Raw genomic sequence first — 288,358 nt, 5'->3', positions numbered from 1 at the left:
TGCTAGCTAGCTGGAGAAGAAGGATTGAGAGAAGCTGAGCCCTAGGGAGGGAAAGGTACAGTAGAGTACAGCTAGCTCCTGTAGTAGGTCCCTGGAGCAAGGGGCCCTGTAGTGCCAGGAAAGAAACAGAGCTGGCTGGGGATGGAAGGCTGCCAGAAGCTAGACCGGCAGAGACCTCTGGGGTCAAGAATTGAGTTAAGACTGTGTTCTGTTTGTTAACCTCTGTTATGAAAATAAACCTCCTTGACTGAGACTGGGCATGGCTATACATGCTTTGGAGCTGGGGAGAAGTGACAAACCTGGTGACATGTGGTACCAGAAGTGGTGTCCCAGCCCAACCCTAGAATAAGGGGAAAGATAGAGGAGGTAATCTGCCTGTTAGTGGGAGTTCAGCAGCAGCTATCTGCAGCCCTGGGCCATACTGATGTAGCTGATAGAAGATCAGCAGAAACAGCAGAAGTGGCAAAAAGTCCACTCCAAATGATAGGCGTGGATACAGAAACAGTTAAATCAAGCCATGCTTGGTAACACAGTTGGTGATTGGACTGGGGGCCAGTTGGTTTCGAGCCTGGCAGAGTTTGGACTGGAAGATGACCCTGAGGCTTTCCTCCACACATTTGAGAGGGTGGCCAAAGCAGCGGACTGGGAGGAGCCCATTTGGGTGGCCTACATAGCGCCATTCCTGTCAGGAGAGGCATAGGCGGCTTAATGGGCAGTAAGTGATGAGCATGTGAACTCCTATCCAGTGGTAAAGGCCACCATCCTGGACCGATTAGGGCTGGTTCCTGAGGCATATAGACTCAGATTCCGGGTAGAACCGTTTCCATGTGGGGCATGAACGCAGGTAGTGTCCCAGGAAATACAGGACTCCGTGACATGGTGGCTTTGCCCAGAGACCAGTTCAGTGGAGAAAGTCCTGGATCAAGTCAACTTGGAACAGTTCCTGAAGGTTCTGTCCAGGGGGTGCAGAGCTGGTAATGCACTTCCAGCTGGCATCAGTGAAGGAAGCTGTAATGCCAACTGAAGCCTTCTTTGAGGCCAAAGGAGATGAGCAGCTGTGGCAGTCTGGAAAAGGGAGGGACGCTTACCAAAGGGTGGTCCAGGTAAACGCTTAAAGGGGAAAGACCCCAGGTATCCAAAACTTGGAGGACACGCAGTACCTACAAGGGACCTGGAGAACCCCACAGTCTATGGAAATACTAGTGCGAGTGGCTCTTGGGGCCCCGTGATTTGCTTCACATGTGGCCAGTTTGAGCATATTAAAAGAATTGCCGGATTATGGAGTCTGTTAGGACAGTGGGACTAAGCAGTGGGAGTCCACTTCAAAAGTTCGGGGTGGGCTTCACCGTGGGTAGTAACAGTTAGGGTGGGAGGAACTGTAGTTGAGGGACTTGTAGACTTGGATTGTGCATGCACTCCATATCACCATGTCTTAGTGGGTCACAGCTGAGAATGCCACATTTGGGACAAACTGCTAAGAAATAGGGCAGTCTCATCCTAAACTGGTGGTTATTCTATGATTAGATTATACCAAGCCAGTAACAAAGTATACTTCTGCCTTACCACACTTGTTAGCAAGAAGTCAAAAATGCAGTTTCGTTAGGCATTCCAGCCCATGTCTCACCTCCCAGTGTTACCAAGTTTTCCTGTTACTTGGGGCACACTCATCTATCAGGGTTACTCTTCTGGGAGGTGGGGGGTTCAGTAATTCTATCAATGTACTGCTTGTGTCTCTTGTGTTCTCATATGGAGCTCTACTTCTCCCTGCTGCAAGTTCCCTCCCAGTGGAGCTATCCTGCAGAACCTAGGTTCCCCAGGGCTGGGTTCTTCCAATCCTAGAATCAGATGAACACACACACACACATTAACAGAGCACATCTAAGAGGACCAGGTTAATCAGCACTCCCAAGCTGACCCCTTACATGTCCCTGGACTCAGTAGGCTGGGTTGAGCAGCACTTCCAAGCTGTTACCCATATACGCCATGGGCACCCCATTGGAATAGAGTACAGGAAAGTCTCATCTTATGCGGGGGTTCTGTTCCGTGGTTAGCGCGTAAAGCGAAAACCGCGTATAGTCAAAATTACATTGAGTTGAATGGTGAGCAAAATCGCCCGCTCTACAGGTTCAGTATTAAAATTGTTATTTTTCTCTTTTTTTTTTTTTTTTTTTTTGCCAACCACGTAAAGCTGAAATCGCTCATGTTAAATGCGTGTAAGATGCGACAGACCTGTACTCCTAAGCAGGCTGGGTTATGCAGCACTTCCAAGTTGCCACCCTCATATGTCCCAGGTTCAGCATGTTCCCTATTCCTACTTTCACATTACAATTTTTCTGGTAGTTACCCACTTGATAAACAAACCCCACGGGATTTTTGGGCACTGTAGGGATCTTTAGCTTAGGTATGAGGAGCGGTGCTGCAGAGAGAACGGGGAAGCCAAAAACAAACAAAAAAAACCACCCACAAGGATGGGGGGAGAGAGAGAGAGAGAAAAACAACCAGCTTAACCACGAAAGTTATTTATTGCCAGATAATACCCGTAGAAGGGGAGCCAAACAAACAAAATAGTTATAATATTAAATCTAACTTAAATTTGATCACAAAAGTCAGGTTTAGAAAATGATAACTGATCACACAAGTCAGGATCAGAAGACTATGCCTAGAGAAAGAGAGAGAGAGAGAGTTAGGTTTTCACTACTCTGTGAAGCTTGAATCGATTGGGGTTCCCAGGTGGTGGTCATAGCTGAGGGTCTGGAGTGCTGGAGATAGGCAGAGCCCCCAGCACAATCAATCAGGAGAAGATGAAGTCCGAATGGAACTGATGCAGATTTTGGATCCAGGCATCAGAGCACATACTTGAGCGTGGGTAGGGGGTTTTGTAGGGAAAGAACAATGGTTCAAAAGAGAACACTAGATCTGTTTATGGGTAAACTGATGGCTCAAGGGAGTATACCAAAGTTATTTTGTTCGGGCTAGACAATAGGAACTGATCTATGGGCAGTGTTCCTTCGATGGAGCTCACAATGCAATTAGGCAGCTTCAGTATTTTGAATACCAATAAAGGATTTATTGCAAGAATTGGTCTGATAACTCCTGAGCTCAGTGTGTTCAGGCATGGGTTCATTAACATCTGGAGCAGAGATTTCCCATCATGCAGTACTTTCCTGCTTTTCTTGTCCTAGAGTTCAGTGTGGTTCTTGCCTTGGAATTTCTGTTCTCCATTCTATATGCTAATGGAGATGCTTCCCTGTCCCATCTTTGATGCAAATGAGGCTAGGGGAGTTTCCTTCATCCTGTCACCCTTGTCCAGAGGCATTTAGGTGTGTCTCCCAATGCCTTTTCTTTGCTTTTCATAAGTCTTTCTTCTGATCGCCGTTAGTTCAAACAGAGATTGTGGGGAGGAGAGGGAAGGTTTTTCGTGAGTCAGACAGGCTGGATACTGTGCCCTGGTTTTCCAAGAAGACAGAGCTGATAGGTAACACCAGACACTGGATTCTATGATTGTTGGTATTGAAAACCAATTCCATCAAACATAGGGTTCTACTAATGCCAAGTGATCAGCCGCCTAGCCTGGTCAATATATAACCCAGATCTTTCCCAATAATTGTGCTTATGCCAATCCTTTAGTGAATAAAACTAAACATTTAACAATAAAAGAAAGAATAAGAGAGTTAATAATAGTTGTTAGATCATATACATACCACGTTCCTATACCAGGTTTCTAGTAGTGATGGCATAGACTGCTAGCTTGTAAAGTCTCTCTGGTAACTTTCAGAAGATTGGAAGGTCCTCAGTCCATTGTTCAAAATGCTCCTTTTTGTTGTAAATCCACTGTCCAGAGAATCAGGGCAGAAAAGAGACAAAATGGAGATATCTCAGGGGTCTTTTATATCCATACATCCTTTGCCATGTGCCTGTAAATGTAGGTTTCAGAGTAGCAGCCGTGTTAGTCTGTATCCGCATATGCATCCGAAGAAGTGGACTGTAGTCCACAAAAGCGTATGCTCTAATAAATTTGTTAGTCTCTAAGGTGCCACAAGTACTCCTGTTCTTCTTCCTGTAAATGTACTGTCTCTGTGGAAAGTTACTGGCCTAAGATGGAGTACAGGGTCACAGGAGCATATCACATGTCCTTACATGCTTTGATGACTTACACGGGCAGCCATTACCCATATTTTTGATGAGCTGTCCACAGAAAGGCTTACTGGGCAGGATGAGTTTCTTTTATGGCCCAGAGTTAAGTGTCTTTAATGGAAAAAGAACAGGCGTACTTGTGGCACCTTAGAGACTAACAAATTTATTAGAGCATAAGCTTTCGTGGGCTACAGCCCACTTCTTCGGATGCATATAGAGTAGAACATATATTGAGGAGATATATATACACACATACAGAGAGCATGAACAGGTGGGAGTTGTCTTACCAACTCTGAGAAGCCAATTAAGTAAGAGAAAAAAACTTTTGAAGTGATAATCAAGATAGCCCAGTACAGACAGTTTGATAAGAAGTGTGAGAATACTTACAAGGGGAGATAGATTCAATGTTTGTAATGGCTCAGCCATCCCAGTCCTTATTCAATCCTGAGTTGATTGAATGAGTCCCTGATGGTATGGCTGATGTGATTAGGTCCTATGATTATGTTGTCAACCTAAAGCAAATACTCACCAGCAACCACACATCACTGAACAAAAACACTGACCCAGGAACCTATCCTTGTAACAAAGCCCGATGCCAACTCTGTCCACATCTCTATTCAAGTGACATCATCATAGGACCTAATCACATCAGCCATACCATCAGGGGCTTGTTCACCTGTACATCTACCAATGTGATATATGCCATCATGTGCCAGCAATGCCCCTCTGCCATGTACATTGGCCAAACCGGACAGTCTCTACGCAAAAGAATTAATGGACACAAATCTGACATCAGGAATCATAATACTCAAAAACCAGTGGAAGAACACTTTAACCTGTCTGGCCATTCAATGACAGACCTGCGGGTGGCTATCTTAAAACAGAAAAACTTCAAAAACAGATTCCAATGAGAGACTGCTGAGCTGGAATTGATATGCCAACTAGATACAATCAACTCAACAGTGGCAATATCAATTATATAAACGGACATACTTAATCATACAGCATCATACTCTGGTTCAGGAAGAGTAGGAAGGGTAAATAGCCTGGACCAGCACCTCCCAGTACATGTTTCCTGTTTCCATGGCAAGACCCATATCTACCTCACCGTAGAAGTTGAGCTGGAGGTTTGGGGTCAGAGAGCTTGACTAGGTGTCATAGTGGTGAAGGGTGTGCCTTCTCCCACAGTTCTGGCAAGAGACTTGATGGGTTTCTCAGCCCCTTGTACAACAGGGGCTAGAACAGCCCAGGCCCTGGAGAATCCATGATCCACTAGGAAAGGAAGCAAGGGGGCTAGGATCCAAGGTAATGATGGCAAAGGGATACCGAGAGGAAGAACACTATTTTCTCTGAGGCCTAAGGGATCTACTTAGGAAGTGCCAACAGGAGTTCAACAGGAGTTAAGCTATTCACAGGGAAAACCAGGAGCGATCTTGTCGGGTTAGAACAAGAGTTCTAACCTGGCCCAGGTTCAGGTGGGAGCCGAGAGGCAGAATAAGCAATGCTTGGCCCTACAGGAAGAATTGGCCCAAGGCCTGATGGAGAAAACTCAGCAGGGTACAGCAGGGACCCAGGCAGAGTTCCAAGAGCAGCAGGTTACTGTGGGAACCTAGCCTGAACTCTCCATTGAATAAGCTAGCATGGGGACTCAGACAGGACCATTCCAACAAGTAAAGGCCCAGATAAAGGGCCAGAGCTGGAAACAGGACTCCATTGCAGGGAAAGAGATAGTGTGGACCAGTTTTATGGCTCTGCTCCTAAGGGCCGATGAGCTTACAAAGTGATAAGAGTCAATGGAAAGCAAGTTGCAGGACCTCAAGTTCCAGAAGGAGCAACTGGCCACAAATCTTCAGTTCATGAAGGAAGAAAGAGAATATTTACTCTGAATGGTTCATGAACTTGAGACTGAAGTAGAAATTTTGCATGCAGAGGCAGAAAAGTCTAGGATGCAGCAACCCCGAAGCCCAGGAGATGGAGATGAGACTATGTAGAGATGATGTCCAGTGGACCTGAGTATGTGACCGTGGCCACATTGCATACAACTCAGGGTGACTGGGATCCAGAGTTTGCGCACAGGGGTGGGACGACCTGGCTATGTTCTCTAGGACTCCAAGAACACTCTGGGACTGGGAGGGGCTTGTGGGAAATGAGGGTTGAAATGTTGGTATTATGTTAAACAATTGAGGGGGATAATTTAATTGATTTAAGGAAAAATGTGAGCCCTGAAATGGTGTAATGACTGACATAGCAGAATGCAGAATGTTGGGGTGAAAGGGTTTTTTGCATTGAGAGGGGTGAAAGTAGCCCTGGGAGGCACCTCACAAGAAGGAAATATATATATATATATATTTCTCCTGGAAAAGAGAGAGGGAGGGAGTATGTAAAAGGGTAGCTGGTCTCTCTCTGTGGATAGTTTAAGCCCAGTGCTCCTGGACAAGAGCAGGCAGATCCAATCCAGCCAATTAAAGAGGGCTGGACTACACCTGGGTCTATAGAGGCAGCTGGAGAGGAAGGACTGAGACAGGCTGAGCCCTGGAGAGGGAATGCTACAGTAGAGTGGAGCACAGCTAGCTACTGTGGTGGGTCCCTGGAGCCTCAGAGAAGCCGCCCTGTGACTGCTGCTCCAGAAAGGGAGCAAAGCTAGCACTACAGGCCACATTTCTAAACTGATACAAAGGGAAACCGAGGCAAGTCTGTTACCAAATGCCTGGCCATGAGGGGGCGCATTAAAGTGTGGGAGGCCTGACAACAGTGTGGAAAAGCTAGTTTAGATCATGTTTACAGATTCCTATAATTTATTACTTACAGTTTTTTTCTTTGTCTCCACTCAGGATTTGCAAGTAGACGCATGGTACTAAGAGAACCTGATTTTATAGGTGGAGGGAGATGGATAACGGTACTGATAAAAATGGTAAAATTCTTAAAAACATGTCTAAAATAGTGGGGGACAGCTTACTATTTTTTCCCCCTTTTAAACTCTGCGGCACATATGTGACAGTGATGTATTAAAGTTTTAATTGGGATTAATTTCAGATGATGTGTATAATGTGGCCATCACAAACTCATGCCAATAAATCCTTTTTACATCTCCATATATTCTTTATTTAGCATGAAACACTTTTCTTAAATGAAGAGATGGTCAAGTTTTTAACATGATTTATGCAAACAGACATCTCAATAACTGTTGCAACATAGTGCAGTTCTCCGGCCTTGTTAGTTCTATTATAACTGCCAGACTGGTTCTTGCTTCCACTAAGGTAAATTATAAGCAGTGTATTTAAAAAGTTCCATCTCACAATAATAAAAACAGCATGTGTCCAAAGATCAGCCTTAATAGGAGGTGGCACTACAGCTACAGGGGAAAAAAATGATGCTTCTTTTCTCTCAAATGTGCCCCAGACCTTGTCATAAATGTTCATGAATTAATACATCTTGTATGTTACAAATGGTACCAGTGTACATTGGACATTCATTTTGATATTATGAATAGGATAGTTTCTGTTAGATCATGAAATACTACATTTTATTTCTCCTCATTCTAGATTTATTCAGTTGTGATGAATATCTTCATGTTGTTATTGCATGCATGCATGGGTATAGGGACAAAGCCTATACCGTGACTCCTGAGAGCATAGCACAGGAGGTACAGTTCAGGTGAAGGCAAGGTGATTTTAATCCACCTTTGCTGTGACTTGTGCTTCTTGGTAGGTAACCTGAGCCACTTCTTTAAGAACCTTCTGGTTGTATACCTAAATTTAGGACAGTGTCCTCACCTTTATCTATAGGGTGTGCTCAGAATTCCCTTAGCACTGAGTGCGATGGACATGTCCTTTCCCCCTGGTCCCATGACCTTATATCAGCTCTTTGCTGCTCCTGTGCTGGGAAAGTTGTCACTTGTTGAACTGTGGCTCCTTCACTGGTCCTATACACTACCAGAATGGCATATGGAGGCCCAGGAAGGGGCCAGAATTGCTATTTATGTTTCCTCATTTAGGTAGTACACAGGTCATTGCTCTTATAAAGACTCACTTGAATGAACAAAAGCTAAATTCTAAAGCAGAATTAAATTAAAAAAGAAGCCCACCTCACTTGAAATATCTAACTAGTTACATCATATGTGCATTTATTGAAAAATACCTTCCTTGCGTGTGTTATGAGCCATGAACCAAAGCCAAGTGGTTTTAACTGTCTAAGGTAAGCAGTTATTTTGTAATTGTTCACTGAAATGTGATATTGCAGTTATAAAATTGTATATTAAAATATTTAAATGAATACATTTGTGTTATGAAGTAGATTTACACTTTGGTTTAAAAATACAATGAATCTGGAATAAGTTTTGTTTGGTGCTGTTATTGAGCAGAGATAGACTTTCAATGTATCACAGCAAGACCTCTTTAACTTCAGTGTCAGTATAATACTTTGGATCAGTAACAAATGAAGCAGTTCAGAAATATCCTCCTGTGAAAATACTTTACAAATCCTTGTGCAGAGTTGTTACAAACAGTGACAGAGATATCCAAAACTAAACTAGCAAATACTAAAAATGTGTTACTATCATCAGATTTTTAGCAGGGCATGGGGTTGTGAGAAGGGGCAGCAAGTAACTAAAATGAGATACAAAAAATATTAGATTCAAGAAAATTTAAAAAAAAAACCCTAAAAGTTGATTATTTCAATGTTGGTACAAAGATTCCCCCCCCCCCCCCCCCCCCCGCACAAGATTGCCAGTGAAAACTGTCACTTCCTGGAATGACTCAACATTGCAAATGATCTGAATCCTAAATTTAGCATTTAAAATAAAAGTTTAAAAAGTAAATCATAACTACAAGGCAAACAGAACTATTTAAAGCTCTATGAACTATAGATAGACAAAATATTGTCAGTGACTGGCATGATACTGTTTAATAGGTTTGTTTAAAATTTCTGATTCTCTTGCTAGAGATCCTGTAGGGAACTGAATCTACTAAAATGGTAATCTCACTTCAGATGAATTACATTCTTGTCATGTTCTTGCTAGTTCTGCCTATACAGGCCTTCAACTCCTCTAATCATAGTTCTTTTTTGTACTGATGTACACATATCCACACACATACGCGTGTGTATCTTCCACTACATTGCCATACTTGAACAGACAGCCTCACATTTACACTTAGACTAACATATTATTAACATAAAGACATCTATCTAATGTAATGTATTGGACTTGCTTAACATAATCATATTTTCATGTACTTGAGTTGTCTAATAGTTGTGTGAACATGGGTAAAAATGAATAGCAAATTGGGTAAAACCTGGGAATTTTTTGGGTAAATATCAATTAAAAACTGAAAATGAAGGTCCCTTGCTTGTTTTCTACAAGCATTACCTGTCTTTAGACAAGGTGTAAGTAGGATCTTTAAACCTAGCAAAATTGAAACTCACTCCATACCTTACTAAATCCCTGTTTCGCTGGACCTAGACATTGTAGTGGAACAGCTTTCCCTGACCTTGACAAGATTGGGACATAGATGGGAGAAACTGTCCTCATGACAGTTTGTAGATGTACTCATGTAGGGCCAGGCAGATGAGCATTCTCAGTGAAGGGCCCATGACTTTAATGTACTTCTCAACTTGACTTGACAAAGCCAGAGTTTGTTGACTTTCAGAGCATGATGAAAGATTAATTTATTTTCCAAGGCTGGGATTTTATCTTCTAATTGGTTTCTTGTATAACTACGCAGAGATCTTCAATAACAGTGATACTTTTTTATCCCAACAGCAGCTCACTTGACATTTACAGGTCTGGCAACAGCATACTTTTCTTGCTGTTACCGGGTATAGCAATTTTACAATCAATGTGAATAGGTGCCCTTTGCAACTAAATTCAGATCTTCAGCGTTTCTTATAAAAATAATAAAAATGCTTTATAAGAGTGGAGCATTGTGCTGCACATCATCCAGTCAAAGAAAAATCTGAAATTGGTGCTGGGGCTAACATCACAAGTACGGGGCTGACACTTGGTAGGCTCTGTTCTGGGTAGGCTGCCCATGTGGGAAAGAAAAGGGGTCCAAATCCACAAAGTGATTTAGATGCTGCAACTTTAAAGTATCTAGCCACCCAGAGGAAGTCACAAGCCCGAGTTGGGAGCCTAGGCTCCCTATACAATGCATGGGAAGAGAGGGACCTAGAGCCACAAAAGGCAGCAAACTGAATGTGGAGCTGCCTGAGCTAGCCAATAGCAGATGTCCAGAGAAAGGTCCTAAACTCCACTTCTCTCAGGGAGTTTGACACCAAAGTCAAGGCAGGAGGGAGATGACTATTTCTGCTTGGGATAAACAGCCAGGAACCCTCTCCTGTAGTCAAATGCCTAATCTGTTTCTTGCAAGAAATGTGGTAGCCTACACCTAACTCCTGGGAGTTGAGCCTAGGAGGGAGAAGGAGGCCTCCCTTATATCCTTTAACACAGTTGTTAGGACAGTAACCTAGGAGGAGGGATACCGGGATTTAATTCTCCCTGCTGCCTGATGAATAGAAGGGATTATTACTATAGCTATCAGAGAGATAGCCGTGTTAGTCTGAATCTGTAAAAAGCAACAGAGGGTCCTGTGGCACCTTTAAGACTAAGAGAAGTATCGGAGCATAAGCTTTCGTGGGTGAATGCCCACTTCATCAGATGCAAGTAATGGAAATTTCCAGAGGCAGGTATAAATCAGTATGGAGATAACGAGGTTAGTTCAATCAGGGAGGGTGAGGTGGTCTGCTAGCAGTTGAGGTGTGAACATCAAGGGAGGAGAAACTGCTTCTGTAGTTGGATAGCCATTCACAGTCTTTGTTTTTAATCCTGATCTGATGGTGTCAAATTTGCAAATGAACTGGAGCTCAGCAGTTTCTCTTTGGAGTCTGGTCCTGAAGTTTTTTTGCTGTAAGATGGCTACCTTTATATGTGCTATTGTGTGGCCAGGGAGATTGAAGTGTTCTCCTACAGGTTTTTGTATATTGCCATTCCTGATATCTGACTTGTGTCCATTTATCCTCTTGCGTAGAGACTGTCCAGTTTGGCCAATGTACATAGCAGAGGGGCATTGCTGGCACATGATGGCATATATAACATTGGTGGACGTGCAGGTGAATGAGCCGGTGATGTTGTAGCTGATCTGGTTAGGTCCTGTGATGGTGTTGCTAGTGTAGATATGTGGGCAGAGTTGGCATTGAGGTTTGTTGCATGGGTTGGTTCCTGAGTTAGAGTTGTTATGGTGTGGTGCGTGGTTGCTGGTGAGAATATGCTTAAGGTTGGCGGGTTGTCTGTGGGTGAGGACTGGCCTGCCTCCCAAGGTCTGTGAAAGTGAGGGATCATTGTTCAGGATGGGTTGTAGGTCACTGATGATGCGTTGGAGAGGTTTAAGCTGAGGACTGTAGGTGATGGCCAGTGGAGTTCTGTTGGTTTCTTTTTTGGGCCTGTCTTGTAGCAGGAGGCTTCCGGGTACACGTCTGGCTCTGTTGATTTGTTTCTTTATTTCCTTGTGTGGGTATCGTAGTTTTGAGAATGCTTGGTGAAGATCTTGTAGGCGGAAGCATTCCATGTATAGGTCCAGACTGTCATTTCGACCCTCAGGAGGAGTCCATGTGGAGTTCTTCTTCCTGTGTTGTTGGTGGGAGGGTATCTGTGTATCAGTGCGCTGTTCAGTGTTATCTTGAAAGTATTCTTTGAGTCAGAGGACCCCCACGAACATGATACAGTTCTGTGGTGATCTAGAAGCCTACTTTCACTGCCTCCGACTTCCCCTTCTCTGCCTGTGCTACATTGATGACATCTTCATCATCTGGACCCCTGGGAAGGAGACCCTGGAAGAATTCCACCATGATTTCAACAGCTTCCACCCCACCATCAACCTCAGCCTGGACCAAACTACACAGGAGGTCCACTTCCTAGACACCACAGTACAAATAAACGATGGCCACGTTAACACCACCCTATACCGAAAACCCACCAACCGCTACGCCTACCTTCATGCCTCCAGCTTCCAGCCCGGACACACCACATGATTCATCGTCTACAGCCAAGCGCCGAGGTACAACGGCATCTGCTCCAACCCCTCAGACAGAGACCAACACCTACAACACCCACGAAAGCTTATGGTCCAATACTTCTCTTAGTCTTAAAGGTGCCACAGGACACTATAACTATGATCATCTAAAGACTATAGAGTCATTCGTATTCTATCTCTGGCCCAATCACTATTTAATTGGTTAAGTATTTCATACACAGTGGAACATCTTCAAAAGAAGTGTCAGCATCTCCCATAAGCCTGTGTTTAAGACACTCACTAAAAAGGTGGGAGATCCCTGTTCCAGATAGGGTTGGGCATTGAACTGGGATCTCCTACATTCTGGGTGCATGCCCTAACCACTGGGCTAAAGGGAAGCTGCTGCTTCCTCTTCTTGCCACTACCCAAGACTGTTTTACTCAGAGCGTGCCTACCAGATTGGTTGCCACAGGTCTGACAGGCAGGGCAATGCCTAATTTGAAGTTCCTCTTGGGGCTTAGGTGTAAGATAGGCACCAAACTTTGGTTCAGTCAAGACTGAGGCAGCTGTGCACATGCCCAGCTGCCAAAACATAGGGGACTTTTACCATGAAAATTTAGGTTATGAGAGACTCTTGGCACCAACAGGCTTATTTGGCAGCTGAATAGCTGTTTTGAGGATCTCAGTGATGCCTAAAGTGGCAATTAGGAACCTAAATTCTGTTGTTGATGTGGCTGAAGGAGCCCATGGTCGATTGAAGCTGAGTGGAAGCGTTGTTCTAGGTAGCAGACACTTTGAGGAAAATTAAAGTTTCTGGTCAACTGGGCAGAGAAAGAATCTATCCAAGCAAGATGGAGAATCTCTCAGAATCTGGGAGTCTGAAGTTGTGGAGAATCTTTATCCTATTTAAGGGTAAATCTGCCCCTGTGTACAACTAACTGTATCCATCAGTATTTCTTCTATGGAGCCCAATGAAAGCATGATGAAGACTTTAATTCTTTCATTTATACTTTTTCATGAGGTATAAAACAGCTCTTTCAGTAACATGGTGAAGCCAACCGACCATAGGATGCTTAGTGGGAGAGTTAATTTAAAAGAATTTCCAAGTGCTTTTCTTCATCAAATAAAGTATTCCCAACAACTCTGAATTGACTTCAATTGATGGGACTCTGGATTTTTTCCTGTTGGGCCATTTCTATTAGTTTTGTGCAAAATAGTGTTTCTTCTTCACAAACAGTTGTTTTGTCACTCCCTTTCCAGTGGATCTGAATTAATGGAATACATAGTTCCTCACATAGATTATACTTCTCTATGCTTTTTTCAAACCTCTACAAATAATTCTTCCCTTGTGGCATCCTCCCCAGCCCACCGAACATGGAATAAGGAGCAAAAAATGTCCATCTCACATCTTTCAAAGAGCACTTTTATAATAATTGCTAATCCTTAACCCTACAAGTATCATAATCTCCCTCATTTCATAATTTCCCTCATACCTACATGAGTTCTTGATTTAATTCTACAGCACAGGATTTATACAAGGTACCTAACTCATTCAACTGCTCCTGGGAATTTGTTATTCTGTGTTTGATTGCACTTGAAAAAAGCTGTTCAGGATGAGCATTACAGATAGCAGGTGTCGCAGTATGTGAGTCTTATTAATAAATCTGCATTGGATTGTTCATTCTTCAAACAGAGTTAAGGTAAACTCTCAAGACTATCAGGGCATATTATCTGAAAATCTCCCATCTGTCTTCTTAAACTTCATTAACGGAAATAACAACGAGGAATCCTTGTGGCACCTTAGAAACTAACAAATTTATTTGGGCATAAGCTTTCATGGGCTAGAACCCACTTCATCAGATGCATGGAGTGAAAAATACAGGAGCAAGTATAAATAGATGAAAGGATGGGGGTTGCTTTACCAAATGTGAGATCAGTCTAATGAGATAAATAAATTAACAGCAGGATACCAAGGGAGGAAAAATAACTGTTTTTGCTGATACAGACTAACATGGCTACCACTCTGAAACCTATTAACGGAAATGTATTCTGAATATCATCTTGTCTAGTCTACTTCTCCCCAGTATAACAGACTGCTCTGCCTCAAACCCCCCCACCAATACCAATTTTGCTTGGAATGCTTCTAAATATAGAAATCAAACTTGTGATCAAATCAAATAGCATAACACAGGATAATAGTGTAGACAGATTATTCACTATCGGTAACAAGCAGGCCAGAGGTCTGTGGCCCAGCCTAACCCTGCACTCTGGAGACCTATTACAAGTCATTGTGGGGAACCCCATCACAGCTGCATAGGTGCTTCTTGGCCCCCCAGCATTTCCCCAGGTTCATCATATGTCAGCGGTGGCAGAGAGAAGGTGCAATGCTTCTGGGGGAAGAATTGCATTCTCTGATGTCCCTATGGGAGGGTTATTCTTGTCCAGACCACAGAGCTTCTTGTTGAAGGCAGTTGAGTCCCTTAATGTACGAGCCTGAGTGTCCTCAATATCAATCAAGCCAATACAGAGTTCCCAAAGTGGCACGTGCTTTACTTCTGAATAATAGAAGATCATGATATGGACCAAGAAATATAGCTCCAAATTTATGTGTGGCGGGTGAAGCTTCCCCTGGGGTAGGCGAGCTCACTGTTCCCCTTCTTCCGCCCGCAGTCCTGCCCACACTCCATCCCCGCTCCACCCCAGTCCCGGCCCCCGCCTAAGGCCCCACTCCTGCTCAGTCCCCTCCCCGCTTGTCCCCCCCTGCTGCCACTCGCCGCATTCCTCCTCTCCTCTCCCCTTCCTCCCACTGCTTGCTGCTCCCCACGTCCCTCCTCTTCTCCACCCCTCCCTCACGAGGCCCCCAATGCCGAGCTACCTTGTAACAAAGCCCGATGCCAACTCTGTCCACATATCTATTCAAGTGACATCATCATAGGACCTAATCACATCAGCCATACAATCAGGGGCTTGTTCACCTGCACATCTACCAATGTGATATATGCCATCATGTGCCAGCAATGCCCCTCTGCCATGTACATTGGCCAAACCGGACAGTCTCTACGCAAAAGAATTAATGGACACAAATCTGACATCAGGAATCATAATACTCAAAAACCAGTGGGAGAACACTTTAACCTGTCTGGTCATTCAATGACATACCTGCGGGTGACTATATTACAACAGAAAAAACTTCAAAAACAGACTCCAGCGAGAGCCTGCTGAGCTGGAATTGATATGCAAACTAGACACAATCAACTCAGGATTGAATAAGGACTGGGAATGGCTGAGCCATTACAAACATTGAATCTATCTCCCCTTGTAAGTATTCTCACACTTCTTATCAAACTGTCTGTACTGGGCTATCTTGATTATCACTTCAAAAGTTTTTTTTTTTTTCCTCTTACTTAATTGACCTCTCAGAGTTGGTAAGACAACTCCCACCTGTTTATGCTCTCTGTATGTGTGTATATATATATCCTCAATATTTATTCCACTCTATATGCATCCGAAGAAGTGGGCTGTAGTCCATGAAAGCTTATGCTCTAATAAATTTGTTAGTCTCTAAGGTGCCACAAGTACTCCTGTTCTTTTTGCGGATACAGACTAACACGGCTGCTACTCTGAAACCTTTCCCCACAATGACTCTGTCTAGCCAAAACTGCGTTATTCCAGGAAACAATAAAACTATTGACCAATATGGGGAGGCTCATGAATTGAAGGGACAGAACTTTTCCTGAAGCTGGGCTTGCACTGTGGAACTCGTTCCGTTAAGAGATAAGATGACCACAGAAAACTAACAATGTTGAGAACTCTGTTCCAATCTCATTTCTTAAATTTAGCTTCCCTTCAATAATTCCTTCATGCAAACGTACACACACACACACACACATATACACCACTGACTCACATACACACACAAACATAAATCAAAACAAAAAGAAAACTAAACCTGGAAATTATAATCTAGCTATTTTACCTGTAGAATGGGAAGGAAGAAAGAGAAAGAAAGAGACCTCTTATATTTTTAAATACTTCGGAGGTGCTCAGATACTATGGCAATATGGGACAAATAAGTGCTTAGGCAGGCAGATTAGATGTAATGTCTATTTTGATTAAACTACCCTGTCTCCTTTATTCCATGTCTCATGCTCAACAGTGACAGATTTTTAGTATGATTCACTGAGAGTCAAACCTTTCTCTACCCACACACCTCACATGCATGCAGAAGGTCCAGTAGGCTGTGGAGCTTGCATGGTTCTACTGCACAAAATTCTATTGATACGCTCCTTCATGTAAATAAGTTCTATTGTGTAGTGATCCCTCTATCCCAGTGCATGGGGCATAGAGATAAGGCATGTAAGGGGGAAAGGGCAAGGACACGGTCTGCCCAACCTCAGCCTGTCCTTCTGACATTTCCCCATGGATGTTAGTCACCAGCTCAAGCTAAACATGTGTAACCCTTCTGCCCATCTAAGTTGGCAGCAACAAGGGCCGGGTTCTGTATCTTGGGGTTCCATTTCAATAACACAATGCAAAACCGGCTCGAGCCCCCACCCAGTGACCTGGGACAATTACATATCACCCCCTGGGTGCCGCTAAGAAGCAATACTTCCCCTCTCGCAAGCACGGAGTCTGAGGGTAGCAGAAAATGTTTAATAACATGAGGTAAACGAAATCAGCATTAAATTGGAAAAACACCACAAACAGGATTCATAACACAAACCATGAGCAAAAAACCCACCCCAGCAAATTGGGCTGTGTCCTTTCCCTTGGGTTCTTGAATCCAGCAACCCAAAAATCACCCAGAGTCCCCAAAGTCCAACACCCCCAAAGTCTCTTGGGTCCAGCAACCACCCAAAGTCCCAAAAATCCAACAAACCCCAAAGTCTCTGTCCCTAGTCAGTGCAGCCCCAGAGTAAAAGGGGGGGCACGCAGGGTGTTAAGGGGCACCTTACGTGATCTGAGGCCGGCCAGCCATCTTTCCATGGGGTTCCACCGCAGCCTTCACCATGAGCCAGTCCACTTCCAGCCGTCCCACGAACTGCTCCACTCTACAAGCTACTCCGCTCTGCTCACCGACCTGTGAGCTGCTCCAGCCATGCCCACAAACAGCTCCGCTCACTGTTCCTTGGGCCACTCCAACCAGCCCCGCAAGGCTCCGCGCCGCTGGCTGCTCCTCTAGTCGTCCCCACAAATTGCTCCGCCAGCTGCTTAGCAATATAGCTTCAGGCTCCCCCACTAGTTAACACAGCACTCAGTGATCTCAGCTCTTAATAACTTTAGCTCTTTTGTGATTTCAGCTCTTAGCTCATAGTAGGGGAGCCCCAGTGCTAGTGCACCATTGGCCCAAAGTGAATTCAGCTCAGCAGCCTGTAACTAGACTCCTAACGGAATCAAAGTTAGCTCTGAGGTAGTGCAATTGGTGTTTCAAACCCTCAGACAAGGCCCATGCCATCAGATACAAATACCTACCCCCATCCTCCCTCAATTCACTAGGTTTTGTAACCTATGCCCATTGTCAAGCAAGTGCTACTTAGGTAACAGTGAAGGACTCACTCAGTCCTTCTGTCATACAACAGTTCCACTGGCCTTGATTCACAGAATCAGGATAACAAAACTTTATTCTTCCTGCCCCAATAACAGAGAAAACTGGGGATCCCACACCAGCCAAAGTAACCACTTTGAGTTCCTGTTGTTTCATGCCAGGCGAGTGGGTGTGCCTATGCAAACAAGATCAGCCCCTGGAGTTCTTTTCCACCCTCACCATAATTCACCACCAGATGTCAGGGTAGAGCTCATCCTGACTCTGCTTACACATGGCTAACCCAGAGCTCCTAATCTTCCCTCACAATATCTCCTAGCTACTTCCTTTTTCTGATCACTGTTGACAACACCACAGTCCTGTATGTCACTCAGGCCTGCAACCTGAGTAACATCTTCCAATCAGATCTCTCTCAAGGTCCTCACAACCAGGCTATATCTTGCCAATTTGTTTCTGTGGCCTTTCTTGTGCATCCACACAGCTAACACTCTTGTTCAAGCTCTCGTCATCTCTCATCTTGATTACTGCTACATCTTTCTTTCTGGCCTTGACAAGTGCAGTCTTGCTATGCCCACATCACTCAGAATGCTGTTGCTAAAGTCATTTTCTTATCCTGTCATTTTGATCCTGACTGTGTCCCTCTACTGTGTCCCTTTTCTCTACTGCATCAAGCAGAAGCTGTCTGTATTCTCTTTGAAGGCCCTTCATAATCAATCCCAACCCTACCTAACATCTCTCATTCACTATCAGGCTGTTGATGATCACTCTGATTAGCCCATGATGCCAACTTGCACTGCTCATTTGTTAAACTATCAAACTCATTTATATTTTCTCACATGCTATCCCACATGGTTGAGAGGCAGGTGCTCCATGTAAACACCCACACAGCTACCTCATTATCCACCTTCAGTCCCTCCTCAAAACTCTACTTTCTGTGATGCCTACAAAGAGCCTGACAATGGTTAGTCTACTAAAGTGCAGAATCGACTGCCTTATCATGCTGACCATTATTGTCTCATTGTTTACTTGCACTTCCCCATCTGTCTATGTTGATCTTCCTCTTGTCTTAGACCACAAGCTCCTTGTGACAGGGTCTTTTTGTATGGCACCAACCATAATGGGGTCCTGGTCTATGCCGAGAGCCACTGGGCACTACATTAATACTACTAATAATAATATTAGTGGCTTTAGCTGCCAATCCCTTCCTCCTTCTATCAAGGGCTGTATGTAATCAAAAGCAGCTACATTATTGAGCCTTCAGTAGAGACAATAGAACAGCCCTATTGTCAATCCATGATGCTTTGGAGGAGGATCCCCATGGATTTCCCTGCATATACACTATTTACTCAGGGATGTGCTGCCGGTATTTGAACTAGAGGCTTTCATAAAAATTTTACTCCTTAGACTGTACATATGCTTACAGAGAAGATGGTGGGATCTATACATTTGTTTTCTCATTTAAACTAAAATGCTTTCTGATAACCGTAACCAAGGAAGATGGAAATATTATTGGAAAAGAAACTGTTATGAAATTGTTCTTTGCTGCAAATGTTTATATTTTGTTCCTGAAAAACTATACTTAGTATATTGATAGTATAGTCCAGTGCTCATCCTATGTAATTTGAAGTGTGGCATGTGGTAAAACTTTGTAGTAGTTCTGGAGGTATCTTCTTTTGTTATCTGACTGTTGTTGTTTTTGCAGATACCTTTAATTTGATACAATCTCATCTATTTCAATTATAAAGAATTTGCCCTTCAGAAGTATTTTTTTCTGAGCTGCAGGGATAAGCACTCTTGAGTTGGAATTGCAGTGCAGCATGGTTAGGAGGCATGACATGGCTAAGTTTTTGGCACTGGTATTTTTAGTAAAAGTCATGTCCTGTGAGCAATAAACAATAAATCATGGAAGTCTGAACCCTGCCATTCAGGGCTGGAGCTGGAGCTCCATCACCCCGGGCTAATAGCCCAAGCCCCGCCACCCAGGGCTGGAGCTCAGGCCCCCTCGCCTGCAGCTGAAGGTGAAGCCCCACTGCATGAGGCTGAAGTCTCAGAGGCCACAGAATCTGTGACCGACTGGTAGCCTTAAGCATGAGTACAAAATTGTGAGTGAAGAGGGCTTGAGTTCTATTTGTGGCTTTATTGCCATTCACTTTGTGGTCTCAGGTAATCATAGAATATCTGGGTTGGAAGGGACCTCAGGAGGTCATCTAGTCCAACCCGCTGCTCAAAGGAGGACCAATCCCCAGACAGATTTTTACCCCAGTTCCCTAAATGGCCCCCTCAAGGATTGAACTCACAACCCTGGGTTTAGCAGGCCAATGCTCAAACCACTGAGCTATCCCTCCCCCCAAGCTGCTTATGATTTCATGTCAGTTGCCCCATCTGTAAAATGGGGATAATAATACTTACCTGCATGCCTCAAAGGGTGTTTTAAGTATAAATTAGTTAGCTACTGTACAGTGCTTTGAATTTAAAACTGCTTAGTATTATGATTTAGCATCCAGAAAGGGATTGAGCTCCACCAGCAGAAAGGCAGTCATCCAACCTCCCGTTTAACTTGCTGGTTAAATTTTAATTAGAGGATCCAGGAAACTCCTAAGTATCCCCTCCAGCACATCTGCATGGAAGATTTGTGTTATTGCTGAATGGCTGGTTGGTGGAGGAGAATATGTGGTTTATCTGGTAAGCTTTATAAATATTTGTATTGTTCATGTGCCCACAGCATTAGATGAGAATATAAATAAATAAATAATCTTCACAAACAGCCCAAAGATATTTACATGATTAATCTTCCTCTCTAATTTCTTCAAATGAATTTGTGTTAGGATTTATTTATCATAATGTCTACAATTCTTTTTTTCACTCTATGGCATTAGGGTGTTGGGCGGTATATAAAGTGAATGTATTAGAATTTTCCAATTGAAGACCAAGATTCACTGTTATTTAAACCAGAAGTAAACATCATTTTAATCCTCTCAACCTCATTTTGTGCACACACTTCCTCATATTATTAAACTGCCACATAACTTAGTACCAGATCCTCGGCTGGTGTAAATTGGCATAGGTTAATTTCTGTTAAAGGGACTACACGGCACTTAAAGCGTGGGAGTCACAAGAGATTGTGGTCCAGACAAACAATAACTAAAAATCAAGCCAGATCACCAAGGGGTGCACTTTAAGCACTGTTTGCTCCCAGGTTATGATAGACTCCCCACTTTTTTCAGACCACTTTAAGCACTGGAACTACATTAATTTATACATAAGAGTCTTGGTACAGCAAAGAAACTCCACATGTGCTTAACTTTATGTACATGAGCAGTCACTGATTTCAACTGATGCAGGTTTCAAAGCTTTGCTGGACTGGGACCCATTGGAGGAAGGCTGTTGTCTGTTAGGGCCAGATTTTCAAAGGTATTTAGGGAACAAAAGATGTAGATAGGTAGCTAGTGGGAGTTACAGAAGTGCCTATGCACTCCTTAGCTGGCTTCTGCAAATCCCTTCCTTAGGCACCTAGGGTCAGGTCTACTCTACCCCACAGTTCAAACTAAGGGAGTGTGAATAGTGCTGTAACTTCCCCTTGTGGATGCTGTGTGCATGATCTTAAAGGCCCATGTATATGCAGTGTTCTAGCTGTGTTGGTCCCAGGATATTAGAGAGACAAATACAACCTCACAGTTTAATTTGTCAAACCTTTGGAACTCCAGGTGCCCAGAGGGGTGTTTGAAGTTATTCTTTAGATTTTTTCCCTAAAAAATAGCAGTGGAAATTTTTTGATTGCTTATCTTTTCCCCTCTCACCCCTCTTGGTAGAGTGTTTCAATATTAAATGGCATGGGGGTGTTCAGGAGCTGAATCTTGTGTAATTAAATGAATTATTCACATACTTTTCAACAATCCTGACTTAACCTGAATACTGGTTTCAGCTAAACATGTTGCAATAAGTTTTCACAGTGCTGTGCAAGGAGTTACTCTGTGAAATAGAACTTGTGTGTGAAATATCTCCATGACTCACTCTCTATACGTTGTATATAGAGATTTGCAATCTATATAAATAAGATGAAATACATAATGTAACAAACTAATGCAGAAGCCTCTGAATACCGTGGACTATGAAATATGTCTGGCCTACATGAGTAGGGAGGGGGGCATAAGGAGCTCTTTCCCTCCATCCCGGCATCTATGCAGCAGTCAGCCATGAATTGCTTGGCTATGCATGGATGTACAAGAGCCAGAGACAGCTAATGCAGATGGCAGCGCTTACTGGCAGAGAAGGAGGCGTGTTTGGGTGAGAGTGTGGCCATTGCTCCATTCCCACCCTATGCATTGGACAGTGCCAGCAAAGGATTACTTTGGCGAGTGATGTGGCAAACATTGCAGCATAGCATGCTTTCCTCTGGATCAATATCCAGGAGGCCTTATGCCAATTACAGGTACAACTCCTCCTGCTGCCAATGCTGTAGGTCTAGAGGAATTCCTATCACCATCTTAGCTTTTTGAAGGCAGTCATTTCCACAATTTTGCCCCAACATTCTTGAAAGCTTGCCTGGCCCTGCAGTTCTTATTGAATCTAGCCCTGTATTAGTTTCAAAAATTGTTCCAACCTGTCACAATTTTAAGTGTGTGAAAGTATGAGAAACCTTGGCTTTGAGAATGTGAATAATATTAGACACATTTAATCCATATTCATTGAGGAAAGCATTATTTTTCTGTTTATCAACATAATATAGTAGCTAAATTCAATTCACCTGGTATGATTAATTGATTTTGAAGTTTCAGGGTAATTTGCATTAAAAGTAGTATTGTGTGTACAATGAACATGATTCGCATTGGTTCCAATGATGTGTATAGTCCTCGGTTCATTATTATCACAGTTATTGAATCTATTATAGTTATTTGCACATTATTGCCATTATGCATGGAAACAATAATGCTGGATTAGCAAATGAAATGCACATTTGTTTTTTACATAATTCTTCATGTGGGCATCATCTTTTAAATATCTCTTATCAGTAGCTGTAAAGTCAGACAGATGGTAGAGCAGAGAACCTGCCAATCAGGAAACAGAACAAACAAAAAATGAAGAAATCCTCCAAGGATGCTGCATCAGTGCAAGGGCACTATTAATTAAACCTGAAGAATAACACAATGCTAAAATTGCTGGATGAAGAACATAAACAAGAGACCTAACTGATGAGTATGCTACAAGGTATTGTTCTAATTAGCATAATTTCCAGCATGAGACAAGTATTATTTTTATTGTAAATCTTTTTAGAGGGCACAAAATTCTGAATGAATGCACTTATTTTCCTATTTATGAGTTTAAAATAACGATCTATCATTATAATAGACATAGTAAACCTTGACATTTTGGGAAAAAATTGTTTTAAAGGTTAATTATATTAGTAAATATTTTACATGTGCTAATTTATTATGTTGTTAAACTAACACAGTCAAAGAAAAAGGAAAATGTCGCCATGACATCCTGTTGTTTCTAATAAATAACACACATTATACATGACCGTCTAATAGTAAATTTGACCCTGAGCCCATGAGAATGAAAACCTCCTATGAGATGTTGAGCACCCTCAGCTTGTATAATGGGCCTAGTACTGAAAGATGCTGAGCATTTCCATTCTCCTCTATGGGCCAATTTCTCCAGCTGAACTTTATCTCACATGAGGCTTTATGGACAGGGATGCCCACGATGCACCACCTCTCCTCTTCAAGAGGAAAGACCATGATGGTGCATTTGTTGTTTAGCTGACATGTTCTATAAGAAAAAATGTTTTTGAACAGCTTTACTCTACTATGTCACTTCTTATTTGTCTTTAATTCTAATCTTTTTAAATCTCTTCTCATGTAAAGTCTTCTCCACAATTCTAATTATTTTCATAATCTTTCTTTGTATTGTCTCTTTTTCTTCTATATCTTATTTGTGATGGGTATGATAAGTGTGGAAACAAAAGTGACCATTATTCAAGGTTGATGTAGGAATGATTTATAAAATGGTATTAGAATATTTTGAGCATTTCCCATTCTTAATACGGCCCAACAATCTGTGTGGGGTTTTTTTGTTTGTTTTTGTTTTGTTTTTGTGCTGTCAGTGTGCTGAGCAGACGTTTTCATTGAGCTATCCACAATGATCCCGACGTTGGTTCCCTGAGGAAAATTACACTCCATTAATTTGTATGCAGGGGAGGCTCTATGTTTTTTGCTGCCCCAAGCATGGCAGTCAGGCGGCCTTTGGCGGCATGCCTGCGGGCGGTCCGCGGTCACTCGGATTCGGCGGCATTTCTGTGGGTGATCTGACAGTCCTGCGGCTTCAGCATACCCGCCGCCGAATTCCCACCAAAACCGCGGGACCCGCAGACCTCCCGCAGGCAGATCACCGAAGGCGGCCTGACGGCCGCCCTCCCAGCAGCCAGCAGGACACCTCCTGTGGCTTACCGTCCCAGGCACGCGCTTGCTATGTTGGTGCCTGGAGCCACCCCTGTTTGTATGAGTAGTTCAATTGTTCCTTGCAAAGTGCATTTTCTTGTACTTGTCTACATAGAATCTCATCTGCTCTTTGATTGTCCAATTTCTTAGCTAAGTTTTTCACAATTCCTTTTTAGCTGTTGCTGAGCTAAATTGTTTTGTGATCTGCAAATTTTGCCCTTCTTTAAAATCATATCTAAACAATGGGAGATCATTGGCACATCCCACTATTAGCCTCTTTGGATGTTAAAAATTGGCCATTTTTTTATCTACCTCTTTCTTTTCCCTCTAAATCTTCTTCTAACCTGTTCATAATCCTTGATAGAGTTTTCCCCTCTTACCTCATGACTACTTACTTCTCTGTATATTTCTATGAACAGAACATTATCAATCACTTTTGGAAAGTTATAAACCTACCCAGTTACTTTATTCATTGTTTATGGACTTTTTAATTTCCTTCAAAAATGTTGGATGAATATCATTCAGTCCTGGTAACTTAATGCCGTTTAGATTCTCACTTTATTCCTTCAGTTCTTCTTTTGAAACTTCAATCTCTGACGTTTCATCTTAATTTTCTGCAGGAGTAACTCTGGATTAGATGGCCAAGGAGGGCATAGCACATCTCAATTGAAAGGGTACAAAGTCCCTTAAATTGTGGAAAAGCAGCATCACTTGCCCCATAACCTCAGCCGTGCTGAACACAATGTCTGAACAGCCTCAGGAACAACTTTTACATCATAATCAAAAAGGCTGACAAAGGAGGTGCTGTCGTCATCATGAATAAATTGGAATAGGAACAAGAGGCTGCTAGGCAGCTCTCTAACTCCACCTTCTATAGGCCATTATCCTCTGATCCCCCTGAGGATTACCAAAAGAAACTACACCATCTGCTCAAGAAACTCCCTGAAAAATCACAGGAACAGATCTATACAGACACATGACAAGAACCTCGACAAGGGATATTCTATTTGCTACCCAAGATCCATAAACCTGGAAATCCTGGACGCCCCATCATCTCAGGTATTGGCACCCTAATAGCAGGATTGTCTGGCGATGTAGACTCTCTCCTCAGGCCCTATGCTACCAGCACTCCCAGCTATCTTTGAGACACCACTGACTTCCTGAGGAAACTACAATCCATCAGTGATCTTCCAGAAAACACAATCCTGGCCACTATGGATGTAGAAGCCCTCTACACCAATATTCCACACAAAGAGGGACTATAAGCTATCAGGAACAGTATCCCTGATAATATCACAGCAAACCTGGTGGCTGAACTTTGTGACTTTTTCCTCACCCACAACTATTTCACATTTGGGGACAATATATACCTTCAAGTCAGTGGTACTGCTATGGGTACCTGCATGGCCCCAACATTATGCCAACTTTTTTATGGCTGACTTAGACCAACACTTCCTTAGCAATCATCCCTTAACGTCCCTACTCTACTTGTGCTACATTGATGACATCTTCATCATCTGGACCCATGGAAAAGAAACCCTTGAGGAATTCCACCATGATTTCATCAATTTCTATCCCACCATCAACCTCTGCCTAGACCAATCCACACAAGTGGTCCATTTCCTGGACACTACTGTGCTAATAAAGTGATGGTCACATAAACACCACCCTATACCGGAAACCTACTGACCGCTATACTTACCTACATGCCTCCAGCTTCCATTCAGAACACACCACACAATCCATTGTCTACAGCCAAGCTCTAAGATATAACCACATTTGCTCCAATCCCTCAGACAGAGACAAACATCTACAAGATCTCTATCAAGCATTCTTAAAACTACAATACCCACCTGATGAAGTGAAAAAACAGATTGACAGAGCCAGAAGAGTACCCAGAAGTCACCTACTACAGGACATGGCCAACAAAGAAAATAACAGAATGTCACTAGCCGTCACTTTCAGCCCCCACCTAAAACCTCTCCAGCGCATCATCAAAGATCTACAACCTATCCTGAAAGATGACCCCTCACTCTCACAGATCTTGGGAGACGGACCAATCCTCACTTACAGACAGCCCCCCAACCTGAAGCAAATACTCACCAGCAAAACACTAACAACAAAAACACTAACCCAGGAACCTATCCTTGCAACAAAGCCTGATGCTAACTCTGTCCACATATCTATTCAAGTGACATCATCATAGGACCTAATCACATCAGCCACACCATCAGGGGATGATTCACCTGCACATCTACCAATGCGATATATGCCATCATTTGCCAGCAATGCCCCTCTACCATGTACATTGGCCAAACTGGACAGTCTCTACGCAAAAGAATAAATGGACACAAATCTTACATCAGGAATCATAATATTCATCATCTAGGAGGACGCTTCAACCTCTCTGGTCACTCAGTAACAGACTGCCATCCATTTGAAAAGATGGCATTATTGTCAGATAGTTCTGTGTACAGCTGGTCAGAAACTGGAATTTCTGTTCTGACATTTCATATTATTTTTCATTCCAGATCAGAACAAAATACTAAAATTTTGAATTTTCCCATGAAATAAAATCTCTCCCCCCGAAAAAAATTTGATTTGGGACCATTGAAATGTTTCATTTTGATCATATGTAATCAGTTCCTTTTGATAAGGTAAAAATGTTTCTTTTTGACTATTTATTTATTTATTTCATTTTGATTTTCATAGTAAATTATAACATATCATATATTAAATATTATTTCAAATGGTATATTTTATCAAATATATGTTATAAATATAATAAAATAATCTATATATGCTGAAAAGTTGAAATAAAATGAACTGAAAGTTAAAACAGAACATTTAGCTTGTTGAAGTGACTTTTCAACAATCAAAATGAAATATTTTGACATTATAAAAATGAAGCAAGTAAGTCAAAACTATTTATTTTCCAATAGAAAATTTCATCAAAATTGACACATTCCTCTGAAACATTTTAATTTTGACCAGAAATGTGTTCTGTCAAAACATTTTTTTACCAGCTTTAGTTCTGTGCTTTCCTATTTGCGACAGCTCGCCTGGTGGTTCAGGGCGATTGCTCATCCGCCCTGAGGATTCTGTCATGTGGAATTCCACAAAGCTCTTTTTTGTCACCCCCCTTCCTGTACCACATGTGTGAGTGGTCACTGGCAGAGACAATGAGGAAATTTATACTGTGGTTTCTCCTTTTCATGTAACTAAACAGGTGTTTTTATGTTATTTTATTAATTAATTAATCTCCTGACTGAAATTGAGGTATTTGAAGATTAAGCCAGATTAGGTAATTAAGGGAAGAATCTTGAGGACGGGGCAGTGGTGCTTCTATCTCTATTACTGAGAGAGTTTACTCAGCTTTGTCCATGAGGTTTGCAGTTTGTGGGTACTCTCAGACCTCTGACTGCTTCTGGAAACCAAATGACCAAGAATCTCTATTTACATCCATTTCTGGTTAGGAGTTGAAATCCTTTCTTTCAAATCCAGCTCTCACTATAGGAATCATCAACTTTCTGATTTCTAGATAGGATTACTACAATGAAGTCTTCATGGAGCTATGTTTAGAGACCACTCAGAAGCTTTGGCTGGTGCAGAATATGGTTATAAGCAGAATACATTATAAGCAGAATCTTCAGGATGTGACATTTTACACTCATCCTTTTTGCTTCTGCGAGCAGTTAATTATGTTGACTTTGATCTGTAGGCCTTGGTTCTTGTGGCTAATGAAGAAGCATGTGCTGCCATGGCTCTGGAGATTGATTGGAGTGCTTGAGCTAGCAGGCTACAGATTTTACATTTCTGAGGGTTGGTGACCTGGCATTCTCAATAGAAGGTCATGAGCATTGGCCTGCTAAACCCAGGGTTGTGAGTTCAATCCTTGAGGGGGCCACTTAGGGATCTGGGGCAAAATCAGTACTTGGTCCTGCTAGTGAAGGCAGGGGGCTGGACTCAATGACCTTTTGAGGTCCCTTCCAGTTCTAGGAGATGGGATATCTCCATTATAAAAAAAACTCTGAAATTCACTTATCCCACTGATCTAACATAACCTGTGTCCATTCAGAGTTACAATGTGGTGAGCAGGCCATTTTTTTCTCTCTCAGGTATTGTGTAAAGGAGTCAGTGAGATGGAAGGGGAATTGTTTATTTGATTCTCTTGTTGGGAATATCACTTCCTTTTTTGATGTTTGGGAGCAAAAATTATGGACTAGATTAAGTCAGGGTCTGTTCTGACTTCTGCTGCCATACAATCTATGACAGAGCCATTGCAGTGGGAATTCTTCTGTGACAAGAAAATGTGGCAGTACAAGGCAGCTGTAACTTGCCCACTACTGGAATGCCTGTTGTCAGCCTACATAGTCCAAACAATGAGTAGCCCAGTAAGGAAAAAGTGTGGCAACAAAGGCCAAGGGATCTACTTATTCAGAGCTCAATCCAGCACTTATTGAAGTGAATGGCAATGCTCCCAATGACTTCAATGGTTAAGGTACAGGCCTTTATTGAATTGCTGGTGGAGGAGCTTTGCAGACCACAGTAGACATTAATCCTTTATCCTCCCACCCCACAGAAAACTTGAAGGAGAGCAACTGATGTGAATTCCCTTGGCACCCAGTGAACTAGGCTGGTGTGTAAAAGAAGGAAGATCCCTAAGATGTTTTACTTTAGAAGTCAAGTTGAGAAGATATGTTTTTAACTAGTTTTTTAAAAGTAAATATAAAATGGTAAAAGGGGCGTGATAGATTCTCCATTACTGACCATTTTGAAATCAATATTGGATGGGTTTTTCCCCCTAAAGAATGGTCTAGGAACTATTTTGGGTAAGTTCTAAGGCTTGTGGTATATAGGAGGTCAGCCTAGATGATCAGAATGGTTCCTTCTGGCCTTGGAATTTATGAAACAATAAAGGCTCCTGCCTAAGTTCCACGAACTAACCCATACAGTAAGTTCAGTGCTTTGGGATTGTTTTGCATGAAAGGTGATATAAAGAGGTACACTCCTGTTATAATATTGGATAAATAAATAATAACACTGACTATGAAAAAGCTTTACAAATAAATGTTCTGAAAAAGCCTGTGTTAGATATTATGAAAAAGAAGGAAGATACCTAAGATATTTTACTTTAGCAGTCAAGTTAAGTAGACATGTTTTTAATTAGTTTTTAAAAGTAAATATAAACTGGTAATACTGTACATTCTGCATAATTGGTGCATAAGAGGTTCAAGCTTCCCACCCCATGTTGACAGACATACCACTGGGATATTAAATTGATTATTAGAAGTGGAATTTGTTGCCCTGTGGAGATCTAGCCAAATAATAATTCAGTCAAATATAGCAATTTGTGCAAGGCAATAATGACAATAACAAAAGCTTTTTTGCAGGCAAGTAACCAGTGAGAACTAGCAGGACAGAGAAGAATATGTCTCTGCTTTTTGGCTCTTAAAAGAACCTTGCTACAGCAATTTGTACTACTTGCTAATTGCTGAAGAATAGTGTAAAGAAAACCTATCAAAATAAAATGACAGTAATATAGCTACTGTAGATGCTGCATAATAACTGTAAAAAAATACACTCCGCTTCACCCATCTTTAAATAGCAAGTGCTTGGGCCTACATAGGAGACCAAAATTATATGGGTGAAGTGTATAAATTGCAGCAATGTTATTTCTGCACAGATGGACTGGATACTACAGTCAGTAACAGAAGGCAAAATTGTAAGCTAGCACTGGGAGCCTATGTAAGTAGAACTTCTTTGTTTCCTCTGAATCCTTCTGGGCCAAGACTTGCACTTCTTATCCCTATGAATGAAGGAAAGTTAAGCTTCAAGAATCTGCAGAGCAGCTGAGATTAGTGTGGATCTCAGGGAATCTGCAAAAGATTGTAGCCAATTCCCTGTGTTTCTCCTGGCAGCAGCTGCCCTGGAGCCTTCTTTAGAATGAACTTCTACCCATAAAGGTGACCGTTTTAAAATGACACCTTCTCTTCTATGAGAGCTCAAAAGCTTGTCTCTTTCAGGGACAGAAGTTGATCCAAGAAAAGATATTACCTCACCTACTTTGTTTACCTGTGGTACCTCACCCGCCTTCTCATTCAACAAATTAGGCCCCTGAGTGTATTCAGAATATTTTCTGCAGGCTTTAATGACAAATGATAAGCGTTTACTGATTTCACATTTTTAACCTTGCAGAGTCAACACAGCTAAAAGTGAACTGGGTTCTATACTTTCCAGAGCATAATCTACATAATTTTGTTAAGTGCCAGTCATACATTTTAACAAAGGCAATGGGGGCTGCATAAGTAGCATTAAGGTGATTATCTGCAATGGTGTTGGTTGTACAGGCATGTGTGGGAATAATTTGTTCTGTAGAATCTTTATTACAAGTGATGATACTGTAGCCAAGAATAAAAGATATCAAGTATATTAGGATAAAGATGTGGAATATAAAGATTAATTAATGTTGAAACACAGGCCTACAGGCCTCAGGACTAAGATATTTAGCTTAGCAAAATTAGGTCTTTGGACCTCGGGTAAGTTGGCATAAGTAAGTTAATAATAAACCTGCTGAGCTTGTGTTTATGTTTGTGATATGCTGATGTTTTGAACATAACTGCTGAGTTGGATAATAATGTCTACTATAGATCAGGAGACAAAACAAGATGATGGTTGATAGCTGGGGTGAAATGTTAGAGACTTTGTTAAGGTAACTGCCTGTTACTATGGTGATAAGGTGACATAAATGTTAATGATTATAAGGGGAATTAATCAGTTAGCCTATGAAAAAAGGCACCCAAAAGGAGTGGGACATGGATATTCAAATAAGGAAAGGGGGTTAAAATTTCATAAATATGTATGAACCCCAGTTGGCATCAGCCTAACACATTATAAAGACTGTATCTCAGCCTGCATGCTGAGTGGAAGACCCTAAGATGATGTCTGGTGGTGATGATGACAGTGTGGTTGAGGATGAGGACTAACGCTTTGGGTTTTTCTACAAAGCATGAAATGAGTAATGCACATATTATGCATTCTATATTGGTCTCTCTTTCTCTCCTTTACCAGATTGCAGTGTGTGTATTGTTTGGTTGGTTAATAAAAATAATTATTATAGAAAGTAATTACTATAGAGACTATGTAGTCTATGTTCTGTACCGTGGGCTTCTCCTCTATTAATAACTTCTCTCCTGTAGTCTATCTTCGGGTCTGAACTCTCACAGACTAATGTAGGTGTAAACCCTCGCTTTGGGGTGGGTAATTGCTTAAAATAACCCATAACTATAGATAAGGCTACAGTCCACAAGAAAGAACAAATCCATCTGGAAGTCCAGATCTCAGTTTGCATTTACAGGACTGAGAGTTAGGGAAAACTTCTTTTTACTTTATAAGATAAACACATTTGATTTGAAAATCATTAAGAGACAATGAATAGGGAACTCAATGCCACTGAAGAGTAACTTCTCAGAGGAGAACCATGCTTTAAGGTTGAGCCCTATCAGTAAGCCCAGTGACTGCACAGGCTCCAATCAAAGAAAAAAAAGATTTGTTCATGTGACAATTTGTAAAGGAGCATGCAAGCCCTGTTCTACCCACTTCTGGACAAGGGTCAGTTTGCAGCATCTTTCTTGCCTTGTTTTCTACATGAGTTAGGGCTTCCACATAGGAATTGCACCAGTCTTATCTGTGCTTATGCCCAACCTGGGCTTCATTACTGGTACAATGTCACCTTCACTCCCACAAATAAGAAAATTCATCTAATTCCAAATCCCAGTGTCCAGAGACAGTAGCAGTCTCTCCCTTCTCCAGTTCACCCATTCCTGGGCTCCTCTCCAATGAGGCTGCTCAATGCTTTAACATTTCACCTTGCCAGGTAGTAATTCTCCAGGCTCTCCCTCTGGAGATAAACTTCTTCTCTAAGCATATTATAAGGCCACCTTTCCCCAGATGGTGCCTGCTCAGGGTTCTCTCCCTGGAGAACTTCTTTAGCCCAGGACTCCAGGTGCCTCTTACCAGGCTCACCCTCTTCCTTTTCTTCTCCCTGCTTCTTGTCCGGGACCTCTTTTATAAGGCCTAGGTGGTTTCCCTTATGCCCAGTTGGACAGCAGGTGTTCTGTCACAGGTGCATTGGACCCCACTACCCCTTAAAGTTGCTCCTGATACAATGCAATCAAAAGCAATAGTGACAGTAGGGACAGAACCTACTCTTTCAATACGCCCTTGTGATTTTTATGTTGACCTGTATTTTTTACATGAAAAAACTGTAGGCTGCTGCTCTCCTGATACTCCAGTTTTGTTGTCTATGGATTTGTGCTGTGCACATTCATGCTGACCAAACTACTACATCGAGTGCTATGCCCACTTTTCATTCCTCTGCTTTCCCTACGATCATTTGTCATCTAATTCACATTAACAGTGGTCATGAGGATTCAGTGTCTCATCACAGTTCCTCCAGAGTTTTGACAAGCTGCACAGTGGGAATTAAGCATTTCAGTTGTTTGGGAGAGGGTGCGGGTGGTCAGTGTTCTAATTCTGGTGTAACGCATACAGCAGTAACAAAACCATAATAATATTGAATCCCTTCTTTGAACTCCCGCATTGGATACTAAAGCACTGTAAAGTTGATACCTTTGCCAAAACTGTAAACCACTATTCTGAAAAGAAGTGAGAGATAAAAAAGTTTAGAGAGCTGAGACCGGCAGCTTGCGGTCTCAGGGGCATGAAGGGAGGAGAAAGAACATTGCTGATAAGTTGCAAATCCAAGCACATTTAGTTGCACATTTCAAAATGTGTCAAGTTCAAATGCACATCAACACACTTCATTAATCTCAAAGCTGCCACAGATTTTGAAAGTGCTACAGACTGAAATTTTTTTATGACTTTCCTCAAAGTTCATACGCCTAAAATTATTCCTTTTGACATCAATACAAGTAGGTTTTTTACTGTGAGGAGCTCACTTCTATTGTACAAAACTAGTTTTTTTAAGCAAGGCTTTTTGTAGTCAGTGGGAAAAGTATTGGATATAGCAGGAAATACATAGTAAAGTACACAGACACTATGTTTATTAAAATCGAAGGTACTGATCCAATCAAAGCTGCTTTTCTATAAGGGAAATCTGTTATCTTTGGTCACTTTTCCTATTTGCTATATGATGCTATCAGAGCTATGGAGAAGACTCTATCAGTCTACTAATGGCCATATATGAGAGAAACAGGGAGCACACAGAGGATAATTTAATTTTGCTTCATTGTATTACACCAGGGATTGGCAACCTTTGGCACGTGGCTTGACAGGGTAAGCCCCCTGGCAGGCCGGACCAGTTTGTTTACCTGCTGCGTCCGCAGGTTCGGCTGATCGCGGCTTCCACTGGCCACAGTTCGCTGCTCCAGGCCAATGAGGGCTGCGGGAAGCGGCGCGGGCCGAGGGATGATGCCATTGACTTCAGTGAGTCCAGGATTTCCTCTATACATTCAATTCTCATTGTATTGTAGGCCCTGATTCAGCAAGGCTGAGCAATTAATTATATGCTTAATTTTTAGAATGTGCTTAAGTCCTGTTAAAGTTAAGACCATAAGTGCTTTGCTGGACTTGGACCTAAATGTACCAAGTATGTCATTTGTGATGCTACAATCTAGCTGAGATCAGACACACATAATTATTTCAATTTTAAAACTGCTTAAGATTCAAATTATTATGCTTTGTTATGGCACCTTTCCATTAATACTTGTGACAATTTTTATTCCTATTCTGTTTAACTCTTACAAACATCTCATTTTCAAAAAAAAAAAAAAAAAAAAAAGACTTTTCTATGTTTGCCAAGAAAAGAGTTATTGAAATAAATACACATCCCAAAGACTGTGGGAGAAGGAGCTGTGAAAGGAAGTATCTGTGAAGTATCTATGATTGAAATATTGAGCAGATAATTAACAATATTTACACATCATTTCTTCAGATAAACTAATGATGTAAAATTTCTTCCAATATTTCTCAAGGTTCTCTTGTGAAGCTATACCGAGCCCTATTTGTGGTGTTTTACATACAATTTGATCTCTTTCAAAAAGTTACAGGCCTGAGTGTATTGCTCTGAAACTCCCTAATAAAAAATGTTTAAACCAATTCATCCTCATAAAACTTCCAGCATGATGAGATTTACCCATGTAACTCAAAAAAGAATTTGGCCTGATGTCTTAAATAAAGAGCTCAAGATAAGATATAATTGATTACCAAATTCAGCATTCCCACATCATTAATTCCTAATAATCAATGGACCTACTTCAGCCCTGGCAAATGGGTACCACTTCCAAGTCAGTAGATATTTTTTCCCACTTACATTACTTCACAGCTGAATTTGAGCCCCAAAGTTGGATGCCTATACAGTATATTCTGTAATTATGCCAAAACTTTTAAAATCTCCCTTTCCAGACCTTACACCTACCAAAGTCAGAAAGAGTCTTTCCATTGACTTCAGAAACTTTGAAACAAAACACGGAGATCCAGTATAACTTGCAGCAATTACAGCCTCAGAGAATTATTATAATCTAATTTCCCATAATTTTAAACATATTCTAAAGTTAAAAAGACTGAGATCTACAAAGAATTTTGAAAAAAAAGTCAGTTCAGATGAAAGAGACACAAGATAGGTATGGAAATATCTTTTATTGGACTAATTTCTGATGGTGGAAGGGACACGCTTTTGAGCTTCACAGAGCTCCGATTAAGTTAGTCTGATTATGTTAAGCTGAAAAGCTGGAAGGCATCTTTTGGCACACCTTTTATTGTGTACTATAGATGTACATATTTTCATTTTTTCACTACATCTTCTATGATCTGCTCTTCACCTGAAATTATTTATACATATTTGATAAGTTTTTATGTTTTGTTACCATGTCTTTTACATCATTAATGAGTGGGCAGGACTAGACTGGACAAGATTATCTACTGAAATACCTCAAAAATGATTAAATCTAATGTTGCCCTTGATTTACAAAACCACTGAAGATAAACTTAACTAGAAATCCCATAAATTCTTCAATGTCAAAAAATATATATTTGTTGTCCACTGACTTGTAAACAGATCTCCCTTGAGGTAAAAAATAAGGTCACATATCACACACTTATTTTTTTAGAAATGGATCCTACCTTTTGTTTAAAATGAAAGTAACTCCATAAGAGAAGTATGTGACTTACATTCTTTATGTCCTTTAGTACTGGCCAAGAATTTGACTTGTTTAAACAATATGTAAGTCATATGTGATCATGAAAAGTAAATTAATGGGATAGGAAAAGATAAATCCTTGACAATTAAATGCTATGACACATTCTTGATTCCATCTATAATTATATTGAATGTGAATTGTAGATAGAAGGCCTGTAGTTCTTTATTGTTTCATAGAGTTTAAGGCCAGAAGGGACCATTAGACCATTTAATCTGACCACCTGTCCATCACAGGCAATTAAATTCCACCCAGATACCCCTATGTTGAGCCCAATGACTTCAGTTACACCACAACATTTTAGTCTTCAGGAAACTAAACAGGTGTGTGCCACAGACAGAACAGGAGAGACCAAGGCATCACCAATGTCTGAGGCATCTGAGATGGGAAGGAATTGATTAAATGAGATATTCTCAGATTACCCTATCTGGCAATCCACACCCCATGCTTCAGAGGAAGATGAAAAACCTCTATGGTCCTTGCCAAAGTGACCAAGGGGGAAATTCCTTCCTTGACTCCAAATCTGGCCATCATTTAGCCCTGAGCATGTGAACAAAACAAACCAGCCAGACATCTAATACAGGATTTTCTGTTATATCTCAGAATGCTAGTCCACCATAACTGGTATCCTTTCTCTAGCTATGGCAGATCTATATGATGCTTCAGAGGAAGGTGAGAAAAACAAACAACAAAAACAGATTACAATTGTGCTTGGCCTGGGGAGGGGTGTGTGAAGAGGGTTGGGAGGGAATTTCTTCCTAACCCTGGCAAGTGAATGGCTGAAGCCTTTAAGCATGATATTAGATAACAGTCATTATGTTGTCAAGTATCAGAGGGGTAGCTGTGTTAGTCTGGATCTGTAAAAAGTGACAAAGAGTCCTGTGGCACCTTACAGACTAACAGAAGTATTGGAGCATAAACTTTCGTGGGTGAATACCCACTTCGTCAGACGCATGTGGTGGAAATTTACAGAGGCAGGTATAAATATTCAGGCAAGAATCAGGCTAGAGATAACGAGATTAGTTCAATCAGGGAGGATGAGGCCCTCTTCTAGCAGTTGAGGTGTGAACACCAAGGGAGGAGAAACTGCTTTTGTAGTTGACTAGCCATTCACAGTCTTTGTTTAATCCTGAGCTCATGGTGTCAAATTTGATAATGAACTGAAGTTCAGCAGCTTCTCTTTGGAGTCTGGTCCTGAAGTTTTTTTGCTGCAGGATGGCTATCTTTAAATCTGCTATTGTATGTCCAGGGAGGTTGAAGTGTTCTCCTACAGGTTTTTGTATATTGCCATTCCTAATATCAGACTTTTACTTTTACGTAGGGATTGTCCAGTTTGGCCGATGTACATAGCAGAGGGGCATTGCTGGCACATGAGGGCATATATTATTAATTATTATTATTATTATTATTATTGGTGGATGCGCAGGTGAATGAACCGGTGATGTTGTGTTTGATCTTGTTAGGTCCTGTGATGGTGTCACTGGTGTAAATATGTGGGCAAAGTTGGCATCAAGGTTTGTTGTATGGATTGGTTCCTGAGTTAGAGTGACTATGGTGTGGTGTGTGGTTGCTGGCCAGTGGAGTTCTGTTGGTTTCTTTCTTGGGCTTGTCTTGCAGCAGGAGGCTTCTGGGTACACCTCTGGTTCTGTTGATTTGTTTTCTTATTTCCTCATGTGGGTATCGTAGTTTTGAGAATGCTTGGTGAAGATCTTGTAGGTATTGGTCTCTGTCTGAGGGGTTGGAGCAAATGCGGATATACCTCAGTGCTTGGCTGTAGATGATGGATCGTGTGGTGTGTCTGGGATGGAAGCTGGAGGCATGAAGGTAGGCATAGCAGTCGGTGAGTTTTTGGTATAGGGTGGTGTTAACATGTCATTATGTTAAGAGCTATTGATCATACAATGGCCAAATGTTTCTTCTCCCAGATTTCTAATTATATTCTCCACTTGTTTCATTAAGAGAACATTTATTGATGTCAATGAGAAGTCTGCACACAAGACACCTGCTATTAATATCAGTGCAAATTGGAGAATTTTGTCCTGTATGTTGACAGCTCCATATCCAGTTTCTATCAACAAATCTTCACAAAGACCTCTTTGAATTAAGTATTATCATTCCTATGTCAAAATTGAGGAAGTTTCTTCTTAATACTATTATTTGAATAGAGCTGTAGGTGTGTATGGTGCTTATTTAACACCGACAGACCCTGGTCATTGATGGGTAGGATTGAACATGGTGCCTCTGGAACTTAGTGCATGAGCCTCTACCGCATGAGCTAAAAGCCAACTAGCTGTTAGCTAAGACTGTAGAGTAGACTCATAATCTCTCTCTCTTTCTCGCTCTCTAAATGGTCTCAGTGCCACTAGCTGGGACAGAACACCACCCCCAGAAGATGTAGGGGTTACACTTACAAATGTGAAAGAAGAAAAGCTCCTTGCCCTGAAGGGATTACATTCCTAAAGAGGCCAAAAACAAAGGACAGGAGTAAACCTCCTTGTCCTTCAGCCTTCTGTTGGCTGCAGGGATTATACTGGCTCTCAAAAACAAATTTTTAGTTATCAAAGTGCAACATCATATGCATATAAATATATTATAAGGAAGTTCTTCCCTTGCTATCAAACTAGCCAATCCCTACACATTTGGCACCAATGAGGTTCATTTTATTATCAATAAATACATTGCAACATGCTCTGTTTTCTTGTACCTATATCTGAAATCCACATTCAAATACATAGATATTGCCAGTTGTGCATATCAACTCTTTCCCCATTAAATATTGTGCAGAGAAGCTAAATGTTCTGCATGCAGTCAAGCAGAATGTTGGGTACAAGACCCAAAATAAATCCTCACCAGCTTTGTCTGGGACTTAAATGTGCATGTGAAATTAGATAGGATGGAGTTGTATACGCTTCTCATGGGGAGACACATGGGAATTTAAATGAAGTGAATCAACTTATTAGAAAAGAGTTCTCTCACATAAGATGTATCACCTGTTAAATTACGCATATTAATTTAAAATGGAATATATTTATTTTTAAAAGCATTGCCAAGGTAATCCGAAAAGCCTCCTTTTGAACTCATTGACACAAATAGACAGGGATCTTAAAACAATGTGTTTTTTTGCATTCTAATCAGTTAGCTGCTGCTGCTGCTAACTTGCCCTTGGTTATTTTGCAACTTTTGTATTATGGCTCTGATATTTTTTCTTTACATAATTAATCATTACTCTTCCCATAGCTTTAGGGATGCCTCTGCTTCCTCACTGGGCTCAGAACAATGTCAAATCCTTCTCAATTCACCCTCAAACCAGCACAATTTTATTTAAATGTAGATTGAAGAAAAACAAGAAGTTGATTCCGAAGCTGTCAAAAAAGCAGCTTTTTTTTTGGCTCAGTTCTAAAATGGATTCAGTCATTATGCATACTATAAATATAAAACTAGAACTAAGTAATAATAAAGACAGAATTAAATTGCAGGGTGCCATGTTTGGTTCCTTTTATAGCTGCATTCATATTGATTACATGTAATTTTTATAACAGACCTCCTTTAACTGTATAGGTGAAGATGGCAATTAGATGTCTGCATTTTTCTATTTTACTATACGCTATCCAGGCTAGAACAGGATGTTGTATAAAATCCTTCCGTTCTTTCCATTTTAACCTTCAGATTGAGTATTAAACATTTGTGAGTCATTCTTTTTTCTTAAATCACTTCAACACATTTAAAACTGCATGTGAACATATATCCGATATTGCTTATAACTTCACTTGATAATTTTGTTTATAAAACTTTACTTGGTAGTTTACAGTACACGTGGAAATCTGACCATCTGGAATGCTAGTTTAAAAAGCACTGTTTGGGAACTGTGTCTAACATATTTCATCATTGTCCCTAAACCAGGAAGCATCAGAGGCAAAAACATCCTTTTTCTAACTTCACTGGTTAGAAAATTGCATCCCTTCTCCTTGATGAGGATTTGGCTGCAGTGATTCACATTTATCTCATCCAGAATACATTACAGTTATCCACTATATTTGGGCCTGAAAGTGGAAGCATTGCAATTTGCACAGAATGTGGCTGCCACCTCCTCAATGAAAACAATGAGGAGTCCCCTGGCACCTTAAAGACTAACAGATTTATTTGGGCATAAGCTTTCGTGGGTAAAAAACCCACTTCTTCAGATGCATGAAGTGAAAATTACAGAGGCAGGCATTATTATACTGACACATGAAGAGAAGGGGGTTACATTACAAGTGGAGAACCAGTGTTGACAGGGCCAATTAAATCAGGGTGGATGTAGTCCATTCCTAATCATTGATGAGGAGGTGTCAATACCAGGAAAGGGAAAGTTGCTTTTGTAGTGAGCCAGCCACTCCCAGTCCCTATTCAAGCCCAAATTAATGGTGTTAAATTTGCAAATGAATTTTAGTTCTGCAGTTTCTCTTTGAAATTGCCAGTGGGAGCCGCGATCGGTTGAACCAGCCAACACGGCAGGTAAACAAACTGGCCCGGCCCGCCAGAGTGCTTACCCTGGCAAGCTGCATGCCAGAGGTTGCCGACCCCTGGATTAATCCCTTCTTGGTATTCCCATCAACCTGACCATCAATAGATATGGCACATTTAACTTGTTTTGAGGGACTCTCAGCCAAAATTCACTGTTTACTAGATTTTTACAATATATCTATCTATCTATCTATCTATCTATATAGGGTTTCCTCAGTTATATTTTTTCTGATAATGCTCTGGCATTTTATCAGCTAATCAGAAGAAATATCAGCACTTAACGGTCACAGGACCATATACTACTCCTTTTGAGGTCCATGGGTGTTTTGCTGTTGACTTCAATAGGACACTATTGGACCCAAAACACAGTTTCTGTTGAAGTTGAGTTTTCGTTGAGAGAATGTCTGTATTTTATGTCTTCGAAAATAAACTGTAACTTGTGTTTAGAGTTGGAAAATAGAAAAGACATTTTAAATAATTCATTCTGTATATGTACATACATGTGACCATTTAACAAAATGCGAAATTTACTCCAAGTGAAATGAGGGAATTCTTAAGGAAGAGAAAGCTGTGCATGCTGAGCTAGATTATGCTTTTTACACCTAGCTTTGAACAAGGGGTTGTGTGTAGCTGAATTGCACCAGTCGTAGTCTGACTAGTAATTTTGACTGAGCCACAGTTCCTTTATTGCTACCCCTTACTTTGTATGGGGAAGACATGTAGCAACACCGTTTACTTACCTGTTTGCCTGGCCAGCTACCCTTGTATGGGGAGATGTCAGCAAAGCAGTAAAGTGCCTGAAAACACTATGGCTTATTGCTAAAAGCAGCCAAGTCAGCAGGCTAAGCTTAACCAAGGATGGAGGGGAGGGGGTTTTAGGTGCCACAGAAAGGGCAGCTTGACCCCACATCCTTCCTGATAAGAATTGTGTTGAAGTTGCCGCGATGTGCATCTTAGAAGAGCAGGATGTTCCTTCAGGAATGTGTCTAACAGGGTCTCAAAGCTGAAAACTCTGGGAAAAACCCACACGTGGTTAATCAATAATCAAGGAAGCCTCTTGCTTGACCATTGGAACTGCTTGCTTAATAAGTTTTCTTTAAGGGACATGTCATTCTATAACACTGCTCTACAGCCAAAATACTTCTGAAATAAATGTAGTCAAACTTTACTAATTCTGGGTCACTGAGAATGAAAATGATGCTTAAAATTGTTGATTGGCTCTAGTTTTCAAGATATGCTATTGGGTCAGTATATATGACCCTTGACTTGGGAATGGCGGAGGATAAGTGAGTTATAAAGGGAAGGGATCTCAATTTAAACCAGAAATGACTAAAATACATCTTTGACTGGATCTATGAATAAATCTATGACTGGGTTTGGACAGTACTTGCTTTTTAGGCAAAACAATGAATGATGCAATCTGAAGCTGGTATTGCGTCATACATAATATGAATTGCATCATGTTGTTCCTAGAAGTCATGGATGATGCAATCATAACAAAGCTTACATCACTCTGCTGAACAAATTGTCCTATATCAGCTCTAGAAATCATACAGTGTCGTGCTCTCTTATTTGTCAGTGTTGGATTTTGCAAAGGGACACATTTCTGTTTAGCCAAAGTGAGCAGAGATACCTCATACTTGTGTGAACAGTGCAGATAACTTCTGCTATGTTTGCGGTGAAGTGACTTTTGCATCACAAAAGCGCAGTATAACCACTATGGTTAAAAAAGCCTATCACCTTTATTTTGGCTGCAAAATTGGAGATCAGGACAAGAGATGGGCCCCACACATATGCTGCAACACTTGTGCAACAAATCTTCACCAGTGGTTGAACAGGAAAAGGAAATCTATGCCTTTTGCAGTGCCAATGATTTGGAGAGAGCCAACAGATTATACCAGCAATTGTTACTTCTGCATGATGCCTCCAGTTGGGAAAGGTGTGTCAAAGAAGAAAAAGTGGACAGTGCATTATCCAAACATTCCATCAGCTATACGCCCAGTGCCCCACGGAGAAGGACTGCTGGTTTCTGATGCACCAGAATCATTCTCACTTGAGTCAGACGAGGAAGAGGAAGAGGATGAAACTTCTGGTCCTGAACCATCAATGTCACAGGACCCACATTTTCTCCCATCCTCCTCCTCCTCTGAACCACACCTCATAACTCAAGGTGAACTGAATGACCTTGTCAGGGATTTGGAACTACCCAAGAGTAAGGCAGAGCTGTTGGGCTCCAGACTACAGCAGTGGAATCTCCTGGCACGTAATGATAGGGTTTCCATGTTCCGTGACCCTCCAAAGGATCTTGTCCCATTCTTCTTCATGGAAGGTGATCTTGTAGCCTGCAACAACATCGATGGAGTGATGGCAGCCCTCAACATCGTTCACGATCCAGATGAGTGGAGACTGTTCATTGATTCATCGAAGACGAGTCTTAAAGCTGTTTTACTGCATAATCGCAATGTTTTGCCATCAATTCCAGTTGGTCATGCAGTCCGTATGAAGGAAACCTATGACAACATGAAACAACTTTTGAGGTGCATAAACTATGACCAACATCAGTGGCAGCTTTGTGGCCATTTGAATGTTGTTGCTCTCTTGCTTGGTCTGCAGACTGGATACACAAAGTACTGCTGTTTTCTTTGCGAATGTGATAGTCGTGCAAGAGATTCCCACTACATCAAGAAAGATTGGCCACTCCGACAGTCATTGGAGTCTGGGAGGAAACGTGTTCAGCATCCACCACTTGTTGAATCAAGGAAGATTTTGTTACCACCCTTACACATCAAGCTGGGTCTGATGAAGAACTTTGTCAAGGCCATTGACAAAACACAAGCAGCTTTCAAGTACCTCCGTGGAAAATTTCCAAGGTTAAGTGAAGCTAAGATAAAGGAAGGTGTCTTTGTTGGTCCTCAGATTCGTGAACTTCTTTGAGATGATGCATTTGACCAGGCACTGCGTGGCAAGGAAAAGATGGCATGGAAAGCCTTCCAGTTAGTGGCAATAAATTTTCTCAGAAACAACAAGGCAGACAACTACAGGTTGTTGGTGGAAAACCTCCTCAAGGCATACAAAAGCCTTGGTTGCAACATGTCACTAAAGATACATTTTTTGCACTCTCATCTAGATTTTTTTCCACCGAACTGCGGAGCAGTGAGTGACGAGCATGGCGAGCGATTTCACCAGGATATTGCAACAATGGAGAAACGCTATCAGGACAAATGGAGCCCATCAATGCTTGCAGACTATTGCTGGACAGTGACAAGAGATGGTCCATTTAATGAATACAAGAGACAAGCCAAGAAGCACCAAGTAGACACTGAATAGGACTAAACTATGTACATAATAGTTTTTTGCCTTTTGTTTCATAATAAATTTTATTTATATAACCCTTTTGCTGATTTTTAAAGTTTTACATAAACGGGACAGGTGAAATATTATCATGTAAAGCAACCATAAACACATGAAAAGACCTAGGTTTACAATTTATGATTAAAACTCTACTATCTACACTATATACATAGACATAAAATGTAAAATCTTAAATATCTTAGAAACAGTAGCCAGTTATTTTAATTGTCATAGTTGAATTCAGCACATGAAAATACATAATAAACAGCACATTTTATCTCTGAAGCAGACGACTTCTCAAAAATTGTAGACCAGCGTAATTAATGCATAAATAAGGGGGGAAAGTTTGAGGTAGAGTGACTCTCCCTCTGGATGCATCTTGTGATCCCCACCGGCAGATGGGCTGCCGCTGTGCCACTCAAGAGCTACACTCAGTAATTATCGATGGTTGGGGGTGTTTTACTCACCTGTTGCATACGCGTATAAGTGCTTGAGACTAAGTAAAGTTTAGCTTTAAGTGAAAGCACATTCGTGTTGTCCTGTTTGTGCCAGCCATCTATTGATCAGACGGCCGTGTCTCCCCTGATTTATTTCCTGACACCACCTCACATAGAGTAAAAATTCATAGAATATCATGGTTGGAAGGGACCTCAGGAGGTCATTTAGTCCAACCTCTTGCTCAAAGCTTTGGGTTGAAAGAACCCCGGGTAACACCCTGGCCAGCCAGTCGGGGAGGGGTGCAGACCCAAGGTTTCTCCTACTTAGTAGTTCACAGGGGGACTATTTGGACAGGTGCCTAGGATTTCCTCCTTATTTATTATTTGTATTGCAGTTGAACATCAGAGTCCCAGTCAAGGATCAGCATCTCAGTCTTCTAGGCACTGTACAAACACAGATTAATGACAATCTGTGCCTTAAGGAATTTATACTCTAAGTACAAGACAAGCAGCAGCAGATGAGTACAACCAACAGAGGACCAAAAGGTAGCAGTGAAACAACAATCATCAGCTTTCATGCCTGGTGTTTAGCAGCTGTTGAATTTATTGTTGGCATCCTGGCAGAGGAGACCTTTAAGGACAGACTGAAGAAGGACAGTGAGGTGGATCTGCAGATGTTTCCAAGGAGCAACTGTAATGCATGAAGAAAGCACAGATTCTTGTTTGAAAATGTAGCAAATGATCAATGAATGCTGGCAACATTGGCAGAAAGGAGTCAGAAGTCAACATCTCGATTATGTCTAAGAGAGACAAAGCGGGTTACGCTATGAAGTGCCATAAGAGTGAAGATCAGTAACTTATATTTGATGCACTGGAATATTTGATGCAATGGAATGAGCCAGTTCATGGTCAAAATGATGAGACAGCAAAATGATCTTTGTGTCCTTATAGGTAAAGTCACAATCTGAGAAAACATTGCTTGGTTGAGCCAGAGATTAAAGAGCTGGGGGTAAGGAATTACTCCCCATTGTCACAGCCTTCACTTAGTTGCAATCTAGCCCTCTGTACTCTGGAGGCTGTTTCAGAGCTTGTACAATATACCATATTTTTTAGTTTAGGACAGGGTTCTGTCTGAACCTGTGAGTTGATGCTGTTTTTAATTATGTTTTTTACTGTGTCCACCTTTTTAGATATACTTTTCTTTATCTATCCATACTGACCTTCATGCTGTAGATGTGAGAGTCCAATGCATATTTATACATGTAGATCTTCTGTCAGGTACCAACTGCAGAAACAAAGGCCAGGTTCAATCTGTCTAGGGATTCTTTTCTAAAATAAATAAAACTATGTCTTAGCCATGCACCAGAACTGTACTACTTCTGGTTCTGGGAAGTTAAAATTTCCATGGTCACTTTTGCAGGCCATTTCCCCCACCCACCTTGCAAGCAGTCCTTGGGAATATGGAACCACAAATATATTTATTTAGGAGAAAAGGAGAGGGGAGCAAATAAAAGAAAAACAATATACACAATACACACACAAACACATTAAAATAAACAAAGCCCAAATAGTATGTCAGGAGTTTGGCCAACTCCACAGTTCCACATATAAATTGTCTAACTCGTTGAGGTGCAGAACTCTTCATCACACAACAATCCCCATCTCCTTGCAGGTCCAGTTTGACTCCAATTAGAACAAGAAATGGTTGTCAGGGGGTTGCCTGTCTGCTCCAGTCCAAATAAATCTACACTACCTGCTCCGGTTCTGATGTGCTGCTACCTGGTCTAGTTCTGTGAAATTAGCTCCGCTGCTGCTGCTCAGGTTGATCCCTGCTGTGGAGTCAGCTCTGCACCACCTTGGCTGTAAAGGCACTCTGCAGTGAATTCTGCACTGCTGCCTACTGGGGCACAGTGGAGTCAGTTCTGTGCTGCTGGTGCTCAGATCAGACCTCAATGCAAATTCAGCTGTATGCCACCATCACCTGTCAAGTGGAGTCTCGCTCTTAATTAAGTTCTGTGCTTCTGCCACCTCTCCAGTCAGTCCCTGCTAAAGAAACAATTATATGCCACTGCCTACAGTTCAGTGTGGTACAGTCGAGTCCAGTCCCACAGAATCATTGCACCCACTCTTTAGAAACCTGAGGTGGGGAAATCCAAGGCAAAACAGGTCTTTGTACAGAGTCCCTGCTCTCTGGGACAGATCTCCTGGTCTCGAGGACAAACGTCCTTTGCCTTCTCTTTTGTGAGCTTGAATTCCATTCCAAAACTAAAGTCCACTCCAGTAAAATCAGGTACCTCTTATTCCAGGACATACTCTGCTCAATTCCTATGCCCTTTCATGAGTACAGAGTAGCAATCATAATGTGGACCAATTCCAAGTAATGCAACAAAACACAGTAAATGTAACTATAAGTATGCAAATTATAATTCATGTAAATGAGGCTGCCTACAGCTGACTTTTCTCCTTCTCTGTTACAGAAGGAGTGAGAGTCCCATCCCTCTAAGCCTTCAGCTCTGAGACTTCCCTATATGCGATTTGAGAAATGTTTCTCGGATTTCATTATTTTGGATTACCTGATCTATGAACAGATGCTGTTCTTGGTTTGTTTTTCAAATTGATAGATGGTAGGATTTCTCCTTCAGATGGATCCCTCCTGACTTCCTGCTGTAAGGTGCTGTGACCACATAAAGGGTCTGTAACGGGGTTGGGACTCACCACCGTGGCGCCTCCAACTGGTTGTTCCGAGAATTAGCTCAGTTCAGTGGAGCGTCCCCTCCTGGTGGTGTCCCGACCGTCGTCTCGTCCTCAGTTGGTGTGCCTGAGCCCACATCGCTCACCAACTCGCGGCATCCTCTTCAGGACCACTGCCCTCCGACAGTGCCCCTCTGTCTTTCCACACCCCCTTCCGGGGGGAGGGGAGGTCAATCAGCAGTCTCCTTGTCCAGCCACCGTAGTCAACCACACACCCCAAAGTCTAATCCCTCCCATCAGGGATCTGGCGTCGTCTGTACTGGCCGCTCCCTACGGCCAATGACTAGATGTACTGCATAGGGGTAGGAGGGGACCCAGGCCCAACCTCTACTCTGGGTCCCAACCCAGGGACCCTCTGGCGGCAGCCTCGCTGTCCTCCTACTCTCCCCTCATCTGTCCGCTTCCCTGGGCCGCTTCCCCTACAGCCCCTTGCACCCGCTAGGCCCTTCCACTCAGGGCCTGCAGCCTGGCAGGCCTTAGGCTAGAGCTCCCCTCTACTCCCTGAGCCTGGCCAGCACTGCATTGTCCGTGGTGCTAGTCTCCCAGCTTGGAGATAGACCTTCCCCTCTCAAAGGCCTGGGACAGACTGCCTGCTCTCTCCCTGTGCAATCTTTTATAGGGCTGAGCCTGGCCCTGATTGGCTGTCTCCAACCTGGGCCCTGATTGGCTCCCAGTAAGCCCTTCTCTGATTGGCTGTGCATCTGCGCAGGCCCACTGGCCTGCTGCAGCCCATAATCTCAGGGAGTGGGGCAGCTGCCCCACTACAGGGTCTTTAAATCTCTTAATTCCATCAATTATATTAATACTATATTGGGCTTATCTCTAAAATCTGAACATCCATTCCTGTCTACTGTATATTGCAGAAATGTTCCAAAATATTTTTAGTGGTTTTAATCCAATGGCCATAGTGAAGAGGACTGAGGAGGAGCAGCTCTGCAGAAGAAGCGGTTAGTCTCTCATTTGCCCTTTCCCTACCCCAGTAGTGTGACCTTAATTTTGAATTTCCTGGCATTTGTAGTTTTAAAAAATAAAAATGTATAATATTGTGGAAAGGCATATTCACCTTAATATTCCAGTCTGAGAATGATTTGGGCCTTCTAAACTTCAGAATAGCTCAGTGGACACTCTTGCACACATTATTGCCTTGAAAGGTGTGTACTGATTGATCATTCTGCCCTGTTTTTTCTGGTAGCTGCCATCGTCCAGTGAGATTCAAACAAATGTAAACTCTATGCTTCGTCCAGCTCCAGAGCTTCTTCACAAGCCAGCTCCCTTTACTGGGTTTGTTTGGGCTACAGATAAGGGGGTAGACAGGTGGAAAATGATGAAAGGGATGGGAAGCTGGAAATGGGTTGGTGATTACAACTGAATAAGAGAAACATTTTGAGCAAGAGCATCCCATTTTCCTGGTTGGCATTCCCTGTTTTGTTGCTCTATGGTTAGTCACACAGACCCTCCTGGGGTTCCTGAATTCTGTTGCTCAGCACAACCACCAGAATCACAGATTGTTTAGTAACTTCAAAGTCACAGATCTGATTATATTGATTGGGATTTGTAATATTCTGCGCAAAAGTGTGTTTTGGTTTATTTGTTTGTTTGTTTGTTTTAACACTTCTGGATACATAAAATTCCTGCTTGAACCAGACGTAGACATATTTTCTCTTTCATATTTATGAGCTTCTTGTAAAAATCGTAATTATGTGGATGCATTTTCTTAAGGTAAGACCTATCCATTCTTCATAGGGGGTTATTTAATCCCCTGCCATTAAGGAATCATGCTTGCTTTGTACAGTATGCCATAAAACCATCTTGTAAAACTTGAAGTTATTGTCATTTTTACTTTTTTCTGGCTTTGCTTCCAATCCAATTATAACATTCCCATGTTTATACCAAATATATTGTAGTGATTTTTTTAAGCTGCTTGATCTGTGAAATTTGAAATCTCCCTATTCACTCCCCTTTCTTCTCACCTCCATAACATAGGGATGTCAGCATCCCTAGAATCTGCTTCTTAAAAGGCCAGTCCCTCTTCTGTGTGGTGGAGGGAGCACTATTCATCCACACCATTGTAGATCAACTATTTCTCTTGAATTTCAAACTGTGTTACCCTCTCTAGGGACGTCCCCAATTGCTCCAACACTTTTCCTTTTTTCCAAAAAAGCCAAACCTTGAACTACATTTACTTCAACACTTCCCTGAGCATCCCTTCAGGAAAAATAAATTATGATCCCCTTCTGCCCCACCATCTGCTGTTAAAAGCCTATACATATGACCTTATAAATCTCCCTTGTCTCTACCAGCTAGTCTTTTGTGTCCATCTTTTGCACACACACCCTCCACCAAGGGGCATATTCCCACACTGTGAATCATTTATTTTAAAATCTATATGAATGCTGAATAATGCAATTCTCTAAATTTAAAATGAATAGACCGCAGACAGTAATATTAGCATTTCTTTTCTCCTTGTTTTCCAAGTTGTTCATTATTAGCTCAAAATCAGGTTCTCTGCCTTCACCAGAACTTTCTCATTTAAATCAATTAGTATACCTGAATGTGGCTCACTACTTCAATCAGTCTCAGTATTAAAAAATCATGATTCAATCCCGCCAAAATCGTGTGATTAAAAAAAAAACACTTTTTTTTTTTTTTTAAAGCCAGTGAATGGTGGGTTCTGTTTATTTGAGTTGTGGCTTATGAACTTCTAGGGTGCCCTCGGGTCACAATTAGAAGCTTTTCTGTGCAACCATGAAGGCTAGACATTTATTCTTTTTAATGAAAACTAAGATTCTCTACTGTGATATTCATGATAAAACCATGAATGTTGGTGACTTTGCTTCTAACACCAAGTTATTCTCCTTGGAGCTGGCTTGCATCTCAAATTTCATTGAGCTTATTTGAGACAATAATTTGTTATTAACTACCTTTGTGAGAGACACATCCCCTATCTTTCCTCATTGCACTTTGTTTGTGAGTGGGATGTTGGCCCACAGGGAGCTCCTCTTTGGTCTCTTCTGGTACTCTCTGACAGCTTGTAAAGAAGCTCTTAATATCAGAATTGCCTTTCTCTACAAGCATATGGGATTTGGAGATCTCTAGTTGGGGGTTCAAGGTCTCTTTGTTCTTTTAGTCATTTAAATTTTTCTCTTAGTTATTGAATAAAGAAAGAGAAGCTCTATTAAGGATTAACCATTTTGCTTGACATCAGCCATCCCACCCACTATTTGGGAGTCAGTGGATTACTACACCCATTAGAGAGGAAAATATGTTGGGGTGAGGGATGGCAGAAAGGGAGGGAGATGAAAAGATGGGGGGAAACATGCAAAGGTCCCTTACTTTTCTGGTACTTAGCAGTTCCACTGGTCAGTTCTTCAGTGAAGATGAAAAACAGGAAGCAGGCACTTATTTCTGCCTCTCCTGAGCTTCCAGCCAATAATAGTAATATTAGTGGAAGGCCTGATTCTGTAAGGTGCACAGTGCCCTCACCTGCCATTGACTTCAGTGAGAATTGAGGGTGTTCAGCACCTTACAGAAGGTCCTCTGCACCTTGTATATTCAGACCTTACATTAACAATATTCATATTTGCAGTTATACAGCAAATTTCTTTCTGGAATCATGCAGCATGTTACAAACATTAACTGTAATACTATGATTTAACTCTGACATTTACAAACAATAGTAAGTATAAGTTGGTGTCAATGGGAGCTGAGGTTGCTCAGCACTTTGTAGTACTTAGCCTTTAGGCATAAGTTTAAAATTGGTTAAGCTGTGTAATAGAGTCGAATTTCACTGAGTATATTAGCATGTACCTTCTATCTGAGCTTGTGCAGAGACCCGCTATAGGACGTGAATGCTAAAAGGCATTTCTCTAAATACTGGAATCTATTGTTCTGTGCAGTGGAATTACTCAGAGGACAAATTTAACCCATTGTATTCAGAGCAGCATGAATGTCAGACTCCAGAATATAATAATAGAATAGTATGGTTGCTATTACCTTACTATTCAAAGTGCTAGTTTGTTAGCTTCAACCTTCCTGTGATAGGGTCTTTTTTTTTATTCTTGTTTTATAAACAGTTCCTGCATAGTTCCTGTCAACAAATCATGTCAGTTCCTTAGAAATTTAAATGAAACATGCCTCCAGGTTCAGTTGCTAGCCTATGACTGTCTCCACCTACCTATCCCATTATGATGGCATAGCAGTAATTTTAAAAATGTGCCAGAATATGTTTCTTATACAGATGACATGCATTGTGGATCTATTTTGTGAGTAATGTTATTATCTCTATAGTAACAACAATCCAAAACTGTTGCTATGAGGATTGTTGCTGTGAGGTGCACAAAGGAATGAGTTCCTTAACCCTTGGAGAACTAACTGATTTACAGGTAAAAACACCTAGAAAGGACTAGTTTTAGAATTTTAAAAATAGTTATGTTGGGGAATTATTCCAGAAAATGGAAAAGATTTCCAGTAGCAAGGAGGAAGGTCAGAATAGTCTTGTATGGAATGAGTCAATCACAGAATCATAGAATAAAAATATTTCGCACAATTGTCACTGCAATTACATAACACAGTCACCCGGTTTTGTGAGATCCCTTTGTAACTCTTCTCAGCCAGCTTTGGACTTGAATATCGTAAATAATTTTGTATTATTGGCAAACTTGGTGACTTCACTACTCAATCCCTTTTCTAGATCATCAGTAAATATGTTGAACAGCGCTAGTGTCAGTATAGATCATTGGGGGCTCCACTGTTTACCATTTTCCATTGTGAAAACTGACCATTTATTCCTGCCCTTGGTTTCCTATCATTTAATCAGATCCATGAGAAGGTTTTCCCTGTTATTCCATGACTATTTAGTTTCCTTTAGCGTCTTGGGTGAGGGACTGTCACAAGGTACTCATTCCCCACCTCATTTTTTGATTGGCCTAATTTCTCTCCTGAGGGCGGGGACTGAGCATATTGTTGGAGCTTAATAATGTATTAATTAAATAGCAATAATCCAATATTCCTTAAACTCTTTGGTTAGCATTATCTCATTTATTGTTTCTTGCTGTCCTTATTTTTCTCCCTGTAAGCCTTAAATTACTGTATATTCTTGCTTGGCTGCCTCCTCCTTTTTGATTTCCAGTACAGATTTTTCTTTCCTTTTTTTAAAATCTCTAATCTTTGATCAGCACCTGGTGAAATGATAAGTCATGCCAGGCCGTTCATTAGTAGGCTACTGCTGCACTGTTGGCATGGTTGAAGGCACTCTACCACCCGAGGCATCAGCCAATAGCCTACTAATGTTTATCCTATTGTGACTCATTGCTATATCTAACACTGTGAATCAATACCTGGAAAGGCTGCATCACAACAAAGAACTATTTAAAATGTCTAAGGCTTCTTGAAAAGTAGTTAATACTTTCAGCTCACAGAGATTGTCTCCTGAAACAGGGCCCATTGAAGTAAATGGAAAGATTCCCATTACTTCAACAGGCCCACAGTGAGAGAAAAGATGGCAAAGTATGGTAGCTACTAAAGAAGCATTTTTCTAGGCCTGTTTGTATGTAAAATTAGAGATAAATACAACTTCTTAGACCTACTTCTTATAAGATCCATTCTAATTATTGGTTTTCTGCAGTGCATGAACCTTCAGAAAAGCCAGTTACTTAAAATAAAAAAAAAATAACTTACTCTAGTGGTTATTTTGTCTGTTGGTCTCACTCAGTGACCTAAAGCCAGCAAATTGTTGGTGCATGGTAGTCTTCGCCCCCAATTTTCTACCCTCAGTGTTCCTGGGGGGTGTACTGCTAGTGCTCTCCCTGTCTTATACTTATAAGAAGCACATGGGACCTTTATAGGGGAGAAGGCAGCACGCCACATTTATTTAGAATACAACAGTTAGCATATGCTTTTCAATCACACACACACACACAGAGTCCCACCAGTTGATGTTTATAGTTACCAGTCCAGAGTCTGGATCAATCTAGTGTCCAGCCAGATTGGTTGCAGAGGGGAGCAGGACTCTGTCGGTCATGATCCGATGCTCCTGGAGTGTGGCAAGATGAACCAAAAGTTCCATGGCAAAGCACCCTGTTCTTATAGTCTTTTTTTTCTCCGTTGAAGTCTATAGATTTTGCTGTGTCAGTTTATGAATGGTTACTCCTTAATTGGTGTTATCTTTTGATGTAAACATTCCAAAACACCTCCGAAAGGGTCATCCTATGCCAGATTTGATTTAATCAGTTGTTTTTAGGGGTGCCAGCGTCCACCTAAGGGTCGTCAATCTGCCCTTCCTCAATCATGGATGCGCGTTGATTGTTCTCTGGCATAAATAAGTCTTGATAAGTGTCTTCGCTCCTCCTTTCTTGACCATCTGGTTAACAATGGCCTTCACACCTTATCTTTTCCTGATGCATGCATTCCTCATTCACACAAACAGTCTTTTACACAGGGCCGGCTCTGGCTTTTTTGCCGCCCCAGGCAAAAAAGCCTCCTGCCGCCCCCCGCGGGGAGCATGGCAGGGGAGGGTGCCGAGCCCGGCCGCGGGCCCGCTTTCCCCGGCGGCCAGAGCGCCGGGGGGAGGGCAGTGAGCCCAGTCGTGGCCCCGCTCTCGGGCCGGAGCGCCGCGCCCCGCTGCCCCCCTCCAGGTGCCGCCCCACGCACATGTTTGGTGGGCTGGTGCCTGGAGCCGGCCCTGCTTTTACAGGGACCTTTGAGAATACAAATAGCAGTATTTTATATCGAGCAAAAAGACACTGTAAATTAAACCTTGCTAAGTTTTATAACCAAAACAATTCACAATATAGGATTCTGTTTCATACTATCTAAACCTTAAAACAAAGAACTAAAAAGGGCGCAATTTGTAATGCATACAGAATCCCATAATCCCAGAGGGTCATTCCTTTCTGCTATTCAAAAAGGGGGACTGGCAGGATGAAATCAAATCATACATTCTCATAGTACAGTTATAAAATCCTTGTCCTACACCTGCTGGGTGCTGACGTTTGAGACACGTTCTCCCTCAAATGTTTGTACTTGCACATTGCATAGGGGCTCTGTGTAAGCAGGATTTCTATGGGTCAGTTTGTGGGACAAGCCACATACAGTATCTTTCTCTCAACCCTCTTCCCCACTCCAATCTCTAGGCTACTTCGTCTTTGTGCATGATTCTCCAAAATCATAGAGGGTCTGGCAGGAACAGTTGGGTATGGTGGGAAAATAAAACATGCATGTGGACAAAGGATGTGTTGTTGTTTTTTTTGAGTGTTTTTTTTTAATTAATATTATCATAGCCTCCAGAAACTGTGGTCAGGATCTGGGCACCATGACACTAGGCATTTTACACATTGTAAACTCCTGGGGACAAAGATTGACTCTTACTATTTAATTTAAGACAAGATGCAACAAATTGGTGTAACAAACAATTAGAGGAATGGATAGTCTTGTGGCTAATGGCACTGGACTGGAACTGACAATATCTAGGCTGGGAGATGAGGAAGAGGCTACACTGTGAATGGTCTTAAAAGTAAAGGAAAGGGCCCAGATTTTTAAAACTATGGTGGTTAGTCAACTATCTTGCATAGGTCCTTTTAATAATCCCTCTAGAACTTATCTGCATGTTTAGGTACTTAAACATCTTTTAAAACATGGTCCAAAGAGCTTGTCTTTGATATAGGGGGGAGGGATAGCTCAGTGGTTTGAGCATTGGCCTGCTAAACCCAGAGTTATGATTTCAATCCTTGAGGGGGCCACTTAGGGATCTGGGGCAAAACCAGTACTTGGTCCTGCTAATGAAGGTGGGGGGCTGGACTCAATGACCTTTCAGGGTCCTTTCCAGTTCTATGAGATAGGTATAGCTCCATATATTATTCTTATATTGGGAATATAGTGCAGAGACTCTAAAGGGTGTTGGGATGTTCAGACAATTGAACAGGAAGATGACCAGAGATTGCTGCTGGACTATGTATCCAATTCTGGTGTCCACAATTCAAGATGGATGTTAAAAATTTGGAGAGGGTTCTGAGACAAGCCATAAGAAAGATTAAAGGATTAGAAAGCATGCCTTGTAGTGATAGACTCAAATAGATCGATCTATTTAGTTTAACAAAGAGAAGGTTAAGGGGTGTCTTGACTACAGTCTATAAGTATCTATATGGGTAACAAATATTTAATAATGGTCTCTGTAGCCAAGAATAAAATATATTAGGTATACTTACAATTTAGAGGTGGAATATAAGTATGAATTAGTGTTGCAACACCAGCCACAGGCCTGTGAGATATTCAGTTTAGCCACACAAGGCCTTAGTCCTAAAACAGGTTGGCATGATCAGTTGACCAAAAGATAACTCTGTATCAGTAAAGTGTAACATTACAGTAAAAGTGCTGATGTTCTGGAAACTATGCAACAATAGACTGCATATATGCTGCAATGTTCCAATTAATACTGCAAGATGCCCAACATTTTGGGGGATTCTGTAATTTCTCAAGTTGCTATGGTAATTCATTGGCATAGCTGTTAGTGAAAATAAGGGGAACTAAGGGAATAGCCAGTAAGAAATGAGGCACCGCTACCTTAATGGGATGTGATACGGGTTAATAAGGAAAAAGGGGTTGAAACCCTTATGCATATGTATGAAACTTAGTAGGTGTGAGCATAACTCAGGATAAAAAGATGTTGCCTGGCCTGTGTGCTGCGGTAAAAATGCATGGGAAGATGCCAGGATGACAACCAGGGGTGATGAGAATGATGATGGAGATGATGATGAGGAAGAAAATGACTGATGCTCTAGGGTTTCCCAACAGAAGACATGAGATATGAGTAATGCCAGTAATAGGGCTAAACATTTTGCACTCTCTCTTTTTTTATCTGCTATTGTATTTCAGTATTTGTGGGATTGTTTATCTGGTTAGTGGATTTGTTAATTAAAGGGACTTGTGATAAATTGCAATTATTTCTTGTGTGCTTCTAGGATCTCTTATTTTAATGATACTGGTAATAATATTCCTGATGCTGTATCCCTCAGGAGACAGAACTTTTATTGACCATTGTGGTCTAAGATATTAATCAATATTCAATATTATTTAATCAATGAAGAATCCATCAATATGGCTACTTCTCTTCAGTCTGACATAGAAAGATATAATATGATCCAATGGTTGAAAGTTGAAACTAGACAAATTCAGACTGGAAATAATTTTTTAATGGTGAGAGTAATTAGCTGTTGGAACTGTTTACCAAGAGTCATGGGGGATTCTGCATCACTGACAGTTTTTAAATTAAGATTGGATGTTTTTCTAAAAGTTATACACTAGGAATTATTTTGAGATAGTTCTGTCCTGTGCTATACCGGAGGTCAGAAGAGGATTACAGGATTTGGAGTCTATAAATCGATGAATCATCATTTTAAATAGATATCAGGAAGACCAGCGAAAGGAAGGTTGCTGTAGTCAAGACAAGATTTTGGACAGTATTAACTCAATTTAACGAAAATAAACCTATCTAAAGTATCTATTCTTCAGATGTAACTGTAGACACTATGATATGTCACCTGGAACAATGGACCTTCTAAAACTTCAGTTTTCCATTAGACTATTAATAAAATCCCTCTTTTATCACCATTCTAACTTTCAGTTTAGTTTTGTAACAACTCACTTACATTACATGAGTGATGCTTCTTATTGGACAATTTCACTATTAAATGCAGCTTCCTTATAAATGCAGGCAGGACTTCAGACCTGGTCCCACTGTGAAGACAAAGTGCTTTTATCCATATTTGCCATTCCCCAAAGCTTGTAGTCCCAAAGCTTGTAGTCTGATACTATCATTCTTTCAGGAAAGTTAGGCACTAGTAACAAGCATAATTCAATTACATATTGACAGAATTACTATGACATATTGAATATATTTTTTCACTGACAATAACCAGGCAATAAAACTATTGTAAACATCACTTACTAAGCATTTGCTACTTCCACTTTATCGGCAGTAATGCAATATAATGCATATGCCATGAGGGAAAATGCATTTCCACTGATGCTCCATGAGCCTTGTACATCCTTGTCAAAGTGCCAGTACTTCATAAGTAAGTTGCTGCAGTCCTCTGTTGCACAGAATTTGTTATTATTTTTATACTAGGATCCCAAAGTTCTAGCAGAATGCAGCAGTGAAATAGTTAAATTTCAATAAAGTAGTTAACAAGTTATGAGTCACAACTCCACTATATATTTTGACATTCAGTGTAAGTCACATCACCAATTCACCTTTAAAGGGCATGGAAAAACACACAGCCAAGAGAAGTTAGAGTGTCACAATGTATAAATGGTTGAGAGAGCAATAAAAGCTGTAGTTGAGCTGTTGGTTTTGTTAACCCCGGATTCCAGCTCCTAATCCCATTTTGACCCTGAAGCTGCTACTTACATCCTGTCTGCGTGCAACTCAGCACCTGACCCTGCGTTGCTGGCATCATGACCCAGTTTGACCCTGACTCTACTACTCATCTTCTGACCACAACTTGGTAACTGACCCATGCATACGGGCTGCCTGCAGCTCGGTCCTGACTCTGGCCCTGATACCAGGAACTGGAAGCATCCTCCTGGTTCAAATGCAGCTGCTTGGCATTTAATCTTTCATTGCACGCAGATGGCTCAAGTGTAAATACAGTTAACCCTGATGTGTATTAGCATGGCCAGCACTAAGAAGTCCTTCATAAAGCATGCTGCTAGCTGGCCAGAGGAACATAGCCAGATTCTGGTTAAGTTCTGGTGTGAGGCAAGCAAGATATTTGACTTCAGTAAGAACACAAGAAATGATCATGTGTACAAAGCTGTTGCTAAGTGGTTGGTGGCACTGGGGATCAACCAGACAGAACAATATAGGAAGTGAATCAAGCAGCTGAAGACTGGCTACCTCAAAGTCAAATATTCTAATGACACCTCTGGGAACACCCCATCTTCCTGGCTCTTTTATGAGGAATTCAACCAGGTACTGGGAACTGTCATGAGCACTGAGTCCACAGGGATGTATGACAATCTGCTGAGCAGAGATGGCACCCTTATACCCACTGCCCCGGGTGCAAGCACTGCTGAGGAGAGCAAGCTGCTAGATAAACAGCAAGAAGTAACCCTGGTTCTGAGGCTGGTAACCAAAGAGACTGTGCTGCTGGAATCTAGAGCACATCCTGGGTCTGTACTTGGAGGAGCTCTGGGGAGCAGCCTACTGCAGAATTGCATTCAGAGCAAGTGTCAGAGCCTGATAAGTTTTTGCCACCATGTTTGTTCTTATTAATATATGGATGGGAGGGATTCCTGGCTTATGACACTAAGGAGTTATTCATACAAGCTGTGATTTTGGTGTGCTTCACGTACCCTCCTATCTAATAAAGCACACCTTATAATGCCAACACTGTCCCAACTGCCTGTCAGCTAAGTCCCAAAACAACCTGGCTGTTATGAGTTCAAACAGTACTGAAGTGTGTATTTTGTCCATACCTGGCTTAAATGAGAGACCAAATTACAGCAGAAGGTGATTAACTGTTTGTGTTAGGAGTCCCCGTGGCTGGCAGTCGGGTCTGTGCATGGACTCAGGGGCACTTGTAACAAGGCTGTACTGAATCTCCATGCTAAATCAGCAACTTCTTAATTTGACCACAGACTTTTACCTATTGATGGCTGGTGATGAAAGCAAAGTTCTCACAGAGTAAGAACTCCAGACAGTTGCTTATATTCTGGGATAGGGCATATTTGTTAATGCTACCTCTATAACACATGAGCCCCTTCAGTTATGAGATGTTCTGATCAACTACTGGACACCAAAATATCTCCTTAGCATAAACAGATAGCTGCCCTCTGCTGTTCTGGAATAGAAGTTCATGCTTCTGTAATGCCGACAGACCCCGCATTGTATGACAATCTGGAGCTTAGTACGTGAGCCAAAAGCCAACTGGCTGTTAGATAAGGCTGTAGAGCAAACTCATTAATCTTTCTCTAAGTGGTCTCAGTGCCACTAGATGGGACAGAACACCACACCCAGAAGGCGTGTGGTTACATACCTTCCCTTGCTGAGGAAGCTTGTCCCAAGCTTCAGAGACTTCCCAGTTGTAACTCCGGACGTGCCCCCACTTGTAATGCCAACAGACCCCGGTCATCAGCGGGCAGGATCAAACCAGATACCTCTGGAGCTTAGTGCATGAGCCTCTACTGCATGAGCTAAAGCCAGTTGACTGTTAGCTAATGCTGTTGAGCAAACTCATTCATCTCTCTCTCTAAGTAGTCTCGGTGCCACAAGATGGGACAGAACACCACACCCTGGAGTTGTGTGGGTTACACTTCCACTCGGGGACCTCCAGAATATCAATTTTCTTCAGAAATTGCCCTGCCTGAAAGGACTGAAAAACATAGCTACTGACTAAACCCCTCCTAAGTTCTCTCGGCACCCTCCTACCCCCTGAAAAAATGATAGGGTGTAGAAATAATTTCAGTTGAATGTTGTATGTGTATCTTACCATGATGTGTGATGACTTTCAATGTTTCTCCAAAGGATATCTGACATTTGTGTGAATATAAGCTCCTTGATAAAGAAAACCCGCTTTGGACCTTAAATTAAATAACCCCTTTGATAAAGTGGAAAATGTAATTTTTTTTAATCACAGTCAGACAATAAAGTGCTATTTGAAGGCCCTTACACCTCCACAGGACAAACACATAGCACCAAGAGCCTATGGGAGAGGGCCCACTAATGTATAGAAGGAGAAAAAGAATCCGAGATGAGTTGATGGGGAAAATTCTTGATAAAGTAAATCAGCAGATAGAGTTTCAGAAGGAACAGGTTGAGTATCAGAAAAATAAGGATGCAAGAAGGGTGGAAAGAGAGCCTGGCTGCACAGCGCAAGAAGAGATTGGCAGAGAGATACATAGGCCATGACCACAGGTTAAGGGAAGATGACAGAGTACAGCAGGAGATGCTGAAGCACTTACTTGTGCTCATGGTTACAAGACTGCAGGCACCACCTGTTCCTGCTCCAGCCCCATGCCCTGAGTCCCCTTCATTCTATCATGTCCTGCAGACTATGCAGCCTTTGGATAGTGCAGGGACTAGCTGGACCACATCACGGGTAATGAACAAGCACGTGGAATGGGCAAATGTACCCTCTGCATTCATCTACTCCAGTCGAGCCAGGGTTTATGCCAGAAAGGCCTTGGAGAACAGAGGGACAGGTGACACCCAGAAATAGTTGGCCATGTCATTTGGCAACGTACAGCGTTCACTATTTTGGCACTGAGTTTGGTTATTGTGTTGTACATTTTGATGGCAACTGATCTGCCTTGCTGGGTCTTACATTGGTATCTAAATACATGTGTACAATAAAGTGTTGAATTTGCACACAAGGCTCCAATAGCAAGTTTCATATGTAATATTAGAAGTGGCACAGACTTTAATAAATGTCATCAAATGCTCATTTTCAATATATTTCCTAATAAAAATGTACAAACTGTCATCACAGTGTTCCATAAACCATGAGTTGAGGTACATGACCAGTATTTATAAAATGCATAACTTATCTCTGTACAGTTAAGGAAAGTGTTTACAAAAATTATTATACATAATACCAACACATTATAAAAAATCCCACAGATGTTCAACACCCATTCACATCTCAGCTTCAAATACCATTTCATGCATGAGGCTGTGCAAACCAACAAAAAATCCCTGATTTGTATTTTGTGAGTCGATCTAGTAGCAGTCATGACAGGTGCACTGTCTGACTGAGTGTACCAGTTCAGAAATCCAACGCGGTCTGGAGTCAACTCCTAGGAAGAGGTTCCCTTTTAACTCACAGACATCATGCAGGACACAGCAGGACACAATAATGCAAACCGTGTGGAGAACACTGGCATCCAAACATTTTTGAAGGCAACACCAACAGGATTTCATTATGCCAAATGCATATTCCACCACCATCAAATAGCTACTTAGTGTTTAGTTGAACCTTCCTTTGCCAGTTCCTCTGAAATGAGATTATGGTTTGATAGGATAACGAGCCTTGTGGATAAGGGTGAAGCTGTGGATGTGGTATACCTAAACTTTAGTAAGGCATTTGATACGGTCTCGCATGATATTCTTATCGATAAACTAGGCAAATACAATTTAGATGGGGCTACTATAAGGTGGGTGCATAACTGGCTGGATAACCATACTCAGAGAGTTGTTATTAATGGTTCCCAATCCTGCTGGAAAGGCATAACGAGTGGGGTACCGCAGGGGTCTGTTTTGGGACCGGCTCTGTTCAATATCTTCATCAACGACTTAGATATTGGCATAGAAAGTACGCTTATTAAGTTTGCGGATGATACCAAACTGGGAGGGATTGCAACTGCTTTGGAGGACAGGGTCATAATTCAAAATGATCTGGACAAATTGGAGAAATGGTCTGAGTTAAACAGGATGAAGTTTAACAAAGACAAATGCAAAGTGCTCCACTTAGGAAGAAAAAATCAGTTTCACACATACAGAATGGGAAGAGACTGTCTAGGAAGGAGTACAGCAGAAAGGGATCTAGGGGTTATAATGGACCACAAGCTATGTATGAGTCAACAGTGTGATGCTGTTGCAAAAAAAGCAAACATGATTCTGGGATGTATTAACAGGTGTGTTGTGAGCAAGACACGAGAAGTCATTCTTCCTCTCTACTCTGCTCTGGTTAGGCCTTAGCTGGAGTATTGTGTCCAGTTCTGGGCACCGCATTTTAAAAAAGATGTGGAGAAATTGGAAAGGGTCCAGAGAAGAGTAACAAGAATGATTAAAGGTCTTGAGAACATGACCTATGAAGGAAGGCTGAAAGAATTGGGTTTGTTTAGTTAGGAAAAGAGAAGACTGAGAGGGGACATGATAGCAGTTTTCAGGTATTTAAAAGGGTGTCATAAGGAGGAGGGAGAAAACTTGTTCACCTTAGCCTCTAAGGATAGAACAAGAAGCAATGGGTTTAAACTGCAGCATGGGAGGTCTAGGTTGGACATTAGGAAAAAGTTCCTAACTGTCAGGGTGGTTAAACACTGGAATAAATTGCCTAGGGAGGTTGTGGAATCTCCATCTCCGGAGAAATTTAAGAGTAGGTTAGATAAATGTCTATCATAGACTCATAGACTCATAGACTTTAAGGTCAGAAGGGACCATTATGATCATCTAGTCTGACCCCCTGCATGCTGCAGGCCATAAAACCGTCCCTACCCCTTCCCTGGACTCTGCTGTTGAAGTCCCCAATCCTGTTTTAGGTGACTTCAATCGGCAGAGACCCTCCTGCTAGAGATCCCTGCCCCATGCTGCGGAGGAAGGCGAAAAACCTCCAGAGGCTCGGCCAATCTGCCCTGGAGGAAAATTCCTTCCCGACCCCAAAAATGGCGATCAGTCAGACCCCGAGCATATAGGCAAGAGTCACCAGCCTGACCCCTGTCAGCCATTATACGATTTACCTACCATTGTTTGGTTTTCCTTGACTACTATGTTTTACCATTAAACCATTCCCTCCATAAATTTATCTAATAAATTTAGTCTATAGCACACTCCAAGCACTATCCCCGGAGAGGCTCTAGTAGTCCTATTACCCAGTGTGAGTATTGCCCAGACGGACTCTGTGTTATCTAATCCATCCACTATTATTTCTTTACAGCTTATTTCACTGTTGACATACAATGCCACCCCCCCACCTTTACCTTTGTTCCGGTCTTTCCTAAACAGCGTATACCCCTCCATACCTGTGTTCCAGTCGTGACCGTCATTCCACCACGTTTCTGTTATTCCTACGATATCCGGTTTCAGCTCTTGGACCAAGAGCTCCAATTCCTCCATTTTATTACCTAGGCTTCTCGCATTGGTGTATAAACACCCTAATGTATGTCGTTTAGCCTGTCTCCCATTAGTAGCACTATATGTTGCGGGCCTCCTTACGCCCGTCCCCCCTGTCCTTCCTATGTCCAATCTCGTCTCCCCGGCTATGTCTCCTCTCATTTTACTCACCTTTTCCATACTGGAATCTGGCGTGGAGATTAACTGTGCATCTCCCAACCTTCTCCCCAAACTTCCTAGTTTAAAGCTCTTTTGATAAGATGAGCCAGCCTCCCTCCCAGAAGTCTATTTCCTTCCCTACTCAGGTGAAGCCCATCCCGCGAGAACAGGTGTCTGTCCCCAAAAGCCTCCCAGTGGCCATACATCCCAAAGCCCTCCTTATAGCACCACTCCCTTAGCCAAGTATTTATTCTCACAATCCTATCAGCCCTTTGCTGCCCTTCCCTCGGAACGGGCAGAATCCCACTAAAGATAATCTGAGCCTCTATCTCCTTGAGCGTCTTCCCCAGCCTGGCATAATCTCCCTTGATTCTCTCTAACGAGAACCTAGCCGTGTCATTCGTTCCTACATGAAGGATTATCAAGGGGTTCTTACCTGCTCCTTTTAGGATCCTTTTCAACCGCAGGTCCACATCGCGTATCTTTGCGCCCGGGAGACAGCACACCCTTCTGTTCTCCGGGTCCGCCCTGGTCACAGGCCTGTCCAATCTCCTCAGTAATGAGTCTCCAATTACATACACCTGCCTTCGCCTGGCAACAGTGCCATCTAGTAATCTAGTCTCTAATCCCTCTAGTCCTGACCTGAGCCTGTTCCTATCTTCCCTAATGCTCCCCCTTATGCCTTCCTGAATCCTCCCGGGGCCCAGAATTGGTGCTGTCTCCATCAACTCCTCCCCTCTCTCTCTCGGACTAGCCGCTCTTCTCTTCTTCCTCACTCTCCCACCTTCAGCCGCCACCTGCTGCCCCTCCACCTCGCTATCCAAACACTCGAACCTATTCCTGAGTTCTATTCCCCCCTCACTGGCCCTTCTTTTCCTTGGCCTGCTTCTGACAGTCACATGGTTCCACCTCCCATGCTCTCCCCCTTCCATTCCCCTATCACCCTCCTCTGCCTCTACCTGCGCCGCAGGGCGTTCTCCTTCAGCCCTCCTTGCCTGTCCTCCATCAGCTGCTCAAACCCCCGCCTAAACTCCACCAGGGTATCTACCTGCATCTCTAACCCCTTAATCTTTTCCTCCAGTAACACTATCAGGCGACACTTCATACACACATACCTGTGTTCCGGCTCCCCTGCTAGGACCATATACATACCACAGCTTCCACATGCAGCCATCTGCATTCTGTCTGCTGCTGCTGCTTGGCTCATGCCTGCTGGGCTCCCTGCCCACGGCGCCTGTGGACTCAGAGCACACACCACGCCTTGCCCTCCTGCCTCCCCCCTTACCTCCCCCTGCAAACTCCCTCTCAAACTCCCCTGTTAGCCGCCCTGTTTGCTGCCTCCGGTGCCGCTGCCTGGCTGGGCGGCCGCTTTTATGGGCCCCCTAATCAGCCAAGCCCCGCCCCCTGCTCAGGCCTCGGCGTCCGTCCCAGCACCCAGCCCCTGCCGGCCCCTACAAACCAAAACAAACAAACACACAAGAACACCCAGGACAGATGCAAATACAGGTACCTTCTCCTCCAATGAGAACTCCCTCTCAAACTCCCCTGTTAGCCGCCCTGTTTGCTGCCTCCGGTGCCGCTGCTCGCAGCTGTGCCGCTGCCTGGCTGGGCGGCCGCTTTTATGGGCCCCCTAATCAGCCAAGCCCCGCCCCCTGCTCAGGCCTCGGCGTCCGTCCCAGCACCCAGCCCCTGCCGGCCCCTACAAACCAAAACAAACAAACACACAAGAACACCCAGGAACACCCAGGACAGATGCAAATACAGGTACCTTCTCCTCCAATGAGAACTCCCTCTCAAACTCCCCTGTTAGCCGCCCTGTTTGCTGCCTCCGGTGCCGCTGCTCGCAGCTGTGCCGCTGCCTGGCTGGGCGGCCGCTTTTATGGGCCCCCTAATCAGCCAAGCCCCGCCCCCTGCTCAGGCCTCGGCCTCCGTCCCAGCACCCAGCCCCTGCCGGCCCCTACAAACCAAAACAAACAAACACACAAGAACACCCAGGAACACCCAGGACAGATGCAAATACAGGTACCTTCTCCTCCAATGAGAACTCCCTCTCAAACTCCCCTGTTAGCCGCCCTGTTTGCTGCCTCCTGTGCCGCTGCCTGGCTGGGCGGCCGCTTTTATGGGCCCCCTAATCAGCCAAGCCCCGCCCCCTGCTCAGGCCTCGGCGTCCGTCCCAGCACCCAGCCCCTGCCGGCCCCTACAAACCAAAACAAACAAACACACAAGAACACCCAGGAACACCCAGGACAGATGCAAATACAGGTACCTTCTCCTCCAATGAGAACTCCCTCTCAAACTCCCCTGTTAGCCGCCCTGTTTGCTGCCTCCGGTGCCGCTGCTCGCAGCTGTGCCGCTGCCTGGCTGGGCGGCCGCTTTTATGGGCCCCCTAATCAGCCAAGCCCCGCCCCCTGCTCAGGCCTCGGCCTCCGTCCCAGCACCCAGCCCCTGCCGGCCCCTACAAACCAAAACAAACAAACACACAAGAACACCCAGGAACACCCAGGACAGATGCAAATACAGGTACCTTCTCCTCCAATGAGAACTCCCTCTCAAACTCCCCTGTTAGCCGCCCTGTTTGCTGCCTCCGGTGCCGCTGCTCGCAGCTGTGCCGCTGCCTGGCTGGGCGGCCGCTTTTATGGGCCCCCTAATCAGCCAAGCCCCGCCCCCTGCTCAGGCCTCGGCGTCCGTCCCAGCACCCAGCCCCTGCCGGCCCCTACAAACCAAAACAAACAAACACACAAGAACACCCAGGAACACCCAGGACAGATGCAAATACAGGTACCTTCTCCTCCAATGAGAACTCCCTCTCAAACTCCCCTGTTAGCCGCCCTGTTTGCTGCCTCCTGTGCCGCTGCTCGCAGCTGTGCCGCTGCCTGGCTGGGCGGCCGCTTTTATGGGCCCCCTAATCAGCCAAGCCCCGCCCCCTGCTCAGGCCTCGGCCTCCGTCCCAGCACCCAGCCCCTGCCGGCCCCTACAAACCAAAACAAAGAAACACACAAGAACACCCAGGAACACCCAGGACAGATGCAAATACAGGTACCTTCTCCTCCAATGAGAACTCCCTCTCAAACTCCCCTGTTAGCCGCCCTGTTTGCTGCCTCCGGTGCCGCTGCTCGCAGCTGTGCCGCTGCCTGGCTGGGCGGCCGCTTTTATGGGCCCCCTAATCAGCCAAGCCCCGCCCCCTGCTCAGGCCTCGGCCTCCGTCCCAGCACCCAGCCCCTGCCGGCCCCTACAAACCAAAACAAACAAACACACAAGAACACCCAGGAACACCCAGGACAGATGCAAATACAGGTACCTTCTCCTCCAATGAGAACTCCCTCTCAAACTCCCCTGTTAGCCGCCCTGTTTGCTGCCTCCGGTGCCGCTGCTCGCAGCTGTGCCGCTGCCTGGCTGGGCGGCCGCTTTTATGGGCCCCCTAATCAGCCAAGCCCCGCCCCCTGCTCAGGCCTCGGCCTCCGTCCCAGCACCCAGCCCCTGCCGGCCCCTACAAACCAAAACAAACAAACACACAAGAACACCCAGGAACACCCAGGACAGATGCAAATACAGGTACCTTCTCCTCCAATGAGAACTCCCTCTCAAACTCCCCTGTTAGCCGCCCTGTTTGCTGCCTCCGGTGCCGCTGCTCGCAGCTGTGCCGCTGCCTGGCTGGGCGGCCGCTTTTATGGGCCCCCTAATCAGCCAAGCCCCGCCCCCTGCTCAGGCCTCGGCCTCCGTCCCAGCACCCAGCCCCTGCCGGCCCCTACAAACCAAAACAAACAAACACACAAGAACACCCAGGAACACCCAGGACAGATGCAAATACAGGTACCTTCTCCTCCAATGAGAACTCCCTCTCAAACTCCCCTGTTAGCCGCCCTGTTTGCTGCCTCCGGTGCCGCTGCTCGCAGCTGTGCTGCTGCCTGGCTGGGCGGCCGCTTTTATGGGCCCCCTAATCAGCCAAGCCCCGCCCCCTGCTCAGGCCTCGGCCTCCGTCCCAGCACCCAGCCCCTGCCGGCCCCTACAAACCAAAACAAACAAACACACAAGAACACCCAGGAACACCCAGGACAGATGCAAATACAGGTACCTTCTCCTCCAATGAGAACTCCCTCTCAAACTCCCCTGTTAGCCGCCCTGTTTGCTGCCTCCTGTGCCGCTGCTCGCAGCTGTGCCGCTGCCTGGCTGGGCGGCCGCTTTTATGGGCCTCCTAATCAGCCAAGCCCCGCCCCCTGCTCAGGCCTCGGCGTCCGTCCCAGCACCCAGCCCCTGCCGGCCCCTACAAACCAAAACAAACAAACACACAAGAACACCCAGGAACACCCAGGACAGATGCAAATACAGGTACCTTCTCCTCCAATGAGAACTCCCTCTCAAACTCCCCTGTTAGCCGCCCTGTTTGCTGCCTCCGGTGCCGCTGCTCGCAGCTGTGCCGCTGCCTGGCTGGGCGGCCGCTTTTATGGGCCCCCTAATCAGCCAAGCCCCGCCCCCTGCTCAGGCCTCGGCCTCCGTCCCAGCACCCAGCCCCTGCCGGCCCCTACAAACCAAAACAAACAAACACACAAGAACACCCAGGAACACCCAGGACAGATGCAAATACAGGTACCTTCTCCTCCAATGAGAACTCCCTCTCAAACTCCCCTGTTAGCCGCCCTGTTTGCTGCCTCCGGTGCCGCTGCTCGCAGCTGTGCCGCTGCCTGGCTGGGCGGCCGCTTTTATGGGCCCCCTAATCAGCCAAGCCCCGCCCCCTGCTCAGGCCTCGGCCTCCGTCCCAGCACCCAGCCCCTGCCGGCCCCTACAAACCAAAACAAACAAACACACAAGAACACCCAGGAACACCCAGGACAGATGCAAATACAGGTACCTTCTCCTCCAATGAGAACTCCCTCTCAAACTCCCCTGTTAGCCGCCCTGTTTGCTGCCTCCGGTGCCGCTGCTCGCAGCTGTGCCGCTGCCTGGCTGGGCGGCCGCTTTTATGGGCCCCCTAATCAGCCAAGCCCCGCCCCCTGCTCAGGCCTCGGCCTCCGTCCCAGCACCCAGCCCCTGCCGGCCCCTACAAACCAAAACAAACAAACACACAAGAACACCCAGGAACACCCAGGACAGATGCAAATACAGGTACCTTCTCCTCCAATGAGAACTCCCTCTCAAACTCCCCTGTTAGCCGCCCTGTTTGCTGCCTCCGGTGCCGCTGCTCGCAGCTGTGCCGCTGCCTGGCTGGGCGGCCGCTTTTATGGGCCCCCTAATCAGCCAAGCCCCGCCCCCTGCTCAGGCCTCGGCCTCCGTCCCAGCACCCAGCCCCTGCCGGCCCCTACAAACCAAAACAAACAAACACACAAGAACACCCAGGAACACCCAGGACAGATGCAAATACAGGTACCTTCTCCTCCAATGAGAACTCCCTCTCAAACTCCCCTGTTAGCCGCCCTGTTTGCTGCCTCCGGTGCCGCTGCTCGCAGCTGTGCCGCTGCCTGGCTGGGCGGCCGCTTTTATGGGCCCCCTAATCAGCCAAGCCCCGCCCCCTGCTCAGGCCTCGGCCTCCGTCCCAGCACCCAGCCCCTGCCGGCCCCTACAAACCAAAACAAACAAACACACAAGAACACCCAGGAACACCCAGGACAGATGCAAATACAGGTACCTTCTCCTCCAATGAGAACTCCCTCTCAAACTCCCCTGTTAGCCGCCCTGTTTGCTGCCTCCGGTGCCGCTGCTCGCAGCTGTGCCGCTGCCTGGCTGGGCGGCCGCTTTTATGGGCCCCCTAATCAGCCAAGCCCCGCCCCCTGCTCAGGCCTCGGCCTCCGTCCCAGCACCCAGCCCCTGCCGGCCCCTACAAACCAAAACAAACAAACACACAAGAACACCCAGGAACACCCAGGACAGATGCAAATACAGGTACCTTCTCCTCCAATGAGAACTCCCTCTCAAACTCCCCTGTTAGCCGCCCTGTTTGCTGCCTCCGGTGCCGCTGCTCGCAGCTGTGCCGCTGCCTGGCTGGGCGGCCGCTTTTATGGGCCCCCTAATCAGCCAAGCCCCGCCCCCTGCTCAGGCCTCGGCGTCCGTCCCAGCACCCAGCCCCTGCCGGCCCCTACAAACCAAAACAAACAAACACACAAGAACACCCAGGAACACCCAGGACAGATGCAAATACAGGTACCTTCTCCTCCAATGAGAACTCCCTCTCAAACTCCCCTGTTAGCCGCCCTGTTTGCTGCCTCCGGTGCCGCTGCTCGCAGCTGTGCCGCTGCCTGGCTGGGCGGCCGCTTTTATGGGCCCCCTAATCAGCCAAGCCCCGCCCCCTGCTCAGGCCTCGGCCTCCGTCCCAGCACCCAGCCCCTGCCGGCCCCTACAAACCAAAACAAACAAACACACAAGAACACCCAGGAACACCCAGGACAGATGCAAATACAGGTACCTTCTCCTCCAATGAGAACTCCCTCTCAAACTCCCCTGTTAGCCGCCCTGTTTGCTGCCTCCGGTGCCGCTGCTCGCAGCTGTGCCGCTGCCTGGCTGGGCGGCCGCTTTTATGGGCCCCCTAATCAGCCAAGCCCCGCCCCCTGCTCAGGCCTCGGCGTCCGTCCCAGCACCCAGCCCCTGCCGGCCCCTACAAACCAAAACAAACAAACACACAAGAACACCCAGGAACACCCAGGACAGATGCAAATACAGGTACCTTCTCCTCCAATGAGAACTCCCTCTCAAACTCCCCTGTTAGCCGCCCTGTTTGCTGCCTCCGGTGCCGCTGCTCGCAGCTGTGCCGCTGCCTGGCTGGGCGGCCGCTTTTATGGGCCCCCTAATCAGCCAAGCCCCGCCCCCTGCTCAGGCCTCGGCGTCCGTCCCAGCACCCAGCCCCTGCCGGCCCCTACTAACCAAAACAAACAAACACACAAGAACACCCAGGAACACCCAGGACAGATGCAAATACAGGTACCTTCTCCTCCAATGAGAACTCCCTCTCAAACTCCCCTGTTAGCCGCCCTGTTTGCTGCCTCCGGTGCCGCTGCTCGCAGCTGTGCCGCTGCCTGGCTGGGCGGCCGCTTTTATGGGCCCCCTAATCAGCCAAGCCCCGCCCCCTGCTCAGGCCTCGGCCTCCGTCCCAGCACCCAGCCCCTGCCGGCCCCTACAAACCAAAACAAACAAACACACAAGAACACCCAGGAACACCCAGGACAGATGCAAATACAGGTACCTTCTCCTCCAATGAGAACTCCCTCTCAAACTCCCCTGTTAGCCGCCCTGTTTGCTGCCTCCGGTGCCGCTGCTCGCAGCTGTGCCGCTGCCTGGCTGGGCGGCCGCTTTTATGGGCCCCCTAATCAGCCAAGCCCCGCCCCCTGCTCAGGCCTCGGCGTCCGTCCCAGCACCCAGCCCCTGCCGGCCCCTACAAACCAAAACAAACAAACACACAAGAACACCCAGGAACACCCAGGACAGATGCAAATACAGGTACCTTCTCCTCCAATGAGAACTCCCTCTCAAACTCCCCTGTTAGCCGCCCTGTTTGCTGCCTCCGGTGCCGCTGCTCGCAGCTGTGCCGCTGCCTGGCTGGGCGGCCGCTTTTATGGGCCCCCTAATCAGCCAAGCCCCGCCCCCTGCTCAGGCCTCGGCGTCCGTCCCAGCACCCAGCCCCTGCCGGCCCCTACAAACCAAAACAAACAAACACACAAGAACACCCAGGAACACCCAGGACAGATGCAAATACAGGTACCTTCTCCTCCAATGAGAACTCCCTCTCAAACTCCCCTGTTAGCCGCCCTGTTAGCTGCGAGCAGCGGCACCGGAGGCAGCAGTGCCGCTGCCTGGCTGGGCGGCCGCTTTTATGGGCCCCCTAATCAGCCAAGCCCCGCCCCCTGCTCAGGCCTCGGCCTCCGTCCCAGCACCCAGCCCCTGCCGGCCCCTACAAACCAAAACAAACAAACACACAAGAACACCCAGGAACACCCAGGACAGATGCAAATACAGGTACCTTCTCCTCCAATGAGAACTCCCTCTCAAACTCCCCTGTTAGCCGCCCTGTTTGCTGCCTCCGGTGCCGCTGCTCGCAGCTGTGCCGCTGCCTGGCTGGGCGGCCGCTTTTATGGGCCCCCTAATCAGCCAAGCCCCGCCCCCTGCTCAGGCCTCGGCCTCCGTCCCAGCACCCAGCCCCTGCCGGCCCCTACAAACCAAAACAAACAAACACACAAGAACACCCAGGAACACCCAGGACAGATGCAAATACAGGTACCTTCTCCTCCAATGAGAACTCCCTCTCAAACTCCCCTGTTAGCCGCCCTGTTTGCTGCCTCCGGTGCCGCTGCTCGCAGCTGTGCCGCTGCCTGGCTGGGCGGCCGCTTTTATGGGCCCCCTAATCAGCCAAGCCCCGCCCCCTGCTCAGGCCTCGGTGTCCGTCCCAGCACCCAGCCCCTGCCGGCCCCTACAAACCAAAACAAACAAACACACAAGAACACCCAGGAACACCCAGGACAGATGCAAATACAGGTACCTTCTCCTCCAATGAGAACTCCCTCTCAAACTCCCCTGTTAGCCGCCCTGTTTGCTGCCTCCGGTGCCGCTGCTCGCAGCTGTGCCGCTGCCTGGCTGGGCGGCCGCTTTTATGGGCCCCCTAATCAGCCAAGCCCCGCCCCCTGCTCAGGCCTCGGCCTCCGTCCCAGCACCCAGCCCCTGCCGGCCCCTACAAACCAAAACAAACAAACACACAAGAACACCCAGGAACACCCAGGACAGATGCAAATACAGGTACCTTCTCCTCCAATGAGAACTCCCTCTCAAACTCCCCTGTTAGCCGCCCTGTTTGCTGCCTCCGGTGCCGCTGCTCGCAGCTGTGCCGCTGCCTGGCTGGGCGGCCGCTTTTATGGGCCCCCTAATCAGCCAAGCCCCGCCCCCTGCTCAGGCCTCGGCGTCCGTCCCAGCACCCAGCCCCTGCCGGCCCCTACAAACCAAAACAAACAAACACACAAGAACACCCAGGAACACCCAGGACAGATGCAAATACAGGTACCTTCTCCTCCAATGAGAACTCCCTCTCAAACTCCCCTGTTAGCCGCCCTGTTAGCTGCGAGCAGCGGCACCGGAGGCAGCAGTGCCGCTGCCTGGCTGGGCGGCCGCTTTTATGGGCCCCCTAATCAGCCAAGCCCCGCCCCCTGCTCAGGCCTCGGCGTCCGTCCCAGCACCCAGCCCCTGCCGGCCCCTACAAACCAAAACAAACAAACACACAAGAACACCCAGGAACACCCAGGACAGATGCAAATACAGGTACCTTCTCCTCCAATGAGAACTCCCTCTCAAACTCCCCTGTTAGCCGCCCTGTTTGCTGCCTCCGGTGCCGCTGCTCGCAGCTGTGCCGCTGCCTGGCTGGGCGGCCGCTTTTATGGGCCCCCTAATCAGCCAAGCCCCGCCCCCTGCTCAGGCCTCGGCGTCCGTCCCAGCACCCAGCCCCTGCCGGCCCCTACAAACCAAAACAAACAAACACACAAGAACACCCAGGAACACCCAGGACAGATGCAAATACAGGTACTTTCTCCTCCAATGAGAACTCCCTCTCAAACTCCCCTGTTAGCCGCCCTGTTTGCTGCCTCCGGTGCCGCTGCTCGCAGCTGTGCCGCTGCCTGGCTGGGCGGCCGCTTTTATGGGCCCCCTAATCAGCCAAGCCCCGCCCCCTGCTCAGGCCTCGGCCTCCGTCCCAGCACCCAGCCCCTGCCGGCCCCTACAAACCAAAACAAACAAACACACAAGAACACCCAGGAACACCCAGGACAGATGCAAATACAGGTACCTTCTCCTCCAATGAGAACTCCCTCTCAAACTCCCCTGTTAGCCGCCCTGTTTGCTGCCTCCGGTGCCGCTGCTCGCAGCTGTGCCGCTGCCTGGCTGGGCGGCCGCTTTTATGGGCCCCCTAATCAGCCAAGCCCCGCCCCCTGCTCAGGCCTCGGCCTCCGTCCCAGCACCCAGCCCCTGCCGGCCCCTACAAACCAAAACAAACAAACACACAAGAACACCCAGGAACACCCAGGACAGATGCAAATACAGGTACCTTCTCCTCCAATGAGAACTCCCTCTCAAACTCCCCTGTTAGCCGCCCTGTTTGCTGCCTCCGGTGCCGCTGCTCGCAGCTGTGCCGCTGCCTGGCTGGGCGGCCGCTTTTATGGGCCCCCTAATCAGCCAAGCCCCGCCCCCTGCTCAGGCCTCGGCGTCCGTCCCAGCACCCAGCCCCTGCCGGCCCCTACAAACCAAAACAAACAAACACACAAGAACACCCAGGAACACCCAGGACAGATGCAAATACAGGTACCTTCTCCTCCAATGAGAACTCCCTCTCAAACTCCCGTTAGCCGCCCTGTTTGCTGCCTCCGGTGCCGCTGCTCGCAGCTGTGCCGCTGCCTGGCTGGGCGGCCGCTTTTATGGGCCCCCTAATCAGCCAAGCCCCGCCCCCTGCTCAGGCCTCGGCGTCCGTCCCAGCACCCAGCCCCTGCCGGCCCCTACAAACCAAAACAAACAAACACACAAGAACACCCAGGAACACCCAGGACAGATGCAAATACAGGTACCTTCTCCTCCAATGAGAACTCCCTCTCAAACTCCCCTGTTAGCCGCCCTGTTTGCTGCCTCCGGTGCCGCTGCTCGCAGCTGTGCCGCTGCCTGGCTGGGCGGCCGCTTTTATGGGCCCCCTAATCAGCCAAGCCCCGCCCCCTGCTCAGGCCTCGGCGTCCGTCCCAGCACCCAGCCCCTGCCGGCCCCTACAAACCAAAACAAACAAACACACAAGAACACCCAGGAACACCCAGGACAGATGCAAATACAGGTACCTTCTCCTCCAATGAGAACTCCCTCTCAAACTCCCCTGTTAGCCGCCCTGTTTGCTGCCTCCGGTGCCGCTGCTCGCAGCTGTGCCGCTGCCTGGCTGGGCGGCCGCTTTTATGGGCCCCCTAATCAGCCAAGCCCCGCCCCCTGCTCAGGCCTCGGCCTCCGTCCCAGCACCCAGCCCCTGCCGGCCCCTACAAACCAAAACAAACAAACACACAAGAACACCCAGGAACACCCAGGACAGATGCAAATACAGGTACCTTCTCCTCCAATGAGAACTCCCTCTCAAACTCCCCTGTTAGCCGCCCTGTTTGCTGCCTCCGGTGCCGCTGCTCGCAGCTGTGCCGCTGCCTGGCTGGGCGGCCGCTTTTATGGGCCCCCTAATCAGCCAAGCCCCGCCCCCTGCTCAGGCCTCGGCGTCCGTCCCAGCACCCAGCCCCTGCCGGCCCCTACAAACCAAAACAAACAAACACACAAGAACACCCAGGAACACCCAGGACAGATGCAAATACAGGTACCTTCTCCTCCAATGAGAACTCCCTCTCAAACTCCCCTGTTAGCCGCCCTGTTTGCTGCCTCCGGTGCCGCTGCTCGCAGCTGTGCCGCTGCCTGGCTGGGCGGCCGCTTTTATGGGCCCCCTAATCAGCCAAGCCCCGCCCCCTGCTCAGGCCTCGGCGTCCGTCCCAGCACCCAGCCCCTGCCGGCCCCTACAAACCAAAACAAACAAACACACAAGAACACCCAGGAACACCCAGGACAGATGCAAATACAGGTACCTTCTCCTCCAATGAGAACTCCCTCTCAAACTCCCCTGTTAGCCGCCCTGTTTGCTGCCTCCGGTGCCGCTGCTCGCAGCTGTGCCGCTGCCTGGCTGGGCGGCCGCTTTTATGGGCCCCCTAATCAGCCAAGCCCCGCCCCCTGCTCAGGCCTCGGCGTCCGTCCCAGCACCCAGCCCCTGCCGGCCCCTACAAACCAAAACAAACAAACACACAAGAACACCCAGGAACACCCAGGACAGATGCAAATACAGGTACCTTCTCCTCCAATGAGAACTCCCTCTCAAACTCCCCTGTTAGCCGCCCTGTTTGCTGCCTCCGGTGCCGCTGCTCGCAGCTGTGCCGCTGCCTGGCTGGGCGGCCGCTTTTATGGGCCCCCTAATCAGCCAAGCCCCGCCCCCTGCTCAGGCCTCGGCCTCCGTCCCAGCACCCAGCCCCTGCCGGCCCCTACAAACCAAAACAAACAAACACACAAGAACACCCAGGAACACCCAGGACAGATGCAAATACAGGTACCTTCTCCTCCAATGAGAACTCCCTCTCAAACTCCCCTGTTAGCCGCCCTGTTTGCTGCCTCCGGTGCCGCTGCTCGCAGCTGTGCCGCTGCCTGGCTGGGCGGCCGCTTTTATGGGCCCCCTAATCAGCCAAGCCCCGCCCCCTGCTCAGGCCTCGGCGTCCGTCCCAGCACCCAGCCCCTGCCGGCCCCTACAAACCAAAACAAACAAACACACAAGAACACCCAGGAACACCCAGGACAGATGCAAATACAGGTACCTTCTCCTCCAATGAGAACTCCCTCTCAAACTCCCCTGTTAGCCGCCCTGTTTGCTGCCTCCGGTGCCGCTGCTCGCAGCTGTGCCGCTGCCTGGCTGGGCGGCCGCTTTTATGGGCCCCCTAATCAGCCAAGCCCCGCCCCCTGCTCAGGCCTCGGCGTCCGTCCCAGCACCCAGCCCCTGCCGGCCCCTACAAACCAAAACAAACAAACACACAAGAACACCCAGGAACACCCAGGACAGATGCAAATACAGGTACCTTCTCCTCCAATGAGAACTCCCTCTCAAACTCCCCTGTTAGCCGCCCTGTTTGCTGCCTCCGGTGCCGCTGCTCGCAGCTGTGCCGCTGCCTGGCTGGGCGGCCGCTTTTATGGGCCCCCTAATCAGCCAAGCCCCGCCCCCTGCTCAGGCCTCGGCGTCCGTCCCAGCACCCAGCCCCTGCCGGCCCCTACAAACCAAAACAAACAAACACACAAGAACACCCAGGAACACCCAGGACAGATGCAAATACAGGTACCTTCTCCTCCAATGAGAACTCCCTCTCAAACTCCCCTGTTAGCCGCCCTGTTTGCTGCCTCCGGTGCCGCTGCTCGCAGCTGTGCCGCTGCCTGGCTGGGCGGCCGCTTTTATGGGCCCCCTAATCAGCCAAGCCCCGCCCCCTGCTCAGGCCTCGGCGTCCGTCCCAGCACCCAGCCCCTGCCGGCCCCTACAAACCAAAACAAACAAACACACAAGAACACCCAGGAACACCCAGGACAGATGCAAATACAGGTACCTTCTCCTCCAATGAGAACTCCCTCTCAAACTCCCCTGTTAGCCGCCCTGTTTGCTGCCTCCGGTGCCGCTGCTCGCAGCTGTGCCGCTGCCTGGCTGGGCAGCCGCTTTTATGGGCCCCCTAATCAGCCAAGCCCCGCCCCCTGCTCAGGCCTCGGCCTCCGTCCCAGCACCCAGCCCCTGCCGGCCCCTACAAACCAAAACAAACAAACACACAAGAACACCCAGGAACACCCAGGACAGATGCAAATACAGGTACCTTCTCCTCCAATGAGAACTCCCTCTCAAACTCCCCTGTTAGCCGCCCTGTTTGCTGCCTCCGGTGCCGCTGCTCGCAGCTGTGCCGCTGCCTGGCTGGGCGGCCGCTTTTATGGGCCCCCTAATCAGCCAAGCCCCGCCCCCTGCTCAGGCCTCGGCCTCCGTCCCAGCACCCAGCCCCTGCCGGCCCCTACAAACCAAAACAAACAAACACACAAGAACACCCAGGAACACCCAGGACAGATGCAAATACAGGTACCTTCTCCTCCAATGAGAACTCCCTCTCAAACTCCCCTGTTAGCCGCCCTGTTTGCTGCCTCCGGTGCCGCTGCTCGCAGCTGTGCCGCTGCCTGGCTGGGCGGCCGCTTTTATGGGCCCCCTAATCAGCCAAGCCCCGCCCCCTGCTCAGGCCTCGGCGTCCGTCCCAGCACCCAGCCCCTGCCGGCCCCTACAAACCAAAACAAACAAACACACAAGAACACCCAGGAACACCCAGGACAGATGCAAATACAGGTACCTTCTCCTCCAATGAGAACTCCCTCTCAAACTCCCCTGTTAGCCGCCCTGTTTGCTGCCTCCGGTGCCGCTGCTCGCAGCTGTGCCGCTGCCTGGCTGGGCGGCCGCTTTTATGGGCCCCCTAATCAGCCAAGCCCCGCCCCCTGCTCAGGCCTCGGCGTCCGTCCCAGCACCCAGCCCCTGCCGGCCCCTACAAACCAAAACAAACAAACACACAAGAACACCCAGGACAGATGCAAATACAGGTACCTTCTCCTCCAATGAGAACTCCCTCTCAAACTCCCCTGTTAGCCGCCCTGTTTGCTGCCTCCGGTGCCGCTGCTCGCAGCTGTGCCGCTGCCTGGCTGGGCGGCCGCTTTTATGGGCCCCCTAATCAGCCAAGCCCCGCCCCCTGCTCAGGCCTCGGCGTCCGTCCCAGCACCCAGCCCCTGCCGGCCCCTACAAACCAAAACAAACACACAAGAACACCCAGGAACACCCAGGACAGATGCAAATACAGGTACCTTCTCCTCCAATGAGAACTCCCTCTCAAACTCCCCTGTTAGCCGCCCTGTTTGCTGCCTCCGGTGCCGCTGCTCGCAGCTGTGCCGCTGCCTGGCTGGGCGGCCGCTTTTATGGGCCCCCTAATCAGCCAAGCCCCGCCCCCTGCTCAGGCCTCGGCATCCGTCCCAGCACCCAGCCCCTGCCGGCCCCTACAAACCAAAACAAACAAACACACAAGAACACCCAGGAACACCCAGGACAGATGCAAATACAGGTACCTTCTCCTCCAATGAGAACTCCCTCTCAAACTCCCCTGTTAGCCGCCCTGTTTGCTGCCTCCGGTGCCGCTGCTCGCAGCTGTGCCGCTGCCTGGCTGGGCGGCCGCTTTTATGGGCCCCCTAATCAGCCAAGCCCCGCCCCCTGCTCAGGCCTCGGCGTCCGTCCCAGCACCCAGCCCCTGCCGGCCCCTACAAACCAAAACAAACAAACACACAAGAACACCCAGGAACACCCAGGACAGATGCAAATACAGGTACCTTCTCCTCCAATGAGAACTCCCTCTCAAACTCCCCTGTTAGCCGCCCTGTTTGCTGCCTCCGGTGCCGCTGCTCGCAGCTGTGCCGCTGCCTGGCTGGGCGGCCGCTTTTATGGGCCCCCTAATCAGCCAAGCCCCGCCCCCTGCTCAGGCCTCGGCGTCCGTCCCAGCACCCAGCCCCTGCCGGCCCCTACAAACCAAAACAAACAAACACAAGAACACCCAGGAACACCCAGGACAGATGCAAATACAGGTACCTTCTCCTCCAATGAGAACTCCCTCTCAAACTCCCCTGTTAGCCGCCCTGTTTGCTGCCTCCGGTGCCGCTGCTCGCAGCTGTGCCGCTGCCTGGCTGGGCGGCCGCTTTTATGGGCCCCCTAATCAGCCAAGCCCCGCCCCCTGCTCAGGCCTCGGCGTCCGTCCCAGCACCCAGCCCCTGCCGGCCCCTACAAACCAAAACAAACAAACACACAAGAACACCCAGGAACACCCAGGACAGATGCAAATACAGGTACCTTCTCCTCCAATGAGAACTCCCTCTCAAACTCCCCTGTTAGCCGCCCTGTTTGCTGCCTCCGGTGCCGCTGCTCGCAGCTGTGCCGCTGCCTGGCTGGGCGGCCGCTTTTATGGGCCCCCTAATCAGCCAAGCCCCACCCCCTGCTCAGGCCTCGGCGTCCGTCCCAGCACCCAGCCCCTGCCGGCCCCTACAAACCAAAACAAACAAACACACAAGAACACCCAGGAACACCCAGGACAGATGCAAATACAGGTACCTTCTCCTCCAATGAGAACTCCCTCTCAAACTCCCCTGTTAGCCGCCCTGTTTGCTGCCTCCGGTGCCGCTGCTCGCAGCTGTGCCGCTGCCTGGCTGGGCGGCCGCTTTTATGGGCCCCCTAATCAGCCAAGCCCCGCCCCCTGCTCAGGCCTCGGCGTCCGTCCCAGCACCCAGCCCCTGCCGGCCCCTACAAACCAAAACAAACAAACACACAAGAACACCCAGGAACACCCAGGACAGATGCAAATACAGGTACCTTCTCCTCCAATGAGAACTCCCTCTCAAACTCCCCTGTTAGCCGCCCTGTTTGCTGCCTCCGGTGCCGCTGCTCGCAGCTGTGCCGCTGCCTGGCTGGGCGGCCGCTTTTATGGGCCCCCTAATCAGCCAAGCCCCGCCCCCTGCTCAGGCCTCGGCGTCCGTCCCAGCACCCAGCCCCTGCCGGCCCCTACAAACCAAAACAAACAAACACACAAGAACACCCAGGAACACCCAGGACAGATGCAAATACAGGTACCTTCTCCTCCAATGAGAACTCCCTCTCAAACTCCCCTGTTAGCCGCCCTGTTTGCTGCCTCCGGTGCCGCTGCTCGCAGCTGTGCCGCTGCCTGGCTGGGCGGCCGCTTTTATGGGCCCCCTAATCAGCCAAGCCCCGCCCCCTGCTCAGGCCTCGGCCTCCGTCCCAGCACCCAGCCCCTGCCGGCCCCTACAAACCAAAACAAACAAACACACAAGAACACCCAGGAACACCCAGGACAGATGCAAATACAGGTACCTTCTCCTCCAATGAGAACTCCCTCTCAAACTCCCCTGTTAGCCGCCCTGTTTGCTGCCTCCGGTGCCGCTGCTCGCAGCTGTGCCGCTGCCTGGCTGGGCGGCCGCTTTTATGGGCCCCCTAATCAGCCAAGCCCCGCCCCCTGCTCAGGCCTCGGCGTCCGTCCCAGCACCCAGCCCCTGCCGGCCCCTACAAACCAAAACAAACAAACACACAAGAACACCCAGGAACACCCAGGACAGATGCAAATACAGGTACCTTCTCCTCCAATGAGAACTCCCTCTCAAACTCCCCTGTTAGCCGCCCTGTTTGCTGCCTCCGGTGCCGCTGCTCGCAGCTGTGCCGCTGCCTGGCTGGGCGGCCGCTTTTATGGGCCCCCTAATCAGCCAAGCCCCGCCCCCTGCTCAGGCCTCGGCGTCCGTCCCAGCACCCAGCCCCTGCCGGCCCCTACAAACCAAAACAAACAAACACACAAGAACACCCAGGAACACCCAGGACAGATGCAAATACAGGTACCTTCTCCTCCAATGAGAACTCCCTCTCAAACTCCCCTGTTAGCCGCCCTGTTTGCTGCCTCCGGTGCCGCTGCTCGCAGCTGTGCCGCTGCCTGGCTGGGCGGCCGCTTTTATGGGCCCCCTAATCAGCCAAGCCCCGCCCCCTGCTCAGGCCTCGGCGTCCGTCCCAGCACCCAGCCCCTGCCGGCCCCTACAAACCAAAACAAACAAACACACAAGAACACCCAGGAACACCCAGGACAGATGCAAATACAGGTACCTTCTCCTCCAATGAGAACTCCCTCTCAAACTCCCCTGTTAGCCGCCCTGTTTGCTGCCTCCGGTGCCGCTGCTCGCAGCTGTGCCGCTGCCTGGCTGGGCGGCCGCTTTTATGGGCCCCCTAATCAGCCAAGCCCCGCCCCCTGCTCAGGCCTCGGCGTCCGTCCCAGCACCCAGCCCCTGCCGGCCCCTACAAACCAAAACAAACAAACACACAAGAACACCCAGGAACACCCAGGACAGATGCAAATACAGGTACCTTCTCCTCCAATGAGAACTCCCTCTCAAACTCCCCTGTTAGCCGCCCTGTTTGCTGCCTCCGGTGCCGCTGCTCGCAGCTGTGCCGCTGCCTGGCTGGGCGGCCGCTTTTATGGGCCCCCTAATCAGCCAAGCCCCGCCCCCTGCTCAGGCCTCGGCCTCCGTCCCAGCACCCAGCCCCTGCCGGCCCCTACAAACCAAAACAAACAAACACACAAGAACACCCAGGAACACCCAGGACAGATGCAAATACAGGTACCTTCTCCTCCAATGAGAACTCCCTCTCAAACTCCCCTGTTAGCCGCCCTGTTTGCTGCCATCAGGGATGGTCTAGACAGTATTTGGTCCTGCCATGCGGGCAGGGGACTGGACTCGATGACCTCTCAAGGTCCCTTCCAGACCTAGAATCTATGGTCCCAAAACAGACCCCTGCGGAACCCCACTTGTTATACCTTTCTAGCAGGATTGGGAACCATTAATAACAACTCTCTGAGTATGGTTATCCAGCCAGTTATGCACCCACCTTATAGTAGGCCCATCTAAATTGTATTTGCCTAGTTTATTGATAAGAATATCATGTGAGACCATATCAAATGCCTTACTAAAATCTAGGTATACCACATCCACCACTTCTCCCTTATCCACAAGACTCATCCTATAAAAGTAAGCTATCAGATTGGTTTGACATGATTTGTTCATTAAAATCCATGCTGGCTATTCCCTATCACCTTACCACCTTCCAAGTGTTTGCAGATGATTTCCTTAATTACTTGCTCCATTTTCTTCCCTGGCACAGAAGTTAAACTAACTGGTCTGTAGTTTCTTGGGTTGTTTTTATTTCCATTTTTATAGATGGGCACTATATTTGCCCTTTTCCAGATAATAGCTAGAGGCTCAGATACCTCCTCTATTAGCTCCTTGAGTATTCTAGGATGCATTTCATCAGGCCCTGGTGACTTGCAGGCATCTAACTTTTCTAAGTGATTTTTAACTTGTTGTTTTTTTATTTTATCTTCTAAACCTACCCCCTTCCCATTAGCATTCACTATGTTAGGCATTCCTTCAGAGTTCTTGGTAAGACTGAAACAAAGAAGTCATTAAGCATCTCTGCCATTTCCAAGTTTCCTGTTACTGTTTCTCCCTCCTCACTGAGCAGTGGGCCTACCCTGTCCTTGGTCTTCCTCTTGCTTCTAATGTATTGATAAAAAGTCATCTTGTTTCCCTTTATTCCTGTAGCTAGTTTGAGCTCATTTTGTGCCTTTGCCTTTCTAATCTTGCCTCTGCATTCCTGTGTTGTTTGCCTATATTCATCCTTTGTAATTTGTCCTAGTTTCCATTTTTGTATAACTCCTTTTTATTTTTTAGATCATGCAAAATCTTGTGGTTAAGCCAAGGTGGTCTTTTGCCACATTTTCTATCTTCCCTACCCAGCGGAATAGCTTGCTTTTGGGCCCTTAATAGTGTCCCTTTGAAATACTGCCAACTATCCTCAGTTGTTTTTCCCCTCAGTCTTGATTCCCCTGGGACCTTACCTATCAGCTCTCTGAGCTTACCAAAATCCGCCTTCCTGAAATCCATTGTCTCTATTTTGCTGTACTCCTTTCTACCCTTCCTTAGAATTGTGAACTCTATGACTTCATGATCACTTTCACCCAAGCTGCCTTCCACTTTCAAATTCTCAACAAGTTCCTCCCTATTTTTTAAAATCAAATCTAGAACAGCTTCCCCCCAGTAGCTTTTTCAACCTTCTGAAATAAAAAGTTGTCTGCAATGCAGTCCAAGAACTTATTGGATAGTCTGTGCCCTGCTGTGTTATTTTCTCAACATATATCTGGATAGTTGAAGTCCCCCATCACCACCAAATCTTGGGCTTTGGATGATTTTGTTAGCTGTTTAACAACTCCTATGCAGATTGGAGCTTCTGGAGCAGGTCCCTTCCAGTCCTAGAATCTATGAATCTAGGGGAGAATCTGTGGCTGAGGCAACAGGCATGAGCAACAATATCTGGGAAACAAATGGCATGTCAGTACCCCCCACCTTCCAACATGTGTCTTCAGCAGGTCCAAAACTGCCACTGAAATGTCCACTAGCCTCTCGCAGATGCTCTGCCTGATTACAAATGCCAAAATAGGAATCAGTGTGAAATGGAAAAGTTCTTCCACTGTGTCAGGATCCACATTGAAGGGTTTGGCTGTTGGGAGTGTGTGGAGATAAAATGGCTTGCCTGGATGTACTGGTGGGCTAAAACCACTCAAAATACTTCCTGTCAACTCATGCGGGACATATAGACAAGTTATACCATAGACCACTGTGGACAAAGCCCTAGAGCAGCTACAACTGGTGAAGGCACTAGGAACACTGGGGTATGATAGCATGTTCCCACAGAAGCTGTAGTTCTGACTCAGGTCTGTGTAGCACAGTAGGGACACACCACCGCAGTTGTGAGGCCCAGGTTTCCAATCGCCACCCTGCACTTAAGTAGGGAGGAGTTTTACTGGCTGGCTGGGAGAAGAAGGCAATGCTTTCGGTCTTGGGGGAGGAGGGAAGACGTAAAGCTGCTGGAAAGAGCAGTCCGCATGGTAAATGATTCACCACATAGGAATGTTGTGTTTAAAAAGGTGAGTTGGGCCTGGACCCTCCCTTCTTTACTCAGAACAGGCTGGGCAGCAGAACAGAACAGGCTGGGGCTCTATGGCTTGCTGCAGGACCATGTGAAAGCAGCATGGCTCCAAGATAGCGTGGCTCCAGAAAAGCAGCAAATAGCATTGGAAATAGCATGGTTCCAGGGGCATGGAAAAAACAGCAAACAACATTGTAAACAGGATGGCTCCAGGGACACAGAGAAGGGTAAGCTCGGGAAAACAGGGGGGCTGTTACCCCCCACCCTGGCCCCAGAGACACAGAAGGGCAGGCACAGGCAAATTACACAGAAAGGGGACAGTGGAAAGAAGGGGAACTAGCGCCCCTTCCCCCAGGTACTTCCACCCCTGGGCAGGCTGGAAGCTGCAACCAGGGAGGGTGAATTTGCAAGCGAGGCTAATCAGCGGCTGAAACAATCAACATTTGCAAAGGAGGCTAGTCAGTCTCTAAAACAATCAACATGCTTTGCTAGGGGGAGGGAGGTAAGGTAAGTTAATTGTTTCATGTACCAGCAGCTTGCAGTGCAGGGCAGTCCCAATGGAGACCAAGGGCTGGAAGGAGACCCAAGGCAGACACTATTGCAGCAGGGGCAAAGGGGGGCTCACAAGCACAGGGCCTGCTAATGCCCAGGGTGGTGTGTTTAATAACCCAAGGCATAACTCAGGGCAACCTAATGGAATGAGGAAGGGAAATGACCGAAAGGTGGGCAGGCTGTGTGCATTAATGGGGTAGTCAGCGGAACTGTGCAGCAAATGGCCAGTGAAGTTGTTTCTGAGGTTTTCTCCACAGCACTACAGTGCTTCCAAAGGGCACAAGATCACCCATACCCAGGCTGTTCTCTTCCACCGAACACAAAGGATGACTGTAATGCTGATCCCTGGGGTGAGTGTGACCTGAACCAGAGAGGTTGGGGGCATGGGTGGCAGAGGTGGTATCTGGCCTTCCAGCCTGGCAAGGGGTGGCAGTTGCAGGGGCCACTTCCAGGTGCAGGATACTGAACAGCCCATGGGCATAGCCTTGTTGAAATATAATTGCCGGCAGTAGTAGTCTCGCAAACCAGGGGTTGCAAAAACAACCATCATCAGTAAATGCCCAGCAAATACTATTACATGCCCGGTGCCCCTCCTGAGCTTGTTGCATTGACCTACCTGAGCATTCAGCTGAACACCAGGGAAGGGCATATCTTGGCTCCCTCAGGATAAACTTCAGGAGCTATCAGGGTTGCTCCAGAGAGCACTGGGGGCTTAAAATAAAAAACACTCAGGCTACAAGAGCTGCAATCTATTCTGGGGCACTGGAACTTTGCTTGCAGGGTTGTTGCCCCATTTTGTGCCCGGCGGGCAGCGGCAACAGCCAGCATAGCTGGGCCACACCATTACATACCAGGCACTAGACATATGGAGGAACACTTGAGGGTTTGAAAATTTTCTCAGTCAACTTAATGGGGTATCATTGTGGAGGAAGCAATGGTTATTACAAAGGGGAGTTAAAAAAATCCACTCAGATGCGGCAGGGGATGCAGGTTTTGGGGTGTTTTATCAAGGCAAATGGTGTGCACAAAATGACCCACCACCTGGATGCAAAACGGGGTTGTGCGTGACATGACCTCCTTGGAATTTTTTCCTCATTTTAGTTGCGGTTTTCATTTGGGGATCGGAGCTGGCTGATATAAGGGTGCGCTTCTGGCAGATCACACACGGTTATGAAGTTGATAAGGGCATTTGTTCTGCAATGCTTAATCTTCAAAATCTGTTTTTTCTTCCAAGCACGTGCCGGGCATGGATAATGGCATGGCAGACACCTTGTCTTGTTTCCAGTTCCACAGATTTTGTGAGCTTGTGTAACAATGCTGGCTTTGGTGAGACACAACTGTGAATGCCAATTGAGGACAAATTGCTTAAAGCAGGGCAGTTGCAGCCCAAGGCTGAGGTTTTTCCACCTCTAAGGCAAACCAAACCAGCCAAACAGAGAAGACTTCAGTTTTACCCCCACTGGCTAGCCACAAGTCATACAAGCAATTCCCTTAGACACTCCAGTTTCCCAGTATCATCACCAGTGCCACTCATTATGGGGGTGAATGGTTATGAAAACCAATACCCCAGTAAAAGATAAAAAGGTTCTCTCGATCCCAAAGGACCAAGCCCCAGACCCAGGTCAATATACAAGTTAGATCTTACCCACAAATCACACTGTTGTCAATTCTTTAGAATCTAAAATCTAAAGGTTATTCATAAAAGGAAAAAAGATATAGATGAGAGCTAGAATTGGTTAAATGGAATCAATTGCATACAGTAATGGCAAGGTTCTTGGTTCAGGCTGGTAGCAGTGATGGAAGAAATTGCAGGTTCAAATCAAGTCTCTGGAGTAGATCCCACATCTGGGATTGGTCATTCATTCCTTTGTTTAGAGCTCCTTTGTTCAGTTTGTAGCAAAGTCCCGCCAGAGGTAAGAAGCAGGATTGAAGACCAGACCAGACCAAAGGAGCTACAGCAGCCATTTATAGTCTCTTGTCATGTGGCCTCTCTTTGTTCCAAAGATAAGTATTCGGGCACATGGCAAGAAAAAAACCTTAGAGTTCTTTCCATAAGCATGTCCCAGCATACCTTGCTGAGTCACAAGGTGTATCTGCCTTCTTTCAATGAGTCAGTTGTATAGCTGATGGTCCTTAATGGGCCATCAAGCAAGCTAGGCAGAGCTGACACCAACTTGTCTGGGGTGTCACCCAGAAGTATAGCATAAGTTTGAAATATAGACAGTACAGAGCCAATATTCATAATTTCAACTACAAAAACGATACACATATACAGATATCATAATCATAACCAGAAAACCATAACCTTCCGATAGACACCTCACACTACAACATTTTTACAATATTTGCTGCAAATATATAACAGTGGTTGAAACAGTGATCTATATAGTTACAGATTATGTCAACAATGTCACAGCTTGCAACAGGGGCTAGCGGTGAACCCCAGCACATGCCATGGGCTATCAGAAATCTCAGAATGTGATCTGATCAGCGGAATGGAGATTTTTGGCTCCAGCTTACAAGTTGTTTATTTCATTTTCTTTTAAGGAGTCTTGTCAATTCAAGGATCCAGAGAAGGGGTCACCTATGCGGTCCTCCGTGGAGGGTGGTTGTTGCAGTACCGGGTCAAGGACAATGCAGCTGCTGGTGCCCCTCAACGATCACACATGGGACAATGGGTCCTTTATCCCCAGTAGGGCTGCAAGGCAAAAGGGCATTTGGAGATGTCTGGGAACACAGCTAGGTGTGGGGGGGAGGCAGCCAAGCTAATGCCTGGTGCCTCCTTGTGGCAGGTGTTCAGTGCAGGTACTCCATAAATTAAGGCACAAAAGAACGAAACAATGGTTTGGAAAAGGAATTAAGAAGAGGTGCTTGGTAACTGAGCAAGCTGGGGGTATTTGGGGACTCCTATGACTGGTACAGCAGGGAGCCAACCTCCCCATCATTATAGTCCACCTTAACCCCCTCCTACGAGGGGGCGTAGTCGGTAAGGTCCTGACAAGGGAATTGCTGGAGGGACTTGGTCCCGGCAAGAAAATTGCTGGAGGGACCTGGACGAAGAGGGGGAGAGGGCGGGAGAAGCCGGTGAAAGCTCCCTCTCCCTCCCCTCACCCTCCAGAGCTGGCTGGAAGTGGTAAGGTCCTGGCAAGGGAATTGCTGGATGGACCTGGATAAATGGGGGGGGGAGGGGGAAAGAGCTGTGGAAGCCCACCTCCCCGGAATTGGTAAGGTCCTGGCAGTGAATCTGCTGGAGGGACATAAATTTTGCACCTGCACTGCACACTTTTTATCCGCCGGGTTAGTCCCAGACATCTGTCAATAATAAAGTTGTGCCCTGATTAAACCCATATCTAATGTCTCCTGTCATTCTTTCAGCATAGCCAGACAATACAGTCTGGATGCCGAAGCATGGGCTTGGAAATACTTAGTCTGCAGGTGTGGGTCACTTAGACCCAGACTTACCAACCTAACACCTAACAAGTACCTAACTCCTGTTACTATCAGGTAGTTAGTAATCCATTTCATGACTGCCTGGTCCAGCTCATCACACCATTTATGTGGGAATCAAAGGCCAGGGAGAACTACAGCTTCTGTCTGTATCCAGAAACCTATATGAATAGCCATTTTATATTCTTTTCAGCCACATCTTTTCTACAAGGGACACTACTAGAGTAGCCAACTGACATTTTTCAACTTTCTGCCAGATTGTATCAAGATATTATAAAGAGTTAAATCTTCATTTGTTAGGGGAATGGCTCTGACAGTGTAGAATGAAACTGACAATTATGAAAAAGACATCAATTTACCATAACTTTTGCCTGATTCAGTTTTTTATTTAAGTTTAAAGTGTTTGCATTTCCAAACAAAATTGCTGCATAAGCCCTTTTTATATAATTTTATGAAGTTGCCTACTTCAACCATTTATTAGTAATTTTATTGTTAGTGACCAAAATATAATGGTCCATTGCTACATCATAAGGTAGAGTAAGTTTTTATTTTATTACTTGGTCATATTAATTAATTTATTAAATATTAATGATCAAAAAGCAATTCAAGTGATGCTGTATAGACAGCCACAGCACTGCTAACATGTTATTACCCCATTTATCAACTGCTATGCATAAGATGTACCAAGTAATATAACTGGTAGATGAGGTATGTTCACACCATACGTTGTTAATCCAGTTAATGGAATAACAAATACATAACTGGGTCTATTAAATGAGAGACTTAACAATATACATTTATGCTCATATATTTCATCTCCTACAGACAGGATGATTACACTATTTTTTTGACATCAGATAGCAAACAGAACATAAATAAAAAGCTTTTTAAGCTTAGAACTGTTCCTGCTTTTCTGCTTACTATAGAGTGTGTTGATCTGACAAAAGCTCTAAATTGAAATATATATGCTTGTTTTTAGAGAAATATTATTTAAGGTAATATACAAAGTAATTAAATATTCACCATAATTCATAATAGTTTGTTTATTGATTTGTACAGATTCCCTTTTGAATTCTTTTTTGCCTGTCATTTGTCACCATTTATTGCAGTGTATCAATATAAACTGTCATCTTCCTGCTGTTCCACTGAAGTAAATGTAATAAAATGTCAATCTTCTGAGCTGGTACTTTACTTGAATGTCAATTTTAGATGCTGAAATCTGTTTTTGTAACTTCATTGTGTCATGGTTATTGAGCTAAACCTCAGAGACCAAACACAAACTCCTGTGTTGTTTTCATGTTGTATCCTTTTCTTTACAATTCCCAATATCCTGTCCTTTCTTTTTTTATCAGTATTGTCTCTGTTTAGTTTTGAAACTGGTGTGTTGGATTTGCAATGCTATGATTTATAAATGAACACTGTTGTTAAACAAATATGCTAATTATTTTATTTGTTCCTTTAATAATTTAACCAAAGACTATCAACTAGGCTATGATGTGCAGAATTTGAAGTTTAAGATTTCAGATTTAATTTTGCTTTGAAAGCTGCTTTAAAACTAGAATTAATTTAGACAAATGTTAACTGTGCAAAGGGAATATCAAAATTCATGCTGGAAATAGTTTAATGGTAAATTCCTTGTCTTAAATAGTAAAGCTAATTAGAACTGCTTATTGCATTTTTTAGTAAAACATTACAAGTGTCTTGCATGTATTTTCAATGTGACATGTTTATTAATAATGTATCTGGTCTGTGCAATGTAATAAGCCTATTTATCAGCTATGTGCATGTATGCGTACAAAGCTGCATTACAGACAATAGTCCTGATTCAGCACTACATTACTTCAGGTTTACTTTGGTGTAACTCCATCAGTTTCATTGAAATAATTCTAATGTAAAACTGAAGTGATGCAGGAGGGAATCAGACCAATTAACATTCCATTTAGTGGTAGGTGAATTAATCCATTTTGTGAGGGTTTATGGAAGAAAAGCAGGCAGCAGTCTTCCCATTTATAAATGTCATGGGAAAAGCAGCTAGATTCAATCTATTCTATTTATAATTCTATAGTGTCTATAATTCCAGCAGGAATATCACTTGCAGTGCATGGCCTTCTGTTTACAGTATTCTTTTATGAGACTGGGAATCAATATAATAATATTTTCCTGGTAGAGTTATATTCATTAAATAGTTTGTGAACTATAAATTTTGTTAAAATATGATATTGACAGGCATGAGATGGAGATAAAGTCAGAGTTACACTACAAATGTTTTACTACTGTTATTATTTCTAAAGGAATATTCAGGATAGTTCAGTGTATCTAAACAATTTAAAACTTTTATGCACAGAATTATTTTCCTGCTCAGTAACCTTCTGGGAGACTTAGCATTTTGTTTAGTCACTGTGAACATCTCCATAAGCAATATTGGCAAAAAAGTTACAATTACATTCCACTTTACTTTATTAACTGTATGTACTATTTTATCACTGATGTTATGTGGACAAATAATTAGATGACAGATGGAGGGATGGGGAAAAAGAAAGATTATTGATATACCACAACATCCAGCTGAAGAGCTAGTTTTTCAATAAACTTTTTAATTAAGCTGGTTTTAATATATGTTTTAATATCATTCCCCTGCCAGGACAGTTGGTGCCAAGTGCCCTGATTTCTTCATACTGATTGGTTTCCACTTGACAACATTATGTGAGAGTGTGTTGGCATCTTGAGTACATGCCCCAGTACACCCAGCACTTCCTTCTAATTTTGGTGGAAACCAGCTGCTGGGTGGGGATTTCTTGAATCTTTTCCATGGTGACAAAGTTTTGCCAACCAATGCCCAGAATCTTTCATAGGCACTTCTTTTTGAAGGTATCTAGTTTTCTGTCTAGTATTTTAGTAGATCACAGAATTGGAAGGGATGACCTCAGGAGATCATCTAGTCCAACCCCCTGCACAAAGCAGGACCAATCCCCAGACAGATTTTTGCCCCAGATCCCTAAATGGCCCACCTCAAGGATTGAACTCACAACCCTGCATTTAGTAGGCCAATGAACAAACCACTGAGCTATCCCTCTCCCTCTCCCCCTCCTACTGATGTATGTTAGCACAGAGATTACATTTCAATGGAAAATTTCAAGTTTCTTCTGGTGCTGTATATCTTTGATTTCCATGCATTGTTTAGTAAATGCTGTGCATGTCTTTCCTATCCTTGATGTCACTTCCTTCTTGAGGACTTTGTTGGCTAATATAGTGCTGCCCAGGTAGATGAACTGTTCTACTTTCTTGATATTTTTGCCTTCTAATGTGATGTTACTGTTTGATGTCTGGATTTCAAATATGTTTGTTTTAATGTAACTGATTGTGAGCCCTTCTTGGCCTGCTGTTTTTACCAATTTATTAGATTTAGATAGATAGATACTGGCTCTCAATGATCACTTTAAGGTCACTTTGTGCCACTTAAGCAGTGCAAAGTGGCCTTGGCATACCATAGAATCTGGCCCATTGATTCCAGTCCCTGTAGGCCTCTCAGTCTTCCTTCTTCATCTACCATTGAGCCTAGGAGAACTTTGGTCCTATTCCTGTTTTTGCCTAGTGACCTGACTGCCATATATAGGAATAGGGCTGAAGTCACAGACTTTTCTTCTGTAGAGAGGTTGAGGTTAGACAGATACACATGGCAGGTACTGGAGAGCCATAATAATATTTAACACTTCTGTTCACAGATCTCAAATCATTTTTCAAAGGTGATAAAACATTATTGTCCCCTTTTTACAGATGGAAAACTGAGGCACAGAGAGTGATAAGCTAAGGCTTCACAGTGTGTTAATGGCAGAACAGAAGTATGGCGCAACAAAGCAGCCACATACAGACCAAGCTTTACCTTTATCCTAAGAATTTAGCCTAATCCTGTGTTAAATCTTACAAGTTCAGGAAGATAATTTTTCACCAGTATTTCTGAATAGGAAATCAGTGAAAGTGAATAGCCATGATCTGTGCCTGGAATCTGTTCTCCTTTTCTCCTGAATAACCCTGCTTGAATATATTCAACACTTTAATTATATATTTTTTCCAGACAAAGTCATTTTGATGTCATGAAGATAAGGTAAAATATAAATACATGTTTCTTTATTTTAATCTGGGTTTCCCGAAGTTGCAGTCATGGTATGAGTATGTCTCTTGTCAGGGAAAACATTTTAAAAAGTGTTTTTTTTTTTTGAATTCCTAATTGGAGTAAGTGCATTGATTGACAGAAGCAAACAGAGGTGAAATGAAGGAGATGCCTTATGATGGAGAGCATGTTTGGAAACTGGGATTTAATCTGCATTAATAAACATGGAATTATGCATTGACCATGGAATTTATTTGACTTTTTTCAATGGCTAAATTGGACAGAGTCTTTCTTCACTATTTAGATGTATGCAGTCTGCTTGTGTTATTTTATCAGTATTTAAGAAATAAGGAAAAGATAAGCAGTTCTAGGGCAGTCTCAGTAAAATAAAGAACCTGCAAAATCCAGGCAAGCTAATAGAAATCCTCAAAACTGGACTTTGAGGGAGATGTTTTTAAATGAATCTCTCTCTAAAACAATACTGTTAAATATTGGAGCCCAATTTGAAAATAATTGCACATGGCATGAATATACTTTTGTGCATAAATAATGTATTGCAATTGCAAAGAAAACAATCAGAGGATATTCCTTATAGAAAATTCTGCTAAAATGTAATGGAGAATATCATTTATATCGACATATTAAACCAATATATTAAATTCCATAAGAGGGATATGATAAACTTTTAAATGTCATAAATTAGTTTAAAATTTCTACAAAAAATATATCGTTCTGTATTTAGATTCTATATATTTTTAGAATAACTTTGGTCAAATCACATTGGTATAATCCTTATGAAATTCTTCATTTTGTAATTGTCCCTATCCATAATCCTTTTTTCATTGTTAGATTTAAGGCAACATTTTAGTCAGTCCTGTGGAGGTAAGTAAAGTGCAGGTGATAGCCCCCTCTTTGAGGGGAAAGGGATGCTCGGACTAATACGTTCCCCCCTGACACTGGCCAGCAGAGCTTGCCAACTGCAAAGGGGAATGGACACTGCATTGTCTTCGATGTTGGCAGAGTAGCTGTGCTCCTTGGAGCTCCACCAAACATTGTGCCTGCTGGAATCACAATCCTTCCTATGGAAGATTCCAGTGTGAGTCTGGGTACATCTACACTGAAAAAAAAAAAAGGCAGCAAGTCTCAGAGCTAGAGTCAAGTGACTCGGGCTCATGCTACAGGCCTAAAAATAATAGTGTAGATAATCCCATTTGGGCTGGAGCCTGGATCTGAGACCCAGCAAATGAGGAGGGTTTCAGAGCCTGAGGTCATAGAATCATAGAACCATAGCACAAGGGTCATCAAGTCTAACCTCCTGCCAGTAGGCAAGATTTGTTGTGTCTAAACCATCCAAGACAAATGACTATCCAACCTTATTTTGAAAACCTCCATAATGTCCCTAAGCAGTTTGTTCCATTGCCTATTGTTCTTACAGTTAGGAAGTTTCTCCAGAGATTTAATCTAAAATGTGCTATGCTGTAGTTTGAACCCATTGCCTCTTGTCCTGCCCTCTTTGGCAAGAGAGAACAACTTTTCTCCATCTTTTTTATGGTAGCCTGTAAAGTATTGGAAGACCACTATCATGTCCCCCCTTAATCTCCTCTTTTCCAAACTAAGCATACCCAGTTCCTTCAGCCTTTGCTCATATAACTCGCATTTCATCCTTTTGATCATCGTTGTCACTCACCTCTGGATTCTTCTCAATTTCTCGAAATCCTTTCTATACATTGGTGACCAAAATTGGATACACTACTCCAACTGAGGCCTAACCAGCGCTGAGTAGAGCAGTTCTATCATCTCCCAGGACTTGCATGCTTTGTCTGTTAATGCAACCCAAAATAACAGTGTCCGGCCTGAGCACAATGTGTCAATCCTGCACCTTGGCAGGGGATTAGACTAAATGATCCTTGCAGTACCTTCTAACCCTATGGTTCTATGATTCTATGTCTACTCTGCTATTTTTAGCTTCATGGTGTAAACCCGAGTCAGTTAACCTGAGCTCTGAGACTTGCTGCCCTGATTTTGTTTTTTTGGGTTTTTTTGCAGTGTAGATGTCCTGTATGACACAGTAGAGTCCTGTATATTTTAGAAATACTGCAAAATCAGCACAAAAGCAGAGTTCACATCCCAAACATGGATTTTAAAGAGCATTAATTCAATCAAAACAGAAATAATAGATGAAATATTTTGGGGGAAATGCCAGTTTTCAGCTGTTAGCTGGTGTCAGGGTGCAGCTGCTCTTTATGGGGCAATAAGGCCAGTCTGCCCATGAGTGCCTTATGAAGGCCCCAGTTGGAGGTAATTGACTGTCCCAAGTGGCTGATTAGTAAACAAGCCCCTTCCCCTAATAAAGGTTGCCCAAGCTCAGTTAGAGTAACTCCAAAGTGAGACAGGAGGCTCCCACAGAGGGGAGCTCCCAAAAGAAGCCTGAGCAAGAGGGCTGAGCAGGGAGCCTAGAAGTGAGTTCCCTGGGGAACCTACCAGGACAGGAAACCAGTAAGAGGAGCTCCTGGAGAGGGGAGTTACCTAGACAGAGTGCTTTACCACTTATACTGCAGACACTGGTCAGAAGCCTGGCATGGCAGGATCACCCCACTGTCCCTGGAGAATAGTTGCAGTGGACATACCTCCCTGGACTGTTTACTCACATGATTATTCCCATTGATGTCACAAATTAAGGATCTCACATGTTAACTACATCGGTTTACTCACATGATTAAGGATTGTGTATATTAGTAAGGGCTGTATGATCATATACTTAGCAAATACAGAAAATTAAATCATTTTACATAGAAATCAGATCTTATACTACTGTGTAGGAGGCTGCTGATCACTGACACCTGCTAAGTGACAGTTTCCAACTGCACACTTTTCATTCTTTGACTGTTCATTAATCTCTTATGAGGGGAGGATGTGAGCCTGTGCCACTAAATATTATTTATACTTTGCACTAATCTTAAAACCCAATTGTGATGTAACTGGAATCATATTGCCATATGTATCTTGCCAAGATAGCGACTGAACACGCAGGCTTAACCTCTTACCTCTAGCTCCAACTATTATGGATTTTTTTCCCCAGCAGAAGTCATGTGCATCTTTACTGTCTTCTTTTATTACAATTCGTGCTAAAGTAAGTTTAAATTGTATTATTTTGCATGTAACCAAACATAGCACCTCTTCCTCCAAGGATCTCCAGTTGTTTGTAGAAGTTAATTAATTTAGTGGTTTAATGCTCCTCTGAAGTTTTCTCTCATTTACATATGGGGAAATTGAGGCACAGAGAAACTAAGTGACTTGAGCAATGTCAAACAGGAAGTCTGTGGCATTAGAACATATGCCTTTTGATTCCCAATCTTATGCTTTCTCTGTGCATGTAGGCTAATTTTCTATATAGTGGGTGCACTTTAAAAGTTCCTTCTAGTTTTAAAGATAGGAAAAGTTTCAGAGATATTCCCTATACTTGACAACCCAATGAGAAAGTCAAACTTGCAAAGTAAAAATACTTCACCTTTTTTTTCCCCCTGTAGGTTTCTCCTGCCCTCTTTCACCTCTTGTTATGTATTTTGTTTGTTATCCAGTAAGATCTGTCTATGCAATCAATCCTGGAAATGGCTGCTTACATTTTTCTAAGATTTTTCAATGGTTACAATATTGGCTGTTGACTTTCTGCAGCTCTGACCTCCTGGTTTGCATTCCTTCATATGGAAAGTAGTGAGAGGCTTTTGTGTCACACTCTACGGTGCTACAGAAAAAAGTTAGCACTGCACTTTTCTTGATAAGAAAAACACATAGCGGGGTTATGAAGCTATTTCATCTAGAAAAGAGTCAACACTAATTATATTTACTCTGAGCCTGCTGGTGGCTGTGGGTTGGGAGCAGTAGAGATGGGCCTAAATCAAGCCATAGATTTCAAGTCCCACATTTTAGAAAAGTCTACATCCAGATTTGAATTTAACAGACTATCTACCATATATAATGGTAGTTTTGAGTGACCATATTTATATCAGCATTATCATGCATTGGCAGGAGTTAACATTTTCAATTACTTTTCTTTCTAGTGGAAACTGTAGCTTCTAGTAAGCGCATCCAAGCAATCTCCCACAAGTCAGAAGGGAAAAAATCAAGTCTGATGTATTTCAGCTCTAGCAAACCTTTGCTTAAAATTATTCCCAATGAGAGGCTCAGCCGTAAAGTGTATAACACCATCAGTCCTAATAAAAAAAAAAAAATTGTAGAATACAGGGGGAGGGGGAACCAGAGAAAGATCATGGGTTTAATATTTAATAAAGTCTTCTTCCTTTGCGCAGGGGGACTATTATCCACATCATAACAATGCTGTGGAATCAGCAGCATGAGTGCTGTTCCTGCCCTGAATACACAAACTCCTGCCTATTAAAACCATACCATACTAAAGAGAGAAGCCAACCGCAGGTTTTATTTTTTAAAAAGAATTTCAAATGTATTTGATTTTTTTGGACATTACAATATGAAAAGGGACATATTCTGGTCTCACTGAAGTCAATGGAATTTTTGCCATTGATTTCAAAAGGAGTGGAAAGGAGGGGACACATCAGGCCCAAAGATTTTCAATGCTTGAAATAAATATGCTTGAGTTAAAAAAATGGTTTCATGCTAGCATTATAATGCTAGAAATAAATAAAACAGATTTACCAGCTGTATGGTGCCTACTCTGCCCATAAGGGTCTGTCTGATTCAAAGCCCACTGCAGTCAGTGGGAATCTTTCCATTGACTCCAATGGACTTTGGATCGGGCTGATGGATAGCAGCAAAATATCTGCAATGAAAAGATAATCATCTGCACTCATCCAGTTGGCACACTGTACAGAGGCTGGCTCTGGATTCAACTGTAATCCAACAGGAGCTCGCTCAGCAGACCTCATCTCTATTGGCTTCCAAAGATTTACATTATGCTTTTCTGTTTACAAAATAAATGCTAGTTGCTAAGGATAACAATATGCATGCATCTTGTGACTCACTGGGGACCCTCCCTTTGTGTCTGGTTCCTTGAAATTCATTTCATTCACTGTAGTTTGCAACATGTATAACTGAGATCTTCTCCCTCCCCAGTCTACATTACAAAGTGGATGAATGTTTCAGGGCCACACTCTGATCTCAGGTGCTCCAGTGTAAATCAGTTTGAAATTGGTGAAGTTAATTTGGTTTTACATTGGGGTGATTGAGATCTAATCTGACTCAATCTATCTACTCATTATAACTTTGATAGTTTTTCCAGACACATAAATACCGCACACTAAATTTCTGACGGGATGCTGGATAATCAAGAAATATATAAACTATTAGTTAGACTGTAAGTCCGATGAGCACAGAAGCATCTTTTTGTTTTGTATATACAGTATCTAGCCAGTAGGGCCCTGTAATGGGGTTTACAAATCCCATATTGAGCATAGGCAGAAGGCAGAGTCTTTCCCACTTTCGGGTAATGATCTGACCACACCCCAGCACAGCTGCCAGAGCTGTGAGGCATGCACCCACAGCTGGGACCAATAAAGAAACCAAGCACAGCTATAGAAGGAGAACAGAGAGATAAGATGGCAGAAAGACCTGAGACAGTGGAGGAGTGACAGCCCCACACCAGGTTATCTCTAAGACATTAACAGGGAGACAGAAAGATTGGAGTTTAAGGGCTGATTGACTCATTTTAGGTTAAGATGATAGACTGAGCTAATTTGAGGTGAATAGAAGGAGACCAGTTAGGAGAAAGCTGGGACCTCTAGAGAGAATGCCCCAAGATCAATTGACAGGCCCTGAGCCTTGATTGTGGCCTCTAGATGTTACCACAATATTAATAATTCTTGGATAATTTCCCCCATGCATTTTTATATATGCTCCACTGTAAGTTTGCTTGCGTCCCTATGATGCCGATTGGAGCACTTTGATACCAGTGTCTGTTTGTCTCAGACATGTGCTTCTCTCTGTCTCCCTCCCACCTCATGCTCTGCCATGAGGCTAAGCAGCATGCATGGGCAAACCCACCTCAGTTCCTTCTCAACTACTCCTGGCTAGAGATGGAGCTATTGGCTATCTGTTCATTGGATTGTTGATTCTGTTGTTTGAACTTAACTAGTTACTAATTTTTCTTTATTTTTAAGTTTAGAGTTTTCTTTGATTTTTTTTTTAAAGAAACCAAAAACTTTATATACTTTTTCACTTTATCTGGGGATTACTTCTGTGCAGGGTATGCTCAGTTCACCGGGATTTAAGAGGTGCCTCTCCTGTAAAGAGTCCATCTCTGTAACTGATGGACATTCCTATTGTGGCTGTTGCCTCAGGGAAAACCACATTCCCCAGAAGTGTGTGTTTTGTCAGCAGCTGAAGCTGCGATCTCAAAAGGACAGAAAGCTCAGGCTAAAACTCCTTCTAATGGAGGCAGCTCTCCAACCTCCTTCAGATCCACATCAAGATTCACGCAGAAGGTGGGAATCTTCCCCACAGCCCTCTACATACAAAGGCAGTGAATCTAAAGCCACGAGACCTGTGTGTCCCCAGAGTGAGTTATAAACCATCCAGAAAAGATCCCTGGCACATTCAGTATCATTGGAACTGATGGCACTGAAACGCAGTACCTAGAGCTCACCCAATACTATCCCAATGAGACACACTGATGTACATTAAAATATGATGGGCAGAGGCACTGAAGCCACAGTATCAACTGGGATAGATAAGGACAGAGACCATGTTTTGGGGAAGGCTCCCTCAGTACAGGCAACAGCTTCAGGACCATCAACGGTATGCCAAACAATGTCAGAGTGTTTAGCCTGGCCTACATCACCGACCCCATCAATACTGTTGTCTCGGCACTGGCAGCCACCATCAGTACCGACCTCCATGTCACCATGAGAGTTCAGATACTCAAAAGACCTCAGAGTATCTGATGTACCTGAGTGTCCCCTACTCGGTACTGAGGCTCTGGTACTGAATTTACCTTGAACTCGAGAGTCTCCACCAGCACTATGCCATGCACTTCCATTCTCCAGTGGAGTCAGGTAGGGATGAAGGTTGTCTCCCATCGCTCCTTCCATGCACCTAACAGTGTCCATTACCAATCTGGGCCTCCACAGGCATACTGTCTGCTGGGTCCTCAACCACACTCATATCGACAATCATTGTGCCAGCCATCAGGACCCTTCCCACCATCCCAATGGCCTTACTGGGACATGAGGGAAGTGTATAGACATCACACCTCCCAAACAGCTAGCATGGCTCACCATAAATCAACAAGGTGCCCTCCATTAGCCTCTGCCTTCAGAGCCTGTGTTCCTCCTGAAAAGGTGAGGGAGAAACAGGAAGCTGACTGTGATGAAGAGGTCACACCACTCTTCCACACAACCAACTTTTGTCCTCCTCACCACATGAAGCAATGATGCCCCATCCGCTGTCTCTTGCAGATGAATTTAAACTCTTTCAGAACCTAGCTAAGGGGGTGCCAGACACTCTGTAATTACCTCTAAATGATGTAAAAGAATCACACCATAAGCTGATAGACATTTTGCACTGCTCTTCTTTATCTACAGTAGCCCTCCCCATCAATGTGGCTCTCTTAGATCCAGCCAAGCTTATACGGCAGACCCCTGCATTGGTCACAACAACCTGTAAGTGAGACAATAAGTAATGTTTTCACCCCTCAGCTCATAGAGCCTACTTCTCATCCAAGGACACAGAATTTCTTTTCTTCCGTTCACCCTCTAATACAATCTTTGTGGATACAGTGAACTCCAGAGATCGTCAACACCAGGCGAAGTCAACCCCATGATATAGGGATTGGAAATGCCTTGACCTTTTTTGAAAGAAAGGCTTATTCTTCTGTTACACTCCAATTCTATATCATGAATTACCAATCGCTAACAGCAAAATATGACTATTTGAATTACAAACTCAATTTGTTTATTGATCAGCTTCTGGAATCACATAGAGATCAGTTTAGGGCCATTATTAGGGAGGGACAACTGGTGGCCAAGATGGCACTTCGATCAGCTCTTGATGCAGCTGATACTGCTGAACTATCCATCTCCACAACAATTGTGGAGCAATGAGCCTCTTGGATACATTTATCTGGCTTCCCCAAAGACGTACTGACAACTGTGGAGAACCTTCCCTTTGAAGGAACCAAATTGTTCACAGAAAAGACGGATAGATCCCTCCACACACTCAAAGACTCCATGGCTACTTTTCAGTTATTGGGGTTTTACACCTGGACAGAAGAAAAAATACAGCCCCCACTTAAAACACGAACAACACATTATCAAACTCAATGCTTTTATGAGCCACAAAGGAAAAAGTCCAGATTATCAAAGAGCAAACCAATTGGGACCACAGCCTTCCTCTTTCCAAGCATCCACTTCAAAACATCAATTTTGACAGATTGGTTGGGGTGCCAACAGACCACTCCCTCCAATGCCACCTGACGCTAATCAACCCTTTGCATCCCTTTAGATACCCCCTTGCTCTGTTCCACAGCACCTGGGAACAGATATATCTGACAAATGGGTGCTAGAAAACATCTACAATGAGTATTGCATTCATTTCACCTCCATCCCTGCCCCAACATCCTCCCAGTCCCTCTTCAGGGACCCTTCTCACAATAGTCTATTGTGACAAGAGATAGATCACATCTTCTATGTTGGATCCATAGAACCAGAACCTCAACAAGTACGAGGCAAAGATTTTTACTCTTGTTACTTCCTAATACCCAAGAAAAAGGGGGTTGGAGACCCATACTGGACCTCAGAGCATTCAACGGGTTTTTCAAGGCTCAAAAATTCAAGATGGTCACTTTGGCAGTGATTATTCCAGCTTTGGAACATGGAGACTAGTTTTTGGCCCTCGACCTTCAGGATGCTTATTTACATATTTCAATCTTAGCATCCCACAGATGATTCCACAGATTTACCCTAGGACAGACCCACTACCAGTGCAGATTATCCCCCTTTGGGCTATCATTGGCTCTCAGAGTATTCTCCAAGGTTCTCACTGTAGTGGTGGCTTATCTTAATTCCCAGGGGATTAGGATCTACCCCTCTCTAGACAAATACCTCCTTAGGGCTTATTACTTTGATGAAGCTCTAGGAGTTACCCACATGACTATGGACTTATTCAGAAGCCTGGGCCTACAAATCAACGTCCAAAAATCAAAATTAATCCATGCACATAAATTAGAGTTCATAGTGCTGATCTTGACTCTCTCCGAGCAAGAGCACTCCTCCTACACCACAGATTCCTCAATCTGTCCACACTAATAGAGACAGTGTAAACCAGCCCTCAGATATAAGTCACACACTGCCTTCAACAGCTGGGGCACAAAGCTGCATTCACATTTGTGATAGCTCATATCAAATTTCACATGAAGTCTCCAGTCATGGTCCGGCACAATTTACAGGCCAAATAGAGACAGCTTAGACCTGAGGTTCTCAAACTGTGGGTCAGGACCCTGAAGTGGTTTGTGACCCCATTTTAATGGAATCACTAGGGCTGGCATTAGACTTGCTGGGGCCTGGGGCTGAAAGTGAAGCCCAAGGCCCACCACCTAGAGCCAAAGCCCAAGTCCCACTGTTCAGGGCCAAAGCCAAAGCCAGAGGGCTTCAGCCTGGGTGGCAGGGCTTAGGTTACAGGCTCCACATCTGGGGCTGAAGCCCTTGGACTTTGGCTTCCCCACCCCAGGGCAGTGGGGCTTGAGCTTTGGCTTTCCCCTCCTGCCCGAGCCGGTGGGATCAAGCTTTGGTTCCCCCCTCCTGGGGTCGTGTAGTAATTTTTATTATCAAAAGTGGGTTGCTGTGCAATGAAGGTTGAGAACCCTTGGCCTAGACAAACCTCTATCACTACCCACCAAGTTCAATCAATCCTTGAACTGGTGGAAGGACCCAGCAAACATCTTCTCAGGGATCCCATTCGCGCAGCCTCCTTTGTCACTACTCCTCACCACCGACGCACCAAGCATAGGATGGGGAACAGATTTCAATAACCTTATGATACAAGGCAAGTGGTCACCCACAGAGGCATGTCTTCATATCAACCTCCAAACTCAAAGCTGTCAGGAACGTGTGTTCTCACTTCCTTTTGCTCATCAGACATACATACCCCAGGGTCATGACAGACAAGATAACATACATGTACTACATAAGTCATCAGGGGGCACCAGATCATCCTCCTTTTGTGCAGAAGCACTAAAACAATGGAACTGGTATATTTCCCACAACATATCAGTGGCCTACCTACCAGGAGTGCAGAACATGACAGCAGTCAGTTCCAGCCACAAGTTTCCATACAGTCACGGATGGGAGATAAACTCAGCAGTATTTCACGATATATTCTGACAGTGGAGGACACCGACAATAGACTTGTTCACTACTTTCCTAAACCACAAATGCCCACGCTACTGCTCCAGGGCAGGCCTCAGACAGCACTCATTAGGGGATGCTCTCCTTCTCTCGTGGGACAAGGGCCTTCTTCCCATTTCCTCTATTGCTGAAAGTCCTGTTAAAAATAAAAGTGAGAGAGCAAACATTATACTGATTGCTCCCACCTGGCTGAGACAGACATGACACCCTTACCTGTCACAGTTGGCGACATATCTGCTGATCCCTTTTCATCCCATTCCTAACCTCCTCTCGCAAAATGAAGGACTCTCCACCTCAACCAGAGGATACTCTGACTCATGTCTTAGCTCCTTCGTGGTTCCATCACACAGAAAGATCTTGCTCTCAGGAAGTGTTACTACACAGTAGGAAATCGGCTTCCCATCATACTTACCTGCAAAAGTAGACCAGGTTTCAGGTTTGGTGTAATTCCAAGCAAATTTCCCCAACAGCTGCTAATTTCCCAAAAGTATAAACTGACTCTCAAAAAAATCAGGACTATCTCTTAGTTCACTCAAAGTTCACCTAGCAGCCATAGCAGCTTTCCATAAAAAAAACAGGGATACTCAGCACTCTTGCACCCAATTACAAAGTGATTCCTTAAGGGTACAGTAAACCATTTCCCCCAACCCAGATACCCCACCCCATCATGGGACCGAATATAGTACTAAAGAGCCTGACTAGGCCTTCCTTTGAAGCCAGGGCTCACATGCCTGTCTGTGAAGACAACATTCCTGGTGGCAATCACTTTAGTGAGGAGAAAAGGGAAATAGTGGTACTTATGGCAAACACCCTTTATACAATGTTCTTTCAAGACAAGGTTACTCTCAGAATGCACACGAAGTTCATCCCCAATGTAACTTCACTTTTTCACATAAACACCAACTGATTTACCTACCGACCTTTTGCCGTAAGCCTCACTTGAAAACTGGGAGGCTATACCGCATACACTAGATGTTAGGAAACAACCTGGCCTTTTACCTGGACAGGACAAAGGCCTTTAGGAAATCTCCTAAGCTTCTCCTTTCCATTACAGAAAGATCTAAAGGTGCAGTGATATCAGCTCAGAGACTCTCCAAATGGGTCTTGAACTGTATCAAAGACTGTTATGAGGTTCACAACATAGTACCTCCATCCAGAATCTCAGAAATTTGCAGCAACCTGGATGTTTACGCAAACCTTCACAGAACACAATGTGAATACCGGGGACTCTGCTTCCAAAGCGATCTTTGTCTCCGCAGTATTCTCATCCATAACAGACTTGACTCCCATTAGGGATACTGGTCAGGAGTCACCTACTTTGGAGCACCCATAGGGACAACTACTTTAAGAAGAAGAGGAAGTTACTCACCTTGTGCAGTAACAATAGTTCTTCAACATGTATGTCCCTATTGGTGCTTCATGACCCACCTCCTCCCCTTTACTTCAGAATTCTTGTCAAAGACTGCAGTAAAGAAGGAACTGAGGGGAGTTCACACCATGTGTTCTGGTTAGCCTTGTGGCAGAGCATGAGAGGGGGGACAGCTCATGGGCGGGCGTAACAGACTCTGCTACCAAAGTTCTCCAATTGACAGCACAGGGATGCAAGCACACCTACAGTGGAGCACCCAGAGAGACACACATCTTGAAAAACCATCATTACTGCACAAGATGAATAACTTCCTCTTCCCCATACTGGTAGAAATATATACAGGCAAACATGCATGGTTTTAGATTTATTCTAATTCTATTAATTTACAAAGAAAAATTGAATCTCACCAACCTCTGAAATTAAATTAATTTATGCTTAGGCCTTGATCCTGCAGATCCTACTTTGGTACCCAGCAAGAAGCACAAGGTTATTGTGCTCCAGTGTTATGTCTGTGTTGAGGCCTAATACCGACACAAGAAAAGTTATGTGCCATACACAGCAGTTTCAAGTTCCTTGCATTCCAGCATTCTTCTCTAGGGCAGAAATCGAATGATTCTGAGGAGACATAGGCTTGAGAATGATCCTGATAATACTAATAAGATGCTTAGCTGTGTGTGTGTTTTCCTTTGATGACTTTCTCCTGTTACTGACCAGGTGACTAAGCAGCCTCATCACAGCATTCACATTAATGCAGAATCACATTTCCCTGGACTCACATCTTGCTCATCACTTTTTAGTTTACCTTTATACTAATGTAAGCAGAGTCAGGATGAGCTCTACCCTGACATCTGGTGGTGAATTGTGGCGAGTTGTGCAAAAGAACTTCAGGGGCTGATCTTGTTTGTATAGGCACACCCACCCCGCCTAGCATGAGCCCAGCAACCCAAATGGTCACTTTGGCTGCTGTGGGATCCCCAGTTTCTCTGGTATTGGGGCAGGAAGAATAAAGTGTTGTTACCCTGATTATGTGAATCAAGGACAGTGGAACTGTTTCATGACAGAGGGACTCGCCATCAACTAAGTAGCACTTGCTAGACAAGGGACATGTGTTCCAAAACCCAGGGAATTGAGAGAGGCTGGGGACAGGTATTTGTACCTGGGGGTGTGGCCCAGAAACACCAATTGTACTATCTCCTGTCTCCACTATGGAATATCAGAGCTATTTTTGATTCTATTAGGAGTCTAGTTATAGGCTGCTGATCCGAATTCACTACTACAAGCTGAAATCACTAAAAAATGAAAATTACTAAGAGCTGAAATCACTGAGTGCTGTGTTAACTAGTGGTGGGGGGCTGAAGATATATTGCTGAGCAGCTGGTGGAGCAGAGCAGTTCATGGGAAGGCTGATGGAGTGGAGTGGCTGGCAGAGTGGAGCAGTTCTTGGGATGGCCGGAGCAGCTCACGGGACAGCTGGTGAAGCAGAGTGACTGGTGGAGAGGCTAGCGGTGAAGGCTGCAGCAGAACCCCATGGAGAAAAGGGCAGTCAGCCTCGGACCACATAAGTTGCCCCTTAACAACTCCATGCCCCCCCTCCCATTTCCACCCAGGCTGGGAAGTAAAACTCTGCAGATAAGCTTTTGAACTCTGGGGCTGCACTGACCAGGGACAGAGACTTTTGGGTTGTTGGACTTTTGGGACTTTGGGTGATTCTTGGGTTGCTGAACTCAAGAACCAAAGGGAATGGACATGGCCCAATTTTCTGGGGTGGGCCTTTGCTCATGGTTTGGTCTATGAATCCTAGTTGTGGTGTTTTCCCAATTTAATGCTTAAGTCGTTTACTTCAAGTTATTAAAGCTTTTCTGCTACACCGAGAATCTGTGCTTGCAAGAAGGGAAGTATTGCCTCTTTGAGGCACCCAGGAGTGTGTGTAAGATTCTCCCAGGTGACTGGGTGGGGGCTTGAGCTGGTTTTGCATTGCATTGTTGGAAGGGGACCCTATGTACTGAACCCGGCTCTTGCTACTATCAACTCGGCCTGGCAGAAGGGTTACACTAGGAATACCCCATACTGTACATGAGTTAGCCATGAATACCAATATTCCATGGATGGGCAATATGTAAGATGTTACTTGATCCTGTATAGCAATAATTGAGCTGCACAGACATTTACATTCTTAAAAGAATGTGTCCGTATAACAAGAGAGGTGCATTGATTACAGAGTATTTATCAGCAAGGAATCCAAATATATACAGCTATATACCAGCATATGGCTGGGACTTGGCCAAATGTGAAACCCATGGATGAGCATGGATTTCAGATATTTGCAGAAGAAAGCCTCATATTTAGCCCAACAAGGTTTCTGTGAGCCTTCATCTCATTGCAGCTAGTATTCTCATTTACACTGTGCATAGCAGGTATAAAATTCCAGCAAAATCTGAATAATGGTGTTTTACCCCCGCATTGTAAATGATTAACAGGTGCAAGGCAATGGAGACTCAACCCCTGTAAATGTGTAAAAATCTTAGCCCATGGGGCTGATTACTTATGCTATCCTCACCCCTGTGGCATGGGAGGTGTGTCAGAACTGTGAGTGGAAGAGGTGGTTCAGCTAGAGGGTTATTGGATCATGGGTAGCATAATGGTTTGTAAGGGGCACATGTAACTTAGAATCTCCCACTGGCTGCTCTAAGCTGTGCCAGGGATCTGATTGGCCTGAGGGTAGCGTTGGGAGCTAAGGAGCATAAAAGTAACAGAAAGCTACCTTTGCTCACTCCTTATGTTCTGCATTGAGTGCAGTTCTGATGAACCCAAAATCAGCACTGTGGAGTTTGCATTTATTTACTCATGTTACACAGTGGTAAATGTGTTCACAAGGTGCAAAGCATGAAATAACATATAAACACTTCATCAAATTAGTGGCCCTTTTAGTAAATGGAAGGACAAAACATTTAATTTCATAACAAACTGTAGAAAAAAAGAGATGGATCACTAAAAATAGAGTGAGGAGAGAGGTCTTTTGGAGTCTGTGACTCTGACCTCCTTGGGGTGGAAAAACAAGCAGATAGGTGGCAGTTTTTATTAAGAAGAATGAAATGATCCATGAGTAAGAGAAAGAACAGGCATCCTGCCCATTGAAAGTGAGCCTAGTGGAAACTTGGTTTCTAGCTTCATAAAGGAATGCGCCTACATGGCGGGCTGGGATCACCGAGAGTGAGACTAATGCTATATCTACCCTGCAATTGGGAGTCGTGACTGCAGCATGTATAGTCATACCCAAGCTAGCTTTGATTTGGGTAGATCAAAACCAGAGGCAGCAGTGAACTATAGAAGTGATGCTGAAACAGCGTGAACTATCCCTGCCCTTCCAGGACCCTGAGTACATATGTCACATTTTGGGATGCAGGCCAGACCAGTGAGGCATTGTGTCAGTGCCTGCCCTGTAGCCTTGAGGACCTCAAAATGCTCTGCTGCTGTAGGTCCTTTGAATGGATGCTTCCATCCAGCATAGAAGCATGCCCTGGGTGTCTATGTGTTAAGCATCTTTGATTCCAGCAGACTGGCATGTTACACCACTGCCACACTCTGGCCTTCACCAGCCTTGGTTATACCTGATCCCAATATCCCTCTGAATTTTCCCAAAACCTTGTGCTCTGCAATATTCAGCCCTCTCCTGGACCATTCAGGGAGATATTAAGGTTGGTTTGTTCCTTTAAAGATCCAATACCCAGAGGTTTGCCACATTAACTGGAGTTAATATTTGCATTGAATCAACACAGCATTGGGTTGGTTTAGATTAAAAAGTAAAACAAGTTCATTAACAAAAGGAGATAGGCTTTTAAGTCAATCCAAGTATAAAGGATAGAGTTAGAAATGTTTACAAGCAAATAAAAATGAAAAACTCTTTCTAGAAGCTAAGACCTAACAAAACAAGCTACAGCCTTTGCTCAAGGTAGTTTCCTTCCCAATCTTCCTTCCAGCAAGATGGTGACCACCCCATTCGTCAGGATCGCTCACAAAGCCCAAAGTGCTTGGTTCCTTTGTCTTCTTAGGTGAAACATAACTTGGAGTTCTCTGTCCCTCTCTTCTATAGGCCAGTGAACATTTGAAATGTATTCTTCTGATGTATCCTCTTCTCCCTCCCCCCAAGGAAAGTTCATACAAGCTGAGAGAAAGGCAACATGGAGTATGGGGGTGAAGAAATTTCCATGCTGGTTTCTTCCCTGCACTCGTATTTACTAAAATGCAAAATGATCTGTTTCCTGCAATCTTTTCCCCTTGCTGAGTGTTTGTCTCCTCCCCTTGTTGGCTTGATGGTCCTGTTTACTTTCTATGTATATTGCATTCCAATTGTCTCTTAATGTACCTTGAAAATATCTTCTAGGTGAGAAAACCACATTCCTTTGTCCAGGGAGGGGTAACTTTAGCTCTGCCTGGCAGACACACTTCGATAACATGATTTCCAATGTTTGTAATTTGGAATTTGTCCTCATACATATATCACACTACACTATTAATGATCCGTATGTTATGAGATTTCTATTGTTATCTTACACGACACCTTCTAGATCAGGGGTGGGCAAACTACAGCCCGTGGGCCGGATCCGGCCCACCAGCCATTTTAAGCTGGCCCTTGAGCTCCCGCTGGGGAACAGGGTCCGGAGCTTGCCCTGCTCTGGCACTCCAGCTGGGGTGCAGGGTTGGGGGCCACTACACGTGGCTCACGGAAACAGCCGCATAGCCCCCTTCCAGCTCCTAAGTGCTCCAATGGCCCCCTCCGGCATTCCAGTGGGAGCTGCAGGGCTGGTGCTTGTGGATGGGACAGCATGCAGGCTGCGTTGCTGCCTAGGAGCTGGGAGAAGAGACATGCCACTGCTTCTGGGAGCCACTTGAGGTAAGCTCCACCTGGAGCCTGCACCCCTGGAGCCTCTCCTCACGCCCCAGCCCCCTGCCCCAGCCCTGATCCCCCTCCCAGCCTCTGAACCCCTCAATCCCCACCCTCCTGCACCCCAAATCCCTCATCCCCAGGGCCCTCACCCCCAGCCAGAGCCCTCACCCCCCATGCAACCCACTCCCCCACCCTAGCCCGGAGCCCCCTCCCGCACTCTGAACTCCTCATTTCTGGCCCCATCCCAGAGCCCACACCTCCAACCAGAGCCCTCACCCTCTCCTGCACCCCAACCCCAATTTTGTGAGCATTCATGGCCCGCCATACAATTTCTATTCCCAGATGTGGCTCTCGGGCCAAAAAGTTTGCCCACCCCTGTTCTAGATGCAGTGATGACAATGATTTGGGGTACACTCAACTGGTCGAGCGAGCTGAAACTTACTACCAGGTTTCAGTGAACAAATTGCCCTCTTGCACTGGGATGCTGTTAGGGTCACAACATACTTGAGCAGCTGCTGCCTGTGCTGACACTGCTTCAGTACTATTGTTATTTATCTAGTAAATCAAAGCTGTGTTGGCTATGTCTACATGTGCTGTAATCACAACTCTCAATTGCAGTGTAGGCATACCCTTAGCTTTACCAAGTGACATCTTTAGCTGGTGTTTAAATCAGTGTAGCACACAAGCAACCAATTTACACCAGTCTGTTCCAATGCCTTTCACCAGGAAAGAGAGCAGACCCTGCTGTCCAGAGAATCAATCCTGCTGTCCTTTGCATGTTTCAGCTGGGAGCAGACCTGTTCAGATGGTACAAGGAAGCATTATCATGCAGGATGTGATGGGAAAGTAAAACCTCACATTAACTTGCTGTGAGTAGGCCAAACTGAAAATGGCATGAGAAAAAGAAGTGGGAAAGTTTTGTTTAAAAAAAAACAGGCAGACCAACTGTCTTACAACATCAAACTGCTCTTTCTTGATTATATCTTTATGATATAGATCGGGGTTCTCAAACTTTTTTTGATGCCCCCTCCCTTTGAAAATATTTCATGCTGTGATGACACACCCCACCAAAATAGTGATAGCAAATTATTGTACATACTCATAGGAGCATACTCACGGTATTGCCACCCTTATTTCTGTGCTGTTGCTGGCAGAGGCGCTGCCTTCACAGATGGGTGTCTGGAGGGCAGTGGTTGCTGTACCCTTCTCTTCCTCTCCAGTTGCTCCTTTCTCCAGCAATATTTTTGTGATCTTGTGATCCCCCCTACAATAGACTTCTGACCCCCCATTGGGTCGGGGCCCCCAGTTTAAGAAACACTGATATAGATTTTTCCACCTTTGATTGAACATGAGAACTTTAAGCTGTTTCTTGACTCCTTACCGCCTGAGACAACAAAATGTGTAGTGACCACTTTTGTCTCATTACCAGCCAAAATAATCCATGAAGAACATAAGAACATAAGAATGGGTCATACTGGGTCAGACCAAAGGTCCATCAAGCCCATTATTTTGCCTTCCGACAGTGGCCAATGCCAGGTGTCCAGAGGGAATGAACAGAACAGGTAATCATCAAGTGATCCATGCCCTGTCGCCCATTTCCAGCTTCTGGCAAAAAGAGGCTTGGGACACCATCCCTGTCCATCCTGGCTAGTAGCCATTCGTGCACCTATCCTTTGTGAATTTATCTAGCTTTTTTTTTTTTTTAAATCTGTATAAGTCTTGGCCTTCACAACATTCTCTAGCAAGGAGTTCCACAGGTGCATTGTGTGAAGAAATACTTCCTTTTGTTTGTTTTAAACCTGCTGCCTATTAATTTCATTTGGTGACCCCCTAGTTCTTGTGTTATGAAAAGGAGTAAATAACACTTCCTTATTTACTTTCTCCACACCAGACATGATTTTATAGACTTTTATCATCTACCCCCGTTATTGTCTCTTTTCCAAGCTGAAAAGTCCCAATCTTATTAATCTCTCCTCCTACGGAAGCTATTCCAGACCCCTGATCATTGTTGTTGCCCTTTTCTGAATTTTTTCCAAGTCTAATATATCTTTTTTTAGATGGAGTGACCAGATCTGCATGCAGTATTCAAGATGTGGGCATACCATGGATTTATCTAGAGGCAATATGATATTTTCATCTTATTATCTATCCCTTTCTTAAAAAGAACAGGAGTACTTGTGGCACCTTAGAGACTAACAAATTTCTTAAAGATTCCCAACATTCTGTTAGCTTTTTTGACTGTCACTGCACATTGAGTGGATATTTTCAGAGAACTATCCACAATGACTCCAAGATCTCCCTCTTGAGTGGTAACAGCTAATTTAGACCCCATCATTTTATATGTTTTCCAATGTGCATTACTTTGCATTTATCAGCATTGAATTTAAGCAGTCATTTACTTGCCCAGTCACCCAGTTTTGAAAGATCCTTTTGTAGCATTTTGCGGTCTGCTTTGGACTTAATTATCTTGAGTATTTTTGTATCATCTGTAAATTTTGCCATCTCACTGTTTACCTGTTTTTCCAGATCATTTATGAATATGAAGAACTGCACTGGTCCCAGCACAGCTCCTAGGACAAGGGTCAGCAACCTCTGGCATGCGGCTCACCAAGGTAAGCACCCTGGCAGTCCGGGCCAGTTTGTTTACCTGCCACGTCAGCCGGTTTGGCCGATCGCAGCTCCCACTAGCCATGGTTCGCTGTCCCAGGCCAATGGGGGCTGCAGGAAGCGGCGCGGGCCGAGGGATGTGCTGGCTGCAGCTTCCCGCAGCCCCCATTGGCCTGGAGCGGCGAACCATGGCCAGTGGGACCTGCGATCGGCCAAACCTGCTGAAGCGGCAGGTAAACAAACTGGCCCGGCCCACCAGGGTGCTTACCCTGGCGAGCCGCATGCCAGAGGTTGCCGACCCCTGTCCTAGAGGGACTCTGATATTTACCTCACTTCATTGTGAAAATTGGTAAGGGAAGTAGATACAGAAAAGGAAGCAAAATAAGTAAGACTGAAGTACAGAAGAAGCTATAACTACACAAGTTGCAAATTGCCCAGAAAAGCTGAATACTGGGCACTGAGAAAGTCTCTGTTAACTAAGAAGCCCTTGAGCTGAGTGCATCTCAGTTTCAGTGAACTGCAGATGGGTGTGGCCCAACCTTTGTCTGAGCTGAAGCTGACTGGACTGCCTTCCTCCGCAGCATGGGGCAGGGGTCGCTTGCTGGAGGATTCTCTGTAACTTGAAGTCTTTAAATCATGATCTGGGGACTTCAACAGCTGAGTAAAGGGAAAGTGGGTGGGTCAGCTTTTGAGGCCTGCATCATGCGGGAGGTCAGACTAGATGATCATAATGGTCCCTTCTGACCTTAAAGTCTATGAGTCTAACTTAGCAAGACAGAAGTGGAGTGGTGCCTGTTCTGGCAGGATGGGGTTCTCTGTGGTATCCCAGCTCATCGAGTGACAATCTCAAGGGAAGACAAATGGAAATTGATGTGCGATTTGCCTGGGAAAAGGCTGCCCTGGAAAAAGAAAAGGCTGCCCACCAACAAACCCTGGACATAAAAGACAAAGCAATTAAGACCCAGAAGCATGAACTGACTGTAATGGAGTGGAAGAGGTGCACAGAGACATGTATCCTGGAGCTGGAAGTTGGGGTCCTGGTGACTGTTGCGGTGGGAACAACCCCAAGAACTATGTAGCTTGAAGCAAGCCCAACCTGAGTGAAAGGGGGAGGGATTTTGCTGGCCAGTGAAAGGTCTGTCATAGCTGATAGCTGTGAGCCTACAGCTGGATCTGGGTCTTTTCCCCTTTTTGGGGACACAGGAGTGTCTGCCCCAGAGGGGAGCCCCAAAACGAATTTTAGGTATACTGCCTCCACCATTGTCAGTGTCCAAGTCTCTGGCAGTAAGTTCAGAAGGAGGGTATGGCATTGCACTCTATAAGATTTTATGAAAATATGCTAATGAGTTTAAATATAATGTAACTGGAATATGCTTCATGCAAAAGGTCTCTTGTAAGGTATCATTACAAAGCTTATCATCTACTGAGTGTGATTATCCTATTTGTATAAATGTACCACTCTTGTATCTGAAACTAGAAATATGTAATATAACTCTGAGGGCCTATTGTAATTATGCAAAGTGTGGGCCATTAATGGTGGTTTGGAATCTTGATGACTTTGATTAACGAGGACAATTGTCTGCAGATGGCTCTGTTTTACTTGTAAGTCTCCCTGTATATGTGTGTGCTGGCAAGTTGGTAATGAAGTCTTACAGTGATATGTGATCATGTCACCTGAACTGGATTCCATCTTTAACCTGTTGCTTTTCCATTGAGAAGGAGGGGGTGGGAACCCAGAGAGGAACAAAGGATTCCCGCCTTATGCAAAAGATATATAAATGGGTGGAACAGAACAAAGGGAGCAGCCATCATGAGGAATCCCCTAGCTACTACCTGAGCTGGAACAAGGGCTGTACCAGGGGAAAGGACTGTGCCCAGACTACAAAGGCATCCAGTCTGTGAAAGACACTTATTGAAACATCTCTCAGGGTGAGATTTTATCTGTACTCAGTTGTATTACTGTATTAGACTTAGATTTGTGTGTTCCATTTTATTTCACTTGGTAATTCACTTTGTTCTGTCTGTTACTGCTTGGAACCACTTAGATCCTACTTTCTGTATTTAATAAAAATCACTTTTTACGTATTAATTAACGCAGAGTAAGTATTAATACCGGGGGGGGGGCAAACAGCTGTTTATAGAGGGCGAACAATTTATGAATTTACCCTGTGTAAGCTTTATACAGGGTAAAGTGGATTTATTTCGGGTTTGGACTCCATTGGGAGTTGGGCATCTGAGTGTTAAAGACAGGAACACTTCTGTAAGCTGCTTTCAGTTTAAGCCTACAGCTATTAGGGGATGTGGTTCAGACCACATGGTCTGGGTTTGCAGCAGGCTAATGGGTCTGGCTCAAACCAGGAAGGACACTGAAGTCCTAAGCTGCTAGGGCAGGAAAGCAGGGCAGAAATACTCTTGGCACATCAGTTGGCAGCCCCAAGGGGGCACTTAAAAATTGTCACTTTTTAGCTGTCTGCCTTTACATGATATAATTGAATCAGATCCTACCCATATTTTATCATCTTCCATCCTCTCCCCCTTATTAGGACATAGAGAATCTCCATTAATAGATCCTCCCCAATGAAATAGCTCTGTCCAAACCACGTGCTCCTCCTCACCTTTCAGCTTTCCCCCAGTCCTCAATTTAAAAACTGCTCTATGACCTTTTTAATTTTAAGTACCAGCAATCTGGTTCCATTTTGGTTTAGATGGAGCCCATCCTTCCTGTATAGGCTCCCTCTTTCCCAAAAGTTTCCCCAGTTCCTAATAAATCTAAACCCCTCCTCCCTACACAATCGTCTTATCCACGACCAGTGGGAGAAGCCAACAAAGTAGAGAAAAAGGGGCGCTGATACACTTGTCATTTGTTTCCAAATTCATATATACTAAAGTTAAAGGAAAATGAGAGAGAGAGAGAAATTGAATATGCAGGGGAAAAAAGCCCCAAAATTATGAGGAAAAAATAAAGAGATGTTATCTACTAGCATCTCAGATTAAGAATTGTATAAAGAGTCAATTGACCGCTCTCAAAGTGGCTGTGTTAGCAATGTGCAAGACAGATAAATATTACCCAATCTAGCAATGCTTATAATGTTCTGCCAGTTAATATAAAAGTGAATATACTGCCCAATTTTAAAGCATTTGAAAACTTGAGGAAAAATAAATCAATATTTTATCTTGCTGGTACTATTGAAAAAAAGATCTATTTGTTTGGAACTTGTCTTGAACGGTGACAGCTTTCCTATCTGTCTTTTCCAGCTCAAATATTTCTTGATATCCCTGATCCTCTTCAGCATGCACCCTGTAATTCTAATGCTTCAATCATTTTTCTTGCTCCTCCCTTTCCTCATACACTGGAGGTCTGATGCTTAGTTCGTGTAAACTGGTATAGCTCTAAGCTGTGGGTCTGTCTCTGCTCTAGCCTCCCACATTTTACTCTCCTGAAAAAGGGAATTGTTTCATTCTTGTTTCTCAGTAGCCCGACAAAATCTATCATTTTTATTTTTCAGAGAATACCCTTCCTATCCATTAGCTTGTGTTTTATCCCTGTTGTCTTTTTGTTCTTCACTTCCATGCTTGTTTAAGGCAACAAATAAAGTTCTCCCTTTATTTCCAAGTCATAACTTCAGTCTTTGTTTCTATTGACTTCAATGGGCTTTGAATCAGGCCCCAGGGCCTAGAAAAAGACAAACACGCAAAAAGAAGGGAACAGAGTTGAGCTACATCAGCTGAGAAGACATATCCTTAGGCTTAAGGTAAAGACCATTTCTTTTTTAAATAGTGAAGGGGTTTATTTCAATATTGGAGCAGTATCATGGGGTGCACACATTGTCCCAGCCATGAAAGGCTTAACAGAGACTCATTGCACTCCTCAGCTGGGGCTAATTGGTGTCCCTCCAACAGCTGGGGAGATAAAAAGGCTGCAGGTCAGACAGAAAAGGGGGGTGGGGGTGAAATAGATGAAGGAACTGTTGAGAGTAGGGTCCATCAGTAGCAAACTGGTGAGAAGCCCCGAGGAGCTGGATCTCTGAAAGAGGAAGATACAGAATGTGAGTCTTGGAAACAGCTTACAAGGGAGGCATGGCAGCAGGGCCGGTGCAAGGAAGTTTCGCGCCCTAGACAAAACTTCTACTTTGCGCCCCCCCACCCCAGCCCTGTGGCAGCTCCCCACCCCCCCCCTCCACCCTGAGGCGCCCCCTCCACGGCAGCTCCCCCCCCCGCCCTGAGGCACTCCCCCTGCAGCAGCTCCCCCCCTCCAGGGAGCTGTGCGGCAGTTCCCCACCCCAGCTCACTTCTGCTCCGCCTCCTCCCCAAGCACGCCGCCCCCGCTCTAATTCTCCTCCCGTCCCAGGCTTGCGGTGCCAATCGGCTGTTTGGCGCCACAAGCCTGGGAGGCGGGAGAAGTGGAGCCGTGATGGCGTGCTTGGGGAGGGGGCGTAGCAGAGGTGAGCTGGGGTGGGGAGCCCTGCGGCAGCTCCCCCTCCACCCTGAGGCACCCCTCCCGTGGCAGCTCCCCACCACCCTGGCCCGGGGAGCCGTGCGGCAGCTCCCCACCCCAGCTCACCTCTGCTCCGCCTCCTCCCCGAGCACGCCTCCCCCACTCTAATTCTCCTCCCCTCCCAGGCTTGCGGTGCTAAACAGCTGATTGGCGCCGCAAGCCTGGGAGGCGGGAGAAGTGGAGCGGCCACTGCGCTGGGAGAGGGAGTCTGACCTGCACGTGTCAGCACGCCGGCGGCAGCCCAGTTCAGGAACGCAGTAAAAAAAATGGGGGGGGCCGTTTTTTAGTGCCCCAAAATCTTGGCGCCCTAGGCAACCGCCTAGTTTGCCTTAATGGTAGCACCGGCCCTGCATGGCAGGAAACAGTCCAGGGAAGTAGTAAGGGATTGGGAGAAACTGATTCCAGCTCCTTCATACAGGGTCTCTGGATTGCAGCCTAGGGAAGTGGATGGGCCTGGGTTCTCTATCAACTCCAATGGAGCAGTTATTAAAGCTTGCAGAGCAAAGGGTTTTGAAACCCCAAAGAAACTGGAAATGCTTGACCTTTGTTAGGGTTACCAGCCTCCAAACTCACTAGATTCTCTTGAGTGGGAAGAGACTGTTAATGATCTGGCTGAAGTCACAGCAAGGTGACTAAATGGTGATTGGTTGAACAAAAAAGGAAACATAATACCTGCTCAACCATGGGAGGGGCCACCAGCAACTGAAAAGACCCCTGTATAGGCAATCAAAGCAAGTTGTACAAAAGCATGTTACAGGTGACATTCAGCACATGCAGAAGGCCTGATTAAGGCCCATGTGCCTCCTGCATCTCACCAGAGTACTATTTTAAGGGCTTCAATATTTTCAGGCTATCTCCCTGATCTCTATGTTCTCCTTTACTATAGGCTGTATCATTGCAGTGGGGTTCTAGCATAATAATTAGTGCTTTCTTACAGTCATTTGAACATCTCCCTCTTTTAAAAAAATAATTTTGACAGTTCAATCTTTTTTGGACCAGATTCTGGGATGCACTCCAGACCTCATATGCTGCTCCAATGGCTATACAGACGCTGCAGCACCCCAGGAGAGTTTTTTTTTTTTTTTTCCAGTGCAGGAGCAGAATATAGCCACTATACATAATCCTAACCTGCTCCCAGAAGTGTGCTGGAAGCGGGATATAGTAGGATAGTGTGGGAAGGGTATGTAGTGCTTTCTTCTAAGACAGTCTATACAGAGTCTATGTTGACAGAGCCCCTGTAGTGTAGATACCAGTGTATGCTGACAGGAGTTTTTGTGCCTGTATAGGAACACCTCCTCCCTGAACGTTGGCTATGACCACAGAAGCACTCTTCTGTCAGCATAGCTGTGTGTACACTGGGTTTTTTATTTGCATAGTTATATAGCTGGGGGTATAGCTCGTTCATACCCCTGGCATAGCGATACTGCTATAAGATTTAAGTGAGCTCTAGTACAGAATCTAGCCCTTTATCTACATCATCAGGATATGAAGTTTCTTTAAAAATATGTATTTAAACTAGAAAAGCATTTGCACTTTTAGAAATATGTGACTTGCCTGTGTAGTTTTAAAAATCTTTATTGAGATACCGGCAGTGTAACATGACATGATTAGATAGTCATGGCATAGTCAGCATATCTGTTTCTACCTAAAATATTCAAAATCTTTTCAATCCATTTACACTGAATGAAACCTAATGAAATAAAACACAAATGATGGATAATACTTGCAGGTGTGTTTCTAGAATGACCATATGCCCTGTTTTGGCAGGGACAGTCTCTTTTTTCAGCCCTGTCCTGTCTGTCCTGACTTTTTATTTGGCAAACGTTGTCATTTGTACCATTTGATCTTGCCAACTTGATCAAAAACACTTTTGTCAAAAAGTGGGGTGCAGAGAAATGTGCGGGAGGGGGAGCAGCGATGCCAGCCCTGCGGGGAGAGGGGCTAGGATAAGGCAGGGAGCAGGCAGGGCTCCAGTGAGGAGCAACGCCTGCCCCATCCTCACGGGGGGAGGGGGGAGGGCAGAGGCAGGGCTCAGGCAAGCAGCAATGCCAGACCTGGGAAGGGAGGGAGACTTGGGTGAGCGGCTCAGACCAGCCTTCTGCCGGGGCAGGGAGAGGGTTGGGGCTAGCCCCACATGGAGTCCCATTTTCCCTTTGGGAAATATGGTCATCCTATGTATTTCCCAATTTGCAATTTAGTTGATCCTTCTTTGAAAGTGGCTCAGAACTAAAATCCCTGGGGCATTATAAAAAAGAACAGGATAGGGGTATAGCTACACAACCTTGCTTGTACAAGAACAATCAGTACCTTACTTTTATGGGCACTACAGATTTCACCCAAGTTGACATCTAAATTATGTCACAAATAGAAAAATATAACTTTGGTATTCTTCTTAATAGTCAGTTTATTATGTGTATTACTATATGTTGGGAAACATTCAATTTTCAAAAAAAAAAAAATCAGTCACTGCTCATCAGAACACATCACTTTCCCTCACTCTCACATTTTTTTATTTATTTATAAGGGCACTTGATCACCCAGCCTGATTTCTTGTTTATTTTCTTTATGAACTTTCACAGATAATTAGTTCAGATAATTCTAATCACTAACTTGTGACTTAATTTTCCCGTGACACATTTGTTGAAGTGTATTTCCTATCCTATTCATAGCTTTTTCATTGTGCATGCATAACACTCTTTTATATTGATCTGTGCAGGTTTCAGTGGGTATATAGTGCTTAGCATTCTTTCTGTCCAATATTTAAAATGCAGAGCTGTGCATCTGTTGCTTACGGGAATTTCGAGAGACATGTATTTAAATGTTGAGTGATCATACGGTCATGTGCAAAGTAGCTATTTAGATTTAGCACCATACTGGGTCAAGGTGCAATTTTACATGCAGAAGTTAAACAGGTGTTCAATTTAGCCACAGTAAAAACTGGCTGACCCCAGAGTACTCTCAATTCAGTGAGACATAAGTCACTTTCATATATTGCCCTTCAAGGAAAAAGCAGCTTGTGGAAGCAGATGATATTTTTATTTTAAATATTACTATAATGTACATTTTAAAAACAGAAAAACTCATTAGACACATATGGGATTTTTATAAGTTGTATTATTAAAATAGGTTACATAATTATTATTATAAATCAAGGTAACTCAAGTGACTTCAATGAAGCTATGCTGATTTACAGCAGCTGAGGATCTGGCCCCATGTTTTACTGAGAATGTAGGTCACACTTACAAGATCAGAGAAACTGTCCTGGAATATAGTGACACTAGAAAGGATGCAGCCTGATCCTCTAGCCTGTCTCTGTTTCCTCTCTCCCCTCATCTTCTATCCACCCCAGCACTAGCCCCTTCCCTTTGGTTCCCATTCAACTCCTATCTTCTTGCTCCTGTCTCCCCTCCCATAGCTCCTATCTACTCCAACCTAGCTCCTATCACTCCCTAGACTTATTCACTGCCTCCACCCCTGCTACTGCTTGCTCCCCCTCTGCTCCAATCCCCCCTTTCCTTCCCTCAGGTTCTGTCCCCTTGGGGAAGAGGGTCAGAAAGGTCTATCAATCATTAGGGTACATTCCTCTACACAGCCTAGAATTGAACTCAGGTATCCAGGTTTATACATTCTTCTGCTGTCAGCAAATAGCTATGGAAACTAACAACAAAGTATGTGTTTTATCCACCTCTGGTGACTGGTCCACATAGACAATGATAGCCTACTACTTCTAGCCAGTTACTATCAAAAATCTCATCCCTACGTAGTTACTGGTAGACCATGATCAAGTCCCCTCTTAAACTCCTTTTGCTCCTGACCCCATCCCTAGGCTCCTCACCCCTTCAGTCACCATCTCTTAAATATTATGTTCATCCTAAATATATTTGTATGCTTTGTCCTTTGAGTAGGATAACTGGGTGTGCAATTGACTTTCGTGTTTTATGTTGAATTTGATACAGAATTAAATGCCCCTTTGGGAAAAAGGCTTATGGTTCAATAATCCTTTAATTCCAGTTGTACACCAGAAATATTATGGAATACATTATCCTAAATTTGTAGCTAATGGTTATGATGCTTTGAACCCAGGAAAGAGCAATGGAAGAAAACTCCATTTCCATCCATGAACTCTTTCCATCTTCTCAGATGGTGGAAATATCCATACAACATGTTGCAAAGACATTTTATTGTACATCTTCAATCGCATTGCCTGGCCACTGTCCCTAGGAATAATTTGATCATTTCATACCTAGTAGCACATGGAAAGAGAGAGACGTTGAGTCTTGAATATGCCTGCTTTAGGCTCAGCTTGTTCTGGCCTCATTTGAGACAGGTGTCCCTTTCTATCATGGGAATTTCAGTATCGTTTTCTGTAAGTGAACTGGGTAATTTTTGTTTCTTTCCAATCAAGAGTTTTTTACTCTAATAATTAAAATGATTGATGCCCTTCCTGGAAAAATAACATGATCAAGAACTTATCACTTAAGATGAATTGACAATGTCTGACAAAATGATATGATGAATGAATCTTAAGATGGTGGCACATAATGCAAATACCTGCATGTAAAGCAGTTCCAACCTACATATATTATATTTTGCATTTTTTAGACATTTTCATCACTTTTCAATCAGTATTAGCATATTATAAATTATTTAGACTGCAACAGCACACAGAATTTGTGTATTTGACTATATGGTGAAATAGAGGACGCTGCATTCCCTGCCAAAAAGTATAGACAATCTAAAATATAACAAGCGGCAAATAACTTTGACAGATCATTATGATTATTTTTGTATTTATAAAGTACATCCAATATTTGCCACCATATATGTGCAACATAGTCAGGGTGCAACCATGATATATTTCTCTATACAACATGCATCATAGTGTGAGGTATTGTGTATCTTGAGTTGTTTTTTATCTTCAGTTATGATTTACATTTTAAAAGTTCATGGATCCATATTTCCTGTAATGTAAAGTGCAAGAATCATCATATATTTTTACTGCAGATTTTTTTCTTTAAGTGCAAATAAAGTAACAAACATGCTTATATTGTCAGTTCTTACTGTCTTTTTGTTCTGTTTGTACAGTTTCTCAGACCCTGGAGTCCTGGTCTATGACTGGGGTCCCTATACACTAATGTAATACATAATAATAAACTGTTAACACACCACATTTACTCATAGCATTTTGAAGTGGGAGGAACAAATGTACTGTTTTGTATGGAAATTTAAAGAGTAGGCTGAAATTCCATCCTCAACTCCACCCTTTTGTCTGTAGCTATCAGAGGTGTAAGATCACTGAATGATGTAATTGTAACACATGACTTATAAAAGGCTTCTGAAAACTTGCCCACAAGATTTGCAGTTGCATTGTTTGCACACACAAGATAAGGGCATCTCAAACTGTCCACTTGCATTTGTATATATTAGTACACAAACAGGTAGTCTCCAAAACTTAAGGATACATTTTATAAGCCCTCTGAAAACTTGCCCTTGTATGTAAGGGCTGCAATCCTATGCTAATAGGGGTCAAATGCAAATTTCCCACTGACTTTAGTGTTTCGGGATCATGCCATTTAATACCTCAAATACTGAAAGTTGCTACGAAATAAGTTTAACTTGCTGACTTTCCCAAGCTATTGTATAAGCTTGTTTTGAATCATGTACACCAGTTATGTGATGTCTAAATATTTTAGCTGAACATTTAAAGTTATTTATGAAGGAACTTTTCTTCTTAGACTGGAGCTGCTGAGGACAATGCAGGGTATCAGAAACCTGAGAACCACTGAGAAATAGCTGCTACATCAAAGGCATCTACTATAGAGAGACTCAAGGAACTGGATTTAACTACCTACCATGCAAAAGTAACAAAACCATGAAAGACTGTTCTTGGCTGATTGATGCTTTCATCCAAAAGCAGCTCTGCAAATTTGACTTAGAAATGAGTGAGATACTTTAGAAGACTGAACATGTATTCAACCAGGTCTTAATAGAGAAAAATGTGATAGGGGATGGATCACTCAATTGCCTTTTCTCTTCATATCTTCTGAAGCACCTGGCACTGGCCACTGTCAAAAGACAGGATACTGGTCTAGATGGACCATTGGTCTTACCCAGTTCTTATGTGATGTAGAATAACACAACAAAAACAACAACAAACGTGGAAAAGTAAAAGGAGACAATAATAGAAAGTGAAACATCAGAAAGAAGTACAGAGAACATTTTTTCTCATCAAGATCAGTATAAAATTATTATAGGAAGGAAGTGAGGGTTAGTGGCTTCTAGACAATTCCTTATTTTCTGTTCTATTGAATGGCTTTTCTGTTAAGTGTGGCATAAACAAAATGTGTGCTGGGGAGAATAAAAGCACTGATAGCACTTCTCTGGGACATTCTGCATAACTTACTTCCTGCTTCACCTTGTGTGAGTAATATGATAACTGTAGTATTAAGGATTGATTGGAAAGAGTGTACATCATTACATAGTCTCTGTCTCAGAGGACCATCAATATATTAGCTAGAATTTGAAACACCCCTGTGTTGCAGAAAGAATGCCTGGGGAGAAAAGATGCACTCAAAATAACACCAAAACCAGAGAATGTAATTATTGTCTTACTGTCTGGGGCAGAATTGCTGAGAGACTAAATAAAATGATTCCCAGAACACCGAGTTTCCTCTTTATCTTTATGATTGTGGATTCTATAGGAGTTTCAGTTTGGGGCTGCCTGACCTAAATATTACACTAGTCTAGCATCTGAATACAGGGCAGGCTGAGTTGGCAACATCAGGGCATTCTGCAATAGCAGGGGCAGTTATGAAAGGCCATAGCTGGCCCATGAGGAAGACTCATGTAGGTGGAAGGTCAGATCGAATACTAACCCTGTAAGATTAAAAGCTATGCATTGCTCTTTGGTTTTATACTCTGCAGCTTTTTCATTAAAAAAAAAAAAGCCTGTCTTTTAACTTCTATCACACTTCTTTCCCAATAGATCACACTGTCTCTTTTGACACAGCACTGTGCATAAAAGCAATATAACTCCACTCCCTGGGTGAAAACTTGACCCCACTGAAGTCAATGGCAAAACTCCTATGGATTTCAATTAGGCCACCAGTTCTTCCATTTTCCTTCGCAGACAATGGTGTGTGTTAGGCACTTTTCCTCTGCTACAGGTCATGCATGCAATGAAACAATAGGCCATAATGTTTTGGTTTGAATAGCTTTAGACACTTTGGGCCAGAGCTTATATACTGTAATTGTGGCTCATGGAGGGATCTCGAAAACAGACTTTCATTGATAGGTCACCATGGTACCCTACCACAAGAGGGGGAAAAAAAGCGAAAACATTGTAATAGCTGGGGGATTTAGCTTTTCTATTAGTATTAGGAGTTATATGCCTAAATGTTCATGCAAACTATGTATGCCACTGTCTCTTTCCCCAGAGAACAAATCATTGTATTGTCTGACATACTAATATGTATAATTTAGGATTTTGAATTTTTTTACAACTCTCATTAGGAATTTTTAGCCCCTCTGTGACTCTTTGGCATTAGCAAAACTGAAACAACTGACTTTTATATTAAGAAGAATAAACGCATTTTCTATTAATGTTTAATTATACATTGAATTCATTAAACTTTTGCCGTTCCTACACCTAACAGTTTCTTTCTCTGTATGGCAGGATGGAACATGCTTGTTTTAATACCTTTAGAGAGAATGAAGACAAAAGTCTTAATGTTTTCATTAACATACAGCTGAGCATGCATATCTGTGTATTTCTGAATGGGAGATGAAAGAGGCAAATAAAGAAGTTAGTGAATTCAGCTTGCTCTGCTAGAAAGTGGGGTACCAAAGTTTAACAAATCACTTACCAAATTCTCCTTGTGTCTAAAACTAATTCTTATTTTCAAGTACATATGGGATAAAATATTATTTTTTATAAAGTGCTAGAGCAGGGCTTAAATTAAAGTGGGACTAACTCATTTGTTTATTGCAGGTGGGTGAAAACTGGAACCTCAATTTAAAAACCCTTCTAATGTCAAAGGCACAGCTCTAAATCCTTGCAAAATATTACTTCAACAAAAGTCCAAGTAATTTACATCAAACTGCAAATCAAGGAAAAGCAACAGGTACTAGCCTGCATTCTTTATGCCTTCCTTTACATGTACACCTGTTTTTTTCATCCAGACAGGAGCAGCTGTCTCTTGAGAACCTATTTTCCAGTTAGCAGCAGACAGCAATATGACAGCTTGCAGTCTGCTTTGTCTTGTAAGATGGGTGATTACTGAAGACTTTCAATAAGAATGGAAAATGACAGAATACAATTGAAGCAACTACTTGTTTTGTGGAGCACATGCTAAGTACTGGAAAAAGTCTAGTGGACCTGACCTGCTTAGTGTAAACTCATTGAAGGACTTCACTCCCATCCAAATCTCCACTCTCCTCCCAGGGTTAGTGACTCCATCTTTGGTGATGTGACTCTAGTCTAGACTAAAATCTAGACTGCTGGATAAACACTTCCCCCACAAAAGAAAAGGAGAGACACAATCAGAGTATCCAAATGCTGGGAGGGAGGAAAAACAGTTAATCAAATACAATTGCTTAATATCAGAGGGGTAGCTGTGTTAGTCTGAATCTGTAAAAAGCAACAGAGGGTCCTGTGGCACCTTTGAGACTAACAGAAGTACTGGGAGCATAAGCTTTTGTGGGTAAGAACCTCACTTCTTCAGATGCAAGTGGAATTAGTTAAAATGACTCTTTCCATGAAACCAACACCCTTGCAAAAACATTACACAAGAACCTCTCACTCTTTGTGGGATAGTCTTAATATGTTGTGAGTAGAAATAAACAAGAAACTCAGAAGGGAAATGAAGTGACAGAATAAGATTGGATGTGTTTTGGGACATGTAGGGTCAAATTATCCCCTGACATAAGCCTGGGCAACCCATCAGGTTTCAGTAGAATTTCTCAAGCTGTAAGAAAGCATAGAGTTTGGACTGTAAACTTTAAAGCAATGGATTGCTTTCATAGAAATGGTAGAAGAAAAGGACAAAAGTCTTATTATTAGACAGCGAATGAGAGTGAGTGTCATGAAATAGTAGAATATTCCTCTGCAAAGACTGTATGTGAAGCTGGAGACTGAGAGCAAGAGTTGAGCCAACAAACTTATTTTTGCTGCCTGAATCAAAGACTGGATAGAAACAAAAAAAAGGAGAAACATCAAAATTTGAGTGGAAGCAAATATTCTCTGGAATGTCACAAGAACATTATTTTTCTTTCTTGGTTCATCTGGGCTCTGCCAAAAAAAGCAAGTTCTGTGAATTGAGAGGAATTGCTAGGAGCTAAAGTGCTCCAGGAAGCTACCCAATCCTCTAACATCATTCTCCTCCTGGCTAAGCCATTAATTAAGAGGGTTGTCTCAGAGCTACTGGAGATTTGAGGAACAGTATTTTTGGAAAAGCTGTTTGAAGTGATAGTGGAACCCAATGAGGTCTGATAAGGCCAGGGGATAGAAGTAGGAGATAGGAAAGCACACTGAGGCTGGTTCTCATCTCATATCAACTTTAAATAACTCAATTTCCTTCAGTGAAATTACTCCTGATTCATGCTCTTGAAGGTGGAAAAAGAATCATGTTTACTGTGTAGAGAACCTGGAGCTCTATCCAGAAGAGAATGCTGAAATGTTTGAAGTTGGCCCACTTCTTAGTTTTAGATTTACTGGTGTTTAAATCTTACTTGGAAAGGAAGTAAAAGAAACTAGCTTGGTCAACTGGTTAGTAGGGAAAAAATGTGGGTGAAATCTTATAAGGAGATGATTTAAGAAGGTTGCCATTAGCACTGGTTAAAAATTGGGGTTTTGATTAAACTAAAACTTCCATGAAAACTGCCTGTCTTTCATGGAAATTTTTGACTTTTTGTTAAAAAAGTGAACATCTGGCTGAAAAGCGAATTTTCTCCTGGAAAACTGATTTTTTTTCAATTGCAAATATGCTCATGAAGTGCCTCAGTGAACTGTAGTTCAGGTGCCTCGTGCCTCCATTTTGCCGCAAGGGCTTTCTTTGTAGCTAGACTACATTTCCCATGATAAACTGCAGCCACAGACTTCCGCGATTAACTATGGTGGCTCAGCAAGAGGAGAAACAACAATGCATTATAGGAGATCCAGTCCAGCTAGGGAATCTGGACTATAGATGGGATTAGGAGCTTGAGGGACTTAAACTACAACCCTTATGAGGTACTGTACTGTACTAGCATTTCTAAATATAAACCTCTGGTTTTAGTCAAAAGTTTTTAGCTGATAACCCTAGATTTACATCTTTTGCCAAAAAAATTGAAATTTGCTGAAATTCTCACCAGCTCTAGTTCCCCTACTTAAACGTTTTAAGATTGAAAGGTAAATCTGATCATAATTGAAGAACACATCACTGAATCAAAAACTAGAGAAAAATAAATACTGGATTTAAATAATTTTGAGGTTCATAAAAAGCTGGCCCCATTACGTGCTAGAGCTACAGTGAGCTCTCCCCAGCTGCTGGCTATATCCTCTAATGAACTGATAACATATTCTCCAGCAACTAAGTTTGCTTGCCTGGCCTTTCTATGATTCATCTAGGCTACACTTGATTAGGGGAAAGGGAGGAAGTGATTCCACACTCTGGTTCACCTGCCGATATCACTGAGGGAAGAGAAGAATCTCAACCCACTGTGCAGGTGCTGCCAACCCATTGCAGAGACTCCAAAACCTTGACCCCAATATACTTGACCACCATCACCTGGGAGAAGGGGTGGGGGAAACCAGGAAGGGGAAGAGAGGGAAGACAAGGTTGAGTTATAGGGAACAAATGAAAAAGCATGGGTGAAGGAATCAAAGCACGTAACACGATAAAAGAAGAAATTATTTAGAGAGAAAAATTAAACAAATAATAAGGGTGAACAGAGAAAAGAGGGAGGAAAAGCTGCATAGGGGAAATGAGGCAAAGTACAAATAGAAAGAAGAAGAAACAAGATAGCCAAAATTCACCATAGTTTCAGAAAGACAAACTGAAGGTTGATATGCAAACTGTGTGTTCAATAGTATGCCTGCCTCTACAATGGAACATGAAAGCTGGGTATCACTTTATGCTGTCTACACTCTTCCACTTTTGTTTTACCCTTTATCTTGGGACAGGTTGTAACATTGCTTTCAATTGTACAGCTTTTGCTTAACTGGTGTGTGTTCCACATTGTAGGCTTTGGGGGAAGAGCAGAATCCAGATACTTCAAATTCTCTCTCTTTTCTCCCTCTCCACCTTCTCATGCCTGTGTGATAGGGTAAGAAAGCTATCAACTAATAAAAACTGAATGCAAGTAAATTGCCTGGCTTATTGCTGTTACATTTTGATGAAATCCTATTTTTTTTACTCAGGCAAAACTCCCATTGAGTCTCTCTCTAAGAGTGCAGGATTTGTTGCTAAAATCTGAAACATCCCAAAAATACTCATTCTACTTCTGGGGCAGGAAGTGCACCACTGCTCTCAAAAGGGGGAAAAAGAGGTACTCTTCCAGGCTCTGCCTAAAAACCTACTTGACATGTGTAATTGAAATACTATACACAGCATAATGTGCAGATGTTCAAAACATTATCATCAAGGGTGCCCTACTGAGCTCCTTGGGCTTAGCTCCCCCTTTACAGAGCTCAGATATCCATCGGGCATGGTTTTCTTGGTAGTCTCAAATGTTCTGATGAGATTTGGATGCCCTTTGGGCACCTCTTCTTTCTGACTCCAGAGATTCAGTCTGGAAAAGACTAACTGGAGTTAACCCAATCTTATGACTAGGTTGTTGTAGTCTGATCTAGTGGTCAAAGCAGGAGTCAGGCCAGGTCAGAAACCAGGAGGTCAAAACAGAGAGTCAGGTGTCAGGTTACCAGGAGCAGGTGTTGCAGGGGAAACAACCCAAAGCAGGGAAATCCCACTTACATGGACAACTTCCTGTTTGGGCGCTAGGTTTATATAGAAGCTGTGAACCAATTAGGACCCCCGACATTCTGCCAGTCACAGTCAAGGACTGGAGTCTTCTACTGCTCTCAAGTGCCCTGTGGACCACGGTTCGAGACCTGAAGTCCCTGACACCCATGCTCTGTTCAGATTCCAATGTCCATCCACTTAAAAAAGAACCCTCAAACTAACAAAAAGCTTCAATTCTGAGGAACAAGTACCAAAAAAGAAAAAAAAATACTGTGGCACTGAGCCTGGCCCAGTTTGACTCTTGCTCAGGTATATATGACAGGTGATAACACTAGTTATGAGCCTCAAAACAGCTTTCTTTTTAGAACAAGTATCTAGCTAGTTCCAAAATGGTTTGGTCCATTGACATGCCTTAGGAAAGGGCAGATACAAGACCTGATTTGAAATTGAGCCAGCTGTGCTCCTGTCCAGTTAGCTGTCAAAATGTAGTGCAAAAGGACAGGTTTTTAACTTGCAGTCACTTCTGATTGGTTGACAACTTCCTCACCACATCACACTCTTATTAACTCAAACTAGAATGTTAATAGCTTCTACCATAACTAGCCTTGTTCACTGAGGGAGGTGCAATGTGCTGGTTACATTATTTGCAGAGTCTGGGGTGCTTGGCTTACAGAAATTGTAATTAGATAAAAAAAAATCTATTAGTGATGAGCCTACAGGCAGCAGAAAATAGTTGCTGTATTCTGTCCAGCAGAATGACATTTTCTCTGTCATTCCCTGGAGATTTTATTTACATATAAAATTAGTTTTATTTGTTAAATAAAAAATGGAAAGAGTAGGATGCTGGCGCACAGTAACAGAAGCCATAGGCAGCAAAAAAAAAAAAAAAAAAAAAAAAAATCAGTTGCCCAAATCATCTTCATTAACATAATACACAGAAGTATATGCAGCAGGAATATTTTCTTAAATATTGACTGTGACATTCTGAAGTGGATAACTGCAGTCTTAGCTGTCAGCAACTGGCAACAGTGGGTGTATTAAATTTTTTAGATTCTATGGTGACAAAAATGTATATCAATTTTGGTGGGGTGCTAGGAATGCTCCATGGAATTTAAACCTGAAAACTCTTTCTCCATAATACTTCTGCTTATTATGACAGTCATAGCAGCACCATCAAAAGCTTGATCATAGAAGTGATGGCTGCATATTTATAAGGTCCATAGTTTCTTCTTCCCAGTGGATTTAGTGTCATTTCAATCAGAACATTGCCTCCAGACAAATGCAGTAATAAATTGGAGAAATCATTTTCAGCCTTTTATTTTACTGTGATGAGCCTGAACAAGCAGGAAAGTGTGAAAATAAGGACCATAATGAAATACTTACTTGACAGCACTAAATCATCTACCTAATGCTTATGATAGGGCAGAGTCCTTACAGAAAAACATTCAAAATTAACTCCTATGATGATTTTAAAAAAGACTGTTTTCCTATGAAATAAGCCTGAGAAAAAATTATCCATTAAAATGTGTGTCTAATATTTGTCAAATTTTCTATTTGCAAGTTTATAAACCTCTGAAGAGCACAAGGATCCTTTCTCTTCCTCATCCAGTTCACATCACTATGAAGTCATTAGGAGGAATTCTGAGACACCAGAGACTAAACCACTATCAGTTCTCAGATGATAAACAACTCTGTATCATCTTCGTGCAGATATAAAGATCTCGATCTCCCAACTTCTCTGGGTAAAAAGTCTTCGAATTGACTCCTGCTGTTACTAGAAAATGCTGTAGAGAAACCCCAAAGTTCAAAGTCCACTGGGGCCTGATCCAACAATTGTGCGCGCACAACTCCACAATGTAGGGACAGAAGGATTGAACTCATTGGTTGTACCTGTTCTTACTGCTAATTATGTAGGTTTGAAAAATAAAGTGTATATTTAGAACAGAGGCAGGAAGTGTATTTGAAAAGAACGGGCAGTTTAGCCCCCAAATGAGGAGACAGTCTCACCCTACTCTCACATAGAATGATCCCCTGGCTGCACAAGATGACTGCTTGATGATTTAGATGCTGCTCAATGAGAGTAAGATAATCAGTGTGGGGGACTAACCTACCCCTCAGTATTTGCCTTTGTTAGTAGCAGTGGAGTAAGGAAGAAGTGAAAAATCAGCCAACAAAAAAAGATACTTCATCTTCCAACCACCCTCCTGCTCCTAAATAAACCCAATAAGATATTTAAATAGTAGTGAAAATTCTGGACATGAGAAATAGCATAACACAGCAATAACTGCAATGCACTATTTTTAGTCTGTGTGTTCACTTGTTGGACAGGAATTTTCATTTTATACATTGCTTACATCTTGCTGAAGTGATTCCATAAAATCATTAGGCATTGATAAGTTAATAACAAAGAAAAACATGTTTTCAGGGGGTCTTTTATGTCTGAGGCCTCTTTGGTCTGTAGGGGTAGGTACATTGAGCACACTGAGTTCACTACTTTTATTAGACATTAGTTTATTTTTATTTCTGCTATTCAGTACTTAAACGGATTAGAAAGGCAAATGCCACAGCACTGACAGGCAGTTGTTTTTAGTGCTAATAAACAAGGAAGAAATAAATGAAAGAATTGGTTTTGTTTTGTTCAGGCAAATTTAAGCAGTAATTTCATTGCACTATGTATACACCACACAACCAACATCATTAAAGTCATGAATCTGAATACCAAATTATGGAGGGGGAAAGCACTTGTAATATCAAGTGGGTGAGCAATGTTTGTTTAATATCCCTGTGAAGTCTTCTGTCTTGCTAGCCCATGCCATAGGTCAGGGGTCGGCAACCTCTGGCACGCGGTTCGCCAGGGTAAGCACACTGGCGGGCCGGGCCAGTTTGTTCACCTGCCGCGTTGGCAGGTTCAGCCGATCGTGGCTTCCACTGGCCGTGGTTTGCCGCTCCAGGCTAATGGGGGCAGTGGGAAGCAGCAGCCAGCAAATCCCTTGGCCCACGCTGCTTCCCACCATTGGGAGCCGCGATCGGCCGAACCTTCGGACACGGCAGGTAAACAAACCGGCCTGGCCTGCCAGGGTGCTTACCCTGCCGGGCCATGTGCCAAAGGTTGCCGATCCCTGGCCTATTTCTTAGTTTCCCTTCTATCCTAGTTAACAATTAGAGGAGCAAGAATTGTAAAACCATTAAAAATGTAAAGTGCTTACAGACGGTGGCAACATCCCTGCTGCCCAATTAACTTCCCTTCAAACTGTCTGCCAACCAGTTGCAGAGAATATAGAAGAATCTATGAGCAGTAAAACTATAATCTTTGTCTCAAACATTAAGGGCCACTCATGCACTGGTTTAAACAGACATTATGTTCACTGAGCTCAGTTCCCTCCTGTGGAGAGCTATCATAAGGCCTCTACATCATTTGTTTTGAGTATTTAAGTGTAATGTAAATGATACAATAGCCTTGTCATCCTTTTTGCATAAGAATGAATTTCACCCTCCCTTCCTATTTATATTGGCTGCCTGGAAAATAGGATTATTCCTTTTGGTCCAACAGTTAGCCAGAATTGAGGGTCTTGTTTTCTATTAGAAAGAGAAATTGATGATGGAGTCAGATATTTCTTTAATGCAATCCTGTTTATTTACAAAGAATGTACATAAAGTCCTGTTTCCATGAACACAGTAGGAATCAAACAGTAACTTGCTCACAGTCCCAAGCCTCTTTTGAGCCAACATGTTGCCCGAAAACTCTCTTAGCTTTTCTTAGAGTCACACTACAAATGTGTCTTGGATTCCTTGCTACCTTTTTCGTCTGCTTCTGTGTTTTTTCTTCAGTTTACCTGACATACACAGACACGGCTGATCAATCCCCTGCCCCGGTGTTTGTCATCAGACCACCTGGGAAACCACTTGAACCTCATGGTTCAGTGCCCAGGTTTGTTTGCAGTCCTGTCCATGGGAGCATTCCCTCCCCTACGCCATGCTTTCAGCTGTCACTAAACAAAGGGGCATTTAACTGTTCCATTTAGGCTAAATGGAAGGTGGGTGTCATACTGAACAGCTTCAGCGAGATGATGTGATTGCACAACCACCAGCCTAACAATGGCAAGGGGATTTTTAATTGGTAATATCATTTTTAAAGTCCCCTACATTGTACTCCTCGACTTTATTCAAGACCGTCCTCATTGAGGCTCATCTGCAGTCTGCCACCACACACCTTTTAAGGATCCCACCTTTGAATCTCACCTGCCAACCTGAGACTTATGGAGGTGAAATTTGCTTCTCTCTGTCATCCATTCAGGCCATCTCTCCCCACTTTTGAAAACACCAAGACTTCTTTGAACTGTTCTTTTCCTTACCGTGAAACACTTGCCTCGTATTTATTAAATCACCTAAACCTGTTTTTCCTTTTTGTATTGGAATGCTTTGATTCATAGTTGTTTCATGTTGTAACCTGTGCAGAATACGTATAAGGGCATGTCACTGCTGAGCTATCTATGAGACAAGTCAGATGTCAATTACTAGACTGAAGGTCAAATCCTGGCCCTATTGAAGTCAATTGGAGTTTTGTCATTGATTTCAATGAAGCCAGAATTTCCCCCTAATTGGGAAGTGATTTTCTATCTCCTTGCTGTAATTTTTCTTCCTGTTGTGCTAGAGCAGAGCTGAATGATGACAAGAAAACCAATTAGCCCAGCCATGAACAGTTATTTGGAATAATGAGTCCTTCAGTGGAGTTGATTTCTACATCACTGTGTCTTTAAGAAAAGCTTTTGCCTTTGTTAGGAGCCAAGTCTCAGTAAAGCATGCTTGTAAGATAGTTCTGTTTTCATTGGCTGTTTTAATACTGAGGGTCTGTGTCTGAGCGAAATTCATCCATGAAAGAGGTTTGGCAACTTTCTCTTGGTTAAATACCTAGAATTAAAACCTTCCTGGGGACTGGAGGTTCAGGAATAATCAATCAGCTAATTAAGATGTCGAGTCATTTTTGCATGGCTGTTTACTGTAATATGTCTAGTGCTGTGATTGGCCATGGACAGTGGCTGAATCAGGAGACATGTGGTGAAAAGGAGAGAACTGTTTGACCTGTCAAGTAAGGACAGTTAAACATAACAAAGGTCATAGTGGCTCAAACCAATGGTCCATCTAGCCCAGTATCCTGTCTTCTGACAGTGGCCTATGTCAAATGCTTCAGAGGGAATGAACAGAACAGGGTAATTATGGAGTGATCCTTCCCCTATAGTTCTGTCCCAGTATTCAGAGGTTTAGGGAAACACAGGTTGCATCCCAGAAAATTGATTGACTGTGTGTTGTAGGAAGAACCTGGGGAGGGTCGCAGGAAGATAGTGTCTCCAAGGATATGGCCCCATGCCAGGGTTGCACTGTTTTAAAGACCATGGACACACCCAACCAGAGGGGGCGCTCATTACAGGTGGGTACCAACCCCATCTGACAGTGGCCTATGCCAAATGCGTCAGAGGGAATGAACAGAACAGGGTAATTATGAAGTGATCCTTCCCCTATAGTACTGTCCCAATATTCAGAAGCTTAGGGACACCCAGAGCATGGGGTTGCATCCCAAAATTTTTTGGCTAATAGCCAGTGATGGACCTATCCTCCAGAAATATATCTAATTCTTTTTTGAACCATGTTATACTTTTGGCCTTCACAACATCTCTGGCAATGAGTTCCACAGGTTGACTGTGTGTAGTATGAACAAGTACTTCCCTTTCTTTGTTTTAAACCTGCTGCCTATGAATTTCATTTGGTAATCCCTCGTTCTTGTGTTATGTGAAGGAGTAAATAACACTACTTTATTCACTTTCTCCACACCATTCATAATTTTATAGGCCTCTATCATACCCCCCTCCCCCAGTCATCTCTTTCTCAAGCTGAAAAGTCCTAGTCTTTTTAATCTCTCCTCCTGTGGAGCTGTTCCATACCGCTAATCATTGTGTTGCCCCTTTCTGTACCTTTTCCAATTCTAATATATATTTTTTTGAGATGGCGAGACCAGAACTGCACACAGTATTTAAGGTGTGGTCCTAACATGGATTTATATAATGGCATTATGATATTTACTGTTTCATTATCTATCACTTTCCTAATAGTTCCTAACATTCTGTTAACTTTTTTGACTGCCACTCTACATTGAACGGATGTTTTTTAGAGACCTATCCACAATGACTCCAAGGTTTATTCTTTGAGTATTAAGGTCTAAATTGGCTACTATCATTTTGTATGTATAGTTGGGATTATGTTTTCTAATATGCATTACTTCCCATTTTGTCAACACTGAATTTCATCTGCCATTTTTTTGCCCAGTCACCCAGTTTAATGAGATCCCTTTGTAACTCTTTGCAAAATTAGCTTTGGATATAACTATCTTGAGTAATTTTGTATTGTTTCCAAACTTTGCCATGTCATTGTTTGTCCCTTTGTGCCAGATCATTTATGAATATTTTGAACAGCACTCGTTCAAGTACAGATACTTGGGGGACCCTGCTTTTTACCTCTGTCCACTGTGAAAACTGACTGTTTTTATTCTAACTCTTTGTTTTCTGTCTTTTAATCAGTGACTGATACATAAAAGGACCTTCCCTCTTATCCCATGACAGCTTACTTTTCTTAAGAGTCTTTGATGAGGAACCTTGGGTAAGGCTTTCTGAAAATCTAAGTACACTATATCAACTGGATCACCCTTGTCCACGTTCATTGACCCCCTGAAAAGAATTCTAACACATTGGTGAGGCATGATTTCTCTTTACAACAGCCATGTTAACTCTTCCCCAACAAATTGTGTCCATCTATGTATCTGATAATTCTGTTCTTTACTATAGTTTCAACTAATTTGCTTAGTATTGAAATTAGTCTTATCAGCCTGTAATTGCCAGGATCACTTCTGGAGTCTTTTTAAAAAAATTGGCATTTCATTAGCTATCCTCCAGCCTTTGGTACATAGGCTGATTTAAATAATTGGTTACATACCGCAGATTTACTAACTGTGGTTTTATATCTGAGTTCCTTCAGAACTCTTGGGTGAATACCATCTGGTCCAGGTAACTTATTACTGTTTCATTTCTCTATTTGTTCCGAAACCTCCCCTATTGACACCTCAATTTTGAACAGTTCCTCAGATTTGCCACCTAAAATGAATGGCTCAGGTGTGGGAATCTCCCTCACATACTCTGTAGTGAGGACAGATGCAAAGAATTCATTTACCTTCTTCTCAATGACCTTGTCTTCTCTGAGTGCTCCTTTAGCACCCTTTTCATCCAGTGGCTCTAATAGTTGTTTGGCAGACTTCCTGCTTCTGATGTACTTAACCTTTTTGTGTGTGTGTGTGTTAGTTTTTGTGTCTTTTGCTAGTTGCTCTTCATATACTTTTTTGGCCTCCCTAATTATACTTTTACACTTGACTTGCCAGAGTTTATGTTCTTTTCTCAGTAGGATTTGACTTCCAATTTTTAAAGGTGAGAATGTGCTTTAGGTAATACCTTTTATTGTACCAACTTTGGTTGATGAGAGAGACAAGCTGTATTGAAGCAGATTCTCTTGGGGTATTTGGGTGTCGTGTTCTACTTCTGTGGTGGAGAAGCAGATCACATCATGGAATGGATTGCCCTAGAAGAACCTGCTTCATTACAGAAATAAAAACACCTCTGACCTCACACCCCTAATTGTCACCTACCACCCCACACTGGAACCCATACAGGGTGTCATCAAACAACTATAACCCATACTTGATGGGGACTCCATTCTGAAAGAAATCTTTCCTGAGCTCCCCACTTCTGGCCTTCAAACAACTCCCAATCTCTCCAAGCTCATCATCAGAAGCAAGCTCCCCATAGCCCGGGACCCACCAATTAAAAGCGGCACCGTATCCTGCCAGAACAACAGGTGCAAAACCTGCAGACATATCTCCACTGCTACTATGATCAACATACCTTTCAATATCAATGTATCCCACACATGCCTACCACAACACGTGGTGTACCTCATCCAGTGCACTAAATGTCCCAATAATAACTGTGGGTGAAACCAGGCAATCACTATGCTCATCAATGAATTCACACAGGAAAATGAAAAAAAGACAGACACACCCTCTTCTGTGGGTGAACACTTTTCACAAAGCAATCACTCTATATTTGATGTATCGGTCCTCATTTTCAAAGGAAACCTGCACAACGCTTTCAAAGGATGAAATTTGGAGCTTAAATTCATAACTTTTTTAGACATGAAAAATCATGGTCTGATTAGAGACACTAGATTTATGGCTTTTACAACGATGTATAACCTCCCCACAGCTGCCTCTCCCCCCACCCCATTTCTTCCTTCCCCCATGACTGGAGGGGTGCTAATGGGCCACTTCAGCTTGAATTGTCCCTTGAAATATGTTATGACTACTTATGCTAAACAATTTGTTCCACCTTATATTTAGCTATGGCACTCTGAATATGTTTCCCAGACTTGAAGAAGATCTCTGTATAAGCTTGAAAGCTCATCTTTTTCACCAACAGAAGTTGATCCAATAAAAGATATTACCTCACCCACCTTGTCTCTCTAATATCCTGGGACTGACATAACTGCAATAACACTGCATGCAATTTTTAAAAGGAAGCCTTTTGCCTCTAGCCACCTCTTCTACTCTGTTTACCTCTGGTGGCATTTTTCTGGTTCTCTTACTATTTTTTTTGGCATGTCCTGGGAGTGGCTGAAATAAAAGCAGATGCAAGAAGGGAACAATCCTGATGAGAGGGCTCATTTTAGCTAAACAGAGAACATTTCTGCAGGTAAGAGTAAATGGAAGTTATTGTGTTGAAAGATATAATTAAGTCAAAGCAGTTTTCTGGAGATCTGTGGTGTGATTATTGCTAGAGTAGCTGTGAAAGTACTTATGGTATAGAGCAGGGGTCGGCAACCTCTGGCACGCAGCTCACCAGGGTAAGCACCCTGGTGGGCCAGGCCAGTTTGTTTACCTGCCGCATCAGCAGGTTTGGCAGATCACGGCTTCCACTGGCTGCGGTTTGCCATCCCAGGCCAATGGGGGCAGCAGGAAGCCGCAGCCAGCACATCTCTTGCCCGTGGCGCTTCCCGCAGTCCCCATTGGCCTGGGACGGCAAACCGCGGACAGAGGGAGCTGCGATCAGCCAAACCTGCTGACGCAGCAGGTAAACAAACTGGCCCGGCCCACCGGGGTGCTTACCCTGGCGAGCCGCATGCCAGAGGTTGGAAAGTCATGGGAGACGGGAGAGATTCCAGAAGACTGGAAAAGGGCAAATATAGTGCCCATCTATAAAAAGGGAAATAAAAACAACCCAGGTAACTACAGACCAGTTAGTTTAACTTCTGTGCCAGGGAAGATAATGGAGCAAGTAATTAAGGAAATCGTCTGCCAACACTTGGAAGGTGGTAAGGTGATAGGGAATAGCCAGCATGGATTTGTGAAGAACAAATCATGTCAAACCAATCTGATAGCTTTCTTTGATAGGATAACGAGCCTTGTGGATAAGGGTGAAGCGGTGGATGTGGTATACCTAGACTTTAGTAAGGCATTTGATACGGTCTCGCATGATATTCTTATCGATAAACTAGGCAAATACAAATTAGATGGGGCTACTATAAGGTGGGTGCATAACTGGCTGGATAATCGTACTCAGAGAGTTGTTATTAATGGTTCCCAATCCTGCTGGAAAGGCGTAACGAGTGGGGTACCGCAGGGGTCTGTTTTGGGACCGGCTCTGTTCAATATCTTCATCAACGACTTAGATATTGGCATAGAAAGTACGCTTATTAAGTTTGCGGATGATACCAAACTGGGAGGGATTGCAACTACTTTGGAGGACAGGGTCATAATTCAAAATGATCTGGACAAATTGGAGAAATGGTCTGAGTTAAACAGGATGAAGTTTAACAAAGACAAATGCAAAGTGCTCCACTTAGGAAGGAAAAATCAATTTCACACATACAGAATGGGAAAAGACTGTCTAGGAAGGAGTACGGCAGAAAGGGATCTAGGGGTTATAGTGGACCACAAGCTAAATATGAGTCAACAGTGTGATGCTGTTGCAAAAAAAGCAAACATGATTCTGGGATGCATTAACAGGTGTGTTGTGAGCAAGACACGAGAAGTCATTCTTCCGCTCTACTCTGCTCTGGTTAGGCCTCAGCTGGAGTATTGTGTCCAGTTCTGGGCGCCGCATTTTAAAAAAGATGTGGAGAAACTGGAAAGGGTCCAAAGAAGAGCAACAAGAATGATTAAAGGTCTTGAGAACATGACCTATGAAGGAAGGCTGAAAGAATTGGGTTTGTTTAGTTTGGAAAAGAGAAGACTGAGAGGGGACATGATAGCAGTTTTCAGGTATATAAAAGGGTGTCATAAGGAGGAGGGAGAGAACTTGTTCACCTTAGCCTCTAAGGATAGAACCAGAAACAATGGGTTTAAACTGCAGCAAGGGAGGTCTAGATTGGACATTAGGAAAAAGTTCCTAACTGTCAGGGTGGTTAAACACTGGAACAAATTGCCTAGGGAGGTTGTGGAATCTCCGTCTCTGGAGATATTTAAGAGTAGGTTAGATAAATGTCTATTAGGGATGGTCTAGGCAGTATTTGGTCCTGCCATGCGGGCAGGGGACTGGACTCGATGACCTCTCGAGGTCCCTTCCAGTCCTAGAATCTATGAATCTATGACCCCTTGTATAAAGGCAAGAGAGCAAGAAATCTAACAATTGGTGTAAGATGCCCTTCCTTGGATTGAGTTATAGAATACTGTTCAAAATGGTCTACCCCTCCATATATTGCTGAAGAGCTGGGTGAACCAATGCACCTGGACATCTCAAATGTATGCAATAGAATGTATTCATGTACTTAACTAGAAATCAGCCAGAACCTGAGCCATTTACATATTCTGTTAAATTGGAGAATCAGAAAAAGTGAGACTTGGAAACAACCCCAGATTTTGGTATTTCAAAACAACCCATGTCCCTCAAAATTTTGGAAAAATCAGTATTGTGTTTGTATTGCAATAGTCCCTAAATGCCCCAGTCAGGAAATGACATCCACCCCCATTCTGGTAGGCCCTGTAAAAACATAGCAAACAATAAAAAATAAATAAAAAAGTCCCTACCTTCAAGAGTTTACACTTTCAGTATAATACAAAAGACAGCAGGTGGATGGAAAGAAAGTCTTCAAAGGGTTATAATTTTCTCCTGGAATCAAAATTCCCTATTATATAATGAAATATAATCATTAACTTATTCCATTAAATACTTTTTTCATATTATTGGGTGTGCTTGTGTTTTGCCTAGTTGCAGAAATGTCCTTTCAGCCTATTCTCCTTTGGTTACCTGAGAAGCAGGCCGGGTTACCTGATTACTGGATATTCCAATATGTATCTGCCCGTGAAACCATTCCATTTTGTCTTGTTTTTCTGTGGTGATGTTTCAATTTTATAGAAAGTAAAGGAGAAAGAATGCAAATCACAGATAGCTTCTGCTGAAGGAATATATTGAAATATCACTGAGTGATTTGACAATAAATTTTGTTACTTATGCAAAACTCACATTGATGTAAGTCCTGCAGCAGGACTAGGCCCTAAAGGTCTAATGAATAAAAGGTCAGAAATATATAGCTCACATCTGTTTCACTGGCAACTTTGCCTCTTATTAAATCTGGTAAAGAAAAATCCACGCTTTTTAGAGAGTCAATGGAAAAAATAGGTTTGATCTTAAATGAGGCAGTTGAAAATGGACAGCTACTCCATATTATCCATCTGCTTATGGGATTCTCTCACTGTAGTACCTAAGTGCCTACCCATTGAACAGGACTTTATTTGCCAGCTGTGGGAATAAGTTGACGGTAGATGAACATGTGACAAGCATAGTGAAAGTTCTGTCTTGCATTCCCACACCTCACCAAAGGGATTGACTTTCAGTGGGGGATAACTGAAGCAGAGTGTCCTGTAGCCTCACCCCTTCAGTGCTTCTGACACACCTCTTGAACAGATTGCAGTGTGTCCTCTAGGAGCTTGCTATGACAGCTCTACATGCCCTAGGGCAGTGGTTTTCAACCTTTATTCATTTGCAGATCCCTAAACATTTGGAATGGAGATGTGAACCCCTTTAGAAATTTTGGATAGAGACAGCCGTCCCCCAGGGTTCCGCGGACCACATGTTGAAAACCACTGCCCTAGGGATACATAGGCAGTTTCTGCTCCCTCTACATCATCAGAATGGCATAAAAGTAGCAGGGTCTGAACATGTTGCCCATTTTATTTGTTTTGTCCTGTTTTCCTTAATCAAAAAGGAGTTACTTTAGGCAGAAGTTACTAGTTTTACTGATTGTATTTGGAACCACAACTTCTGGTACCTCCACTGCAAAGATATGAGGCCAAACTCTGCACTGACTTCCCTATACCTAATCTGGCTCTGAGATTTATTACATACTCCTCACCACAATATCAGAGTTCCATAGGACTGCAGCACAGAATTTGGCCTCTGGTGTTGAGATAGTAATCAGAGATAGCTGAACTGACTGTTTCATATCACTGTGGTAAGAAACTTAGTTATTGATAAATTACCTGACTCTTAAACTTCAATGGGAAAGTCCAGATTAATGCTGTTGTGTTTTCTAAACAGAAAAGTAACATTAATGTGTTTATACTTAGGGCCAGATTGTTGCTGGCCCTGGATGAATATGGGCAAAGGGAAGTTGCACAGACCCTTCTGACCCCTCCCCCATTTTCATGGCCACTTCAGGGGCAGGCCACAGTCTGAGCCCTTGTCCTGGCTCCTAAGGGAGGGCTACTCAGGCTAGCTTTTTCAGGAGTACCTCACTCACCAAATTGCTGAGCTGTGTAGATATGAAGAGGAGTGTGTGCTGCACACTCACTCTCTTTCTCTCTCTGACCTAATGACTGTTTAAGTATTTATCTGTTACCCCAAATTTTGGTCCCAAGGCACTTCAACTGATAATTATAGGAAGACCAATACTGATTTTTTAATTTATTCTATCCAAATGGGGAGAAAGGTTGTGACCTGCCCTAAACGAATTGCCAGGATATTACCAGGATGTTTATCCCTGACCTGCAGAGGACTCCCCAGAGCAGGTTAATCCCGCTATCCCTTGAAAGGGCACAGATACAGCCCTCCAATCAAGAATAGGCACAAGCAGCAATACTTCAAAAACAGAGTCTTATTTATTAAGAAAAAGATAGTTACAATGTGTCTAATTAAGCAGAAAAAAGAAAAAAATTATAATGTAGGCAATAAGGCACAATTGGATTACTTAAAAAAATCATGCATTTAAGAGACTAAACAGGCTGTTAAGATGAATACAATGTTGCAATATCAGCATACTCTGAACTTTTCATACATATGCAGAAGACCTATGTGTTACAATGTAGCATATATGTACCCAATGCATATGCATAAAACATAATTACAATATAGCATTAAACAAACATGAAACAATTAACAGTTACTATTCTGTGAGCTGTGGCCGGCTGCTTACACGATGGGGTGGGGCAGTTCTCACTCAGCAGTAGGCATCCAGCTTTCTTGACAGGCATACACACAAGCTGTCCTTTTGAATTAAGCAAAAATCAGACTTACACTCCTTCTCTCAATCCCTCTGATTTGTCTTAAGGTCCTTCCGCTCTGTCACTTGTTCTCACTCTCCAGCCTCTGCTCTCCTCCCTCTTCCTCCGATCTCTCTATTCTTCTCCTTCTTCATGATCTTCTCCTCCTCTCTCTTCTTCTCCTACCACACACACCTTCTAGCTTGCCAGCTGTCTCCTATATTCAGTTCTCTGACCTTTTCTGATTGGTTGACCTTTCAAGCTGCCTGCTCCCTGTGTGGGTGGCAACTCATTCAGCTTTACCCTTACCTCATAGCTATCCCTACTTCTGTGCCCCTCTGTGCAGGTATTTTGAGTCATCCCCCTGAACTTTGTTCAACCCTTGTTTCTGATCTGCTATTGGTCAATTTAGTCTGTGTCCTCCATCTTGGGAGTTTCTAATAGAAAATAATAGTGGTGGCCATGTTGGATTTTTAACTACAAACTATCATTAATTATAATTTCTCAAAAATATCTAGCTCAAAACTAACTACTATTTCTTGAAAAAAGAAGAACAGGAGTACTTGTGGCACCTTAGAGACTAACAAATTTATTAGAGCATAAGCTTTCATGGGCTACAGCCCACTTCTTCGGATGCATAGGGTTAGGATTAGGATGCATCCGAAGAAGTGGGCTGTAGCCCACGAAAGCTAATGCTCAAATACATTTATTAGTCTCTAAGGTGCCAAAACTAAAGAGAAGTTAGGCAAGTGATAAAGAAAGGTAAGAGCCTCCAGTAACAACATCCATCTTGGAATGTGAGTGAGACCAACCATAATCCAGTGGTTAAGGCACTCACTTGGGAGATGGAAGACCGTGGGTCCAGTCTCCATACCTATAGAGGAGCAGACTCACCCCTGCAGCCCCTCCTGCTGGTGACTTCTGGGAATTAGCTCTTCCAGCATCCTGGAGTACCCTCTGCAGGCCAGTGATCCACCTGTCCTCTGGCCCCGATGTCCCTCCCGGACCCTGCTGCCCTTGTATCTAGGGTGCTGCCCCCTGGCAGTACACCCCTCAGTAACAGGGTCTCCCCTCCCCAGGGAACCCCCACCCACTATCCCTACCTCACCTCAGAATAAGGCCACTGCCAGTCTCCAACTAGCCCCCATTCCCTGGGGCAGACTGCAATACAGGCCACTCATAACAGGTAAGGTTGGGTTTGGACCTGCGGCCTTGGCCTAGCCCTGGGCGGCCCTCTGCAACCTCCAGTACTTCTTGGCCTCCTACCAGGCCACAGCCTGGGGCTATCCAGGCTGGAGCTCCCCATCTCCTCAGTCTTTCCCCAGCCCTGCTCCACTACAGGTCCCCTATGTCTAGCTCCCTGCAGCCATACCCTTCTCTCCCTGAACACAGAAAGAGGCTGCTGAGCTCTTGGCTCCCAGCCTTTTTATACAGGCCAGCTGGGGTCTGATTGGGGTGTGGCCCTGCTGCGGCTGCTTCCCCAATCAGCCCAGCAGCTTTTCCCTTTGCCCCAGCCCTCTGCCAGGGCTGTTTTAAACCCCTCAGGCAGGAGCGGGGTAAACACCCCGCTACAGTGTCCCAGCACTCTAAGTATTTATCCAGAGTGGAACAGCTTCAACCAGAATATTCTTTAGCTCAGTGGTTAGAGCACAATTATGAGAGGTGAGTCCCCTCTTCAAATCCCTTCTCCTCTGGCAGAGGGGGGAATTGAACCTGGATCTACCACATCCCAGGTGAACACTCTAACAACAGGGCTAAAATATATAATATTGGTATCCCATCTAACTATTTTGTGTGGAGCTAGGAAGGTGGCTAACTCATTCCCACAAGAAATTACTTAGGTGCCTAAGCTGCCTAACCCCAGGTGGCTGGTCCATTTTTGGATTGCTAAGCGAGAGATAGGTGCTTGTCTATTGCCTGGACTTAGAATCGTGGAAGATTAGGGTTGGAAGAGACCTCAGGAGGTCATCTAGTCCAATCCCCTGCTCAAAGCAGGACCCCAACTAAATCATGCCAGCCAGGTGTTTGTCAAGCTGGGCCTTAAAAACCTCTAAGGATGGAGATTCTACTACCTCCCTAGGCAACCCATTTCAGTGCTTCCCCACCTTCCTAGTGAAATAGTGTTTCCTAATATCCAACCTAGAACTCCCACACTGCAACTTGAGACCATTGCTCCTTCTTCTGTCATCTGCCACCACTGAGAACAGCCAAGCTACATCCTCTTTGGAACCCTCCCCCCACTTCAGGTAATCGAAGGCTGCTATCAAATCCCCCCTCACTTTTCTCTTCTGCAGACTAAACAAGCCCAGTTCCCTCAGCCTTTCCTTGTAAGTCATGTGCCCCATCCCCCTGATCATTTTCATTGCCCTCTGCTGGACTCTCTCCAATTTGCCCATATCCTTTCTGTAGTGCGGGGCCCAAAACTGGACGCAATACTCCAGATTTGTCCTCACCAGTGCCAAATAGAGGGGAATAATCACTTCCCTCGATCTGCTGCCAATGCTCTAATACAGCCCAATACGCTGTTAGCCTTCTTTGCAACAAGGGCACACTGCTGACTCATATCCAGCTTCTCATCCACTGTAATCCCCCGGTCCTTTTCTGCAGAACTACTGTTTAGCCAGTCAGCCCCCAGCCTTTAGCAGTGCATGGGATTCTTCCGTCCTAAGTGCAGTACTCTGCGCTTGTCTTTGTTGAACCTCATCAGATTTCTTTTGGCCCAATCCTCCAATTTGTCTAGGTCACTCTGGACCCTATCCCTACCCTCCAGCTTAACTACCTCTCCCCCCAGCTTAATGTCATCCACGAACTTGCTGACCATCCCATCATCCAGATCATTAATGAAGATGTTGAACAAAACTGGCCCCAGGACCCACCCCTCGGACATTCCGCTTGATATCGGTTGCCACCTAGACGTCGAGCCATTGATCACTACCCATTTAGCCTGACAATCTAGCCAGCTTTCTATCTACCTTATAATCCATTCATCCAATCTACATTTTTTTAATTTGCTGGCAAGAATACTGTGGGAGACCATATCAAAAGCTTTGCTAAAGTCAAGATATATCACATCCACTGCTTTTCCCATATTCACAGAGCCATTTATCTCATCATAGAAGGCAATCAGGTTAGTCAGGTATGACTTGGCCTTGGTGAATCCATGTTGACTGACACTGATCACCTTCCTCTCCTCCAAGTGCTTCAAAATGGTTTCCTTGAGGACCTGCTCCGTGACTTTTCCAGACACTGAGGTGAGGCGGACCAGCCTGTAGTTCCCCGGGTTCTCCTTCTTCCCTTTTTTAAAGATGGGCATTATATTTGCCTTTTTTCTAATTGTCCGGGACCTTCCCCCGATTGCCATGAGTTTTCAAAGATAATGGACAATGGCTCTGCAATAACATCAGTCAATTCCCTCAGCATACTCGGATGCATTAGATCTGGACCCAAGGACTTGTGCATGGGTCCAGATCTAATTAGGCAATTAAGTATGGATATCTCTGGGAGGGAGGGGTTCTTCAAACATGCATCTAATCAGCATCTCCCATTGGCTAGTTTAGGCAGCTCACTACCTTGGTTGATTGTTTTTTGTTTGTTTGTTTGTTTGTTTTTAGGATTGCATTCTTACATGCCTATCATTCCATTTTCATTGCATAGGAAGGCTAGGTGCAAACTCAGGCTTTGTGGATTGGAGGGCGTGAGGTGGTGTGATTTTTCTAGATTCCTAAAAGTTAGGCATTTTTACCATTATAATAAAAGAACAGGAGTACTTGTGGCACCTTAGAGACTAACACACTTATTAGAGCATAAGCTTTCGTGGGCTACTGCCCACTTCTTTGGATGCATATCCTGCTACTCTGAAATTTACCATTATAATGTTTATCCCACCCAAACAGAGGGTTATGTTATCTGATTTATTCAAGATTTATTCAAGAAGATCCAGGCAGAACTGTAGTATATTTACTGATATATGTATGGTAGCTTGCATACAATTCTTTTGCACTCTATGTGGCTAGTGGTTCCCTTCAGTTTAAATAAGTTTTATTTGTAAAACTTAAATTTAAGTGTCTTATTTATGCTGCTTGAAAGGACAGTTAAGTTTTAAGGCTGAAACAGGACAAACCTTTTTTATAATTGACCAACTGGGTCAAGTATTAAATAATAGATAATGTGTTTAAGCACAACTCAGCACCAGATTCTATGCTGCAGTCTCATGGCATTTAGATATCTTATTGATGTTCTGTTAATCTCTAAAATGTATAGGCATATGGAAAGATTTATGATTAATGGCATAATGGAAATATGGGAAACAGTAGACGTGAGCTATCTTGATTTTATTAAGGCTTTTGATAAAGTCCCACATAAATTCTCATAAGCAAACAAGGGAAAGGCAGTGTAGATTAATTTACTATAAGGTGGGTGCACAGCTACTTGAAAGACCATACTCTGAGTAGTTATAAATGGTTTGCTGTCAAAGTGGGAGGGCATATCTAGTGGAGTCACAGAAGGGTCAGTGCTGGATCTTGTACTGGTCAATATTTTCACTAATGACTTGGATAATGGGGTGGAGAGTGTGGTTCTAAACTTTGAAGATGACACCAAGCTCAGAGGAGTTGCAAGCACTTTGGAGGACAGGGTTAGAATTAAATAGTAATTGGTCTGAATTCAATATAAAATTATCCATAGTGGAATAAGAATAGAAATTCAATAAAGACAAGTGCAAAGTACTTCACTTAGGAAGGAAAAATCAAATGCACAGCTACAAAATGGAGAATAACTGGCTGAAAATGATCTGGGGGCCATAGTGGATCACAAATTGAATATAAGGCAACAATCTGGTGCAGTTGTGAAAAAGGCTAATATCATTCTGGGGTATATTAATAGGAACATTGTTTGTGAGACAAGGGAGGTAATTGTCCCACTCTGCTCAGCACTAGTGTGACACTCTGTACCTCAGGGGAACACCCAGCATCCCCACATTCATCCTTGTAAAATGATTGTGTGGTATCCAATGCAAAGTTTTTCATGTCGGGTGTCTTCGGAAGGCTCATGGTGCACTGAGCATTGTTGTTATAGTGATGTTATAGTGATCGTTGTTACGGTAATGTTATAGTAATGTTATAGGTTGTAATTTCATGTATATGATTATGAGGCTGAAAATGTGTCCTCCTGGCTTTAAACAAGCCCAGGCAAAAACTCTCCAAAAGCAGAGGGGCAGTTCACACCTCATCAGGGCATGTATGGGACAAACCCAGCCCAGCTTCACAGGAACAAACGACACTGGCCTAGGCAGGACCAAAAGATCTGTTGGACTCTTGAGTGAGTCACCCCCTTCCCTTGTCAGTTTGGAACTGCGATGAGGTAATGCTCACCTGACTCTGAAGGGGGGGCAAAGCCAAGAGGGAAGAATGGACATGATGAAAGGGAGAGACACTTTCCATGCTCTTCCCCGCTCTTCCATCTACACCTACAGACACCACACCAAGTGACTGAAGCACTGATCAAAGGGGAGAGCCTGGCTGAAGAGCAACCAGCCAATCTGTGGTGAGAAGCATCTAAGTTTGTAAGGGCATTGAAAGTGTTAATATCAGCTTAGAATGTGTTTTGCTTTTATTTAATTTGACCAAATACAACTTGTTATGCTTTGACTTATAATCATTTAAAATCTGTCTTTGTAGTTAATACATTTGTTTGTTTATTCTACCTGAAGCAGTGCATTTGGTTTGAAGTGTGTCAGAGACTCCCCTTGGGATAACAAGCCCGGTACATATCAATTTCTTTCTTAAATTGACAAACTCATATAAGCTTGCAGCATCCAGCTGGACACTGTAAGATGGAGGTTCCTAGGATTGTGTCTGGGACGAGAGATGTTGGCTAGTGATCATTCGGTTGCACAATCCAAGAAGCAGCTTACATTCCAGAGGCTGTGCGTGAACAACCCAGGAGTGGGGTTTCTCACAGCAGAGCAAGGTAAGGCTGGCTCCCAGAGTCAAAGATTGGAGTGGCTTAGCAGATCACCGGTCCAGATAACACCAGGGGAACATCACAACTAGTGAGGCCTCAGCTAGAGTACTGTGTCCAGTTCTGGGTACCATATTTAGGGAAGATGTGGAGAAATTGGAGAGAGTCCTGAGAACAAAAATGATAAAACACTTAGAAAACCTGACCTATGAGGAAAAGTTAAAAAAAAAACTGGACATGTTTAGTCTTGAGCAAAGAAGACTCAAGGTGGGCCTGACAGCCATCTTCACATATGCTAAGGGCTGTTATAAAAAGGTCTGTGATCATGTCCACTGAAGAGAGGACAAAAAGGAATGGGCTTAATTTGCAGGCCGGGAGATTTAGATTAGATATCGGAAACCATTTTGAACTATAAGGGTAGTTAATCTCTGGGATAGGCTTCAAAGGGAGGTTATGGAATCCCCGGCACTAGATGCTTTTAAGAATAGCTTGGACAAACACCTATCAGGGATGGTCTAGGTTTACTAGGTCCTGCCTCAGAAATAGAGGCTGGATTAGATGAATTCTCAAGGTCCCTTCCAGCTCTACATCTCTATAATTTTTATTTGGTCACACTGTATAGGAAGGGCAGCTTTATACATAATTTATAGAGGGTTGAGTGATATATTTTAATAAAAGTTTAATCAGTTGCTAGTATTGTGGATTGTTGAACCCACAATTCTGTTTGTATTTTGTTTTAAGGATAAAAAACAAAACAAGTGCTTGGCATTGGCTGTAGGTACTCCAAGAGAGTTGTTCCCAGTTGTGAATAACCAGCAGAGATAAGTGCCTCCCTGCAGGCCAGACATAGATGCCCATCTCCATGAAAGAGGTGGGGTTTAGGGCATATCCCTCTTGTTGGCATCTCCCACTGGCTAGCTTAGGCAGCTCCCTGCCCAACATGCTGGCTTTTATGGATCCCATTCGTATGTGCCTATCTTTCTGTATTCATTGTACAGGGAGCTCAACACCTCACATAGGCTTTTTGTGTCTCATTGCTCTTCCAGTGATTTTCTAGGTGCCCAAAAGTTAGGCGTTGCAATACTCAGCGACACAGTGCCTCAGGGCCTTTGTATATCTGGACCATACTTCCTTCCCAAAGGATGAAAACAGGGGAGGAAATTACAACTGAGTCACAGTTTTGTTCTGTGGCCTGCTCCTGGGGTAGTGCTATGTCTATATTCATGAACAATTAAAAATTGTTAAAAAAGAAAGAAAGCAAATTACATTTTTATTACAGATCTGTTTAAATGCTCTATCAAAGTACAGTGTGTATCAGGGAGCTAGTGTCATATGCCATGATATTGTAATTTGTAAAATATAGTATGTTATAACAGGTATTAAATAGCATCACTTTTGTAATATCTTTGCCTTTTTAACAAGACTATCACAATACTGGAGATTTCCTCATATAGCAGCAATACACTTTCTTGCAGAACTTTGCCAAGGTTCTTTTTCCTTGACTAGTGCCCCAGAGCCTGCTCTGAAGAAAATCAATTTGATTTATGAGTAAAAATATAAACCTGTAACAGTGACATCAAATACAGTTACTTCACAAGGGCCTCTAATTTGTTACAATGTGTAATGGAGAGTCACTTCCAAAGGATCTATAACACAATATTAGGCTTCACTGCTTTTGGTAGCTTAAAAAGAAAAGGGAAAAAAAGTCAGCCAGGCTCTTATTCACTAATGCCATAATTCAAATTTTTAAAACAGGGGTTTGTTATAGGTATGATTAATGTTGATAGAACTCTTTACTTCCCATACTTACTGCTCTTTTAACAAGACAATTGAAATAGATTTGAGATAAAAGGGCTCAGAATTATCTGTTATCTGTCCAGGAATCACAAATAGAACATGGCAGTCAAAAGTTGATTAACAGACTTGAGTATCCATCACAGCATCAGCTGTATATTGAAAGAAATGTATCTGTTGCCTATTAGGTTGAGAGATTTGTTCTGAAGAATGTGTAATAATAGTTTCTTCTACAGGCATAAATAAAGACTACCTTACTGTGCTTACCTATAAGAAGATAATTGTGTATATATCAGTGAACACTACTAGAGCTAATTTATCTCACACAGTCAGTAACTCACCTATTTTTATATGATAATTGGCTGCATTAGCGTTCACTAATACTTGTACTTTCTTGTGTACCTTGCATAACTCTGCTGTCATACAGCTTCAGTGGACTAGAATGTTATTCTTATAAGAAGGTATACTATTTCTCAAAGCTGAATATTTTTTTCTATATTTTTTTTTTGTTATAGAGAACATTTTTTATTATTTTTTTTTTAGAAAAAAGATGATTTCATGAGATATTTCATTTAATTTAAACTATCAATGCAAAACAAAATCCTCAGGTAACCTGGTAAGAAACTACTCTCTGAAATGTCTATAATTACATGACACTCCTCATGTGATCCTATTTATATTATTTCTTTGAAAACCTGGCAATATTTACATTTACTATACACAGCATGTATACAAATTAAGCTAATCCCTTCCTAGTTAAAGTCAGAAGAAAAAAGGACAAATGAATTGTCTGAGGGATCAGAAATTCCCTCAGTCTGCTGAAGATTTTATCCTAGTCAGCAAAAGTCTGGGGAGCTAAAAAGTGACATGGTAATTTTGTAGGGCTAGCCATACTAGCTGGTCTGCCTGCCCATAGCAGGAATTCTAGCTGGTCTACCTGCCCATAGCAGGAATTCTCCAAATATTTTCTCCTAGATGCTGAAATAATATGTGAGGTTTTAGTTTCATAACTAAAACCAGGTAAGGTCTAAGTTAGGAAGGCAACAGTATAGATCAGGGATCAGCAATCTTTGGCACGTGGCCCATCAGGGAAATCCGCTGGCGGGCCCGGACGGTTTGTTTACCTGAAGAGTCTGCAGGTTCGGCCAATCGCAGCTCCCACTAGCTGCGGTTCGCTGTTCCAGGCCAACTGGGGCTGCGGGAAATGGTGTGAGCCAAGGGATGTGCTGGCTGCCACTTCCCGCAGCCCGTTTTGGCCTGGAACAGTGAACCGCGGCCAGTGGGAGCTGCGATCGGCCGAACCTGAAATCGGCCGAACCCGCAGATGTTGCAGGTAAACAAACCGTCTCAGCCCGCCAGCAGATTTCCCTGATGGGCCGCATGCCAAAGGTTGCCAATCCCTGGTATAGATGTATTATGTGCTAAACTGGATTATTTTTTAATTATCTAAAGAAGGGGGGGGGGGGGAGATATTCAACTTGCAAGAGTTTAAAGTAATTTATTTAGGTACTTATATGAACCCCATCACTGTAGAATATGAATTACTCATAAGCGTGTACTATCAACACCCCTATGAGACAGTGAAGCTTTCTTATCCTCATTTTATCCAGGATGAATTGAGGCACAGAGCTATTGAGATCCTGATTCCACAGATCACTCCTGACTATCCTTAACTTTATTCACATGGGTAGCCCCATCAAAGCTACTAGGATAAGTCACTTACTTTCAGTTTAGCACGAGAATAAGTGTTTGCAAGATCAGGATCTAATACACTTGCCCAAAGCCATGATGGGACCCTGATCCCCTGCATCTCAATTCAGTGCTTTAAATACAGATCATAATGTGGGTAAAGCCAAAGTAGATACTGAGCAGAAAATGCATGGAGACAAGTGATTGCTGAAGCTCAGAAATATACAGTAGTAATAATCCCCATCTGTTCTCTTTCCAGTGTGTTGGAGAGCTGGTTGTGCTGGGAGCTGTACAAACTTCCCACAGCAGTACTTACTATTAAAGATTGTCAGAGCTCTAAAGAGACTCATCTTGGTCCAGCCTCATGGAGATTCTATTTCACATTTGCTTTTTCCAGATACAACTATAAGATGTCTAAAAACTATGTCAGATGAAAGCTGATACACAGCTGAGGTCTTTTTTCCTGTAATATATTTGTTGGAGTTAGATTTTTTAAATTAAAGACATTTTTTGTTGCTGAAAAATAAGATTCTTTCATTCAGAAAATGAAAGAAATGCAGAGGGCTTGATTCTTCTCTAATCATCACTTACATTGTTGAATTGCCATTGTCTGAAATGGAATTACTCCTGACTTTTAAAAATGTAAAGGGAGTCTCAGGGCTCTATATTTTATATAAAAGAGGAAGCAACATATGTGTACTATAGAGACTTAATTTACAGATAATAAAAGATGGTCAAAGTTGATACAAATATTTTTTGTGACTTTTAACACTATTTTTTACCAGCATGCAGAGCCAGACTGTATACATACAAATCATCCTCCTCAGAGACAAACTAAATATCTAGGGATGGGATAGTCTGAAAAGGCTTTGTCTGAGACTTTGAATGCATATCCAATCCTATGGAGAAGCTCACCAGACCGTAATGAATCCATGTGCTGCAAATAGCAGGCTTAATTACTAGATAAATCATACACATCTGGAGAGATTGGACTACAAAACATGCAGTATGTCGCTACTACTCAGGATATGTCTACACTTGATATGCCATAATGGCACAGCAGCGCTGCTGCAGAGCTTCAGTGTAGACACTACCTATGCAAACGGGAGGGATTCTCGCATTAGTGTAGGTAATCCACCTCCCTGAAAGGCAACAGCTAGGAGTGCTGTGTAGCGTTCTCTACACTGGGACTTAGGTCAGCTTAACTATGCCACTCAACGGTGTAGATTTTTCACACCGATGAATGACATAGTTATGTTGACCTAATTTTCTAGTGTAGACAAGGCCTTAGGCTAAAAATTTCTCTTAGGTACTGATGGTGGTTAATCCCTTCGGTTTTCTGTGGGCAAGCCACTAAAGGACAAAATCAGTGACTTCATACATAGCTAGGTGGAATATTATGTCTCATGTAATTCAAAACCACCCTTGTGGTTACATTTTTGGTCAGCTCTTCCTTCTAGTAACTCCAGAGATGCACACACAAGTAAAGTCAACCTCCCTCCCCCCGCAAAAGTAATCCTGAATGGACCTATAAGGCAGGGCTTGGTGGGGCAATATGCTACTCTCCCACAAACACTATAGCAGGTAACAACAGAAGAGCTTGTTTCTTTAGCAAACTGTTTGTAAAAGAAAGTCAGAAAAGAGCATAGAACCCTAACCAATTTGTGTGTCATTCAAAATCAAAATGATTAGTTAACCTTTTTGAACACACAGGGAGAATAGTGGTTTAGACAAGCAGGAATAAAATAACCAAATATCATGTGCCATATGCAACCAATCAAATTCAATCAATCAGGTGCAAAAAATGAGAAGTTTGGAAAGTTTTAACACAATCATCTTAATAACAAAAATATAGTATTTATACATCATACAATATTTTCTCAAATTTCTGAACTTTTGTAACATTGTTTCTTGTTTTGAGAACTCATAGTATATTTTGTTTTAAAATAAAGTAAAAAAACTGCATCAAAGGGATAAATACCAGGGACAGAGAAGAGTTATTTAAGTTAAGCACCAACGTGGACACAAGAACAAATGAATATAAGCTGTCCATCAACAAGTTTAGGCTCAAAATTAGGCAAAGGTTTCTAACCATCCAAGGAGCAAAGTTCTGGAACAGCTTTCCAAGGAGAGCAGTGGGGGCAAAAAACCTAACTGGCTTCAAGACTGACCTTGATAAGTTTATGGAGGAGATGGTATCATGGGACTGCATATGATGGCATGTGGCCCATTGGTGACGACCAATAACAAAAATCCCCAATAGCTGGGTGATGGGACATTAGATGGGGAGGGCTCTGAGTTACTACAGAGAATCCTTTCCCAGGTGTTTGGCTGGTGGGTCTTGCCCACATGCTCAGGGTTTAACTGATTGACCCAAGGGAAAAATTCCTTCTTGACCCCAAATATGGCAGATTGGCAGAAACTCTGCGGGGTTTTAGCCTTCCGCTACAGCATGGGCCACGGGTTACTTGCAGGTTTAAACTAGTGTAAATGGTGAATTATCTGTAACTAGAAGTATTTAAACCATGATTTGAAAACTTCAGTAACTCAGCTGGAGGTTAGGGGTCTATTTCAGGAGTGGGTAGTTCTGTGGCCTGCAATGTGCAGGAGGTCAGATTAGATGATAACAAGATTCCCTTCTGACCTTAAAGTCTATGAGTAAGTGTTTTTTTAATCACAGACTCTGAGCTTTCTTTGTCTCCTGCTACTAATGATGAATATTGTATGAGAAACCAAGGCCCTAAGCCTGCTAACACACATGCTTAGCTGTAAGCACATACTTAAGTGCTTTTAGAACTGTGGCTTTGATGTTTGCATAGCTTAGGTCTTTTTATTTTCATGTTCTTAATTTTTTATACCAGAAAGTTTTACTTGTAGTAATCTGTTCACTGTCCCTATCGTCTGATACCAGAAAATAAAGCTACCACATTAATTTTAACAGTCCAGTTCTGCTCTGATAATTCAGATTTGTACCATACACTAGCAATGAACGGAGACTGATTCCTACACATAATTCTGTCCACCTGTAATTTAAAATGAGTTAGCTGTAAAGTTTGTCACACTCATTAGCATTCTTCCACTAAGCACACAGCAGTTTCAATATTTTGTTGGCTTTGGAAGGAGAAAAGTTTTAACAAGAATTTTATTAAAGCCATTTAAGAAATAGATCAGTTGCGAGGAAGCCTCTGGAATTGTAGCTTAACATGATTAGGGAAAAAATCAGCTTGAAAGTCTGGCTTAGTTTCTTACAAAACAGTAAGAAATCCCTAATAGCAATGAAAAAAACAATAGTCTCTTGCTAGATATAGACCAGCAGAGTATCTGTTGACTGAATACATACAGTGGTTGCTATTTAAAAGGATTGTTTGTGTAGTTACTTAAATATATAGAAATAATGGGGTATCTACAATACTAATCTAAGAACTAATATCTCAGATTATTATTACTTATTTGTATTGAGGCCCGTAGGTGCTACTTCAGTCTTGGATATCATTGGAGGATATTTGTGGGTAAATATTGACTTTGTAATGGAAAACACTTTACATAAATATGCACACTTATACAGTAACTGTGAGCAATTAAGCTATAGAAGGATACCAAGAAATTATAAAATATTATATTATGTTTACAACTGAAGTTCAAATGTTTTATGATGCAGGAAAAATGATTAGGAAAGAACAGGAAATGTATTACCTCAGCCTGAAACTTTTCCCATCCTTGGAACCAAACAAACTGGATTTTAACGTTTTTTGAATATTCAAGGTTAAGCAACCTCATCACATCTCTCACCTAATTCAGGAAGGTTGATATGTTGGATAAATACCCTCCTCCTTCCAAACTTTCTCGAGGTACTGAAAATATTTTTGAGATCAGATAAGATTATCCCCCATCATCCTCCTTGATCTTTTATATATGTTAAGAACCAAATTCAAATTAAATGAATACACTGAAATGTTCAAATAAACTATTTAAAAAAAATCTTTTTAGGTACTTCCTGATTCCAGTTGAAATTATGGTAGGCACTGTACAAAGAAGTGAAACAAAGATAACCCAGTGACAAGGCGTAATAAGTAGATGAAAACAAACAGGGAGTAACTTGAGGACAAGATAACTGTAAAGCAGTGTTTCTCAAACTGGGGTCGCCGCTTTTGTAGGGAAAGCCCCGGTGGGCCGGGCCGGTTTGTTTACCTGCCCTGTCCGCAGATCCGGCCAATCGCGGCTCCCACTGGCTGCTGTTCGCGGCTCCAAGCCAATGGGAGCTGCTGGAAGCAGTGTGGGCCGAGGGACTTACTGGCCACCATTTCCAGCAGCCCCCATTGGCCTGCAGCGGCGAACCACGGCCAGTGGGAGCCGCAGTGGGCTGGACCTGCAGACAGGGCAGGTAAACAAACCAGCCCGGCCTGCCAGGGTCTTTCCCTACACAAGCGGCAACCCCAGTTTGAGAAACACTGTTGTGAAGACTTATATTGGAACTATAAATCATCTCAGTGGTCAAATTAGTCACAGCTGATCACCAGGTTATCCATTGCCAATCCTAGATCTCAAAACCAGGATGTAGTATCAAATAATATATAGAAAAAGCACCACACACAATGGTCTTCTGCCATTCTAAATTGTGCTTGCTATTTTTGTTTGTGTAAGTTTCAATCTTATATTTTTGATCAAATGTATATTTATGATAATCTGGTAGGTGGCAATAATGTAGAACTAATGCAACTGCAAAGCACAAGAGATTCATAGAGCTCCCCAAACCAATGACTAGAGAGGCTATTTTCTATAGGATCAGTTGCTGAGGTCTCCAGTTAAGTTTGCATGCCAGGCCACACAATAATTGTTTTTCTAGGCTTAAGAACTATTTTGTTGCCACATCAGAAGTGTTCAATTCACATATTAGTTCCACCAAAATTCCAGTTTTTAATGCCATTCCTGCTGTTTACACTATCTTTACCTTAATATTTTCAAAATACTAATGTAGAGGCTAGTCTAATCTTATTTTGGTGAAGCTGTTTATAAGTTTGCATAATTTTGTGAAAATGTTATTGCTGCATCTCCTAATACAAAACTGATATTAGTTTATGATTCTCTTGTGGTATTTCAGGCTCTCCCTGGAAAGGTTAATAATGGAATTTAAAGTTTCCAATCACAAATGAACAAAATATGTTACAAAAGCATTCTGGAAGCATTTAGAACATCCGAAATTATTTAGAAAAATATTGCTTTCTCCTGGGGAATTTATACAGAATGCAATAAGAATTCACTTTCCCTAACTAAATAGATTATTTTAAATATGCTCAAAAATAAAACTAAACACATTTTCCTTAGCTGAGTATATCCTCTGAAGCCATATCACTTAGCAATGCTTTTGGGCTATTGCAGATATTATATAGTCACTAGTAGGTATTTTGCTAGCCTGGGGCTTTATTTAAGTCAATGGAGATTGTGTGAGGGAATGATTAGATTCTTAAATTAAAATCCTCGATTCACTGAAGGCAATGGCGAAACTCTCATTGACTTCATTTGGGGCCAGGATTTCTCCCAGGTCTTAATTTCTCATTTCCAGCCAGTTTCATTAGCAAACAGTAAAGCTGAATGCTGATTAAGTTGAAAAAAATAGAACTTTTTAAAACCTGGTGTACTGCTCTGTCCATATGACTGAGTTGTTTCCAGCCTTACTTCCCACACTCCCATTCCCTTGGTGCCCAATAAATAATAATACTTCCAGGGACCATGAACCCTCTTAATTTAGTTCCATTGATCATGGTACATAAGATTGGCCATAATGGGTGAGACCAAAGGTCCATCAAGCCCAGTATCCTGTCTTCTGACAGTGGCCAATGCCAGGTGCTCCAGAGGGAATGAACAGAACAGGTAATCATCAAGTGATCCATCCCATGTTGCCCATTCCCAGCTTCTGGTAAACAGAGGCTAGGGACACCATCCCTGCCCATCCTGGCTAATAGCCATTGATGGACCAATCCTCCATGAATTTATCTAGTTCTTTTGGAACCCTGTTATGGTCTTGGCCTTCACAACATCCTCTGGCAAAGAGTTCCACAGGTTGACTGTGTGTTGTGTGAAGAAATACTTCCTTTTGTTTCCTTTAAACCTGCTGCCTATTAATTTCATTTGGTGACCCCTACTTTTTGTGTTATGAGAAGGAGTAAAGAACATTTCCTTATTTGCTTTCTCCAAACCAGTTATGATTTTATAGACTTCTGTCATATCTGCCCTTAGTTGTCTCTTTCCAAGCTGAAAAGTCCCAATCTTATTAACCTTCCCTCATACAGAAACTCTTCCATAAAAATTGTGTTTCCCTTTTCTGAACCTTTTCCAATTCCAGAATATCTTTTTAGAGATGGGGTGACCACATCTACATGCAGTATTCAAGATGTGGGCTATCATGGATTTATATAGAGGCAATATGATATTTTCTGTCCTATTATCTATCTCTTTCTTAATGATTCCCAAAATTCTGTACAACAACACAAAAAACCTGGGTATTTTATTTCTTAAAGATCCTAATGTCTAGTGAAGTCAATGGGAGATCCAAAAAAGTACATTCCTTGGATTACTGAATTACATCACTTTGGACAAGTATTTAGAAATAAGGCCTTTGGGATCAGGACCTCAGGAAGAAGTCTTCCAAGGCATAATTAACATGGGTAACTATGGGCTAGTTTCACAACAGGACTTTAGGCATCTAAAAACCAGAAGCAGACCACACTGGGATTCAACCACTGCCCTCCTCCTCCCCACCCCCCACCCCCCACACTCAGCTGCTGTTGAACCCTACAAGTGCCTACACTCACATCTGAGTTTTTGCAGTAAAAGTTCCCTCAGAACCTGTGTTTCTGTTTCCATCCATGTACACTCTGCCTCACTCTGTGTGCCTGGACACCTAACCCCCAGTGCAATATGTGAACTGCAGGAAGATAGTGTTCTTCCTTGTAGCTTGCCTGTGGGTCCTGATCCGGTATGTAGGTGCAGAGGAAGGTGCCTCCTTGCAGCCCAGCTGTAGGTGAGGGGGGTGAGACTTAGAACACACCCCTCTCTTCAGCATCTCCTATTGGCTACCTTAGTCTGGGAGCTGCCAAGCATGCTGGGTTTGTGAATCTCATTCTTAGCGTTCTCCACACTCATTACATAGGGAGCCGAGGGACCTAACTCAGGCTTTGTGATTCCCTGTGAAGTTGGGGATAACCTGTGAGTTAGGCATGGTGATGCTCAATGTTACCATGCCCAAGTTGCTCTGTGAATCTAGCCCTGCATCTTTTCATTAACTAGTTGGGTTTCTTCTAGATAAATGTGCTACTGCTGCTGGGAGTGTAGCAGGTAATTTGGGAAGAAGGAGTGAGGCAGACAGAATGTGCAGTATCAAAAGGAACTGATACTGAAATATGGTGTTCTGTTGAGGAGGTTACAGAGAAGTCTGAGTTCCCTAGCCTTCTGTGCTCTTTTCTTTAGAGCAAGCACACAGAAAATAGAAGTGTGGACCTTGAGGCCCAAACTTCAGCTCTGGCTCTCAAGCCTACTCAACACCTTAGGCTTCAGAGCCCAAACTGCAGCACAAGGATCCACATAGCTATTTTTAGTATGCTAGCTGGAGCCTTGCTAATGCAAATCTGCCCATTTTGGGATGGCTCACTCCCAGCTGCAGTGTAGACATACCATCTGAGTAGTCAGCCCTCCAAATCTAGATGGTTCCTTAAACTCTAAAGTCTGAATACTTTATAATCTCTGTATGCAAATGATTTTCTGTGGGTAATTCTGATTAGTTGTTAAGCACTTCCCTCAAGTTCTCTTTCTAGTAATAATGCTGTTTCCACTATGCTTGCTAAGCCATCAAATTAAACTGAAAATGCTCTGTAACTTATTTATGCTGTTATGTCACAAAAATATTTTTAATCTGTTTTCAAAGGTTATATTTTCATTAAATTAAAACAAAAATATCTTAGTGTCACCTCCTATTACGCAGAGATACACAAGCTTCCAAAGTTTGACAGTAGCTCTGTTACCTTATAACAGCATGTAATTGTAATAAGAAAATACAATGAATATTTGTTTTCAAAATGCAATAAGTATATAAATCCAGTATTTCACATATCCTCATCTGTGGAATGTATGCTGCCCTGTCAGTAACTGGGGATTATCTAATAATTTTTCCATCTATCTTTTCCAATCTGACTATAAAAACCTTATCTGAATATAAAAATGCTTTGTATGACTCTATAAAAACATCCAGGCAACAATGGGGGAAGGGGGAAGAAAGGAAATCAAAGAAACACAAAAACAGAGCTAGTGAAATAGTAAAACAAAAAGTAAATTGTGTAGAACTGTACATTTTCACAGCAAATATAATTTTTCAGTAATCTCTTAAAATTCTCAACAAACAAACAAACAACAGTTGGAGCCAAAAGCCCAAGGATAATGTAAGTTCTACATTTACAGTGCTTACAACATCTGGACTCAGTGGATCTGTGGTGGAGTTTATAAGCTCCACAAGTATGCCAAAGGAGTGTTGTAGGTATGCAGGCCTCCAGCCCTTGTGGTTCTTCCTGCAAAAGTAAATACATGCAATTAAACTGTTCTACGTTATCTCATGTCCAAATGTGTATGAATATAAACCTAAGGAGTAAATGCTGCTTCAGTGTGAGTGCTATGAGCCTACCAAAAGCAGAATTTAGCCCAAATTTCTATTATTTCTGATTATGAGGTTGATGGTTGTTCATTTCAGTTGAAGGTATTTGAACTTCACCCTCAGCACAAGCCTGCAGAATTCAACCTGTGCTTAGAGTTTTAACATTCAGCTGACTCTAACATGAAGTTGAAATGCATCTTATGGCAGTAAGAAGACAGAGTGAAGGAGGGGCGAAGAAAATGCTTTTCTTTTGCAGAAAGCTTCGATTCCATAGCAGTAAATTAGGAAACATTTCTCTGACTCTCTGCTCACTCAGCTATGAAACCCAGGGTGCCAATCAATAGCACTTGGACAATCAACATGTTGAAACAATTAAGTCCTGCCACGTAGCATGATCCAAAATTAGAAAATGAAGAAAAAATGCAAAGCATGATGCTATGGGTAAGGATGAGCAATCATCTCAGTGGGAAATAAAGCAAAATATTGGATACTTGTGTATCCCATACATTCATTCCTCTTTATTCTCCTATATTCATAAAATATACTGTACAGAGTATGTGTGATCCAGAAAAAGAACAGGAGTACTTGTGGCACCTTAGAGACTAACACATTTATTAGAGCATAAGCTTTCGTGGGCTACAACCTACTTCTTCGGATGCATATATATATATGCTCTAATAAATGTGTTAGTCTCTAAGGTGCCACAAGTACTCCTGTTCTTTTTGAGGATACAGACTAACACGGCTGCTACCCTGAAACCTGTGATCCAGAAGTATCCAATATTTTGCTTTGTTTTTATTATCATTGTTTATTCCTTATTTGTAGTATGACATTTTGCATTTTTCTTGATTTTCTACTTTTGGGTCATGCTATGTGGCAGGACTTCAATTCATTTAATTAATTAATTTAATTAAGTTTCAACATGTTGATTCTGTGAGTGCTATTGATTGGCACCTTAGGCACTTCTGTAGCTAAGTAAACAGTCTGAAATCTTTTCTAATCTACTCCTGTGGACTCTAAGCTTTCTAAAAACTAGGTTTTGGTACAGAGCAATGAAACTACTGGTACCTGAGACTACTTACCTCCAACAGAAATCAACAGAGACCACTAGAAACCAACATACAGGGACCTGATACAATGTTTTAATGGAGCCTATTGGAATTTTCTCTAGAGTACAGTAGTTTGTTCTGTTTGGTGCTCATTTGATAAATATTTTTTTAGTATTATTAGTCATTATTCCATTGTGAGAAATGTTCTAGTAACAGTTGTGACGGGTTGGATCACAGAACCCCCCTTGGGAGCTGCCACCCGATGTGCAAAGACTACCCCTGCTTCTGTTTTCCCTGCCAGCTCAGGACTCCAGCACCCTGTCTTGCTGAGCCAGACACTCCCGTCTGGCTCCAGACACAGACCCAGGATCTGAATCACTTGTCCCAAAGCTGCAAGTTTACCTGAAAACAGCTCGCAGTAGCGTGCTTGTCTTTAGCACTCAGATGCCCAACTCCCAATGGGGTCTAAACCCAGATAAATCCGTTTTACCCTGCATAAAGCTTATGCAGGGCAAACTCATAAATTGTTCGCCCTCTAAAACACTGATAGAGAGATATGCACAGTTATTTGCTCCCCCAGGTATTAATACATACTCTGAGTAAATTACTAAATAAAAAGTGATTTTATTAAATAGAGACAGTAGGATTTAAGTGGTTCAAAGTAGTAACAGACAGAACAAAGTAAGTCACCAAGCAAAATAAAATAAAATGCGCAAATCTATGCCTAATCAAACTAAATACAGATAATCTCACCCTCAGAGATGCTTCAGTAAGTTTTTCTCAGACTGGACATCTTCCAGGCCTGGGCACAATCCTTTCCCCTGGTACAGCTCTTGTTGCAGCTCAGGTGGTAGCTACGGGATTCTTCATGATGGCTCCTTTCCCTCTCTCTTCTCTTCCCCCCTTTATATATCTTTTGCATAAGGCAGGAACTCTTTGTCTCTCTGGGTTTCCACCCCCCCTCACTGGAAAAGCACCAGGTTAAAGATGGATTCCAGTTCAGGTGACATGATCACATGTCACTGCAAGACTTCATTACTCACTTGCCAGCACACACATATACAGGAAGACTCAAAGGTAAATACAGCCATCTGCAGACAATGGGAGTCATCAAGATTCCAAACCATCATTAATGGTCCACACTTTACACAATTACAATAGGCCCTCAGAGTTACATTTTATATTTCTAGTTTTAGATACAAGAGTGGTACATTTATACAAATCAGATGATCATACTCAGTAGATTATAAGCTTTGTAATGATACCTTACAAGAGACCTTTTGCATGAAGCATATCCTAGTTACGTTACATTCACTTATTACCGTATTTTCTCTAAAACCAGCTCAGTTACATTATATTGACTTATTATCAAGTTTTTATAAAACCATATAGACTGCACAACGTCACAACAGTATCTTGGTAATTTGGCATAGTATGTTTTAATTCTAGACCGCTCACCCTGTACTTGTTACAGTGCTGTCATAAGTGCTAATATTACATTTCCCAATATAGAGGAGTGGGAATCTGAAGTTTCTGTGCTGTTGTAATGGGGTATGTGTATGTGTGTGTGTCTTCACTGAAGAGAGTGATAGATGCTGGAGCTCCTTCTAAAGCATTTTGTTACTAGGTATTAAAGCAGAGTTAATGTCACTTAGATATATTGGTCTTATTCTACAGGCTGTTAGAAGTAGTAAACACTGCATAATAGTGTGTGTGTGTGTGTGTGTGTGTGTCTGTGTGTCTGTGTGTGTGTGAGAGAGAGAGAGAGAGAGAGAACTGAAAAAGTCAACATTTTATACATCGGAGGCTTTTGCATCTAGTCATCATGGTGATTTACTTTGCTAGATGCAATGCTTCACATATCACAGGGTTGCTATTGAAAAGTATAAATGTATAAATATATTTGAAGTATTCCCAACACCAAAACATCTTCATATGGAAGGCTAATCTCATGCAGTCTAATTTACATTATGGAGGTATATATTCTATCTCTGCACAAAAGCAGCAAAATATGCTTATGAGACTCAGAGTGAATGATTACTTGAGCATAAGCAAAGATCTTTAATGAGCAAAGATGTCTGTCTATTGGCTGGGATTTGGAAAGGGATCCACAATACTCAAACTAATCCCATCCTCAGAAACAAATAATAGTTTCTCGACTGCCAACCAGAGGCTTAAGGAAGGTGCAAACTGATATCTGAGGTATGGGGACAGAAGAATTTGGCTGGACTTCTCTACTTTTTCAGATGCTGAAATGTTCACACTTACCCAAACCTTTCCAACCAGGATGGAATATGTTGCTTAGTGGAGAAGTCCAGATAAACTTGTCACAGACAATGGCTCACAGTTTGTCAGTAAATAATTATATACATTTATGCCTATCATCACATTACATTCATTGTGTTATCCTCAAAGTAATGGTGAGTATGAGGGGGTTGTCTAAAGTATGAAATTAATTCTTCTGATACATTACTTGATCAGATCAGATTCAACAAATGCCACCATGTGTGGCCCAGCACAGCTGATGATGGAGAATCAGCTAAGGACATAGATTCCCAGTGTGGCGGGCAATCTATAGTCCTGATCTGGCACACATGTGCTTAACTTCTCATATGTGAGTGGATCCACTGAAGTCTCAAGGACCCTTCCACTTCTATGATTTTAGTGTAAAAGATTACACATCACAAAGTAGATTTAGCAGACCAGAAAATCCATCTCCTAATGTTTTGCCACCATGTTATTTTCATTTGCAACTGTTGGTACAACCTGCATGTAGCAACTCTACACTTATAAATGATCCTTAGATTGAGACTGGAGAGACTTCACTGATGGAATGTTCCTCTCCTCTTTACTAGATTATAGAGCCAGAAATGTATTGGGGAGGGGGAGCTCTGGCTCACTCTGCCCCTGTCCTGGGCTGCTACTGCCTCCCCAGCTGGGCTTTCTGTCAGGCAGCCACCCAGAGTGGCCACCCTCAGCCAGCATGAGACATGGCTCCGTCCCACCTTCTCTGCTCGCTGCCCGGTGCCAGGGACAGGGGCAAGTGAGCCGGCAATGCACCGGTAGAGGAGCAGCAGGAAAAGGACAGAACTTCCACAAAGGTAACTCTGGTGGGGAGAGTGCAGTGGCCCTGAGCCGGACATAGAGTAGGGGGATTGCTGGGGAAGGCACTGGGAGAAGGTTCCCTCTGCTCAGCCTGAGTTAGGGGCATTGCCCACACCCTCCCCTACTGAGGAGCCTGTGGGATTGGCTGCCCAGGCCCGTGGATGTAGGGCTGGAAGGCTCCTCCCAGAGGCAACACACGCCCCTCCCCACCTTTACATTGTGTTTTCCCAGTTTCAGCAGGTAGGAGTCGTCTCTTCCCCAGCCCTTAGTTTAAAAACACCTCTATGACCTTAAGTTTACATGCCAGCAATCTGGTTCCATTTTGACTGAGGTGGAGCCCATCCTTCCTGTATAGGTTCCTCCTTTCCCAGAAGGCTTCCAGTCCCTAATAAATCTAGAACCCTCCTCCCTGCACAATTGTCTTATCCACAAATTGAGACCCTGCAGTTCTGTCTGTCTAATTGGCCCTGTGCATGGAACTGGAAGCATCTCAGAGAATGCTACCATGCATATCCTGGACTTTAATCTCTTACCTAGCAGCCTAACTTTGGCCTCCAGGACCTCTCACCTATCTTTCCCAGTGTCATTGGTACCCACATGTACCACGACCACTGGATCCTCACCAGAACTACACCTAAGTCTGTCTAGACGTCTCAAGTGTTCCACAACTGTTGCACCTTTCAGGCAATTTACCACGCAGTTCTCTCAGTCATCACAAACCCAACTATCTATATTTCTAATGATCAAATCCCCCAATACTATTACATGTATAACTGGGATTGCCTCCCGGGGAAGAGGATCCTTGGTATGAGAAGATACCATGACATCATCTGCAAAGATCATTTCCCTTCTGCTCCAGTTTGATGTTCTCTTTCCCTAAGACTTTCATCCTCCTCAAAAGAACAGAGGGTGTCAGACTAGGGGTGGGACTGCTCTACTGTGTCCCAGAAAGTCTCATCTATGTACCTCTCTGTCTCCCTTAGCTCAGTTCAGCCACTCTGGCATCAAGAGGCCATACTCAGTCTCGGAGGGCCATGAACAACTTTCACCAAGTGCACATATACACCACCTGTCCACAGGGTAAGTAGTCAAACATGCTGCCCCCATTCTGATGCTGGACTTCTGCCTGCATTATTTTTACTACTGCAGCACTGTTTTGTTTGTTTGTGGTGGTTTTTTAAGAAGAAAGAATAGAAGTTGGTAAACTAAAGGTAGGAACTGAAGAAAAAAAGTCAAATGAAAAAGAATCCCATTCAATTACATCACGTAAGGGCAGACAACTAAATATTGACCAATTTTATAAACCCTTGTATACAAAGTCTAATACTAAGATGGGTGAACCTGAATGATTAGTATTAAATGAGGCTATTGATATTATAAGCATCACAGAAACTTTGTGTGCAATTATGCTAATTAATGGTACACGGTACCAAATGTATAGGAATGACAGAGTAGGTCATGCTGGTGGCAGAGTGGTACTATATGTGAAAAAGCATAGTCAAATATACTAAAAATCTCAATGAATCAAACTGTACCATTGAATGTCTAGGGATGGAAATTCTGTGCTTGAATAATAACAGTAAGTAGTAGGCATCCTTCAATCTCAAGAGACCATTGGTATGCACCCCTGAGAGGTAAAGAATTTACTCACTTCATTTTATGGCAGCCGCAGACGAGGCTGAAGAGACCCACTCCAGAGAGACAATCTCTGCCGCATATGTCACATTTACAGGTGATGTTTTGACCCTTTGCACTCTGCCTTTTGTGAGCTCTTTTCTCCTCTGATAACTTATTGCCATGGGATGTTGTGAAGGCCAAAAGTAAAACTGGTTACAAAAAAAGAATTAGGTAAATTCATCGAGGACAGGTCCAGCAATGGCTATTAGCCAAGATGATTAGCCTCTAGATGTCCCTAAGCCTCTGACTGCTAGATACAGGGACTGGACAACAGGGGATGGATCATGCGATAATCGTCCTGTTCTTTTTATTCCTTCTGTCACTGGCCACTGTTGAAAGAACAGGAGTACTTGTGGCACCTTAGAGACTAACAAATTTATTAGAGCATAAGCTTTCGTGGGCTACAGTGGCCACTGTTGGAAGACAGGATACTAGGCTAAATGGATCATTGGTCTGACCAAGCATGGCCATTCTTATATTTTTATGTTATGTTCTTAATGTTCACCATTTAAAGAGAACTCACAAAGATCTTGAAATGATGCTTAGACTCCTTTACATTCCAACAAAAAGACTCAGAACTGTATCTGTAATAGTGCCATCTGCTGATTTAATTAATATCACATGAATTCTATAGAAGCTACCATTTATTAGTTTCTGATTAATGCATTTATTCCAAAGAAATATACATAGTCATCTATGAGACGCTTTAAATAAATCTGTTGATCTGTTAAGATGCACTGTGATGACAGGAATGTGGATGGTAAGCCAAATTTCAATATTCATATAAGCCCGAGGACTGGAAGACATAGAGTTATGGAACTCTTTGCTCCCTCTGTAAGGGAGGAGAAGAAAAGCCAATTTTTGCCAGCTTCGCTTAGATTAATTATAATGTGACTTGTCCATAATTCCACACTTTTGTTGCTTTGGCTGGAATTTGTTTTGATTACATAAGTGATGATAGATATTATTAGAGAGACAAGGTGGCTGAGGTAATATCTTTTATTGGACCAACTTGTTGGCAAGAGAGACAAGCTTCTGAGCTTACACAGAGTTCATCTTCAGATCTGCGAAGTATACTCAGAGTGTCTCAACTACACAAAAAGTGGAACAGATTGTGTAGGCTACGTATGTACCAGATGCATAGGTAGATAATGAGTATTTCAAGGGACAATTCAAGGTGAAATGTCCAGTTAACACCTCTCCAGTCATGGGAGGGAAAGGAGATGGGGAGAAACTGTGTGCGTGTGTGCATGCGCAGAAGGGTGGGACGGTTAGTGGGTGATAGATTGTTGAATAAGCCACATATCCAGTGGGGGTGGCGGGAAGTGGCTGCGGACGCGGCAGGTCAACAAACTGGTCCGGCCCACCAGGGTGCTTACCCTGGCGAGACGCGTGCCAGAGGTTGCCGACCCCTGTACTAGTGTAATCTTTGGGTGGGCTAGCGTTTACTTTATTGCCCTTTTCCAGTGCCTAAAAAAACCCAACTTCCATAGAAAAGTAGCTGGGGACCCAGAATTCAGGGTTTTCAACAAGGATTGCACAAGGTCAACCTCCTTACAGTCAAGTCCCAAAAAGAACAAAAGGAATTAACTTGATTCTTAAGTACAAGCTTTATAAAATCTTATGATAAAGAAACCTAATAAATAATAACATAACATGGCTACTTTATAAGCCACATACATTATCTTCACAGTTATACATAAACATAAATGAAAAAAAAATCTAAACAGGTCAGTACCCACAGAAAGAAACACAGTGAGAAAAAACTCAGTTCCCAAAAGCTTTGATTGAGTCTGAGTTAATGTCTTTGATCAGCAAATATACACAGTCTGCTGATTCAAAAGCAACATCTTCCCTTCCCTGCTTGTAGGAATCTTCAGTTAGAATCTATGCAGACTCTTCCTTCTCCTCTGCTGAAATCACTCACTTAGCTAGTCAGCTAACCAATTAACCAACCACTCAGTTAAGCATATAGATTAAAAAAAAAAAACCCTGTTACAATAAAAATACAAAAGAAGGAGAAAAGCAAAATAAATGACTCTTTCTCCATCACATTTAAATAAGAGAAAAGTTAGTGAATCATACTAGTTGAGAAAAATTAATTAAAATAGTTTTGCTAAAATCAAACAACAAAGTATAGAATTAAAATAAATTACTTTTCCCTCCCAATTTTCCCTTTCTATAATTAATACTGCCAGGGCTTCCCTGTTGGAGGGTTAACAATATCACTAACCTGCTGCAACATGTTAGGGAAAACAGCCTGCTTTCTGCTCTTGGGGCTCAGCTTCTCACAAATCACACAGTGCACATGGCATTTTGCAAAGCAGTTGCCATGACTACTTGCCCTAATGGAGTCTAAGTCCAGCAACAGGGAACTTATTGAGCATACCCAAAACTACAAGACCCAATTGCAGAAACTTCTGAGTGTGGAGAGTTAATTGTGTATCTGCCTAGCAACAATGACCCAGACACAACTAATTCCTATCCATTCCCCCAATAGATCTCTTAAAGAGATATCTCGCTAATAGGCATGTGGGTACAAGGAAATTTCCATATTCATGCATTAATTCCTAAACATGAAAATATTAGAATCTTTTTTTTTTTCAGTTTCTTGATTTCTTTTGCTGTCCTTTATTATACAGAACATGTATATTGTCGAGTAAGGGAATTATTTGCAACCAATTTAGTTTATCTATGCTTTTTCTTTTGTCTGGTAAATATAATGTATGTCACTTCTCTCCTCCCTCCCCCATTCTATAAGATCAACCCATTTTTCTGTTAGTTGTACTGTATTTTATTGATTGGAGGTTTATTTCCCCAAACACACTAGAAAGAGGGCTTTTATGGTGTTTCTGTCCTTCAGGCTGTGGCATGTAACTTCCTGCAGGCTGTATGTGTTTGTTGTGATTTCTCAGTGAGTACTGATTTCATTGTTATATGAACATATAGATAGAAATTTACTAATTTGAACTACTAATCCAGGTATTTGAAGAAAGCACCTGCTTTTCAAGTAACAAATATTTTACCTTAACAAAGTTTGTAAAAATAATAATAAAAAAACACTGGAATTTACTTATGGCAGTTCATATTACCAGCAAGACCAGATGAAAGGATCTGGTGAAAATAAAGACTGAACTGAATCTTTATCTAAAACTAGACCTAATGTTTCTTGAAAATGTAACAATAAGTTTGGATTACCTTAATTTTTCATGCTTCTAAGAACAAAAAATGTTTTGGGATTGTTTATAGAAGCATAGGACTGGAAAGGACGTTGAGAGGTGATCTTGTCTAGTCCCCCGTACTCATGGCAGGACTAAGTATTATCTAGGCAATTTATTCCACTGCTTTAACCACCCTGACAGTTAAGAAGTTTTTCCTAATGTCCAGTCTAAACTGCCCTTAACCACTGCAATTTAAGCCCATTGCTTCTTATCCTATCCTCAGAGGTTAATGATAACAAGTTCACCCCCTTCTTGTAACAACCTTTTATGTACTTGAAAACTGTTATTATGTCCCCCTCAGTCTTCCCTTCTCCAGACTAAACAAACCCATGTTTTTTCTATCTTCCCTCATGTTTCCTAGACCTTTAATAATTTTTGTTGCTCTTCTCTGGACTTTCTCCAATTTGTCCACATCTTTCCTGAAATGTGGCACCCAGAACTGGATACTCTAGTTGAGGCCTAATCAATGCGGAACAGAGTGAAAGAATTACTTCTAGTGCCTTGCTTACAACACTGCTGCTAATACATCCCCGAATAATGTTTGCTTTTTTTTTCCCCCGCAACAGTCTTACACCGTTGACTCATATTTTGCTTGTGATCCACTATGACCTCCAGATCCCTTTCTGAAGAACATCTTCCTAGGCAGTCATTTCCCATTTTGTATTCGTGGAACCGATTGTTCCTTCCTAAGTGGAGTACTTTGCCTTTGTCCTTATTGAATTTCATCCTATTTACGTCAGACCATTTTTCCAGTTTGTCCAGATCATTTTGAATTTTAATCCTATCCTCCAAAGCACTTGCAAACCCTTGCCAGCTTGCCAGCATCCACAAACTTTATACATGTACTCTCTTTGCCATTATCTAAATCATTGATGAAGATATTGAACAGAACTGGACCCAGACCTGATCCCTGCAGGACCCCACTCGATATGCCCTTCCAGCTTGACTATGAACCACTGACAACTACTCTCTGTGAACAGTTTTCCAACGAGCCATGCACACACCTTATAGTAGCTCCATCTAGGTTGTATTTCCCCAGTTTGTTTATGAGACGGTCATGCGAGACAGTATGAAAAGCCTTACTGAATCAAGATATATGACATCTACGCTTCCCCCATCCATAAGGCTTGTTACCCTGAAATATCCTAGCGGCCCTAGGAATATCCTAGATACACTATTATCTATTATCTAGATAATAATTAATAATGGGTCCAAACCGATTCCACTGTTCAGAGTATAACCCTTTGATCAGCATGTATTATGTGTCCCCCTCTCTGCTTAATCCACAGAAGATGTGAGTTAGTTATAGGCCCCTGCTGGTTATATAGCTCAAATTTCAGTAACTTATACTTTTAGCTCTGAAGGTCCCTGGTTTAATATCTGATCCTGGCTAATGTCCAAACACCAGTAAACTATATAGATTTAGAAACTGAAACCACATCTAGGTTCAAATTTAGCACTTGGCCTTTTCAATATGATAAAACAAACTCCTGAATCTCAACCTTTATGTGTGTGTTTTTCAATTCCACATCTAATTTCGGGGCGCTTGGGCCTCTCTCTCATAATAATATCAAGCCTCTATATATAAGTGTACCTCTTCAAAGAACACATATTAATGCTTAGAATGTGGTATTTCATCCACTGGTCTTTGTGAAAAGAGGGCAGAAATTGATTAGCCTAATGAGGGAACACATATATGATCATAGCAACAAAAATAACACTGCAAAAGCAGAAAAATAATATTGGAAGATATGCAATTAATCTGAAAAAATATATCTTTTCTTTCCTGATTTTAACTTCCTCTACCCTGAGTTCTATTTACGAATTAGCATGAGGCCTTGCATAAGATATTTAACCTCTCTGTGCCTTGGTTTCCCCATCAGTCAAAATAGCAATAATTCCAACTTACTTAAAATGCCTATTATGAGTGTGATGAAGATCAGATAGTTAATGTTTACACAGTGAGGATTAGTTTGCTAATGTTTGCACAGTTTTCTGAAGAGGTAATATGCTAAAAATTTTGCTGTTTTTTTTTTTTTTTTTTTTGTTCAGTCATTCATTTGGTCATTTAATTTTCTTTCCATTTATTTAACTTTTTTTCTTTTAATCTGCACACTTTGATAAATGTAGGGTCTAATCATCCTCCCACCGAAGTTAATGAGAGGAGGATCAGGTCTGAAAGTATCAAATAAAATAGAGGAGAACTTATCTGAGGAAACATACTAAAGAAGTACAAGTGTGTGTGGTTCAGCTGTGATCTATTATTCATCTTCACTCATGAGGAGACAAAAGATAAGTCAGTTAAGGCTACATCACTTCTGAGCTGTTAGTTTTCACTAGTGAAGATAAATGTTAATATTAGAATTCAGACTGAGGGCTGTCAATGCTCTCCATATTTAAACAGAAAACATCATTTGCACAGATGAATAACATTTAAACCAACATAGGAAATAGAGAACAATATGCTAGAAAACTACAGATACCACAAAACACACAACTTGGAGAAAATAAACCAAATTATATTCTGTGGGTTAAACTGACACATTTACTAAATATAATTTCACAATGTTTTAGTGTCTGGCAAATTTAATGAGCACCATCTAGAGGTTGCCACTATATTTCATTTAGCAATCAAGTGAAGGTTTGAATGTTCAGTCGTACCTGATTATATTGTTACTGTAACTGTCTAGTCTTCCAGTAATGTGAATCACACTGAGTTTTATAGTTATGAATAAAGTCATAGAGGAATAACTTATTTGAAAAAAACTGAACATTATACTTAGATTTATTGAATGACATACTTATAACTCAAATACTGTAAGTATACCTTAAGAAAATTACATTTAACCAACCTAAATGTATGGGTCTATTTACAGAATATTTTACACATTCATTATATAAAAGAAACATAATAATTTAAAAGGTCACTAAGAGACAAAAGTGAGATTTAAAACCAAATTTATTTGCAATATCTAATTTAATCTTGACTTCATGAGGAGAGTATTTGATTTAATAAAAAGAGGGAAGCTTCCTGGCTTTTCGTGCCTCATAATGTTTCTTCCTTTCTTACAGTTTAATAACATAATATATAATGCACACATATTTAAAATATTGGAATGAATGGTGCTTGTTGTTTTGTGGGAATATTTATCTCCCTCCCTCGTCAATTGTTGTTGGGTGTTGTTATTATTATTTTTTTTTTCTGTGAAGACTGGTGATGGTTGTGGATAATGTTTGAGTTACATTGTTCCTTTCTTTTGTTAAATTTCAGGTATAAAGTTAAAATGGCACTGTGATGGGGCAAAGGGGCCCCGCACCGGTACAGCAGGGGTTATCCCTTCCTTCCTAGCAGAGGAAGCCATGCCCCGGAAGCTCTGCTGGGCATGCTCCAACTGGAGAACAGATATAAAAGCCTGCAGATCAGCTCAGTTGGGGCTGACCGCCGGAGGAAAAGGATGCACGCCGCTAGCTCCTGCAGAGGGAGGGCCTGCGAGCCAGGATCTGGGAGTCAGTCAAGCCGAGGCACCACCTGAGACCCCGATGTAGGACGTCCCAGGGGAGGAACCAACCAGAGGACCCCCTGCTGCAGATGAACTGGTATTCATGGTAGGAAGTGACCCAGGGGAACGCTAGAGACAAACAGCGTTAGCGCTGCATTGACGCTCGGCGTGTTGCTGGCGGATTCCTGCCGAGCGAGGGGCAAGGAGAACTTGCCACTAACAGGGCCCTGGGTTGGGACTCGGTGGAGAGGGCGGGCCCGAGTCCCACAACCCCTTTACCTCCGAACCGTGAGGGATCTTATATTGACTCTGGCTGCTGGGCCGCGCTATCCCACTCGCAAGGGGGTTTGTATGGACTCTGGCGGCTGGGCCACGCTACCCTTTTCGCAAGGGGGTTTGTATGGTCTCGGGCTGTGCTACCCTGCTCACAAGGGGGTTTGTATGGACTCTGGCCACGCTACCCAGTCTGTAAGGGGGTTTGTATGGACTCTGGCCACTGGGCTGCGCTACCCAACCTATAAGGGGGTTTGTATGGACTCTGGCCGCTGGGCCGCGCTACCCAGCCTGTAAGAGGGTTTGTATGGACTCCGACAGCTAGGTTGCGCTACCACGCCCGATAGGGGTGATAGTAGGGAGAAAGGCCAAGAGGCCGCCACTGACCGTCCGCAGAGAGGCAGATGTTAGGACTGGAGAGTGGTGAGGCGCCGGCACCCCATCCTACCCCTGCCAGAAAGGGATGCTGGGGTACACGGTCTGCCACAGACACACAATAAATGGATTAAAAGCTGACTGATTACATTTGAGACCTATTAGTCATAAATGGGAAATCATCATCAAGTGAATATGTTTCTAGTAGAGTCCTGAAGGGAACTGTTTTTGGCCCTACCCTATTTAAAATGTTATCAATGACCTAGAAGAAAATTATCCTTAGATGCATAAACAGGGGAATCTAGTAGAAACAGAGAGATTATTTACCTTTGTATTTGGCACGAGTGTGACTGCTGCTGGAACATTGAGTCCAGTTCAGGTATCCACAATTCAAGAAAGATTTTGAAAATTTGTAGAAGTTTCACAGAAGAGCCACAAATGATTAAAAGATTAGAAAATATGCCTTAAAGTGATAGATTGAGCTCCTTGACTTTGGCTTAACAAAGAGACAGTTAACAGGTGATTTAATTGAAGTCTACAGGTACCTACATAGGGAACAAATATTTAATAGTGGGCTCTTCAGTAGCAGAGAAAGGTATATTGCAATCCAATGACAGGAAGTTGAAGCTATATAAACCGAGGCTGGAAATAAGGTTTACATTTTTAACCCTGAGAGTAATTAACCACTGGAACAATTTACTCAGGGTTTGGATGCATTGTCATTCACTGACAATTTTTAAAATCAAGATTATATGTGTTTCTAAAAGATGTGCTCTTGGAATTATTTTAGGGAAGTTCTATGGCCTGTGTTACACCCAAGGTCAGATCAGATGATCACAATAGTCCCTTCTGGACTTGGAATCAATCTAGGTAGAAACTCAAGTTGATGCAGCTGTACAAATAATGTCTGGTTTTTGCAACCACTTAAAGTAAGTGTTTCTTGAAGCAAACTACTAAATGACTGTATCTGTCACATTTTTTTCTGCAGTCCAAACATGTACTACTGCATTTTAGAAGCATTTTTTGGTATTAGACATTGAAAAGTCACATTTAGAAGCCACTTTTCTGTTTCAAAGCTCCAGGTTCTCCTTCTCGGGTACTTTCCTCCTTGACTTGTGAAACTCTATTACATCATCCTTCGAGAGTATGTTGTATGGTTAGAAGCTGGGGTTGATTTAACCTGGCAGGGTTCACAGAAGTTCAAATTGCAGATCTTCCTCTGGCAGGGACACCTGTGCCATAGAGAAATTCAACCCGTACAGACAGCAGGTAACATTTAAGAACTGAGCTTTAATTTGTGGCTGGGACTCCATGGGAGTCTTTCCATTGCAGGTTGCCTGGATGGTGCATTGCATCAGTGCATTGTCTCTTCCCTTTTCTGTTAATACTCCCACATTCTGGCCTCCACTAGTCACCTGTGCCAGTCGAACAGAACTGTGTGTGCTGCCTGGGTTGCCAGCAGATTCCAGGCCACCATCCGTGTACTGACAGATTTTCTAGATATGTGTCAACATTGTGCTACATATTGTGTTTGCTGCTAACGCGGATCTAACACAGACATTTTATCATATGGATTCAAAGCAGGCAACACATTTGAAAATATAAACATTATTTTCAGAGACAGTTTGAATTGAACTGATATACTTGCTTATGCTTTACAGTAAAACATACTAAGATAGCAGCCAAGTCTTCACATCTAGATGCCTATATTTGCTCCTACAAAATATTCACATATGGCTTGCATGCCCAAAATATTTACTTGTGTATTAAAACGCAAGAGCCTGAGAATCAGATTGCTGACTTCTGTCTTTCAGGTAATGGTAACAGTTGAAGTCAGAAGGATACACAGTAAAAGTCTAATACAGGCTTCTTCCCCTGGTAATTAGTCTTGTATTATTCTGGTTTTTTACACCATAATATCTGGGATTAAGGAGGTTAAAAAGCATTTGCTGTACTGTGTCTATCCTCTGATGTAGTTGAATATTATGTTGGACTTTCTCTTTAAATACAGGAAACCAGACATACCTGTTATAGCTGACATGGTGTGCAATGTGAAACTGTGGAAAGGACCAATCCCTTAGCTCTATAGTTATTTAAAATTCATGGTCGCCCACTGCCCTGTTTGGCAAGATAGAGCAGTCCTGTGACTTCTTAGACTTCTTTGCTTGATTTTGATATCTGTCCTGTTCAAATTAATCTGAGGTAGCTTAACTGTTCTCTCTAGGCCATGCATATTCCAGATGACAATATATTTTCTGGAAAACTGCTAGCAGAGAAAATTTGATTAAGGCCATCTCAACAAATATTTCAGTTTTTGTGACCTAACTCTTCATTGCCCTAGACTGGCAGTTTTCATTGTTAATGAGTTAAATATTTGGGATTTTTCAGAAGTGCTCTGTATTAGCCTAACTGTAATTCCCAGGTGTCAAGAGTAAAGCTTCTGCTTTCTTTTCAAGAAAGCAGAAGATTTAGGCCAGTGCTGCCCACTTTGATCAATCCCACCTTGATTGCCCCAGTTTTTTTCTTTCTGTGAGGTAAATAGTGCTCAAATGGACAATATATTTTTTGAACAAGTACATATATCCTACCACCCATTAGGCCCTAAGGAATGCATTAAATATACCCACAATCTTCATGATGTGACACATATGCTACAGCAGGAGGAAAATCTTAATAAACCTCAGATTTTGGGTCATGTAGTGTGGAATTTAACACTGACTTCTGTTGGCTCTTTAGCACACTTTTAATACAATATGCACTGAAAATACCCTTGGACACATGCACAAGCTCTGTTTATGGCACAGTAAAACAAAGAGCACTGTTCTACAGCCAAAATGCTTCTGAAATAAATGTAGTCAAACTTTACTAATTCTGGGTCACTGAGAACGAAAATGATGCTTAAAATTGTTGATTGGCTCTAGTTTTCAAGATATGTGATTGGGTCAGTATATACAACCCTTGACTTGGGAATGGCGGAGGATAAGTGAGTTATAAAGGGAAGGGATCTCAATTTAAACCAGAAATGACTAAAATGCATCTTTGACTGGATCTATGAATAAATCTATGACTGGGTTTGGACAGTACTTGCTTTTTAGGCAAAACAATGAATGATGCAATCTGAAGCTGGTATTGCGTCATACATGATATGAATTGCATCATGTTATTCCTAGAAGTCATGGATGATGCAATCATAACGAAGCTTACATCACTCTGCTGAACAAATTGCCCTATATCAGCTCTAGAAATCATACAGTGTCGTGCTCTCTTATTTGTCAGTGTTTGATTTTGCAAAGGGACACATTTCTGTTTAGCCAAAGTGAGCAGAGATGCCTCATACTTGTGTGAACAGTGCAGATAACATCTGCTGTGTTTGTGGTGAAGTGACTTTTGCATCACAAAAGCGCAGTATAACCACTATGGTTAAGAAAGCCTATCACCTTTATTTTGGCTGCAAAATTGGAGATCAGGACAAGAGGTGGGCCCCACACATATGCTGCAACACTTGTGCAACAAATCTTGGCCAGTGGTTGAACAGGAAAAGGAAATCTATGCCTTTTGTAGTGCCAATGATTTGGAGAGAGCCAACATATCATACCAGCAATTGTTACTTCTGCATGGTGCCTCCAGTTGGGAAAGGTGTGTCAAAGAAGAAAAAGTGGACTGTGCATTATCCAAACATTCCATCAGCTATATGCCCAGTACCCCACGGAGAAGGACTGCCGGTTCCTGATGCACCAGAATCATTCTTGCTTGAGTCAGACGAGGAAGAGGAAGAGGATGAAACTTCTGGTCCTGAACCATCAATGTCACAGGACCCACATTTTCTCCCATCCTCCTCCTCTGAACCACACCTCATAACACAAGGTGAACTGAATGACCTTGTCAGGGATTTGGAACTACCCAAGAGTAAGGCAGAGCTGTTGGGCTCCAGACTACAGCAGTGGAATCTCTGGCAGATGATGTTAGGGTTTCCGTGTTCCGAGACCGTCAAAAGGATCTTGTCCCATTCTCCTTCATGGAAGGTGATCTTGTAGCCTGCAACAATATCGATGGTGTGATGGCAGCCCTCAACATCGTTCACCATCCAGGTGAGTGGAGACTGTTCATTGATTCATCGAAGACGAGTCTTAAAGCTGTTTTATTGCATAATGGCAATGTTTTGCCATCAATTCTGGTTGGTCATGCAGTCCATATGAAGGAAACCTATGACAACATGAAACAACTTTTGAGGTGCATAAACTATGACCAACATCAGTGGCAGCTTTGTGGTGATTTGAAGGTCGTTGCTCTCTTGCTTAATCTGCAGCCTGGATACACAAAGTACAGCTGTTTTCTCTGCGAATGGGATAGTCGTGCAAGAGATTCCCACTACATCAAGAAAGATTGGCCACTCCGACAGTCATTGGAGAGTTGGAGGAAAAGTGTTCAGCATCCACCACTTGTTGAATCAAGGAAGATTTTGTTACCACCCTTACACATCAAGCTGGGTCTGATGAAGAACTTTGTCAAGGCCATTGACAAACACAAGCAGCTTTCAAGTACCTCCGTGGAAAATTTCCAAGGTTAAGTGAAGCTAAGATAAAGGAAAGTGTCTTTTTTGGTCCTCAGATTTGTGAACTTCTTTGAGATGATGCATTTGACCATGCACTGCGTGGCAAGGAAAAGACAGCATGGAAAGCCTTCCAGTTAGTGGCAATAAATTTTCTCGGAAACAACAAGGCAGACAACTACAGGTTGTTGGTGGAAAACCTCCTCAAGGCATACAAAAGTCTTGGTTGCAACATGTCACTAAAGATACATTTTTTTGCACTCTCATCTAATTTTTTTTCCACCGAACTGCGGAGCAGTTAGCAACGAGCACAGCGAGCGATTTCACCAGGACATTGCAACAATGGAGAAATGCTATCAGGGCAAATGGAGCCCATCAATGCTCCAGACTGTTGCTGGACAGTGACAAGAGATGCTCCATTTAATGATTACAAGAGACGAGCCAAGAAGCGCCGAGTAGACACTGAATAGGACTAAACTATGTACATAATAGTTTTTTGCCTTTTGTTTCATAATAAATTTTATTTATATAACCCTTTTGCTGATTTTTAAAGTATTACATAAACAGGACAGGTGAAATATTATCATGTAAAGCAACCATAAACACATGAAAAGACCTAGGTTTACAATTTATGATTAAAACTCTATTATCTACACAATATACATAGACATAAAATGTAAAAACTTAAATATCTTAGAAACAGTAGCCAATCAGTTGTTTTAATTGTCATATTTGAATTCAGCACATCAAAATACGTAATAAATAGCACATTTTATCTCTGAAGCAGACGACTTCTCAAAAATTGTAGACTAGTGTAGTTTTTGTTGCTTCCATGCTGCTGGCCCCTACTATGCCATTTAAAGTGGGTTCCACAACATGGAGGGCCTCCACTTATAACGTCAGTGTGTCGTGACTTCCTAGGGGTTCCTCAGGATATTGGGAGGGCTGATGTACATCTCCCTGTACCTGCCTCCCAATCTCCTCTTCAGGAAGTCTGGGGAAGAGGAAATGGTGGCTCCAGAGTAGAGATAAATTCTGCATGATTCAGACTGGTTTAGGAGGGAATGATCAAGCCCACTGTTAACAACATCCACAAATCACAATAGTTTCCATAGGTCTTTAGAAATGTTTCCTGACTGTGATGCAAAATTATTTAAATAAAAAGATCCGAGAGATTTATTATAGCAATACTAGATTCTCATGTGGATATTTACAACCAATGTCCAATTTACAGAATGTATATAGTGCATTAACTGTTTTATTATTTGTGTCAATTCTCTGTTACATTTTCAATACAAGACTGATTTGTTTGTACATTTTTGAAAGCTTGTTATAACACTATACTTCTTAAAATGAGCTGTCTTTAGCTTTTAAGTGTTGAAAGATGAATTCTTTCTTACACTGTCTCCTCAGTAAACTATTGCAGTGGGGGGAAGACAACATTAGGAAATTCCAGATGGAAAATGAAATTCTGAATTCCAAATACATAGTATTCAAACTCTTCTGCTTGAAATGTCAGTGCTATTGGTCCGTATCAAGTGCTGGACTGTTTCACTGCCTTTTTGTATCAGAAGTTGGTCAGGAGGAAGAAAAGTGACATGTTGTGTGGAAAAATAGAGAAGTACTATCAAAATCTATTCCCATTTTATTAGAAATAAAATATTATCGGGAACGCACTTCAATTTTAACAACACAATGGACTTTTAAAATGTACTTATAATGAAATCATGCAATTAAATGCCATGCATATTAAAATAAATCCAATTATTATGGTATTGCCTCTTTTAAAAAAGACAAACACATTTGTAAACACATTTCTGGCCCAGTAAACAACTTAAGTATTTCAGTAGAAATAGGTATATGGGAAGACAGTTTTGCAGCTTTAGCTGTATATTAAATTCATTTTCTTGTGTTTTTGTTGTTGTTGTTGTTTTTTTGGTTTGTATCTTTTCATGTTTTAGGGACTTACAATATAAAGAGGTAAGCTCTGCTTTAGGGTGTGTAATGGGGCGGACTCACCCCTGCAGCACCTCCTGCTGGTCATTGGGAATTAGCTCTTTTCCAGCCTCCGGAGCACCCTCTGCAGGGTCAGTGTCCTGCTTGTAGCTGGTCCTGTGTCCCTCTTGGACCCCAGTGCCCCTTTACCCCAGGACTGCCCCCTGGCAACACCCCCACAGTTTCTCTGGGTCTCCCCACCCAGGGGAATCCCCACCTCAGTCATAGGCTACTGCCAGTCATCACCAACCCCCTGCTCGCTGGGGCAGACTGCAGTGTAAAAGCCACTCATCACAGGCAAGGGGGGGTTGGACCTGCTGCCTTCCTTTGCTTCCCAGTACCTCCATAGGCCTTGGACCAGGCCCTGCAGCCTGGGGAGTTGCCAGCCTGGAGCTCCCCTGCCTGTCCCCAGCCCTGCTTCACTCCCAGTACCCTTTTTGCAGGCAGCCAGGCCCAGCTCTTGCCCAGCCTGGAAAAAGACTCCTCTTGGTCCTATGGCTCACAGCCTTTTTATACAGGCCAGCTGTGGCCTGATTGGGGCATGGCCCAGCTGCAGCCGCTTCCCCAATCAGCCCAGCTTAGCAGCTGTCAGCCACAACCTTCTCCCAGGGCTGACTTTAACCCTTTTTCCGCTGCAGTGGGGAGCCGCCCCACTACAGGGTGCAACTGAAAAGAGATGTGCAGACTGACTGGAAAGAAGAAAAAGATTTCCCCACTGAGAGATCACTTCCTAGCAATATATAAACCTTATGTGACTTAGAAGGCAATGTATCCATCCAATTATGTCTACCATGCCTTTTCGCGTCAAGATATATTGATCTTTAAAATGTATGCCCTTCATTTTGGTTCTCAGAAATGTGTTTTCAGAGCCAACACAGACATAAGGTAAATGTGAATGAAAGGCAGCTGAACAACATTATGTTATGAATTATTATGTCACACATGTAATGAAAATATGCAAAAGTGGGAAAACCATTGTGGAAAACTCCTTTGGAGTGCTTTCCACAATGGCTTTCTTGACACAGGTACCAAGGTTTTGTTCCTGAAGATACTAATTTCTGCTCTCGGGTGTATTAATGGAAATGTTCACAGCCAGAGAAAATTGCCAGCATTCCTTTTTCAGTCTGAGCATACTTTAGTTGTGTATTCACCAGCTCTTAAAAAACCACTTCATAGTCACCGCAAAGGAAGACCGCAAGCTTCCAACACACTACATTTTTATCAGCTGAGATTTATGGATATATTTACACTGCAATTAAAAACACACAGATGTCCTGTGCCAGCTGACTTGGGCATGTGGAGCTTGGACTAAGGGGCTGTTTAATTGTGGTGTAGACATTTGGACTCTGGAGGGAGCCTGGACTGTAGGACCCTGCAAGGTGGGAGGGTCCCAGAGCTTTGGCTGCAGCCTGAACATGAACATCTATAGTGCAATGAAACAGCACCTAGCCCAAGCCCTGTGATTCTGGGTTAGCTGACATGGGCCAACTGTCTCTCTGATTACTTTACAATATTTCATTACAGATGCTTTGGTTACAACTTTCCTTAATTCACAAAAAGCTTTGATTTTCCTTCTTTCTCATTCCAATGCTATTCTGTATTTTTTCTTCAGGGCAATTCAGTAATCTTAAAGTTGGTTCAAGTTTCAGAGTAACAGCCGTGTTAGTCTGTATCCGCAAAAAGAAGAACAGGAGTACTTGTGGCACCTTAGAGACTAACAAATTTATTAGAGCATAAGCTTTCGTGGACTACAGCCCACTTCTTCGGATGCATCCGAAGAAGTGGGCTGTAGTCCACGAAAGCTTATGCTCTAAAAAGTTGGTTCACGCACTAGTGTTGGAAACTGTGGGGAAAAAGAAGTTTCATTTGTGCTCAAGCTGAATAGCAGTTTGCAATGACAGTTGATTGTGTGGGTGTGCCACTTGCTTACAAAATGTAGGTACTAAATCTGATCTTTAAAAGAATTGGATGTAGTTTTTAATGGTCATAGATTAAAGAGTTAGTAGAGTATACAAAATCGGATACTAATATTTTCCTCCTGTCTTCCAAAGAGACCACCATGTACATTTCTTTGAATGCTAAATAAGAAATAAAATAAAATATGAGCTGATGCTGGGCATCTGGTAAAATTAGATGCTATTGAATGAATACAGACCCCAATTTATGGATTGATATTTAATATCCACTACAAGACAAACGAAGGAGATCTATAGATTCAAAAGTTATGATAAGGCCATAAAGTTTGAGTTGCTACCTGATCAGAATAATTGTGGAGGAAATTTAACCTTCCAATGATAGTGGGTGATGGGGTTTACAGGCTAGACTCTATGACCTTGGCTACACTTGCAGATGTACAGCGCTGTGAGTTAAACCTGACTTCGTGCAGCTGAGTAGGGAAAGTGCTGCAGTCTGTCCACACTGACAGCTGCCCACATTTGCGGCAATTGCAACGCTATTGGGAGCGGTGCATTATGGGCAGCTATCCCACAGAGCACCTTTTCCCATTCTGGGGCTGTGGGTTGTGGGAAGGGGGCGTGGGTGCAGAAGATTCTGGGTCCTGTCCCAATGCCCCGTGATGCATCATTTCACATCCCAGAAATCCCTTTGTTTCCATTCACCATTGGTGCCATATTTCAATGGTTTCTGTGCAGCGCGATCTGTCTGCGGGAAATGGAGTCCAAACTGCTGAGGCGTATGCTGCCGAGTCTCGCCAGCACGTCACGTTTGGCTGTCGAACTATTCCTTAAGATCCAAAGTGACAGTGACAGTGAGGGTGAGGAGTCCGACAATGCTATCGAGCCGCGTAACGCGTACAACACAAAATTGCTTGTGGCATTCACGGACATGCTCAGCACCGTGGAACACCGCTTTTGGGCTCGGGAAACAAGCACCGAGTGGTGGGATCACATCGTCATGGAAGTCTGGGATGACAAGCAGTGGCTGCAGAACTTTCGGTTGAGAAAAGCCACTTTCATGGGGATGTGTGAGGAGCTAGCCCCCACCCTGCGGCGCAAGGACACGAGATTGAGAGCTCCCCTGCCAGTGGAGAAATGGGTGGCTATTGCAGTCTGGAAGCTGGCAACTCCAGACAGCTACCGGTTGGTCGCAAACCAGTTTGGAGTGGGAAAGTCGACCATTGGAATCGTGTTGATGCAAGTTTGCAAGGCCATTAATCGCATCCTACTCAGAAGAACCGTGACTCTGGGTAACGTGCAGGAAATAGTGGATGGCTTTGCACAAATGGGGTTGCCTAACTGTGGAGGGGAGATAGACACACATTCCTATTCTGACACCACCCCACCTAGGATCAGAGTACATTAACCGGAAGGGGTATTTCTCTATGGTTCTCCAGGCACTTGTGGATCACCGTGAGCGTTTCATTGACACTAACACAGGCTGGCCCGGAAAGGTGCATGACGCACGCATCTTTCGGAACACTTGGCTGTTCAGGAAGATGCAGGCCGGGACTTTTTTCCCAGAGCAGAAGATCACGGTAGGGGAAGTTGAAATGCCCATTGTTATCCTTGGAGATCCCGCTTACCCGTTAATGCCGTGGCTCATGAAACCCTACACAGGGAGCCTTGACAGCAGCAAGGAATGGTTCAACTACAGGCTGAGCCGGTGCCGAATGACTGTGGAGTGTGCCTTTGGCTGTTTAAAGGGCCGCTGGTGATCTCTGTATGGGAAGCTGGACTTGGCCAAAAACAGCAGTTATATCCGCGTGCTGTGCCCTCAATAATATTTGTGAAGGGAAGGGTGAAAGCTTCACTCAGGCATGGACCTCCGAGGTTCAACACCTTGAGGCTGAATTTGCACAGCCAGAGAGCAGGGCTATTACAGGGGCCCAGTGTGGGGCTGCAAAGGATGCCTTGAGGGAGCAATTTGAGGCTGAAAACCAGCAGTGATATCTGGTGCCCTGCACGGGAGTGAAGTGCAGTAGTTCCAATCTTTAGGAATCAGTGTCTGCTTAGCAGACAAGCAGACTTGCAGTGCCTGTTTATTTCCTGGGCTAAGGAGTCTTTTACTTTATGCAATAATAAAGAATGTTTTCAAAGCCAAAGAATCCATTTATTAAAAAGGAAAAATTATTTATTGACAAGAAACAAAGGGGTGCAGTAGGGAACAGTACAATCACAGATTCGCGTATGTCCTGTCTGGTGTGCTGTGCAGTGAGTGCTGCACTTCAGGACAGCTATACTGCATGGTGATGGGAGTTGAGTGCAGAGGGTAAGGGTCGTGGTTTTCAGGGCTGGGTGGTGAAGATACTGGTGTTGGAGGCAGCAGGTGGCGTGAAGAACACAGAAGTTGGGGAAAGTGGGTTGGAGGTGACAGTGGGGCACAACGGAAAGAGTTTTGGGACAAGGGCTGTAGGGGGGTGGCGTTTGCAGCACTGCTCCTCTTTCTGCATGGCTACTAGCTCCTGGATAGCATCTGCTTGGCGCTCCAGGATGCTTATGAGCCTATCAGTGCTTTGCTGCTGGTGCGTGGTGCTTTGCCGCCGGTGCGCTGCATTTTCCTGGCGGATCCTGCTTTCTTTCTCCCTCCAGTTCTGTGATTTCTCATTCTCTTTAATAGATTGCCGCATCCCTTCTTGCAGCATGTTTTCTTTGCTTTTTCGCGGTCTCTTCCTGAGTCTTTGCAGTCTCTGAGCAGGCGATAAGAGGGACAGCTGAGGTCTCAAGGTTGATGCAGCTGTATAGGCAAAATGCAATATTTAACAGAGGTAGCATTGTTTATACCAGACACAGTAATGATTCCCCCCGCACTTAAGGAGTAGAAAACACACGGTCTACACAAAAGCATAATTTTCCCGTCTGAAACAGATCACACATATCCCATGGGAGCCTCAAAATGGTGAGTAAGGGGGACTGATTGTTTCAGGGCTGCACTGTCCTCTGGGTTTCTATGCCTTGGGGAGAGCCAACAGCTTCAGGGGGCACCTACACTGAACATTGTCCCAACATTTTCCACAGGAGTTCGTCCTGGATGATATCTCACTGCTGAGGGTGACCTGGGAAGCAAGGGAGGGTCTTCTACTGCAATGCGGCTTCTGCCCTGGCCCATATGCAGCTTGCCTGTGTGCAGCAACGGTCCCCCCGCCCCTCACGGCACAGTGGCGCGGACACATTAGCCTGGCTGGAACAATGTGGCTCTCCCGATAAACCACAGTGGCTCTCCTGATAAACCTGCGCAAGCGCATTGCACACGTTCTGGATGAGACATTTGAGGAGATTACCGAGGCCTATTACCGCAATGTGATAAACCACATTAATGCACTATTCCACATCTAGACATGCATGCCTAACCCTCCTCTCCCAAAGAGCCCACACCAAAAAAATTCCTTCCCGAAAAAAAAAAAACACTTACCGGGAACCTGCTCTTCTGTTTGTCCTCCACCAAGTACCGGCCGCTGCGACTGGCTACCTTCCTCCTGGCTCGAGAAGAGCGCCTGGCTGCATGGCTCCAGGGATTCCGGGGTGTCTCCATCCGGCCCACCACCATCACTCCCGTTTTTCTCCTCCTCTCCCCCCACACACCGGCTCTGAAGTGTCCATGGTGGTGCTCGGAGTGGAGGTGGGGTTAACCCCAAGTACCGCATCCAGCTCTTTGTAGAATCGGGGGGAGCACCCGAGCGGCCTTTTGCGTCGCGGGCTTTGCGGTAGGCACTCTGCAGCTCCTTCACTTTAATCCTGCACTGCAGGGTGTCCCGGTCATGGCCCCTTTCCATCATGTCCTTTGATACCTTCCCAAAGGTATCGTAATTCCTAAGGCTGGAGCGCGGCTGGGACTGTACAGCTTCCTCCCCCCAAACACTGATGAGGTCCACCAACTCGCCATTGCTCCATGCTGGGGCTCGCTTGGCGTGTGGAGGCATGGTCACCTGGAAAGATTCGCTGATAGCACTCCACACCATGCCGGGCTGAGCAAACAGGAAGGGGATTTTTAAAATTACCGGGGAATGTAAAGGGTCGGTCACATGGTTGGTTACCTGAGGCCAGGGCAGTAGAGTTTGAACTGATGACCAGAGTGGCTAGAACAGGCATTGTGGGATACTGCTGAATAATTCTGGAGGCCATTCACAGTGCATTGGGTGGCCACACTGGCGCCACAGCGCTGCAGCGGCAGTGCAATACTCGCTATTCCTCTCGGGGAGGTGGAGTACATGCAGCGCTGCAACCACGGTGATACAGCGCTGGAAATGCCTTGCCAGTGTGGACGGGGAGTGAGTTACAGTGCTGGGGGAGCCTTTACAGCGCTGTAACTCGCAAGTGTAGCCAAGGCCTATATTGAAAGTATCAAACTCTGCAAATTAAACTGTCCTTTTGGGATGGACCTTGTCCTCTGTGCTTTAAGAAAGCATTATGGTCCATGGGTTTTGGAGATCAGGGTGGTTTTGAAGCAACTCTTGATAATGTACTACATTGTAATGAAAATGATCAACACTATGGATCAACACTATGATCAACAGCAAGGAATTGTGAATTCATAGATTCATAGATTCTAGGACTGGAAGGGACCTCGAGAGGTCATCGAGTCCAGTCCCCTGCCCGCATGGCAGGACCAAATACCGTCTAGACCATCCCTGATAGACATTTATCTAACCTACTCTTAATTCTCCCGTGGAATGCTAATGAAAATAATAAGTTAAAGAATAAAAAGTACCAAGTTGGACCAAAAAGGTTATTTGTTTAGGACAAGTTCTTAGTGATGATAAACGGAGTTTGGCCAGATCCAGGAAAAGTGGAGGCAGTCTGCTAAATGGAAAGACCAGGGGGAAAAAGAGGTCCATCAGAGAATTATAGTCATGGTCACACAGGTAAGTAAATCCATCCCTAATTTGTCATAATAAAGTGCCCCACAAGCTATTTAAGAAAATAGGACCAAATTCTGCCCTGACTTACACAACATGGTCCCATTGAAGTCAAAGGAAGAACTTGGTTCACTTGTATTTTAAAGGCAAATGCTCACCCTCTAGCTGGTGTAGGCTAGGGCTTTCATGAAGTCAGGAGCAGTAGAGACACTCTTTGAGTTGAGAAGGGAGAGAGAACTCCAGTGGGAGCAGCTAAAATATTGTTCTATATGCCACCTTTCCTTTGCTTTGCTTTCAGCACATGGGGAGGGGGCAGATTGAGAAGGGGATAACTGAGGGTTGCCTCAGGTGTGTGTACAGGGATCACTGTTACTACAAAAATATTTAGGGTCCAATTCTGCCACTCTCATTCATACTAAGAAGCACTGTAACCCACAAGTAGTCATACTGAAATAGTCAGGAATAAGGGAGACTGAACTGGACCCTAAGTTATTTCAGTTAACAAAAACTATGGAGAAAGGCAAGAAATAACTTACCTTGGTGGATCGGGCACCATGATAGCAAGCAGTGATGTTGTCATAATAATTTCTGTACCTTTATCTTTTTTTTTTTTTTTTCCTTTTTTAACGCACCCAAGTATCATTTTAACTGATGGTTAACCAGAATGTATCTGCTGTTAAAAAGGCAAATGTGATGCTTAGTTGCTTGGAAAAGTAACATCATGATAATATTGTTTATATTATCTTCTATTCCTCTTTTAAGACACCCAAACATCCTATTTATTTCTCTAATTGCTGGCTGCCCAGTGTGCACCAGCAATTGAAAAAGTATATAGGAATCTTGGGTGCCTTAAAATGGTGGAACACACAGCTGAAGATATTCTAATGACATCACCTTGCTCAGCTGAATTTCATGTGGACAGATTTTAACTGCTGCTCCACACTGGGCATGCATAACCTGAAAATAACTCCAATAGAGTATGCTACAATTTCAAAATCAATTGGCATATGAGGAGGGTAAATTATTTTGCTTGATTGCAGATTTCATGGTTTTATTTAGAGGTTAGCATGGCAATATTCTTCAGTGTTGATCCCAGTGTGTTTGCAAGATTTGGGTTTCATTTTTTATTGCAGCTGTCAATGAAAAATGAAAAAAAAACCCTACAGTAAACTCCAAGTTTCATGAAAGGAGTTGTTGTTTTTCTAAAGGAAAAAAGAAAAGCAATTCTGTGGGACATTAACAAAAAGTTATAAAATTGACAAAAAAATCTTGTCTTGAAAATGACACATTTTCTGTTTTTTTGTTGTTTGTTTTGGATGGGGAAAAGTTACTGTGACAGTATCAGTATTTTTAACTGTTTTTTTTTTGTCAAAATGTGTTCAATAATGTTTTAAAACAAATGTTTGATTAATAATTATTAAAAATAACGTCACAAGTTTTCACTATAAAATTGAAAATTCAGAAGGTGTTGACATCTTTTCATTTTTAATCACTTCTCCCCCCCCCAATAATAGCTTTCATATGAAATTTCAACCAGTTCTAATTTTCTGACAGGCAATCATAACTCTGCTCAAGTTAATCCAGACTGGGATCATATTTGCTCAAATGTTTAGGAAACTTAACAAGGTCTTTGGCAAATGTGGGCTGAGAGTCAGGTCTGCAATGAACCTCTAAAGCAGGCAAGTTTTATATTCGTTCACATTTATTTGAGAACTCTTCTGAAGTACAGGGTCAAGTTTAGCTCATCACAAGTTAAATAAGATATAACGGTGTTTTAAAGGCTTAAAATAAAACAATGAAAATGTTACTGTGGGTGTCAGTCAGGACCTACATATGAGGCAAACACCTCATTATCCCAAGGTTATTAAATATATAAAAGCTGGCAGGGATCAAGCTATAACAAAATTATGAAGGGTATAGTGGGAAAAATGGATGGATCAGTGTCACCTGAATACCTTTATCCCTAAATATGGAAACAAGGGGCAGGACCAGTCAATCATATTGACAGTTGATAAATTTAAAACAAATAAAAAATACTTCATCATACAGCGTATAATCAAGCTATGAATTCACTGCCAGGTTAGGTCATCAAGTCAAATACTGTGGCTGATTATAAAAAGGTCTTGATGATATTATTACCATTAATAACATTTTTACTTGTGCAAGCTCAGATAAGGATGATCAGATTTCATGCTTTGAGGTGTTAGCTGATTGCCTTCAGGACCAAGAAACATATTTTCCTCCTATGTATAGTATTGCAAAATAGGATGCATATATTTACATTTTATTTTTGCAGCAGGTATTGGGAAGTAAGATATGAGATGGAATAAACCAATGGCCTAATTTGGCACAGGAAATTTTGTTCCTATTACTGTAACTAAATTAAAGTTCAGTATGAGTCGAAACTAAGTGTAAGTACGTGCAATTTATGATTGCTGGTGGCACTAAACAATGCATGAATGCTGTGGACTGATTACCAAAACGGAGGAATAGACAATTTTACTGGGGACAGGATAATCAGGAGTACAAAGGCATAAATAACATTGATCTAGAACTGGGAAATGAGTTAAGAAATGAGTGAGAAACAAGGAGCAAATGATCTGTAGTGTTCAACATCTGAATTAGACACTTTAAGATAAACTAACTTATGTTGGTGTAATATAGTAAACAGAGCAGATAAGTAATGCGTAGATGGCTCTACAGTGCATAAACAAATCTTTATAAGCAAGGAATAAAATGGAGATGGAGATAAAACAGAATAACTTGAAGGAAGATACAGATTGAACCTACTAAACTACCAAGCTGAAACTGTTTCACATATTAGCTATAGAAACCATAAGCTTTTAAGGAAGCTCAAGAGCTTTGTCAACAGAACCAAGAACGAGTCTAAGTAGTACCTCGGATATTTTTAAATAGATGTGGTTTTCATAGATCCATAGATAACATCTGCTAATGTACCAGACAAATGTTAGGGCTGAAGTCACAGGTTCCATAGTAAAATATTCCCATATTCATGATTTTGTTTATTATTTACTAGATGCTCTACCCTGCATATGTTTTTCCAGTGGAGCTAAAGCACTTACTACAGCACTGTAGGAACTTCAGAATCCCTGCTTATACTTATCCCTACAAATAGCTTCTCTTGTTCCTCTGCACTTCACTTCCATCTTTTCCCCATCCTCAAGATGGAAGGTATATTTCCTTTCAAACACTGTTGAAGCAAAATGTCCCTGGCACTCATCTTTGAAGAATATTTCTTCCCTGTACACTAGCAATTGCTTCCCTAAGGCACTCAACACACCATCATCCCTCATGCTCTTCCTTGCCCTCAGAAGCATAGTACCATACTAGCACCATAGTTGCAGGGCCTCTCATACAACCCTCCCCCTCAACTGCCTGAGGCATATATTTATGTTTTTTTTTTTCTGGCCTTTTCCTCCCTCCACTGGCATTCTACCATACCTTTCTTGTTCACTATGTATGTATCTTTTATGGTCAACAATGCACTGTCACTTACAAACAGAGGTGAGGCATTTCTTAATTTCACAGAACAGGGGATAGACCACTAGAAAGAGCCCCTTAACATGCGCTCTGTTACTGAGATCTGATTGCACATTTCCCAGCTAGGAGGACTGCAGATACACACACTTACCAGATGTCAATGACTCGAGTTATTGGTAGAAGTCAGGGACTAAAAATAGGAAAAGTGATAAGTTCAGTCAGTACTGTTAGCTTATATGAACTAATGTTCTAAGCAGGATGATTGGACACTTATCAACAGCAGTTCCCAAAACCACATGACAGAAGTCTGTTACTAATACAGTTTATCAAACAAGATGGGCAAGGGTATGTGACCACACTCTCACAGCTGAAGCCAAACACGCATACAGTATGACTAAATTGCTATTGTGACTTGCAGTGTTTTGTAATGGAGAAAGAACTTGAAAATGGATATCATTCAATCCAATCCATGAATCTGGAAGATATATGAAAATAGTCTATCACATGGAAAGTGAAGGGGACACCTAACAATACAAGGCAATTCCCTACAAATCTTGTCCATGATTCTGCTAATCATAGAAGAGATAAAAGGCACACTCTTTACACCTGGGATAATGCATGTAAATGTGATCAGTGACAGTGATTAATAACACTGGTGAATGATTGTGTGACACTGTAGGTGGACCAGTGGATTCTAGCCTATGTGTTTGTAGATAGATGTGTGATTGTGTATGAGACGGGAAAACAGCAGCTTTGTGAACCTTCTGAGCCAAAGCACTGGAACCCAGAGAATTCGCCAGGCAAAGATCTTGCAGCAACATTTGAAACATGACTCAACTGGTACAGTATCAATGTGATGAGAGAAAAGTAAACATAAGTTTGCTAATAAGACAGTAAATCAGGCTTATAACTTTTTCACTTCCTCTGTCTGGAAATAACCAGCTATTTTTAAACGTGGAATCTACCCACCTAGCCAAATGTAATCTTTTTTGGGGGAAGGAGGTTTAGATAAAGAGAGAAGATTTAAAATGTACTAAATTCTCTACCCTGCATGTCCTCTCTCTCAAATGCACATGTTTTCACTCTCCCTCATGTGCTTCCTCTCTTCTTTCTCCCTGAGACATTCAGAACCCCAGTGGTTTGATCAGATACACCTTCTGTTAATGAAAGTGAGAACATCCAGTTCATGAGAAGTAACATAATAAGGTTTCTGAAGTGATTAATCATACAAACTGAGCTCTGCAGTTCAGTAAAACACTAAGGCCTTGTCTACACTACGAGAGTAGTTCGATTTTACTTAAATCGAATTTTTGGAATCGATATTGCAAAGTCGAACGTGTGTGTCCACACTAAGGACAGTAATTCGACTTTGTGAGTCCACACTAACGGGGAAAGCGTCGACATTGGAAGTGGTGCACTGTGGTCAGCTATCCCACAGTTCCCGGAGTCCCCGCTGCCCATTGGAATTCTGGGTGGAGCCGCAAATGCCTTCTGGGTAAAAAAAATGTGTCCAGGGTGCTTTTGGGTAACTGTCGTCATCCGTCCATCACTCCCGCCCTCCCTCCCTGAAAGCGCCGGCGGGAAATCAGTTCGCGCACTTTTCTAGTCAGTGACAGCGCGGACACCACAGCACTGCGAGCATGGAGCCTGCTGCAACCATCACTGCAGTTGTGGCCGCTCTCAACGCCTCGCAACTTATCATACACCTTTCCCTGAGGCAGATGCAGAAAAGTCAGGCGAGGAGGCTACGTCAACGCGGTGATGGCCTGAAGTCTGAGAGTAGCACAGACCTCTCAGAAAGCAGGGGACCCAGCGCCGAGAACATCACGGTGGCAATGGGTCATGTTGATGCCGTGGAACGGCGATTCTGGGCACGGGAAACAAGCACTGAGTGGTGGGACCGCATAGTGCTGCAGGTCTGGGATGAATCCCAGTGGCTGCGAAACTTTCGCATGCGGAAGGGAACTTTCCTGGAACTTTGTGAGTTGCTGTCCCCTGCCCTGAAGCGCAATGACACCCGGATGCGAGCAGCCCTGACTGTCCAGAAGCGAGTGGCCATAGCCCTGTGGAAGCTTGCAACGCCAGACAGCTACCGGTCAGTCGCGAACCAGTTTGGGGTGGGCAAATCTACCGTGGGGGTTGTTGTGATGCAAGTAGCCAAGGCAATCGTTGATGTACTGCTGCCAAAGGTAGTGACCCTGGGAAACGTGGAGGCGATCATAGATGGCTTCGCAGCGATGGGATTCCCAAACTGCGGTGGGGCCATAGATGGAACTCACATCCCTATCCTGGCACCGGAACACCAGGCCAGCCAGTACATTAACAGAAAGGGCTACTTTTCCATGGTGCTGCAAGCACTGGTGGACCACAGGGGACGTTTTACCAACATCTACGTGGGATGGCCGGGCAAGGTTCATGACGCTCGTGTTTTCAGGAACTCTGGTCTGTTTAGACGGCTGCAGCAAGGTATTTACTTCCCGGACCACAAAATAACTCTTGGGGATGTGGAGATGCCTATAGTCATCCTCGGGGACCCAGCCTACCCGCTAATGCCCTGGCTCATGAAGCCCTATACTGGCGCCCTGGACACTGAAAAAGAACTCTTCAACTACCGGCTGAGCAAGTGCAGAATGGTGGTGGAGTGTGCTTTTGGACGTCTCAAGGGGAGATGGAGAAGCTTACTGACTCGCTGTGATCTCAGCGAAACCAATATCCCCATTGTTATTGCAGCTTGCTGTGTGCTCCACAATCTCTGTGAGAGCAAGGGGGAGACCTTTATGGCGGGGTGGGAGGTTGAGGAAAATAGCCTGGCTGCTGATTACTCACAGCCAGACAGCCGGGCGATTAGAAGAGACCAGCGGGAAGCGCTGTGCATCCGGAAGGCTTTGAAAGCAAAGTTCCTGAGTGAGCAGGGTAACCTGTGACTTTAAAGTTTGTGTATTGAGAAGCTAAACCTGCCCCCGTTTCTTTACCCAGTTAATGTTGACTATCCTATCCAGTTACATACCCCCTTCACCCCACTTCCAACACACGTTTCAAAATAAAAATAGTTCTACTTTGTTAAAGCACACCGTTTTCTTTAATACTGTATTCGCGGGAATTTTTTAAAACTGGGACGCAGACTGTGGTGCGGAGCGGGTGTACTGTAGTGGCGCGAATGCAGCTTCTAAACTCAAGGATTGACAGGCTCCGCTGCGGTGGGATGGTTGTTTCAACGGAGCCTGTCACCCCTCCTGATAGGGACTGTGTGTATGGGGTGGTCTATGTGACTTTGTGGCAGGGGGAGGACGGTTACAGATCCCCTGCTGTGTGGCTCTGTGATCCTGCCTAAGGACCGCCGCTTAAGATCTGTAACTGCCCTCCCCTGCCACAAAGTCACAGAGCAACCCACCCCCCACCACATAACATGAAAACAACCTCCCAGACTAACCAGGGTAACTAGTCACTGCATCACTGCACTATGTATGTGCCCTGCTGCTGTGCCTGCCCCCGACTATATACCCTGCCAAAGGTGACTGTCCTGTCGAATTACCAACCCCCTATCCCCCCCTCCTCCAAAAGAACATGATGGAAACAGTAGTTAACAGAAACATATTTTTTATTATCAACCAAACATGGAACTGGGAAAGTGAAACTTGGACGGGGGCTTGTGTCAGGCGGGAAGGAAAGAACTTGTCAAATTTTGGGGAATGAGAGCCTTCTGCTGCTCGAGCTCTCTGCAGGGGTGGAGTGAGAGTTAGCAGGGACTCTGCCGCCTCTCCTTCTGTGCACTTTGGGTGAGGGGAGTATGGGACTTGGTGGCGGGGGAGGGCGGTTAGAGATGGACTGCAGCGGGGCTCTGTCCTCCTGCCTCCGTTCCTGCAGAACATCCACAAGGCGCCGGAGCGTGTCCGTTTGCTCCCTCATTAGTCCAAGCAGGGTTTGAGTCGCCTGCTGGTCTTCCTGACGCCACCTCTCCTCCCGATCCATGTTGGCTTGGTGCATTCGGGTCAAGTTCTCCCGCCACTGGGTCTGCTGTGCTGCCTGGGCTCTGGAGCAGGCTATAAGCTCCGAGAACATGTCCTCCCGTGTCCTCTTCTTCTTATGCCTAATCCGCGCTAGCCTCTGGGAGTGTGATGACAGGCTAGGTTGTGAGACAGTCGCAGATGGGGCTGTGGGAATGGGAAAAAGGGAGTGAATTCCTCAGAAAGATAAATGTAGTTGTGAACAAAGAACATAGTCTTTCTCTGTTAACAAGACCATGCACAGCACCTATCACATGCGCACTCAGCACAAGGTCGAATTCTCGGCCTTCGCATTCAGTGCCTGGGGTCTTCTACAGCACATTTGAGAAGCCTCTCAGGAGAACGGAATTTCTGTTGCAGGCAGACATGGTAAGCCGTAGACTTGTGGCAGCTTAAAACTTTAATATTAGCAATGGCCTCATTTCACATTGAAATCAATGTCGGTCCCTGCTGCCAGCAATTCGGCAAGCAGGAAGTCTGCTCCTGTCCCACACCCTCGCGGCTGTCCCCGGGAACGATCCCTTTCGGCTGCCCCTCTCCCGCCTCCACCGCGTGGCTGCAAACCAGCGGTTACAGTTCTGTAAAGGAACGGCAAAGCAGTCCCAACACTAACATTCCCCTACCTCATTCAAAGCAGGTCATCATGAGCGACATCACCCTCATGAGGATCTCTGACAGCGAGAAAGAGAGAATGCTCCGGGAAAGCCTGCAAAGACCAGGGCCGTATGCCGCCATGCTGTGCAGTGCAGAGCAATGATTCCAGAGTACTTGATAGTCTCGTGGCGTGGCAACGTGTCCTACTACGGAGGACCCAATAAGGCCACTCTCCCCAAGAACCTAATGCAGCGGATTTCCAATTACCTCCAGGAGAGCTTCCTCGAGATGTCACAGGAGGATTTCTGCTCCATCCCCGGACATATAGACCGCATTTTACTGTAGCTGCTGTAGCAGTGACTAACCAGTAGAGCGGCTTGGGCAGGACAATCATGCAAAACCGGACATTGCTAGATTTTTTTTCAATAGTTGCACTGCCCATGACTGAACCGTTAAGCTAATCAAACTAATCATGAGAAACCCATTTTTTAAATTGTTAATATTCCTGTTCTGTTACAAATAAATGTTTAGATTTTTACAACACTTACTGGCTGATCCTTCCCCAGATTCTGTGTCCGGGGTAACGGCTGGGGAGGGTTGGTAGGGGATCTCTGTAAGGGTGATGAAGAGATCCTGGCTGTCGGGGAAATCAGCGTTGTGAGCGCTGTCGACTGCCTCGTCCTCCTCATCTCCTTCCTCATCTTCCCCGTCCGCTAACATGTCCGAGGATCCAGCCGTGGACACTATCCCATCCTCAGAGTCCACGGTCACTGGTGGAGTAGTGGTGGCGGCCGCACCGAGGATGGAATGCAGTGCCTCGTAGAAACGGGATGTCTGGGGATGGGATCCGGAGCGTCCGTTTGCCTCTTTGGTCTTCTGGTAGCCTTGTCTCAGCTCCTTGATTTTCACGCGGCACTGCGTTACATCCCGGCTGTATCCTCTCTCTGCCATGTCTTTAGAGATCTTCTCGTAGATCTTTGCATTCCGTCTTTTGGATCGCAGCTCGGAAAGCACGGACTCATCGCCCCACACAGCGATGAGATCCAAGACTTCCCGATCAGTCCATGCTGGGGCCCTCTTTCTATTCTGAGATTGCACGGCCATCACTGCTGGAGAGCTCTGCATCGTTGCCAGTGCTGCTGAGCTCGCCACGATGTCCAGACAGGAAATGAGATTCAAACTGGCCAGACAGGAAAAGGAATTCAAATTCAAATTTTCCCGGGGCTTTTCCTGTGTGGCAGTTCAGAGCATCCGAGCTCGTACTGCTGTCCAGAGCGTCAACAGAGTGGTGCACTGTGGGATAGCTCCCGGAGCTATTAGCGTCGATTTCCATCCACACCTAGCCTAATTCGACATGGCCATGTCGAATTTAGCGCTACTCCCCTCGTCGGGGAGGAGTACAGAAGTCGAATTAAAGAGACCTCTATGTCGAACTAAATACCTTCGCGGTGTGGACGGGTGCAGGGTTAATTCGATGTAACGGCGCTAACTTCGACATAAACGCCTAGTGTAGACCAGGCCTAGATCACATTCCTAACTCTAAACAAATGGGGAACCCCATTCACGTTAGTGGGACTACTAATGTACTTACTTTTAAGCATGTGCTTAAATATTTTGCTGAGTCAGGCCAGAATATTGAATTTGGAACATCAGACACATGAAAGAATACATATACATAGTAGAATGCAGAACCTCAGGTGGTGTAAATTATCATAGCTCCATTGAAATCCATCACTTCATTGATAATTGAACGACTTCACTGGAGCTAGAAAGACTTACACCAGCTGAGGATCTTTCAGCGTGTATGTGTGAAACTCCCAATCTGTTAATTTTAAATTATTTATGTGCATACTGTTTGTAGACACCTACAAAAAAAGGGCCAGCTTCTTTAACAAATAGTTCAACCAGCTGAACAGCCCCAGCATTTCCAGACTGATAGAACAAAACTGAAGAAAGATTAAAATTGGGGGAAATTATGGCCAATTTGAGAAATCTCTGTTGGAGCAAATAAAATGTTCACTGTAGGAGGTGGTTTCCAAAATAGCCTCGGCAAATTTAGATTGATTATCTTTTGCAACCTCAGAATGGGTCTGTTTATGATTTCTTTTTAATACTCAGTTGTGTGCAGTTTAATATGCTTAGTTGAAACAGGCTGTTATTGATATACTCTGGTTGTAAATTTTGGGCAGTATAATGTGGGGGCAGGTTATAACTATATTTGTTACAAAGAATTGCCTTTCAAAGCCAATTTTTTGTTGCATTGCAGGGGACATAAAAAGTTATAGATACAAATAATTTGATCTCGGAACATTTTGGTAGCAATTTAAATGATGAAATTGCCATAGCCTAACTCTGAGCAGGAAAACATATGGCCATTCCAAAGGTGAAAAACAGATTAATTATAGAGTACATAAATAAGTTTATGAAGGGTATAGTAGGTATCTTATGGATCAGCTACTGAGATACAAACCTATTAAAATGGCAAAGAAATAAGCTAATTCTCAGTGAAATGAAGAAAAAGGAATCAAACAAAAATATTTAGAGCAGGCTAAATCCAGCACCAGGGCAGATCTTGACTCAGAGGAGTAATGTGAAGTGATCACTTGACAGAAGGAAGACCCTTGTGAATGCAATGAAAAATTGTATAGATCAGAAGTTTTTAAATCTGTCTCTTTGTTGTAAGTTTTCCTTAATATACTTTGGTTAAAATTATCTTTGGTCATAATTAATAGTTCAGTAGAGATAAGATCATGTTCTGTTGAACTTTATCATGGAGGCACCAACTAACTGAGACTAAGTATACACAACATACATTTTAAAAACTTTACTTCAATTTGTAATCATGTTACTAAAACCCAACATTATTAAGTGGAGAACAGTGAGAATTGTTCCATCTTTTATAATTGATGCCTGAAACTTAGATAACACATTAAACAATTAAAATCCATTGAACTATTACATAGAAATTATTGAATGATGATTATCTCTAATTATGCAAAACATAATTCTTGCAATGTGTACTCAAAATGTTGTTTACAGGTAGTGAAAGGCAGTAGGGAATTCTCTTATCATTCTGTGATCACTTGATTGAATGCAGCATACATTATTTTATAATTTTCTCTTTAAAAATTGGAAGCAGATGCATTTTTCTTTGTTTGTTTTGTAAGGGGGAGGGATCATTAAGAAAATGCATTATTTTGTTAATGCCTCTTGTATCTTTCTGTATATTAACTAAACTCCTCAGGTCAAAATGTGAATTAGATACAGAGACTGTGATCCTCAAGATGAAAACAAAACAAAGCAAAAAGCTAATCCAGATGGAAAACTTAAATACCATTTTAGAACAAATGTAGAAAAAGGTTTTCTTCCAAGAGGAATAGGTAATTATTATGTTTCTGACAACATGGGGATTTCTAAACAGGGACATAAAATAATAGCCAGCTCTATAAATAGAAGATTTAAAAAAAAAAAACTAAAATCCATTTTCTTTGAAAGACAAAAACAGTTAAAAGTTGCTGTGGGTAATATTGTCTGTAATATCTCTGAAATTGGGCCACCACCCTATTATTGTCACCTCAGAACTAACAATGGCAAACACATTGCAACCTATTATAGCATTTCTAACTGGAGCAAGGGGGTGCCAACCTTCTAAACTCTAAGACTAGGAAAAGAGACAAGCATGATCAGATCGAAGATCACCTTATTTCTCTAATTTCCAGAGTTGGAAATACACAGAATATTGATTTCAGAGTATATGATGGGGTGAAAAGAGCTAGGCAGTGAAAGCGATAAACCATTTCATATAGTAACTGGCAGACCTTTTTATAAAGAAATAAATACAAAAAGCTTACTGTGTAAATAGTGTAAAAGGTTTGACTGCAACCAGCAAAACAAGGCAATTTAGTCAATACTGATCTCTGCCTTTAACTCACAATATGCGGGGGAGGGGGGGGATACTACATAAACTAGGACAAAAAAATAAGGTGGTAAATCCACTTTAATTTAGTAGAACATTGAAGCTAAAATGTTTTAATAAATTAATTTTTTTGAAAGTGAAGAAGTTTGCTGTTAAGGTTCCTCTATCAATCTTACCACTCCTGATTTCTCCCTACCATTCTTTCCTATTGCATATATGATTTGCACCACTCCTAAGTCAGGATGTGTATGGTATTTAGGTTTTATATCTTCTGTATGTGGTAGAGATGGTTAAAATTTGATCTTTGGCCTGTTTTTACAGGTGAGTGATTGGTTCAATATTTGGAGGATAAAATGGGCAATATGGGATGGATGGGAGCAGGTTGCTCTCTGATCAGTATTAATAAAAATAAGATATGAGCCTATACTGGGGAGGTAATGTAGGGTCTGTGGTCCAGAAGTAGTATAGGAGATCACAATTTGCTGGTTGGTGTAATGCATGTTAGATGGGGAGTGCTTTTTTTTTTTTTTTTTTTTTTTTTAAATGGAGATATCCCATCTCCTAGAACTGGAAGGGACATTGAAAGGTCATCAAGTCTAGCCCCCTGCCTTCACTAGCAGGACTAAGTACTGATTTTGCCCCAGATCCCCAAGTGGCCCCCTTAAGGATTGAGCTCATAAACCTGGGTTTAACAGGCCAATGTGTAAACCACTGAGCTATCCCTTCCCCCCTAATTAAGGGTAATGTGGGAGAGTTAAAGTTGGTGCAGGAATTTTGAAATGTCTGCTCTGAAAATGTTAATTTTACAATACTAAATGTACTACATTAGTATATAGTTATTTGCAACTTTAGGCCATAATTTCTAATAATTTAGGGATTGGTCTGTTTATGAATTCTGTGTGAGGCTGAACTCTCTGTATGTATCTTTATCAGACAGCAAACTACATTGTGGATGTGAGGTTCTTTATTTTCTCTGTTGTGCTGTTACCTCCCTGCTGGACTGAAATTCCAAAGACTGGTGGCAAAGGGCTGACAATGGAGAGTTATTGCTTTAAGTGCTCTCCTAGCCCTAAACAATAGATTCCGTGGTTTCTCTGTGGATAGGTTGCCTAGCACCAATGAAATCATCTAGCAAAGGTCTGGGATCACCTGCGGAGGACGATCCAGGAGTCACTTGACAGAGGGACTGCAAGGTTTGTAAAGGTCTCAGGGAGAGAAGACAGAGACAAACAGTAAGTTTGGTCAGAAGAGGGGAAGGAAGCAGACAGCCAAGTCACAGAAGGCAAGCTGAGGAGAGAACTCTGCATGGTTCAGAATACAAGCCACTCACTGGAACAGAAGGACTCTGGGTGGCCCAAAGAATATTCCTGGTAGTGAGGAGACTGAGTCAAGGAAATATGTGTAGGGTAGAGTGGGGCAGGTTTCTTTTTCTTTTTTTCCTCCAGACAAATAGTTAATTTACAAGAAAACTACAGTTTTGAGACTACTAAAATTATTCATGAATTGGACACACATTTGCTGAATAGTTTTGGCCAGGAAAAAAAAAGGGGGGGTTAGATTCACAAACCAGCCAAAGGAGGAGGTGGTGCCCATCTGATATCTTTTAAACCACTGGTTAGGGTACTCACATAATATGTGGGAGGCTTGGGTTTAATTCAGCCTTCAGCCTAATGGGGAGTAGAGATTTGAAGTTGGGTCTCCTACCTCTCAGGTGAGTGCCCTAACCACTGGGCTATGGAGTATTCAGGGGCACAGTTCTCTCAGTCTCTCCTGTTAAAGCTGTTCCACTCGGTACAAAATACTTGAGTAGTCATTGGGGCAAAGACAGTGAAAATGAATCTATAGCCTGGACGCTAGGGTACTCCTCTGGGATGCATATAGTGGACTCAGACCTTGTCAAAGGCTTCTGAAAGTCCCTCACCAAAGCAAATAGAGCAGTCATGGGATAAGAGGGAAGGTCCTCTCATGGATCAGTAACTGATTCAAAGATAGAAGACAAAGCATTGGAATAAATAGTCGGTTTTCACAGTGGAAAGAGATAAACAGCAGCGTCCATCAAGGATTTGTACTGGGACCGGTCCTGTTCAACATATTCATAAATGATCTGGAGAAAGGGATAAACAATGAGGTGGCAAAATTTTTAGATGATACAAAATTACTCCAGAAAATGAAGTCCAAAGCTGACTGCAAAGAGTTACAAAGGGATCTCACAAAACTGGGTGACTGGGCAACAAAATGGAAGATGAAATTCACTGTTGATAAATCCAAAGTAATGTAGATTGGAAAAAAATATCCCAACTATACATACAAAATGATGGGTCTGAATTAGCTGTTACCACTCAGAAAAGAGATCTTTGAGTCATGGTGGATAGTTCTCTGAAAACATCTATTCAATGTGCAGCATCAGTTAAAATGGCTTACAGAATGTTAGGAACCCATTAGGAAAATGATTTATCATAAGACAGTAAATATCATAATGCCATTATATAAATCCATGTTATGCCCACACCTTGAATACTGCATGCCGTTCTGGTTGCCCCATCTCTCTCTCTCTCTTTCTCTCTCTCTCTCGACACATAACAGAATGTTGGGAATCATTAAGAAAGTGATAGATAATAAGACAGCCAATCGGCTGAACCTGCTGCGTCAGCAGGTAAATAAACTGTCCCGGTCTGCCAGGGTGCTTACCCTGGCGAGCCGCGTGCCAAACGTTGCCGACCCCGGTGATAGAGATCCATAAAATCATGAATGGTGTGAAGAAGGTGTATAAGGAAGTGTTATTTACCCCTTCACATAACACAAGAACCAAGGATCATCAAATGAAATTAATAGTCAGCCGGTTTAAAACAAACATAAGTAAATATTTCTTCACATAATGCTGTCAATCTGTGGAATTCATTGCCAGTGTAGGGTTTATTATATTTGTATAGATCTGTGTGTTACTTATGCTATTAAAGAGCAATGCTGTGTTTGAGTCATGTGTCGGGCCTTAATGTGTTATATGCTGCAACTTACATGGTGCCTTGAAAAGGCCAACCAGAAAGCTCATGTCTTTGGGTGGAGTTGTGGGAGACAATGTGTTTAAACTCCTGGGGTATCTTTGTTAGTCTCTAAGGTGCCACAAGTACTCCTGTTCTTCTTTTTGCGGATACAGACTAACACGGCTGTTACTCTGAAACTTGGGGTATCTTGGGGGGTCAGTGCTGGTCTAGTGGGTATAAGGCAAGAGTGGGCTTCGTTATATGAAAGGGTTACACTCTGAGAGTCAGCACCCAGGAAATGTGCCAGTGAGGCCAAGGGAGCAAACATTGCTGCAGACTGCTGAGACCCAGGGAAGCTTAAAGCACTTGGTGAATTAGTGGCTGGTCCCGCACCCTCCTCAGCAATCTGGTCAGCTGCCAGTAAGAGACCCCAGCCATATCCCTGACAATAACACAACATATTGTGCATTATAGAGCAGTGAATAAAACGCTGTTGGCACTGGACCACATGTATGAAAACATCTAGGCTATGTGTATGCAACTGAAGTTAAGTTTTAGGTATATTCCTTGGCATACGATAGAAGACTCAAACCTTTGGGAGCCTGCTACCTTCCTGTCAGGAGTGGTGGGTATAATGTGGGCAGGGTATAGGTGGATAATCAACATATCTGTAGAGACATGGCCTTTTTCTTATTGCTAGGCAGTATTGACTTGGTGGCTGCTCAGCAACACTCTCGGTAATGCAGTATCTAGGTTCCCTACTCTCCTTTTCTTGCTCATTTATTTTTACTTTGTGCTGATACATGCTAAACAATGTACCTGGAGCAGAATCGGTCCATCTTACATAGTCTGAATGAAGGAGGCGTCATTTGCATTATTTCCCTGATTTTCGTGTAGTGTGATTTACCTGATTGTTTTATATTGTAAAATATTGAGACATGGCTTCAGAGCAGTCATTTCCATTGTTTAGGTCAAGATTTTTTTTTAAAAATAAGTGCTTAAAGTTAGATTTCTGAATCCATCTTTAGGCATCTAAATAAGTAACCTGATCTTCAAAAGTCCTTGGGATCCAGCAGTTCTCACTGACAGCAATAATGGACATTATTGACAAAAATGTCCTTTTCCCCCATAATGGACTTGTATGTGGTAGAGTAATTTTCTTCCTAATGCCAGGTAGTGGTTGATCATACTCTGAAGCATGTATTTTATTGTAACTGTAGATGTTCTTATTATCCATACAAATGTCTAATCCTTTTTGCTAAGCACAGGGCCCCAATAATATCTCAAAACAAATCAGAAGATAGAATTGTTGTAAAATAAAAGAAGGGTGATGATGAAGGGCATGAATGTAGTTGTACACAAATGCAAGAAGCCTCAGAAACAAGCAAGGAGAACTAAAACATTGCTAAATGAGGGCAGTTATGATCTTGTGAGCATGACTGAAACCTGGTGGGATGATTCTCATAACTGGGATGTCAATAGAGATTAGTACAAACTATATAACAGAGATAGGGAAGAAGAGATGGAGGGGTGCTGTTATATAGTATAACAAACATATCTACAATGCCAGCAAGATACAGTTTAACAATGATTAGTGTCAAGGGAAAATTATTTTGAGTTAGGATACAGGGCATGGAAGACATGAGAAATGGCAGGGAGTATTTGTTACAGATAATGTTGTTACAGAGAAAGCAAACAAACTATTTTTGCAACAACTTTTCAGATACTGAAAAACACAAGTTACCGTAATTGCATAGGTTTTTATTTAATCGGATATCCGGTGGGTAACAAATGCAGGCAAACATGCATCATGAAAGATTTTTTTTATTTGTAAAAACTGTTGTTTGCCTAAAGTTAATACTCTGCTTAAAGGAGGAACCATTCTTTTGGTTCTGCTTTCTTACCAATAGAAATAAATTGACTGAGAATATGAGGGCTATTAGCAAAATATCTTCTTGAATCCAGCATAGTGAGGAATGAGTTAAATTCAGCAGCACAAGGATATTAAATTTCAGAGATCAAATTTGAAGGAATTAACACATTTAGTAAGAAAGATCTATTAGGAGGTACTATTACAACTTACCAGTGTGGAAGAAGGCTGGGGAATGATAAAGACACAATTAAGGTGCAACAAACCACAATTCCCTGAAAAGATTAATGCAAGGAACAACTGATTCACAAGTGTCTGTTCAAAGCCTTGTGTGATATGAATGAAAAAGAGGAAGACAACAACAAAACAATATGTAGAGGCAACTAAGGCTTGTAGGGAAAATCAGCAAAACTAGAAAATGTATTAATATTGGAATTGGTCTGGAAAAAAAATATTGCTTTTTTGCAAAAATATGTCCTCTTTTCATCAAAATAATCAAAAGGCATAACTTTTCAATTGGCTCTACAGCTGGTTGAAATATGGGAACTTCTTTTACACAAAAATTGTGAAATATTTGACCCTTTATACATGAGAAAAAGACACTTGGAATACTGTGACCCGCTCTTAATACTAGCTAAATATTTTAAGGAAATAAGAAAAGCTTTTGTAAATATATCAACGAGGAGGAATGAATTTACTGATGATACATGAAGGTTACTATTATTGATGATTCAAACAGGCACAAATAATTAACATAAGAATGGCCATACTGAGTCAGACCAAAGGTCCATCTATCCCAGTATCCTATCTTCCAATAGTCACCAATGCCAGGTGCTTCAGAGGGATTTAACAGAACAGGTAATCAAGTGATCCATCACCCATTCCCAGCTTCTGGCAAACAGGCTAGGGACACCATTTCTGTCCATCCTGGCTAATAGCCATTGATGGACCCATCCTCAATGAATATTTTGAACCCTATTATAGACTTGGCCTTCACAACATCCTCTGGCAAGGAGTTCCACAGGCTGACTGTGTGTTGTATGAAGAAATACTTCCTTTTGTTTGTTTTAAACCTGCTGCCTATTAATTTCATTTGGTAAACCCTAGTTCTTGTGTTATGAGGAGTAAATAACACTTCCTTATTTACTTTTCCATACCAGTCATGATTTTATAGACCTCTATCAGATAGTGCCTTAGTCATCTCTTTTCCAAGCTGAAAAATCCCAGTCTTATTTCTCTCTCTTCATATGGAAGGTGTTCCATGCCCCTACTCATTTTTGTTGCCCTTTTCTGTACCTTTTCCAATTCTAATATATATTTGTTGAGATGGGATGACCACTTCTGCATGCAGTATTCAAGATGTAGGTGTACCATGGATTTTATAGAGGCAATATGATATTTTCTGTCTTATTATCTATCACTTTCTTAATGATTCCCAACATTCTGTTAGCTTTTTTGAATGTCGCTGCATGTCGATTGGCTATTTTCAGAGAACTATCCACAATGTCTCCAAGATTTCTTTCTTGAGTGGTAACAGCTAATTTAGTCCCCATCGTTTTATATGTATTGTTGGGTTTGTTGAATTAAAAAAAGTCAGTCTTCAATAAGAAACATAGACAGCTGGGCAGTGAGGTAAACCATCTTTCCTTTAGGTTTCCATCATTTTAGACTTTGTACATTGTTTTCATGTTCCCAATAGTCATTGCTTAGCCAGGCTTTACAAATACTTTTTTTTTTAAATCAGGCATTCTAATCATGTTCCTGAGGTGAGGGAACATCCTCCAAAGAACAGCAGTTGTCCTTCATGACCCTGAAGCATGGAAATCTTTTTGAAACTGCTGGGTCAGCAGCTATCTCATGCCCTAAAAGGGAAATGCAATTCTCTTCAAATTTATGTGTAAATGGCCAAAGTGTGACCTAATTTACACCTATGCAACCCCACTAGTTGAAAAGAATTTTCACACATAGATGGACAACAAAAACAAAAATAATCTTACTGCAAAATGTATTGATTGATTCTCTGATCCTCTTTCTGGATACAGAAATTGTCTTTTCGAGTGAGTGAGGGAGAGAAAGAAAGAAAGGGAAAAAAAATCTGTCCTCTCAACAGTATTAAAGAAAAAATCATTTGGGGGATTTTACATTTTTTTTATGTTGGGTGAGTATATAGATGAGCTCAGATCAAAAGCATCTATTCTTTTCGTGCTGCAAAAGGTCCCTCCCTGTGCTCTTCCAGCCAAAAGAGAGTGAATTCTGCTATAGCCCTTATATGTGTTAATATGTTTCCCTTGCTTACTCAATGAGCTATATTATAAGAGGGTAAGGGTGACTGAGTTATGCTACCTTCACCTCTGCTTCTCCCAAGCATCCAAGACCTTCTGAATCTTGGTGTAAGGACAAGGGAGGGAAGATACATAAGATTCTTATGGAGGGAAAATGTGTAAGGCACTGATAGCCAGCAGTTTGAGAAAGATTAATATTTTCTGCCCACTTGCCACTACAAAGGAGAGTTGCATCTGAATTGAATTCAGTCTCAGCCCTAAGAGGGGGGGCGGATTTAGAATATTCATTTCAGGAATTGGATATTTTGAGCCAATCTGACAGGTACTCAGTAAAGATGCTCAACACCTCATAGGAGTTACCCACCCTACTGTAGTATATTTGCAACCTGAGAGCCATTTTCTAAAACTAGATGTCAATGGTAAGGGTAGGTTTCTGCTGTATGGATTAGACCGCTATGGAGCCATAGCCCACAGTGTTTTCCAGTTAAGTGTGTCCCAGAAGATGGTTGCTATTTTTGAAGTATCAGGTCCTTAAAATTGTCATTTGAAGAAGGAATCTGTATCCAGGACTGAAGGAGTTACTAAAGGTGATGTACTTTCTCTCCTTGCCACAGGCTTGAATATGAAAAATTGTTCTTTCATTGGATTTTTTCTCCTTCTGAATGTTGCAGGCTGAAATTTACCACTGTAATAAAATAGTATAAAATAAATTTTAATTAAGGCTTATAAAAATGCATTTCTTGTTAAGCTGTGCTTCTGAGCACTTGACCTTGCTGATGGCACACCAGCAGGCCTCTCAGTAATGTTGATGCTTGATTATATAAAAATGTATTTCATGAGTATTCACTGCTAATTGAAATAAAGGTGAATTCTGGTGTTCTAATGAAAAGACAAGTGTAAAGGCGATTTCTTCTATAAAAAGGTTAGTTTTATTCCTATTGGAATAACGGGTAAACTTTTCCCACTTCTCTGAAGTTTGGAAATATTTTTATGGACTCTATTATATTTTTAAACATTTTGTAACCATGGGGAAAATGTCAGTTCATGTGTCATCAGACCTATGAATTATGAAATACAGCAGGCAATTGCCTGCTGTATCTCCCTTCTTGTAAAGTTAGCTGACAGCCACTCTAGTTTTGTAGAAGTCACCAGAATGGCAGGTGAGAGCTGCCAGAACAGGAGAGAAGAATGCTTTGTTTGTGTTTGAAGAAGACTACTGGAGAAAGTAATGAGTGGAGGAATTTATGGGTGGCTAGGTGAGGAAGAAAAAGCAGTGAAGGTGGGAAGAAGGAAGGTAACAGTGACAATGTGAATCTGTAGGAAAAGGAAGCAGAAAGCATAAATTTTATGGATTGTGTGGCTTGAAGACAGGAAAAGGGAGGTAGCAACATCAGGCCCTCTAATATTATTTTAAAGACTAATTTATTGAAAAGAGATTATTAATAGATTCCAATCCTAATGAACCTAACAATACAACTGTAACTAAAAGGCCAGATTCTTCCACCCTTTCTAGTAGTTCCACTCATTTTAATGAAACTACCTGAATATGGTACAAAGTGAATCAGGGTGGAGAGTTGAACTGGTCAGAATTTTTTCAATTACAAATTTTTTGTTGAAAAATACCAGTTCTTCAAAACTGAACCTTTTTAATCATGAAAGTTTCTGGGTGCGTCTCTTGGTGTGAGAGAGCATACGAACCCTAGAATAACCACTCACCTAGGGCACTCATCCAGATTCAAATCCTGCGCTGGGCTGATCTGGAACAGGGACATGAATGCAGGTCTCCCACATCCCAGATAAGTACCTTACGCACCAAGCTACAGAGCAGTCTGTCGCATTCTCAAGCTCTCCTGTTGGAGCGGTTCCACTTTGTTTAAATAACTAAATGTTCATTGTGCCACAGATGGAGGGGGAGAGAGAGATCCAAAACAGTTCTGTAGTCAGGTCATATGTTTTAGGCTTCTCATTCTAATGTCTTCCTGCCTGTGCCTAACATGCCAGAATGTTTAACTCCCTTTCACTGTCTAGCTCCATTAATCAAATGCAGAAGTTCCATGATTAAGCATCATGTCATTTTCACTGTTCTTGATCACTGAAAGCCAGAAAATTTAGGCATAGGCAGCAAGACATAAGAACAAGAAGCCTAAAGTGTTTGAACTGACTACAGAACAGTTTTGGATCAGTTATGTTTTTTTTTAGTAAGTCAGATGGACAAAGAGAAATCCAAATAGTATTTTTTGGATGTGGGAGTTAATTTTAGCTTGTGTTGGATGACGTATATAAAAGATTAAATTTTTGCATTATTAGGTCAATTATTTTACTATTGTAATAAAAATAGATGGCATAATTTGAAGCAATGCTAGTTGCATATTTATAGTTCAGAATTTAGAAAGAAAATCCTTACCTTCTTATTTTATGCTGTAAAAATGTATGTGTTAATGAAGTCCCCTGGCACTGCCACTTAACAATCTACTTGTAATTCAACAAACACTAATGTAGAGTATTTAGAATTTGAAAATGTCACTTCTTCTTAGCGTATGCACAATGTACCTCAGTTGGCGCTTAGAGGAGGTGACAGCTAGTATAAGTTAATGATAAAAACTATGGAAAGTAGAATTTAAGATGGACATTTTGAGAGCTAAAGAGGAATTTGAATAGCAAATAAACTAGCATATTAAAAGAAACAAAGATTTCATCAGAAGCAGGAAGTGAGTGATAGAATCAATGGTCTCCTGATTCTATGGAGTAAGGTAAGAACAGTGCAGACAAGCAAAATGATTTTATTGCATGAGTCTTCTCTTTTGTTTTCAGCTAATTAAAACTATGTTGCAAAAAGTGGAGGTGCTAGAACAAATTAGAATCATAGAATCATAGAATCATAGAATATCAGAGTTGGAAGGGACCTCAAGAGGTCATCTAGTCCAACCCCCTGCTCAAAGCAGGACCAATTCCCAGCTAAATCATCCCAGCCAGGGCTTTGTCAAGCCAGGCCTTAAAAACCTCCAAGGAAGGAGACTCCACCACCTCCCTAGGTAACGCATTCCAGTGTTTCACCACCCTCCTAGTGAAATAGTTTTTCCTGATATCCAACCTGGACCTCCCCCACTGCAACTTGAGACCATTGCTCCTTGTTCTGTCATCTGCCACCACTGAGAACAGCCGAGCTCCATCCTCTTTGGAACCCCCCTTCAGGTAGTTGAAGGCTGCTATCAAATCCCCCCTCATTCTTCTCTTCTGGAGACTAAACAATCCCAGTTCCCTCAGCCTCTCCTCATAAGTCATGTGCTCCAGACCCCTAATCATTTTTGTTGCCCTCCGCTGGACTCTTTCCAATTTTTCCACATCCTTCTTGTAGTGTGGGGCCCAAAACTGGACACAGTATTCCAGATGAGGCCTCACCAATGTCGAATAAAGGGGAACGATCACGTTCCTCGATCTGCTGGCAATGCCCCTACTTATACAGCCCAAAATGCCGTTAGCCTTCTTGGCAACAAGAGCACACTGTTGACTCATATCCAGCTTCTCGTCCACTGTGACCCCTAGGTCCTTTTCTGCAGAACTGCTACCTAGCCATTCGGTCCCTAGTCTGTAGCAGTGCATGGGATTCTTCCGTCCTAAGTGCAGGACTCTGCACTTGTCCTTGCTGAACCTCATCAGGTTTTTTTCGGCCCAATCCTCTAGTTTGTCTAGGTCCCTCTGTATCCGATCCCTACCCTCTAGTGTATCTACCACGCCTCCTAGGTTAGTGTCATCTGCAAACTTGCTGAGAGTGCAGTCCACACCATCCTCCAGATCATTAATAAAGATATTAAACAAAACCGGCCCCAGGACTGACCCTTGGGGCACTCCGCTTGAAACCGGCTGCCAACTAGACATGGAGCCATTGATCACTACCCGTTGAGCCCGACGATCTAGCCAGCTTTCTATCCACCTTACAGTCCATTCATCCAGCCCATACTTCTTTAACTTGGCGGCAAGAATACTGTGGGAGACCGTATCAAAAGCTTTGCTAAAGTCAAGGAATAACACATCCACTGCTTTCCCCTCATCCACAGAGCCAGTTATCTCATCATAGAAGGAAATTAGGTTAGTCAGGCACGACTTCCCCTTCGTGAATCCATGCTGACTGTTCCTGAGGTGAGGCTGACTGGCCTATAGTTCCCCGGATCCTCCTTCTTCCCTTTTTTAAAGATGGGCACTACATTAGCCTTTTTCCAGTAATCTGGGACCTCCCCCGATCACCATGAGTTTTCAAAAATAATGGCTAATGGCTCTGCAATCTCACCCGCCAACTCCTTTAGCATCCTCGGATGCAGCGCATCCGGCCCCATGGACTTGTGCACGTCCAGTTTTTCTAAATAGTCCCGAACCACTTCTTTCTCCACAGAGGGTTGGTCACCTTCTCCCCATGCTGTACTGCCCAGTGCAGCAATCTGGGAGCTGACCTTGTGCGTGAAGACAGAGGCAAAAAAATCATTGAGTACATTAGCTTTTTCCACATCCTCGGTCACTAGGTTGCCTCCCTCATTCAGTAAGGGGCCCACACTTTCCTTGACTTTCTTCTTGTTGCTAACATACCTGAAGAAACCCTTCTTGTTACTCTTAACATCTCTTGCTAACTGCAACTCCAAGTGTGATTTGGCCTTCCTGATTTCACTCCTGCACGCCTGAGCAATATTTTTATACTCCTCCCTGGTCATTTGTCCAATCTTCCACTTCTTGTAAGCTTCTTTTTTGCGTTTAAGATCAGCAAGGATTTCACTGTTTAGCCAAGCTGGTCGCCTGCCATATTTACTATTCTTTCTACACATCGGGATGGTTTGTTCCTGCAACCTCAGTAAGGATTCTTTAAAATACAGCCAGCTCTCCTGGACCCCTTTGCCCTTCATGTTATTCTCCCAGGGGATCCTGCCCATCTGTTCCCTGAGGGAGTCAAAGTCTGCTTTTCTGAAGTCCAGGGTCCGTATTCCGCTGCTCTCCTTTCTTCCTTGTGTCAGGATCCTGAACTCGACCATCTCATGGTCACTGCCTCCCAGGTTCCCATCCACTTTTGCTTCCCCTACTAGTTCTTCCCTGTTTGTGAGTAGCAGGTCAAGAAAAGCTTTGCCCCTAGTTGGTTCCTCCAGCACTTGCACCATGAAATTGTCCCCTACACTATCCAAAAATTTCCTGGATTGCTTGTGCACCGCTGTATTGCTCTCCCAGCAGATATCAGGGTGATTAAAGTCTCCCATGAGAACCAGGGCCTGCGATCTAGCAACTTCTGCTAGTTGCCAGAAGAAAGCCTCGTCCACCTCATCCCCCTGGTCTGGTGGTCTATAGCAGACTCCAACCACGACATCACCCTTGTTGCTCCCACTTCTCAACTTTATCCAGAGACTCTCAGGTTTTTCTGCAGTTTCATACCGGAGCTCTGAGCAGTCATACTCCTCTCTTATATACAACGCAACTCCCCCACCTTTTCTGCCCTGCCTGTCCTTCCTGAACAGTTTATATCCATCCATGACAGTACTCCAGTCATGTGAGTTATCCCACCAAGTCTCTGTTATTCCAATCACATCATAGTTCCCTGACTGTGCCAGGACTTCCAGTTCTCCCTGCTTGTTTCCCAGGCTTCTTGCATTTGTGTATAGGCACTTAAGATAACTCATCGATCATCCCTCTTTCTCAGCATGAGACAGGAGTCCTCCCCTCTTGCGCTCTCCTGCTTGTGCTTCCTCCCAGGATCCCATTTCCCCACTTACCTCAGGGCTTTGGTCTCCTTCCCCCGGTGAACCTAGTTTAAAGCCCTCCTCACTAGGTTAGCCAGCCTGCTGGCAAAGATGCTCTTCCCTCTCTTCGTTAGGTGGAGCCCGTCTCTGCCTAGCACTCCTTCTTCTTGGAACACCATCCCATGGTCGAAGAATCCAAAGCCTTCTCTCCGACACCACCTGCGTAGCCATTCGTTGACTTCCACGATTCGACAGTCTCTACCCCGGCCTTTTCCTTGCACAGGGAGGATGGACGAGAACACCACTTGCGCCTCAAACTCCTTTATCCTTCTTCCCAGAGCCACGTAGTCTGCAGTGATCCGCTCAAGGTCATTCTTGGCAGTATCATTGGTGCCCACGTGGAGAAGCAGGAAGGGGTAGCGATCCGAGGGCTTGATGAGTCTCGGCAGTCTCTCCGTCACATCATGTATCCTAGCTCCTGGCAAGCAGCAGACCTCTCGGTTTTCCCGGTCGGGGCTGCAGATAGATGACTCAGTCCCCCTGAGGAGGGAGTCCCCGACCACCACCACCCTCCTCCTCCTCTTGGGAGTGGTGGTCATGGAACCCACATCCCTAGGACAGTGCATCTTTTGCCTTCCAATCGGTGGAGTCTCCTTCTGCTCCCTTCCCTCAGATGGGTCATCTAGTCCACTCTCCGCATTAGTACCTGTAGAGAGAACATGGAAACGATTGCTCAGCTGTATGTCCATTGCTGGTGCATGGACGCTCCTCTTTCTCCTTCTGTAGGTCACATGCTGCCAAACCTCCTCACAATCCTTCTGTCCCTGCTGCGCCTGCTCTGAATCTTCAGAACATTGTGGCCGTAGAAGCATCTCCTGACATCTGTCCAGGAAATCTTCATTTTCCCTTATGCAACGCAGAGTCGACACTCGTTTCTCCAGCCCTCGAACCTTCTCTTCCAATATGGAGACCAGCTTGCACTTTGTACAGACAAAGTCGCTTCTGTCCTGTGGAAGAAAGACAAACATGGCACAACCCGTGCAGGTTACAACAGCTGATCGCTCACCTTCCATATCACCGTCCTCTTAAGAGCTTCCTCAACTGTTGCAGGAACTACTCAGTGTGCTCTCCCCAAGTGAACTCCCAGGCAAACTCCCGCTGTTAGCCTCTGCTGTTCGCCACTCAGCTGGTTCGCTGTTGACTGCCCTTATATACCAGTCAGGCCCACTCAAGGCCTACCTGGAACAAAGCACTCCCAATTCACACTTTTCAAACAAACAAGCAAGCAACCAAGCACACGGTCAAACTGACCAAGTGTCCCAGCAGCAGGCACTCAGATACTCACCAACACAGCCCCCCTAATGCAGCACTTAGCGTACCTCCTCTTGGACAGCTCCCAGGCAAACTCCCGCTGTTAGCCTCTGCTGTTCGCCGCATTGATAAAGTAAGAGTGTATCGGGAGATTTTGGCAAACCAGTAAAGTGCCTGAAACCACTATGGCTTATTGCTAAAAGCAGCCAAGTCAGCAGGCCGTAAAGTGGCCATCTAGCAAGCTCAGTTTGACCAAGGCAGGAGGGGAGGGGGTTTTGGGTGCCACAGAAAAGGCAGCTTGACCCTGCATCCTTCCTGATAAGAATTGTGTTGAAGTTGTTGATACATACATTTTAGAAGAGCAGGATGTGCCCTCAGGAATGTGTCTAACAGGGTCTCAAGGCTACAAACTCTGGGAAAAACCCACACTTGGCTAATGAATAATCAAGGAAACCTCTTGCTTGACCATTGAAACTGCTTGCTTAGCAACATTTTTTTTTTTAAGGGACATGTCATTCTATTACTAATGTATAAATACGGGAGAAAAGTTTGAGGTAGGGGGATTCTTCAGGACTGGATTCTCCCTCTGGATGCATCTTGTGTTCCCCACCTGCAAATGGGCTGCTGCTGTTCCACTCGAGAGCCACACTCCGCTTCTGTAATTGTGAAGGGTTCGGGGTGTTTTACTAACCTGTTGCAGATGTGTGTGAGTGCTTGAGACTAAGTAAAGTTTAGCTTTTAGTGAAAGCACTCTTGTATTGTCCTGTTTATGCCAGCCATCTATCAGTCGGACGGCCGTGTCTCCCCTGATTTATTTCCTGACAACACCTTGCGTAGAGTAAAAGTTACCAAGAGCTTTGGGTTGAAGGAACCCCAGATAACAAGAGCAATAAATCACAAGGACTGAATAATGTTCATTCAAGAATTCATAAGGAATTTCAGAATGAAGTATCTGAGCTGCTAACAAAAAGATGCAGTATCTTGCTAAGAACAGGTACTTTACTGTAGAGTAAAAATATTGTAGATATCTTTCATAACGGCTGTAGGGATGATCCTGGGAATAACAGACTACTAAACCTGACTTCAGTACCAGGTAAATCAGCTGAAACAATTATTAAAGAGAGTTTTGAAACACTAAGGTTAATATGATATGAGAAAGGGACAAACCATCAGTGTTTCCTAAAAGGAAACCTGCCTGTCCAACCTTGAAGCATGTCTGCAAAAAAGTGAAAAAAGGAAAACTGGTTGATATAATTGATTCAGTGTTTTAAAAAACCTTTGTCAAAGTCCCTCATGAGACACTATTAAAGAAACTAAGTTGAATCAGGGTGAGAGGGAAAGTACTGTCATGGATTAGACACTGGTGAAGAAAGACGCTATAAAAACAGGAATAGATTATCAATTTCCAGCATGGAAAAAGTTGACAATGGGATACCTTAAGGATCTGTAGGAGAAGGACAGAGAAGGAAAAAAGGTCAGCAATGAGGGGTAAAATTTGCAGTTGACATGACTTGTAGCTTAGACAAAACAAGAGAAGACTATAAGGGATTCCAAAGAGACTAAATACCTAAGTACTGGACGTGACAAATATAGGTAAAATGAATAATGGACTAGGAAGTGCAATGTAACGCACATTAGAAGGAACCATTTGAATTACTTATGCTCATTTTGGGTTGTATATTTACTGTAATTTGTCAGGAAAACCACCTGGGACAGACTAATGAAAGCTCATGCTCCATATGTGGCCATGGAAAGGAATAAAATAAAGTTAAATAAACTATAAATAAAAATAAAATGATAGGCTATGTAAAGAAAATAACACTACAATGAAAAAACTCATTTTCTTCAAAATTTGTTTTGCTATTTTCTGATTTTTTTTTCAATGATTTGGCACATAAAAGTTGTTTCTAATCATTTTGTCAAAAAAACAGAAAATTTCAAACCTTATGAAAAAAGATAAATTTTCAAGCAGTTTTAGATATGAAGACGTGATCATAGTAAATTTGGTTATATGTTTGGTATATTTGTATTTATTCCTATAAAAGTGCAAAGAATTATTATAATACCTCTCATCTCAAGACCTCAAAGTGCTTTGCAAACATCAATGGTCTAAGCCTCACAGCACCCCTCTGAGGGAGGGAAATGTTAGGTGCATTTTACAGATGGAAAAATTGAGACATGGTAGGAGTAGTTGACGTGTCCAATATCACACTCTTTGGCAGCCCTGTGCTCTAACAGCCTCTGCTTCCTCTTAGACCCAAGTTTATGGAAATGTTTCTGTCCATCTATAAACAAAAAAAATCATCTAGTAAAGAAAAGCTATAAGATGGTGTAGCATGTATGAAGAGTAACATCTTTGGTAGATGAATGCATTGTGGCCCTTGCTGAAAGCTCGACAGGTACTTTATGACCCTTTACTTTTGTTACATAATTAGTTGACAGATAGACAAAACTACAACCTTACCCAATGGACAGAGTTCAGAGTTACCTGACTTTGTTTCCAAAACACTTGGCATACTGCTCAGATTTAGAGAATGGCATCTCTCTCAGATTTACACACAGTGTTGGAAGAAAGAAGCTACTGGAAAAAAGAAATCATTTGTGGAAATTCTCCATAGTCGTGTCAGAATCTCAGGTTTATGTTCAAGAAAGAGATCCTTTTACACAATGCTATCGAAGCAAGATACAATGTTGGAAAATGTTTGTTTAAAGGGTTCATGAACTACTGACCACAGCAAGTGACCTTGGAATCTGAAAACATCATCCAACCATGAGAGGAATATTGGATTTGTGTCAGGAGCGTAAATATTTAAAGTAAAATAATAGAAGATCACCAGCAATTCCAGGATAGTATGTGTGAACATTTTGGCAGCTCGTAGATTTACACCGCGACCATTCTGTCTGTGCAGCCATAAACCAGTGAAGTTGGTCTGCAGCAGGTGCCATAATCATTTTACAGGACATTTTAAAAGGAATATGCAACAAGGACACATTCTCCCTAAGGAGAGAGATAAATAAAAACAAAAGATTATTTTGGGGGGTGGGGAGAGTAAAGGCCATTTAGCCTGTCAAAACACATTCCCTTTTCTGTATTTCATTTTCTTCATTGTGCCATATAATATTTGTTTCCTGAATGATCCCTGTGTTGTTTCCTTGAATAACCTTGCCTAATAGGCTATTAGACACATTTATTATTCTTCCAAAGCCCAATTGCTTCCCATGTCTGCATAATATGAAGATGTTTTAAATTCTATGTGTGCTCACATATCTTGTGATCAATAAGTTAAGTTGAAAACTGTGCCATTTCCTAGTGGTGGTTTAATTATATAGTTACCAATTCACATTTTATTTTCATATATACATCAGATAAAATACACACACCCATACCAAAAAACAACCAATCAACCAAAGAGCCGCACGAATATAATATAGACTGTAAAATCAAACATTCAAAAACAAGGAATTCCAAAATCAGGGTTCCTCCGGCAAACTTACATGAAGTTATTACCCACAATGCAAGTCTTGGACCTGATTCTACATTAACTTTCTCCTTTTACACCTGTGCAAACTGGGTGTAAAACCTTACAAAACATGGTTCAGGAATACTTGAATCTGCTTCGGGACTAGGGTGACCAGATGTCCCGATAGTATAGGGACGGTCCCAATTTTGGGATCTTTTTCTTATATAGGCTCCTATTACCCCCCACTCCCCCATCCTGATTTTTCACATTTGCTGACTGGTCACCCTATTAGGGATACAGATCAACAACATTGCCAGCAGTTGTGAGAGACCCATGTGAAGTCATTAAATTCATGACCCCCTAAACTTTAAAAACAGGAAAGCTGTTTGGGTTAGACATCTTCCCCTCCCACTTGGGGATCCTTGTGTTATGAGCTGATTTAAAGTGCAGCCAGAGGAAGCCTATAAAAACACCTTGCAACTGCAGACTGAAATTCTCCCATATATGTGAAGGTGTTTTATCCGAGAATTATGAGCTCAATTGTAACTCGCATGAAAGGAGGTAAAAAGAGGCTGGTCCATTGGTCCAGGTGCATAGGAGTAAACAGAGCTTCTTACCTCCTTATTCCTGCCCCAGGACAGGAGGGTAGAAAGTGGGAGAGGAGAGGCAGGGAATGAGTGAGGCAGGGCAGACCGTGGAGTCCATGTCCCTACTTGCTGATCAGAATAACTAAGCCAGAATGGGAGGCAGTAGCAATTTTCTGCTGTTTAAAGGCCATCAGTACATTAATAATCCTCAGGAGCAAATAAAAGGCAAGGTGTGGCTTTGAAACAGAGGTGTCCATCTGAGTCAAAATGGCTTTTGGATAGAAGCAATTTATGCATCATCTCTTGTTCAGGGCTGTGCTTAAAGTCACAATCTAGCCCTATGTTTTTAAGGGGTCTGAGTTTATCAGTGGAATTTGTCATGTTTGTAGTCAAGTTTCTGGTAAGAATTCTTCACCAAATATCTAAAGAGAAAACTTCTCAAATTTAATAGTTAAAAGCAGTAGCCCAGAAAGCATAAGTAGCTGATACCCAGACTCATACTGGTCACAGGTACAAACCACAACATCATATCATTGCCTACTGCCTGTAAAGCCCCTTCATGCCACAATATACACAGATGCATAGCTGGTGCCTTTTAAAAAAAACCCTGACAGAATATTGGAATAAAGGCAGGCTTCATTACTGTGCATGGAACTGGAAAAAAGTACAGCAATGAAAAGGCACTTGAAAGAGAATCAGGTTTGGCTATTTCACAGCATTAAATAAAGCAGAAACTACCAGCATAAAATAATAAGAAATCGCTTCCACCGATTCTTAAAGGTCCAGCTGAGCATGTGCCAGGCAATATGTCTTACTATTACTCACATCTAATTTATGCATCTGAATGCTCATGATGATTCAGCAGTTCTCAATAGGACCTTTGTATAGTGCCAGTATCTTTGAAGGAAACTGCACAATCAATGGAAAAAGACTGGTGCATTTGAGTGCTAAAAGTAAGTAAATGAGTTTTTGTTTTACATCCTTACCTTTCCCTTGAGGGAAGATGCTATCAGATGCATCAATAGATCTATAGGTGGATTAACCAGAAAATCAGATTGTGAGTGGCTGTTGCATGGTGTGCCCGGGGGAGAGCTCTCAGGCCCTTACACACCTGGCTCAAAGGAGACTCCCAACTACTGTCCCTGTGCTCAGGGAAAGACAATGACTGTTCTCCCCCTGTTCCCCCCCTGCCTTGATCCAGCGCAGCCAGGGGACAAGGAGCGGGGGGCTTGGGCATTCTGAGGGGGGGCAGGAAGTGGGAGGGAGTGGATGTAGGTGGGGCTCTCCCCCCATCCTCTTTTTTGATTGTTGAAATATGATAACCCTAAAAAAGCAGTACCCTGGCTCGGCAGGGAGGAGCCACCTTCCGGAGGCACCGGAGAGTCAGAGCATCGGCTTGCGGGGGTGGCGAGCTCACATGCCCCGGTGGCCTGCATCCGCTGCAGCCTGTAGGAGCCCCCAGGGGCGTGCCCGGCTGCAGCCTGCGCAAGAAGGGCGCAAGAAGGGCGAGGGATGCAGCTGCTCCCCGCTAGCCGTGCCACCGCTTTTGCAGTGCTGCTGCCCCCCTGCGCCACGTTGGCTCCTCCATGGCTGGGGCTCACCGCCACCGCAAGCCAATGCTCTGGCTCTCTGGTGCTTCCAGAAGGCAGCTCCTCCATGCTGAATTGCTGCAGCGACCCAAGCCCAGCAAAGCCAGTGAGTGGACTCGGGGCAGGGACCGCCGGGGTGGGGTGAGGAGGGCTCACAGGGGGGCTGTGCACCCTCTAGGGGAGTTCATGGGGCGGGGAGGGGGGAACCTGGTCTGGGGAACAGCCCCTGGGCATGGCTGGCCCCTGGGGTCTATAAAGGCTCGTTGGGATCTGCCCCTCAATGAACTGATGTGTGGGATGGGTGCAAGGCGGAAGTTTCGCCTAGGGCACAAAATATGCTTGCACCGGCCCTGGGTGGAGGGTAAATTAATACAATGTTTGAAGATGTTCCCCTTCATGATCCAAGCAGAATTAGCTAGATTTTTTTTTTAAAGGTACAAAGATCTCTTCTAAGGTCACGTCTACTGAAGACGCGATAAAATCGATCCCCGATGGCTCTGCCGTCGACTCTGGAAATCCACCGCGGCAAGAGGCGGAAGCGGAGTCAACAGCGGCACAGCAGCAGGCAACTCGCCGCCGTCCTCACAGCCAGGTAAGTCGACCTAAAATAATCAACTTCAGCTACGCTATTCACGCAGCTGAAGTTGCGTATCTTAGGTCGACACACACCCCCGTCCCCCCCGTAGTGTAGACCTAGCCTAAATCTTCTCCTAATCCTCCACTTCTGCAGCTGAATATCAAGGGAACCTCCGGTTCTGTTAGTCTATATGAGCTATATTTCTATACCATCTCAGTGGTCTGTGATGCAACACAAAAGAATCTGATCTAATCCACTGGAAAATGATAGTCATTAAAAAATGAACATGGCCTGATTTAATATAATACACCAAATTTTTTTTTTATTTGATACCAGCTGTCTGGTCACATAATTCAAAGCTATTTACAACAGATAAAGTAAAAGAAATGTGAAAGCGCTGCTGTGACCTTGGAGATTCCACATTTTGCTGACTACCCCAATTATCACCTAACAGTTTGGTACTGTACATCTAAGCAGCCCACTCCTGCAAACACTTAATCACATGAGTAATTTTGTTCCCATGAATAGTTGCATTTATCTTAGACTCACCTGTCTAAGGGGCTGCTGGGTCAGGATGTGCTTATAAAGAATTCACACAGTTAAAACTTGGAAAAAGATATGCATACAAAAATAATGCTCAGTATTTTTCCAAGTTCTGTTTATTTTATTTTTTTGTGAATGTTTGTGTGTCTATAAAGGTTCTCTTCCGAACAGTGTGATGTCCTGTTTTATCCTAAAACATCATCTAGTCTGACCAGTGCTGTAGTGGTAAAAAAAAAGTGGGTGAACTATCCTAAATTCCATATTCCCCAAATGAGAAGTGGGTAAACTTAATTTACCCATGATGAGACTGCTGAGTCTTACCATATAAGCAACCATATAATTATGTTCATAACAAAAGTAAAATAAATATAAAAAAATATATAACTATTAATTTGGGATATGTCAGTTCCTGGGTGGCCAATCTGTGACCCTTAAAGGGCCTGATATTCAGAAAGTGATGTGCACACACCCTCTGGTGGGCACCCAAAAACTTGTGGGGCACCCAAATCATTAGTCACCTTTGAAAATATGATCATTGTTTTATATCTCAACCTATTCAATTTCTAAGGGCTTGGCTACTCTTTCAAGTTAGAGCGCATTAAATCAGCCCCGGGTGCCCTAACTCCTGAGGTGTCCACACTGGCAAGGCACTTAGAGCACCTGGACTCTGCAGCTGGAGCACTTCTGGTAATTCACCTCCATGAGAAGCATTAAGATTGCTGTGCCCTGGCTGAAATGCCCGGGTGTCAGTGTGGACAACGTGTTTCATTACTGCGCTGTGATTGGCCTCCAGAAACATGCCATAATCCCCTGAAGCCAAGTGGCCACTCTGGTCATTTTTTTGAACTCGGCTGCAGGCATGCGGTATCCCCTTTCAAAGCTCCTGTTTCTGACAGCCGGCATGCTTATCTGCTCTGGGAAACAAAGCAAACCATTACTGTGGAATGCTGCTGCTGAGGCAGGCATTTGTGTGTGTGTGTGAGAGAGAGGCGTGGGAGGCGGTCTGCTGCTGTCTGAACTTACAAGACAGCGTGCTGACACAATCTGCTTTTGAGAGATTTCACCCCTGAAGTGATAAAAATGTACAAAGTTCAAATGAGCATGAGAAGTTTACACTATCTTGACTGATGGGGTCCAAGGAAATCATCCACCATCCAAATTACAATGAAAAAATACAAGTTTGGGATTCAAGGATTCAAATCTGAAAACTTGAAATTCAAAGGGTCTTGTATTTGAGGCACTGGTTTCATTTAGTTACACAGATCTATAAAGAACAGTATGGAAGTCTAAACAGGATTCCAGAACTGATGGCAGTATCAATAACTACAGAACCTGTATATCTATTCAGGTTTCAGTGGGTAGCCATGTTAGTTTGTATCACAAAAAGAATGAGGAGCACTTGTGGCACCCTAGAGACTAACAAATGTATACGAGCATAAGCTTTTGTGGGCTAAAACCCACTTCATCGGATGCATGCAGTGGAAAATACAGTAGGAAGATATATATATATATATATATGGGCTACACCCATTTTTTTCTTGTTCTCTGTATATGTATATGTATATACAGAGAACAAGAAAAAAATGGGTGTAGCCCAGGGGTCAGCAACCTCTGGAACGCGGCTTGCTAGAGTAAGCACCCTGGCGGGCCAGACCAGTTTGTTTATCTGCCGTGTCGGAAGGTCAACAAACTGGCCCGGCCCGCCAGGCTGCTTACCCTGGCGAGCCTCATGCCAGAGGTTGCCGACCCCTGGTGTAGCCATACCAACTGTAACAAGAGTAATCAATTAAGGTGGGCTATTATCAGCAGGAGTAAAAAAAACTTTTGTAGTGATAATCAGGATGTCCCATTTCCAACAGTTGACAAGAAGGTGTGAGTAACAGTAGGGGAAAAATTAGCATGGGAAAATAGTTTTTATTTTGTGTAATGACCCATCCACTCCAAGTCTTTATTCAAGTCTAATTTAATGGTGTCCAGTTTGCAAATTAATTCCAATTCTGCAGTTTCTCATTGGAGTCTGTTTTTGAAATTTTTTTTGTTGGAGTATTGTGACTTTGAGGTCTGTAATTGAGTGACCAGGGAGGTTGAAGTGTTCTCTGACTGGTTTTTGAATGTTATAATTCTTGACATCCGATTTGTGTCCATTTATTCTTTTGCGTAGTGACTGTCCTGTTTGGCCAATGTTGAAATAAATTTGTTAGTCTCTAAGGTGCCACAAGTACTCCTCATTCTTTATATCTATTCAGTGAACCATTTAAAATTCAATATTGTTGGCTTTCAACCATCGTATTCACATACCACTATATTCATAAATCTCTTAGAAGTTCTATTTGTGAAATGCCATGTGACATAGTAATGTTACTATGTGACTCCACTTAAAATAGCATAACATAATATGAGTATGATTCTGAATGAATAGAGTACTATGAATAGCAACATCAACAGATGGAATACAGTCAGTTTAGCATATCTCTATTTGTTATATAGACTAGAACCATTAGATGCTAACAGATTTGTTCCTGCCATTATGACAAATTAAAAGAGATCACAACAACCAGCAAAGCATTAACGTCTTAGCCCTCAAGGTTTTAGTGTGTTTCTGTGCATTGCCTGGAAAGATTAACAAATTATTCTCCAAATTTGTAAATGATTATGCTGATTGTATCTCTTACTCTCTTGTAAGAAATAGTTGACATATGACAGAAAAATCAACTTCCACATCCTAAAACCTAATGAGGCTGCAATTTTATAGGCCTCTATCTTCTAGTGAAACAAATGGTACAATTAAACTCAGGGAAGACTCTAGGGGAATACAGGTACCCAGTGGAGTTCTATGAGTGCATACCAGATAACTGGTTCTCCTGTTATTATTATCTTTTCATAAAATATAAAGTAGTACCACTTTATGCAAGCAGTAATGTTATGTATCAAATGTTGCCTATGATTCCTTACTACTGCTATATGTCATTGTCACTATGAATATTCTGAAATAAAGTATCTTTTTAAAATGTACATTGTGAATAAGGGAAGTATTAACTTCTTTAAATATCTCTTAATCTTAGTATAAAACCTCTCTTATCAAATGTAATCATATCTAGAACTCCTTTATCCAGCTGTCTTATTCATTTAACAAAACTACTGTTTATCCAAAAGTTCCTGGAGCCACTTGCTGCCAGAAATTTCAGAAACTACTATGGATGGCCTGGTTTTAATAATTTTTCTCCAGTTTCTTAAAACTTTACACTTCTAGCAAAAGTTTTAGTTTATTCTTAAGTACTCAAACTAATTACACAAAACTGGCTGGATAGAATTTTGCCCATAATGATGTGATCATCATTTGCTATTTAAGCCCAGAGTTTGGGAGGAAAGTAAAACCATAAACCTGAGAAAGAAGGGAGGAAGAGCACAGGGTAAGGGCACTGGGACTTTGACTTCATTGGGATGACTTGTGAGAAAGGCCCTCAAAGGTATTTAGGTGCCTAACTCCTCAATATCTTTGAGTATCTGGGCCTAAGGTACTACTCAGCAACAATTAGTTTTGTTTTTATTATTATTATTTAAGGCCTTAACCTAAAGATTTTGTTGCACTGAGAGGAAAAAATCACATTGTCATTCAAAAAAAGCTATTTTTTCATACAGTGACTTTTTTGTTTCATCTCTTGCAATTAAAAGCAATTGTTTTGTACATATCTACTCCCTATCACTATGTGTCATAACCATGAAACCGAACCCTGATGTATGTACTCTCTGGAACAATACTAGTAAGTTTCATCAACGATGGGATAAAATGACCCATTGTTCTTTTGAATTTTCCAGTTCTACATTTTCTGGTAATTGAAAGTAAATGCAGTGGATGAAACATTTGATTTCAGATTTATTTCTCTTCACTGATTTAGGAGCCATGTAACAGAAGAAGATAAATATTGATTTTTGTAAAATTGATTTATTCATATTTTTTTCACTTTTCATGTGATAAAATTACTTTTTACAGTAATTTGGATTATTGCCAACACATCACTGAGTTAGCAAATAGGGACCAAAGTAGATTGATATATGTGTACAGCTATTGTACAGATCAGAAGTTATTTGAATTTCGTGTCTCTCTTTTCAGACATTGGTGTTATAAGACCCAAGAGCAACAAAGATGTCAGCAGTGTGAATTTCATTGGGACTACACATGTGAATAAAGTTAAGCCTGGCTGTAAGTGTTTTCAGAATCCCGTAGTTTGGGTTGATGATGACTGTAACTTCAGTGATACCCCTTAAACATTTTAAATATTATTTATTATGCTGACGTATTTTTATCCTCACTTTGTAGCTCATACAGGAGCTTATTAGTCATTTTCTCATCTGCATAGTTACAGCGTCCATTTGACCCCCAATACAGCCAAAGCCAGTCCTAGTAAAATGTGAACTGTGCAGTAATATGTCGCACGCTCTTGCCAGTGACATCCCCAGGGCTGGGATTGTCAGCAATAAAGTATATTTTATATATACTTTATATGTGTGTGAATATATAAGCATGTGAGTAGGAGGACAATGGGAAGATGAGAAAGAGGGAGCTCATAGGCAGGGGGGCTGAGTAATGGTAGGCTCCAGATAAATTGGGAACAATAATCTGACTGCAAAATTGGGACCTTCCACTGATTTTCAGATTGCCTCTTAAGTATGATAGACCAGTTATGAATATGATAAATTATACAGAAATCTCTATCCACATTCCCAACATCTACTTGCCATCTTATTTCTGGGAGGATATGTTTCCTGAAAAATTCAAGTTGTGTATTCAGAACACCATGTTGATACCCACAAAATTCCTCTTGAGGTTAACTGGTTAACTTCAATGAAATATGGGTTTCAAATCAGTGAACAAAATATTTAATTACGATTCTAATAAAGATATTTTAATATACCTCTTACAATATTCATCCTTTGTACAGCTGGCAAATACAGTCAACTTCTTCCTAGTCAGTGTCTTCCCTCAGAATTCAAGATCAGGCCAGATAACATCTTTGGGCACACGTGCATAACTCCCATTCTGGGATTAGGAACATATGGAAATTTACTGTGTGAATGAGCAGACTGTGTTGAAACAGTTCTCCTGCCCTAATGATGCTGACTTCAAATGAAAGGGCATGCTGAAAGAAACTGTTTCTGGATTGATTATCTTACATTGTATTAATAAGTCTGCATGAAGCCTTGCTTGGTGTCTTAAAATAGCTTTAAAAAGCTGTTTTTCTAAGTAAGGTGAAATATGAAGGAAGACTGACTGCTGGAATTTGGCTACATACTTCTATTATTATTAGTGTATATCAAACTTGCTGTTGATAGTGAAAAGAATTAGTTAAAAATATAGACACATATTGTGCCGCTTTGTAAAATGCTGACACATGGAGTCCTTAGTTAATCATTTAAAAAAAAAAAAGATGCAATTCAGGGATAAACAAGTGAAAAGACATTTTGGAAACAGCAATTGTATCACATCTTTTCAAAACACTAGAAGAGGGAAGTGAGTGTCTCTCTTCTTTTTTTTTTTTTTTTTTTTTTTTTTTTAAATCTACAACTAATAATTTTACTGAAATTCAGTCCAATGCCACCATACCCACTCTGGGAAGGCCTGGATCCATATGTAAATTTCACTATGCAGGTTTCCTTAATTGGAGTGATTTCAAACACCCCAGAACATTAGGGAAGTTTAGATTCAAATACAATTTTAGATGTAATAATTGAAATTCAGCTTTATTTCTAAGGCCTCAATAATGTAATTTTTCACCTGTTTAGCTGCCTTAATATAAGAGTCACCACATTGTGGTGACTCTTGTGATTTTTGGTCATGTAACATTGTGCATAAAATGAAGGGAAAGTTGTTCAACAACCAAAATATAGGGACCTATTCTGATCTTGCTTACACCAGTGTAAATCAAGAGCAACTGTATTAAAATCAGTGGACTAACACTGAAATAAATTGGGATTAAAATAAAATCTAGATAGCCTTTCTGCTATCTAAGTACAGGAATTTCACTATTTTTTGTAAGTATAATAGTTACAAAAAGAAAATGGCTTGACATTTAGATACTCTGACATTTTCCATCGATATTAATAGGACTATAAAATTGTCATTCTGGGTGCCATTTACCAATGAAGTGATACTTATTAATTACAAATGTTATGTCATTTGTTTTTAGATATAAAAGGTTATGGATTCCTTTATTTCTCACTTTGATGAAATCTAAATCAGTACAGAAGCAAAACCTTTGAAAAATAAAATATGAACTTTAAATAAGATTATAACCCCCCCAGGGCTTGTACATGAGTAAAAGTGCTGCCATTCAAAGAATTAAGAATACATTTTCTACATACAACAGTTCTGCATTTGCAGATATGAACTCTACCTAAATATACCCTGAAAGCATGTAAAGGTAAAAATATTAAATTCAGCGATATAAAAAGTTTGACTCTTGTGGTCAACTGAATGCATTGAAGGAGCTTTCCTACAGAACAAGGATGTAAATGTTTAATGAGTCCATTTTAAATGGAGAATTATTTGACAAGATGCATTTAGTCAATTTTCAACAAGGAGTCTGGTGGCACCTTAAAGACTAACAGATTTATTTGGGCATAAGCTTTCGTGAGTAAAAACCTCACTTCTTCGGATGCATCTCACGAAAGCTTATGCCCAAATAAATCTGGTAGTCTTTAAGGTGCCACCAGACTCCTTGTTGTTTTTGTAGATACAGACTAACACGGCTACCCCTTGATACTTAGTCAATTTTGTCAATCCATTTTGAAGCACTTGGAAGAGAGGAAGGTGATCAGGAACAGTCAACATGGATTCACCAAGGGCAAGTCATGCCTGACCAACCTGACTGCCTCTATGATGAGATAAACTGGCTCTGTGGATATGGGGAAAGTGGTGGATGTGATATATCTTGACTCTAGCAAAGCTTTCTATACGGTCTTCCACAGTATTCTTGCCAGCAAGTTAAAAAAAGTATGGATTGGATGAATGGACTATAAGGTGGATAGAAAGCTGGCTAGATTGTCGGGGGGATAAATACCAGGGAGGGAGAGGAATTATTTCAGCTCAGTACTAATGTGGACACGAGAACGAATGGATATAAACTGGCCATGGGGAAGTTTAGGCTTGAAATTAGACGAAGGTTTCTAACCATCAGAGGGGTGAAATTTTGGAACAGCCTTCCGAGGGAAACAGTGGGAGCGAAAGACCTCTCTGGCTTTAAGATTAAGCTAGATAAGTTTATGGAGGGAATGGTTTGATGGGATAACGTGATTTTAGTCAATTAATCAACAGCGTGCCATCGCTGGTAAATAGTATCAATGGTCAATGAGGGTCTGGCTAGAGAATCTTGCCTGCATGCTTGGGGTTCTACTGATCGCCATATTTGGGGTCGGGAAGGAATTTTCCTCCAGGGTAGATTGGCAGAGGCCCTGAGGTTTTTCGCCTTCCTCTGCAGCATGGGGCAGGGGTTGCTAGCTGGAGGATTCTCTGCGACTTGAAGTCTTTAAATCACAGGATTTGGGGACTTCAACAGCTGAGTCAAGGGAAAGGGGGTGGGTCAGCTTTTGTGGCCTGCATCATGCGGGAGGTCAGACTAGATGATCATAATGGTCCCTTCTGACCTTAAAGTCTATGAGTCTATGAGTCTATGAGGCTCAACGGGTAGTGATCAACGGCTCAATGTCTCATTGGCAACCGGTATCAAGCGGAATGTCCCAGTGGTCGGTCCCGGGGTCGGTTTTGTTCAACATATTTATCAATGATTTGGATGATGGGATTAATTGCACCTTCAGCAAGTTCACAGATGAGACTAAACTGGGGGGAGAGGTAGATATGCTGGAGGGTAGGGTCCAGAGTGACCTAGACAAATTGGAGGATTGGGCCAAAAGAAATCTGTTGAGGTTCAACAAGGACAAGTGCAGAGTCCTGCACTTAGGAAGGAAGAATCTCATGCACCGCTACAGACTGGGGATCGACTGGCTAAGAAGCAGTTCTGCAGAAAAGTACCCGGGGATTATAGTGGAAGAGAAGCTGGATATGAGTCAGCAGTGTGCCCTCATTGCCAAGAAGGCCAATGGCATATTGGGCTGTATTAGTAGGAGCATTTCCAGCAGATCTAGGGAAGTGATTATTCCCCTCTATTCAAAACTGCTGAGGCCACACCTGGAGTATTCCATCCAGTTTTGGTCCCCCCACTATGGAAGAGATGTGGACAAATTGGAGGGAGTCCAGCGGAGGGCAACAAAAATGATCAGGGGGCTGAGACACATGACTTACGAGGAAAGGCTGAGGGAACTGGGGTTATTTAGTATGCAGAAGAGAACAGTGAGGGGGGATTTGATAGCAGCCTTCAACTATCTGAAGGGGGGTTCTAAAGAGGATAGAGCTCGGCTGTTCTCAGTGGTGGCAGATGACAGAACAGGAAGCAATGGTCTCAAGTTGCAATGGGGGAGGTGTAGGTTGGATATTAGGAAACACTATTTAACTAGGAGGGTGATGAAGCACTGGAATGGGTTACCTAGGGTGGTGGTGGAATCTCCATCCTTAAAGGTTTTTAAGACCCGGCTTGACAAAGCCTAGGCTGGGATTATTTAGTTGGTGTTGGTCCTGCTTTGAGCAGGGGATTGGACTAGATGACCTCCTGAGGTCTCTTCCAACCCTAATATTCTATGATTCTAAGATAAACTGAGAATAAGTTTTGTACTGCAAAAATGACACTGTTTAAAAGTGAACACCCAGAATGCTTAATTGTGCTTCTGTAATAAAGATATAACCTCAGAAACCATAAAACAATACTTCCCAAACCTCCATTTTTTTCTCCTTTCCTTTGAAATAGCATTTCCTTCCCACAAAAAATTCTTCTCTGATAACAGTTCGAAGCAGTAGGCAAATAGGAAACCATTTTGTTCTCACATCTGCACTGTGAATCTTCAGTACACTACATGCTTGGTGTTTCTGTCTCATTTCCATTCGAAGAGCCACCTATTTAGGGAAAACACAAGAGTGTGGATCTCACAGTAGATTTTTTTCCCCATAGTTTTGAAAAATGCTCTAACACCATTTACAGTAGAAAACATGGTTATTCATTAAACTGGATTTTCTGAAATGAAGGGTGAGTATACTTATGGGGTTCAGATTAAGTTCACAATTTACAAATCAATGACGCTGGAGTGATTTATTCTCCTTTCACGCCAGGCTATTTCTTCAGATTTAATACTGGAAATACAAAATATACAGAGAAAGATTTAGGGTCTAACTAGCTCTGCTTTGGATTATGATAATCAGGGTTGAAAGCAAATGTGCCTTTCTCTCTAATACAGTTGTTGCTGTAACTTATAACTCAACATGGGTAATTGCTTACATTAGTATTTTCTAACACATTAGCTCTGAGAAAATGAAAGAAAACATTTACCCACATTTACTAATACTATCAAGTTCTCCCCCCCTAATATCTTAGCACATAGATCACACAGTTTGTTATGTCAGGAGTCTTAGATCACACAGTTTGTTATGTCAGGAGGCTTTGGCTGTCATTGCCTATTGTGCTAACTTTCCAGACTACAGTATTAATCTTACAAAGAAATTGTAAATTTCACTTGAAATTTAATTTGAAGTAATACAAACAATGGATATGTCAAGTCTTTTATGCTCTTTGTCATGCCAGTGAATAATTGGTATACACTTTTTGTTGTCATTGTTTGTAAGCAAAATTTTGGATAAACGGACTAGGAAGCAGCAGAAGGAAAGTCCTAGTACTGGCAATCCAGAGACCTTTTCTGATCCTTTGTGTTTTTCCTTGATGAATCCACATCAATTCAATTGGAACCCGATTGAAAGTCCATTGAAGTCAATGGAAAGAATCCTATTGACTTCAGCAGACTTTGGATAGGGCCCTCGAAGTCTAAAAACAGAAAAAGGGGGCTTTTCAATCCTTTTCTTTCTTCCTTTGATTTATGCATGGGTAAAAGTAAATTTCATCTGCTTCATTGAAATGTATTCTGCATAGTGATATGTCAGACAGAATGATTTCACCAGAATAGTGATAACATTATACAGTGCCATGCTCATGGGATTATGCTATTGTTTCAGATTTAATTACCAAATTATCACACATTTCCCAAGCTTATGTTCATAAATTGAATCTATTGTCAATCATTTTACTGCTTCTGAATAGCAGAAAGGTGTCTATTGCTGGCATACACTGCTGGACTCATTCTTCTGCATTGCGGACACCAGGATTGCAGAAGCTATGTCTCTACTTGCACAAACCACTGAGAAATATACTGCTGTTGTTTGTCATCTGCGAGCAGACACGTTTGAAAAATGCTTTTGTTCGATCGTTTTTAGTGTGAGAAATAGTCTTTACAAATGATGGAGGGCTAGGTCGAGGAAAGAATTATCTTTATCATGGTATTTCTAGAAGACAAGCGATTTTTATTCACATCCCAATGAACACATACAGCAGTTAAATTATGCAGTTTTTAAATTAGTAATGACAAAACTTGGCTGAATATTTTAATCTTTTATAGGGCTTATTCACATTTTATTAGGAAATGTTTTATTCTCTATTTAAAGTTCTTAAGGTCCTCTGGGTTAAGATAGGGAAAATTAAACAATCCTATAAGCACATCCCTTGGCCCGCGCTGCTTCCAGCAGCTCCCATTGGCCTGGAGCAGCGAACAGCGGCCAGTGGGAGCCACGATTGGCTGGACCTAAGGACGCGGCAGGTAAACAAACTGGCCTGGCCCGCCAGGGGCTTTCCCTAAACAAGCAGCATCCCAAGTTTGGGAAACGCTGCTTGTGACAGAGCAGGGAGCAGGGCAGATTTGACCTGGGAATGTTGCAGGGGGGTTGCAGTGGGGATGTGGGACTTCCCTTGAAGGAAGCTACCTGAGCTGTAACCTGAGCCAGGAACGGGGGTGGGGAGAATTAACACCTTCTGCCCGGGAGACTGGACAAAGGAGAGGAGCAGCGGGAGGGGCTTGGAGTTTAGTTTCGGTTGGGGCTGGGTGGTGCAATGCAGGGAACCCCAAGCTGGGGTCTAAGCTCCCTGCGCGGCAGGTAAACAAACTGGCCTGGCCCGCCAGGGGCTTTCCCTAAACAAGCAGCATCCCAAGTTTGGGAAACGCTGCTATAAGGTGTTTTCACTTTAATGTAACAGGAAGAATAATGAAAATCCCAGGCTGGATCAAGCCATCCATGGAGGGCCCACCATACATGGATCTCTCCTCCTCTATATGGAAAGAGGGCTGGCAAAGAGATGAGGTTATTCCATGTAAGGAAAAAAGCTGGAGCCAGGTGAGGTCAGGGAGAGTTACTATTGTCTCCCCTCTTGTCCACAGAACATAACTGGAAAAGGCAGTAGAGCCCCAGGATGTATGTTACATTTTCTATTGACCTCCCCTGTACATCTGTGAGTCCCGGGTAAGCTGCTGTCAGGAGAGTTCCCTGGCAGCATGGCTTGATTGGACCCATACAGTTAGGGGGTAGACAGGACTGAAAGTGAGACGGTACGGGCTGGTACGGCATACCAGTAAGAAGCCAATACCGGCCCATACGCAGCCCATGTTAAAACGCAAAGGACCCTCCTTAATGCGCTGCCATGGAAGCGTTTTAACGTTGCTGTCCCTCCCCCCTCCCCCGTTGGTGGCCCTGCCAGTAGGGACCCTACCAGTAGGGCCGCCAACAAGGGAGGCAAAAGGGGCAATGATGTTAAAGTGCTGCTGCAGCACTTTAACATCATTGCCCCTTTTGCCCCCCGAGCCGCCGACTGGTGGGGGCAAAAGGGGCAACTGGCCTGGGGCCGGCGATTTAAAAGGGCCCGGCGCTCCCAGCTGCCGCCACTGCTAACGCGGCAGCAACCAGAACCCCGGGCCCTTTTAAATCGCTGCCGGAATCCCGGGCGGTGGGGGCTAGGCAGCGTGGATAGGCTGGCTGGGGGAGGCTGACCCCCCAGCCCTGCTCCTTCCACTTGAGGCCCCGCCCCTTCCAGGGGCCAGAGCCAGCCCCTGTACCGGTAAGAATTTAATATTACTTTCACCCCTGGGAGTAGATGACTGCCAGGGGCTAGAGTTGGTAAGAGATCCAGGGTCTCTAGGGGCCCATGGGATCTCCCGTATTTTGGAGTAGCTCCCGTGGCTTTACCCTGTGGTGTAACCTCCATGAGAGAGTCTTTGTGGAGGGTGGAGAGGGGCTGGCCATGAGTTACAGTGTTAGCGTTTTCTCACAAGAAACTGTAAAAGCATTAGAAGAGCTTTTCAAGGGTATTAGGCTGATGATGTGCACTGAGTTCTGGTAAGCAATTTTGCAGCACAGCTTTCTCTTTTTCATTGCCTCACTATTTTTGTAGTTGTGACATTGGCTTCTGCACTTTTGGTTCAAGACTCATAAGGCTATTTATTGTCAAGCTTGCATGATACTATGTGATATCATCTAATCTTTTTAAGTTACTACCTAATTCTAGTTAAACTTTTTGAAGTTAGACATCAATGGGATAGCATCTGACTTGAAACTGAACTCATGAATGAAATTATGAGCTGTGATTTAGCTGCTAGTGTTCATTCTGAAAGGTTGCACTTACAGAACTCCCAGATTTAAGGAAAGGAAATGTTGTACTGTTCCTTCAGATCGAAGATTCTATAGTTTGATCTTATAGTAAAATTATAGGTCCTTGTCTGAGACAGCCTTCATTGAATGAGATCTATTTGAATGTATTTATTTCAGGACTTCACGAAGCAAATCTACTCTACCATCATATTTGGATGTGCTAACACACAGGTGTGAAGCATTGCATTTATTATAGATCTGACTTAAAATACTTTTTTTAAAGGAATACTAAGCTGTAAGGGCAAAATTTTGTCATCAAAAAGCTCAAATGAAATTCCTTGTGAAGCTATATGAGGCAGAGTTCAGTCCCCAGCATTTTTATATGTGATGTTTCATTTTTGACCAGCCATACTAAAGAACCAGCCTCTGTAGATTTGCTGTTGCTGGCAATGCTAATAAGAATAAAAGATATGATTATTGGAGAGATTTGAATTTGAGGAAAGAGAATTTGAGGAAAGCTGCTAAAATATCCTACAATACAGATGAGACCAAAAAATCACCAAACACATAACCTTCAAAATAATTTTGGATAAAATGGGACTTTGAACTGCCTTAGCTTTTGGTTTCAAAATAGCAAAATCTGGGTGAATATTTTTTTGGAAAACTTGTTATACATTATTTCAACCAACCCCACTCTCTATCACCTCCATACATTTGTAATAGCTTAGTCTTTTATAATAAATCCAGAGGTCTTTAGTTAGTTGTTACTCATTTTTCACTTGGTTCTTCATCTGGCAAATTCCAATTTACCTGTGTTCCTCTCTCCTCAGTAGGCAGCCCTTCCAAGGCAGGCAGCACACAAATATCATTACCTATTACACTTAGCACTGTCTCCCAGTGCCAGCTACTATATTCATTATATATGGAGTGGTCTTTACAGACCATTTTAAATAGAACCAGACTCTTCTCCCTTTGTGACTTTATACCACTCTATGTATAGCCCAAAATCATATATGCTTCTTTTGTTGCCATGTCACATTGCAAGCTAATATAAAAATTACTGTCCACTATCACCCATAGGTTTTTTACACCACTACTGCATTCCTACTTCATCCTTTGAATATCTGTGTTTTGGTCTATTCCCTGCAGATGTTAGTTTTTATGTTTCCAGGTTGAATCTCCTTTCATTTTTACTGGCCCATTCTAACCTCCTGATCATTGTTTATTTTTTCCTCTGTCCTCTACCTGTGTTTGAGATACCTCCCAGTTTAGAATAATTTTTAATTGCATGTAATGGTCCATTTATTCTCTCTTCTAGAGCATTAATAAAGCTGCTAATTTAGCACCACATAGCCCAATCTTGATATATTCCTTGTTTTCATTATCCTTTTTTTATGGTTCCTCAGATAGTTTTCAATCTATTTGACAGTGTTGATCTCTAAGGCAATTTGAATTAATTTTTCAAATAATATTTGACAAGACTATTATCAGATGCTTTTGTAAAGAGTGTATTACATCTACTGCATTTAGTAAAAAAGCAGATCAAGCATGTCTTACAAGATTTGCTCTTTACAAACCCATACTGTTTATTAATCATAATTCTTTTATCTACTAGATCAAGGGTCGTCAACCTCTGGCACGCGGCTCGCCAGGGTAAGCACCCTGGCGGGCCGGGCCAGTTTGTTTACCTGCCACATCAGCTGGTTCGGCCAATCGCGGCTCCCACTGGCTGCGGTTCACCGTCCTAGGCCAATGGGGGCGGCGGAAAGCAGCGCGGGTGAGGGATGTGCTGGCCGCAGCTTCCCGCCGCCCCCATTGGCCTGGGACGGTGAACCGCAGCCAGTGGGAGCCGCGATCGGCCAAACCTGCCGATGTGGCAGGTAAACAAACTGGCCCGGCCTGCCAGGGTGCTTACACTGGCGAGCCACGTGCCAGAGGTTGCCGACCCCTGTACTAGATGCATATCTTTTTCTCTAAATATTTTTTTTAATTATTTTATGGAGGATTAAAATTTTCTTTATGGTTAAGAACTGTAATTAAACTTTGTTGTTTGTTTTTAGGGCTGTTGATTAATCGCAGTTAACTCACGTGATTAACTTAAAAAATTAATTGTGATTAACAAAATTAATCATGATTAATTGCAGTTTTAATCATACCATTAAGCAATAGAATACCAAGTTAAATTTATTAAATATTTTTGGATTTTTTTTTACATTTTCAAATATGTAATTGGTTTCAATTACAACACAGAATACAAAGCGTACACTGCTCACTTTATATTATTATTTTTGATTTACAAATAGCTTTACTCTAAAAATTATAAACAAAAGAGATTTTTTCATTTCACCTCATACAAGTACTGCAGTGCTATCGTGAAAGTGCAACTTACAAATGTAGGTTTTTTTTATTACGTAACTGCACTCAAAAACAAAACAATGTAAAACTTTAGAGCGGGGTCGGCAACCTCTGGCACGTGGCTCACCAGGGTAGGCTCCCTGGCAGGCTGGGCCAGTTTTTTTACCTGCCGCATCCGCAGATTCAGCTGATCGCGGCTCCCACTGGCCGCGGTTCACCGCTCCAAGCCAATGGGGGTGGCGGGAAGTGGCGTGGGCTGAGGGATGTGCTGGCCATGGCTTCCCGCCACCCCCATTGGCCTGGAGCGGCGAACCGCGGCCAGTGGCAGTGGCAGTTTACCTGCCGTGATCAGCCGAACCTGCTGACGCGGCAGGTAAACAAACTGGCCCGGCCCACCAGGGTGTTTACCCTGGCAAGCCGCGTGCCAGAGGTTGCCGACCCCTGCTTTAGAGCCTACAAGTCCACTAAGTCCTACTTCTTGTTCAGCTAATTGCAAAAAAACAAGTTTGTTTACATTTACGGAACATAAAGCCTAATGTAAATTATTATTTACAATGTCACCAGAAAGTGAGAATAGGTGTTCGCATGGCACTTTTGTAGCAGGCATGGCAAGGTATTTAAGTGCCAGATATGCTAAACATTCATATGCCTCTTCATGCTTCGGCCACCATTCCAGAAGACATGCTTCCATGCTGATAACATTCATTAAAAAAAATGTGTTAATTTAATTTGTGACTGAACCCCTTGGGGAAGAACTGTATGTCCCCTGCTCTGCTTTACCTGCATTGTGCCATATATATCATGTTATAGCAGTCTCGGATAATGATTCAACATATGTTGTTCATTTTACAAACACTTTCACTGCAGATTTGACAAAACGCAAAGAAGATACCAATGTATTTCTAAAGAAAGCTATAGCACTCGACCCAAGGTTTAAGAATCTGAAGTGACTTCCAAAATCTGAGAGGGACAAGGTATGGAAGATGCTATCAGCAGTATTAAAAGAGCAACAGTCTAATGCAGAAACTACAGAACCCGAACCACCAAAAATAAATCAACGTTCTGCTGGTGGCATCTGACTCAGATGAAGAAAATGAACCTGTGCCAGTCCACACTGCTTTGGAACATTATCGAGCAAAACCCATCATCAGCATGGATGCATGTCCCCTGGAATGGTGGTTGAAGCATGAAGGGACATATGAATCTTTAGGGCATTTGGCATGTAAATATGTTGTGATGCTGGCTATAACAGTGTCATGTGAACGCCTGTTCTGACTTTAAGATGATATTGTAAACAAGAAGCAGGCAGCATTATCTCCTGCAAATGTAAATAAACTTGTTTGTCTGAACAATTGGCTGAACAAGACGTAGAACTGAATGGACTTGTAGGCTCTAAAGTTTTACATTGTTTTATTTTTGAATTCGGGGTTTTTGTTGTTTTACATAATTCTACATTTGTAAATTCAACTTTCATGATAAAGAGATTGTACAACAGTACTTGTAATAGGGGAATTAAAAATACAATTTCTTTTGTTTTTTACAGTGCAAATATTTGTAATAAAAATAAATATAAAGTGAGCACTATACACTTTGTATTCTGTGTTGTAATAGAAATCAATATATCTGAAAATGTAGAAAACATCCAAAAATAATTAAACAAATGGTATTCTCTTATTAGTTAATACTGTGATTAATTACATTATTAATCACGATTCATTTTTTTAATCGTGCGATTAATCATGTTTAGCTTTTTTAATTGCTTGACAGCCCTATTTTTTAATTGTTTTTATTCCTCTGATCCTTTATTCCCTCATGCACTTATTCCCTCAGGGGGTTATTTTTATATGGTCTATCTTTTGCTCAGGAAGTTTAGTTTTTGTATAGTATTCATTAGGAGGCAAATGTGAAATATGAACTCTTGCTCTTACGTTCTGAGATTCTGCGGGATTTGTTGAATCATTAGCATTTACCAGTGTTATTAGTGGGACCTCATTTCAATACCTAGCCAGGATTTTGTTGCATCTTCATGTGTGGTCTGAAATTATATTATCAACTGTTTGGGAAAAAGCCTTATCCTGTTTATCTACACTGTGAAATATCTAGAAAAAGTCCAAGTACTGGAAAAAAAATAGAGGTCATCTGATAAGGTAAAAAAAACCCTCAGAGTTCCTGTAAGATTGTTACATTAAATGCTGTCAAAGTGGCAACTACACCTACATTACTTTTAGTCAGCAGTGAGTGAAATAATGAAAAGACATTATGGGCCAAAGTTTCAAAATGCATTTCTTAAATTCCTACCATATTATTGGGTGATAGGAACAAAGCTATTCTATCAGTCAGTATGATTTGGCATATCTAACTGTCATTGTCTTCAGGCGAAGCATAAGCTAAGATTTACTGAGGTTGAAATCCCAATCCAAACCACCACTCACTGCATCTTACACTACTGTATTTTTCACTAATTTGATATAACTAATAACATTATCACTTCACTACATGATGTTGCATATTAAATTGATATTGGAGTACATGGGATAAATAATATCATGCACTTTTTGGAGACCATCACAGTAGTTGGCCAGTTGAGCTAGAGAATCAATTTAACATTTCATTCCTTTCCCTTTCTTCAATATAAGTTTAATATTTTAGGGTAAGTCATTTACTCTTTAGTTTTCTGTTAACTTTTAAAAATAGAACAATATAGGAAAATGGCTTAAAGGAAATATATTGTTTATTTACCTTTTACTTCACTTTCAAGTACCTCTTTCAGTCACTGCTGGTGTTTTCCAACTTGATTCATTCTACAAGGCCTGTTTCATAGATTTAAATGGAGGCTTATATCTTGACCAATTCTACATCTTGCAATAATGTCCTTTTATGATATACTGTGTCACAGTGAACTCTTATAAAGCAGCTAATGAATAGACACTATACCGTTCTAACTTTGGACCTTTGGAAATGTAGCTTATCAAGATGGGATAAGGCTCTATCACTATTATTATTTACATTATTGTAGTGTCTAGGAGACTCAGGACTGACCCCATTTGTGTTAGGGGCTGTACAAGCACAGAACAAAAAGACAAATGCTGCCCCACAGAAATTACATTCTAAGTACAAGACAAGAGACAATAGATGGATACACAGAGACTAACAGGGGAGTATGAGGAAACACTGAGATTATATTGGTGAGCATGATAAACTGTGGTCAGCACACCAGCAGCCTAACTGTTGTAGGAATTAGTGACACAATTTGTGAACGACAGGGGCCCATGAGGCTACCATAGATCTTGAAATTTTGGCCAACTGCCTTCAATTTTATTATATCCATAACACGATTACTTCTCAGAGCAATGTGTCTTGGTAACAAGAGGAAAAGGGGAATGGATCTGTCCCTTTTCATTGCTCAGGTCTAGAGCATACCATTCCCAGAGCTCAACCGATCCACTTAAACTAAGGCCCCATCAAAGTCTGTGCTACCCAATGCCTTTTCTTGCCTGCAATTCAAAACAGCGTATGGCCTGGGAAACCACCAAGCCTTGTAAGATGGTTCAGGCTTCTCTGTGAGTTCAACCCCCTTTTGTAAGCAAGATATGCTGATGCCTGATTTGCAGGGAAAAGGGCTTCATCCTAAGTCTCTCCCCTTGCAGATTTGAGATAAGCATCCCCAGTAACTACCTGATAAAAACCAGTTCTGGCACTCTGATGCCTGGACCTACCACACACAGTTGTGACCCCATGAAACTAAAAATCACAAATCTGTTCCAATTCAGCAAATGGTTTATATCAACCAACTGTCTAAGTGCTTGAACACTCACACCAACCGACCGTAAAGTCCTCAAATACCAATGTTATCCAACCAATAAAATTCTTCTGTCACCTCAGCCAACCAAGCCACTGTTGAACTCTATGAAATCCTTACAAGTTCACACAAAACAATTGTACAACTTGCCAAGTCGACAGGAGCTCACGCAGCTGATCCAACTCCCTTAATATCCATATTAGTGTCAAAGTCTGTGATACCCACACCATATAAAACCACAAAAATGCTTCAGTCCAGGTGACTGTAAAATTCTTCTACTTTTGCACAGTTCTGTGAAAATCCCAAATGCAACTGTAAGACAAAAGAACCCACAACTGTTATTAGCACTCGTAATAGCATGTGGTGGGGGATGGGGATGGCGGGAATGATTTTGCAGTGATGAGTAGAGCAAGAAAGAGGACCTCTTCCATATTTCTTATCTGTCCTCCACCCCAGCCAGCCTGTAGCAGGTATCTGAGAGCTCCCCTCACAGTGGACCTGGCTTATTGGCTGACTGCTGTCACAGGGCAACCCCAGGGGTTTTGATTACCTTCTTGGTCCCACCCTGCAAATCCACAGTAGCTATGAAGGTCAGACTGTCTTCACTTACATTTAGAGCCTTATGAGTATGGTGACATCTTCTCGTATGCATATTAATGAAACACATGCAAGGCAGAGGACCTGATTCACACTTACATCAGTGCAACTCTGAATAACAGTGGATACTTTTGATTTATAATGGTATAAATGCAGGGAGACTCAGTCCCACAATATGTATAAAACACAAAGTAGGTTTCTGTAATCCTAGATTAACACACACAAAACTAAATGAAATGACATTTTGTAGAGATATAATTTAAATAATAGCATCTGAAGTGTGTCCCAAATATCAGCCCGTAAACATTTTTAATGTGATATCTCCATCTGTGAATTTTTAAGAATCATCAGTTTCCCCCTGTTTAGCCATCTCTCACTCTTTAGGTCTTTGAACACCAGGCAGGAAGTTGCCAAGTACCTGTGTCCTCCAGGTTAGCTAATGAGAGTTTGTTCTGTTTTCTGAGTGTTTCTCTTGAACAATAATAAGACTCTTTTTTCCATCATCAGAATCTTGTTATCTCCACTCCTTCACCGAACTCAGTGGTCTCTGTTGAATGCCATGAGAATGTTTCAAACTTTCCTACCTTGGAGAGATTGAGAATGAGGTGGGAGTGTTGATACACTTAAAAATTTATCACATTGCTACTTGTGCATCACTGGAATACAAAATAAAAAACATGGCTTCCTAAATAAAACATGATTTCACTGAGTTCTTTCCATGTCTGTTTTACCTACAGGGGTAAGGATATCCTAATATAGACTATAGCAACTTAAAAATTATACATTTATAGAAAGAAACATGCTGTTTGTTAGAGTTCTCTGTTCTTGGACAATTGCAAATACACTTGAGGAGCTCGTTTCATTTTTACTTATAGTTTTTCTTTCTGATTCTAATGAAATAGTACAGTTCTGTAATGTTTGTGTAGGAAATATTAAATCCAAGCTGAAAATTGTTCTTGGATTTTTGTTTTAATATCATTGACACATTTTTTATTTTGTTTTATAAAAGCTGTTTTTTACGGAAGTGTTGAGCCAAATTTGAGCTGATGAAATCCTTCACAGTGGCTCTCAAATCTCAGTAATTGGTTTCTGGATGTATCTTGTCTCTTCATAGGAGAAAATAAATAGCTAAAGCCTAACCATTTGAAAATACCCTTTGTCATACCCAAGCTTGTTATCCACTCCGATTGACTAGATTTTGGATCAGGCTCTTAAATTTTTCCAGTGAAATGTAAGGGATATATAATTCTTTCAAAATAGTTCAATTTCTCCTCTCCTCGGATTATATTTCCTTCCTCCTAAGAGTATGGAGTGGTTTTCTGGACAGTGAGAAAAGTTGAAAGTTTCTAAAAGAAAGCTCCAAAAAGGCTCCAAGGAGGACATTGTTGGTTTCTGGGGAAAAGAAGGAACTGAATGCAATTTTGCTGATTTGTATATATATGAAGAGTTGATAGAAGGAAGTTCATTTGGTTTCAGTTTTTTGAATAAAATATGGATATTTTAAAGGAAAAGCAAGTAGATATAGTGCTTTCTATTCTCCCTGGATTGTGCATAAGGGAAGGACTAAAGACTAACCTTACTAGTCATCATAATTTGTAAAGGTGCTAAGCTGTTGGAGTCCCTCAAATAGAAAACAGCTAGAAAGGCTCTTCAGGGGAGGCTTTTTATTTATGCTGTAAATTATGAGCTGCAGAGAGATCCAGAGCATCTTTCAAAGGGGCCAAGAAGGTTGATAAGAAGGAGATCCTGGACAAGACTTACAATAGGAAAAGAATCATGCTGGGATTTCACAGCAAGGATGGACCAGGCAATCTGTATTTCTAAGCAAAATCTGAATGCTTACCCTTGGGCAATTTGGGACCAACCTTTGGCGGGTACAGCTGTGCTAATGGGAGCCATGTACATAGGCACTATTTAAATTCTAATATATTGTTTAAAATTTAATACTTTGATAGTGATTAGTAATGTGTGTGTGTGTGTGTGTGTGTGTGTTGGGTTGTTGGTTTTTTGTGTGGAATGTGTTCAGGAATTCTTGTTTTGCATAAAGAATGTGTAGGCCACTGTGTAAAATTTGCCTTTACACAACCTGGGGTATAATATTAACATGATAGCTCTGTTTACAGAGACATTAAGAGATTGTGGTCATAGTGTTTTGCAAAATTTTATCAATTAATGTTTGCTGTGTGTGAATGTGTATAGTACTGTTGGGGTGAGATTCCCACACTAGCTCTGGAAAAGCAGAATTGGGCAAAGTGGGCTCAATCAGCTAATTAGGCTGCAAACAAGGGAGCTTTTGGCTGGAGGCAGTTAATTAGAGTAAGCTCAACTGTGCAGGAACAGTCTGGGCCTATAATGCCAGGAAGCTGGCTAGAGACTCGGGCTACTGCTGAGAAAAGTTAGTTCCTCCCTGGGAAGAGGGTTCTTGGAGCTGGTTCACCCAGAGATAGAAGGGGAACCAGAGTGTAGAAAGCATTCCAGAGAAGGAGCAGTGAGGGCAGAGAGAGGAAGCCCAGAACAGCTGAACTGAGGGTCCCCAGACTGGAACCCTGAATAGAGGGTGGACCTGGGTTCCCTCACCAACCATGAGGCAGTGGCACTGGGCCAGTGAATGGGAAGATTGCCTAGGATTGTTGAAGGCATGAACTCCAGACGGGGGAACACTCACTGATCTAGCCAAAGGGCTAAGTGACGAAGAGGACTCTGTGGGTTATGGAGCAAGAGCAGCTGCAGACCAGAGTCAGAGTGATGGTTTGCAAACCATGGACAGAGGCATAAACCTCAAGAACTAATCCCCAAAGTAACCAGGAGGAGGTGCCTGACCAGTGGTGAGTGCAGCATTCCGTAATACTGTCCTATAATAGGGTTGGTGTCATAATGGATATATTGCAAGAGAGAATCTTAGAGTTTTGGGGTTCCAAGTAAGTGAAAAAATACCTCTTCCCACTTCCTTCATGCCTCAACTGCATGTTCCTGATGAATGTTTGTACTTTGGATATCTTCCAGCAAGAGTCTACTACCTGACTTCATCAATAATGAAGTCTCTCATTGCAGATCCAATGTCATCTGGAAAGGAGGATTTCTGAAGAGTGAATTAAACAGCTGTTACCTAGTGTGGGGTGGAATCAATGACTTTATACAAATTTGCAGCTGCCAAGTACCAAGTTTAATAGTTGAAAAGCACTGTTCAGGAAAATGACATGTTTCTTAACTATTGGTTTCAGTATACCTAGATTTAAAAAAAAAAATCTCATGGCTTCTTTCAAGATAAGATTCTTCTGTTTTTCACAACATTCATTAAGAGATGATGGCTTAAATTCAAATTCTCTGACTTACTCAAATCAGAAATTCTATCTTCTTACACAAAACAGCCACAAAAGGGAAAACAATTATTGGCTGGAGTTGTCAATAAATCAAAAAGTTGCTATATTTTGGCTTGATATTCAGAGGTACTGGGCACCCACAATTCCCATTATAATCATTAGGAACGAAAGGGAGTCAGCACCTGTGAAAATCAGGCCATTTATTTTTGGAATTGGGAGAGGTCTTCTGTTGGAAATTCTGAATGCATAAATTGACAGAATATTTTGAAAAAAAACTAAAACAATGATGTGACAATAATAATTTTTGAATCTTTAAGAAGTTTGCAAGGAGGATTCATTTTTCAAATATCAAAAGCTTGGTACCATAATTACTAAGAAAACATTTTAAACTGCCTGTAGCATGATGATTCATTTTGTTGGTACTAAATCATATGCTCACATTAGGATTAACTTCATTTTGGGGCCAAGATTGATCAACACTACAGAGAGAAGCTGGGATGTAAATTAAAACTCAATTGCTCATACTGTCTTTCCCCTCCATCAATTCACAGTTAGTTTTAATAGCAGTGCAGAAAATATAAGATCTTACTAGTTTATTCGTTACCAAAGAACTATGGGTCAAATCTGGGAGTTCTTACTGGTGTAAACACCCACTGAAGTCAATTTAAAAAGAAAAAGCTTAATATCTGATATTTAAAGTCACAACCGTAACGGCATTGTGAAATGTGACTTTTATGGCACTCTTACCTTTGTCTCCTTACATCTTGTTGGCATAGCATATATATGTCTGGTGTAACTTTATTGAAACCAGTGGAGTTCCTCCAGATATGAATTTGGCTCAGGGTCCTCTCACAGAGGTTCAGAAAAGACTAAGTAATGTTAAAAACTAGTGGATTCTTTAATATGCCATAGATCACATTATATTCCATTTATTTTGACCACATTACTCAGGTCAGCTACTTTAGTAGAACATCTCCCATTGATCCAGTTTAGCCCAGTGACAGCCAATGGATGGATTGCTGCTTAACTTATCTGTGTCTCACATTTCTTATCAGTAAATTAGAGCTCTGAGAGCAATGTATGAAAAGGTATATGTTATTTATTATTATTCATTTTATCTGATCATAACTCATCTGAATAATGAAACGGCAAACTGCTGTCAGACAACCCAAACAGTACAGCTGGGAAAATGAAGGGGGTGGGGGGGGGGTAGCTCCCTTCTATGGACACCCAGCCAGCCAGTTACCTATAAAGTCCCTCTTGGTGGCTGTTCTCTGCTTGCTTTACCTGTAAAGGTTTAACAAAGTCCCCAGGTAAAGGAAAGGGAGTGGACACCTGACCAAAAGAGCCAATGGGAAGGCTAGAACTTTTTAAAAATGGGGAAAAAAGCCTTTCCTTTGTCTCTTGGTTGTTCTCTCTTGGCTGAAGAGACAGTGGCAGCAGGAATGCTGTGTAACGTTTGAACCAGGTATGAAAAATTATCTTCCATACCTAAAAGGATTCATTGGGACAGGGAATGTTTAGATAGACACAATCAGGTTTATTTCTTTATTTTGGCTTCTGGATTTCATCTGCGCTAAGCTCAGGTATTTTTGTTTTCTTTTGTAATGTTAAGCTGGACCCCAGGGAGCCATTCCTGGTGTTTAACCCCTTTTCAGTTGCTTTTAACATCTAGCAATAGCCTGATTTTCCAGATGTGTTTCCTTTCTTCTTTTTTTAATAAAATTTTCCTTTTTAAAAAACCTGATTGGTTTTGTGTCTTAAAAGGTCTGTGCATGTTTTTCACTTAGCTGGTGGCAACAGCTGGGTTTCCCTTTTGTTTGCTTTCTTTCTCGGTTTCCCCGAGGGAAGGGTGGAAAAGTCGAGGGGCCTCAGGGAAAACTTCCCAAGTGAGTTTTCCCAGGATTTGCAAGAGGCAGTTTTTTTCAGTTGGGTTGTGGCAGAGTTTACCAAGCCAAGCATTAGTATTAATTTCTGGAATTCTTGCAGGCCCCCACCTTCTTCACTCGAAGTGCCAGAGTTGGGAATCAGCCTTGACAACAGCCTTCTCTATTTTTTCACTTACTGCATTCTTTGTGTTCCCAGACGTTCCACAGAAGAATCTCAGCATGGTGAACACATGGTGCTAATAATTTGTCCTTGGAGCATCTCAGTGCCCTCAGAAGACCCACTTCTGAGAAAATGCACTGGAAAATTTTAGTGGTTATAACTTCTGAAATAAAATTGATTAAAAACTCATTGTAACCAAAAGTTAGCAAAGATACTTCCTGCAGGATGTTCTATGTGGCGTTCATAAAGCAGATAAATGATACTTATGAAATGTAGTATAAATGAAAGAAAAGGAAACTGCACTCAGATACTACTGGGTAAGCACCCTGGCAGGCCGGGCCAGTTTGTTTACCTGCCACGTCCGCAGGTTCAGCCGATCACGGCTCCCACTGGCCGCGGTTCGCCACTCCAGTCCAATAGGGTGGTGGGAAGCGGCGCGGGCCAAGGGATGTACTGGCCACGGCTTCCCGCAGCCCCCATTGGCCTGGAGCGGCAAACCGTGGCCAGTGGGAGCCACAATCGGCCGAACCTGCGGATGCGGCAGCTAAACAAACTGACCCAGCCCACCAAAGTGCTTACCCTGGCGAGCCTAGGGTGACCAGACAGCAAATGTGAAAAATCGGGACAGGGGGTGGGGGGTAATAGGAGCCTATATAAGAAAAAAGACCCAAAAATCGGGACTGTCCCTATAAAATCGGGGCATCTGGTCACCCTAGGCGAGCCGCGTGCCAGAAGTTGCCGACCCCCGACCAAGAGAGATGGAGATAGAAGGATCATTTATTTCAGTCAACTACCTGCTATGTAGCTGGTGGCACACCACTCTTTTTTTCCCTTCATGCATATTCTCCATCAAGCTGTGCATGCTCCTGTATATTGGAACATCCTGAACATTGGAACATTTACATCACTCTAACTTCTCATGTATTGAACTTACTATGCATTGCTCTTCATCCTACTTTCTCTCTTTTGTGCAGAATTGCTAGGTATAGTGCTTGAGTATGGGTTATTTGCAGTCCAAGCTCTGGGGCCCTCCCATACCACAGGATCCTAAAACCTGGGCTTCATCCCAAGCCTGAATGTCTATACCACAATTAAACAGCCCCTTAGCCTGAGTCAGTTGGCACAGGTCAGGCATACATTTTTAATTGCAGTGTAGCCATACCCTATGAGGCAGGTTAGTTTACTGGTGTGCATCAGACCCAGCACATCTACTCACTGCTTGACTTTCTGGGGATTTTGTAGTTGCCAGTTATTTATAGTTGCTTGTGAATAATATTATGTATTTTCTGAAAATACACTATACTGCTGAAAATACAAATGTCCCTCAGGTTTCCCTTGTTTATATCCAAACATCAGACATTCTTCAACAGAGGTAAATACTCAAGTGTGCTAACTGATGATTTAATACAATATTTGATGTTTTACATAAAGCCACAGCTCCTGGAGACAAGTGATTATGTGAGAATCTCAGTTTTCATTAATAATAATAATTATTATTATTATTATTAACCAATATGCTTCTAGCCCTTGTGGTTGTGAAAATAAGCTTGAAATCATGACTTGAGCGAATGCTAAAGTGTCTCAGAAACCACAATCAAATTACAAAAAAACCCCTGAATTATTATTATTTATTTTAGGCTAATCTCATGATATTTTTGTGGCCTGAACTCATGATTTTTTTTTTTTAAATATCTGGGGCATGTAGTTCTGATACTTACTGATAAACAACACTTATATTCTTTGCCTTCCCCTTCCTCCTCTCTGATCATTGACGTTTGTCTTACCGTTTCCATTTCCTTTTGCTCCCCTTAGAACTGTGCTTGACTACTTCAACAATAGTGGCAAAGCAGGGAGGGGCAAGAAAAGAGATTAAAAATCCAAAATACAGGCAGCAGTTATAAAATGTTAGACAGAGATTTCTTGTTTTTTGCCTTTAGAATGCAGCAGATTATCCCAACTGGTTGGTATTACAAACAAAACAATTCCCAGGGAATAATGCTTCCAGGTCCCATATAAAAAAATTATTCTCAAAAATGCAAATGAGTTCAATGCAAATATCTTGTCAATGCTTATCACACAAGCCACGTTACAGCTACGAAAAGATCCCAGTTATGCTAACCCCAAACATTCAAAAATAACGAGTCAGGCCCCAAAGTTTCATGAGGTTGGCTTAAAGAAACATGACTTTTTTTTAAATAAACATTTTGTTTGCCTTTTGTTTTTTACGCATTAGGGTTCACTTTGATCAAGCTTTCATACTTTTCTGCATAACCATGAGAGCTAGATGCTTATTTAAAAAACCCTGAGGTCCTCACAAAAATCCCTGGACTCTAGGTGTGGGCACTTTAAGAAAAACACCAAATACTGTGACACTCATGATAAAATTGTGAGACTTGTTAAAACTCCACAAAAATGCCCTGCCAAGCTTTATTTTTATCTTGGAATCCCCCTAAAATTTACATTAAACTCAAGCCCGATCAGTGGCACGAGAACTGTGGTTTGTGATATAATCTTGAGACCATATTGAGTTTAACTCTGACAAAATGTTACTTAAAATGTCTGTCATTTATATATAAAGTTAGGACCCTACTAAATTCATGGCCATGAAAAACTTGCCATGGACTTTGAAATATGGTCTCCCACCAAGAAATCTGGTCTTTTGTGTTCTTTTACCCTATTCTATACAGATTTCATGGGGGAAAACCAATGTTTCTCAAATTAAGTGTCCTGACCCAAAGGGAATTGCAGGGGGGGGGTCACAAGGTTATTTTAGGAGGGCCACAGTATTGCCACCCTTACTTCTGCACTGCCTTCAGAGCTGGGTGGCTGTTGGCCAGATGCCCAGCTCTTAAGGCAGCACCCCAGCAGCAGTAGCACAGAAATAAGGATAGCAATACCATACCATGCCATCCTTACTTCTGCACTGCTGCTGGCGACAGCTCTGCCTACAAAGCTGGGCTCCCAGCCAGCAGCCACTGCTGGTACCCGGCTCTGAAGGCAGCACCAGCAGCAGCGCAGAAGTAAGGATAGCAGGACCACAACCCCCGTACAATAACCTTGAGACTCTTCCCCCCGCCCTCCAACTCCTTTTTGGGTCAGGACTCCTACAATTACAACACCATGAAATTTCAGATTTAAATAGGCATAAAAGAGGGACAACATCTGGAAGACAAAGATTTTGAAATAGGGAGATTGTTCCCAGGCTAGAATTAAGTTCAGTCTGAATACTGAGAACTGTAATATCCAATGGGGTACAAAGGACTGTTTGAGTCAAACCTTGCTTTGTCTGTTAAAGTTAGAATGTAGTCTGTTTCTATTTTTATTTCTTAGGTAACCAACTTTGATCTCTATGCCTGCTACTTATAATCACTTAAAATCTGTCTTTCTGTAGTTAATCTTTATTTGTTTTAGATTTTATATATATATAAAACCTAAAACAATGTGTTTTTTTGTAAAAGTGCTTGGGCAATCTCAGCTCAGGTTACAAAGTCTGGTACATGTCCACTTTCCTTTGAAGAAGTGGTCAATTTATTAATTAGCTTGCACTGTCCAAGGGAATCTTGTAGTGTAAGGTGGTATAATCCTGAGGTACAAGGCTGGGAGCTTGGGCAATTTGCCTCTCTGTATATGGTTCATGAGTCGCTCAGGGAATATTCATGCAATTTAGTTGGGTATATGGCTCCACATATTGATGGCTGAGTAATCACAGCATCTGGAAGAGTTTGCTGCTTCTCATTGTCATCACTGCCCAGGCTGGAGAGTTAAGGGGGCACAGCAGTCCTGCAGTTCCAGGTTGTACCCCAGGGATCCCATCACATCAATGCATCAGATTGAAGCACTGCTGTCTTCAATTCACGCAAACTGCTTCAGAATAGATCAATATTCCAAAAACAGTATTAGTGTCAGAGTAGGCTGTTGTCTCATCTGAAAAATTCAGTCACTGTTGAATGTTATAAAATAGGAATTGGACTATGTCTCCAGAAGAGTCCTATTCAGATTAGTACAGAAAAAATAAAGGTTAAATAAAAAACTATCAAAGTGGCAGACATATGGCACTGCAGTACTCAGTGCATAATTAACTGTTCTAGTAACATTTCATAGTCTATGCATTTGCACAATCTGATACTGCAGGCAGAAGAATGAGCATAGCAAAAGTTCATCTTCAAAGTGCTCCCTTTGATAGTTTCAGTGAACATAGTGCTGATCCATAACTAAATTTATTACTTTCTTTTAAAACATACAGAGGCCATGGAAGAAACAATGCTGGCAAATCTTTATATCTTTCTGGCTAATGACTTAGCAGAAAGTATCAGAATAAAGCAGGAATGACCTTTTGAACCACTTCCTGAGATCATATCTTTCCATATATAAGACTACTGCAGAGCTTCATAGCTAATGCTAAATTAGTCTAACTAATCTGGCTGGGAAACACCTTCTGTTTGTAGATAGTTTAATCTTGTTGTAACTGATGGTTTCCTCTTCAGTTAAAACATGTTTTTAAAAAGTTGGACAAAGACAAGACAATCCATGGGTAAGGATGTAATGACCTTCTTTCAGAGAAATTTAGATCAAGGGTCTAATGCACCATATGCACTGGTAACAAAAGCTAGCTTCTGAGAAACTTCATGACATCCCAAAATATGATATGTTACTAGTCAGTTAATATTTTTTTCAGATTATGATGCAATATATATAGGTGAAAAGTCTAAGGATACTGCTCTTGTCTCTTCTTCTGTGTCTGCACAATGTCTAACATAAGGAGACCCCAATCTCAGCTGGGGCATCTAGGTATTACTGTAACTCAGATAAGAATGATAGAAAATGAATATTTTCGTCTTATTTATGAACCAGATATAAGATAATTCTTTCACATTCAACCTTTGAAATGCTGAAATTCTCATATTTAAAGACAATGAAAACATTAAAAAAATAGGACTCTCATAGCAAAGATTACACAAACAGTAGAAAATTGAGACTTTTCAGCTAATTAAAAACAATAGCTATAACCTGACTATAACAGCTGTGGCAGGTTCAAGTTTCTTTGATATTCCTGAAGGACAATTAACCTTAGTTACATATTTTTTACCACCAATTATATTAATTGAGATACAAGAGCACAGTCTGTTTTCTTTGTTTCAGTAATGACTCTCAAGTGTTTAAGTCAATTCAAAATATTTTAAAACAACAGTTGTCAAGAAATGACAGTGGGAAACTAAATTTAGCTAAACCTGGAGATGAGAGAATCAGTATTTTTAAAAGACAGATTAAATATACAAGTTGAAAATACAGGATAACTTTTACTTTGTATCAAAATTACCAAAACTTGTAACAATCATTCAGCCAGTAGGAGGAAGTGAAATGTGTTTAATACTTTTAACTTTCCATCCAGCAGAAAAGGCATGGGGGGGGGGAGGGGCACACAGAAGCTAACAAGTTCTAGTATATTTTTGAAGACACTGACAATGAATAAATATTTTTCAGTTTATTAAATATATCCCAAAAGGTTAAATCTGTGAAGTGTCAAATTCTTTGCATTTTTCATGCATACTTATTTTATCTTTGAATAAAATCTAAGGCAAAGTAACTTTTATTTTTAATAATTGTGAAACAACCCTTGTTTAGTTTATTTTGTGTTAGTGTGTTCAAAATCAATTCTTGTATTAGAAGAACAGCTCTTCAAGAATGAATCATCAAAATATCTCAAATGAAGAAGAGTTTTATTCACTTAAATGATGTTGGAAAAGTAATGGTTGAAGGACAATAGCATGAGCACTTCCAGTTACTCAGTTCACAGGGATAACTAATTGTTCTGTAAGGTGCTTCCGAATATTAGCACAAAAGATCAGGTACAGTTACTGTCTTTTCTGACACTAACAAATCCATGCATATTCATTGTAGATACATTTCTATTAGTTATTAAATATGTATACTTCCTGTTATCTAGAAGTATTATTTAATATCTTAGTTTATTTATTAATTAAGCCGCACATCACTTTGCTTTTGATCATGATCCTGCAAATCCTGAAAAGTCTAAACGAACTCACTGAGACTATTCTTCTCCTCTTCCTCCTCATCCCTCAGGATCGCATCATGGGTATATTTTTGTTTTGTTTTTAAACAAATATCCATCACAACATACTATATATTTAAGCATAAAAAGGGGGACACTACTGTTGACAATTTCCCCCCATGAGTCTCCAATAAATCCTGATCATGAACCAACTCTATGGGTTTGGGTAGTTGGGAGTTTTGTTAAACCCTCCACAGAATTCCTGCATCTTAGGTGCTCAAATACGGTTGTTCTTGTATTTCCCTTAAAATTCTCACAATGCCTATGATGAGTGCTGTCTTCAGGAGGTCACTGATTGTTATGTCTTGCACTCCTAATATCTTCTTGAGCTGCTCATTCATACCCTTAAGGATCATTCTAATAATTACTGGGATCATCTTTGTTCTAGTTTTTCATAATTGTTCCACTTTGTGGCATAGTTCTTCACTTTTCTCCATCTCCTCTTCTTGTTTCTTTTGTATGTTTCTGTCTGCTGGAATGGCAATATCAATTAACACAATTTTGTGTCTTTTCTACAACCACTATGTCCAGCCTGTTTCCCTGCACCCTTCAGTCCGTGACAATTACCAGATCTCATAACATCTTAGCCTCTTCATGCTCTAGAGCAGCAGTAGTCAATTATTTTTTGTCAAGGTCCAAAGTTTTTGGTCAAGGTCCAGACTCCAGAGAAAATAATAATGGTAATAAGTAAATAAGATTTTGGGGTCCATTCAAAAGTGTCTGGTGATCCAGATTTTGCCTGCGGTCTGCCTACTGATTACCCCTGCTCTAGAGCACTCTGAATTTGGTGGCCATAATACCACATGGTTCATTTCAATCTGTAGTTGCCACACAGGCTCCAGTGCAGACTCTTGGCAACCTAATTGCGTCTGTTCATATATTCTCTCCCAGCCAGGCTCCTGCAGCCACTCGACACATGATCCACTGTCTCTTCCTTTTTGACACACATTCTGTAGTCCTGGGAGCAGTTATCAGTCAATTTTGTTTTGAACGTAATTAAGCCTTAAGGACTGCTCTTGTGCACTCATAATGAGCCTCTCTATCTCTCTTTTGAGGTATCCTTTTACAAGTCATGAGTTTGTTAATCTCCACTTATTCTCCACCACAGTCTGTGCATTGATTTCTGTGCAAATCTTCTGAGTCTTTTTTTTTTTTTTTTTTTTTTGGCGACTTGCTCTTTCCTTTCTTTTGTTTTCTTGGGCTTAGCCTTTTCTTGTTGTCATGACCTTATGATCTTTTATTCAGGCTAACTCTTATATTTTGATATTATATTCTTAGTTGTCAATTGCTTCCTCCACATATAGCAGACCTTTTCCTCCATCACATTGTCAGATGTATATCCTGTCCATGTCTTTATTGATATTCATTATTCTGTGTATCACCCAGGAGCTTTCTTGTTTGGTTGTCAAATTTTTCTTCTCTTGATTCCCCTTGATCACTCTGGCAGTGTACCATACTTCTGATATCATTGACATATTAATGGCTCAGATCACATTATTTGAATTGAATTTTGTCCTTGGAGTAGTTCTTATTTGACAGTAATATTCTTTCCTCGCTTCCTTATGTTGTAACTCTGACGGTTTTCTGATTCCAAGGTATTTGTGGGGGCCAGGTTCAGAGATATCTTGGAGAGTAACTTCATTAACTTGTATGCCATCTGATTATACCAGTTTGCTCCTCTTGCAAACTCTTACCTGCACACGTTTAGCCAAGTCAACCTGTATTTTATATCTTCACTAAACTTTTCTACACATCAATCTCTGTATCTCCTTTTGCGACCATCCATACAGTTTCAGATTGTCACTGTATAACAAATGGTTAAATGGTAGGGTTGCTGCTCTCTGCTGATATGATAAACATCATTTATCACACAGCGTCCATGTCAGCAGCAGCAGCATCGCTACCATGAGCAACATGGTGATAAGGTATCTCCTTGAAAGGTTCCACTTTTAACTTGGACCTCATCAAAGAGAGTCCGTTCCAAGTACAGTCAAGTTGGCTGCTACAGAAAAGAAATGTTCTTTGGATTAATCTTGTGGATTTTCAGTATCTCAATCCATTAATGTGGGAGCCTGTCATATGCTTTTCAAAAGTCTGTCCATACCCTCTCTATTTTTTTATTGTTTTGCATCTTCTGTGAGCTTCCTGTTCAACCTGAGGTGGTCTTTTGTGCTTTTTGGGATTACTGTGCAGCATTTTTGTTCAGGAAGCAACATTTCATTGTGAGCTACTATCTGGCTCTTCTTTGCCCGAATTGCAGTTAGAAGTTTCCACATAGTTGGAAAACATGTGATCAACCTGTAATTCATATAATCACTGAAGCCTTCTTTCTTTTATTGTATGAGGATGGTTCTCCATGTCACCCGCTATCTTGGATATCTATTCTTCAAACATTTATTAATTTCCAGTAAACAATCATGGACACTTGGTGGGCATTTCAGCCAGAATCCATGTGCTCTTGTCTGGTATGGATGACTTCCAATTTTCCATTTCTCTCAGTACCTCATATTTATTTCTTTGATATTCCTGTATGTTCCTCTATTGTTTGGTTTTTGATTTTTTTCTCACATTTTTAATCCAGTCCACTGCCTGATTATGTTGTGTATTTTTTCTTTCACTAGTGCTGAAACTCTTTCACATTATATATTGGCTCTTTATTTTTTCCTGTTCTGCTTTTAACTTTGATCAAATCAAAGTTAATCTTTTAGGGTCCTTCAAGAAGAGTCTGATTTGTTCAGATTGACAGCTTCATGTTGAATGTCTTGCACACCTATGAATCATTGCAATCTGCTTCTGTTTACATTTTTCCTTCACACGCACACATCCCTTTCATTCCGCTGATATTTCTTCTCCAGGGCTGTTCACTTCTGTTTTATCTTCAAATGACCTTTTCTCATATTCATCCAATGGGTTGATATCTCAGTGAAAAATCTGAATCTTCTGGGTTAACTTTTGTTTCCATGGAGGTGACTGGATGTAGGGAATTTTCTGGTGGTTCACATCCTCTGCTGGCTTGAGCTTAAGCCAATGTTGCTGTGGCATAAATTATATCACTTAACTTGCTAATACTCATTGGTCTTACATCCTCCTTGAGTGCTTCATTCATGCTTGCTGTATAGCACCCAGTTTTGCTGATCTTCATATTTCATATTTCACAGTATTGGTCCATGCTCAGTCTCCATTACGATCTCAATCAGCAAATCATTCATATTCCCATACTTTCTTCACGTGCTGTTTCACTCACATTTGTTCTCAATATATCTTCCATTTTTGGCTGCTTTTTAGCCTGTATCATTGCTGCTACCAATATGTCTGCACATAGTTCAATATCACAAATCTCTCTTTTCAGGCTTCAATCTCCAGTTGTGTAAATTCTCCTCTTTGGACTAAAGCTCTATTATCTGACGAGTCCATTTCTTTCTCAGTACTGTTGTTGTTTCCTTCCAGTGTTGGAGCATTTGTTTCCTCTGGGCTCACTCTCCTAGTTTGGCCAAAATCCAACGTCAGATCACTTCTAGATTTGCACTGAGTCCATTTCACTCTTTTGTCAATATCAATCTCTAGATAATTGTGTTATTTAGACAATTGCATGATATTGACCTGGGGCCATTCACCTCCAACAGAACACACTGCTGGGCAAGGAGCCTGCATTGTGGCTCAGCTCTTCTCAGGACCATTTTATGCCATTCATAATAATTAGAACTGTACTGTACATATTGGGTTGGCTTGGTGGACTATTCCCTGCTGGGTACCAAACCAGTATTTATAGGCCTTTTGTTATTATTGCAGTAGCCAGTGAATGGGACCCTATGTGCTAAGCCTTGTGCAAATATATCATGAAAAGACAGTCCCTGCATTGAAGACCTTACAATTTTAGTATATGATGAAGGACAACAAGTGTGCCTAACAAGTGAATGAAGGGAGCACAAGGTAATGGTGAAGTTGTTATAACAAATGTAATAAGCTTCAGTCACACATATTAGCCATTGTCAAGTGTTTTGAAAGCATCATGGCAGAGGTAAGTTTTAGGAACAGGTATAAAGGAGGCATATGTAATAGCTTTGTAGACTTTATAGGGAGTTCCTCTCATGCATAATGTGCAGTATGGGAGGAAGGAGGAGATTACAGTACTCAAGATATAATGGGATCTGGACCAAAGTTTTAGCATTCATAACAGAGAAGAGATGCTATATTTTAGAGACATGATCAAAGAAGTGGCAAGATTTAGATATGTCCTGGATAGAGGGAGGGCAGAGTCAAAGATGGTGCATAGGTTATGGGCTTGCGGGAGGATGGTGTCTCAGAAAGGGGGAAAGGAGGGCAGCATGGAGATAAAAATCACAGCCTCAGTTTTGGTCATTTTGAGCTTACTTCATCAGTTGGAGATGAACAAGGAGATATCAAAAAAAAAAACACTCTGAGATTTTAGATTAGATGGAACAAACAGGTCAAGAAGGAAAAGTAGATCTGACTTAACATCATAAAGACAATAGTTAAAGTCATGTTTAGAATGAGATCATCAAGAGATAAGGCACACAGGGAAAAGAGGAGGAGGCCCCAAGACCGGAAACCTATGGAATCCCCCACAGAAAGTTGAAGTGGGGAAGAGGAGGAGTGTTTGAATAATAATGCCGTCAAAAGGATTAGAGAGGTCCAGGGGAAAACAAGAATGAACAGAATCACAAAAGCTGAGGAAGAACTCGAAGCGTGTGTGGTTATCTCACCAGTGCAGATCAGTTAGCTAAGCATTTGATCGGGAATACCTAGAATAATGTATTCAGATCATAGAAAAATTGACCCACATTCCATTGGAGTTAATTACATTTAATGACATGCAACTCACTATATATGGGGTTTCAGAGGAAACCCTAAATATGAGCATAACTGTTCTGCATAAGTATTCATAGAATTATAGAACCTTAGGGACTTAGAAGGGACTGCAATGGTCATGTAGTCTAACCCCCTGCAAAAATCAGATCATTTTCTCTTGTGGTCATTTTCAGAAGACCAGGGTTTTGTCCTTTCATCCTGGTGTTGTATAGCATGCTGATTTGGCTGTATCCCAAAGATGACTGCATCTCAATTATGTGGTATGTATATATTTTGAGAAATCTTTTCAAAATGAAAGGTGATATATAAATATAATGGGTCAACTCTGTTCAGAATGCCACCTAGTTCTGGAGTAAAGGTGGCTTTAATCTACTTCTCTTCTCCCCTGATCCTCACACTGAGCAGAGACCAAAACAGCCCCCAGGAAAACTACCTTATACTGGCTACAACAGAGCTGCTGTACTAACCGAGGACTGAGTAAGGACTAGAGACTGAGGCACTAGGTTCCAACCCTTCCTTCCCAAGATGACATAGAATGTCCCCTATTTCTGAGGGGAGGAGGGAATAAGAGTCAATGGGATGATATAGGGATGGCTGTACCACCTTCATGCAACCCAGAGACTTCCCCCGTTGTCAGGGGATCCTCAGAATGACCTGTACCCTGTTAAGACAGCTCTCCATCATTTTGCATTGCCACAGCAAAGGGTAGGCAGGCCCAAAGTATTATCATAAACATGTTAGCAATGCCTGAGTGACTTTTCTCCTGTTGTTAGAATGTCAAGGATGGGACACAGCCTTAATTAATGTATATTACTGAGAGAAAATATTATTTTATGGAATTTCATTAGAGGAAAGTTGATGGTACTATGGTGCCTTTGAAATGTTCTTGTTGTGCCGACACAGAGCAGCATATGAAGCAGCCCTTATTATAAATTAAGATAATGACAAGTTCCATTTATCCACACACAGTAGCTGTAAAATGCATTTACTTTAATGCTTCAAGATTGACTTTTTTCTGAAAGATCTGCTCTAAGACTTATTTTGGGGAAGTTCTAGGGCCAATGCTACACAGGAGGTCAGACTAGATGATCATAATGGTCCTATGTGGCCTTAGAATCTATAAATATTGTCTCTACTTTTTCATGTGCAAAAGCTAAAGTCAATTCTGCAGCTATAATTAATAGGTTTTCCTTAATTCCAAATCCCATAAATACTTGTGCATGTACTTCTCTTTTAGCCAACAAGCACTAATCCTGTGCATAAAGGTACTCTGTGTTTTCAGAATTGGAGCCTTAGTTTACAGGTGAAATGAAATCTAACACAATTTATTATATACGTCTGACTTAAGGTTCTTTTTTTCCAAATCTATCCATGGTTATTCCTAATTCTTTTTATATGATACTGGATATCATATATCTTGTGTGCTATTATTTTCCTATTTAATATTAGGCAATATTCTTAATAAGAGTTTGTGTCAGACAATTTAAGTTTAAGTTAAGCATGGACTTAAGTGCCTTGTTGAAGGAAGGAATACTTCCTTACCTCTCATGCATCCAGAATATTCTTGTACAACACATCTTGTGCCCTGTTTTCAACCAGTGGGATATGACCTCCCACATGGTTTATGGAAGGCATTCTACTCTAAGGGGTTGTGAGGCACTGAAAAATGTATTACAAACTAAAGCAAAGGAGATCCTATTCTCCCATTCCCTGCACAAACTTACCATTCAAGGACAACTATTGTCTATCAACCTCTAGAAACACACACACAAATTTTACTGCTTAGCACTTTTATCTTTAATACACCTTTTAATCTTACAGTAAATGTAAGGAACTAATGACATATAAAGATTTACCAACTTGAAAAGGCAGACAAACACTGTCCTGTGTTAAGATGATTACTGGGTGACTTTTTCTTCTTTCCAAATGAACAAGATTTTCTGCTACAGGTACAGGATGCTTTACAGATAAAGGGACAAAGTTGGTGTTAGGGGTACAACTTCATTGACTTCTATGGAGTCGCACCCCTTTCTGCTGGTTCTGAATTTGGCTCAACAAGCACTCTGAGATTCTATTTTTTCTATTCTTACCACCTATGCATACCTCAATAAATAATCATTGTTCTATCTGATGGGTTAATAACATGCAAGTTCAGCTCCACTTTTGTTCTGATGTTCATGATAAAGTGTAATTTAAAGAAATAAATCCTATGAATTTTAAAATGTGCAAATAATGATATGAATAGAATTATTAATGACATTTTTATCATACAGTATAGGTATGTGAAATTAAACTGCCTGCCACTTGCAACTTAGTCTCTTTGTCTCCCTTGCCAACTGTCACTATCTTCATCCTTCCTGTCACCAGACTGATGACAGGAGGAATTTACTTACCAAGTCACAGTATGTCTGACTAATCACTGAATGCTTGTGGCTCCTAGGGCAGTTGTGGAGGTCCTCAGCCAAAGCTCACTGTATAATGAAACTTCATTATGAAATAATGGGGAAAATATAATGAATTAATAAGCGTATAACAGAAAAAATATACATGTCTACATAGTTACTATAATTCGGAAACATATTTTTGGAAGAAAGGGATAACCCACCGTTAAAATTTATTATGGGTACCTCTGGAAATAGGCGAGAAGCAGCTTTACAATGATTAAAGTAGATTAGTCTGGCTGTCTAATCTTTTACTTCAGATTCCCCTGCCTGACAAGTCCTCCTCTCAGCAGCAGAGGAGGAGGAGCTTTGAGGGAGCTGAGCTCCCACAAGCCAGGGAAAGGTAGCTTGGGAACTGCTGCAACCTAGGGCCTTGGGGGGGGGAGGGATAGCTCAGTGGTTTGAGCATTGTGAGTTCAATCCTTGAAGGGGCCACTTAGGGAGCTGGAGTAAAATCAGTACTTGGTCCTGCTAGTGAAGGCATTGGGCTGGACTCAATGACCTTTCAAGGTCCCTTCCACTTCTAGGAGATAGGATATCTCCATTTAAAAAAAAAAAAAAAAGACCTCATTTTTCACTGTGGTTGGATGATTTTCCTCTTTCTTATGTCTGCCCATAGGATGCTGAGGATACAGAAGGAGTAATTCTTTCCCCCCAAAACCTTTCCCTTCTGCTTGCTTGTCACATAGTTTTTAACCTTCCTCGGGGGAGGGGGAGGAGAGCAGAACAAAACCTCATGAGAAATGAGGAAACCGATCCCCATGAGATGGCTTATGCTTGGGCAGGATAGAGGGGAATGGTAGTTGGGGGAGGAATTATCGGGGAGCAAGTTTGAATTCTTCGACGCAGAGGAGTGTTCCCGGCCCTGACATGATTTGGATGTGTACAGGGCATAGAGGTGCAGTGTGCTTCTGTTTTAAGGTTTCCTCCTCTGTTTTTCTACATTGGGCCTGTGGTGTATGGTAGCTGCTTCTGAAGCAGTGGCAACGTGCTCCAACAGATGTTTCAACAAAGAGGGACAGTTGGTGTGACAGATTTTGCAACCCCATGCGATATCTTCAGGGACCATATTGTGCTGAGTTTATGAATGGTTTATATATCACTGTGGGCAGGGGTTGTATGCAGCTCAAAGGGGTGGGGAGAGTTACCACAGCTCGTCCAGGAATCAAATACAGTGAAGTGGTGATCAAGAGGAATCACTATGTTTTTAAACACCTCCAGAGAGGTACCACCCCCTGGAGATGCTTACATTTACTGGTTCAAACTGGGTTTTCCAGAGGCTACCAGACAAAGGGATTTTGGTATATTAAGTTTGAATTTAAACTCACATAGGGCCTTCTTTTGATTCAGCAAACAGACAGGACCTTCTTTTCAAATGGGGACCCCAACCCTTGCAAAAGGGTTGGAAAGATTTTAGCTTATTAGGGCCCCCTAGGACTGATGGGTGGCCTCTGGTGAGCTTTTAGCACTAATACAGGACCTTTTATTGTGTTTTATGTTTTCTCTCTAATGCTTGTACTCTAAGAATAAATGTATTTTGCTTTGTGAGGGCCGGTTGGTAACTGGTACAAATTATTGTAGCCCTTAGAGAAAGGATACCCACAGATACTGGACATAAGTCAAACCTGCTGAGTAAATCACAATGAGGTACAGAAGGACTTCAAGCCTAAATTACTAGCCTGGATGGGGAGAGATGCAGGTGTCTGCCTGAAAGAGGTGACAGTTGAGAGTTCTGACAAGGCTGAAGATGTACAGACAGGAAAGCTAACAACAATGCTTACCAGCTACATTCACAGAGGGCTTGTCTACATTACCCACTGGATCAACGGGCAGTGATCGATCCAGCAGGGGTCAATTTATTGCGTCTAGTCTAGACGCGATAAATAGACTGCCGAACGCTCTCCTGTTGACTCCGGTACTCCAGGGCAAGAGGCACAGGCGGAGTCAACGGAAGAGCGTCAACCATCAACTTACCACAGAGAAGACACCGTGGTAAGTAGATCTAAGTACGTCGACTTCAGCTACGTTATTCACGTAGCTGAAGTTGCGTAACTTAGATCGATTTCCCCCCTCCCCCAGTGCAGACCAGGCCTTTGATGCTGTTAACTACAGCACAATTTCTCAAGTGATAAATTAAAACCATTTCAAAATACAGTGCAGACTTTAACAAACTATCTGCTATCATAAGCAACAAGGCAACTTACATGATGAAATCCTTCAAATCTGTTCTCCAATGTCGAGTGTGAAATGTTGTCCATATTACATGTAATGCACATATAATTTCTCTTGTCAGTAAGCTGTGCAGATGCAAGTTTGGTAAAGTTGATAAACTGATCAGCCACATAAAATGATTTTTTAAACGCTGCCCTAGTTGCAAACTTCGACACAGGCAGAACATTGCAAATGCAACTGAAATGACTGAAATCCGGGAACAAAAAATTGCACTTCCTCCAGAGCCAGTAGTTACTCATTGGAATTCATGGTTTCAGGCTGCACAATACCATGCAGCTCATCCGAAGTACTACTCAGTTTGTCTCAGAAGAGCTCACACTGACACTGAAAACGCAAGTTTTAACAGACCTTTCAACCCTTCAAAATGATTCTCAGCTAAACGAGGAAGTTCAGTCTGTTGCCAAGAATGACACAGGACCGATGGACTTAATCACTTGGTTGGAATCTCGAGATCCACAAAGTTTATAACAGAGTAATGGATGTACTGTTCTGGACTGAAGTGCAGTCAAACAAAAATCACTCTGACAACACTGAGTTAAATGCCAGTGCTCAGCAGGTGTTTTTTTGCATGGCAAAAAAGCTCAGACAATATTACTGTTAAAGGGTAAAGTGAAGCGATTCAGAAAAAAACACTCAAAAGTTCAACAACTTGCAGCAGGGTTCCTAAAAGCTGTGCATATTTTTGACCCTGCACAAATGCACTTGTTGATGGTGGATTTAATCTCAATGCAATTCCTGGCTTTGACGAGAATTGTAGGCTGGAGATCCCTGCTTACAAAAATATTGTGAAAGAAGCAGACTGTATGTTGCCTTTGCTACAGTTTTGGAACTCAGTGGGAGGCAGAATCCCTGGCTTCGCAAGGCTAGCTCGGCCACTCTCTGACAATTCCAATGAACCCAATGGATGCAGAGACAACTGTGTCTACACACTACTCCTGGTAGAATTCTGCGCCAAAAAATTAAAAATGCTGTGCACAATATCTTAAAATTCTGCATATTTTATTTGTCAAAATAACACAATATAATCACAACAGTTTTTAATTATTTTTGGTTATTTATTTCAAAATACCTGTCAGCAAGTATGTCTGTAATAATACGGACAACAAATTTTTGACAAATCGATTCCTTACTAGGCATATTAATGCAGAACTCTGAGTAATAATTCATTTAAACTACAATACAGAACCATATTTCCTCACCCCTCAGAAGCAGTGCAAAGGCTTGGGGGATTCGGGGTTAACGGAAGAGCTGAGGGAGAGGGAATCAAATTGCTGGGAAGGAGCCTGGATGTGAATTTGGAGGGCTGTTGGGTATGGGTGGGAAAAGTATGGAAAAGGTGGTGTTTGGGTTTTTTTGGAGGTGGGGGGGGGCAGAAAGGGATTGTTAGGGAACTTCCTCCATATAGACCTTGGCTGACCCCTAGCCTCTCCCATTCAGTCAGGCACATCTGCCCCTGTCCCCATATCTCTGTGCCCTCACCCAGCCACCCCCTGTCCCTATGTAGCTCTGCACTCCCGCCCCCATCACTGTGTCTCTGTACCTGCACCCAGCCACCCCCTTCCCTATGTAGCTCGGCACCTCCTCCCCATGCCCCCAGCACTTCCCTCCTCCTGTGGCCCTGTGCCTCCACTCCCATTCAGCCCCTGCCCCAGTTTATCTTCCCCCACTAGCCCTTATGAGCCCCTGTCTGACACCCCTCTCCCCCAGCACCCCACAGCCCCTGTCTCCTGATCTGGCTGACAAGCACTGGGAAGGCAACTATTTCTCTTCCCTCGCTGGTGAGGAGCTGCAACTTTGTTCTATTGCCACACCACCCTCTGGTGGGCAAAAGGCAGAACTGCAGCAATATTTTTTCTGCGCAAAACAATAGAAATCTGCAGGGCTCATTAAATATGCAACACGCTGTAGTGCAGAATTCCCCCAGGAGTAAAACACGGACAGGTGTTTTCAGAGCAGAGTTAGGGAATGAAGAAAGGCACAGTTGCAGGATGCTCCATGGTCAAACCTAACCACTGTCTTCAGTATGTAAAGAGGGTGATCTTTTTAATGCTTAGCTTTTCACAATAGTTTGAGTTACTGTCAGACAATTAATGGCATTTGTAATCAGAACTTTTTTTCACCTGCTTTTGTTAACTAAAGGGCTTTACATGTTTATATTTTGCCATTTTAAAATACATATTCATGCTTTGTTACAACACTGTGAAATTTAAGATTTAAATATATAAAACTGTGAATTTCAAGATTTTTAAAATGCTATTACCATGAAATTTATTAAAATGGACTGTGAATTTGGTAGGGCTTTAAATATAAGTGATTTATTTAGCTTAAATGATTTAGTAATGATATTCATACAAACTAAATCCATAGCTAAACCTGTGTGAACTTTTTGCACACAGGCTCAAAGCATGTGAAACTTAACTAGTTTCAGATTTAAAGGTAAAAAAAATAAAAAATAAAAAAGGCCAAAGTGGTGGAAACTCTTGGGGTTGGCAAAACTTTCACCATAACTCAGAGTGAAACTTTTTGTTGTCTCTGAATAGGTGCAAATTCTTCAAGACCGACTTTTTGTACTTTTAGGTTTCTTTAGTTTAAGTAATGAAACTTGTGATAGCTGCTCATTTGGTGCTGGGATGAATGAACAAACATTAGAGAGCTCATAAGCAATCTACAACGCTTATTAAAACTCAGTTTCATTTTGTGTTTCACCTTCCCCATATTGCATTTGAACAAACTAGAATTATTAAAGCAAAACTCAAGGGACATGAAACCACTCAAACTGAAACCAATGGAAAAAGTTTGTTGAAGTCCATGGGAGCCAAAAAAAAAAATTGTAAGTTTTTCTCTCCGTTTTACTTAAGTTATCTAAACTAGACTCCATTCTGTTTCTAACTCTCAATTAAAACTGCTATGGAAAAAAGTAAACAGATGCTCTAGCGTGCTGCAGAAATTATGAAAATTCATGCTTCATGGTCTACCTTCTGCCTTTGGGCCATATAAATCAGAATTTCTTGTTATTATGACCATATCATATATGAAGAATTTAATGGGAAGAGGGAAAGGGGAGAAAGGTGTGAACTATAAGTATTATCTAAAAATTATGTTGTCAGATTGTGAGAATGCACTGCTATGAACCAGAGGAAGTTCCAAGTCATACTAGTCAAATGTACTCTATGTTCCCTGTCTCCTCTTAGTGCTTTAATAAAAAGTTAAAACAACCTACCCAATGGGAAGGAAAGATTTTTTTCACAAATGTTAGAGACATCTGATTTTTTTTATGTATGTGTGCCAAATATCATCTGAAACTTGTACAGAGAATTCCCAGACTGTGAAACAAATCTGCTGCAAGAATGTTACAGCTTGGCTTCACAGCTTTTAGAGTGAAAGTTGAATTGGAAGTGAAATCTCTGAAGGAGTGATCTTGCTTAAGGAATAGTGTAATTTCATTTTAAATACAAAATATAACAACAAACAGAGCTTTTTCAAAATAGTTTCCAGGCTAAATTAGAAAATATAAATCTCTGAAAAATATTTCAACAACCATAATTATTTATCGAAAGAAAAAACCCACAACCTAAAAACAAACTCTACTTTTATTCTAGATCTTAATAACTAGAGAAGAAAGATGGTCCAGTGTTAGGGCATTAAACTGAGATTCTGGAAACCAGAATTCACTTTCCTGCTCCACCACAGACTTCCTGTGTGACCATGGACAAATCATGTAGTCGTTTTCTGCCTCACTTCTCCATCTGTAAAATGGGGATAATAATACTTCCCTACCTCTTGGGTATTGTGAGGATAAATGCATTAAAGATTGTGAGGCACTCAGATACTATGATAATGGGAGCCTTATACATAGACAGATGTTACGTACTATAATACAATAGTTTCATGGAACTGTTATCCCTTTGTAATATCTTAGAAACACATTTTGTACAGCACCGTTGTTGTTCCTGAATATCAGACTTATGCATAGTGAGAGTCCCAGAAGGATTCCCTGGTTTGTACTGTCCCTCACCACCCACGGTCATCTTTCTGTGAGCCTACGTAAGACTATCTATTGGGTTAGGATTTATGCAGGGCCGCCCGAGGGGGGGCAAATGGGGCAATTTGTCTCCCAGGCCCCGGGCCCCGCAGGGCCGCCCACGAGAATATAGTATTCTATAGTATTGCAACTTTTTTTTTAATGGAAGGGGCCCCCGAAATTGCTTTGCCCCAGGTCCCCTGAATCCTCTGGGCAGCCCTGGATTTATGTACTGGGTCTTGTTCCATACTCTTCTTATGTGTGTGGGGAGCACCACAAGGAATAATATAGCAGTTGTGTGATGCATTAATGGGATTTGAATTCATAGCTTTCTGTATCTGTATTCCCTAGATTCCACGACTTAAGCATGTTCTCCCAGTTTTGCAGCGTGAAGAGATATGAAAGCACAGTAAATAATATAAGTGATTAAATACAGTATTGCATTTGAAGCTTGGGAGCTAAGAGCAAGGAACACCATAGAAAGAACTGTAAAATATATAATAGGAAACTAGAGGATTATAACTAAGGAGAAAAAAGTAGATGAAATGTCATATTAATGAATAATGGAGAGAAATAGAGGGATACAACTACTCATAATAGATTTTAAATTTGTATATTACCTAGTATTCAAGAATCTTGAAATATTTTACAACCCTAATAACCAACTTCACTGAGCTAAGTAAACTTTAAGTTCTTGAGGCAGGGACTATCTTTTCATATTTGTCTGTACAGCACCTAGCATATTTGGGGCCTCACTGTGTTATAAATAATCATGCATGTCATAAAAATCATGCTCATTTTGTACTGCTGAAACTGAGGCATAGGGAGTTTAAGGCTCACATTTTCAGTGGTGTCCACTAATTTTAGGATGTCTCAGTTCTTGGGTGTTCAATCTGAGATACCTACAGCCTGATTTTCAGAAGAACGGAGGCTGCCAGTCCTATTAAAGTCCATTGGTAGGCACTTGAAAATATAGGTTTGAATGTATTGTCCAGGGTCACACTTAGTGATGGAAAACACAGATGTTTATTTCAAAGCCCACTAGTCGAAGCAGATCACATTACCTATTACAATTTTGGTAGACAAATAGCAACAGAGTTTTAGATGGTAACTGGGCACCAAGATATGCAATTTTTTTCGCATATGGATTTCCCATGGTGCCTATCAAGATTATTTGGCAAGGCTATCTTCCAATTGTCAAATAAAAATTAGTGCATGTATCTATGGTGACAAAGATTGTTTAATACAGAACATTGTTTTTGCCTTTGCTTGGGTTATTATTTTTGAAAATACAATTTGATATGAATATTAATGTCAACATTTATCAGCTCCTATATTTTGGATTTGTATGGATTTCCTTCTAAATCTTGTTTGTTTTGTGTGAAGCCCACGTATCTTTTTTTCATACAGATATCATACAGATTGTCTTTCAGCTAGTGCAGATCTTTTATTTTAATCCAGGATTTTGATTAACACTTTTGTGTACCTTTGAAGTACTGTCAAAAAATGTTTGCTTTCTTTAACTTCTCCTTTAGTTACAATTGATATAATTGCTTAGTTCAAACATTTCACAATAGAACTGTTTGTGTTCAGTTTGATGGTGGCTAGACATAAAAGTTGGTATTTCATAAGGCTGGTTTTGTGGTATGAGGGAAATAATCAAACAATCAATTTGTAAGAACTTACTTATCACCTTATTATGTTCTAACAGTCAACATGAATTTGACAGGATAACAAGACTTGTTAATTGATTGGAACCACTAGATGTCATATATCTAGACTTTAGTAATACTTCTGATACTGTCTCACATGACCTTCTCATAAGCACAAAAGGGAAATTTAGCCTAGAAAAACCTACTATAAACTGGGAAACTGGTTGGGAAACTGTATTCAGAGTGCAGTACTTACCCTGGCGGGCCACGTCCCAAAGGTTGCCGATCCCTGATCTAGGGGTTACAGTGAATCACAAACTAAATGAGTCACCAATGTCATTCTGTTGTAAAAAAGTGAACATCATTCTGGGATCTCTTAGCAGGAGTGTTGTAAGTAAAATGTCAGAAGTAATTTTACCACTCTACTCAGTATTGATAAGGCCTCATCTGTACTGTGTCCAGTTCTGGGCACCACACTTCTGGAAAGATGTGGAAAAACTGGAGAAAGTCTAGAAGAGCAACAACAATTAAAGGTCTAGAAAACATGACCTGTAAGGAAAGATTGGAAAAAAAAGAAAATGATTTGTTTCGTTTGGAGTTGAGAAGACTGAGGGGGGACATAAGAACAGTTTTAAGGTATATAAAAGGTTGTTATAAAGAGGAGAATGATAAATTGTTGTCCTCAGAAGATAAGGAGAAGAAATAATGGGTTTAAACTGCAGCAAGGGAAGCGGCGCAGGCCGAGGGATGTGCTGGCCGCGGCTTCCCGCCGCCCCCATTGGCCTGGAGTGGTGAACCGCAGCCAGTGGAAGCCGTGATCGGCTGAACCTGTGGATGCAGCAGGTAAACAAACTGGGTGCTTACCCTGACGAGCCGTGTGCCAGAGGTTGCCGACCCCTCCTGTATAGGCTTCTCCATTCCCAAAAGCTTCCCAATTCATAATAAATCTAAATGCCTCCCCCAAACACCACTTCATCCACTCATTGAGACCCTGCAATTTCCCCTATCTAATTGACTCTGCACGTGGAACTGGAAGCATTTCAGAGAATGCTACCTTGGAGGTCCTGGACTTTAATCTCTTATCTGGAAGCCTAATTGGCTTTGGCCTCCAGGATCTCTCTCCTACCTTTCCCTATGTAATTGGTAACTATGTGTACCATGACCACTAGCTCCTCCCCAGCACTGCACACAACTCTGTGTAGATGTCTCGACAGGTGTACAAACTTTGCACTTGGCAGGAAATTCATGATGTGGTTCTCCCATTCAACACAAATCCAATGATCTATATTTCTAATAACCAATCCCCCATTACTTGTACTTGACTCTTCCTAATAACAAGGGGTTCCTCCCCTGGAAAGGTATCCTCAGTGTAAGAGGATATCATGGCACGATCTGGAAAGAGGGTCCCAACTATGGGATCGTTTCCCATCATTCCAGCTTGATTTTCATAAGTAGTTCCCTTTTTTCTGGGCATTGCACAATCATTAGACTTACTTTTTTTATTAAAGTTTCTCTGTTTTTAACTGGACAGAATAAGTAATTTCTCACACTGACAGGAAAAAACAAACTTGTGATATGAGTGAGCCACAAGGGCAACAAAAATGATTAGGGGGCTGGGGTACATGACTTATGAGGAGAGGCTGAGGGACCTGGGCTTATTTAGTCTGCAGAAGAGAAGAGTGAGGAGGGATTTGCTAGCAGCCTTCAACTACTTGAACCGGGGTTCCAAAGACGATAGACCTACGCTGTTGTCAGTGGTGGCAGATGACAGAACAAGGAGTAATGGTCTCAAGTTGCAGTGGGGGAAGTCTAGGTTGGATATTAGGAAAAAAACTATTTCACTAGGAGGGTAGTGAAGCACTGCAATGAGTTACTTAGGGAAGTAGTGGAATCTCCATCCTCAGAGGTTTTTAAGTCCTGGCTTGACAAAGCCCTGGCTGGGATGACTTAGTTGGGGTTGGTCCTGCTTTTAGCAGGCAGTTGGACTAGATGACCTCCTGAGGTCGCTTCCAACCCTTATCTTCTATGATTCTATGACATAATGTACTAATTTCTTAACCCATTTCAACTGTGGGTTTTTTTTTAAGTATTTTATAGCTCTGTTGTTGTTTCCATGATCAAACTGAAAAACTTATTCAGCTGCTCTTTTCTGATCATACCCTGCTCTGTGGGGATCCATTTTCACTTTCTCTTTCACATTTATGTCAATATGCTTTCAAATTCCTACCTATCTGTTCAAGTATTCATACTGCAGAGGACATGCTTCTCATTTTTGCTGAGCTGAGTTTAAAAGTATTAATATAGTCCTTAATCCAAGATTAATATAGTCAGACTGGACAGAGTGGCAGCTTTTCAGCATTCACTTATCATTGAGCCCGGACAACACAATATTCCCATAAATAGTACCAAATGAGATAGTAACCATGGGTGCTCATGCATTTACAATTTCCTTTACTATAAGCATATTTATGCTTTAAGTAACTGGGTCTTTTCATTTATCAAGAAACCTCCTAATCATATTTCATGGCTGACAGAGAAACCATTTTGCTAAATAAGCTAAAAATAAATAGTCTTACTCCACTCTTATATAGTTCAAATCATAGAAACTATCATAAATGTTTCTAGGTACCTCCAGACCTAGAATATTCAGAGATTATCACTCAATCCACTTGATACATTCAGTCTTAAATGCTAAACATTACTGCTTTAGTATCGGAGGGGTAGCCGTGTTAGTCTGGATCTGTAAAAAGCGACAAAGAGTCCTGTGGAATCTTATAGACTAATAGAAGTATTGGAGCATAAGCTTTCATGGGTGAATACCCACTTTGTGCTCATCTGATGAAGTGGGCATTCACCCACGAAAGCTTATGCTCCAATACTTCTGTTAGTCTATAAGGTGCCACAGGACTCTTTGTCGCTTATTACTGCTTTAGTATTTGTTACATTGCTAAGAAGTTACTGAAGGAGTATGGTGGGATTTTCAAAAGCACCTAAATTACTTAGGCTCAAGTCTCATTGACTTTGAGTGGGGCTTTATCTCCTAAGTTAAATGCTTTTAAAATCCCATATTTAGATTATTTCTTTTCATAGACTAAATGAGTTGAGAGCAGATCTGAGATTAATAAATTATCCTATTCTGCAACACTTTAATTTGCCAATATAGATGATTCCTGCTTACGGGCTTTGCCAAGAAATATTCAAAAAATATAATTGCCACCGAGTCTGTTCTGATAATTCTATGTAGCACTGCAATATGTGATATCCTGTCCCTCTAAATGTTCAAGGGGCTCAGTTCTTCATCCCCACCCCCACAGTGCAAAGCCTCATTTTCCTGTTCCTTTCAGTTATGCAACTGAAACAGTAAAGCCACAACAGCAGACATCAGTGTTTCTATCAGCTCCCTCTGCATCTGTTTATCTTCTTCTCTGCTGGTTCCAGAAACATAACATATAGCTATGAGGAATTTATATCCCTTGCGTGTCCAGTTCTGCTTCTGCCTGACCAAGAAGAAGAAAAAGTAAGCAAATAATGCCATTAAAAGGGGTTTAACTTCACCTAGAGCAGGGATCGGCAACCTTTGGCATGCAGCTCACCAGGGTAAGCACATTGGCGGGCCAGGCCGGTTTGTTTACCTGCCGCGTCTGCAGGTTCACCCAATCGCGGCTCCCACTGGCCACGGTTCACCATCCCAGCCCAATGTGGGCTGCAGGAAGCAGCACAGGCTGAGGGATGTGCTGGCCACCACTTCCTGCAGCTCCCATTGGCCTGGGACGGCAAACCTCAGCCAGTGGGAGCCGCAGTCGGTCGAACCTGCGGAGGCGGCAGGTAAACAAACCGTCCCGGCCTGCCAGGGTGCTTACCCTGGCGAGCCGCATGCGAAAGGTTGCTGATCCCTAACCTAGAGGCACAAGGTGACAGACTGCTGCTTTTGCTCCTGGAACAGTAGGAACTAGCCAGATAAAAAAAGGGAAGTAAGCAAGTAATGTTAGAAATAAGAATAAATGTTCTGCAATTACTATTCCAACTGTTCAAACAGAGCAGTGAAGAGGAAGTAAGCGGTCATCTTGACTGACCTTGTGCAAGCAGGCAGGCAAACAGCTTAATGTGCACTGAGGGTCCGTAGCCAGAAGAGAGAGACCAAGTACAACCCAAGGAGTATGTAAGCACACAGCCAACAGCTGGCAATCAGAAGCAGATATTGTTGTTTTTACTGTGTACTACTACTAATAATAAATAATAATAATTTCCCTTTGGAAAAGGTGTCCAGGAGACATGAAGTCCAACAGAACAAAGAAATGACACGTTTTGTGAACAATGTTGGTGAGTTTGATGAAAACTGTGGATCATGGATGGTGTACCTCAAATGTTCTGAGTAATTTGTACCCTGCAACACCATTCCAGGTGGACAGTGAGTTTCAACCTTTCTCACAGTGACAGATCCAAAGGCATGCAGACTGCTGAGTGACCTACTTTCTCCAACTGTGCCTGGAACTGCTACATATGCCACAATTACTGCAGAAATGCAGGCATGTTTTTCTCCTACCCTACAGATGATATTTGTTCCATCAGTTATATCAGGAAACTGGAGGATCAGTAGCACAGTTTTTTGCTGCCTTAAAGAAGTTGTCAGAACATTGTCAGTTTGGACAAACATTAATTGATGCCATGCATAACCAGTTAGTCTCTGGATTATATAATGATGAGATCTGGAAGAAGTTACTGACAGTATTAGTGCTTACATTCAAGAAGGCTACTGAAGTAGCAGTTGCAATGGAGACAGCAGAGAAAGACTCTGGAATTTAATGTGAAGCGACAAGTTTACCTCCTGCATCAGCAAGACAGAGAACCACAGGAATGTAAGGAATTTCTTTGTGGCCATTTTGCACAAACTGCACACTCTGAGAAGGATTGCTGAGCACATCAGGTTATTTAATGAAAGTGCCAGAAGAAAGCACACATTGTCATGACTGCACAGTTCAGTGATCAGCAGCACAGAATAACTATACATCCAAGAATACATGTATGAAGACTGAAATTAAGAAGGGATTCAAGTTAGGAATTTATGATGTAGAAAAAAGACACGCGCTCTAGTGACACTGACCAAGACCTAGCACTATACATGTTAGCAGAAGCTGGAGTCAGAGATGGAATCTGGATTACACTGTTGATCAAAAGAGTTCCTACAAGAATGGATCTTGATACAAGATCAGCTGTTTCAATGATTTCTGCATCTACCAGACATTGCCACAAGTTCCCCTGGAAAAATTATCCATGACATTGAAGATTTATACCAGAGAAAAGTTAGTCCCAAAAGGACTATTCCAGGTGAAAGTGCAGCTAGATGGACAATAAGTGATTTTGCCCTTGTATGTGATTGAAGAAAAAAATTCTCTATTATCTGGCAGATCTTGGCTTGAAAAGCTCAAGGTGAATTAGACTGAGATGAAGGTGATCATGACAGTCTGACAGTCAGCCAAAATATTGCAAGCCCAGAGTTGTGCCTTACACTCTGAAGCCTCTACTGGAAGCTGATTTGGACCGTTTAGTGAACATTGGAGTCTTGTCACCAGTTTCATGCAGCGAGTGAGCTACACCCATCATAGAAGGATGGCTGACTCTGAATCTGTGGAGATTTCAGAGTAACACTGAAATCAGTTTTATGTGCAGACCAGTATTCACTACCATGTACTGAAGATTTGCTTGCTACTCCTAGTGGTAGACAGTGTTTTAGTAAATTGGATTTTCTCAGTGCATATCTACAAATGGAGCATGTTGCAAATATCTCACAATCAACACCCAAAAAGGCTTATTTTATTGCAACGGGTTGCATTTTTGGTATCACGTTGGCACCTGCTCTGTTCCAGAAAGACACAATGAGATTCTGAAGGGACTGCATGGAATTCAAGTCTATTTAGATGACATACTTGTTACAGGAAAGGATCAAAAGGATTATCTTAGAAATTTGCTGCCTTGCAACTTTTGGAAGACCATGGTCTGAGAGTACCTTGAGACAAATGTTAATTTTTCAAACTATCAGTTAAATACCTTGGACATGTAATTGATGCCACAAGTTTAAGGAAATCATCAGAGAAAGAGAAGGTGGTTCTTCAAACACTACCACCAGAAATATCACCATTACATGAATTCTTAGCACTGCTTAATTACGATGGTAAATTTCTGCCTAATCTGGTGACAGTACTGGCACCTTTTTACATGAACTGTTTCAAGCAAAGAAAAAATGGAAATGGACTAAAGAATGTGAGGGTGCATTTAAGGAAGCAAAAACTGTTGACATTAGCTGAAGTTCTTATGCATTTTGATGCTTTGCTACCACTGCAATTGGCTTGTGATGCTTCACCATATGGAGTAGGTACAGTTCTTTCCTATGTTTTCTTAATGGTATGGAGAAACCATCACGAACACTTTCTATTCCTAAAAAGAACTATGCAAATGACTGAGAGGCTCATCACATTATCTTTGGAATCCAAAAGTTCCAAACCTCTCTCTACATTAGAAATTTTACTTTCCTGATTGATCATCACCCATTACTTTCAATTTTTTGATTGAAACATGTACGCAGAGAATTTTGTCCAAATCAAAGTGATTTTTTTTCCAAAATAGCTAGCTATTTTGTTACAATAAAAGGAATTTGAATCAGTGTCAGGCAGATGAAGCCAGGATTAACCAAGCTATCTTCCACCTACTGATGAAAAAAATTGTGGATATTTTGGTGGAGGGAGACAAACTTGTATTTGCCTTCCCTACTGTTTTTTTTTTTAATTATGGCACAACTGAGTTGCCTCAGCCAGAGATTCCCATATCTATCCTCTAGTCATCTTCCCTTTTATTAATCTGTAATCCTAGCTGGCACATGTAGACCAAACGAGGAAAAAGCTGCACGGGGGCCATACATATATTGGATAACTAAAGGTTGTTATAAATTCCCGCCAAACTATTGATGCAGTGGTTTGACCAATTTTTTTCTCCTTTATAATCCTGTGGAAATGTTCTTGTTCCATCAGTGTCTAAGAGAAGATTGTTAAAACAGGCATCTTGCCCCATTCTCACACTGAAGAAGATAATGCTTCAGTTACATAGGAATGGAGATGGTTACCATTTAGTTACCATCTAAACATTAGATCAAGAGTGCTACTAGCTGTCAAAGCTGATTCCCCACTCTGACACTTTGATTGCAGAAAGTGGGGACCCACAAGGATTAAAAAAATTAATACTTGCCACTCTAGGCTTGTATTAAACTCCCAAGGTTACATCTTTTCTCTGACCTTGAGTTGGTAAATGCTGCCACCACTCAAATACAAAACCCATTTTGGAACCCAGGAAGAAGCACTTGGGAATTCCTTCCTGTGGGGTATCCTCAAGTCCTTTCATCCACCCCCCCTCCTCCCCTCCAGCGAAGAGCTGAGAAAGAAAACAAAAGAAATTAGCTGTTGGCACCAGTTAATTAAACAACATGGACAAATCTCTTAGGACACCAAAAATCCAATCCTGCTCTTAAAAAAGAGGTGAAGTTTATTAAAAACAAAAAAGAAAGAAAATAGATCTGCAACTTAGGCTTTTGCTAGATTTTAAAAGAGCAATTCCAAAAATTAAGCACCCCAAATAGCTTTCTTGGGGGTTTAATTTAAAGGTTACAAGCAAAAAAAAAAGCATCTGGGGTTAGCACAGAGGACTCCATTAGCCATAAGAAATAAACAGAAATAAACCTAATTGCATCTTTCTAAATATTCCTCATCTAGTTACACATTTGGGGGTTCCAAATAAGTAATTCTAGGTATGATCTGATGATTTATGATCATATCTGTCTTAAAGCTTCTCATAGCATAACTGCTCCCTGTTCCCCTCTTTCCCGGAGAAAAAAACAGAGAGAAAGGGGAAGTTCGTTTTTTTTTTTCCATTTAAAAAAGTTCTAGCCTTCCCATTGGCTCTTTTGGTCAGGTTCCCATTCCCTTTCCTTTACCTGGGGGACTTTAACCCTTTACAGGTAAAGCAAGCAGAGAACAGCCACCAAGAGGGATTTTATAGCTAACTGGCTGTCTGGGGGTCCATAAAAGGGAGCTACCCCCCTCCTTCATTTATCACACTAGCCATAAGAGTTGAGACAATAACCAACTGGGATAGATCCTATGGTCATCATGGTGGTGAGCAGTCATGAAATAATGCAGAAAACTTGCCACCTACTTGAATTTTTAGGGCATCAAGCATAGTTAGCGTCAGTGATTTCAGTGTTACCACAATGGAGAGCTCTATCAGGAATTACTGGGGGTTATGAATTATATGGCCTGTTTTGTGCAGAAGGTCAGACTAAATTATCATAATAGTCCCTTCTGTCTTAAAATCTATAAATCAGCACATGGTGGGATTGTGTGCTGCATTAGGATATTCCCATTCTCACTTTCTCTCCTATGCAAGATACACAAACTGTACTTGATCTGGTTTTGCAGTGCAAAGACTGTTTGCAGTGTAGATTAGATGCAAGCAGAATGTCCACACTAACTCCCTGATGATCCTTCTTTGCTTCATGTTTTACAGAGCTGTTGTATGTAATCTTACAACTAAGCCAATGGATGAGGGACAGTCAAAAAAGCACTTCAAAGATACCTTTAAAGCCAACCTGAGGAAGTGCAATATTGACATAATCTCATGGGAAACCCAAGCCCTCAACTGACCAAAATGGAGAAGGACCTTGTGGCAAGGACCCAACAGAGACAACAGGAAATGGAGAAACAGGAAAGGAGAAAAAATGCTGCAGACCAATTTAAAAATCCAGATGCACCCCTTCCATTGGGAAATGTCTGCCCCAACTGTGACAAAATCTATGGAACCCGGAACAGTCTCCTTAGCCACCTGCAGATCCACCAGTGATAACTAGCTATCATTTTATTGATGACAATCATCCTTGAACTTCAATGGATCACCACCGCTGACTGAATAGTTTGTAGGCATCAACTGCTGCTAATACAGGGGCTGGAGTATCATCCAGATATATTTCAGTGAAATATACAGAGTCAAGAGCCCTATTCAGAATTAAATATAAACTTACAGAAGCCTCATTGACAATAGATGTTAAATTAATCCATGTGAAACAATGACTGGGATTCTTGTCCCCTGAAATCACCTGAGAGATAGTTACAGAAACTTTTGGAAATCAAATATTTTGGTCTTGGTTTATGCCTCCATGATTGTTTCCTGCCTCATCTTCCTGTACCACTGGCTCATACACCTCAGGCGACCATAACCCAACAAGAAGCAGCATCTGTCTACCCCCTGTTACCATAAAATTGACAAGTTGCTGAAGCTCTGCATCTAATCAAGAAAGGAGAACTGGCTGCTTTATGGACAGTTCCCCTGTTGCTCGAGGTGAAGAATCAGTATGCTGTGTTGGCAATAGGCTATAAGGAGCATGTGGTTAGATGTTCAGCTGCATACGTGTGTTCTCCTTGTGTGCTGCCCCACCTCTGTGCAGACAGCCAGCACAGCAGACCTCGAGTGCACCGCCCAATGACCACAAGATCCATTAAGGTTTGAAGGCACAAGGCCAGGTTTATTGTCAACAAAGCATGGTAATAGTACCTGGCAGATTCCACAAGGACACTAAGACATGTATGCCTGTGGAAATGGACACAGCTCAGTGAATGGCGGGACTTTTTGTCCCCACCTTGGTTGGACAAAGACACTCCCTCTGAGATACATCTTTATATCCTGATACAAACAAGTTAGTACTGCCCCTCTGACATACCCGGTAGTTAGTCACTGGCCCCTGACATGGCTATTACCCATCACCTTGTACATGTTGGTTCTATCAAAACATCTCTATTACATACTGTCATCCTGACCTTATCTTTTAGGAGGGGTCAGTGTGTTCCTGTTATCCTTGGGGAATGTTTTTTTTTTACCATGCTTGATATCAGATGTGCTGGTAGAACTTGATACTAGGATGTGTTTGCGTGAGTACCCTGTGCTTAGCACTTATTAGGAATGTGTATTTCTCCAATATCAGCCCTGTTTTTGCCAGATTCTGTGAGCAGGTCCTGCCTCATACCAGGCCTCTGATATAAGGGCTTTTGTCTCAGGCCCTCTTCCTACTACAGAGCATACCCAAATGGCTGAGAAAGAGAAGCCACCTGCCCCCAAAGCTGGGAGGTTCATTGCCACTGCACTCAAGAGAGGAGGCATAGCGACTCACTTCTGAGGGAGATGGAGGCATCCATCTGTAGCTGAGTCAACCTGAGCTCTTAGGAAGCCAAGTGAAAAAAGGTCTCGTAGGTAATCCCAACACTATCTGCCTACCTGAGATAATGTTTCAGGAGGTGTACTGCCTGCCTGGAGCCCATGTCTGAGATGTTACAGAAAGGATTCCAAGGCTCATCCATCTCTTTGACCACTACCCTATATTACTCATCCTTATGGGCACAAATAATAATGCTAGGTATGACCCTCAGTAGATAATCAGGAACTACACAGCTCCTTGAGCGAGGGGAAGAAGTTGGGGGTGCGGGTTGTGTACTCATCCATCCTCCCAGTTGAGGATAAAGGTCCAGACGGGAAAATATGCATCCTGGAGATGAATGCATGGCTGTCCATATGGTGTTGACAGGAGAATTTCAGCTTCCTTGTCCATGGGATGGTGTTTCAGGAAGAAGGTCTGCTGTGAGGTGATGGGGTCCACCTGATCAAGAAAGGGAAAAGCATCTTCGAGCACTGACTCACCAAGCTAGTGAGGAGAACTTTAAACTAGTCCAGAGGGGCCAGGTGATAAAGCCTACAGATGAGCATAAAAAAGACAACCTTAACAGAGGATTAGATTGGGCATGGGTGGGTTGGGGCTTTGGAAAATTACATAGGATCATAGGATCAACACGAGGGAAATCAGTGGGGGATCTGTTCAACATTTTGTCTCTACAAAAATGCAAGGAGTATGGGGAATAAACAGGAAGAATTAGAAGTATTAGTACATAAGATAAATTATGACTTAATTGGTATCAGAGACATTTGGTTGGATACGTCTCATGACTGGAACATTGGTGTAGAGGGGTATAACTTGTTCAGGAAGGACAGACAGTATAAAAAGGAAGGAGGTATTATCTGAGGTCCAGAAAGAGGCTTCCAAGGGAGGTTATGGAATCCCCATCCCTGAATACTTTTAAGAACAGGTTCGACAAACACCTGTCAGGGATGTCTAGAAAGATTTACTTGGTCCTGTGTCAGTGCAGGGGACTGGACTTAATGACTTCTCAAGGTCCCTTCCAGCATATGATTCTATAATTATTTGAAAATATCATATGAATGGTTTATCTCAAGATATTTCAGTTTATGGATTGCTCACAAACTATTTGCTGTAGCTATAAGCTTTGTTTATTTACTCTTCTTAATTTTCAGGTGTGCACTGTGTGATTGGTCACCTGCATGACATCATATTGTTTCTGCTCTCTGACGGGATTGCTCCCAAGCCTTCACACAACATCTACCAAGTTATTGCTGTCTAGTAACAGCATTAAGGCCAAAGAAGGCAGGGTCTAACTCAGCAGGTCATGCACATGTCATGGATTACATTTAAGCTCAGGCATTCTCAGACATACCCGTTTTCAAACCATACTTCACACTTTTTCTTCATACTGCATAAATGAGTAAGATAGCATGTGCATGGGATGTTGAAAACCTACATCTATTCAGTAAAGATGACTAATCCCAGAACTGATCCAATGTCCTTTGAATCATTGGAAGGTCTCCTATTGTCTTCACTGGACTTCAGATCACACCCTGTTGTTTATGCTCATGTCATCACACTTACATCGGAGTGCAAGTCCCTCAGGCATGTCATACATACCTTACAAAAGGAAGGAGTGTTACTTTTTCATTTCTACATAAGAAATAGTTGCACTAATTGGCCAGCTATTTATATATGCTTAATGATAAATGTTAAAAGAATATTGTTCATAAAAAATGTCTCAAATTATCTCTCATGTTACCTGACATGAACCAAACGGCTCTTCTTTTTAGGAGTGAATTAGTTTGAAGAAGGCCATACTACTATAAGGAGCTGTGAGTTCAGGGGTGTAGGTGAAGCCAAATAAGCATCAGGAAAGTCATGAGGAGGAAGGTGGTATATCTCAAATGAGTCAGATAAACACCTGAATTTTCAGTGCTTAGCTGAAGAGCACAGATGCTCAAAACCATTAAGGTTCACCCATATTCATTTAGTACCAGACAGTGTAATTCACTTTTATTAATTTTTTAATGAATTATGTGAGTTCATTATGATAATAAAGTGTTTACTAGACACACAGTTAGTTAACAAGTGTCAGAACAAATATAATTACTCTCACACAAGCAATCATAAAATAGGAAAAACAGAAAAATGTGTACCCTTATTGCATAGATCAAAGTGTTCTATGCACTGATGCCCTATCTTTCCTTCTACTCTTTTATGATCTTCATTTAGTGGATACTTTCCTTTGAGGTATATGAATGGTTTCCATTATGTTCATGCTCATATACATTAAAGGTAAAGGTCTGATATAGTAGAGCATTTCTATTCAGGAAGAGCTCTGAAACAAGTACGTAAGTGCATATATGCCTCAGAGCCTTAGAAAAAAAATTGCATAAAACATAAGAACAACCATACTGGGTCAGACCAATGGTCCATCTAGACCAGTATCTTGTCTTCCCACAGTGGCCAAAGCCAGGTGCTTCAGAGGGAATGAACAGAAAAGGCAATCAAGTGATACATACCCTTTTGTCCACTCCCAGCTTCTGGTAGTCAGAGGCTAGGGACACCCGGAGCATGGGGTTGCATCCCTGGCCATCCTGGCTAATAGCCATTGATGGTCTTATCCTCCATGAACTTAGCTAATTCTTTTTTTGAACCCCTTCCTACTTTTGGCCTGCACAACATGCCTTGGCAACGAGTTCCATAGGTTGACTGCATACTGTATGAAGAAGTACTTCCTTTTGTTTCTTTTAAACCTTCTGCCTATTAATTTCATTGGATCACATCTTGTTCTTGTGTTTATGATTCATTCATAATGTTATAGACCTCTATCCTATCACCTCTTAGGGGTTGCAAAGAGCATTAAACTGGGGAGAGCATTCTGAGGTGAATAAGAACTGAGGGCTCATTTATCTCCAATAAAAAAGTCATGAATCAATTCAGTTCCCTTTCATTTAAATCAGTTGGTGCTTAAGAAACACCTCCAAAGAACCAAATTTTTAACCACAGAGAAGCAGAGTTGCAGGCCAGTGGCTGTCTGTGCCAAGTAACAAATAATAATAATAATAAAAAATTAATAATGGGCCTGATTCTGCAGACCTTATTCAGGGAGAGTTCCTGTTAATATTATGAGACATATGCATGAATCCCATTAGTTCTACCTACAGCTGCAGTAAGGAGTGAATGCACATATATTGCCAGCTTCTCTTTTAAGTGAAATACTTTAATTTCTTACATGACTAATTATTTGAAGCCATTTGGCATTGATTTCAGTAGGAACAGGGTTTGGTTCTTAAGGAGTATCCCTGCTGATATTTCTCCCATCTCTGACCTTATAGTAAGAATGGCAGTCTGGTTTGGGGTACTAGAACTTCTATGGTAGACTCTGAGGATTGGTCAATGGCAGGTGCTTCAGAGGGAATGAACAGAACAGGTAATCATCAAGTGATCTATCCTCTGTTGACCATTTCCAGTTTCTGCAAACAGAGGCTAGGGATACTTCCGAGCATAGTTTTGCATCCCTAGCCTTCCTGGCTAATAGCCATTGATGGACCTATTTCTATGAACTTATCTAGTTCTTTTTCGAACCCTGTTATAGTCTTGGCCTGCACAACATCCTCTGGTAAGGAGTTCCACAGGTTGACTGTGCATTGTGTGGCAAAATACTTCCTTTCGGTTGTTTAAAACCTGCTGCCTATTAATTTCATTTGGTGACCCCTAGTTCTTTTGTTATGAGAAGCAGTAAATAACACTTCCTTATTTGCTTTGTCCACACCAGTTGGGACTTTATATGCCTCTGTCATATCCCCACTTACTCGTCTCTTTTCCAAGTTGAAAAGTCCCAATCTTATTAATCTCTCCACATGCTCCTCTGCACCTGTGGCTTTCCCCCAGCTTAGTTTAAAAACTGCTCTATGGCCTTTTAAATTTGTAAATATATTAATGAATTGCTTCTGATCACAGGTGCTGTTCTACACACAGACCTACAATATCCTGGAAAAATATATATTTTAGGCTAACCAAATTATTATTACTATTATATCTTAGATTTTCTCAGTCTTTGGATTAAGGACAAATGTGTATATTTTATTATTAAAACCAAACTTTAAATAAACCTGATCAGTTTTATGGACTATGCTTTTCTCTAAAAGTGTCCCTTAGAACAGGAGTCGGCAACCTCTGGCACGCGGCTTGCCAGGGTAAGCACCCTGGTGGGCCGGGCCAGTCTGTTTACCTGCCGCGTCGGCAGATTTGGCCAATCGCGGCTCCCACTGGCTACGGTTTGCTGTCCCAGGCCAATGGAGACTGCGGGAAGCGGCGCAGGCAAGGGATGTGCTGGCCACTAAATATAACCTTTTTCTCTCCCCCACCCTTTCCTTATTCTTCTTTGTTTTTCTTTCTTTTCAATACTTTTGGAAAAATTAGTGTCATTTTTTTTTTTTTTTTTACCATTTTGTAACTCTTCCAAAACTGGAGTTGGAAAAGTTTTGAAAGTTAGAGTGGAGGAGGGGAATTAAAAAGAGAGAGGGAGACAATAAAAAAGTGGAGAAAAAAATGCCTGAATATTTTTGCTTTTATTACATTCTGGGGTGGGGGAAGGAGAAAGGATGAAAACCAAAAATTCAAATGTTGAACATCAATTTTAAAAAAAACACAGCTTTTGTAAACCGAAATGGAACAAAAATCTCAATTCAAAATTTTAAAATATCCCATAAAAATAAAAGAAAGTTCTTTTTTTGCAGGGAAATGTCATTTTTGATTAAACTCCATTTTGTGGCAGCAAAACTTTTGGTTGAAAAATCTGAACAATTCTAAATGGGATGGAGACCTCTCATTTATTCCCTTATTTACAGAAAAGGACCCAGGCTACAATCCTGCAGCTGATTTAAAATTGAACTCCCCTTTACTCATATTAATTGCAGGATTGCAGAGGATTACGGATTGTCATTTCTGATGAGCCACTGACTCACTGTTTTACTGTAGGCAAGTTACTTAAACATTGAGATGAATGCTTTCCAGTTCTATTCTATTTTTTCAGTCCAAATAATAATAGAATCCCCACATCTTATATCCTTCCCCAAAGCCATCATAGGAGTCGCTTATGCAGAATCCTTCTATTTCTTACAAGTAAATGGGAAATCTGGACCTTGTTGAAATCACTGTGAGTTTTGCCACCTGAAAGTGAGCAGAATTTTACCCACAGTTCCACCAGTTTATCAGGAAGTGTTCATTGTACATGATCTATAGGATTCTGTGAAGTACAAGACTTACTGAAAACTGGATGATGATTTAATAAGAGAAAAAAATGTAATAAGGGGGAAATTAAGGAAGAAAAATATATAAAGGTCTGTATTATGTAGTTTATTATATTCTTTATTGTGGGAGAGCCCAAGGGCTCCAGTCTAGAACTCCACTCTACTAGGCAGTGTATGAAAAAATAATAAATAAATGATAATCCTTTGTCTAAAAAACACTCAATCTATGCAGTTCTTGTGAGTTTCAGCATAGTTATGTTTTAGAAGTCTGTTTACATTTGAATCACTTGAAGGTTTGAAGTATGCTTTTGAATGTACCCATACAAAAAAATCTTTTTAAAATGGTTAGAAATTATCCAAATCATTATTCTGGGAATAATTCTAAATAAAAGCCTATGTCAGCAGAAGACATAAAAGTCAACAAAAATACAAAACACTTGAAAAATATTAAACCACTAATCTGGCATGGCATTCCTGTTCAAGGGTACTTGAAATAATTCACTGAGCCTCCAAGAATGGCATACAAACTGGTAAAATGACAGAACAGAACAGTCAAAAATTAAAGGGGTACATTTTCAGGGTTTTTTCTTTTGATTTACTTTTAATGTGGTTCCAGGGAAACAGCTGGAATCTTTGCTTCCAGGGTAGTGAGATTTTTTAATTGCAGCCTTCACTGCTCCAATAAAACAATCTCATTTTCTACTCCCTTAGCCATCTGTGATACCATGTTTAATTATTCTTCCTGAAACTTGATATTTCTTCTTTCATCTCCACTCTACTATATCTAAAGAATCTAAGCCCAGATCCTGCTGTCAATTACACTGATATAAATCCAGAGTACCTACACTGGCCCAAATTAAATGGTAATTAAAACATTGAGTGTATTGGCCAGATCCTGAAAGGTGCAGGGCACATCCTGCTAGGTGCTACGTAACTTCAATTCCCACTGTCTACACTGAGACACAGAGGTAATATTGTGCATTGAGGCCATAATGCTCATGAGTGGGAAAGGCAAAAGAGTGGAGGGGGCTAGGATTGACAACTTTCTAATTGCACAAAACTGAACACACTTGTCCTGCACCAGCCCCGCCCCTTCCCTGAAGCCCTGCTCCGTCCCTTCTCTGAGGTCCTGCCCCCACTCACACCAGCCCCCCTCCGTCGCTCGCTCTCCCCCACCCTCACACACTTTCACTGGGCTGGGGTAGGGGGTTGGGATTGGAGTGAGGGAGGGGGCTCAGGCTTCAGATGGGGGTGCGGGCTCCAGGGTAGGATCAGAAATGAGGGGTTCAGAGTGTGGGAGGGGTCTCTGGGATGGGGCAGGATTTGGGATGCGGAAGTGGGTCAGGGCTCCTGCTTGGGGTGCAGGCTCTGGGGTGGGGCTGGGGATGAGGGATTTGGGGTACAGGAGGGGACTCAGTGCTGGGACCAAGGGTTTGGACTATGGGAGGGGGCTCAGGGCTGGCATAGGGAGTTGGAGTGTGGAAGGGGGTGCGGGCTCTGGGAGGGAGTTTGGGTGTTTGAGGGGGCTCAGGGTTGGGGTAGTGGTTTGGGGTGTGGGAGGGGGTGCAGGTTCTGGGAGGGAGTTAGGGTGTGGAAAGGGGTTCCAACCTGGGGCAGGGGTTTCAGGGTCCGGGCTTCAGCCAGGCAGCACTTACCTCAGGTGGTTCCCATTCAGTGCCTCCATGCTGCTCCCAGAAACAGCTGCCATGTCCAGCCCCTAGGCGTAAGGGTGACCAGGCAGTTCTGCACAGTGCGTGCTGCCCGCCCCCACAGGCGCCACCCCCGCAGCTCCCATTAGCTGTGGTTCCCGGCCAATGCGAGCTGCGGAACCGGCGCTGGGGCGGGGGAAGCATGTAGAGCTTCTCTGATTGCCCCTGCGCCTGGGGGCTGCAGGAACATGCCAGCCGCTTCAAGGGAGCTGGGCAAAGCCAAGGGAAGTAAGGATCATGCTTTAGCCCCGCTACGCTGCTGACTGGACTTTAACGGCCCAGTCAGCAGTGCTGACCGGAGCCCCCGGGTCCCTTTTTGACCAGATGTTCTGGTCGAAAACCAGATGCCTGGCAACCCTAGAGGGGGCAAAGGTGGCTGTGTATTCCTTTATACTTCACAGGTAGTCAGAACTGCGAGAGTCGAGATTAGACTCTAAGTTAAGGAAACCCTCCACGCAATGTTATACCATTCGTAATGGAGTGACACATTGACCATGATCTGTACACTGGGAGAGAGGGCTGGAAAGACAGGATGGAATGCATACAGCCAGCTGTGTCTGCTCTGTGGTAGCTGGAAATTCCTCTGTAAGTGCAGCTTGTGACCCCTGTGAGTCACTGAAGAGATAAAAGGGCCCAAGTATGGGTCAAGACCTGGGCCTGTATCTTTCTGACAAAGCGGTCTAGTTGGGGTTTACTGTTAGTATGTATTAAAAATGCTAAGTGCTTTTTTCCTTTTTTAAAAAAAGCTAGTCTGTTTGATTTAATGTTTCCCGTTTATTTTCGGCTATTCTTTTATTGAACATTAAGTGAAAAAATACTCTGTGGTGTGAACTGTTTGATCCTAAAACCTACAGCAGCTTGTAGAACACCAGCTGCTTCATCATGAGCCACGCAAACTCTGATGCCAACTGAATGTTTTGAAGTTGCTGTGGCTTGGGGAGAAGCTAGAATTTTTGGAAATGCCAGATTAAAAAAATTAAGCTCTGTTTTAAAGATTAAGCAGGAAAAAAAATGGCTCTTTTATGCAAAACTCTCCCACAGTAGCAATTTGGAACTATTTATTGTATGTAGAGATTTCATGGTACAGAATGAGTAGAGAAAAATCCCTTCCTACAGGCAGGGCTGGCTCCAGGTTTTTTCTGTCCCAAGCAAAAGAAAAAAAAAAAGCCGAAATGCTACCCCTTGAGAAGGGCCACCCCCAAAGGGCCGGAGTGCTGCCCCTTGAAAAGTGCCGCCCCAAGCACATGCTTGGAACGCTGGTGCCTAGAGCCGGCTCTGCCTACAGGAGTTTTATGCTTTCATGGTAGATCGCCAACTGAACATCAGCACCTAGTGCAATGAGGTGGCAAAGAGAGTAGATGCAATCCTTGGTTGCAGAGAATATCAATAGTAGGAGGGAAGTATCATTACCTCTGCATGTAATAGTAGCGAGATCATAGAATATTGTTGGACCATCCATAGAGGAAAATATTTTCCCAGGAATAGTCTCTACATCTGATGATATAAAATAATACTTATAAAAAAGCAATAAAGTGTCATATAGCTTTATAAGAATAATAATGACAGTATAGTAAAATATTGTTTTGTCATATGAGTACTCTTTACATCAGAACACCATTTCATGGTGCTACATCATAACACAAGACAATTTTCCATTTCATTAAGATTTGAAAGACTTTTTTCCATTTAATTTCTACAGTAGATAGATGATGTCAAAATAATGCACCAACTATTCCACTAATAAAATAGTGGGCACATTGTTTATTCACTTAACATCATGTAGTTGAGCATATAGTATGGCTGCCTGATGTACTTATTGATGATTATGTGACATGGCAAATAACTCTATCCAACTGATATGGAAAATAACTCTAAATTCAAACTATCTTACCTTTTCTGTATTTAATTAATGGTCTTCCTACATCCAGGACTAACACAATTCATCTCCTTTGTACTAACATTAAGATCTATTATGTTATCACAACTCTATTTTTATCTCAGTTTTATCTAGATTACTTTCCATTATTCAGTGACCAGCTGGAATGTGATCTCTGATCCCTCTACTAATTAGCATTGTTGATAGCAATTTTGTACAAAATCTCCAGACATCTACAATACAATTAAAATGATAATAGATTGTTACATGCATATTTGCCAAATTAAGCAGGATATACTTAAACAAATGAGTACAGCTCGTCTAAATAATATACCATTTCTAAATTGTTCCAGATTTTTCCTGTCCCAATATGATGATGGTGTTTTTTATTGTTAGTACAGATTAATTTTAATCAAATCATCACTACAAATCACAATAAAGGTGAGAAAAAGGAGAATTAACTTAGCCAAGTATGTGATATGCAGTTATTTCCTGTTGCTTGCATTATTCATCATTGAAATATAAATGTCTTAATTTCTTGCCATGCATCCAGAATGGGACACGCTTTGCTTGCCAAATCCACATTTGGTCATTTAAAAATATTAGCAGGGTATAAAATACTCCAATTCAGGAGTCACAAATAAAATTACTATGACAAATATGTTTAATGATTATTTTGCAGATGTTCCATTATAAAATTCTCCTGATACTATTAATCATATGAAGCCTATTATCGCTTCTTTAGACGAGACAATCAACCATACTAATGTTGTTAATTGTCTAATTTCAATAGCCTGGAAAATAGGAAGGTAGAAGAAGCCTAAGGTGAAGCCAAGGAAACTGATACTCTTTCTGTTTGAGGGATATTGCAACTATTAGAAACTGTAACAAAGAAAATAAGGATATTTTAATGCTCATAATAAGTATGCTTGATTTACAATATTGTGAAGGATTCATTAGCTTAACTGCTTGTAGGTAAATCTCAATTAATTTATTTTACAGCTTCAGCACTGAGAAATTACTATGTTCACCATGTCAGCTTCTGATCTCAGTTATATCAGTAAAAAAAATGAGGAGTACTTGTAGCACCTCAGAGACTAACACATTTATTTGGGCGTAAGCTTTCGTGGGCTAAAACCCACTTCATCGGATGCATGCAGTGGAAAATACAGTAGGAAGATATATATACACAGAGAACATGAAAAAATGAGTGTTGCCACACCAGCTATAAAGAGACTAATCAGTTAAGGTGGGCTATTATCAGCAGGAGAAAAAAAAAAATCTTTTGTAGGGATAATCAGGATGGCCCATTTCCCACAGTTGACAAGAAGGTGTGAGTAACAGTAGGGGAAAAAATAGCATGGGGAAATAGTTTTACTTTGTGTAATGACCCAGCCACTCCCAGTCTTTATTCAAGCGTAAGTGAGATCAGATTGTGGCCTCTTACTTTCTAGTCTCACTAAAAAAATCTCTCCTTCACGGTATAATATTTTTTCATATTGGAAAAGTACTTCCTATAAAGTTATAGTTTGCACAGAAGAAGTGCAGTTAAACCATAGATTGCTGCTTGTCTAATTACATAAGACACGTTGAAATGTCCGGCCTAATTCTTCAAACATAATTTTCCTGTTGTATTTAGCTACTCCAGGTTATAATCACCTTCTATAATCACCACAGTGAATATATATGCAATTCTACTCTCATATAGACTGTTGTAGTCCTATGCAACAGAGCTAGGGTAAATACTGCAAATGAATATTTGGCCAGTACTAAGTTACTAGACTGATGGCTATAAAATATACATTTAAATTTTGAATGAATTGACTTCACATTTACTAGTGAATCAGTTTATTGGCAGGGATATTCAAGAAAACATCTTATTTTAAGCAACTATTGCTCAGTAGTCACAATTTCAAATTTATAATTGAATGCATTAGATCCGAATGCTTGATTGTAAGAGTTTTGCTTATCCAATCAAGAACCAGAAATATACTATATGTTCAACCAGAACAACTTGACTCTCTAATTTTGAATACTGACCACTTACAATGACTGCTGGTGAATGAGCTATGGAAAAATAATTATTCATAGAAATTATTCAGCTTCTAGTTTTGAATAGCAAATGCTTTTGAGAAAATCTTGATGTGTTTGCAGACAATTCACAAATAGAAACAAAGGCAAAATTCATTGAACAAATTACTTGTTACAAAGCTCTAGTAGTGGAGTTAATGGGCCTGTATTGGTATAATTGAGAGCAGGGCCGGCTCTGGCTTTTTTGCTGTGACCAGAGCGCCGGGAGCAGGGCAGCGAGCCCGCCGCGGCTCTCCGCTTTCCCCGACCAGCCAGAGCACCGGGGGGAGGGTGGTGAGCCCGGCCGGGGCTCTCCACTCTTCCCGGCGGCCGGAGCCCCGCGGGGAGGGCGGCGAGCCCAGTCGCGGCCCCGTGCCGGCCCCCTCCAGGCGCCGCCCCAAGCACATGCTTGGTGGGCTGGTGCCTGGTGTCGGCCCTGCTTCTGCCAATAGTCAGTTTGTCACATTTGATCATATAAGTTAATGTAGGTTTATTTTGTTTTTGTTATTTTGTTTTTCTGCCTTTCAAATCGGATCCATATACAAAGGATACTGTTGCTTAGTACTGCGATCTACCTCAGTCTCTGGGTTTAAGCCTTGTGCCAGCTGCAAAAAATCTATGCCAGTGAGTGACTCTCATTCCAGGTGCCTAAAATGCCTCAGTTTGGGTTATGTTGAAGACAACTGACCAGGGCCGGCTCCTGGGTTTTGGCCGCCCCAAGGAGCCAAAACAAACAAACAAACAAAAAAAGCCGCGATCGCGATCTGCGGCAGAAATTCGGCGGGAGGTCCTTCACTCCCAGGCGGAATACCTGGACCTGCCGCCCCTTTCCGGAGCGGCCACCCCAAGCACCTGCTTGAGAAGCTGGTGCCTGGAGCTGGCCCTGATTGAGAGCAGAATTTGGCCTGGTGTAAATGAAATCAAAGCATTCCTACATTCTGATACTGTTGCTATTTCAAATATTCTTTTATATTCAAAGTAGGCTATTGAGGATGGAACTTTGGTGCTTGCTTTTCCTCCAACAGCTAGTATGAACACACATTTGTTGTTCTGCGCTTATATCAAGAACCCTGCAAAAACTTCAATTAGCAGTAGTTTTGGAATAGCAAATAATAATTCACAAAGGAAATGTCCCAGGTGAGGATACATTTATTTTTGAAATGATGAAAATTTTATTTACCCAGACTAACTACTTACCCAGGTACACTACAAATACTAGGTTAGTTTCTATCAGCTAGGTTTTTATACACTCGTGTTTAAGTCAAAGTTGGCTGGCTTCTGATTATGTAGGAAGTATTAGGCTCCACACATACAAGTTCATCCATTGTTCTTCACATGTTGAAAAAGGGCTGCCAAAAAAGGACTTTTTTTGGCTGTCTCCAACCAAGAGCTTCTGCAAGCAGGTACATTTTGGATTACCTGAAAGAATAAACATGCCTTTTAAAATCTTGCTTTCACAGATGTAAATGGCAGTAGAAATCAGAAGGTCAATTGTATATGGTGAAATCAGTCAGTTTTATGAAGCTAAGCCAGTTTTGCATTTAATATTCTGCAGAAACAGAACAGCTCTGCAGCCCCCCACTCAATTCCTGGTTATGGAGTGTGCTCAAGGTTTAAAGTTAACTGGGCCACCTGGGAACACAGATTTGGTAAAACTAAACTAGAGTTGTCTGAGGTGGATCAGGGTTTGATTTAAAGCTATACTTTAAATACATTTTAACAAACAGTGTGAGCCCCAATGTTTGTTTAAAAAAGTTTATGTCAGATCTGGCATTTCTCTGAGACCACGTTCAACCCTGTGTAAAGTAGTAGACAGAGCACAGGACTGAGACTTGGGACTTTTGGTCTACTCTGTGCTGCTGGCTGGTGGATGGGGGTGATGACTGCCATTACTCTGTGTGGACTGTTTGTAGAAGTGAGCACTCGTTGTTAGTCCCTGAGGACAGGGACTGTAATTCTATATGGAAATTTGCAAGGGGCAAGAAGGCTTCTCGTCCAGGGTATAGAGCACTGGTTCTTAATCTTTACTGCAGCCTGCACCCCTTTGGTTCCCAAAGTATGTTCTCCCGCCCCTTATCAAAAATCAAAATATGTTCTTGCACCCCTTAAACCTACAAAATATGTTCTCGCATCCCTTAAACCTAGATATATTTTTTGTTTGTATATTACAATAATTGTTAAAAAATGTATAATGTTAATAAATACATAGGTTTGATGAACAAAGTAATTGTACTTACGTGCCTGTGCTTAATTTGTGTTTTCGATGATTTACCTTCTAAAAAAATCTGGCAGTCTTGCACCCCCAGAAAGGGAATCTCGCACCCCCAGGGGGTGAGTGCACCCAAGGTTAAGAACCACTGGTCTAGAGGCTAAATCTGACCCAAAATAAGCAAGTAAGCAAACAAAATTATTTGAAAGTGGGTTAGATTGTCAGGAATCTTCCCCAATTCAAAAATGTTGTTAAATATGTACTGAGGCTAATATCTTCTATGGTGACCCATTATATTATCATAATCTACATATATGACACTGAGGGGGAAAAGGGGAGGTTATGATTTATAAAATAAAAAATAAAGCTTTTGTGGGATCAAACTTTCTATGCTGTCTCTAAGACACTCACATCTATCATCAGAGGGTAGATGAAAATGTAACATGTCATAAGAACCAGTCCTAAAAATACACAGTATCTTATATTTTTCCCCATTACAAAAGTACTTTAGTTGTTAAAAGATGAAGTTTATTTCTCATTATGCTTTGATGCAAGTATTGAATTGAGACTGGATCTTTACCCGTGTCCTATCCTGCAGTGCAAACAGCAGCATGTCAGAAGCAAAGAAGTGCCAAACTGCCTGCCAATTAATTTAAGCAGTGTTGAACATTGGGAATTTGCCAACCCACAGGCAGTGTAGGTATAGTTTACTTGCTGAGACATCTGGTATCTGCTATTTAAGCAAAAGGATATGTTGTGAATTTCTGATGCAGTACGAGAATATTGTGTAGCCACGTCAGTATTCAGAGGCTGACTGTAAACTGCGTTGAACAGATGTGATATGTTACGTTATCTCTTACACAAAGAGCAAACCAGACTAGATCAGTCTAGATTATTTTTAATTTTAGATTAAAGAAAATAACAAAGAAAAAACAACTATAAAATCTCCATGACATATTTAGAGGACACTGACTCATGCTGTATCATTTGGCATCTGAACTAAGACAAAATGGCAGGAAGACACTTAAACATTTTGAAAACAACTCTTTTTAAAGGTGATAGAGGAGTTGTTTGACTATATAACGGACAGAGATTGGGAGGCAGTGAAGGAAATGGGAGAGAGGGAAACTGGCAGCCACTAGATGAAGGGGGAACTAGTAATGAATGGGCAAAAAGGCAGGGGATTTCAGAAAGAGGAAAGGATGATCTCATGGTTAAGGCAGTTGAATGCTGCCCTGGATAACAGGATTCTATCCCTGTCTCTGCCACAGAGTTCATATGTGATGCTGAGCAAGTCACTTAAACCAATTTTTTCACAGGGAGTCACTAATTTTGTCTTCCTTATTTTTTGGGTGTCCAACTTGTGACCCTGGAGTAGGAGTGGGCAAACTACGGTCCGGGGGCAATATCCAGCCCTTCAGACATTTTAATCTGGCCCTCAAGCTCCTGCTGGGGAGTGGGGTCTGGGGCTTACACCGCTCCACGTGTGCTGGGACTCCACACAGCTCCCTCAATCAGTGACATGTCCCCACTCCAGCTCCTACGCGTAGGGGAAGCCAGGGGGCTCCACACATTGCCCCCTGCTGTAAGTGCTGCCCCTGGAGCTCCCATTAGCTGGGTGGCGCCTGTGGACAGGGCAGCATGAAGAGCCGCCTAGTCGTACCTCAGTGAAGGAGCTGGAGGGGGGACATTCACTGCTTCCAGGAGCTGCTTGAGGTAAGCACTGCCC

Source organism: Malaclemys terrapin, chromosome 1, assembly GCF_027887155.1.
Source record: "Malaclemys terrapin pileata isolate rMalTer1 chromosome 1, rMalTer1.hap1, whole genome shotgun sequence".
In the NCBI taxonomy this organism is placed as follows: domain Eukaryota; kingdom Metazoa; phylum Chordata; order Testudines; family Emydidae; genus Malaclemys; species Malaclemys terrapin.
The sequence above is the reverse complement of the archived record's forward strand: the minus strand, read 5'-3'. Positions refer to the sequence as shown.